The sequence below is a fragment of the Elgaria multicarinata genome, chromosome 4 (assembly GCF_023053635.1).
Source record: "Elgaria multicarinata webbii isolate HBS135686 ecotype San Diego chromosome 4, rElgMul1.1.pri, whole genome shotgun sequence".
Classification (NCBI taxonomy): Eukaryota; Metazoa; Chordata; class Lepidosauria; order Squamata; family Anguidae; genus Elgaria; species Elgaria multicarinata.
In genome coordinates this window covers 2,466,455-2,732,044 of record NC_086174.1, presented here as the reverse complement: position 1 = coordinate 2,732,044, position 265,590 = coordinate 2,466,455, and the positions used below count along the sequence as shown (strand labels likewise).

The 265,590-nt window shown below is 48.1% G+C and overlaps 2 protein-coding genes across 3 annotated transcripts; one reads left to right on the top strand and one right to left on the bottom strand.

Annotated features, from left to right (window-relative positions):
* The first annotated feature begins 25,443 nt into the window (after positions 1–25,443).
* Positions 25,444–57,978, top strand: DRC1 (dynein regulatory complex subunit 1). The gene is made up of 17 exons (XM_063123785.1): positions 25,444–25,624; positions 29,300–29,387; positions 32,337–32,449; positions 34,611–34,794; positions 37,576–37,713; positions 38,370–38,456; positions 39,690–39,812; positions 41,807–41,946; positions 44,347–44,481; positions 45,358–45,593; positions 46,668–46,843; positions 46,996–47,085; positions 49,379–49,465; positions 50,984–51,189; positions 53,296–53,439; positions 54,924–55,026; positions 57,635–57,978. The coding sequence occupies exons 1-17, from the start codon at positions 25,458–25,460 to the stop codon at positions 57,695–57,697; spliced, it is 2,280 nt and encodes a 759-aa protein (XP_062979855.1). The 5' UTR covers positions 25,444–25,457; the 3' UTR covers positions 57,698–57,978.
* A 5,137-nt stretch (positions 57,979–63,115) lies between these two features.
* OTOF (otoferlin) lies at positions 63,116–250,402 on the bottom strand. Of its 2 annotated transcripts, XM_063123783.1 has the most exons (47): positions 250,324–250,402; positions 224,808–224,866; positions 201,396–201,484; positions 171,244–171,343; positions 166,198–166,382; positions 135,815–135,891; positions 134,956–135,082; positions 131,055–131,109; positions 130,615–130,746; positions 128,123–128,185; positions 126,432–126,516; positions 125,049–125,208; positions 124,654–124,840; positions 122,776–122,962; positions 118,973–119,196; positions 117,270–117,378; positions 116,304–116,487; positions 114,711–114,831; positions 114,437–114,537; positions 113,637–113,727; positions 112,883–112,999; positions 111,825–111,977; positions 111,002–111,191; positions 110,244–110,368; positions 108,046–108,180; positions 107,268–107,429; positions 103,646–103,717; positions 102,495–102,614; positions 100,002–100,163; positions 97,282–97,444; positions 96,330–96,460; positions 93,752–93,781; positions 92,499–92,630; positions 91,774–91,840; positions 88,075–88,211; positions 85,458–85,592; positions 83,239–83,376; positions 80,523–80,650; positions 79,966–80,136; positions 77,845–78,005; positions 76,935–77,077; positions 74,875–74,963; positions 71,624–71,722; positions 66,587–66,828; positions 65,975–66,153; positions 64,909–65,009; positions 63,116–63,306 (listed from the first exon to the last, which is right to left on the bottom strand). In XM_063123783.1, exons 1-47 carry the CDS (start codon positions 250,400–250,402, stop codon positions 63,126–63,128), a joined length of 6,078 nt encoding a protein of 2,025 aa, XP_062979853.1. In that variant the 3' UTR covers positions 63,116–63,125. The 2 variants fall into 2 exon arrangements, with proteins under 2 accessions (XP_062979853.1, XP_062979851.1); XM_063123781.1 differs by lacking the exon at positions 103,646–103,717.
* Positions 250,403–265,590: the final 15,188 nt, after the last annotated feature.

Here is a 265,590-nt window from a genome sequence, read left to right as displayed (position 1 = left end):
CCCCCAGTAACCCATGCTGATTGGGAATGCTAGGACCTGTAGTCCAAGACTCCTGGAAGGTACTGAATTGGGAAAGGCTGCCCTAGAGCAGAACTCTTCTTTGCAATTGGAAAAGAGAAATACCTCTTCTGGGCTCGTCTTATTGAGGCCTGCAGGTCCAACCGAAGATGTCTCTTTGGGGTTGTTGAGCCCCAGTGCCTAACTTTGTTCTTCACTGTATCCATTGACATCTTTATGAGCATTATTGGGTGGATGCGGGAACATCTTCCTCATCCTGCCCCGAAACTCACCATACGCCCCCAAACCTGGCCCACATATCACTAACAAAGCCCTATGAGGAGCAACTGAAAGAACTGGTCATGTTTAGCCTGGAGAAGAGAAGATTGAGGGGAGACATGATAGCACTCTTCAAATACTTGAAAGGTTGTCACACAGAGGAGGGCCAGGATCTCTTCTCGATCCTCCCAGAGTGCAGGACACAGAATAACGGGCTCAAGTTAAAGGAAGCCAGATTCCGGCTGGACATCAGGAAAAACTTCTTGACGTTAGAGCAGTACGACAATGGAACCAGTTACCTAGGGAGGTTGTGGGCTCTCCCACACTAGAGGCCTTCAAGAGGCAGCTGGACAACCACCTCAGGGATGCTTTAGGGTGGATTCCTGCATTGAGCAGGGGGATGGACTCAATGGCCTTAGAGGCCCCTTCCAGCTCTACTATTCTATGATTCTATGATCCTTTGCATACCCGGAAATGAGTTTAAGGGGGGAAATGTAAAAAAAATCAAAAATCAACGGATGACCCAATCCGATTCAAATTTGGTATGCTGAAAGCTCTCCTTAATATCTATTACTGTGCCAATTTTGATGTCTTTACCTTTAAAACTTACGCAGATGTAAGCATTTGTTTAATTTTTCTTTAACCATATCAAATCCTGCTCCTGCGCCCTCAGTGGCTGCTCAGAAAACAAATTATTCGCTCCAAAAGTAGTACCAAAATAGGGCGGGTCTTTTCAGGCCTGGCGCTGCCATAGAGGCAACTCAGGCTGCGGCCTACAGTGCCAAGCAAATGAGGGCGCCGAACGGCGTACCCAGAAGCTGCTCTCCTAGAGCGGCTTCCGGGCGCGCTGTTCCAAAGCCGCCGCCCCGGCCGCCCCTCAACCCCAGAGTCCTGGTGTCGAAGCCAGCGCCCGGCTGGAAGCCGCTCCTGGCTTTGAAGCCAGGACGCTGGGGTTGGAGGCCGAGGCTTCAGAGCGGCGTGCCTGGAAGCCACTTCCGGGCGCGCCGCTACAAAGCCTCCGCCCCGCCCCCCAACCCCAGCGTCCTGGCTTCAAAGCCGGGAGCAGGGACGCGCGTGCACGGGGGGGGGGGGGCAAAGGCTTTTGAACGCGCCTGCCTAGGGCACAATATAGTCTGGCGCCGGCCCTGGGTCTTTTGCCTTTGAAGCACAATTAAAGCAGGATGAATGGGAGTACTTCACGCTAAAAGCAGATTATAAGCTGGAAAACTTCGGAGTCCTTTGCAAGCGATTCGCAGTGATTGCACAGTATAACCCCTGGTGTGATGAAGCTCAAAAGGACAGGTCCCTGCCGCAAGGAGCTTACAATCTAAAAATGGTCACACTGTGCAGCAGTGGCGGAAGGAGAAGGGGAATTGATGTAAGAAGGGAAGGGTATGTGCTCAGCTCAGTTTCTTTGGCCTAGGTGGTCAGGACTAAGCGGTTAAGCCCTAGTAACGAACTACATGCAAAACAAAAAAACTACATGCAAAACAAAAAAACTACATGCAAAACAAAAAAACTACATGCAAAACAAAAAAACTACATGCAAAACAAAAAAACTACATGCAAAACAAAACTTACAGCACTTTTCAGCTGCTGGTTTTCTACAAGCACCTTCTTCAACTGGAAAAAAAAAGGCAAGAGAAAACACAAATTCATTGGTTAAGGGTCTGTGACAGCGTTTGCCTTTCTTTGCAGTTTTCTGCATATGCTCTTAGGGCTGCGTGCCTGGGCTTTGCCAGCCAAACTGACCTGGGGGCCAATAATTTTTCTGCTAGGCGTCCGGCAACAGCTGCTGGCTCTGTTGCATTTTAGTTGCCTCTGCAGATTAGGCTGCAAAAGGGTCTATTTCAGCACCCGGCTTTTTAATATATATAACTATGATGAGATTTATATCCTGCCTTTCCCCCCCTTCCCTCCTGATCCATTCCCCCCCCCCCGCCCTTTTGTGTCATATATTTAAGACTGTAAGCCAGAGGGCAGGAGACTGTGGCCTTTTTCATTGATCATTTTAAAGCTGCTCTGGAAGACTTTTGTTTTGTTTTTTGGCTGAAGCACAGGATAAAAATGCCTTAAATAAATAAATTCTAAACAAACCTGTCCCAAGAGAAAACACAGGAAGAAGAACTAAATCTGTTCAGAGGAGGGCAACCAAAATGATCAGGGGTCTGGAAACAAAGCCCTATGAGGAGAGACTGAAAGAACTGGGCACGTTTAGCCTGGAGAAGAGAAGATTGAGGGGAGACATGAGAGCACCCTTCAAATTCTTGCAAGGTTGTCACACAGAGGAGGGCCAGGATCTCTTCTCGATCCTCCCAGAGTGCAGGACACGGAATAACGGGCTCAAGTTAAAGGAAGCCAGATTCCAGATGGACATCAGGAAAAACTTCCTGACTGTTAGAGCAGTGCGACAATGGAATCAGTGACCTAGGGAGGTTGTGGGCTCTCCCACACTAGAGGCCTTCAAGAGGCAGCTGGACAACCGTCTGTCAGGGATGCTTTAGGGTGGATTCCTGCATTGAGCAGGGGGTTGGACTCAATGGCCTTGTAGGCCCCTTCCGACTCTGCTATTCTATGATTCTATGAAATATACAAAAGCAAAGCATGTGGGCTAAACCTAGCTGTTTAGGTGACAATGTATATTTAAGAAAAATCAAAAGAGCTCAACATCCTCGCAATAAAATACGATGGCACAGAAGTCTAACACAGCTTTAGTTTTGTCGGCTTTCAAGGGCCAGGCATTTCCCCAAAACAGCTTAAACTGAGTTTTAAATCTGCCACGTCGGTAAATCATATACAGCTCCATCAGAGGATTGTTTTATTGCACACTCATTAATGGGCACTCATGGATTTTCGCAGGTTCCTCACAGTGTCATCTGCCTCTCCTGCCCCTTCTAGTTTTTTTTCGCGCCACCAAAAAACCACCCCAGTAAATCCGACTTATTTTTTAAAGACGGAAGTCGCCGCTATCTCCTGCTGTGTGCAGGAGAAGCAGCGGGATCAAAACAGCCCACTGAATGGGCCACGTGCATGTTGTTTACTTCTTCTTTCCAAAGAGGAAGTAATGAGGGACAAACGCACGGGCGGAGAAGCGACGGGAAACAAACGCAATTCCCCCCCGTGTGATGACGCTCATAGATTGGAAAAACACAATGGAACATCTATCTCACCATAGAGAGTTTGCAGTCTCTCAAAAATGGGTGTGGGTGGATAGACCTGAGTATCTGCATGGATAACGGGGCGTCCGAGGGCCGGCCCAAGACATTTTGCTGCCTGAAGCAAAGCACAAGATGGTGCCCGCTCCCATTCTACCAACACAAGCCAACTGGACTAGCTGAATCTTACATCGACGCTGAGGATACGGCTGCTTCCTCCATGGCAGTGGAACGCAGCGGACTACTTAGGGAGCTCAGGACAGACCACGGGGTGCCTTGCTCTCACCTCCAGCATCTTGCTACCTCCCAGCAACTGCCGCCTGAGGCAACTGCCCTCTCCTACCTAATGACAGGGGCAGTCGTGGGCTATCTTGATTCTGGTTGCGTACTTTCAGAAGACATTTATTGAGAAATGTGCATTTTATAATTCCACTTTAGAAGACTGCTTAGCCTCAAATTGCACTGGAATCCTGAATGTTTTATTGGCTCAAGTAAATCTCCTCTGCCCCTTTCACAGCCTTCCTTGCATTCAGCAACACTTGTGGAGACTAGAGCTGTGCACAAGTAACCTCCAATTTCTCCACTCTTTTGTGGATAGAGAAATTGGAGGCGGGGGACGGGACGACTTCACCAAATTTCTCCAGGTGGAGGAGAAATTCTCCAACAATTTCTCACAGGTCGCCATCACCATTGACAAGGGTTGTAGAACAGCTTTGTGTGTTTTTTTCTACGGGTTTTGGGTTGTTTTTTTAACTGCCACTTCTCCAGAAAGGCAGCCAGCCTCTCTCTCTCTCTCTCTCTCTCTCTCTCTCTCTCTCACACACACACACACACACACACACAGGCTACACAACTGCAAGGAGCAAGAGTCAGTATGGTGTGCAGAAGGACTGGGCTGTTTTACTGGTTACTAGCCCTGATGGCTATGTGCCTGATGGCTATGTACCTCCAATATCAGGGCCAGTAAGCCTAAATACACCAGTTGGTGACGAACATGGGTGGGAGGGTGCTGTTGCACTCGTGTCCTGCTTGTGGGTCCCTGGTCGACAATTGGTTGGCCATTGTCCTGGACTAGAAGCCAGATTCCAGCTGGAAGGAAGCCAGATTCCAGCTGGACATCAGGAAAAACGTCCTGACTGTTAGAGCAGTATGACAATGGAACCCACACTAGAGGCCTTCAAGAGGCAGCTGGACAACCCTTTGTCGGGGATGCTTTAGGGTGGATTCCTGCATTGAGCAGGGGGTTGGACTCCATGGCCTTGTAGGCCCCTTCCAACTCTGCTATTCTATGATTCTAGGTAGACCCTTGGTCTGATCCACCAGGTCTCTTCTTATATTCTTACTGTCTCATTTGAAGGAGCAGAGGGAATGGGAGACGTCTGGCTCAGCTTTCTCCCTGCCCCCTACCCTTACTTGCAGCACAGTGGGGTGGGGGTGAGGGGAAGCAGGCCGTTGCTGCGGATTGGCAAGAAGGAGGGTGGAGCAGTGCTGGCACCAGCAGCACCAGCATCCTTGGACAGTGGCTGACGCCCCATCACTCTGGCAGGGGCCCACCACTGGTGCCTTCCCTGGGCCCAGCACAGTTCTCCAAGCAGCACCAGGCAGCTGCGCCTTACTGCCATCTTGATTTCCCACAATGCCTCTGACGTAGCGTCTCTTTGGGGGCATTGTGGTGGCCTGGCTTGGAGGGCTCCTGGCTGCTTCAATTGTTAGAGAAATCCTAACAGTAATTTATGTAGTTACAACTCACCAAGCTTTCCATTTTCAAAGCTTTGTCCCTGGAAAAGATAATTTCGGTGATTAAAAGAAGTCATGAGATAAGTAGACAACTTGCTCCACACACACACACCTTCTTCTTCCGTTTCCTAGAGTGACTGTCAATGCTTAATTGATATTTCTGTTATTAATAAAATCTACATAATCCTCATCTGCATAGTAAGTGCTGTATAATTATTAAAAAACTGACCGCAAAGGACCTCAAAGACAGAAAGACATTAAAGCACAACCCTATATTCAGAAGCAAGCCCCATTGCACTCAATGGGACTTACTCCCAGGTAGGTAAGTGTAGGATTGCAACCTGAGGCACACAAAATATGGGACAGGGAGGAATAAGGAATGGTGTCAAAATCGCTCTGTCAAAACGCAGGACTTCCAAAAAGTCAGTTTTCAATATTTCAAGATATTTTAAATTCTTTCTGTTTCGAAAAGTATGTAAAACAATGTCATAAAGGTTTAAGACCTAGGCAGCAACTTCAGATAACTTAGAAAAACCAAGTGCTGTTCTCTCATTTGATTACATTTTTAAATTTCCAAGATTCTTCAAGATCCATATAGGAAAATCCACCGTTTTTGGTGCAGTTAGCGGCTAGGAATTACTACCTGCTTGTGTGGTGTTTATATATGAATCTGTAATTTTCCAGTTTTCTTCCTTCCTTCCCTACCTCCTTCTTTCCTTCTTTCTTAAAAAAAGTTCCTAGCTGTTATCTTTGGGTAGTAGTAGTAATTTATTAATGCTTAGGCCATAGGCTATTCGCATACAGAATAAGATACACTATGAAGAAACAACAATATAAAAATACTACATATAATCACAAACAGATCATACACAATAAAAGAATAAAATTCAATACAATTAAAAGCATTATTTGAATATAAAATTTGTAGTTGAATAAGAGCATCTCCTGCACAGTCAATCTCAGTAATAAATCTTGGCCGAATTTTCATTGCTGCCAGGGCAAAAAAAGATACCTTGTGCGTTACCCTAGAGTCAGTGTCAGACAGAAAATCTTTTCTGAAGTGGTATTGAAGTGTAGTTGATACAGAATAGATTCCAAAAATTTAGTTCTTGGTTCAGAGTATAAAGAACAGAAGAGCAAATAATGAGGCAGATCCTCAATTTCTGGGGCCCCACAAATACACAGGGGTGCGCTGAGATCTGCCATCCGTCACAGCTGTAGGCATAGTTTGAAAACGGAGGGCTGTAACTGCTTGCCTAAGCTTTGGGGATGGAAGCTTTACCAGGTAAACAGCCCTTTGGTGGTCAAATTTATAAAGCCTATACCACCATTTTGAAAATTTGGAAATGTTAATAGCTTGTCTGTCCAGCTGAGCACCATAGTTAAAAATATATTCCCGAAGATTCTCCCTTGAGTTCAAGACAGAAAAGTTGTCAAGAAGAGCAGGATACAATTCAAGCAATCTTTGGGTAGTAACGATTTGGAATCGTAGGGTGTGCTTGTCATAAGAACCTAAGAAGAGCCCTGATGCTGGATCAGACCAAAGGTCCGTCTAGTCCAGCACTCTGGTCACACAGTGGCCAAGAAGCCATCGGCCAGGGACCCACAAGGCAGGACATGGTGCAACAGTACCCTCCCGCCCATGTTCCCCAACATCAGGGCTAGTAGCCATGGATAGCCGCCTCCTCCTCCAGCAATTTATCCAACCCCCTTTTAAAGCCATCCAGATTGGTGGCCACCACTACATCTTGTGGTAGTGAGTTCATAATTTAACTGCGCTGTGTTCAAAAATCACAGACAGGACGCCCTGCACTACAGCAGCATCACGTGGCTTCTGAAACCTGCCCCCGATTCTATTATTTATTTCTTGTTTCTTTTAATCTACCCAACAACAAACATTCTCCAGGCGGGTTACAAAAAGGGAAAAGATTAAGATACCGTACACAATTCTATTCTTTTAGATCCATCATTGTCACTTGAGGCTCAGGTGACCTCGGTGGCACAGAGTGCCTTTTACAAACTCCGGTTGGTGGCCCAGCTACGCCCCTATCTGGACAGGGATAACCTGGCTTTAGTTGTCCATGCTCTGGTAACCTCCAAGTTAGATTACTGCAATGCACTCTACGTAGGGCTGCCTTTGAAGACGGTTCAGAAGCTGCAGCTCATGCAAAATGCAGCGGCCAGATTGATTTCAGGAAACAGAAGGTTCGACCTGCTGTGATCCGCTTGCACTGGCTGCCTGTGTGTTTCCGAGCCCAATTCAAGGTGCTGGTTTTGACCTATAAAACCTTACACGGCTTGGGACCACAATACCTGGCAGAACGCCTCTCCCGATGTGATTATACCCAGTCACTACGTTCAACATCTAAGGTCCTCCTCCGGGTTCCTACTCTGAGAGAGGCTCAGAGTGTGGCAAGGAGGGACAGGGCCTTTTCGGTGGTGGCCCCCAGACTACGGAATGATCTCCCTGACGAGGCTCGCCTGGCACCAACGCTGCTATCTTTCCAGCGCCAGGTTAAGACTTTCCTCTTTGCCTAGGCAGATGGCGGCACATCTTAATCACCCACATGTTTAGGTTTTTTAACGGTTTTTAATGCTTTATGTGGGTATGTTCTGCGTTTTAAAATTTTAAATTTTGTATAGTTTTAATCTCAATTTTAGAATTTCTGTAAACCACCCAGAGAGCTCTGGCTATGGGGGCGGTATATAAGTGCAATAAATAAATAAATAAATATGGGTCTCCTCCATTTACCACCACGAAACACTCACTTCTCTGAGCTCCTGTCACTTCCACTGTAGCTATCTTTGCTTACGGTGTCCACCTCTGGTTTTGACCTCCGCTCCATCCTCTAAGAACAAAAAAAACCAGAACATAGCCATAAAAAAGGGGGCACCTCTGTATCAGTTTAACAGATCAAATTTTGTTCCTTTCCAGGTTGTCATCATTCCTAATCGGCAATGAGGGAACATGCACCTTTTGACAAGAAGTGCAAGGTAGAGCAGTGTCACCATGTGGGAAACATCTCCCATCCCCCAGCCACCCATTCCATCCCATTCAGCTAACAGCCATTTGTTCCAGATCTGATGCTACTTTTATCATGTCTGTTTTAGGTCATATCCTAAGTCCAACATGTATCCTGTCCATGGCTCTACTACTGGACCTTCCTTAGACTTTTAGCATTACAAACATACTTTTCCCCATGGAAGTGGTTCTGGAGATTCATTTCTCATGATGTTTTAGGAAGGTCCATTATTATTATTATTATTATTATTATTTATTTATTTATTTATTTATTTATTTATATAGCACCATCTGTGTACATGGTGCTGTACAGAGTAAAACAATAACATAGCAACACCCTGCCGCATAGGCTTACATTCTAATAAAATCATAATAAAACAATAAGGAGGGGAAGAGAATGCAAACAGGCACTGGATAGGGTAAAACTAACAGTATAAAGTCAGAACAAAATCAAATGCAGGACTATAGTCTAATACAAGAGGGTTGGATGAGAACCCAGGAGTCGAGAAGCACAAGGTTCCTTGTGATTCGGCAGACAAAGGTGTTGTACGAACAACAACTTGGGTATTTGAGTCTTCCTCCTGAGTAGGGCTCCGAGAAGGAAGACCTTATCTTGCTAGACGTGCATTGCACTTTCTGGTCAGAGCTTTGGCTTGGCTCTGGCACTGTCTTTCTTCCTGGAGCAAGGAAGGAAGATTGTGGAGGTTCTGGAATGGGGTTGTGATCTGTCTGGATGCAGTGGGACACCCCAATTATGTAGCTTCCCTAGGTATGGTATCTTCTGCGACAGAGATAGGTGAACTTCCTGTGGTCCTAATAGATACTGGGGCCACTGATGGAGAGAAGATCTCATCTCTTTCTGAACACAAGCTGGTTCAGACATGTTGTCAGAGATTCCACACTTGGGAGAAGTGTGCCAATGTGATCTAAACACATTTTGTAGAATGAATCCCAGAGAGAGGTCTATAGCAGCACTTCTTATGAATTTCAATGCCAATCTCCGTTTATTTTCTTGCAATGTGCCAGGCCTGACACATTTTGTATCCCATGTTTGCCTCAGTCCATCTAGGCTTACAATGGCTTGGCTTTCGGTGTAGCTGTAAACATCCCCACAGGGCCAGGGATTCATAAGAGCGTATTTTATTTTATTTATTTATTTTTATGTATTACATTTTTATACCGCCCAACAGCCAAAGCTCTCTGCACATCACAGTTAACAATGCAGGGACTGGGCATCTCTGTTGTTTTGCTGTCCCACTTGCAGCAGGAGCAATTGGGAGGCAGAAACCTGCACTGAAACCAGCCAATCCGAACTGTTCTTTGTCTCCTGCTGGGGATGGAGCCTGCCTGATGGGTGCGGACCATGAGGGGAAGGCATGGCGCTAGTGCTGTAATGAGGATTTTGCAGTCAAAACCCATGAGGGAAATTGTCTGAGAACATACATTATTGAGTCCTCTCTCGGCTTTAAGAGCGTAGTAAATGGAGTTTCATACCAAGAGGCAGGACTGTCATATAATCATAGAATAGCAGAGTTGGAAGGGGCCTACAAGGCCATCGAGTCCAATCCCCTGCTCAATGCAGGAATCCACCCTAAAGCATCCCTGACAGAGGGTTGTCCAGCTGCCTCTTGAAGGCCTCTAGGGTGGGAGAGCCCACAACCTCACCAGGCAACTGATTCCATTGTCGTACTGCTCTAACCGTCAGGGAGTTTTTCCTGATGTCCAGCAGGAATCTGGCTTCCTGTAACTTGAGCCCGTTATTCCGTGTCCTGCACTCTGGGAGGATCGAGAAGAGATCACGTTTCTTTTGCTTTCCTTGCCACATTTTATAATGCTGATACGATTCAGCTATAAAACGGTATTGTTCCTCTAGATAACCATCAAGGCTGAGGCCTTGCCAGTTGCCATTTAATTTATGGCCCTTCTCTTTCCAAAGCCGATAATGGCATGTTGAAAGTGTGAAAAAAGGACTATGTCCATCCAGGAAGGATTGTGAGTCCTGAATATGGTTCTGAACCTACTCAGGACTTTCTCAGGGTCACTCTTTAAGCTTGGCATATTTGTTTGCTGGAGAACAATGTCCTGTGGATTGAACAGCTGATGAGTTTGGAGGACATTAAAATTTACCCCTCCAGGCATGGCCGGCTGGCCACCACTGCTGCAGGTACTTCAGGCCTGGGTGAGGAGACAATTGTTTGGACTAATGAGGTCATCCCAGAAGGCTCACGGACGCAATAGGGCAGCGGCATTTGTGGTGCCGTGGGAATAGCAGCGGCCCATTTGGAAGTTTCGGCTACCCTGCTCCTTCGGAAACCCTCACTTGCCCAAAGATACCAATATTCCATTTTTCCTGACACTTTATCTTCTAAAACTAGTCTGGGATCTCTTAAGATGTTTTGATTAAAGGATCCTATTTCTGGCCAAGTAGGTGATGTTACGAGCCTCGTGTGGCGCAGAGCGGTAAAGCAGCAGTTTCTGCAGCTGAAACTCTCCCCACGGCCTGAGTTCGATCCCAGCGGAAGCTGGTTTCAGGCAGCCGGCTCGGATCGACTCAGCCTTCCATCCTCCCGAGGTCGGTAAAATGAGTACCCAGTTAGCTGGGGGAAAGGTAATAACGGCCGGGGAAGGCAGCGGCAAACCACCCCGCTATAAGGCCTGCCAAGAAAACGTCAACGAAAGCTGGTGTCCCTCCAAGAGTCAGTAACGACTCAGTGCTTGCACGAGAGGTTCCTTTCCTTTCCTTTCAGGTGATGTTACAGGCCAGGTTTCAGTACAGAGAATGATCACTTGTTTTCGTGACAGACCAGAAATCCTGGGTAGAGTTTTCCATGTTTTGACTATTACGTCTAATGGACTTCCTTCAGGTATGCTGTTACCAGATCCTATGACTAAAAAACGTTGACAGTATTGTTCAGAACGCTAAAAGGTATTAAACTATTTAGAATTACATCCGCATCAATTTATACTATAGAGTCAACGCTGACAGAATTTTTTTTTCAGAACACTAAAAAGTACTAACTTTTTAGAATTACATCTGCAACAATGTATACTGCAGAACACTAAAAAGTACTTAAATGTCTTAGAATTACATCCACAATTTTTCAGAACACTAAAAAGTATTTAAACTTTTTAGAATTACATCAGACCTTTGGCCTTTGGTTTATTTGGAGAAGATATTACCAGCTGTAAGAAAGAAGAGAATGCTCTGGTGGACCAGGCTCAGTGAATGCCATATAGTTAATTGACTGCTTTTGGAGTTATGCACAAGTATCCTCACTGACCCTAACAACAAGAGCTTTTATGGTGGAATGCTAAACCTTTACATTCTTTCCCCCTGACTCCTGGTATGTTTGTCTGATTCAGGATCCACTTGATCAGAATGCAGTCTATTAACCTCATATCTTGCCTCGTCTAATGCATTGATTGCGACAGATGGTAGTAAATTATGGAGTCTGAAGTTTGTTTAAGTTTGGTTCCTAGGGTGACTGATATTTCTAGCCTGAGCTTTTCCCTCAACATGCTGTGAGGGAAATGATAAATCCTATTAAATGTTCTTTTAGTGCGCCCAAGAGGAGTGACCAAGAGATTTTTTTTGTAGAATTTGTTTCCAAGGATTCTGTGATATGGAATTTCATAGTTTGGATGAAGGCTTCATCTCTTGGGAGAGATACATTTAATCTCCATGGAGATAATTGGTTGGATCTTAAGTTCTAACAGGGTTGGAGCATAGTCAAAGATTGTGAGGAGATAAATAAGAAACACTCAAGCAGAAAGCAATTTCTACATATCTGAGGGAATAGGGAAGAGTGTATATTCTCTATCAGTTGCGTGGAGTAGTCTCCATATATCCTGGCACCACTTCCTAAACTTTTCAGGATATTCACTTGCCTATCCTACTTCTTTGCAATATGGAGTCTAACAATCCATTAATCACTTCCCACTGCCGTAAGATAAGGCCCGAGGCTCCCTAAGCTGTGAGAAAATAGCCAAGAATCAGCAAATATCATTATTGACATCATATCTGTGGGCTCCAATAGACTTCTTCTGCTCTTAATTTACTAGGACAGGTAGAAAAGATCCAGCTACATCCTTAGAAGTGCCAAACACGTTGTTATTGAGATTTGTATTCAGAAGGATGGTTTTTACACTGCTAAATTTTCCCGCACACAATGGACACGGAATAACGGGCTCAAGTTAAAGGAAGCCAGATTCCAGCTGGACATCAAGAAAAACTTCCTGACTGTTAGAGCAGTACGACAATGGAACCAGTGACCTAGGGAGGTCGTGGGCTCTCCCACACTAGAGGCCTTCAAGAGGCAGCTGGACAGCCCTCTGTCAGGGATGCTTTAGGGTGGGTTCCTGCATTGAGCAGGGGGTTGGACTCGATGGCCTTGTAGGCTCCTTCCAACTCTGCGATTCTATGATTCTATGACTTCCTCAAATCTTTATTTTATTAGCCCCTTCTCCTCCTCCTCTTCTTCCCCGTCATCTTCTTGGGTGTGTAATCCCTGTGGCATAGCAATAGAGATTTGTTGCATTTCAGCCATCTGGATCTGCTGGTGTACACATGTCCTTGGACATCCCAGCTTGCTATAGAAAAGATCACTTTGCAGGCCTTTGAGTTACAGGTTGAAGGTTTATGTACTTTGAATTGGTTTGGAGTAGTAATGTGCATAGGGTGACCATATTTGGGAAACCAAAAAAGAGGACACCTAGAGTGTGTGTGGGGAAGCCGCTTTCTGAGTCCTGCAGAAAGTACGTTATTCCCCCGCCACCTTAAAGAACCCGATTGGAGTGGAGGAGGGGAAAGGATTTCATTCTGCACCACCACCATCCACTCCAATTGGGGCCTTTTCTATAATGTCCACGAATGACCCACTTTCCCCTTTAAGACCTCAATTGGAGCTCGGGGTGGGGGAATGATGTGCCTCAAGAACGCATGTCATTCCCTCTTGCCATGCTAATGGCAGCCTTAAAGGGGAAGGTGTGTCATTCCAGGACATTCTTGAAAATTATAGAAAATCCCCCCTGACACCATGGAAAGAACAAAAACCAGGACAAATCCGGGGAAATCCTGACAGTTGGTCACCCTAAGTGTGCATAATCAGTCATGAGATAGCCTAGCAAGTCTAGGAGCGAAGTGCTCCAGATAACCTTTCTGGAAGAGCAGCGTCCACAACCTTGTTTTGATGCTATGTCCAGGATGAAAATTGTCCATGGTGCTCACCACATGCAATACTCATAGGGATGTAGGTTGGAAATTAAGAAGGAAATTAAAAAGAAAAAGAAAATAAGTACGGTACAGACAACATGCTAAGCCGTGGCTAGGCCGCTAACCCTTTTGCAGCAAATGATGAATGAGCATGTTTAAACTGGGGTTACGTAGCCACCATGGTTAAGAACGGTTTACACGACACACAGTACTTTTGTAAACCATCCAGAGAGCTTCGGCTATGGGGCGGTATATAAGTTTAATAAATAAATAAATAAGCCATAATGTTTAGCTCAAAATGCTTTACCACCATTCCTTAGTGTGTCATTCTTAAACATAGCCTTTGTAGTTGTACAACTTAGTATGTCATTTATTTATTTATGTATGTTATTGCTATGCTGAATTTCTTATCATGCAGGTTGCTGGTGGGCTTGCCCTTGCAATATCAGCCAGATGACCACATGCCCATGAGGAGATCATGTGAAATTTTAAATATGCATGTAGCCTGATTTTAGGCATATTTATTTATTTATTTAAAACATTTATATCCTGCCCTATATCATTAAGATCTAAGAGTGGCGTACAGATAAAAACATACAGTATAAAACAATAAATATGCACAGTTAAAAACAAATTAAACCATGATCCAAGTTAAAACAATATATAATTTTAAAGTATTTCAAATCTGCATTTAAATCAGAAGTATTTCCAATCTGCATTTATGGATGCAAAAGCTGAACAATGAAGAAAACAGATAGGGGGAAGATCAACTCCTTTGAAATGTGGTGTTGGAGGAGAGTTTTACAGATACCAGGGATCCGTGAAAAAGACGAATCAGTGGATTATTCGAAAATGCTGAAACTGAGACTATCATACTTTGGACATATAATGAGAAGAAATGACTCATTAGAAAAGACAATAATGCTGGGAAAAGCAGACGGTAGAAGGAAAAGAGGAAGACCAAACAACAGATGAATTGACTCCATAAAGGAAGATATGGACATGAAGTTACAAGATCTCAATAGGGTGGCTTACAGCAGATGCAATTGGAGGGCGCTGATTCACAGGGTCTACTGCTATAAGCTGAAGCCGACTTGAAGGCACTAACTCCTCCTCCTCCTCAGAAGTAAGTCCCACTGTTTTCAGTGGAGCATACTTCCTTGTAAGTGTGTTTAGTCATAATAATACTGTTAATTCAAGATAGATAGATAGATAGATAGATAGATAGATAGATAGATAGATAGATAGATAGATAAGGATGACCATATGAAAAGAAGGACAGGGCTCCTGTATCTTTAAAGTTGTATGGAAAAGGGAATTTCAGCAATTGTCATTTGAATGCATGTCGCACCTGGTGAAATTTTGTCTTCATCATAAGAGTTAAAGCTGCAGGAGTCCTGCCCTCTTGACCAGATACAAAAGAGAGGAGGGCACCTGCAGCTTTAACTATTGCGATGAAGAGGGAATTTCACCAGATGCTGTATGCATACAAATGACACCCGCTGAAAATCCCTTTTCTCCACAACTGTTAAAGATACAGGAGCCCTGTCCTCCTTTTCATATGGTCATCCTTAGATAGATAGATAGATAGATAGATAGATAGATAGATAGATACACACGCACACACATTATATGTCAATACATACATTGTATGTATCCCCTTTTCTTTTCTTTCTTTTTTTGTAGTATACCTTAAATCTGTTATGCTACTTGCAGAAAGGGATCAGCACTGGAGAGGCAAGAATGAAGGAAGTCTTAATTTCCTCTCCTGCATTTTTATGTATTAATGACAAAATTATATACAGCCTGCCTTTCTTTCAGCCCTTCAAAGGGCCCCTCAAGGCAGCCTACGCCCAGCAAAAAAAGCGTCTACAAAAATGCACACACACCAGGGACGAGCCTTAGAAGAAGGCGGCAGGGATCAAAACGTTCTTAAACTTGCCTTGAAGCTGAGTTTGCTTTCATCGGGTGATAGAGGCAAGCAAATGGGTGAGTAGAAGGTGCAAGAGACGAAACATGGCTGAGAGCAACAATTGCGGAGGGGCCGCCGCCTCCGGGATGCCACAGAAGTGTGGGAGAAGTCTTCATAGCTCTTGTATGGGATCATTGGTCAAGGGCATCTTCACTCCAAAGCTTTCTGATCCGGGCGGCAGTTAATCTCCATGGCAACTTCTCGGGGCTAACACAGCCCCAACGTTCTACAGATGGGTGGGGGAAGCCTTGAGGTCCCCTAAATATGAATCTACCAACTGATCCATTCTACAGGAGAACTAATGGAAGAAGAAGGTGCTGGTTTTAACCTATAAAGCCTTACACAGATTGGGAACACAATGTCTGATGGGATGCCTTTCCCGACATGAACCTACCCAAACAATACGTTCAACATCTAAGGTCTTCCTCCGGTTGCCTACTCCGAGGGAAGCTTGGAGGACGGCAACAAGAGAGAGGGCCTTCTCCGTGGTGGCCCCGCAACTGTGGAACAATCTTCCTGATGAGGCCCACCTGGCGCCGACATTGTTATCTTTTCGGTGCCAGGTCAAGACTTTTCTCGTCTCCCAGGCATTAGCAATACGTAATAAGCCTGGGTCTGTTCTTTGGCTCAATGTTTTTAAAGTTGTTATAGTGGTTTTAAATGTATGTGCATGTTTTTGTGGTTTTTATTTTTTGTATATTGTTTTTAAGTGTTTTTATCTTATGTAAACCGCCCAGAGAGCTTCAGCTATGGGGTGGTATACAAATGCAATAAATAATAATACGAAAAAGAAGAAAGGAGGGTTATAGTCACAGTAGGCAGTAAACCTAATGTAAGCAGGTGTGCTACAATAACAGAAACGGTCTTCTTGACGCCTTGCTGTGTTTTGTATCCAACCTTCAAAAGAGAGTGTCTCTATTATATTCAGCCCTATATAAACGTTACAAATAAATAAGTGTCCTTGTGCCCTTCAGTGTGATGAAACTAATCTTCTGAAAATCAGTTTAGAAAATTATAACAAAGCATCAGAGGATGGCAAGAGCTCTTTGGCACACCAAAACCAATGCCACAATAATTGGGTTCGGTTTTAAGGCGCCACACCTTGAGTTAGAATCATAGAATAGTAGAGTTGGAAGGGGCCTACAAGGCCATCGAGTCCAACCCCCTGCTAAGCAGGAATCCACCCAAAAGCATCCCTGACAGATGGTTGTCCAGCTGCCTCCTGAAGGCCTCTAGTGTGGGAGAGCCCACAACCTCCCTAGGTCACTGGTTCCATTGTCGTACTGCTCTAAGAGCCAGGAAGTTTTTCCTGATGTCCAGCCGGAATCTGGCTTCCTATAAGTTGAGCCCGTTATTCCATGTCCTGCACTCTGGGAGGATCGAGAAGAGATCCTGGCCCTCCTCTGTGTGGCAACCTTTCAAGGATTTGAAGAGGGTTGTCATGTCTCCCCTCAATCTTCTCTTCTCCAGGGCATGGGCAGTATGGATTTGTGGTAGTTCTTCTCAGAACTTGGATGGCCGTTTCCGGAGGGGGCACTGAAGGATTTCTGATCTCCTCCCTGTAATTTATGCTTACGGGTCCCACAAGTTTCCATCTTGTCTCCCGTGCTAATCGACATCTACATGAAACCACTGGGTGGGGCCATTCGGAGATTTAGAGTGCAGCTCTAGCTCTTTTTCGAGGTATTAACCTACAAAGCCTTTCACAGTTTGAGGTTACAGTATGCGAAGGAATGCCACTTCCTATATCTTCCTTCCCATGCCAAGATCATCATCTGAGGCTCTGCTCCGAGAGTGTCTACATACTGAGATTCAGTGGGTGGCTACTCATGAGTAAGCCTTTTCTGTGGTGGCCCCCAGATTGTGGACTTTTCACTGCCAAGCAAAGATGGTTTTATTCTCCCAAGCTTTTAAAAATAATTTTAACTCCAGCTTGCATTATTTTGATATTACGCTGCACTCTAAAATCATTTCCCCCCCATCTTTTAACTGCTTGAATATTGACCTCTTTAAAAAAAATCTGGATTGGAGCTTAAAAAATATTTTAATGTGTTATTGTTTTTATCACTGTTTTATTGTATTTCCTTATATTGCATATGGGTGACTCATAAATTGAATAAATAAATTCATGAGACTCTTGGGTTGTTTTTACTGCAACAGGCTAACTTTTCTGGAACAGGAAGGTGTATTAATGGCTGGCCTTGAGCTTTGCCATAGACAGTTGTTTCCAAGTTTCTAAAGTATTACAAGCCTTTTGTGGGTAGATGCCTCAACTGCCTGCTTGGAAAAGTTGATCCTCTTCTCAAAGGATGATCAATTCCTGATGTGCATCTACACAGATTTGCTATGAAGGTCTCATACAGCAGCTGGGCTGGGTGGCCATGTGTCCTATTTTATAGAGGACAGTCCTCTATTTGAAGGCATTGCCTGTGTGCATGGTTCTCCGGCCCAAGGTCCATTTTAAAGAAGCAAGAGCAGGGTCTTTGCGATTTGCCCGTCAATAGCTACCAGCACATGGACCACAGACCGATCAAGCAGGCATAACACCCATAGTAGGCTGAGATGAAGATGATGATGATGATTATATTTATGTGTATCCCGCCTTTTGCCCAATACTGGGCCTCAAGGCGGTCTTACAAAATTTAAAACATATACATTTTAAATCTAGGGAAAGAAATACACAAAAAATAAAATAATAAATAAATAAATACAAAATAATAATAATAATAATAATAATAATAATAATAATAATAATAATAATAATTTGTTACCCGCCTCTCCCTCTGGATTGAGGCGGGGTACAACACAAATAAAAACACCATAAAATACATACAACTAATTCAAACGTTTAAAACCAGTGCATCATTAAAAGCAGCACAGCATTAAAAAAGGCATCTTAAAATTCAACTGGGTAGGCTTGCCAGAAGAGGTCAGTCTTTATGGCTTTCTTAAATTTTGGAGGACTTTAAACATTTAAAACACACGACAATTTTATAAGACCTTAACATAGATGGAGGGTGCAGGACACGGAATAATGGGCTCAAGTTAAAGGAAGCCAGATTCCAGCTGGACATCAAGAAAAAACTTCCTGACTGTTAGAGCAGTACGACAATGGAATCAGTTGCCTGGTGAGGTTGTGGGCTCTCCCACACTAGAGGCCTTCAAGAGGCAGCTGGACAACCATCTGTCAGGGATGCTTTAGGGTGGATTCCTGCACTGAGCAGGGGGTTGGACTCGATGGCCTTGTAGGCCCCTTCCAACTCTGCTATTCTATGATTCTATGATTCTATGACCATAGTATTCTCCAAAGGCCTGCTGGAACAAACAAGTTTTAGCCTGCTTCCAAAAGCCCATCAAGGAGGGAGCCAGTCTAGCTTCCCTGGGAAGAGAGTTCCAAAGCACTGGAGCAGCCACCAAGAAGGCCCTGTTCCATGTGCGCCTGTGAAGATGATGGGACTGAAAGAAGAGCTTCTCCAGAAGATCTCAAAGCACGGGCAGGCTCATAAGGGAGAATACGGTCTTTCAGGTAACCTTGACCCGAGATGTGCTGTATTCTATTTAAAAATGGAAAGCAATACCTACAAAGCAGCACATGCAAATTTTAAGTGTCTTCTTTTTTGGTGATGCATAAGTGCCCACTCTAAGCTGAGGTGGTGAATCCCTCTACCCAGTAGTTATTATATCCAATGCTGGATATAATATGCAGCTACCTGGATATGCAACAGCTACTACTCATGGTGGCAGTCAGGGCCGGTGCCAGACTATTTTGCGCCCTAGGCAGGTGAGCTGCTTTCACCCACGCCAGCGTAACTGGGCGTGGTAACCTGGAAGAGCGACTTCCAGGCGTGCTGTACCGAAGCCGCCCACCCACCCCAGCGTCCTGGCTTCGCTATGCCAGGACGCTGGGGTGGGCGGGCGCCTTTGGAACAGTGTGCCCGGAAGCCGCCCTATCAGAGCTGCTGTGGGAGTGCGGCTTTCGGCGCCCCCTTACCTTGGCGCTCTAGGCGGCTGCCTGAGTAGCCTCTATCATAGCACCAGCCCTGGCGGCAATACATTGATGCTAGTATCAGAGGCAGTATGCCTTTGAATACCAGTTGCCGGAAAACAAGAGGAGGAGGGTGACGTTGAGTTCATGTCCTTCTCGTTGGCTTTCCACAGACATCGGGTTGGCCACTGTGAGAACAGAATGCTGGACTACATAGGCCTTTGGTCTGAGCCAGTGTATTCTTTGCCCAAAACACGTCTCCAGAAACTTCTTGGGGTAGAGCGACTTGATAGTATTTCTCTGCTGAGGCTACAGCTGCCATTCAGAGTGTACTTTTCTTCTGAGCCCCTGCGTCCTGCTTTGGCTGTAGCAAGCTGTAAATGCAGTGGAGTCAGCAAACAGTCAAGCCTTCAAGAGTTTAGCTGATGAAGTTCAGGTTACAACAGAGGTGGTTTAATTGCAAGCAGAGGTCAGAGCACAGGCAGGCAGGTAGACAAGGGGATCAGGTAACGAGGAAGAAGTCAAACACAGTAAATCAGTCAGGGTGCGTTAAGCTGTCCAGAAGCAGAGTTGTTAGGCAGTCCAAAAGGTCAAGGAAACAGGCCCTCAATCACAGACACGTTTCAGGAGGCAAGATCAAAGGCAGGATTGAACCAAGTTGTTCCAACGCCAGGTGGATTTTCTGTGAAGGTTTTTAAGCCCAAAGACTGCTAGACTTCTCAGCTTCTGTGATCAAGCCTCCTTTTCCAGAGCCTTACTCCTGAGGAGTTACTTTCTCCTGAGGAGACCTTTTCTGGAGGTGTGCACTCCTTCTCACACAAGCCCTACTTGCCTATCACTAGCAGCAATGATGGTCCTGGGGGTCAGGGAGTTGCTCAGCCTCGGCTTCTCCCCACAGAAACACACACTGTTGAAGTGGTCAGGTGGTCCATATGGAGATGGACTGGCCTGATTTTTTAAGCACAGAGTTTGGGAGAGTGACAACTCGGAACTCGAGTTTTAACATCCCATTTTGTTATGCAAAAAAACCATTTTGCAGGCATTTGTGGTACAGGTTGAAGCTTGGCTTGTTTTTATACCACCCCCTGCAATTTCACAATGGGAGTGTGTATTGATTTCAATGGGTGAGTTAAGGCCATGCTCAACTCATTCACACTGAGATCGATGGGACAAAAATACTTAGGGATCACACTTGACAGATGTGCTGAACTCCAACCACGAATGATTTAGTGACGTCGCTGAAGTTCGTATCTTCTGGCTCAGAAAGACAAATCTCTGAGGTGTATAATGCTCGTCTCAGATACGGTATGGAAAGGTCTTCTAGGCATTATGTCATGGAAAGTTCTTCTTGGTTGGGATTTCCTTCTCCAGCTCAGAAAGGACCACACAGGCTCTGACAAGCCATCTCCATCCCACCCTTCACCCTACTGCTCCATCAGTGATTAGAAGGAGGAAGGGAGGTCTTTTCCTTGCTCCTTTTTCTGCAAGGCAGGTAGGAGTCCTGGGAAATATAGTCTGCCAACCATGTCAGGCATTGAAGAAGAGGGGGGGAGACCTCCCTCTCTTCTCTGCCTTGTACTGCCACTGGAGCAGTAGGCCAGGTCAGCAGGTGGGTTCATGGGAGCGCTGGGCTTTGATGGGATGGGTGGGTGGGGGAAAAAGGAATCAGACTCTGTCACACTCAGCAAGGATTCGATAGGGCCCAGTTTGGTTTAGAACTGGACTTCAAATAAATGGGTTGGGGGAATTGTCTTGTATTCTGAGCCCACTTCCAAGCCTGACTAGGAGAGTTTGCCCCATCACTAGGATGAGGATGAAAATCACGGACTCCCACATTTCAAAAGGTTACAGACACACACAAAGATGCTGCTGACACATCCCAACTGGGCTATCCCAATCTGAACCTACCTGGGATGCTAGAGTCACCTTCCTCCGAGAGCCCCCACTGAGGTCTGCCTGGCACCAACACTTTCAGCACCAGGTTAAAACTAGGGTGTCCATATGGAAAGGAGGACAGGGCTCCTGCATCTTTAACAGTTGTATTGAAAAGGGAAGTTCAGCAGGTGTCATTTGTATATATGGAGAACCTGGAGGGCTTCCACACACAGTCTTTGGGGTGCCCCGAAAGTGCTTCAGGGCGCCCCGAAACTCCTAGTGTAGCTACCTGGTCAGAAGAGACGGAGGAAGAGGCGGCGGCGGCGAAAAGTTCCCAGGACTTGGCGGCTTCCTTGCCGCCGAGCCCAACTCCCCGCCGGCCTCCTGCTGCTGGCGAAAGAGCCACCCGGGTTGGAGAGCTCGGTGGAAGAAGGCGGGCTCTTCTGCCGAGCTCTCTAACCCGGGTGGCTCTTTCGCCGGCAGCAGGAGGAGGCCGGCCAGGAGTTGGGCTCGGCGGCAAGGAAGCTGCTGAGCCCTGGGAACTTTTCGCCGCCGCCGCCGCCTCTTCCTCCGTCTCTTCTGACCAGGTAGCTACACTAGGAGTTTCGGGGCGCCCTGAAGCGCTTTCGGGGCACCCTGAAGACTGTGTGTGGAAGCCCTCCTGGTGAAATTCCCTCTTCATCACCACAGTTAAAGCTGCAGGAGCTCTGCCCTCTTTTAAATCTGGTCACTCTAGTATAGCTCCTGCAGTTTTAACTGTGGTGATGAAGAGGGAATTTCACCAGGTTCTCCATATATACAAATGACACCCACTGAAATTCCCTTTTCTATGCAACTGTTAAAGATACAGGAGCCCTGTCCTCCTTTTCATAGGGTCACCCTATTAAGACTGTCCTCTACTCCCAAGCATTTGATGGCATATGAGGCGGCATTTATATATGTCATCTTGTTTCCACCAGGTTTAGTACCTTATTGTAAATCTTTTAGCTGGTTAAATTGTTTTAAACCTTGTATGTCAGAGATTTCATATTATGTTTTCATTATCTTCTATTGTGGTGTGTATCTTTTGTGAACCACCCAGAGAGCTTTGGTTATTGGGCAGTGTAGAAATGAAATGAACCATCGAATTTCCCAAACGACAACAGCACCTTTTTGCTTATTGGCCAGGAACTAAGGTTGGCTAGACCAGGCCTATATCCCAATATTATCCTGGGATCATCCCTGTGCATGCAAATGACACACAGGGGATCCCTTAACCAGAGACCGTTCCTGGCCTGAATGAGTACATCAGATATTGCCCAGGGCTGAATCAACTGTGGGGATGAGCACGTGTCCCAGACCCAACGAAACAAAGAATAGAAAAGGACAGAAATCTACTACCCCAGGCGGCTTCTGGTTCAAATCTGGTCGAGAGATCTCCAGTTCAGTAGAGAAAAGATACACTGATCAGTCCCTTGTCGAAACACTCGCGGGATCCAGTCACTGAGGAGGTGCCTGGCAACCCTGTTCTAACTCTGCATGACATCACACAGAACATCATAAAAAGAGCCAGAGTCAGGACAGGCTTCTATACCAACGGGACTTTCTCCTTTCCACACCGGATCGGCTGTTTTCTAGTTTGATTATCCCTCCAAATACCAGCGAGGCCACTCTCCTCCTCAATGAAAGGCATGGAAGAGCAAGAAGAAGAGGAGACTGTCATAAAAGAGGGAAAGAAAGCACAAAGTTCAGGAAGAAACCGTTGGAGAGGGAGAGGAACCATCCACGGGCACAGCAGGGAAGAAGGAAAAGGAAATTCAAGGAAGAGCTGCGGGGGGGGGGGGGATGTCAAGAGGAGAAAACCACCCCTGCCTTTGACGGCTGGCGTCACCTCGGGGTTTCTAAGACATTCGGATCTGAAATATAATTCACCCAATGTTTAGCCCAGGCTGCATACTTGCCTCGGGCAGATGTATATATATATATTTCCCAGTATTCAGCTCTTTACTCTAACCTCTTAGTTTAACCTTTGCATGCCCTAGCAGTCACTTTTTAAAGATGATGCTTTGTTTAAATGTTACTGTAAACTCCTTCGAGACGTTGCTTATACCACAAAAGCAGTGTGTGTGTGTGTGTGTGTGCGTGTGCGTGTGCATATGTTTCAGCCTTCCCCAACCTGATCCCCTCCAGATGTCTTGGACTGCCACTCCATCAGCCACAGCCAGCCATGGATGGAATTCCTCCAACAGGCCCCCGATGGGTCCAGATGGCCATTATATGAAATTAATTCATTTTGGAAGGGGGGGGGAATCACCCCCTTACAAATACGCACCTTTAAAACATAAGAAGAGCCCTGATGCTGGATCAGACCCAAGGTTCCATCAAGTCCAGCACTCTGTTCACACAGAGGCCGAAGAGCTGCCCACCTGGGAAGCCCACAGGTAGGACTGGAGTGGAATAGCTGCCATACAGAGGTGGCATGTCTCTATCAAACGAGAAGGATCTTGGAATTGTTGTAGATCGCAAGCTGAATACGAGCCAACAGTGCGATATGGCTGCAAGAAAGGGAAATGCTATTTGGGGCTGCATTAACAGAAGTAGAGCTTCCAAATCACGTGAGGTCCTGGTTCCTCTCTATTTGGCCCTGGTTAGGCCTCATCTAGAGTATTGCGTCCAGTTCTGGGCTCCACAATTTAAGAAGGACGCAGACAAGCTGGAGCGTGTTCAGAGGAGGGCAACCAGGATGATCAGGGGTCTGGAAACAAAGCCCTATGAAGAGAGGCTGAACAAAGTGGGCATATTTAGCCTGGAGAGGAAAAGATTGAGGGGAGACATGATAGCACTCTTAAAATACTTAAAAGGTTGTCACACAGAGGAAGGCCAGGATCTCTTCTCGATCCTCCCAGAGTGCAGGACATGGAATAACGGGCTCAAGTTAAAGGAAGCCAGATTCCAGCTGGACATCAGGAAAAAACATCCTGACTGTACGACAATGGAACCAGTGACCCAGGGAGGTGGTGGGCTCTCCCACACTGGAGGCCTTCAAGAGGCAGCTGGACAAGCATCTGTTGGGGATGCTTTAGGGTGGATTCCTGCATTGAGCAGGGGGTTGGACTCGATGGCCTTGTAGGCGCCTTCCAACTCTGCTATTCTATGATTCTATGAGTCTATCTTTAACAGTTGAATAGAAAAGGGAATTTCAGCAGGTGTCATTTGTATATATGGGGAACCTGGTGAAATTCCCTCTTCATCACACCAGTTAAAGCTGCAGGAGCCCTGCCCTCTTTTAAATCTGATCACTCTACTATAGCTCCTGCAGCTTTAACTACTGTGATGAAAAGGGGATTTCACCAGGTTCTCCATATATACAAATGACACCCACTGAAATTCCCTTTTCTATGCAACTGTTAAAGATAGACTCATAGAATCATAGAATAGCAGAGTTGGAAGGGGCCTACAAGGCCATTGTGTCCACCCCCCTGCTCAGGAGCCCTGTTATCCTTTTCATAGGGTCAGCCTGGGTATAAAAATGTGATAAATAAATAAACAAATTTGAGATTGCAAGCTCTTTGGGGCAGAGGCCTTTTTTTGTACACTGAAAAGTGCCATGCACACTGAAGGCAAGATATAGAAAAAATCAATATAAACATATAATAAAGGTGCAGTTTGCAGCAAAGGGCAGCCTACTTAAACGGACCCCTCCCCAAGTCCGGGTGCCCGCTTGCATGCAGACATTTTGCGTTCTTGCTCCCGTGTAAACATCAGGAAAAACTTCCTGACTGTTAGAGCAGTACGACAATGGAACCAGTTGCCTAGGGAGGTGGTGGGCTCTCCCACACTAGAGGCCTTCAAGAGGCAGCTGGACAACCATCTGTCTGGGATGCTTTAGGGTGGATTCCTGCATTGAGCAGGGGTTGGACTCGATGGCCTTGCAGGCCCCTTCCAACTCTGTTATTCTAGAATTCTATGATCCCAAGCCGAACCGGAAGTCAGATGTCGTGCGCGACTCTTCTCTTTATATCTCTATTTTGTAGGCGGCCCTTAGGGAGGGAGGGAGGAAGGGAGAAGAGAAAGGGATTGCAGCGGGCATGCGCCGAGGCCGCCGGGCCCGGCGCCGCCTAGCGTCCAGCTGGCGCGAGCATGCGCAGAAGGCGGGCGAGGCTGCCGGCGGTCGCTTAGCGACGCGTTGCCGCGGCAACGGAGGATGCGGCTGGCGAGGCCTGTGGCGGAGCGGAGCTGCCGGGATGAGCTCCGAGGCCGAAGCGGGGGCCGAAGCCGACGGGGAGGCGGAGGGGGCGGGCGGCGGGGCCGCCTCGCGGGGCAGGGCCCCCAACATCGCCTCCGAGGACCCCCAGGAGCGCATCGCCGCCCGCCGCATCCGCATCGCCGCCCGCCTGGAGTCCAAGCGCAGGTCCGCCGCGGGCCCCCTCCCGTCCCCCTCCCTCTTCCTCCTCCTCCTCCTCTTTTTCTTCCTCCTCCTCCTCCTCCTCTTTTTCTTCCTCCCCCTCCTCCTCCTCCTCCTCCTTCTTCCTCCTCCTCCTCCTCTTTTTCTTCTTCTTCCTCCTCCTCCTCCTCCTCCTCCTCCTCCTCCTCTTCCTCCTCCTCCTCCTCCTTTTCTTCTTCCTCCTCCTCCTCCTTTTCTTCTTCCTCCTCCTCCTCCTCTTCTTCCTCCTCCTCCTCCTCCTTTTCTTCTTCCTCCTCCTCCTCCTCTTTTTCTTCTTCCTCCTCCTCCTCCTCTTCTTCCTCCTCCTCCTCCTCCTTTTCTTCTTCCTCCTCCTCCTCCTCTTTTTCTTCTTCTTCCTCCTCCTCCTCCTCTTCCTCCTCCTCCTCCTCCTCTTCTTCCTCCTCCTCCTCCTCCTTTTCTTCTTCCTCCTCCTCCTCCTCTTCTTCCTCCTCCTCCTCCTCCTTTTCTTCTTCCTCCTCCTCCTCCTCTTTTTCTTCTTCCTCCTCCTCCTCCTCCTCTTCTTCCTCCTCCTCCTCCTCCTTTTCTTCTTCCTCCTCCTCCTCCTCTTTTTCTTCTTCTTCCTCCTCCTCCTCTTCCTCTTCCTCCTCCCCCTCCTCCTGGGGGTGGGCGGGAAAAAGCCCCCGGATTGCACTCCCCATCGTCGTCATCATCATCCATCATCATCATTTATTCATTTATTTATTTATTGCACTTATACACCGCCCCCATAGCCAGAGCTCTCTGGGCGGTTTACAGAAATTCTAAAATTGAGATTAAAAACAAGTATACAAAATTTAAAACTCTAAAACACAGAACATACACACATAAAGCATTAAAAACTGTTAAAAAAAACCTAAACATGTGGGTGATTAAGATGTGCTGCCGTATGCCTAGGCAAAGAGGAAAGTCTTAACCTGGCGCTGGAAAGATAGCAGTGTTGGCGCCAGGCGAGCCTCGTCAGGGAGATCATTCCACAGTCTGGGGGCCACCACCGAAAAGGCCCTGTCCCTCGTTGCCACACTCCGAGCCTCTCTCGGAGTAGGCACCCGGAGGAGGACCTTAGATGTTGAACGTAGTGACCGGGTATATTCACTTCGGGAGAGGCGTTCCGCCAGGTATTGTGGTCCCAAGCCATGTAAGGCTTTATAGGTCAAAACCAGCACCTCGAATTGGGCTCGGAAACATACAGGCAGCCAGTGCAAGCGGACCAGAGCAGGTGTTATATGGTCGAACCTTCTGGTTCCCGAAATCAATCCGGCCGCTGCATTTTGCATGAGCTGCAGCTTCTGAACCATCTTCAAAGGCAGCCCTACGTAGAACGCATTGCAGTAATCTAACTTGGAGGTTACCAGAGTATGGACAACTGAAGCCAGGTTATCCCTGTCCAGACAGGGGTGTAGCTGGGCCACCAACGGGAGTTTGTAGAAGGCACTCCGTGCCACTGAGGTCACCTGAGCCTCAAGTGACAATGATGGGTCTAAAAGAACCCCCAAGCTACCAACCTGCTCCTTCAGGGTGAGTGCAATCCCATCCAGAACCGGTAGAACACCCCCCCCCCATCCTGTCAGCGGAATCACCTACAAACAGCATCTCAGTCTTGTCTGGATTGAGTCTCAGTTTATTAGCCCACAGCCAGGCACCGATTTAACCCATCCACAGCCTCTCCTGTTGAAGATGAAAAAGAGAAACAGAGCTGCGTTTCGTCAGCATACTGATGACGGCACACTACAAAGCTACGGATGACCGCACCCAACGGATCATCATCATCCATCATCATCTTCATCATCCATCATCATCATCCATCATCATCATCCATCATCATCTCTACCCCAGGAAGGGCGGTTTGGAGGAACAACAACAACAACAACTTATTTATTTATTTATTACATTTTTATATTGCCCATGAGCTGAGGCTCTCTGGGCAGTGCACAATTAAAACCATAGAATATAAATACATTTTAACTTGGTGTTTTTAAATTTGTAATTTTGCATTGCTGCTGTTTTTATCTGGTTGAGTTTTTTATATTGTATTTTATATTATGGTTTTATACTTATTACTTTGAATGTTTTTAATTTTTGTGAACCGCCGAGAGAGCTCCGGCTATTGGGAGGTATAGAAATGTAATAAATAAGTAAATAAATAAATACAAGAATACAACAAGATAAATTTAAAACATTAGAATAATAAGAATAATAATTTATTACCTGCCTCTCCCTTTGGATTGATACACTCCCCTCCTCCCCATTAAACCACAGTACAGAGTGACATTTAGAGTGTGGGGCTGGGACTCGGGAGATACCCTGGTTCTTAGTCCCCCGTTCAGTAGGGTGACCCTATGAAAAGGAGGACAGGACTCCTGTATCTTTAACAGTTGCATAGAAAAGGGAATTTCAGCAGGTGTCATTTGTATATATGGAGAACCTGGTGAAATTCTCTCTTCATCACAACAGTTAAAGCTGCAGGAGCTATACTAGAGTGACCAGATTTAAAAGAGGGCAGGGCACCTGCAGCTTTAACGGTTGTGATGAAGAGGAAATTTCCTTTTCAATGCAACTGTTAAAGATACAGAAGGCCTGTCCTCCTTTTCATATGGTCACCCTTAGACTCTAAGGCCATCAAGTCCAGCCCCCTGCTCAATGCAGGAATCCACCTTAAAGGATCCCTGACAGATGGTTGTCCAGCTGCCTCTTGAAGGCCTCTAGGGTAGGGTGACCATATGAAAAGGAGGACAGGGCTCCTGTATCTTTAACAGTTGCATAGAAAAGGGAATTTCAGTGGGTGTTATTTGTATATATGGGGAACCTGGTGAAATCCCCTTTTCATCACAGTAGTTAAAGCTGCAGGAGCTATACTAGAGTGACCAGATTTAAAAGAAGGCAGGGCACCTGCAGCTTTAACTGTGGTGATGAAGAGGGAATTTCACCAGGTTCCCCATATATACAAATGACACCTGCTGAAATTCCCTTTTCAATACAACTGTTAAAGATACAGGAGCCCTGTCGTCATATGGTCACCCTACCGTTCAGCCAGTCACTGACCCTCAGCCTGACCTACCTCACTGGGTTGTTGTGAGGATAAAAACAGACCCACATACGTGGACTTGGGCTTCTTGGAGGAGAGGCAGGGTATAGATCCAACAAATGAATACAGAGGGCAATTAAAAACAACACACACACACACACACACAAGATTAAAATAGAAGAAAACCCCTGAAGGATAAAAAAAAAGTCTTAACCGCCTGCCTAAAGGATAATAATAAAGGGGTGCTAAATCCTGGGGGAAGTTCTGTGGTCCCCAGTTCTGAGCTGCTGCTCAGGGGGGCGCCCTTGCAGACCCCAGCGACAGATCCCCAGAGGGTCCCTTCCTGCCTCGTCCCTTCCTGCCTCACCCTTTTGGGCTTCCATCCTAAAAGATTTTGGATTTCCCCCCACCCCCCCACCCCCCACCCCGGGTTTTGGCCATCCCAGCTACCTTTGATTTTGGAGCACCTAGTAAGAGCACACCCACACCCACACCTTCAGAGTTTTGCTCCAGGGACGTACAGAGGCAGTCAGATTCTGAGGAATTCCAGACATCTCTCCAGTGTGATAAAGGAAAGATTGGCTGAAGGATGAATTTGTTCCCTGCTTCCTCTTTTCTAGGGAGGCCCTCGGTGAAGACCCAGACGCAAAGAAGCTGGTGGAGGAAGAACAGAGCAGGAGCCACAAACAGATAGAGGACAGCAGACAGGTTAGGACTGCATGGAGAACCGTGATGGAGCAGACTTTCCGAGCTCATTCTGCCTTTAAGGGTTGACTTTGGCCATGTATTATATTCAATTAACAACAAAAAACTTTTTCATTATAGCATGTTTTGTTAAGGGCTTTCCGTGTTTGCTGAAGCGCTACAATGCCTGGAAAATTACACCTGTTAGGAGGCACATTCTGAATAGATGCATTGCTTAGGAAATATGAGAAAGGTGATATCTCATGCTGTAGCTCATTGCAGCTTCACCCCTGCCTTTCACTTGGGTGGCTGTCAGTGGCTGAGTGGTGGACTAAAGTCACAGATTTGTTGATTCACTGGAATAAACACATGAACTCCGTTTAACTGAAGCTATTATGCAACTGGCAGAGAATGATAGAGTTGGAAGAGACCTGGAAGGCCGTCTAGTCCAAGCCCCTGCCACTCATAAAGCGTTTTAAAGCCTTTTTCCTTTTAGCTAATTAAGGGCTCCATCACAGCAGTGTTTTATGGCACTCTCGACATACCTGCTTGGCAGCGTGGTACTCATGACGTTGTGCCTGTACTGCAGTCATCCTGTCTCTTCCCCTCCATTTTTCGTGTTTTCCTACAGTGGGGAAAGTCCGTCTTACTTCCTCCATGCGGGATTAAAATGCTCTTCTGCCCCCGTGTATTGCCATTTTTGCGCCACGACCTTTGTTGGGGGCATGTGCTTGCTGATGAAAGAGGAGGGCGGGGCGGTTCTCCTTCTGCACACTGTGTTGAACAAACAGCCTTGTGCTGAGTCGGTTGAACGGACTTTTGCTGTTCCAACCCCACCCCACCTATGGAAATTAACAAAAATGCTTACATCTCCATCATTTTTAAAGATAAAGATATGAAACTTGGCACTGTGATAGCTCTTAAGTAGTTTATAAAAACAGAGATCAGCTGTGCATCCCCAAAGTAAAGGATTTATTTATTTATTTATTACATTTTTATACTGCTTTTATAAAAGCTCCCTCCATAAATTGCAGGGGTGAATTAAAGCAGAATCAGAGAGGTTTGTGTGTATGCATGTGTGTTTAGGGGGGGATGGTTTGAGGGGAGAAAAAATTAAAAATTCCTTTAAAAATCAAGGAATGATCTGCTTGAGACTTGGTATGCCTAAAGCCCTCCTTAAGAGCTATCATGGTGCCAAGTTTCTCTTTATCTTTTTAAAATGACAGAGCTGTAAGCAATTTGGTTAATTCCCATATTTATTTATTTATTTAAGCATTTTTATGCCGCCATTCATTCAGCCAAAAATGGTTCTCACAGCGGCTTTCAAAAGTATTTCTTGACAGTCCCTGCCCACAGGCTTACAATCTAAAAGACATGACACAAAAGGAAAGGGGATTGGGACAGTGCAGTTATCCAAAAATGGAATGGTTTTTTGGGCAGGGCAGACCTGCTTTGCACACTCTGACTAGACAACAACAAAGCTGTGGGGGGGGGGGAAGGAAAGGCAGCTGTCCATCAATGACAAGAACCAATGAACTGGAGGAAGAAGGAGAAGCAGCGGGGTGGAGTAGGGAAGAGAACAAGGTGAACTAGCGCAACAACACTCACACGTGAAAGCGACCAGTGCTTGCTGTGCTAATGAAACAGGTCAAAGTTGCGGGTGCGTATCAGGAAAAGAAAAAGTAGGTGTGATGGCGCTCTTAAGTGCGGAAATTTCAGAATAACATTGCACTAGTGTCATTACAATGTCACACGTGGAGGGAGTGTCACGTGTTGTCCACCCCAGATGTGGACCAGCCTTATTTTCTGTACTAGGGCCTCGTTCGGTGATATGCAAACCAGGAACAAAACTCTGAACGTAAATCATTTTATTTGTATACCACTTTTCCTTATACGTTACACTCAGAGAAGCTCCTGAGCATGTCTAGACCGGGGAGGGGGGAGTATCTCGTGATATGCTGATCGTGAGATCCTCCCCCTGGCGCGTGACAGCAGCTGGAGCACACCTGTGCTCCACGAAAAAGTAAGTGTGGGTTGTTTTTTTTTTTAAAAAAAGCCCTGACGCTGCTCCCCCCAACCTCCGATGGTCCTGGACTCCCACCAGTCTGGCTCCCTCCCCCTGAAGAACCCCACTACTTGCAAGGAAGAGGGAAGAAGCCGGGATGGGCGGCCACACCACCCGCGGTCCTTGGGATCATAGAATCATAGAATCATAGAATAGCAGAGTTGGAAGGGTCCTACAAGGCCATCTAGTCCAACCCCCTCCTCATCCCAGGATCACGGGGAAAAACACGAAAGCAGTGTATGCCAATATCCTGGATAAATGGAACGATTATCCCTCCCTGCTCCCAGGAACCCCTGTGCGTCATCTGGACACACAGGGATGATCCCGGGACGATCCTCGGGATAACGCCTGGTCTAGACATGCCCCATGACGCCATGATAAAAAGGCTCCCATGATAAGGTCACTGTCCTTAATATCCATATAAAAATAGTTCAAAATACATAATCAAAAACTCTTCACGATCGTAATTTTGTTACCAGCAAGGAGTAAGTGAAACACCCTCTAACCTCGGTGGAAGTACTGCAAGACTTTTTAGCTGCAGACCGGTGGGTGAGTGGGGCCAGTTGCAGGTCTTAGTAAGAATCGTGTGAAACACTCTCTGCTTTCAGGAGGAGATTTGGACATAAAAATGGGGATTCTCTCACTTCAGTTTTATTGCCAGAGCTCATTCATATGGCATTTAACTTGGGGATCACAGGTGCTGCTTAAACTCGATTATTTTCAGTGCTGTAAACTTACAGGAACTAGCCACTTCTGGCCAAGAGGGACTCTGGTTCACAGCCATCAGTGAAATGTGAAGGGCTACCAGCTTGTCTAGCAAAAGATACCATCTCAATAAGTTGTTGTCTCTCTTAGCTTAGGTTAGTGGGCATTTAAACTTCTTTTTGGTGTGCTCTCTTTCTGCTCAGAGACTGGCCAAGCTGCTCCTTGATGGCACACAGCTGGTGACAAACATCCAAGTGGCAGCTGATTCTCGGGAGACCCAGAGACGGTCAGAGGAAGAGGAGCTGACTAGGCAGAGGTAAAGAGCTAAGGCCTAAATACCCCTTGGGATTGTGGGAAACGTGCAAGAGGGGTGAAGAACCAAGCCTGGCTCTGACAGTGTTTTTCTTGGTAACTCAGTGGGACCTTGGCTCTGGAGGCCAAAGAGTCAAAGGTCACAGCCACTCTCAGTTTTAAGACGCTGGCTTGATCTTGGGTCAAGTGCAAGTCTCAGCTTGCACACAATATGAACGTAAGACGCTGTTATATATGGAAACAGGCGATTCGTCCATATATTTATTTTTTCATTTGCAGTTTATTTGCACTTCTATCCCACCTTTCCTGCAAGGGACTCCATTATATCCCCACAGCTAGCTGCTCTGTGAAGTAGGTTAGACAGAGTTCTGCCCCAGCAGTAACGTTCAAAGGTCTGCCGCCTGAAGCTTTTTTTGTTTTGATTTAATTGGAGAAGGAGGATTGTACCCATGTAAGGCAGGTGCAACTCCAGCCCTTCTGTGTTTAAGTACGCCAGAGTGCAGGACACGGAATAACGGGCTCAAGTTAAAGGAAGCCAGATTCCAGCTGGACATCAGGAAAAACTTCCTGACTGTTAGAGCAGTACAACAGTGGAACCAATGGCCTAGGGAGCTTGTGGGCTCTCCCACACTAGAGGCCTTCAAGAGGCAGCTGGACAACCATCTGTCAGGGATGCTGTAGGGTGGATTCCTGCATTGAGCAGGGGGTTGGACTCGATGGCCTTGTAGGCCCCTTCCAACTCTGCTATTCTATGATTCTATACGCAGAGGTATTAACCATAGTGTGCTATGGTGTATAGCTTTCATGTGTTGGCTATGTTATCTGAGTTCTCATTCCGATGAGGCACAGCTACATCTGGGACTGCACTGCCCCAAACAGGATGTGGTGGGAACAGGAACTTATCCAACCGGTAGTTTTCCTCATGGCAGGTTTAGAATCGTAATGATAAATTGGAGTTGTTGGAGGGAAGATGTTACAAGAACGAGATACCAATTAATGGGGAGGGATATTGTGCAACATCCCTTTTGGGAGTTTATTTATTTATTTATTTATTTATTACATTTTCGTACCGCCCAATAGCCGAAGCTCTCTGGGCGGTTCACAGAAATTAAAACCATCATAAAACAACCAACAGTCTAAAAACACAAATACAAAATACAGTCTAAAAAGCACAACCAGGATAAAACCACGCAGCAGAAATTGATATAAGATTAAAATACAGAATCAGAACAGTAAAATTTAAATTTAAGTTAAAATTAAGTGTTAAAATACGGAGAGAATAAAAAGGTCTTCAGCTGGCGACGAAAGGAGTACAGTGTAGGTGCCAGGCGGACCTCTCTGGGGAGCTCGTTCCACAGCCGGGGTGCCACAGCAGAGAAGGCCCTGCTCCTAGTAGCCACCCGCCTCACTTCCTTTGGCAGGGGCTCACGGAGAAGGGCCCCTGTGGATGATCTTAAGATCTGGGCAGGTACATATGGGAGGAGGCGTTCCTTCAAATAACCTGGCCCCAAGCCATTTAGGGCTTTAAATGTCAATACCAGCACTTTGAATCGGGCCCGGACCTGGACTGGCAGCCAATGAAGTTGTGAAAGGACTGGCGTAATGTGATCTCGCCAGCTAGTCCCTGTTAGTAAACGGGCTGCCCTGTTTTGTACCAGCTGAAGCTTCCGGACCGTTTTCAAAGGCAGCCCCACGTATAATGCATTGCAGTAATCCAAACGAGAGGTTATCAGAGCATGGATCACTGTAGCTAGGCTATCTCTGTCCAGATAAGGGCGCAGTTGGTATAGCAACCTGAGCTGATAAAAGGTGCTCTTTGCCACTGAGTTCACCTGTGCCTCAAGTGACCATCACACTGAGCTTGCAATTCTCCAGTTAGCCAATTGGAGTGTCAGGGATCAGCATAGGCTGCCCAGAAAACAGGTACAGCCGGTGCTCAGGAAACCCTTCCTTGGGACATGCCACTTGGGGTTTGTACCAAAGAAGAAGATCAAGGAGGAAGGACAGAAGTGCTTTGATAACAGAGCATCCTCGCAGATCATTGATCCGCCGTGCTCCACAGCAGCCCACACAGCTTTATGGATTTTTAATTCCTCATAGAACTGTTGGGAGTTTCACACAAGCTCGCTGTGGAGGAACTCCCTCGATGTGGCTTGATGTTGCAGGATTGAGAAGTTGGAGAATGAAGCCAAGGCCAACCAGGACAAGTTTGATGAGATCACCTCCAAGTGGACTGCTGCCAAGGAGAAGACTGTCCCCCAGGAGCTCTGGGAGGGGCTCAACCAGCAGCAGCTGCTCTGTGCAACGTTGATTGAGGAGAAGAACAAGCTCATCAGCGAGTTGCAGCAGGTGGGGCTCAGGACCCGGGGTCGCAGGCGTGAAGCCGCTCACAGCCAGTCTGACTGCCTGGGGGATGAGGGCGTGTCCGTGCCAAGAAGTAGGTTGGGTGTAGAGAAAGGAGGCTGAAAGGTGGAGATGATAACAGTGGCCTAACATCTTTCTGCGTAATTTTAAAACATTATATGTAGAAAACGTTGCTGCGACGCTCGACGCGTCTACTTTGATTTGCTCCATGTGTTACCTTTTTTTGACACAAATCCTGATAAAGCGGATGATTTAACTACACCAATTCTTTTTATGTGTTAATTTCTTGGTGCTCAAGTTGACTGACTTACAAGGGTTCAGAAAATGCGTGATTAAAAACATTTTAGACAATATACTATATTTCTTCGATTGTAAGACGCACACTAATTTCAGTTCCACCAACGGGGAAAAACAACCCTAAGACGCACCCGCGATTCTAAGACGCACCCCATTTTTAGAGATGTTTTTATGGGGAAAAAAGTGCATCTTAGAATCGAAGAAATAGGGTAGTTGCAAAAATGGCAATAAAATCCCATCACTCCCAGCAGTTAGCAAAGTCTTGCAAGCACTTGAAAAACAAACAAACAATTTTTAACTCATGATGGGATGCATAAATTGGAGAAGCTGAATTCTGCTTGCTAGGAAGGGCTTTCCTGAGTGTTTTAACACAACTGGGAAGACCTTTCTGCGTGTCTTCGATGACAGCAAGTGTGATACAATGGCGAGAGTGCTGCGAGTCAGACTGGGAAGACCCAGGTTCAGAATGCCCAGCTCAGCTATAGAAGCTCACCGGGTGACTCTCAATTGAAGTGTATTTATTTAGTTACTTACTAATAGCATTTAGGTGTTGGTTTTCACCTTTAAAGCCCTACATGGTTTGGGTCCAGGCTACCTGCGGGATCACCTTCTCCCGTACAATCCACCCCACACACTCAGGTCCTCTGGGAAGAATTTACTCCAGCCAACAAAAACAAGGCTGACAGGTATTACCCAGAGGACCTTTTCTTCTGCCGCTCCCAGACTATGGAATGGCCTGCCGGGAGAGATTCGTCAACTTAACAGTCTTCCGGAATTTAAGAAAGCCATCAAGACTGATCTCTTCCGGCAGGCCTACCCAGCTGAATTTTAAGATGCCTTTTTAATGGTGTGCTGCTTTTAATGATGCACTGGTTTTAAACGTTTGAATTAGTTGTATATATTTTATGGTGTTTTTATTTGTGTTGTACCCTGCCTCGATCCAGAGGGAGAGGTGGGTAACAAATAAATAAATATTCTTCTTCTTCTTCTTCTTCTTCTTCTTCTTCTTCTTCTTCTTCTTATTATTATTATTATTATTATTATTATTATTATTATACCATCCATTAACGGAAAATGGTCTCTGGGCAGCGTACTGAAGAAAAATGTAAAACTGTAAAATATAAAAACAGAAAATGAACATAACATTGAATTTATTTATTTATTACATTTTTATACCCAATAGCTGAAGCTCTCTGGGTGGTTCTCAAACATCGCCCAGAGAAAACGAGTTAAAACTCATCAAAATAAAATCAGCAACAGTAGTGCCTAAGGTGAAGAAACTTCTAAACATGTTTTTAAAGCTGAAAAGCCTGGGGAAATAACAAGGTACTTAGGCCGTAGCTAGACCTAAGGTTTATCCCAGGATCATCCCGGGTTCGTCCCTGCCTGAGCACTGGATGCCCTGTGTGGCACTTAGGCCGTTGCTAGATGAGGAGTTAGTGCAGTGTGAGGCCCGGTCTCCCTCCTGTGCATCCAGATGACGCACAGGGGATCCTGGGGTCAGGCCGGGCTAAGTCCTCCCTTAACCCGGGTTAAGCGGATTCGCTTATGGCCCGGGGCTGCGGAAGGTCTAGCAGGGTCCGTGGCTTTCCGGGCTGCTCACTTACTTGCGAGTAGCCGGGAGAAGCCATGGACTGGGCACAGCATTCCATAAGAGCGCTGTGCCCATCGGGCCCGGGGGGGGGAATCACAGGGGGGGTAGATGGGGGCCGGGGGAAAGAGCGGACCTAGCAGGAGAGATTGGGGGTGAGCGGAGCCAGGGCATGGCGAGCGGGCAGGGGACGGGCATGGCAAGCGGGGATGGGGGAGAAGAATGGGGACGGGGGTGGGGAGAAGATCGGGGATGGGGGGAAAGGCATGGCGGATTGGGGGAGGACGAGCGAGCAGGTGGGGGGGCATCAGGCATTGTGGGGGGAAATTAGGGGCAGGGAGAGCTGGGAACCCTTTATTTTAGTTTTAAAAAGTACTTACCTTTTCGTTGGTGCGCTCCTGCGCACATGGCCCTTTAAGGGGGAAAGAAAATGGAGGACGCGACGGGGCTTCCGTTGGCCCCGTCGCGTCTTATGTGTGGACTGGGCCTACAGGCCGCACTACTTCTAGCGTGGCCTGGCCCCTCCTCCCACACGGATTATCTGGTAGGTCTAGCAAGGCCCTTAGATGAACAGGTTTGACCCCAGGACAATCCTGGGATAAACCTTAGGTCTAGCTACGGCCCAAGAAAGTGGATGCTCAGCAGCAGCACCACCAGTATGTGAATTGATCTTCTTTGGGTTTGGGGAGAAGAGGCCTGCTGAATAGGGTTTGATTTCACCCAGTGGTACGGTGTCTGAATATGCTCTCTATATGACCAGGTCAGACTTTTGGAAATGAAGAGTTTTGCTGTCATGGGAACTGTCAACTCTCAATCAGTAAAACTCAGACAACATTAGCTCTCTCCAGTGTTTGGCCATTTTGTTTTTCTCACTCCAGGAGCTGAAGAGCAAAGATGACCAGTACGTGAAGGATCTCCGGAAGCAGACGGAGGACATCAACCTGCTGCTGGAGCGGATGGAGGAGCAGATCCGAAACGTCATGAAAAACTACCGCCGGGAGCTCCTGCAGATCGAGGTATTGGCCGCCCCTTCACGGAAGCAAAAGGTGTTTCAGGTTTGTTGTGCAGGTGGGAGGGAAAGCAGGCCGAAGAAGAACACTGCGGAGCAAGAACATGCCTGTAGGTAAATTGTGCACCGTTCTGTTAATTTGTGCTTGTTCGTTAAAATATTCCTGGGTTGCATTTCCATGGTGATTAACCAAACAGATTAAAATGCAGTTGGACAGAGACGGGCAGTATCAAATAAAATAGCTTGGAGTAAAGAGCAGAAGCACAGAAGCGTCATGCTTCACCCTCTCCCCGTGCTTCACTCTGCTTCAGAAGGTCAGAGGAGCATTCCGTTAAGAAGCGCCTTTGAAATGTGCAGCATCTTTTCAGAGACAGTGTTACAGAAATCTAAGTAGGAGGTTGCCAGAGCGTGGATGACCGTGGGCAGGCTCTCTCTCTCTGTGTCCAGGTAGAGGTGCAGTTGGTTTATGAGCCAAAGCTGATGAAAAGCTCTCTGTGTCACCGAGGCAGCTTGTGCCTCCAGCGATAGCGCTTGATCCGTCATCTTCGATTCTAGGGCTCCATCTTTGTCCTGGGCACAGAGGTTGAGGCTCTGACCTGACGCTGCTAACTTCCCTTCCACGTCCAGGCCAGGGGCTGCTCAAGCCACGCCTCTCTTTTCCAGAAAGCCTTTGAATTGGAGCGCCGCGAACTCATCACAAGCAACAAGAAGAAGTGGGAGCAAGGCATGCAAACCCTTAACCGGCAAGAGGTGAGTGTGTGTGTGTGTGTGTGTGTATGTGGCTGCGTGCGTGCAGAGGCAGGGGAGAAGATCAAAAAGCACAACTGCTTCCTCCTCCCCTGTGTACTCACTGGTTGGCATTGCAGGATTCGGATTGGGGTTAGAGACATGGTAGCAGGGATGAGGAAAAACAAACTGAAGCTGAATCCAGACAAGATGGAGGTGCTTGCTGTCAAAGGCCGGAACCTGGGTTTGGAGGTGTGTCAACCAGTTCTGGATGGGGTTGCACTCCCCCTGAAAGACTGCGTTCGCAGCTTGGGGATGCTTCTGGATCCGTCGCTCCAAATGACAGCCCAGATAGATGCGACGGCCAGGAGTGCCTCCTATCAGCTTCGGCTGATACACCAGCTGCGCCCCTTCCTAGAGTCGGAAGACCTAAAGATGGTCGTGCACGCGCTAGTAACTTCGAGGCTCGACTTCTGCAATGCGCTCTACATGGGGCTACCTTTGTGCCTAGTCTGGAAACTTCAGCTAGTTCAAAATATGGCAGCCAGGCTGGTCACCGGTACACCTAGGGGGGACCACATCACACCAGCCTTAAAATCTCTTCACTGGCTGCCAATTAGTTTCCAGGCGAAGTATAAAGTGTTGGTTATCACCTTTAAAGCCCTACATGGTTTGAGTCCAGGCTACCTGTGCTGTCACCTTCTCCCGTACAATCCGCCCCGCACACTCAGGTCCTCTGGGAAGAATTTCCTTCAGCTAGCCAAAACTAGGCTGACAGGTATTACCCAGCGGACCTTCTCTTCTGCCGCTCCCGGACTGTGGAATGGCTTGCCGGGAGAGATTTGTCAACTTAACAGTCTTCCGGAATTTAAGAAAGCCATAAAGACTGGTCTCTTCCGGCAGGCCTACCCAGCTGAATTTTAAGATGCCTTTTTAAATGCTGTGCTGCTTTTAATGATGCACTGGTTTTAAACGTTTGAATTAGTTGTATGTATTTTATGGTGTTTTTATTTGTGTTGAACTCCGCCTCGATCCAGAGGGAGAGGCGGGTAACAAATAAATAAATATATTATTATTATTATTATTATTATTATTATTATTATTATTAAGTAGAATACAGCACACTGTAATGAAATTACGTGAAGGCATTTTAATTTGCATAATTCAGATGAAACGCTTTCTACTTTCTCCCCCCCCCCCCCCGGTGCATCTTTAGTCAGAACTCTGACTATCAAGTGTCTCCCACTTTTGCTCTAGCTGGACTTCATGCTGGCCCGCCTGAAGAAGGTGGAAGAGTACGAGCAGGAGCTCAACCAGTTGCGGGTGCAGGATGCCGAGGAGTACAATGTTATCAAGATCAAGCTGGAGCTTGATGTGCAGGTCTGGAAGAGGACAGTCCCCTGGGACTGCGATGGGGTTGATGCTCAAAGCGCAGGAGGCGTCCTTGCCCTGAGGAACGATGGGGAGGGGGCGGTGTGGCTTCTGCAGAGATTCCTCCATGGACGCTCCTTATTTCGTCTGATAGAGAGCCTGTGTGGCGTAGTGGCTAAAGGGTTGGACTTGGAATCGGGAGATCCGGGTTCTAGCCCCCACTCGGCCACAGAAACCCACTGGGTGACTTCGGGTCAGTCCCAGACTCTCAGCCCATCCCACCTCACAGGGTTGTTGATGTGAGGATAACATGGAGAATCATAGAACCATAGAACCATAGAATAGTAGTTGGAAGGGGCCTACAAGGCCATCGAGTCCAACCCCCTGCTCAATGCAGGAATCCACCCTAAAGCATCCCTGACAGATGCTTGTCCAGCTGCCTCTTGAAGGCCTCGTGTGTGGGAGAGCCCACAACCTCCCTATGTCATTGGTTCCATTGTTGTATTGCTCTAACAGTCAGGAAGTCATTAGTTTCATTGTCGTATTGCTCTAACAGTCAGGCTTCCTGTAACTTGAGCCCGTTATTCCGTGTCCTGCACTCTGGGAGGATCGAGAAGAGATCCTGGCCCTCCTCTGTGGGACAACCTTTTATGTATTTGAAGACTGCCATCATGTCTCCCCTCCATCTTCTCTTCTCCAGGCTAAACATGCCCAGTTCTTTCAGTCTCTCTTCATAGGGCTTTGTTTCTAGACCCCTGATCATCCTGGTTGCCCTCCTCTTAACACGCTCCAGCTTGTCTGCGTCCTTCTTGAATTGTGGAGCCCAGAACTGGACGCAATACTCAAGATGAGGCCTAACCAGGGCCGAATAGAGAGGAACCAGTACCTCGCGTGATTTGGAAGCTATACTTCTATTAATGCAGCCCAAAATAGCATTTGCCTTTCTTGCAGCCATATCGCACTGTTGGCTCATAATCAGCTAGTGATCTATAACAATTCCAAGATCCTTCTCGTTTGTAGAAGAGGATCAGGATTATGTATGCCGCCTTGGGTTCCTTGCAGGAAAACAGGCAGGATATAAATTCAATTAATAAAATAAATAAATAAATAAATAAATAAATAAATAGCCGGAAGAAACTGGGCCTTTCTGTTCAGTAGCACTGGGTGCCCACAGCACGAGCACCAGGGAGTGCTAATTTAATTGTGAAGAAGGCTAGCAATTAAAAATCACTTCATCATTGTCTTGTCCCCACATGGTTTGGAAATCCTGACCCAGCTTCCCTGGCATCAATAGGAAGGTGATGCTCCGATTCATGCATAGCAGTGTAGGGATGAGACCACCGAGAATAATTGTTTTAGTTCCGACACTCCGTGCATAAATCCTCCATCCCTGCTTTTTTGCCCTCCCTTCAGATTCCCAGCTGAGTCTCCTGGTTCCTGACGAGGGCACTGGGGGGTTTCAATGAGTGTGTTGGCTCAGGGGGCGGGGGCAGTATTTATTTATTTATTTATTACATTTCTATATGGCCCCACAGCCGAAGCTCTCTGGGCGGTTCACAAAAGTTAAAAACAGTAAACATTAAAAATGTACAAAATTTAAAACATAAGAACAACAGTATAAAAACAACGGTATCCATTTAAAAACAGCAGTTCTGGGGGTCCGTTAAAAAACAAACTTAGCGTTGTTAGATGCTGTTAAATGCCTGGGAGAAGAGAAAAGTCTTGACCTGGCGCCTGAAAGATAACAGGGTTGGCGCCAGGCGGGCCTCGTCAGGGAGATCATTCCACAGTCGGAGGGCCACCACCGAAAAAGCCCTCTCCCTATCTGGACTTGCTTTGAGTATGGGCAACGTCCGTCCCCTTCACGAACCACCAAAAGACAACAGGGCCACCACTCTTTCTGATACGTCAGATTGGAGGCCAGTCTTAGTGGCAGCAAGATCATGAGTGCGAGTTGCGCCATGACCTTTGCCTTACCCCGTCTTTTCCCCATGGGGTGCCAGGTCCTGGAGCAGCAGCTCCAGCAAATGAAAGCCATCTATCAGCTGAACCAGGAGAAGCTGGAGTACAACTTCCAGGTGCTGAAGAAGAGGGATGAAGAGAACACCATCATCAAATCCCAACAGAAGAGGAAGCTCAATCGGTAAGGCGGCAGCATGACACACCCCACGCCCACATGAGAACACCAGAAGTGCCCTGATACTGGATCATATCGAGGGTCATAGAATCATAGACTTGGAAGGGGCCTACAAGGCCATCGAGTCCAACCCCCTGCTCAATGCAGGAATCCACCCTAAAGCATCCCTGACAGAGGGTTGTCCAGCTGCCTCTTGAAGGCCTCCAGTGTGGGAGAGCCCACAACCTCCCTAGGTAGCTGATTCCATTGTCGCACTGCTCTAACAGTCAGGAAGTTTTTCCTGATGTCCAGCCGGAATCTGGCTTCCTTTAACTTGAGCCCGTTATTCCGTGTCCTGCACTCTGGGAGGATCGAGAAGAGATCCTGGCCCTCCTCTGGGTGACAACCTTTTAAGTATTTTAAGTCCATTTAGTCTGGCGTTCTGTTCACACAGTGGCCAACCAGCTGTCGACCAAGAACCCATAAGCAGGACGCAAGTGCAACAGCAACATTCCACCATGTTCCCCGGCAGCTGGTGCACACAGGCTCACTGCCTCTGATACTGGAGGTTGCACAGAGCCATCAGGACCAGTAGCCATGGATAGCCTTCTCTTCCAGGAATATATCCAACCCCCTTTTAAAAACATCCCAATGGGTGGCCATCACTCCATCTGGTGGTAGTGAGTTCCATAGTTTAACTGTGCGCTGTGTGAAGAAGGACTTCCTTTTATTTGTTTCCCTTTCCTTTGGTGCTTTCTCCTGCAGACACTGGCTGCTATGAGACCAGCAGGGGGGATCGGTTTTCCTCCTGGTGGACCCCTTCTTTATGTGGGTTACCCAGGAAAATAATTCCTGATAGGTTTCCACCAGTCAGGATGAACGTCCTGACACACCTTGTTCTGGCCAGCCACCAAGGGCCCCTCCCTTTAGCACAGACCTGGGGGGAAAGAGAGATGCTTTAGACTTTTCTTCCCAAAGTCCAGAAACAACTTTCCAAAACACTTCTAAAAATCCTGAAACATGAATGGTAGCTTTGTAACCACCCGGTCTTTCACGTGGGGATGAGTTCAGTGAGAAATCCCTTTTGAAACAACACAGCCAAATGTCCAATATAAAAGGAGTTTATTCAGGGAGAAAAAGAAAAATGAGAGGGGAAACCAGGGAAGGCAAAATCGCACACAAACACAGAATTTGAAATAAGAATCAAAAAGTTACCCTAACTTATTACAACACCTACTTGAGTACAGTCTTGGGTCCTAGAACATGCCGTCTTTATTGCAGACAGCATGGTCTGAGAGAGAGGGAGAGAGAGAACATCTGACTTCCAGTTTGATGGTGTACGTAGGAAAATCTCTAGAAAGACTGAGGGGATCTTTTCCACGGGGATCTCTGCTCAGTAAAAGCCAGGCCCTTTGCAGAGAGTGAGGGTTGGTTGGTCTGATACTGCGATAGCCCCCATTTCTGACGTCAGTGGTCTAGCCAGCAAATCAGAAAATTATCTAGTGGCTGGACCCATCTTCTTAATGATAGTAACTTACAACTCAAAAGGCCAAAGTGGTTGGAACCAGTTGGCCTATTGCATTTTGGATGACAAAATAAGGGTGACAAGGCTATTCAGGGTGCCCAGCAGGGTGCCAGCTGGCCAGATGCCCTAGGAGTGATTGTGGATCTACAACAGAAGCAGAGTTTTGTAAGGGGGTTTATTTATTTATTTATTACATTTTTATACTGCCCAATAGCCGAAGCTCTCTGGGCAGTTCACAAAAATTAAAACTATAATAAAACAACCAACAGGTTAAAAGCAAAATACAAAAATACAAAAATTGATATAAGATTAAAATACAGAGTTAAAACAGTAAAATTTAAATTTAAGTTAAAATTAAGTGTTAAAATACTGAGAGAATAAAAAGGTCTTCAGCTGGTGACGAAAGCAGTACAGTGTAGGCGCCAGGCGGACCTCTCTGGGGAGCTCGTTCCACAGCCAGGGTGCCACAGCGGAGAAGGCCCTCTTCCTAGTAGCCACCTGCCTCACTTCCTTTGGCAGGGGCTCACGGAGAAGGGCCCCTGTGGATGATCTTAAGGTCCGGGCAGGTACATATAGGAGGAGGCGTTCCTTCAAATAACGCATGGCTTCCAGCATGCTGAATTCTGTGCTGGATTGTAGCCATAGCATGCATGCACTGAGAAACTTCCCAGCTTGTGTATAACCAGTGATGCAGTGTCGGAAGTCCATGGGGTGAGAAGCACCCCTATGAATGTTGCAAAGTGAGGTTCAACCAAAAGCCAGGAAGGGTTGTAGGCCCTTGAGCTTGGCTAGGCCCTTCCCCTGCGGCCCTGACTGCCCCGAGGCATCGGTTCGGTAGGGTGGCTGGTTAGTTGTGCTCTCTCTTTTGGAATCGAAGCTCCCTCCCGCCCTTCCTTCCTCAGGTTGCACGACGTGCTCAATAACCTGCGCCTGAAACTGGCCAAGCAGATCAAGCAGTACCGTGAGGAGAACCTGACGCTGACAGCTGACTACAAGCGGATTGTGGAGCAGTACAAGGACCTGCAGAGAACCATGAGGTGGGGTGGGGGGAGGGGGGAGTGGAGGAGAGAGACACCTGGGAGGCCCAGCTGTTTGGCCCAGAGTTTAGCAGCCAGTGCGCATGTGGCAAAGAGGAGGAGTTCTGCAGCTCAGGGCAGCTTGGAGGAAGGTGTGTGTGTGCGGCTTTCCTAAACCAGGAGCCTTGCCCTCTAAACCCAGGTGGGAGGCATTTGTCTGTGGGCTTTTGGCTGCATGTGCTATCATAGAATCAGAATAGTAGAGTTGGAAGGGGCCTACAAGGCCATCGAGTCCAACCCCCTGCTCAATGCAGGAATCCACCCTAAAGCATCCCTGACAGGTGGTTGTCCAGCTGCCTCTTGAAGGCCTCTAGTGTGGGAGAGCCCACAACCTCACCAGGCAACTGGTTTCATTGTCGTACTGCTCTAACAGTCAGGAAGTTTTTCCTGATGTCCAGCCGGAATCTGGCTTCCTTTAACTTGAGCCCGTTATTCCGTGTCCTGCACTCTGGGAGGATCGAGAAGAGATCCTGGCCCTCCTCTGTGTGACAACCTTTGTAGAGTGCTGTCATGCTTCCCCTCAGTCTTCTCTTCTCCAGGCTCAACATGCCCAGTTCTTTCAGTCTCTCCTCATAGGGCGTTGTTTCCAGACCCCTGACCTCTGACTGGCAGCAGCTCTCTCTGGAGTCTCAGACAGGGGTCTTTCCCAGTCCACCTGAGATCCTTGCGAGTGGAAATTCAGGAGAGAGAGCCTGGGGCCTTCAGCACGCAAGGCCGGTTCTCCTCCGGGGAGTTGTGGCCCTTTCTAAAACAGGCCTCTCTGGGCCGATGTCAACAGCCGATGCCTGAGCGTCGAGGAATGCGCGTGTCGCAAATGCGCCCGCTCTCTTCCCTCAGACACTTTGCCATTGTGGACGCCGAGCACTTCCTGGACGTCTGGCTGATGAACGAGGAGGAGGCCAAGGCGCTGATCCGCAAAGCCCTCGACGCCGACCACATCATCCACGCCCAGCAGCTGGGCTTGCCCTGGGTTGAGCCTGACAGCTGGTTCCTGCACAACGTGGGGCCCATCGTGCATAGCAAGAAGATGAAGTCAGCCAACGAGCTGGCCCAGGAGGTGATGGCGTCGGAAAGTAAGCAAGGCTTGCCGCTCACCCCTTTGCCGACCTGGGGAGGGGCGGTTGCGTTCGATCCAAGGAGCCTTGCGTCCACCCCTGCCACGAGGAAGCTCAAGTTCTGAAGTCAGAATGAGTTTCGTAAATTGAAGCTGTTTGCAGAACCCTGCTCACCTGTACGGAAACTATTCTGCTTCCCTGATTTCAAAAATTGGGATTTCTTTGGCAAGCGGGTGATTTCTGGGAAGGGAGAGCGGGGAACGACATGGAAAGCACTCCATGCTTTACCTGGAAGTAAGGGATAGAAACCTGAAACTTGCCTTCCCACCCCGCACCCCAAAAAAGTAACAGTGGAAGCTGAGATCTTCAGGCTGCTGAATTCTTTCATCAAGTTATATTTGTGAAGTCATAAGTAGTAGATCTTTCCCTTTTAGAAATAAATCAGGTTGAGTATCTTGGGCTGTTGCAGCCAGGGTCAAGTTTGGTGCTTGCCTGGAATTGTGGGATTCACGTGGCCCTGGTCATGGCCTCACGACTGTCCTTTCTGAAAGGAGAGTTGGCTCCTTCAGAAATGCACCCGTGTTTCTATGAAGGGGAACCTATCCTAGAATCATAGAATAGCAGAGTTGGAAGGGGCCTACAAGGCCATCAAGTCCAACCCCTTGCTCAATGCAGGAATCCACCCTAAAGCATCCCTGACAGATGGTTGTCCAGCTGCCTCTTGAAGGCCTCTAGTGTGGGAGAGGCCACCACCTCCCTAGGTCACTGGTTCCAATGTCGTACTGCTCTAACAGTCAGGAAATTTTTCCTGATGTCCAGCTGGAATCTGGCTTCCTGTAACTTGAGCCCGTTAATCATAGAATCACAGAATAGCAGAGTTGGAAGGGGCCTATGACGCCATCGAGTCCAACCCCCTGCTCAATGCAGGAATCCACCCTAAAGCATCCCTGAAAGATGGTTGTCCAGCTGCCTCTTGAAGGCCTCCAGTGTGGGAGAGGCCACCACCTCCAGGCAGCAGGACTCCCGGCCGTGTGTGTCTCTCAGGGCCTCTTTGCCGCGCTGCTGCTTCAAGGCCATGGCTCTTTCCCGTAGCGAGCAAATCGCCCCAGGAGTTCCCCATGCCCGAGGGCAGCCCGCAAGAAGAGAAGGAAGGAAGCCCAGAGGAGGGCTGCCAGGAGGCGGCTGATGCTGACCCAGAGACCAAGGCGCTTTGGACCATCTCAGCCAAGACAGTCAAGCACATCTTGGAGCTTATGTGTGACGAGTCGGTGAGTTGGAGGGGGACGGTGCGGCCATCCGCCTGGGCTGCCGCCGCTGAGACCTTGCCTGCCCTGACCTCATGTCCTGCCACCTGTTCAAGGGATGCCTGGTGTTTTCCTGCCAGTTCCCAGGGCTCCTCAGTCTCCCCTTCTCTTGCCAGGGCTTCCTGATTGAAAGCAAGCTGCGGGGCCTCCTCCAGCCCTTGGAGAAGCACGACCGCACCCTCATGAAGCTGGACTCCATCTTCACAGTGAGTTTCACTTCTCTTTGCAGAGGCAGGTTGGGAGGGAGCTTGTGCCGGCCGGCCGGCCGGTTCGGACCCCTGCCCAGCTCGTCCCCAGCAGCGGGTTCTTAGAGAAGGCTCCCTGGATCCGTGGCAGAGAAGCTGGGCTGTCAAGGCTGCCCAGCCGTGGAGTTTTGCTTGGGGTCAGAGGAGCGCTGCCGGTTTTGACGCAAGGCCTTTTGCCTGAGGTGCGACTCAAGGCCACCAGATCTCAAAGCAAGACCTTTGGGCTGCCCTAAGCTACTCCGCATTGTTGGCTGTTCTAACCAGAAAGAGAAAAGTACAAATCGTTTCAACAGGGAATCAATACATTGAATTAATCACGGAAAACATATCATTAAAACATGTAAGGAAATAGTACATAGAATTATAGAATAGCGGAGTTGGAAGGGGCCTACAAGGCCGTTGAGTCCAACCCCCTGCTCAATGCAGGAATCCACCCTACAGCATCCCCGACAGATGGTTCTCCAGCTGCCTCTTGAAGGCCTCGAGTGTGGGAGAGCCCACAACCTCCCTAGGTCACTAGTTCCACTGTCATACTGCTCTAACAGTCAGGAAGTTTTCCCTGATGTCCAGCTGGAATCTGGCTTCTTTTAACTTGACCCTATTATTCCATATCCTGCACTCTGGGAGGATCGAGAAGAGATCCTTATACAATACTAAAAGTATAGTATTGCATAAAGAAGGGAATTTCATAGAATCATAGAATAGTAGAGTTGGAAGGGGCCTACAAGGCCATGGAGTCCAACCCCCTGCTCAATGCAGGAATCCACCCTAAAGCGTCCCTGACAGAGGGTTGTCCAGCTGCCTCTTGAAGGCCTCTAGTGTGGGAGAGCCCACAACCTCCCTAGGTCACTAGTTCCACTGTCATACTGCTCTAACAGTCAGGAAGTAGGGATCAAGAGTGGAAGGGAACAGAATCAAAAGAAGGATATATAAATTAACATTAGGCCTTGATCTGAATATATTCAAACAGTTATACAACCATGCGGGGTCTGGTAAGGATGGGCAGGTTTAAAAACTTGGCGACCTGTATGGGAATTGTTTTATTTTGACCCTGGAGGAGACTAATCGTCAGGGTCTCCGGGGATCGACCGGGCAGAGCCTGTGTGATAGGACGTATCGACTCCTTTCTAATGTCATCATAAAAATTGCAAAGGAGCAGGACATGAGTAATGTTCTCTACTTCAGTTTTATGACAAGGGCAGCATCTTTGACATAAAGGGATTTTTTTTATATCTACCTTCCATCAACTTGGAGGGGAGGGCATTAAATCTAGCCAGGGTAAATGCCCTCCTATACTTGGGGGTAGTCAGCCAACGTAAGCATGGAGGGCCACCTTTATCAAGGTGACTGATTAAGCCTAGTGCGTATGGGGAGCATGGGCCACGGGCAGCTCCCTGTCGTTCCTGGCAAGCTATATCCATTAATCGCTGTCTGGCTGTTCTAACCACCTGCAGCTACACAGACCAGCTCCCAAGGAGCAAGAACAGAAACGGAGGAGTCCCACAGCCAGGCTGTGCCGATGGCTAAGGGCTCATGAGGCCCTCAGTGGTTCTGACGGGTCTGTGGGACGAGGAAATAAGCTTCGGCGTGGGGCACAGTTGAGAAGAGAGAAAGCTGCATCTCTGTCTGGCAAACACAGGAACTGCAGCCTCCCACCCCACCGGTGTCCCAAAGCGCTTGCTCTGGGCTTCCTCCCCTGTAAATGAATGGCTTCCATCCATTCCTATGGAGAATTGTGGGGTGTTGCTCATGGAGACAGAGTTGCTTCCCTCCCTCCCTGCTGGCCTGAGCCCTGCCGACACAGATCCCATGGTGGGGAAAGAGGCGCAGTCCACCATCCATGCCTTATAAGCACACACACCTGGGAACATGCAGAAGTCTCCCAGCCCATGCTACTTCTCCACACGCAGAAGATTCTGAAGCACCAAACCATCAGCACGGTAAATGCCTGAGCTTGTTCCCACGGGGCAAAAGCGCTGCGTTAAAGCCACCGCCGAAAATTGCTGTGGCACCACTTTTGCTTGGGCCTCAGCACACTGGGCAGCCAGTGGCTCACTTGCTACCATTTCCCCCTCCCCCTCCCCCCGGATGGAGGTTGCAGGTGCCTTCCGTGCCGGCTTTTCCCCCAGCTGCCCTGGGACAAGCAGTACTGGCCCGCACGGTGTCAGGTGAGCCTGCCGTTGGGCATTAACCGGGCACTTGCCAGCCCCCCAGACAGACTGCTGACCTGCGGGCTTCCTCTGCCTCTCCTCAGGCTCTGTCGATCAACAGTGAAGATGACGTGTATCAAATGGTGGAGTTCTTCATGAATTTCAAGACTCAGCAGGTGGCCTCTGGCCAGGTAAGGAGGTGGAAACGGGGCTGGAACGGGCAAACGCAGCGACTGCTGGGCTGACGCGGCAGAGCAAGGCTTCAGCTGCTTCAGCATCCTGCCTATTTTCCTGTGGCCCAGCCATAAAATCGTGCTCCGCCCAGTACGAGATCTGGCTCCGCCCACTTTCCCTAAGATCCCCCACCCCTGCCTTAGGGCATGTGAGGAATATTCCTCCTCTTTTATCCCCCCCCCCAGTTTACTTCCCTTTTGACCATCACTGATAGATTTGTGCCATGTTTGCTTTTCACCAAGGTTTCGCCTTCTCTTTTTCCCTTTAGTCCTCTTTACTCGTAGAATGTAGAGATGGTGGACTTGTCCTTCTCCATATAATCTTCTAGTGCCCTTTTAAAGCCATCCAAGTTGGTGGCCTTCAACCCATTTTCTAGCAGCACATTGCATCAGATAATGACGCACCCAGATGCAGTCCAGGTCTGGGCCCGATTCAAAGTGCTGGTATTAACATTTAAAGCCCTAAACGGCTTGGGGCCAGGTGATCTGAAGGAACGCCTCCTCCCATATGTACCTGCCCGGACCCTAAGGTCATCCTCAGGGGTCCTTCTCCGCGAGCCCCTGCCAAAGGAAGTGAGGCAGGTGGCTACCAGGAGGAGCAGGGCCTTCTCTGCTGTGGCACCCCGGCTGTGGAATGAGTGAGGTTCGCCTGGCACCTACACTATATTCTTTCAGACGCCAGGTGAAGACTTTTTTATTCTCTCAGCATTTTAACAGTCTATACATTCAATTTCAACTTGGCTGTTTTAAATTTGTACTTTAAATTTGTATTTCTGCAGTCCTGTTGATTTTATCCAGGTTGTGCTTTTATATTGTATTTTATATCATGCTATTATACTGTTTGTTTTATACTTTGAATAGTTTTAATTTTTATGAAACCGCCCCGAGAGTTTCGGCTATTGGGCGGTATAGAAATGCAATGAATGAATGAATGAATAAATAAATAAATAACCCATCAGGTTTGTTGGGGCCAGAAATTTTCCTTGGGAATTCTGTTTGTGCTCAGAAACACAGCTCACAATGCAGGTCCTACTTAGCAGAGTAAGTTTATTAGCTTCAGACTTCTTAACAGTTCCGTGTCATTGTGCAGAGTGACAAAAGACTATACACATCTACACATCTACACAGTTCTTATCTGTATTACATACAGCTGTGATTAGGCTAACCCAGCCTCAAGGATCTTTGGTATATTCATATCATTAACACCATGATATCTTAGAGAATCCTGGCAAGGTTCCCAGTATCTCAAGGTAATTGCTCACAGATAGTCTTCCTCTGTTTATTTATTTATTTATTTATTACATTTTTATACCGCCCAATAGCCGAAGCTCTCTGGGCGGTTCACAAAAATTTAGCCTTGAGATAGCCGCACACACAATTTTAATGACTACGCAAGCCTTTTACTTTCTTATACTTAACAAGGTTCACCTGGGAGATGCAGACAAAATTCTCCCTGAAGGTCTCGTTGTCTCTTAGGATGCAGAAGCAACCTTGGCAGATGCAGCAGCCAAAGACGCGCCTCTAGATGCAGAGCGTCCCGAAGAGAAGGAGACCTCCGTCGTTCCACAGGTGGAGGTCAAAGGCCCCATCCACTCAGGGGTGCCCCTCTCTGCCATCTATATGCACCCAAACGACATCCTGAAGGCCCTCAAAGCTTTTGTGCAGGCATTCCAGGAGCCAAGGTGGGTCTGGCCGGGGAGGAGGACGGAGGTCGGACAGTTTTTGGAGGCTAGGGGGAGGGGAGAGGAGGGGATGTGTCCAAGGGATGAAGGATGGGCTGCAACCAGAAGCTGCTCTGGGGCAGAGCGGCCCAGGCGGTGCTCGTGAGCGGCTGCGAACAAAGGCGAGTAGAGATTGGTTTCCTTCACACACGTCACAGGATTGGAGTGTGGAGTCTGTCGCTGAGTGGTTGAGCGGTTACTCTGTCTGCAAAAGGCCCCCAAGGTCAATGCCTGGTTCCTCCAGGGAGGGCTGGAAGAATGTTTGACAGAAACCATCAGGGCAGACAATGCCAGCTAGATGGACCAGTGGTCTGACTGTACAAGGCAGCTTCCTGGGTTGATGTTTTGACAAGAAGAACACAAGAAGAGCCCTGAGGCTGCATCAGACCCAGGGTCCATCTAGTCCAGCACTCTGTTCACACAGGGGCCAGGCAGCCATCGGCCAGGCACCAACAAGGCAGGACATGGTGCAATAGCACCCTCCCGCCCATGTTCCCCAGCAACTGGTGCACACAGGCTTACTGCCTCGGATACTGGAGGTTATTTATTTATTTATTTATTTAGAATATTTATATACCGCTCCCCATTGAAAAATTTCGGAGCGATGTACAAGGTAAAATGGAAAAAAAAACCAGAATAACAACAGTTAAAACAAAAATTAAAAAGAAGCAAAAACAGAAATCCAAGGCTGCATGTTAAAGAAAGGCTTCTTGGAATAAAGATGTTTTCAGGAGGCGCCGAAAGGAGTGCAAGGTTGGCGCCTGCCTGACCTCCAGAGGCAGGGAGTTCCACAGGAGGGGGGCCACCACGCTGAAGGCTCTTCCCCTGGTGGATTCCAATCGGAGGATGGATCTATGGGGAACCACCAGGAGCAGGCCCTTGGATGACCTCAGCGACCGGGCAGGTTGGTAAGGGAGAAGGCAGAGCTCTCTCAGGTATCCTGGTCCCAAGTTGTTTAGGGCTTTGTGCACAAGTACCAAAACCGTAAACCTGGCCCGGTAGCGAATAGGCAGCCAGTGCAGTTCTCTCAGCAGAGGAGTTACATGCTGGAAAGGGGCAGCTCCAGACAGCAGCCGAGCTGCAGCATTTTGCACGAGCTCCAGCTTCCGGAGCAGCTTCAAGGGCAGCCCCACATAGAGCGCGTTGCAGTAATCCAATCTTGAGGTTACCAATGCCTGTACCACTGTGGCCAAGCGATCCCTGTCCAGGAGAGGCCGTAGTTGGCGAACCAACCGAAGATGGTAAAAGGCACTCTGAGCCGTTGCACATAACCACCAGGGCTAGTAGCCGTTGATAGCCCCCATCTACAAGGGCGACCCCATCTACACTACCCTCGCTTTGTTTAAATACGTACATGATTGATTAAATAAGAAGAAACCCTTTTTGGATTATGTAGCAGCAGCAGCAGGAAGAGACGGGGTCCTATTGTAGTTTGGTGAGGATTCCTTGGAGCCAAAACAGACGTGGCCTTATTCACACCATCAGTAATTGCATGAATACTTTAAAAAAATAAAAGCAAGTAGCAGCTGTGGTGGGCGGAGCAAATCCAGATTGGGATGATGGTATGAGGGGAGAGGAATTTCAACCCTTTGCCTCCATCGTGGTCCTGATCTGGTTTAGGGAGACCCATAGCGCCAATTTGCGTCAGGTGGAAAGCTTCCATTGACAAAAGCCACAGGGAGCCCTGATCTGGATCAGGAGGGCAGTGGGGGGTGGAGAAGTGTAAAAAAAGCCCCCTCACATCAAGGCCCCCATCTAGATCCCAGGGAAGGAGGGGGGGGGGCGCTGTGACTGTCGTTTACTTGCTACGCTTGACAAGACCTAGGCTGTGCTTTGACAAGCCAACACATTAGCTGGCTAGAACAACGGCAGCTCCCAATGGGGACGTCACCCTGTTTGTGTGAATCGGGCTGTACTCACGCTAGTGGCTGCAGGGGGTGGGGATGGTATAAAGGGGCATTTGGATGAGGCTCCCTTCCCACCCAGGTCTGGCCCAGTGGGGAGGTGGCCTAGGTGAGTTCCAAGCTCTGCCTTCCAGCCAGTAGCTGCTCCCTTCATCTCCTCCAGGGAGAAACGCCCCCAGGTGAAGAAAGTACATGAGGAACGGGACAACTCCAAGGACTCGGAGTACTGGGATGCGCTGGCCCACGTCATCCCAGACGGAAAACTGAAGCTGTGGGACGCGTTGATTATTGGCTTGCAGAAGTACTAGTAAGTGGTGGGACTTGTAGGTCCTTGCCCCTGCAGCCTGAAGGGCAGTGGGGTGGCCGGACACAGCTCCGTGCAAGGAGTGGGCTGAGCAGCCTTGAGCCGAACCATCTCCTCTCCGCTGCCGAAGAGGACTGTGCCTTGGGTGGCCCCTGGTGGTGAGTTGGGAGAATACTCAGCTCTTCAACTCCAGCGTCAGCCTGTCAAATCCTATGACAGTCCCCCTTTAGTTGCCAGCTTTTGAGCACAGGTGCACAAACACTTGGCTAGAAATGACTGGAGTGTCTTTCTTGTTCTTTCTCTGTATGGTCCCTTTGACCCTCAGTGAGCTCGTGAGGAAGTGGATCCTCTGTCGCTCACAGTCTGAGTTTCCCTCTCTAGGTAACTGATTCCATTGTCGAACTGCTCTAACAGTCAGGAAGTTTTTCCTGATTTCCGGCTGGACATCAGGAAAAACTTCCTGACTGTTAGAGCAGTATGACAATGGAACCAGTTACCTAGGGAGGTTGTGGGCTCTCCCACACTAGAGGCCTTCAAGAGGCAGCTGGACAACCACCTGTCAGGGATGCTTTAGGGTGGATTCCTGCATTGAGCAGGGGGTTGGACTCGATGGCCTTGTAGGCCCCTTCCAACTCTGCTATTCTATGATTCTAAGTCTGAGTTTCCCTAAGGGCCTAGAACCATTTATTTATTTATTACACTTATATACCGCCCCATAGCCAGAGCTCTCTGGGCGTTTTACAGAAATTCTAAAATTGAGATAAAAACAAGTATACAAAATTTAAAAATTTAAAACACAGAACATACAAAAATAAAGCATTAAAAACCGTTTAAAAACTAAACATGTGGGTGATTAAGATGTGCCATCATACGCCTGGGCAAAGAGGAAAGTCTTAACCTGGCGCCGGAAAGATAGCAGCGTTGGCGCCAGGCGAGCCTCATCAGGGAGATCGTTCCATAGTCTGGGGGCCATCACCGAAAAGGCCCTGTCCCTCATTGCCACATTCCGAGCCTCTCTTGGTGTAGTCACCCAGAGGAGGACCTTAGATGTTGAACGTAGTGACCGGGTATATTCACGTCAGGAGAGGCGTTCGTCCAGTATTGTGGTCCCAAGCCGTGTAAGGCTTTATAGGTCAAAACCAGCACCTTGAATTGGGCTCGGAAACATACAGGCAGCCAGTGCAAGCGGGCCAGAGCAGGTGTTATGTGGTCGAACCTTCTGGTTCCCGAAATCAATCCGGCCGCTGCATTTTGCACGAGCTGCAGCTTCCGAACCGTCTTCAAAGGCAGCCCTACGTAGAGCGCATTGCAGTAGTCTAACTTGGAGGTTACCAGAGCATGGACAACTGAAGCCAGGTTATCCCTGTCCAGATAAGGGCGTAGCTGGGCCATGGCAGGAGGAGCCCGGGACTTCTCTTGGCCATGCTGTTCTGAAGGCTTTTGGGGGCCTGTTGTTCCTCTCTCTCTTTCTCTCCCACCTTGTCCAGCCACATTCTGACGCAGAGGGCAAAACTGATCACAGAGACGGATGGGCTGCACCAGCAGAATGCGGAACTCCGGATGCTGCTGCACCAGTATCTCCAGTCCCCGGTGAGTGGTCAGCCAAGGGGAGGAATGGAATAGCACCGGACGGGATGTCCGTTTTGTCAGGAGACGGCCTGCTGCTGGCTGGAGCTGGGAACAGGAGGTAGCTTCTTCCTCTGGAAGAAGATTGTGGATCAAGGGAGGAGCGCATCCACTACTCTGGGAAAAGGGGGAATTGTCAACAGGTGTTGGGGAGAAGGTGGAGCTACTCAGCTTCTATTTTGCTTCAGTCTTTTCCCGTTAGGAAGGACCTTGGCACAAGCGCCTTGGTGGCTGCTCCACAGGGCCGCCTCCGTGCTCCGTCTGACTTCCTCTCCGTGTGGAAGCAGATCTCGCTAACATGTATTTTACTGGTTTCTATTCCACTTTTGAAAACAGAGAAGTTTTCCCAAGGTGGCTTAGGGTCAAATTTAAAACAAATTTAAAACAACATTGGTATCTAAAATATATTAAAGCTAAAAGAGCAACCGAAGCATCTTGGGCCAATCCTACTTGAAAGTGAATCCGGTTGGAATGAATGGGGGGTTTATTTATTGCCAAATAAACATTGGTAAAAAAGGGAGAGGGGCTGTTTCCATCCCAGTCCTGTGCGTGTTTACTCAGCTGCACCGTGTTCAATGGCGTTTACTGCCATGCGGTGTTCGCACAGAAATGCAGCTAAATGTGATCCCAGGGCTTAGGTAGCTTTAAAGGGGGATTAGGCAAAATCATGGGCGATAGTGGCTACCAGCGGCTTTAAGCCATCCCGGCTACTTGGAACTCTGTGTTCAGAACCACCCCTATTAGAATCATAGAATAACAGAGTTGGAAGGGGCCTACAAAGCCATGTAGCCTGAGATCCCTTGTTCTGCCACGATTGTTGCCTGTGGAGAGTGCTCTGCAGATTATAATTAGGAGTATCATAGAATAGCAGAGTTGGAAGGGGCCTACAAGGCCATCGAGTCCACCCCCCTGCTCAATGCAGGAATCCACCCTAAAGGATCCCTGACAGGTGGTTGTCCAGCTGCCTCTTGAAGGCCTCTAGTGCAGGAGAGCCCACAACCTCCCTAGGTCACTGGTTCCATTGTACTGCTCTAACAGTCAGGACGTTTTTCCTGCTGTCCAGATGGAATCTGGCTTCCTGTAACTTGAGCCCGTTATTCCGTGTCCTGCACTCTGGGAGGATCGAGAAGAGATCCTGGCCCTCCTCTGTGTGACAACCTTTTAAGTATTTGAAGAGAGCTATCATGTCTCCCCACAAACTTCTCTTCTCCAGGCTAAACATGCCCAGTTCTTTCAGTCGCTCTTCATAGGGCTTTGTTTCCAGACCCCTGATCATCCTGGTTGCCCTCCTCTGAACACGCTCCAGCTTTTCTGCACCCTTCTTGAATCGTGGTGCCCAGTTGCTTTGGAGCAAAGACAGCAGAGGGTCCTTGCTTTCCATTTCCCTGCCTGTGGCCTTCCTGGAGGCATCTGCCATGAAGCAGGATGCTGGACTAGATGGCCCTTTGGCCTAACCCAGCAGGGCTCTCACGTTCACATGGCTCCAGCCATTGATGCGAGGCCATCAGCTGCAGGCTCCAGCTGCATAACAAGCAGGATGTTTTTCCATGCTCCTGTGAGCTGTTGGAAAACTAGGGAAGCTGGGTGGGATTTGTGCGTAACGATCCTGGTTCCACCTGGATCCTGGAAAACAACAGGACGAAATTTCATAGGGATAAAGGCCAAGTTCTACACCTAGGAAATAGAAACGAAATGCACAGTTACAAGATGGAGAATACTTGGCTCAGCAATACTACAAACGAGAAGGATCTTGGAATTGTTGTAGATCGCAAGCTGAATTTGAGCCAACAGTGCGATACGGCTGCAAGAAAGGCAAATGCTATTTGGGGCTGCATTAATAGAAGTATAGCTTCCAGATCACGTGAGGTCCTGGTTCCTCTCTATTCGGCCCTGGTTAGGCCTCATCTAGAGTATTGCATCCAGTTCTGGGCTCCACAATTCAAGAAGGACGCAGACAAGCTGGAGCGTGTTCAGAGGAGGGCAACCAGGATGATCAGGGGTCTGGAAACAAAGCCCTATGAAGAGAGACTGAAAGAACAGGGCATGTTTAGCCTGGAGAAGAGAAGATTGAGGGGAGACATGATAGCACTCTTCAAATACTTAAAAGGTTGTCCCACAGAGGAGGGCCAGGATCTCTTCTCGATCCTCTCAGAGTGCAGGACACGGAATAACGGGCTCAAGTTAAAGGAAGCCAGATTCCAGCTGGACATTAGGAAAAACCTCCTGACTGTTAGAGAAGTATGACAATGGAACCAGTGACCTAGGGAGGTTGTGGGCTCTCCCACACTAGAGGCCTTCAAGAGGCAGCTGGACAGCCCTCTGTCAGGGATTGCTTTAGGGTGGATTCCTGCATTGAGCAGGGGGTTGGACTCAATGGCCTTGTAGGCCCCTTCCGGCTCTGCTATTCTATGATTCTATGATTCTATCCCTGAAGGTGACTGGCCTCTTCACCCCCACCAGCCCCCAGTAGCTTTTCAGCAACCCCCGCCCCACTCAGTCCCTGCTTGAGCCTCGATTATTGAGTCGCCAGGCCTGAGAGGGCTGATCGTGGGCCTTGCTCCCTTTTTTGCAGGTTAATGCTGAGCTGCTGATCCCCCCCACCCACTTGCTGCATATGCAGATGAATGCCATGTGATGCTCCTCTTCTCCGAGAGGTGTGGGCCGGTGGTCTTCCTGGCACCCTTGTCTCCTTGCCTAATCCGTTCGTTGGAGCCATTTCAGCAACCCTGGCTTAACTCCGCAGAAGCAACGGTGGGAAGAAACAGGATTAGCCTGTCATTCCCTCAGCAGCCCTCGCGCGCTCGTTCAGCCAGCACCTCGGTGAGTAGCCTTCGACTCAGAACAAGTCACGCAGCCGTTGCCTTGCACGGCCGAGCCAACGTGCGCACGGAGGCGTTTCTGGGGATCGGGACAGATTAAAGCGGCCTTGCAAACATTCTGACCAGCGTCCCGATGGGGACTTGGGAGTGCCCCTGAAGAACCCCAACCTGACATGTTTCAGACATGAGAACTCCGGCTCCGGTGCTCTAGAAACCAAACAGCTTTCTGACTCCAGACACGTACCTTTAGAGAGGAGATTTTAAGTATCATTAAGAGAGAAGAGGTGAATAAACGGTTCATTGTGTGACACTCCTATTTCTCCTGACTGATCCTTGCTGCTACCTGAGGAGACAAGTGGATAGGCTGAAAGTGGGCGGGCGGGGAGACCTGCCCTTGGTGCTTTTGAACTGATCGTTATGTATAAAAGCAGGTTTCTAGTCCTCTTGAGGTAAGGAAACGTTTGAAACATGAGCCAAGATAAGCAATGAATGAGGCTTTTCGAACTCTGGCAGTATAGCTGAGAGAGGCATGTGCAAGGCCATGTAGCCTGAGATCCCTTGTTCTGCCATGATTGTTGCCTGTGGAGAGTGCTCTGCAGATTATGATTCGGAGTATCATAGAATCATAGAATCGCAGAGTTGGAAGGGGCCTACAAGGCCATCGAGTCCAACCCCCTGCTCAAGGCAGGAATCCACCCTAAAGCAACCCTGACAGGTGGTTGTCCAGCTGCCTCTTGAAGGCCTCTAGTGCGGGAGAGCCCACAACCTCCCTAGGTCACTGGTTCCATTGTACTGCTCTAACCGTCAGGAAGTTTTTCCTGATGTCCAGCTGGAATCTGGCTTCCTTTCACTTGAGCCCGTTCCGGGCTCAAGTGAAAGGAAGCCAGGTTCCAGCTGGACATCAGGAAAAACTTCCTGACGGTTAGAATCATAGAATAGCAGAGTTGGAAGGGGCCTACAAGGCCATCGAGTCCAACCCCCTGCTCAATGCAGGAATCCACCCTAAAGCATCCCTGACAGATGGTTGTCCAGCTGCCTCTTGAATGCCTCTAGTGTGGGAGAGCCCACAACCTCCCTAGGTAGCTGATTCCATTGTCGCACTGCTCTAACAGTCAGGAAGTTTGGCTTCCTTTAACTTGAGCCCGTTATTCCGTGTCCTGCACTCTGGGAGGATCGAGAAGAGATCCTGGCCCTCCTCTGTGTGACAACCTTTTAAGTATTTGAAGACTGCTATCATGTCTCCCCTCAATCTTCTCTTCTCCAGGCTAAACATGCCCAGTTCTATCAGTCTCTCTTCATAGGGCTTTGTTTCTAGACCTCTGATCATCCTGGTTGCCCTCTTCTGAACACGCTCCAGCTTGTCTGCGTCCTTCTTGAATTGTGGAGCCCAGAACTGGACGCAATACTCTAGATGAGGCCTAACCAGGGCCGAATAGAGAGGAACCAGTACCTCACCTGATTTGGAAGCTATACTTCTATTAATGCAGCCCAAAATAGCATTTGCCTTTCTTGCAGCCATATCGCACTGTTGGCTCATATTCAGTACGAGTTAGAGCAGTACGACAATGGAATCAGTGACCTAGGGAGGTTGTGGGCTCTCCCACACATGTCAGTAGACAGTGAATATGTTGGCAAACTGCAAGAGAGGTTATTGAAAGACCATGGTGAATGGTGGGTACATAGAGGCCAAGTTACAAGAGAGCAGAGCATGTGCTGACATGGTACGGAGGTTCAGGCAGGAACCTTTAACTTAAAATTTCGCTGGTTTTGCAGCCCGGGGATGAATTTGTAAGAGCCTTAACTCTCCTCTTAAACCAAGGTGTGTGTTTTTATTCGTACAATTCTAAAGGTAGTCACATCCGTGGTTGCTGCTGGGGGCGGAGAAACACATCTTAGAAATCTCAGAACATGGAGAACTAGACACTGCAAAAGGGAAGGGGCAACCTTGAAATGGAGCTGCTATTTCTGGGGCCAGGCCGGCGTTCTTTGTAAGATGCCGTTCCATTCTGGAGTATTCTGTGAAGCACTAGATAGTCTTCCTTGCATTTCTCGTTTTTTGTCACCCCGATCCCTCCAGCCATCACACACACACACACATGCGCGCGCACGCACACACACACACACACACACACACACAGAATAATCTAGACTCTGTTCCTTTTTGGTGATCTGTTTTTATTAAAGAACTTACAGGTTTTCTCTTGGTCCATAGAGCAAATCCCAAAGATCCTGTATTAACAGTGCACAGAGAACACCCGCGCCCACACCAGAACCCTCCCCATGACAGTAGAGAAATAGGATCAATCGTTTACACACACCTCAGGAAGTATGGAAAGAAAGCCAGCAGGAGACACACAAACGTCACGTGTCCCAGGGCTGTGGGAGAGAGGGACCGAAGGTTAGCACAGCTGTGCTGGTTTCTCTAGAGATCTGTTCTGCTAAAGCGTGGCCAGTTGTCACCTCCGTCCAATGTGGAGAACCGCCTCTGCCTCTTCCCTTCCCGATGCAAACGTCTCCTGCCCCTCTCTCTGTGACCGCTGGAGACCCGTTAATGACTGTTGCAGTTCCCTGGTGATACTGTGACACGTTAGCCTCACCTACCAAGCCCGCCCGCCTGGGAGAGGCGGTTAGAAGAGCCACGGGGCCGGTGGCTCATTTGGAAATCACAGACATTTGTGGCTCTTCCTTCATGGTCAGTTCTTGATGATGTGGGTCATTTGGGTCAGAAATCCTTTAGAGCATGTTTTAGGAATCTTAAAGCCACCTCTCCCTACAGTCTCCCATGTGCCAGGAGAGGAGGGAGCATGTACCAAGGAGCATGTGGACTGGGTATGATATAAACGCTGTGTTCACTCTAGAAAGGTAATCATAGAATCATAGAATAGCAGAGTTGGAAGGGGCCTACAAGGCCATCGAGTCCAACCCCCTGCAATGGAGTGTTGCATGCAGGCACTGGACTGTTCCCACTGGACTGTTCCCAACAGTCTTCCTAAACTGTTTCCCCTGCAAGAGCGTAATGGCGAAGATGGATTAGCGATTGTACCAAGGCTCAGGTTTAGTTAAGTTTTCACACACTAAGGCAGCCTTCCTCAACCTGGGGCGCTCCAGATGTGTCGGACTACAACTCCCAGAATGCCCCAGCCAGCTCTGCTGGCTGGGGCATTCTGGGAGGTGCAGTCCGACACATCTGGAGCGCCCCAGGTTGAGGAAGGCTGCACTAAGGGGTTCCAAGGAGGTGCCAGACCTTGCTGAGTGATGGTCCTGTTGAACAAGCCATGCCTAGCTTCGGTGTTCCTAACATTGCCCGCGTTCGAGTTTGACAAGCCCAGCTGGGTCCTGAGCTGTTTTCTCCCGGCTATCACCCAGCTCAGAGGGCTTCACCAAGAACCCCTTGTTTCAAAGGCAGGGGCCTTTTCCAGAGCCTCCGAAACCTGAAGCACACCCTGCATACCCGTTACATCAGAATACCACAGCTCAGTCAAACTGTTTCGCCAGCCCTACCCAGTGGCTTTTATCTTGGACGTTTTGATCAGGCCCCCCAGCGCTGACCAAGGAAAGGAATCGCCATGAAGATTTGGGTTGACAGGGATCAGAACGTCACGATTTGGGGGATGGTTGCTTGCTTCAACAAGTGGCATCACTTTCCTACTGGTGCAGCTTTGGATGTGGCTGTCGGAAGCACCGTGGCACCCCTTTGCCTGCCCTGAAAAGTGGTCTTTCCATCAGGCTCTTTTCTGGAGCCCGTTCATCTCCTAGCGAATCGCTAAGAGAGCTCGCTAAAGCTCATAACTGATTCCATCGCCATGGTGGGTGACTGGGAAAACTCGACTCCCTCTCCTGTCTCTCCATCTATATTGCTGGATGTGTGTGTGTGGGATGTGTGTGTGCGTGTGCCCAAGCACCATCTCTGCCAAGTTTCTTGGATGTTCTGGAAAAAAGCTGGAGAATCCAGGACTGACTCAGAGCAGCTCACACTATAACATTTAGCACTTGTATAGCATCAAGTGTGCTAGGAGGGCCAGGATCTCTTCTCGATCCTCCCAGAGTGCAGGACACGGAATAACGGGCTCAAGTTAAAGGAAGCCAGATTCCGGCTGGACATCAGGAAAAACTTCCTGACTGTTAGAGCAGTGCGACAATGGAATCAGTTACCTAGGGAGGTGGTGGGCTCTCCCACACTAGAGGCCTTCAAGAGGCAGGTGGACAACCCTCTGTCAGGGATGCTTTAGGGTGGATTCCTGCATTGAGCAGGGGGTTGGACTCGATGGCCCTTTAGGCCCCTTCCAACTCTGCTATTCTATGATTCTATGATCTTTGCACTTAACTTGGCGCTTCGGTCTGCACAATACTGCAGAGAAAGAGCCAAGGCAAAGAGCACGACCCGGTGGTCCTGATTTCAGTCTTTGAGCCACGGCACTACACTGGCCCCCTCCCTGTCTTCGTTTCCTGCCTGCGGCTGATAAACCGACGAGCCTTTGACATTGCGCCTGTCCGCGGAAGAAGAGGGCCTCCTGCCCCACTCTGCGGTGACCTCCCAATGCGGCAAACGGCTATACGCAGCCCTGAGAGCCGAGTGATACAGGGCGGGATACAAATGTTCGAAATAAATAAATGTATGAACTGCTACATGGGCCCTGGGGGCAGCCCTTCTCTTCAATAAGGAATATGCAGCACCGGACACTGACCAAAGGTGCCCAGATCTCTTCACTAGTTGATCAGGAGGCCCTTGAGTTCCCAGCTCTTCACGGAGGGACACTTTGTGGCCTCAGCTACGGAAGCAAAACAGCTACGGAAGCAAAACAACAGAGAAAGGAGGGCGGGATGGGACATGTCAAACCCACACAGAGGAGAAACCGAGGGCCAAAGAAGCGGCCTCTTAATATGTATCCACCTGTAGAGGAAGCTTCATCCAAGGTGATGACAGACGCAGGTGGGGGAGACCCTCCTAAGGCTGCTGGACTGAGTCGCCCCAGCTTCGAGGCCTGGGCTGGAGACGGAGGGGAGCTCCCGAGGGCAGGCAAAACTCATACCTAGGGGATTAAAAACTACGTACTTCCTCCCCTTCCCAAGACACAAGGCAAAACCAAAGCAAATTCTGAGCTGTCTCCTCCCCACCCGCCCCCTAAAGAAAAGAAAACAAAATCCCCAAAGGAAACACAAGGAAGTCACAAAAGGGCAGCAAACTCAGAGGCAGTGACTGAGAGCAGCCGGCTCAGGAGCAGACCGTGGAATGGGACGGCTTCCTCACGCCCCCAGGAGCTTCTTGACCATGTAGCCGGGCATGGAGTAAAGGAAGAGGGCCACCATGATGAGGAGCAGCAGGGCCAAGACGATCTTGATGATTAGCCACTTGTAACGGGTGCAAATGAGGTATCTGATAGACTTGAGGGGGTTCAGGAACCAGATGAAAGATGTATCCGGGCGACTGAGGAGAGAGAGAGAGAGACAAACAAAATGCCCCAGCTTAGAAGGAGCAGCAGTTCCCTGGGGCTGGACCTGGCGCCTCCTGTCCCTGTCTTCCGCCCCTGCCACTGCACGACGTGGGACCCGCCATGCTGTGGCCAGGTTCGCTTCTCACAAAACGACCGGAGGGAGCAAGGCTCGGGGTGTCCCCATGGATTTATGTTGCTGGCCTGGTGATGACGCATGAGCCCAAGCCGGGCCAAGCCACACGCAGCTCAGCAGCCCTGCTTCATGACCTGCCCTTGCTGGCCCAGGCCCGGGCCCAGGCCCTCTACGTGGCTGGCAAGCTGTTGAGCGGCTCGCAGGTTTGCTTCATAGAATCATAGAATCATAGAATAGCAGAGTAGGAAGGGGACTATGAGGCCATCGAGTCCAACCCCCTGCTCAATGCAGGAATCCACCCTAAAGCATCCCCAACAGATGCTTGTCCAGCTGCCTCTTGAAGGCCTCTAGTGTGGATGCTTCACTAGATGCACTAGTGAAGCAGCCGGCCATACCGAGACCTGCCAACCCCAGATTCTAGACCCTGTCGTTGAGGACGTTGGGGTGCAGTTCTTGGGGATCATGGGACTCAGCCATTTGGGAGGGCAGAAATGTCTGGGTCCCTGCCCATTGCTTTGGCTTCGGTGGACTTCCTGTAGGCTGGCCGGTCCCTGGCTGGCCTTCTTGCTCCCCAAGGATCTTATTTGCTGGCGTACTTTGAGCCAGACCTCAACGCCACAACCTGCTTTGAAACCCGGGGTTTTAATTCTGGGACGACGTGGTACAGTCATAAAGAGACGAGTGTCTCTGAATGGGTCAAAAGCACCATCATTATTATGACTGCGGAGTACCACAGCTTGCCTTCACACGCCTGGGATTAAGGCCCAGGGATTCTGACATTAGGAGGGCAGCATTTTCACCCTTCTGTTCAGCACTGCAGCTTTAGTAGAGTTGGTGAGCCTTCAAAAGTTGGTGAGTTGCTCTGTTACTTTTCTCGTCTCGTCCCGTCCCCATCCTGCCACCCGCACGTACAATCGTTTCCGCTAAGCCCTATATCGGGCACAGGTTGTGCCACAAAGTGGAGTAGGTGGGAAAAAGAAATACCCTGGGCAAAGCGCCAGGCCCACTCAGGCCCCGAGGAGCTTCTTGACCAGGTAGCCGGGCATGGAGTAAAAGAAGAGGCCGACCATAAGGAGCAAGAGAGCCAGGAGGAGGATTTTCAGCAGGAGCCAACGATACGTGTGCCAGATAAAGTAGCGAATGGACTTGAGAGGGTTCAGGAACCAGATGAAGCTGGTATCTGGGCGGCTGGGGCAGCAGGAGGGCAGGGTGGGGCGAGGAGGAGGAGAAAGAGACCGAGGAGATGGGAAAGAAAGAGACAGGGAGAATTGAATGGAGTCAACGGAGGCAGGGAAACAGTCGAGGCAGCCCCCAACTCAACGGTGCACGCCTCACCCGAGGGAGCCACTGTTACTCTTCCTTGTGGTGGATCTACAGCCCTGGGTCCTTCCCCACACCAGCTCGAAGGGGCGTCTGCTTGGGCACCACAGCCCCCCTCCGCTGTTCTCTTCCCACCACTTACTTGGGTTTCTCCAATGGGTCGGGCTCGTTACGAGCCAGCCCGGCCGGACTTTTCTCGGCTTCCTCGGCTGTCAGTAGGTGAAGCTCGGCCTCCACTTTACCCTGCGGGGGGAGGGAGGGTCAGAAAAGGGGTTTACTGAATAAGCAGAAGGAGGCACCCAGGGCTATGCCAGCACCGGTCCTTGGCGCAGGGAGGCTAAAGAGACCAGGCGGCTCTGCTCATATACAGGAGCTAAGTAAGGTAAACAGTGCAGACACGTGCAAAGCCTGGCCCACCGTGGGCCTGCACAGTGACGCAAAGAATGGGAAGGAACCAATCGTCATGGAATATAACAGCAAGACAACCTCTCCACCAGTCCTGCGATGAAGCCATAAAATTCAAGGCAACCTCCGCCACCTGTATCCATCGCAAGTTTGGGTTACCTCTTAATCCTGGTCCCCCTAGCCCGACTCATCTCCTTGGCTACCATTTTTCTTGGGCTGCTCCAGTCCTGCTGGTGCCTCCCTCCCCCACTTCATAGAATTACAGAGTTGGAAGGGGCCTACAAAGCCATCGAGTCCAACCCCCTGCTCAATGCAGGAATCCACCCTAAAGCATCCCTGACAGATGGTTGTCCAGCTGCCTCTTGAAGGCTTCTAGTGTGGGAGAGCCCACGACCTCCCTAGGTAACTGGTTCCATTGTCGTACTGCTTCTTGAATTGTGGAGCCCAGAACTGGACGCAATACTCTAGATGAGGCCTAACCAGGGCCAAATAGAGAGGAACCAGGACCTCACGTGATTTGGAAGCTATACTTCTATTAATGCAGCCCCAAATAGCATTGGCCTTTCTTGCAGCCATAGCGCACGGTTGGCTCATATTCAGCTTGCGATCTACAACAATTCCAAGATCCTTCTCGTTTGTCGTATTGCTGAGCCAAGTATCCCCTATCCTGTAACTGTGCCTTTGGCTGAGCCAAGTATCCCCCTGCCAACCTGACAGTACTCCCTCTGTCTCTCTCGTCTCGGGGTTTCCCTCACCTAAGCTCTGTCACCAAAGATGGCAGCCCTCTTCCCCAGTCCCATTACCGTCATCTCCATTTCGTCGTTCTCGTCGCGTGCCAAGAAGGGCCACCAGCCCTTCACCCTCTTCTGCTTGAAGATCGAGACCATGGGCATCTCTATCTCGCCAGTTCCCAGCTCCATGCTGCACTGCTTGGCTGTTTTAGCCCCACGCGGGAAGCGGTTCAGGTCGAGCTCAATGCCTCCTGCGGGAGTGGGGACAGAAGGGAGCAATATGGCAGGTCCTTACAGCGCAGGGGTGGGCTCAAGGCTCCAGCTGCCCCTTCTGGGGAGAAGCCTGGGCCATCGGCGTAGCTGCGAGATGATCCTGACACGCCCCTGCTGCTGGGAATTCTTCTCTGCCTCGCATTTTAATTCGGGGCTTGTTATTCTCACCTCTTCTTTTAGGTGAGCGTTCTGAACCTCCGAAGCTCATTGCTGAGCCTTGGGCTAATGCGTCTCCCTAGCAGGTAGACCTCTACAGCCTGGGACATCAAACTACAGGGATCAAGCCCCGTCCGTTCATGGTCCCTGGCAGGCAACATCCCTGCCTATCTGGTGCTCTCTCTGAACGAGGGGAAAGCCGCCTTGCCCCACGCTGACCCCGGGGGATTATCAGTCGAAGCCCTTGTTACGCACCGAGGAAGTCATCGGCGGAAAAGTGGTCGGCATCCCACACCTGTAGCGTGAGTCGGGCCGGAATCTTGTATTCGGTCTCGTCCCAGGAGAACATGGACTCTTTCTTAGAGATGACGATCTTCTCCTCAGCTGCAAGGTAGTCGAAAGGAAAGATGTAGCGCCAGTTGAAGTTGCCCTCGCCCGTCAGCGAGTGGTAGTGGACGTCAGTGTCCTGTTTGTCTTCTTGCTGCCCTTTCAGCCACCTGCGCGGGCAAACGGAGGGAAGATGATCAGCAGAGAAGGTGCATGGCGGAGGGGTCGGCAACCAAGCGGGGCCGTGTTCATGCGGGGCCAGCCAAAGTGGCAGCGCTGGAGAGCGACGGCAAAGTGGAGGGGAAGCCGTGCAGGCTGGGAGGACTCGCTTGCAGGGAGCTGTAATAAGTGGGCAGGATGGAGGGGTGGCTCCAGTAACCCTTCATGCACCTGTGAAGTCCATGTCGCGTTCCACATAGAGCAGTCGAGGGGAGGTGAATGTTGGAGGCCCAAAGGAGACTGAGCCAGGGCTGCGTTGCCTTAGGGCAGTAAGTCATAGAATCAGAATAGCAGAGTTGGAAGGGGCCTACAAGGCCATCGAGTCCAACCCCCTGCTCAAGGCAGGAATCCACCCTAAAGCATCCCTGACAGATGGTTGTCCAGCTGCCTCTTGAATGCATCTAGTGTGGGAGAACCCACAACCTCCCTAGGGAACTGGTTCCATTGTTGTACTGCTCTAACAGTCAGGAAGTTTTTCCTGATGTCCAGCCGGAATCTGGCTTCCTTTAACTTGAGCCCATTATTCCGTGTCCTGAACTCTGGGAGGATCGAGAAGAGATCCTGGCCCTCCTCTGTGTGACAACCTTTTAAGGTTATTTCTCAGAGTAGCTGCATCGTTTAACGGGCAGGCCAATTAATAAGCTGGGCAGAGCTCAGCCTGAGCCTAAAGAATTTGGAGTTGGGGCAGAGATGGAAAACTTAATTTGTTTCGGAAGAAGCGGCTTTCTTTTCTTTTCCAGCTGTCTGAAATCCGCATGTGTCCGAAATTGGCATCCGCCCGGTGGGATTTGAGAATCAAATTTCATTTCTGATGCAGATCCACCAGATATGTTGAAAAATTTGGTTTTGTGATACTCCCCCACCCCCATTCCAGTACAAATTATTGGGTCTCAAAATAAAGAAATTCTCAGAAACTGAAAATTGCTAGGTTTCAGATTTTCTTCCCCAAATGTTGGGTTTTAGCGCAAACTTGGGTTGGTAAACACTTTCAGACACTCTCAGAAGATGATCTGTTGAGAAATCTTGCTGTCAGAATCTAGAACCTATTTTGTAACCGGGGGAGCGGACTTCTCCACGGGTTTCATGAGGGACACGTTTCATGACTCGTTATTGTTCACAGAAGAGGCCTGGGTTGCTGATGCCCCCCAAGGATTGCTCAAAGAGGCACCCACCCCCACCCCAAACCATGCAACAGAAAAGCAAAGTGTACCAGCAGCCAAACACGCCAACACACACACACACAGAGACATCCCCCATTTCCCAGCCAGGGCCCTGTATCTTGGCGGAGAAGCGGGGCTTAGGAGACCGTCACCCCCACCCTAGTTACAAGAGCATGCTAAGAGGCAGCAGACAGCAGCATCCCTCATTCACGGCAGGGAGAAGAAAACCGCCCTCAGGCCTTCTTACCTGGTCAGATATCCATGCTCCTTCAGCCCCCTTATGAGTAACCATCCAACCTTCCCCCGGGCAAATGCATAGCTCAGGCTGGAGAGATCAGCAGGGCTGCATCTAATCTAGGGCAGTGCAAAATCAGCCTCCCAGGATGTCAGCTTTTGGGGCACAAGCCCTATGAATGCTCTGCCCCCCCCCCCCAAAGTCACATCTCCGCAGAATGACCAGCCTCTTAGGCTCACGCCTGGACAGAAGACCTCACAACAATCCTTCTGGCTTTTTGCATTGCTCTGTTGCCCACACGGCCCTGGAAGACCCCCCTGCTATTGGGCAGTGGAGCACTGGCAGAGGCAAGTCAGGCCGTTACTAGACCTACCTGGTGATCCGTGTGGGAGAAGGGGTGAGCCCGCGCTACAAGTAGCGTGGGCCATCGCCCCAGTCTACACGACAGACGCGACGGGCTACAGGAAAGCCCCGTCGCGTCCGCCATTTTTTTTTTTTACTTAAAGGGCCGGGTGTGCAGGAGCGCACCAGCGACAAAGGTAAGTGGGTTTAAAAAAAAGGGTGGGGTTCCCCACTCCCCCGCCTCCGATTTCCCCCGATCTCTGATTTCCCCCCGCGATCTCCGCTTCCCCCCCGATCTCCACTTCCCCCCACCCCCGTGATCTCCCCACTCCCTGATCTCTCCCCCTGCCCCGATGGGCCCAGCGCTCCTGTGGAGTGCTGTGCCCCGTCCGCCGCTTTTCCCAGGTACTCATGAGTAATTGCGGTAGCCGGGAAAAGTGGCGGACTGGTCTACACGCCCACGGACTCAGGCTCAGCCCGAGACCGCGGGAAATACCGGGTCACAAGCGGTTCCGGTTACCCCGGGCCAAGGGAGGGTTGACCCCTGCCTGACTCCGGGATCCCCTGTGCGTCATCTGGACGCGCAGGGGCGAGCTCGGGGATCGCACCAGGCTAAACCCTGGTCTAGCAGATTCCAAAGTGGGACGCTCTTTCTGACTTTGCCTGGTTACATATATTTCCTATGAAGGCTCTGCAGTGTAGTTTATACCAGGCCGCCCGAGTCTTTGCCTGGGCAACGGCTAGGCTCCAACCTGGCTTGCTGAGCACCCTGGTCTTCTCCCAAGTTTCTCTGCCTCACAGCCTCCTCTTTAGGAACATATGAAGTTGCTTCATAGGTCCATGTAGCCCAGTATTGTCTACTCTGGCTGGCAGCAGCTCTCTGGGTCACAGGCAGGTCTCATTTTCCCTCTAGCTCTCTTGCCTGCGTGTTTGCCTCCTTCCTCATACAACAGCTGTATTTTGCCTTCAGCTTCCCTTGGGGTCTGACTTTTCCGCGCAGGGCCCGGCCTCCGACAGACCCTGCCTCTTGATTGAGCCCCTTGTGGATCTGCTGCAGGGCTTCAACCTGACTCAGGTCTTATCCTGCTGGGACTTGCACCTTCATCTCCCTGCATACTCAGCGGCACTAACAAGCCCAGACGGAGATGAAAGGGAACCCCCTTACTCGCACGGCCCATGCATGCTTGAGGCTATATTCATTTGGAAGAAGTGGGCTGCGTAGTGAAATGGCCACTCAGTGGTTTTCTCCTTTGCACAACTCATTGGTTGGTGCACCATGACAAGGAGAGAGCCATCCCCCCACCCCAAACTCTCAAGGCTTCAATTGATCAACAGTAGACAGGGAAGAGCAGAGATGCCAGCCCAGAACCCCCAGTGGGGAGCTGGTTCACGCAGAGTTCCGCAGCAAACCCACTTTTCCTACCTAGGGAACGCCAGCTAGCTCCATCTCTCTAGCAAGTGTACCTGTATGACCCGGAACTTTCCAACGAACTCTACACCTTTTTTTTTTTTTTAGATGTACACAGATAGAACAGGTGGATGTCTAAAATTGCAGTGTGTAAAGGAGGCCCTTAACTAATCGTGCATATGGTCATAGAATCATAGAATAGCAGAGTTGGAAGGGGCCTACAAGGCCATCGAGTCCAACCCCCTGCTCAATGCAGGAATCCACCCTAAAGCATCCCTGACAGAGGCTTGTCCAGCTGCCTCTTGAAGGCCTCTAGGGTGGGAGAGCCCACCACCTCCCTAAGTAACTGATTCCATTGTTGTACTGCTCTAACAGTCAGGAAGTTTTTCCTGATGTCCAGCCGGAATTTGGCTTCCTGTCACTTGCACCCGTTATTCCGTGTCCTGCACTCTGGGAGGATCGAGAAGAGATCCTGGCCCTCCTCTGTGTGACAACCTTTGAAGAGTGCTGTCATGCCTCCCCTCAGTCTTCTCTTCTCCAGGCTCAACAAGCCCAGTTCTTTCAGTCTCTCCTCATAGGGCGTTGTTTCCAGACCCCTGACCTCTGACTGGCAGCAGCTCTCTCTGGAGTCTCAGACAGGGGTCTTTCCCAGTCCACCTGAGATCCTTGTACTGCTCTAACAGTCAGGAAGTTTTTCCTGATGTCCAGCTGGAATCTGGCTTCCTTTATCTTGAGCCCGTTCTTCCGTGTCCTGCACTCTGGGAGGATGGAGAAGAGATCCTGGCCCTCCTCTGTGTGACAACCTTTTAAGTATTTGAAGAGTGCTCTCATGTCTCCCCTCCATCTTCTCTTCTCCAGGCTAAACATGCCCAGTTCTTTCAGTCTCTCTGAAAGAATGGGTGGGGGATGTCAGCTGACCCTCTATCTGTATTTTTAAAGCTTCCGCCCAATCCCCCCTTCATTTCTGTTTGACAGTTGCTTTGGGGGGGGGGGATCAAAATGGAAAGGGTATCTAGAGATGGGCCAGAGTGCCACAGGACTCTTTATGACCTCAACATGGAATGTAACAGCCACTGAAACCAGGTCTCTATTCGGGTCTATCAATGAATTGCCATAAGCTATGGATTTGCACCAGGTTCAGCTGATGGGTGAGTGTCTCCAGCAATGGGTGAGCAAAAGACCTGAGGGGAAGGAACTACCCCGTGCATTCTCCTCCCCAGCAGACCTGCCCCTGGGAGGGGCCGTGCAATGAGCCTCGGTCAATTACCCCCTGACATAGATGTCTGACATCTTCTCTCCCGTCATGAAAGCATCGTCCTCCAGGACCACCTCATCGGTGTTCCAAATAATTACCCGCAGCTCATACCTAGCCATCACACAGAGCGGACAGAGGCACACGACAACAAGAACACAGAACGAAAGAAAGGGGGCAGGACAGAAAAGCAAAGTGTCCATTACTGATGCCCACACGGAAGGAGACGCTCGGTCCATGAAAGAGTCGCCCATCCCCTGCAGGGAGTTACAGAGCCGGGCGGCCCCAGAACGACAAGAAGCTCACACACAGAGAAGCCGGCTGGCCTTGCGGGGCCGTACGTACGTACCCCCGGACAAAAATGTCACTGGATTTCTCGCCAGTGAAGTAATCATCGTCCTCCAGGACTACCTCATCAGTGTTCCATACTATCACTCTAAGCTCGTATCTGGCAAGGAGGAAGGAAGGGAGACAAGGGGTGAGACGGAGGGGAGGCAGGGAAAAGGAGGACCATGTGCGGGTGCTGGCTCTCCATAGGACTTCTTCACTCGTTGAAGACTCCTCTCCTGGGTAGGAGGCCGCCCGATCTTGGGTTTGTTTAGCTCCCTCCATGGCTGTTGTGGGAACTTACGGCTGAGGTTAGGGAACATTTCCTTTTCCTTGCAGACTCATCAAAACTCACGTCTAGGTATCGCCAGAAACAGCCTAAGCCCTTTTAATTCAAAATGGCATTGGGTGACCAGGGACGGGACAAGTTGCAGGATTGGTCAATACAGCCGGTGTTTTGGGATAAAACAACACGTTGACACCCACCTAAGACCTTGGAATAGGGCAGCCTATAGAACAAATCCAATCAGTTTTGTCGCCAATGCCCCAGACTCCCAAGGGAGTAGACTTGCCCGTCTCTAGCCCCTTTCTGCTTTGGGCTTCTACAGCAATAGGAGGAAAGGATTCCTGCTGGTTTTAATGGAGCTGGTTGGATAGCAGTAAGGTTCTTCATCATTTTCCTTATTTAAAATGGACATGTTTAGAGCCCTGTTAAGCTAAGGCATACTTTTAGACAATCGTTTCATAATGCATGAGAGTTTACAACCTCTGGGTGTTACTTACACACACACACACACACACACAAGGAATTCTTACTGCCATATTTGAGGGTGGCGTGCCAAGTGAGTTGGTTCTCCATCCCTTATCTCCTCACATTCCAACTCGTGACAAGAAGCAGACTTGCAGAATAAAGCCCGGGCCAGTTTGGGACATGGTGAATGGCAGCGGGACATTCCCAAGACTGTGACCCTGCCACAATTGTAGGGGGATTTCAACGGGGGGAAACGGGACAGTGAAAAGAAAGGAAAGGAACCTCTCGTGCAAGCACTTGAGTCATTGCTGACTCCTAGAGGGACGCCTGCTCTCGCTGATATTTTCTTGGCAGACTTTGTAGCGGGGTGGTTTGCTATTGCCTTCCCCAGTCGCGGTTCCCTTTCCCCCAGCTCGCTGGGTACTCGTTTTACCGACCTCGGAAGGATGGAAGGCTGAGTTGACCTGAGCCGGCTGCCTGAGAACCAGCTTCCGCTGGGATCGAACTCAGGCCGTGGGGAGAGTTTCGGCTGCAGTAACTGCCACTTACTTTCAACAGGGGGAAACGGACAATGAAAACCAACCCTTAAAACCCGGACAACTTTTCCTGTTCCCAAACTCCTGCACCGAAGTTACCGCCATGTGGAAAGGTGGTCTTGAAATGTAGCCCTCAGAGGGAGATTTTGGCCTAATCTACACCAAGCAGGATATTGCATTACGAAAGCGGTATCTAAAAGGCAGGCACCACACCAAGCAGGATATAGCGGTATGAAAGTGGCATATGGGACGTGTCAGAGCTTCATCCCCCGTACCTGCTTCCCTCAGATTATCCCCGTAGCTCTACGCTTTCGCGGTTGTTGTTGTTTTTGCTACCGGGCGACAGCGATCCTTTGCATACCAGGAAGTGAGTTTAACGGGGGAAATGTAAAAAATCATTAAAAAATCAACGGATGACCCAATTCAATTCAAATTTGGTATGCTTAAAGCTCTCCCTAATTTCTATTACTGTGCCAATTTTGGTGTCTTTATCTTTAAAGCTTACGCAGATGTAAGCATTTGTTTAAAATCCTGCTCCTGCGCCCCAGCGGCGGCTCGGAAGATACGCTCAAAAAGTAGGGGCTAAATACGGTGAATCTTTTGGCTTTATAGCACAATTAAGGCAGGGATGCATGGGAGGATTTCTCAATCAAAGCAGATTATGAGGTGGAAAACTTCGCAGTGATTGCACAGTATAACGCTGGTGTGATAAAGCTCTCAGTGGGCCCCAACAGTTGTCAGTGCACTTCAATTACAGGAAACACAGCAAAATGCTCAGTAAAATAAGTATTCCACCACGTTAAAAGGAGTTATTGGGAGGTGGGTCATTCTAGCATCCTAAAATGAAAAATATTTCACCAATCTTTCTGAAACGGAGTACTGCCAGAAAGAAATGCTGGTTTTACATACCCTGTGCGTTTCAAGAAGATTGATGAAATATTGAGGGCAAGATGTCACATTAAATGACAAAAGGGGGGAAGCATCTCTGTTCCAAACTGGCACAGAAATACTTCCAGGTTGGCGACCATTTTTTTGCGCACTGATAGCTCTGAATTGGGAGCCTATCGATGCAATCCAGTTATAGGATTGCGTTGCCCTATCCTCCCCATTGATGGAATGGCCTTTCTTTTTTCAAAAGACCATTCCATCAATTTTTAATTCTTTTTTAAAAAATTCCTATGTTTCCCTATGGGGAATCTGATAACGCAACGCATGTGCCTCAGATTCCCCGGAGGGAGGGGGGAGAAGCAGGGAGAGCGCGGCCAGAGAGGGCACCAGGTTGGGGAAGGGCTGCTCTAAACAAAAAAAGAAGTAGGTGGCTCTAAGTTGTTCGTCATCAGTTTTCCACAACCCCACAGTCACCCCTGCATATCCTATTCTCCATCCTGTCCTCATGGTTTATCTGCTTTGGCAGAATGAGAATTTCACTGGTACTTTCTGCCTCCTCAGGGAGGATATGACATTAAGGCTTGTGAGCCTTAACTCCCAATTTCCCCGCTTTTTGGAGCTTGGTGGAAAAGTGTACATCCTTAACGTTGTTTTGTAAACCGTAGGTTTTTTGTTTATTGAATACCACTATAAAGCAGTCGTGTGGCTCCTGCCTTTTACATCCCGCTTTCATACCGCTTCCATGGTGCAATATCATGCCTGGTGTAGATTAGGCCTTTGAGATATGTTTTTTTAAAGTCCCATATAAATGATAAAATAAGTTAATTCCTAGGGCCTTTATCCAGCCATCCTATTCTGTGTGTCACCTGTATACTATTCCTTCCTTCCTTCCACTGCTTATAATCTTATGGGTTAGTTCTGTCACTCTTCCTCACTCTGATTCTCTCTGCAGTCAGTCAGACCTTCACATGCCATCTATTCTTTTCTCCCTTCCTTCTACTCCTGGAAGGATTATTTCACATATTCTGGCATGCAGTGAGCCCAGTTTGCCACCCCCCCCAATGGATCCCGACCCCCCAACCCAGAGCAAAGCATTACTTCTTTGGCTTCCTTGGTGAGATGTCGATGGCAGGGCCTGGCGCCGGCATGTCCATGGGGAACATGTCTACCCACAACTCCAGCCGTCCCTGTAATGTCAGAAAGACCAAGTTAGTGGCCCCCAAGGTCCCCTACGTTGGACCCCTGCCCAGACCCAGCCTCTTGCCACTTCAGTGCCTTTTTTGGGGGTGGGGGTGGGGCTGAGCGAAGGAAGAGAGATGCTTTTGAACTGTGGTGTTGGAGGGAAATGCTGAGAGTGCCTCGGACTGCAAGAAGATCAAACCAGTCCATACTCCAGGAAATAAAGCCAGACTACTCACTTGAGGGAATGGTATTAAAGGCAAAACTGAAGTACTTTGGCCACATAATGAGAAGACAGGATACCCTGGAGAAGAGGCTGATGCTAGGGAAAGTGGAAGGCAAAAGGAAGAGGGGCCAACCAAGGGCAAGATGGATGGAGGATATTCTGCAGGTGACAGACTTGACCTTGGGGGAGCTAGGGGTGGCAACGGCCGACAGAAAGCTCTGGCGTGGGCTGGTCCATGAAGTCACGAAGAGTCGGAAGCGACTGAACGAATAAACAACAACAAAATGCATCCCCATCCCCCCTGCTGGATCAAGCAGAAGGTCCACTTAGCTTGTGATCCCATTTCCAAGTGTGGACAGCAAGCGACATCCTGGAAGCCCAGAAGCAACTGCCGTTCCAAGGTACCTTGGGCTCTTCCACACGTCGTTCTCGGGGTGCTTCCATCCGCCCCCAGTGCACCCCGAGAACGATCGTGTAACTTGCCTGGTGAAGAGACGAGGAAGACACGTCCTCGCTGCCACTGCCGCCGCCACCCAGCTTCCTCCGCGCCGGCTGGCTCAGAAAGCTCTTTTTGAAGAAGGTGGGGTGGAGAGCTTTTTCCGCTCTCCACCCCGCCTTGTTTCGCCAAGCTATTCATCCCGTCTGGCATGGAGGAAGCTGGGTGGCGGCGCCGCCACCGTGTCTTCCTTGTCTCTTCACCAGGCAAGTTACACGATCGTTCTCGGGATGCACTGGGGGCGGATGGAAGCGCCCCGAGAACGACGTGTGGAAGAGCCCCTTGTCTCCGGAGACAGAGGGACCATTGTGTTGTTGGGGTTAATAAGTCTATCCTCCATGAACGTACCGAATGTACATGTAGGCCAGCTGTGGCCCATGGGGTACGGTGGCACATGGTTTCCCAAGCCCCAAGGCCCACCAGGTTTGCTCTCGCCCAAGCCTGATGGACTGGTGGGAGTGCAATTGCGACGGAGAGGAAGGTGGGCAGGGACGAGTCTCCCCATGAGTGGTTCTCCTCAGCACCATCACAGCCCCGGGCCAGCCTGCCAAAGAGTCTGCCCTGCAGGCTGCCCTCCCCATTTAAATCTCTCCCAGCACCAATCAGCTGGGCCGTGGGGCTGGAGGTGGGAACTCTGGTATCTCACCACAAGGGAGGGGAGGTTTAAAAAACCCAGCCCTGTGTACTACAGAGGTGGGGCGTGGGGTGTTAAGGGTGACTGCGAGAGTGCGTCTGAGGACTCTGTGTGTGTGTGTCTGAGAGACAGACAGCCCAACCGCCTGCCGTGGCCCTTGCCTTCTGCTGCTCCCACCCCTCTCCACCAAAAATCCCTGAATGACTCAGCCACCAGTGCGGCCCTCCACCGGAAAAGGTTGCCTTTTAAAGCCATCTTAGCCAGTGGCCTACACCATGCTTCATGGCCAAATCTGTAATTGTCTGAATCAAGCTCCTTGGAACTAAGATGGCGTCAGGAGTCCGGTGCGGGGGGGGATGATACAGGAGACAGGGAATCAACAGCAGCTGAAAGTTTTTTTTGTGAATTTTTGTGAACCGCCCAGAGAGCTTCGGCTATTGGGCGGTATAAAAATGTAATAAATAAATAAATAAATAAAATAAATAAATAAAGTGTATTCCTTGGTGTGTGTGTGTGTGCTATACGCAGGAGTTCATGCGAAGGAGCGTACAGGAACTATAGAGAGAGTTGAAATGAGAGTCCTCCACACCAGCAAGTGTGCAGGCTAGAGAGGTGCTGGGTACCTGTTCAATGCCTGGCTTATCTGGGTTGAGCAAGGGCCGTGTTTCTACATGCTCAGGTACTAGCTTGCAGCCCACGCGGGGGATCTCCTCCCAGTGGTGCAACACCGTCAGTGCCAGGTGCTCATCCGTCTGCTTTTTCTGACCTGCAGGCAGGGAGAGAACAGCAAAGACAACAAGGTACTAAGTGTGTGTGTGTGTGTGTGTGTGTGAGAGAGAGAGAGAGAGAGAGAGAGAGAGAGGGTGGGTGGGACGGGACTAGGATCTTGCTTTTAAATAAATAAATAAAAATTAGGTTCAAAGGATGCTGAATTCTGTGCCCCGTACAAAAATCCATTGCTTCTGCAGTAGGATTACACAAATATATAGAATCCTAGGCCATAGCTAGACCTAAGGTTTATCCCTGGAACATCCAGGGGTCAAACTTGTTCATCTAGGTGACACACAGGGGATCCAGTGCTCAGGCAGGGGCGAACCCCGGATGATCCCAGGATAAACTTTAGGTCTAGCTGTGGCCATAGAATCATAGAATAGCAGAGTTGGAAGGGGCCTACAAGGCCATCGAGTCCAACCCCCTGCTCAATGCAGGAATCCACCCTAAAGCATCCCTGACATGTGGTTGTCCAGCTGCCTCTTGAAGGCCTCGAGTGTGGGAGAGCCCACAATCTCACCAGGCAAATGATTCCATTGTCGTACTGCTCCAACAGTCAGGAAGTTTTTCCTGATGTCCAGCCGGAATCTGGCTTCCTGTTATTCCGTGTCCTGCACTCTGGGATGATCGAGCTGAGATCCTGGCCCTCCTCTGGGTGACAACCCAGATAACCATTGTTCCGGTTATAAGATCCATGCAATGTGCTCCTAAGAATATTGAATCGGAAGTCATTGACACCCACTGATTCCAACCCTCACTTACCGTTTTCATCCTCCACTTCTGTAGGGCCAGTGAAGACCCGGTTGGTCACCTTCACCCTGCCGCCAGGGCCATAGTGGGGGCCATCCAATTTGCCCTCTTTACATAGCTTGGATAAGATCTGTGTTGGCTTTTGGGGGTCACGCCAGATATTGTAACCATGGCTGTGGGCAGAAATGAATCAGTCAGGTGAAGTCTTCAGATTCTCCATTGTTCAGTTATCACAGGCCTCTCAAAGACACGCTTCTATCCATATTTATTTACTTATTGCATTTCCATATCACCCAATAGCCCAAGCTCTCTATATAATCACTCTTCAAATTAAGAGTGTAAGTCATCTCGCACTCTTAATATGAAGAGTGATTTGCAAGATGGATTTCTGAGTTCCTTCGAATTATCATTCAGAAGAATAACACCTTTTTTGTTACACAGTTGAGAGCTGGAGGAACCCCTACCAATTTTACTGCAAGTCAATAGATTCCCAGTAGATTCCAATCAACCTTCCATCCACCCCTGCCCTAGGCCTTTTGCTATGGGGTGCTGTCATGGGATAAACATTGTCATAGGATAATTATTTTAGTAGGTACCTTTAGTTACCCCAAACCGTTTAGTAGGTACCCTAAACGGTTTGGGGCCAGGTTATCTGAAGGAACGCCTCCTCCCATATGTACCTACCCGGACCTTAAGATCATCCACAGGGGTCCTTCTCCGTGAGCCCCTGCCAAAGGAAGTGAGGCAGGTGGCTACTAGGAGGAGGGCTTTCTCCGCTGTGGCACCCCGGTTGTGGAACGAGCTCCCCAGAGAGGTCCGCCTGGCGCCTACACTGTACTCCTTTCGTCGCCAGCTGAAGACCTTTTTATTCACTCAGTATTTTAACACTTAATTTTAACTTAAATTTAAATTTTACTGTTTTAACTCTGTATTTTAATCCTATATCAACTTTGCTGTGTGGTTTTATCCTGGTTGCGCTTTTTATACTGTATTTCGTAATTGTGTTTTAACCTGTTGGGTGTTTTACTGTGGTTTTAATTTTTGTGAACCGCCCAGAGAGCTTCGGCTATTGGGCGGTATAAAAATGTAATAAATAAATAAATAAATAAATAAATAGTTAGGCTGACCCTATGAAAAGGAGGACAGGGCTCCTGTAGGGAATTTCAGCAGGTGCCATTTGTATATATGGAGAACCTGGTGAAATTCCCTCTTCATCACAGCAGTTAAAGGTGCAAGAGCTATACTAGAGTGACCAGATACAAAAGAGGGCAGGGCACCTGCAGCTTTAACTGGTGTGATGAAGAGGAAATTTCAGCAGGTTCCCCATATATACAAATGACACTGGCTTAAATTTCCTTTTCAATACAATGGTTATTGTAGAGAGGCTCGGAGTGTGGCAACGAAGGACAGGGCCTTTTCGGTGGTGGCCCCCAGACTATGGAATGATCTCCCTGACGAGGCTCGCCTGGCGCCAACGCTGCTGTCTTTCCGGCACCAGGTTAAGACTTTCCTCTTTGCCCAGGCGTATGGCGGCACATCTTAATCATCCATATGTTTAGTTGTTTTTTTAAACGGTTTTTTATGCTTTATGTGTGTATGTTCTGTGTTTTAGAATTTTAAATTTTGTATACTTGTTTTTATCTCAATTTTAGAATTTCTGTAAACCGCCCAGAGAGCCCTGGCTATGGGAGTGGTATATAAGTGCAAATAATAATAATAATAATAATAATAATAATAATAATAATAATAATAATAATTAATAAAGATACAGGAGCCCTGTCCTCCTTTTCATACGGTCACCCTACTTTAGTAAGAACAAGTTAAAATGGCTGCCAAAGGCCACTGGTTACTGAGGGAAGCTGCATGGCAGAGGCTTAAATGCCTGTTAACGTCTACAAAACCAAAGTGGCTATGGAACAGCTGTGTTCAATGGGCACTGGGCATAATCCAGTACAGAGCTCAGCACACAAGGGTTGGTTGGATTGAGTCCTTTGTGGTTATTCTGGGGATGATTTCGTTTGGCAGCCCCAGAGACCTAAAGTGGCTTCCACCTGAGGTTAACTGCAAATCCACAGAAGGCCTCAGAACTACGATATCCAGCTCTGAAGGTCAGGGTCTGTGAGGAATTCTTACATGGAGTACGTCTTGGAGATGCCGCAGGTCGCCCTGTGCTTGCTGTAGTATCGGTTCTCCAGGTCTATCTTTGTCTCGCCGATCAGATCGTCCGAGCCCACCAGGTCCCAGTCATAGACAGCCACGGTCAGCATGGATTCCATGGGGAACGTGGCCTCGATGTCGAACGACCTAATGAGAGGAGATCAAAATTTGGGACTGTGAGGAAATGGGATCAATTCTCCCAGGTGGCAAAGGAAGGGAGCTGTCACACACATAGGAGGAAGCCATGCAAATGACATTGTATAGATCCTTCAAAGGAACTCTGTGCATGGGATGCATTCAAGCATGGCAAGGACAGGAAAAGCGATTGAACAATTCCAGTTGGGGTCAGAATGGATCAAGGACGGATGGGGCCAGTGTGAAATTCTCCAAATCATTCCCAACGGGCTGCCTTCTCAGTGCACGCAAAAACGGCTCCCCCAGACTGCCTCCTGATAGAGCCGGCACTCAATTTGGCTTCCCTGTAACATGGCAGTATGCGAATACCAGCATGGTTCTCCGCGGGGCTCCCTTACTTTCCAAAGACTGGGTTCAGCTGCTTGGAGATGTAGTTCTCCTTGTCCTTGATATCTGTCTTTCCCAGCTTGATGGCGACATAGGGGTCAGCTTTGCCATTGATGTCGGCGGGATGCAAATCAGTGGCCTGGAAGGGAAGCCCCACCGTCAGTCAAGGCTCATTGCACGACACACCAGAGAGCCCCATATTAACAGCAAAGGGGGCGGCTCCCCATGGTGGAAGCCGGAAGCCTCCCCAGTTCAAAGGATCTCAATTAACAGGGCTGGGAAAGACTACGCCGGAGACCTTGGAGAGCACAGTACTGGGACATGCTCTGTAGGTGTGTGTAAGATCCCAGATGCAATCTCCAGTTAAAGCAGCCTTCCTCAACCTGCGGCGCTCCAGATGTGTTGGACTGCATCTCCCAGAATGCCCCAGCCCTGGCTGGGGCGTTCTGGGAGTTGTAGTCCAACACATTTGGAGCGCCCCAGGTTGAGGAAGGCTGAGTTAAAGGCTTCTGTACTAAGTAAGAGGCTCTGCTCAAGGCCGTGGAAAGATGCTGCCTGTTGAAGGAGACAGTTGAGGACTTGGTAGTCTGGTTGCCAAAGATAGTTTCGTATGCGCTGCTTGACAAAGCAGGCCAGGTTGATTAAGCAGCCGGAACTGGGACGAAAGGAGCTCCCCCATTTCTTTGGCTGGCCAGTCACAAGGGATGCTTGAAGCTTGCCTAGAAGTGGGGCTAGAAGGTGGAGGCCCAGGGGGAAAGTGAGCATCTCGAACGTTTGATTGAGATGGCAGACAAGTGGGTTATGCTTCATAGGGGCTCTGATTCTACACTAGGACCGGATGAAAACAGCAGAATGAAATTTAATAGAGATAAATGCCAAGTTCTACATTTAGGAAATAGAAACCAAATGCATAGTTACAAAATGGGGGATACTTGGCTCAGCAATACTACAAACAAGAAGGATCTTGGAATTGTTGTAGATCGCAAGCGGAATACGAGCCAACAGTGCAATATGGCTGCAAGAAAGGTAAATGCTGTTTTGAGCTGCATTAATAGAAGTATAGCTTCCAAATCACGTGAGGTACTGGTTCCTCTCTATTCGGCCCTGGTTAGGCCTCATCTAGAGTATTGCGTCCAGTTCTGGGCTCCACAATTCAAGAAGGACGCAGACAAGCTGGAGCGTGTTCAGAGGAGGGCAACCAGGATGATCAGGGGTCTGGAAACAAAGCCCTATGAAGAGAGACTGAAAGAACTGGGCATGTTGAGCCTGGAGAAGATTGAGGGGAGACATGAGAGCACTCTTCAAAGACTTAAAAGGTTGTCACACAGAGGAGGGCCAGGATCTCTTCTCGATCCTCCCAGAGCGCAGGACATAGAATAACGGGCTCAAGTTAAAGAAAGCCAGATTCCAGCTGGACATCAGGAAAAACGTCCTGACTGTTAGAGCAGTACGACAATGGAATCAGTTGCTTGGTGAGGTTGTGGGCTCTCCCACACTAGACGCCTTCAAGAGGCAGCTGGACAAGCATCTGTCAGGGATGCTTTAGGGTGGATTCCTGCTCTGAGCAGGGGGTTGGACTCGTTGGCCTTGTAGGCCTCTTCCAACTCTGCTATTCTATGATTCTATGATTCTATGAAAATTTATTATGGTTATAGACCAGCAAAATAAAAATAGCTAGAAATACAGTCATTATAAAAGCAAAATACAGTAATTATAAAAGCAAGCCAAATTAAGAACATGGAGACAAATGTCTCTAACCGACAGGTTAGAATAACTACAATTACAAATATTATAAAGACAGTCTTATTAAAGACTGAAGAACAAGAGCCATGTATCTGCTACACAACCATCTTTCAGGGATGCTTTAGGGTGGATTCCTGCATTGAGCAGGGGGTTGGACTCGATGGCCTTGTAGGCCCCTTCCAACTCTGCTATTCTATGATTCTATGATTCTATGATTCTACACAAAATGTCATAAACGAAATAGGCTTAATATCCTTGGTTTATCATAATTTTTCTGCAGGTGATAGCAGATGCACAGAATCATGCTACATTGTGTGTAATCAGAGGGTTCTGATTTGATAGCTTTAGAATCATAGCATCATAGAATAGCTGAGTTGGGAGGGGCCTACAAGGCCATCGAGTCCAACCCCCTGCTCAGTACAGGAATCCACCCTAAAGCATCCCTGACAGAGGGTTGTCCAGCTGCCTCTTGAAGGCCTCTAGTGTGGGAGAGCCCACAACCTCACCAGGCAACTGGTTCCATTGTCGTACTGCTCTAACAGTCAGGACGTTTTTCCTGATGTCCATATCCCAAAACCCGTATGGCATCAGTTGAGAAGCCCAAATTCTGCAGTTTTGTCGATAGTGTCCTTTTCCATTTGGAAAAGCAGATCGTGCCTAGTAAGGTGCCCTTATAGTCTTGCAGGGGATGCTGGAGCATATATCTTGACTTCTGTGGTGTAGCTGCTTGGGTTGGGTCAGCTTTCCTCTCTTCTCCTCCAAACTAAAAAGATCCCTACAAAGACGATTTTGAACCCTCCCAACACTATGGGGAGGAGACAGCAAGACAGCATCCTTCTTAAAACCTTGGGAATTAAAACTGGACCCAGCAGTTGAGAGCAAACGAAGAACGGGGTTCCCCTGTCATTAACCCATATGCGAAGCTGAGCTGGACCGGAAGTGTGACGGAAGAGGCCTTGAAAACGACATCTCACTTTCTCTCACCCTCACAACGTAGACCCGGACCAGCACATTGATGGGGTCGTTGTTTGGGATTCCCTGGAACATGCCAAAATTCGGGTCATACCCAGCCTCCTTGGTGATGTCATCAGGGAGCGGCACTTTGTAGACACACATGGAGCCCTGTGGGATGGAAAGACGTTTGAGCCTGGTGAACATGGGATGATGGGGATGAGGGGAGGGGAGGGGAGGTCATTCTTTTCCAGAAACGGGAGAGGAATTAGCTGAGGTGCAAACTCTCACGGAACTGTCCTCGCTCATTATCTTGAATGTTCGAGAGGCAGATAGTTGACTTGACTCAAGCAACATGTACTATAGGTGAGTCGGTTCATCCCAATTTTTATTTTTTTTATTGGGGCAACTGCAGCTATTTTTCATGAGGTGGGGAGTGTATGGACTTGGGGTGCACTGAATGGTGGGGGGGGGCGTGTTTTTCAGCTGATGGGTAGCTGAAACTATTCACCCATCCAGCACAGGAATGATTGCCCTCATTCGGAATTGGCTTTGTGGCATCATCACATCTCAAGTGTTTTGCTTTTCTTGACTTGAGGAGCCTCACTCTGTTACTAAAGGTTGCCAGGTCAGAGATGGTGCCTCTACCTTTGCTTACTCAGAGGTACTACTGGGAGAGATTTGGGCACCTCCTACCACTTTCCTCCACCAGTCTTTCTGCCTTCCCCACTATGGCAATTAGATCTCTACGATTTGGCTTGCTTATTTATTTATTTATTTATTTATTGCACTTATATACCGCTCCCATAGCCAGGGCTCTCTGGGCGGTTTACAGAAATTTTAAAATTGAGATAAAACAAGTATACAAAATTTAAAATTCTAAAACACAGAAAATACACACATAAAGCATTAAAAAACGTTTAAAAAAACTAAACGTGGGTGATTATTATTATTATTATTATTATTATTATTATTATTTATTTATTTATTTATATAGCACCATCAATGTACATGGTGCTGTACAGAGTAAAACAGTAAATAGCAAGACCCTGCCGCATAGGCTTACATTCTAATAAGATTATTTATTATTTATTTATTGCACTTATATACGATCTTAAAATCTTGAGTCAGAGAAGAATTCCTGGGTTATCCATTCACCCAGGTCTTCAGCCACCACCACCCTGGCCCCCACTCAGTCCCCTTTATCCCCCAAACCGTTTAGGGTGACCCTATGAAAAGGAGGACAGGGCTCCTGTATCTTTAACAGTTGTATTGAAAAGGGAAGTTCAAGCAGGTGTCATTTGTATATATGAGGAACCTGGTGAAATTTTGTCTTCATCACACCAGTTAAAGCTGCAGGAGCTCTGCCCTCTTTTAAATCTGGTCACTCTAGTATAGCTCCTGCAGCTTTAACTGTGGTGATGAAGAGGGGATTTCACCAGGTTCTCCATATATACAAAGGACACCTGCTGAACTTCCCTTTTCTATGCAACTGTTGAAGATACAGGAGCCCTGTCCTCTTTTTCATAGGGTCACCCTACCCAAACCCCATGCCCCTTCTCTTTAAACAAGACTTATCCAGCTGGGGAAGCAGCAGTGCTCCAGCAGAGGGAAGAAGGAAGATATGATCTCTTCCTTCCTTCTTTGCACAAGGAATAATGGCTCCTGCGTCACTTAGGAAATTCAGGGCTCATCTACACCAAGCAGGATATTCCACTATGAAAGCAGTATATAAAAGGCAGGAGCCACACTGCTGCTTTATAGCAGCATTGAAGTGCATTGCAGGATCTACACTTCTGCTTTATAGTGGTACTGAAGTGCTCTGACAACTGTTGGGGCCCAGGACACATCTACACCAAGCAGGATATAACACTATGAAAGTGGTATGAAAGCGGTATGTGGTAGGTGTCAATGGGTCCCAACAGTTGTCAGTGCACTTCAATACCACTATAAAGCAGTCATGTGGCTCCTGCCTTTTATATACCGCTTTCCTAGTGGAATATCCTGCTTGGTGTAGATGAGCCCACAGACTTCTGAAATCAGGTTGACTTTGAAAAATAAGTTGGGCTACTTCTGGTCCCCCACGCCCCGAATCCAACCCAACATGAGCTGGGATGGAGTGAGGGACGCCACTCTTTTCTAGAAATGGGATAGGCACCACATCTGGGAGAGGGTCTGGCAACCATCTCTAATGCTGTTTTGGGTCTCCTGACTGGGGAGGTGGCTGCTGCTGCTGCTGCCCTCAAACACACCTTGAACCTGCCCACAATGCGGTCCTCGTCTGCCGCAGTGTCGTCGTCATCGCCAATCTTCCCACGAAAAAGGTTGAAGGTGTGCAGCCAGTCCTCGAAGTTGTCAAAGTCCGTCTCCACCTCTTTGGGGTACACCTGGGATGGCAATGAGCCAAAGGGTTAGTGAAGAAGGCGACAGCAAAAGGGCCTCTGGCTGCCCAAATGCCTTGTCCCCCACCTGTTTAAGAGCAACCGTAGTCAGAATTGTCCCAGCGCGCCCGTCCTGTGCAGGTGCAGCAGCGCTAATGCACGTAGTATTGTCTCATCTGTTTCACTAGAGGGAACAGTTCCAAGGAGGACAGTCCCAAGAGAAACACGAACGGTGTTGCCCAAAGCTACACATCCTGCAAAATCACGAACCCTTGCACAAGAACGGCCCTCCCCTATTTTGTGGCCTTAGCTCAAGTCTTAAAGCTCCATCAGACGAGTGTTTTATTGCATGCTCGTTACTGGGCACTCACGGATTTTCGGGGGTCCCTCTCATGACGTCGTCTGCCTCCCACCCCTTCTAGCCTTTGTGTGACAAAAAAAGCCCCCCGGTAAGTCTATTATTTTTAAAGACGGAACTCTCTCTTGCTGTGCACAGGAGAAGCAGCATGATCAAAACGGCCCACTGAACGGGCCACTTGGACATTGTTTACTTCCTCTTTCAAAAGAGGAAGTAATGAGGGACAAGTGCGCGGGCGGAGAAACGACAGTAAGCAAACGCGATTTTCCCCGTGTGATGACGCTCTTAGTTCCTGCTGCTTTTAGGCTGTAGTTTTGTGTGTGTGTGTGTGTGTGTGAGAGAGAGAGAGAGAGAGAGAGAGAATTTTTTGTTGCACTTTTGATTTGCTGTAGTAAGCCACCATACAAATGTATTTGAAGGGAATGACAACAAGAACACAATTCCTAATGCATTGGTTTCACTTTGGTAACACTCCCAGGTAATTTGGAACTCCAAAACCTGGGCAGAAATTCACTTGGGAGGCTTCCCAACCTTCCCAGGTCCGGCTGGATTGGGTGGCTGTGGAGTTCAATCCAGCCAGACCTTTGGTCCATCTCACTCTTCAGGATCTCAGAATAGCATTTTCCCAGCCCTACCAGGAGAAGCCAGGGATTGAACCTGGGATGTTGTCAGGAGCTATGCTGTTCTGAGTGCTTGCAGGACCCAGGTCTATGCTGTACCGAGTGCTTGCAGGACCCAGGTCTTCGGACAGGACCTGTCCTGCTGGGGTGTTTGCAAGCCTCAGGCTCCTGATTGGAGTCCAGCTGAGTGGGGCCAGGGTAAGAGCTATTTAAGCACTGCACTTCTCTCTCAACCCTAGCCACAGCAACATCGTTCCTGTGGTGCTTGGCTCCTGCTTTCCTGACGCCTTGTTTGTTCCTGACTTCTGGACTGCCTTTGGACTTTGCCTTGCCTGCTGCTGCTGCCACACCTTATTGGTTCCTGACCCTTGGACTGCCTCTGGCCCTGGCACACACTAGTGACAGCTAATAAAGCGGAACCCTTCTTGGTCGTGCTTCAGTGTGGTGTTCTCTTCTACCTCACTCCCCCGGGTCACGGCGGCCCAGCCTAGCTCCCTGCTGCCCACGCCCCGGAAGTAACAGATGTTCTGCAGGCAACATAGCTGTTCTACTACTGCACCACTGCCCTGCCGATTTTGCACAATGCTTTACTTTGGGTGGTTTACGTGTACAGATTACTGATGTACACTGGATTAGTATCTACTCTACTGGAAATTTACCTGTTAACGGTTAACCCTTCTGGCTGGCAACAACAGGTGTTTGATTTAGGGATGTTGGAGAAATCTGCTACCAATTCAAAGGGGTTTGGATTTCGATGAATCCATCCTGCGGATTCCGCAGTAAACCAGCATTTTCTCAGTCACACAGACTCGGTGGACTCCTGGACAGGTTTTCCATGTTTGTGCTAATTTGAACTAATAAGCACGTTTGTGCAAGTGCACATTAGGACTGTCACGCATTTGCGAATTAGTGCAAGTAAAACAAAATTCTGGCTTTAGAAAAATCTGATTCTGTCAATGAGCCGACAATGGAACAAAAGAGGTCTGACAATTCGCAAAACAGAATGGATTTCATAAAATGTGCACATCTCTAGTCTGATTTAATTGGGGACTGGATTTCTCAAAATGTGCTGATGGGTTCTGAATTCGGAGGAAATAAAATGAATTTGTTGTCTCCTTCAGAGTCCTCGTGAATTTCAACAGAGCTTGCACAAGACATAATGGGCTCAAGTTAAAGGAAGCCAGATTCCAGCTGGACATCAGGAAAAACTTCCTGACTGTTAGAGCAGTACGACAATGGAACCAGTAACCTAGGGAGGTTGTGGGCTCTCCCACACTAGAGGCCTTCAAGAGGCAGCTGGACAAGCATCTGTCGGGGATGCTTTAGGGTGGATTCCTGCATTGAGCAGGGGGTTGGACTCGATGGCCTTGTAGGCCCCTTCCAACTCTGCTATTCTATGATTCTATGTTTCTCCATCAATTTTCTGACTAGGAGTGCAGAGCTAAACCACCATAAAATTGCTTTGGGGCTTAAACACATATTTTTTTTGTCTCATCAGGATTCAGCTCACCTTCATCTCATCAATCTTCTGCTTGTTCTTCTTCTCAGGGACTTCTGGCCGCTGCTCCTGCTGCTGCTGCTGTTTCTTCTTCTTGTCCTCTTTGGGTGCCTTGACTTTGTCCTTGGTCTTCCCTTGCCCCTTTGAGCCTTTCATGGGAGAGTCATCAAGTCTGATTTCTGAGCCCCAAAGGATGAGGCGGTGGATGTTTGAGGAGAAGGGCAAGTGGTGGGGGACATGAGGTTGCAGGGAAAAGGGAATCATGAGATGAGAAATGGAACACTCAGCCATCACATGCATGAAAGCTGATGGACAGTCACAAATAAAATCAAATTTTGCAATTCCAGGCTATCTCCCTCTCTACCCAGCTCTGAGACAATCACACTAGCGATTGCTGTTAATGCTTCAATGCATTCCTTGGGCGTTGTGGTTCTGAAGTGATATAAATCAAGAGTAAGTTCACTGTAGTAAATGGGCTTGCACTGGTGTAAAGTGCAAGCAAAGGGGGGCCTGCAGTTTCAGCCACCAAGGTTGCCATCCTTCAGATGGAGGCAGGGAAGTGGAGTCAGCAGCTGCTATTCTGCCTCTTCAACGCACAAAGTTATGCTGAAGCAGCCATGGTAATAGGCTGTGGTCTTTCTCGCATGGGTCATGCACTGGGGTCCCAGAGCACCCACGAAGCAAGGAAGAATTGGGGAAGGCCTTTTTGTTGGTCTGGATCTTGACTTGGGTCTTGTAGTAGACTCAGGAAAGGAAAGGAACCTCTCGTGCAAGCACTGAGTCATTACTGACTCTTGGAGGGACACCAGCTTTCGCTGACGTTTTCTTGGCAGGCCTTATAGCGGGGTGGTTTGCCGTTGCCTTCCCCGGCCGTTATTCCCTTTCCCCCAGCTAGCTGGGTACTCATTTTACCGACCTCGGGAGGATGGAAGGCTGAGTCGACCCGAGCCGGCTGCCTGAAACCAGCTTCTGCTGGGATCGAACTCGGGCCATGGGGAGAGTTTCGGCTGCAGAAACTGCTGCTTTACCGCTCTGCGTCACATGAGGCTCGAGTAGACTCAACAGGGGCACAAAAATTACCCATGTGGAGCAGGGACTGTGTGTTGTCCAAGCTGGACCGAAAACTGGAAGCTTTTAGCCTTGCATGGTGAAAGCCTCCAAGATGTGCAAAGATTCTGCCAGCACACACATTGATCTACTATCATCAAAGTTAACTTGCACTAGAGACACATTAGATTAAAAGACCTCATCCTGCAGCTTCCAGGAACACATTTGTCCTGGCTTTAAAATAGCAAAAGAACCAGACGTGAGAAACAAAAACCTCTTCTCAAAAGCTACTGAGCTCAAATGTTACTGCTGATAGAATTAATTAGGACTGTTAGTAAAGATGCTTGTCATCATGTGATGTAATCCTCTACACATTTACTTGGAAGTAAGCCAGAGTTAGGAATGTTTGAGAATTTTGTTTCGGTTCACAACTCAAAAATGCCCTGTTTGCAATCCCGAATGCAAACACACTTGGGAATGCTTTTTTTTCTGAAAGTGTTCATCCGTTCCCAAACTTGCACTTGAAAAATGCACAATTTGCTCAAAATGCACAACTTCTCAAAATGCGCAGATTTCCCGCGCTTTAGTTTATGGGGATATTTGCACAGAAATTTGCACAAACATGGGGATGTTTTTACACAAACCCGCACATTCGATAGCTGTCCCTTTTGCGCAATGTCACTGTGTAGGCAAAGACACAGTTCCTGCAAATACAAGCTCAATGGAGGCAAGGCAAGCAATCAGTTGACGTTCAGAGAAGCCTGGAGACCGTCTCTTGTTCACCCATACAGCTCCCGTTGTGATGTTCATCGGGGCTTGACCCCCAGGAAACTGCATAGCATTGTAGGACTGACCTTTTAAACAGAATTTTAATCTAAAGATGTCTCCGTCAACACAGGGTGTGTACATTTCTTGGAATCAAGCATGCTGACTAATCAACAGTGTTTGCTGATGATTGATCTTTGAACAAATTGTTTTCTGAAATGGGCATGTACTTTTAATTTTTAGTTGACTCATGTACCAGGATATAAATTCATGCCAGAATCACAGAAAAGAAGAAAAGAGAGCTCCAGCTATTGGGCGATATAGAAATGTAATAAATAAATAAATAAATAAATTGTTTTCTGTTGTGATCAGAGTTTAAGGGTGGGCCATAATGCTAAACTTGAAGAAGTGAACATTATGAGCCCCCCTGAATCCTGCTTTCTCTTCCTCTCTTCCTTTCTGAAGCGGGATGGTTGTCACTGGCTGGGTGTTGTTAGAACAGAGGAGGTGGCCTTTGAAGTTGAATTGGCTTTAGACGTACACTGAGCCAGGCAAATTCGCCCATAGGGCCACTTATAGAATCTGTACAGCACCATGTACATTGATGGTGCTATATAAATAAATAATAATAATAATAATAATAATAGAATAGTAGAGTTGGAAGGGTCCCATAAGGCCATCAAGTCCAACCCCCTGTTCAATGCAGGAATCCACCCTAAAGCATACCTGACAGATGGTTGTCCAGCTGTCTCTTGAATACCTCTAGTGTGGGAGAGCCCACAACCTCTCTAGGTAACTGGTTCCATTGTCATACTGCTCTAACTGTCAGGAAGTTTTTCCTGATGTCCAGCTGGAATCTGGCTTCCATGGGGGATGCTTGGCTCAGCAATACTACAAATGAGAAGGATCTTGGAATTGTTGTAGATCGCAAGCTGAATATGAGCCAACAGTGCGATATGGCTGCAAGAAAGGCAAATGCTGTTTTGGGCTGCATTAATAGAAGTATAGCTTCCAAATCACGTGAGGGACTGGTTCCTCTCTATTCAGCCCTGGTTAGGCCTCATCTAGAGTATTGCGTCCAGTTCTGGGCTCCACAATTCAAGAAGGACGCAGACAAGCTGGAGCTTGTTCAGAGGAGGGCAACCAGGATGATCAGGGGTCTGGAAACAAAGCCCTATGAAGAGAGACTGAAAGAACTGGGCATGTTGAGCCTGGAGAAGAGAAGATGGAGGGGAGACATGATAGCACTCTTCAAATACTTCAAAGGTTGTGACACAGAGGAGGGCCAGGATCTCTTCTCGATCCTCCCAGAGTGCAGGACACAGAATAAAGGGCTCAAGTTAAAGGAAACCAGATTTCAGCTGGACATCAGGAAAAACTTCCTGACTGTTAGAGCAGTATGACAATGGAACCACTTACCTAGGGAGGTTGTGGTCTCTCCCACACTAGAGGCCTTCAAGTGGCAGCTGGACAACCATCTGTCAGGGATGCTTTAGGGGGGATTCCTGCATTGAGCAGGGTGTTGGACTCGATGGCCTTGTAGGCCCCTTCCAACTCTGCTATTCTGTGATTCTATGAGAGAGAGCTCTTAGCCACCCAATTCCACCTAGCTCAGGGTTTGGATGGTTGCCATGTTTTAATAGAGAGAAGTTCTGGCTTTAACTGCTGCATGACAGACTAATCAATTTACAAGTGAAGTGCTCCCTTTTGATATGGAGGCGGACCAATAAGAATGCTTCATCTGTTAATTTTTGTCTGTTCTGCAGCTGTTAAAACCACAGGCACTGTCAGCAGTAGGCCTCCACTATTTCTCTAAATGTTCAAGAAACAAATGGCCGATTAACTGGCTTATCCAGGCCTCCTTTGGTCTCTTTGTCTTCCCACTTTCCAAAATTGTACCTTCTGACATATCCATCTCTTCCTTCTCCTCAGCTTCTGCCGCAGCTGCCTCTTGTTGCCGAAGTAGCTAGGAAAAAAGAAGGTTATAAAACAGGATAGGTGAACATTGTACTGCTGGTTTTAGAACAAAGGGAGTGCGGAGACCAACCCGAGCTACAGATATTTGGAAAGGCCAAAATTCATCTTGCAGAATCAGGTTTAACTTGATTCTATTGTTCATGAAGAATAAATAAGAGAATAGGTCTCATGGGCTCCTATCACAGAGGGGTTCCTTCCATCTGAAGAAGTCAGGATAATAAATAGTACAATGAGATAGTTGAATAGGGCACAGATTAGACTTCGGACATGGGTGGTCACACAATTAGGATGGTTTGGGTAGTCCTCCAGACCATAGAGTAGGCAGAATATTGGGGCATGCTGGGATGAAATTCTCCTGTGGCACAAATTGCAAGTACCAGAGGAACTTTGGATCAGGGTGGTGGTGAGACCAACCCAACCTAAAATAAAAAATGGAAAGGCCCAAGTACATCCCATCCAAAATGACAGAGTCAGGTTCCTCTTGTACTTCTGGTCCTTGAAGACTGAGAATAGGTGTCACAGAGCCTCCCATCTCAGAGGGATAATTTTGCCAGTTGAACTAGCTGAGTTCCTTTTTCTCGGTCTCTCTGAGCGGGGGCAAGACTGCAGCTCAAAGCTCAAATGAGCAACCGCCAAGAGCCACTCACCTCCTTCATCGTTTCGATGGAAGCAAAATACTTGGACCACCAGTCCAGCATGCTCTCATCTGGCTCCTCCTCCTCCGGTTCTTCTGAGCTTCCTTTCTTCTTCTTCTTCTTTTTCTCCTTCTCTTCTTCTGACTGCAAAATGGTGGGAAAGAGGTGAGCAACTGAGAGCTTGTCAACAGTATTCATCTTTACGGTGTGCCTCTGCTCCGTCCGCATCTTTGGTCTCTTTCTGCACTTGGTGCATGGATCTATGAAAATACCACCAGTGGGATCTGTGCTAACAGCCTGTGGGCTCCAGGAACCTGGCAACAGTCTTCCAAACCAATGAGTTTGAGTGGGAAAGAGTTCCGTGCAAATGCAATGGCTCCACAAGGGTATGAACACATAAATCGCATGGTACAGCTATTCCCTGGATGGTACCGCATCAGCCTCCCAGGGAACTCCACAACTGCAAGCTCTTGGGTCACTGCCCAGCCATCCTCTCCCTAAATTCCCATCTTGATTTCCCAACAAGTAGGACATGTGGGTTGGCTAGATAAGAAACGTCACTACCTCTAATTGCTTTCTCTGCAACTTCAGAAGAATACCGGACGTTGGCCCCATTCAGAAGACACCTTAAACCATGGCTTTAACCACGGTGGTTAAGCCAGAAAGCCGGGCTGTGCTCAGAAGACACCTTAAACCATGGCTTTAACCATGATGGTTAAGCCAGAAAGCTGGGCTGTGTTCAGAAGACACCTTAAACCATGGCTTTAACCACAGTGGTTAAGCCAGAAAGCTGGGCTGTGTTCAGAAGACACCTTAAACCACGGCTTCAACCATGGTGGTTAAGCCAGAAAGCCGGGCTGTGTTCAGAAGACACCTTAAACCATGGCTTTAACCACAGTGGTTAAGCCACAAAGCCAGGCCGTGTTCAGAAGACACTTTAAACCATGGCTTTAACCGATGAATAAAGCTTTCTGGCTTAACCACCTTTGTTAAAGCCGTGTTTTAAGGTGTCTTCTGAATGGGGCCAATGCAGACCATCAAAATTAGCTTAGTGAAATCGACGATAGGCCTCAGGATGCAAATTAGACACCCCGAATGTTAACGCTCCGAAAGCAGTGGGAGAGCCGTTCACCACCACCCCCCACTCCAAACCAAAGGCGCCAAGGGAGGCCTCCAACACGAAGCTGCCACATTAGAATTCACTGTCAACTGGGACCAGTGGAATTTGGTCTCACCAAATGCTGGAACTTTTGAAGCACACTTACCACGTCCACCTTCACCACAGCATCGGAGTTCTGCCACCGGGGAAAGGCATGAGGAAGAACAAGCCACAGTTACAAAAATGCAGGAAGCCTGCTTGTTGCAGTGCGGCCACCAACATGCGGGGGACACAAAATGTTGTGGTGATGGGGGAAGGCCCAGGCCCAGGCCCAACCCCACCCACGCCAACTGGTAGTTCTGCCACGGTTGGGAGATGCTGAAAAGCCCAAACGCTCCAGGCGGGTTTCCTGCTGACGGCTGTTCGGCCACTGTGCAAACAGAGTGCTGGACTAGAGGGACCCTTGGTCTGATCCAGCATCAGGGCTCTTCTCACATTCTTAGGTCTTTTATCCATGCAAGTGAAGCAGAATGGGGCAAGCAGGTGGGATTTGTATTATTTACGCAACAACATCCATACATGAGGCTTTGCAGCAAACAAAAGTGCTCCTAGAAGGTTACAATAAACTTAGGGCTTTGCTAGACCTGCCAGATAATCCAGCCGGGAGTCGGGGCTATGGCACGCTGCAACTAGTGCGCGCTGTCGCCCTTTTCCACACGTAAGACGTGACGGGGCAAGGGGAAGCCCCGTCGCGTCCGCCATTTTCTTTAAACCTTAAAGGGCCAGGTGCGCAGGAACGCACTGCCGGAAAAGGTAAGTTTTTTAAAATAAATAAATATAGGGTCCCCCACTCCCCCTGCCCCTGATTTCCCCCCCACAATGCCTGATGCCCCCCCACCCACCCGCTCGCCTGTCCTGCCCCCTTCCCCGATGCCCTGTCCCCCGTCCTTCTTTCCCCCCATCCCTCGTCCGCCATGCCCGATGCCCATGCCTGTCCTTCTTCCCTCCCTCTCTCCTGCCGGGTCCGGCCTTTCCCCCGGCCCCTGTCTGCCCCCCCGTGATTCCCCCCCGCAGCCCGATGGGCACAGCGCTCCTATGAGCGCTGTGCCCAGTCCATGGCTTCTCCTGGCTACTCGTGAGTAAGCAAGCAGCCAGGAAAAGCCACGGACCCTGCTAGACGCTTATCCTGGTTTAAGGGAGGCGTTAGCCCAGCCTGACCCCGGGATCCCCTGGATGCACAGGAGGGAAACCGGGCCTCACACCGTGCTAACGCCTGGTCTAGCAACGGCCTGAGATAATGGCAAGAGAAGAGTGGTGGGGAGAAGGCCAAGCTGGCGAGGGATGAAAAGGAGCGAATGCAGTGACCTGGGCTTCAGGGGCGTTGCTGGGCACTCAAAAGATTCTGATCCTAGGCCCCCAGGACATGAATCTGGCTGTTATTTTAATAACGTATTCGTTTCATACGTTTTTAATTAGTTTTATGTATTTTATCGTATTTTTGTACTTGATGTTGTTCCCTGTCTCGATCCAGAGGGAGAGGCTGATAAGAAATAAATATATTAATTACTACTACTACTACTACTACTATTATCTCTTTCTTGCTCATGGCGGTTTTTCTAGATGAACATGACAGGTTTTGCCAAGTCCTGCTGTCTTTTACAGATTCAGGAATTTCCTGACAATTGTGCATGTTTTAATTAGGACTGCTTTCTGGATGTCAGTGTGGATGTATTTTGGTAGGCCCACTTTCTGAAAGTTTTCTGTATATTGTTTTGATGTGATGCTGGTGACTGATGTGACTAACGGAATAATAGTGACTTTTTCCTGTTGCCATAGTTCTTTGACTTCCGTGGCCAGTGGTGTATATTTTTCTCTCTCTTCTTTTTCAACAACATTTTTGTCATCTGGTATTGCTATGTTGATGAGGTATGTGTGTTTTTCTTTTTGGGCTATGACTGTATTTTTATTATTATTATTATTAGCTGATTTATATCAGGATATGCAAATTTAGAATCAATTACTAGGATTTATTAAATTTCCTTGAGCCAATGACTTACCCCAAACAATCTCAAATAAAAAAAATCTTCAATTGTTTGCACCTTGACCATCACAAAGCAGTGGAAAAAGTTTTTCCCCCTCCCCTGAACTTAATTGCCATGTAGGGTTTGTTTTTGGTGATGGGGGGGGGCAAGGGTGGGGGCTCCCTGGGCCTATGGCTAGCAATGTCCCTGCTGCTGGAACCAGTTACCTAGGGAGGTGTGGGCTCTCCCACCCTAGAGGCCTTCAAGAGGCAGCTGGACAACCATCCGTCAGGGATGCTGTAGGGTGGATTCCTGCATTGAGCAGGGGGTTGGATTCAATGGCCTTAGAGGCCCCTTCCAACTCTACTGTTCTGATTCTATGATCAGGAAAAACTTCCTGCCTGTTAGAACGGTACGACAATGGAACCAGTTACCGAGGGAGGTTGTGGGCTCTCCCACACTAGAGGCCTTCAAGAGGCAGCTGGACAACCATCTGTCAGGGATGCTTTAGGGTGGATTCCTGCATTGAGCAGGGGGTTGGACTCCATGGCCTTGTAGGCCCCTTCCAACTCTGCTATTCTATGATTCTATGGTCTTAGGCTTCATCCCTGGGGTGAGGTCCCGAGGACTGAGCAAGGCCTTCATGACAATGCCAGAAGGTGGTAGGGTGGCCATGGGCAGAGGAGGCGTCCTAGCGCAGCCCTTAATCGCTGTTGGACTCACCGCTTCTAGTTTCACCATGGTCTCCATCTTCTTGATGGGCGCTTCTGGCTCCATGTTGATCACAATTTCACCTGCAGGACGAGAGTAGGGGCCTCCGTTTGCCAGGGCCGCGTAGGCGCTCATGAGCTTAGCTGGACAGAGGACAGGGGGACAGAGAAACAGCACCGAGCACACAGACGTGGACACAGAGAGAGAGAGAGAGAGAGAGAGAGAGAGAGAGAGAGAGAGAGAGAGAGAGAGAGAGAGAGAGCGCAAATGTAAAATTGTTTTAGGCTGGAGGAAGCCAGAAGGTAAGAAAAAAGCACTTAAGACTGAAGAATGGAAAACCACTTGAAAAAGGTGAAGAAGAAAATATGGGCGGCAGGGGTGTGTGTGTCCAGCTTCAAAGAGAACACCCACAGTGGAGGGAAGCGCACAAATATATTAAATACACAAGAACATTTATGTGACGGGTGCTCCAAGGTTCATCTATGTTGTCTCAGGGGATGCTGGGGGTTGTAGTCCAACACATCGGGAGGGCACCATGTTGGGGCAGGAGGATGTAGAACCTTTCCGAAGAGAGCCACAGGTTTTAGGTCAGCAGTTGTTACCACAGCCACGCAACGCTGGCCAGTGTTATTACCTCCATGGTGCAGTGGCGGGGTCAGGGTCAGAGGGATGAGTGGCTAGCGTCACGCTCCCCCAGAGAGAGAGTTCTTAGCTGCCATGTGATTCGAGTGAGGGGCTTGCAGCTCAGTCTCTTAACCCCTCCGGGCGTTCTAGAGGTGGGTCATTCAACAATGTCCTGCCACTCATTCTACCGGCTCCCCCTTTTCCTAGCAAACCAACCCCACAAAGACTGAGCATTGAGGATGCACTCATGAGCCGTGCCCTCTGTCAATCAACATTCTTAGCCCACCCCAGGACGTGCCCACCCCCCAGGTGAACTTACCCCCCCTCCCTCATTGGCTACCTGCTGTGCTCCAGTGCTGAGTCTTCTTATCTGGAGGCCTATAGATGAATTTCCGCAGGGAGTTGACAGCATGGCTGCCCACCAGGGTGTAGCGCCCAAAGGCACGGCAATCCACCACGCGGATGTTCAGGGGTGGGTGAAGGAGCTCATTTTCAGGCAGATCCTGCAAAGGACCGGAAGAAAAGCTGGGCAAGCAAATCCAGGCTGGGGGCTGAGAGAATCCTGGCATGGCGTGATGCTTGGTCCTATTTGTCAGCCCGGGAAATGGCTGATTATTGAGTCAGACCATTGATCCACCCAGCTCTCCCACCCTAGAGGCCTTCAAGAGGCAGCTGGACAACCATCTGTCAGGGGTGCTTTAAGGTGGATTCCTGCATTGAGCAGGGGGTTGGACTCGATGGCCTTGTAGGCCCCTTCCAACTCCGCTATTCTATGATTCTATGAGCTATTATTTATTTATTTATTTATTTATTTATTTATTTATTTAGCACCATCAGTGTACATGGTGCTCTACAGAGTAAACAATAACATAGCAAGACCCTGCCGTATAGGCTTACATTCTAATAAAATCATAATAAAACAACAAGAAGGGGAAGAGAATGCACCAAACAGGCACAGGGTAGAGTAAAACTAACAGTATAAAACTAAGATCAAAATCAAGTTTTCAAAGCTTTAGAAAAAAATAAAAGTTTTTAGCTGAGCTTTAAAAGCTGCGGTTGAACTTGTAGTTCTCAAATGTTCTGGAAGAGCGTTCCAGGCGTAAGGGGCAGCGGAAGAAAAAGGACGAAGCCGAGTAAGGGAAGTGGAGACCCTTGGGCAGGTGAGAAACATGGCATCAGAGGAGCGAAGAGCACGAGCGGGGCAATAGTGTGAGATGAGAGAGGAGAGATAGGAAGGAGCTAGACAGTGAAAAGCTTTGTAGGTCAACAGGAGAAGTCTGTATTGGACTCTGAGGTGAATTGGAAGCCAATGAAGAGATTTCAGAAGTGGAGTGACATGGTCAGAGCGGTGAGCCAAGAAGATGATCTTAGCGGCAGAGTGGTGGACAGAAACCAACAAACTGATGTGAGAAGAAGGAAGGCCAGTGAGAAGAAGGTTGCAGTAGTCCAACCGAGAAATAGCCAATGCATGAACAAGAGTCTTGGCAGAAGAGACAGACAAAAATGATTGAATCCTGGCAATATTATACAGGAATAATACCGACTGGCAGTGACAGGCCTGGGTTCTGGGCAGAGGCCTTTCAGGGCCCTGCCTGGAGCCAAGGCCCTCCCCCAAATGAATCCTGGAGAAAGAGGGAGATCCAGGGCACACACAGAGTCAGGGGAAAGGGTGGTGGTCATGGCGTACTTTGGGGCATACTTTGGGGGGGCCGACGTGATGGCCAGTTGATTAATTGTTCTGATTTGAACTGAAAAGATAAAGGTCATTCGAAATTCGGCAAATTCCAAGGGAATCTATTTCAGCCCAAGGGCCAAATTCCGTTTTGGAGGCTGTTTCCCAAGAATGAGCAAGGCCAAAGGCAAAAGAGGGGGTAGAGGCCAAATACACCAGCATCTTGTCATTTAAGGGCACGATCCTATGGAATTAGTTGGCAGCCTCTGACATTGGACGCTGGGCGGGAGGAGACTGGAGGCCGTCTTCACCTGTGCTCTCCAGGCGCCCTGCATGTCTGATAGATGGGCAATTTCACCTCTCCAGCAGTGGCTCCTCAGAGAGGGAGGGAAGGAGGCTGGGGCAGCCATAGGAAATGTTGTATGGGTGCCACCCCAGTCTCCCCCCCCCCACAGTGAGAATGCCCCCTTTTCCTGTCTCCACCATTTCCAGAACCGTGCTGGCTACAAGGGGGAGAAGGAGGGGAGGAGAGTACAGTTTCTGGGATCCGAGTTCAGAGCCTTGTTTCTGACCTCGGAGCCCAGAAAACAAACTCGCCTATATCCCCACCCCTCCAGATGCTGCCTGGGAGACACTGGATCGTAGCTAAGGCTCAGAAGAGGCATTTCAACCTTTTAAGAATGGAGGGGGTGCTCAAAAGACAGGAAACGACCAGAAGCAGATGGTCAGCAGAAAAGGGCATGTCCTTTTGGGGAATGCCAGAGAGCTGGATTTGGCCCCTGGGGATGAGGTTATTCACCCCTCATTTACTGGGTCCAGGTTATGGAGACTGGGGCCCAATGGCTCTAGACAGAAGGAAAGGGAAGTTTGGGGAAAGAGCAAAGTGGTGGACAGTGCATGGAATCTCCAAGGTCATGTTCAGACGCAGCAGGCCTCCGAAGATTAGTTGCTGGGGAGCAACCATGCGAGAATAGTAGGTGCTATTCTTAGTTGCTAGGAAGCCCTGATGGTTGTGTGCTCTCTCCAGTATTCGAGGCAGTAAGCCTGTGTGCACCAGTTGCTGGGGAACATGGGCAGGAGGGTGCTGTTGCACCATGTCCTGCCTTGTTGGGCCCTGGTTGACAGCTGTTTGGCCACTGTGGGAACAGAGTGCTGGACTAGATGGACCTTTGGACTAGATGGACCCTTGGTCTGATCCAACATCAGGGCACTTCTGATGTTCTTATGAAGCAACCAGGCCCTCCAGGCCCTTCTTGAGGGCTTCAGAAGAGGCACCAGCCTGGATTGAAAGGATCCACTTTGGTGTGATCCAGCTGCAGGGTTCTCCTGATGGACCCACTCCTGCTCACTCTTCGCTCTGTGCCTCGGCCGTTGAGGAAAATACTCACCACTTCAAACCACTTGACCAAGGTGCTGAAGTTGGGGTTTTTCTTGTAGTTCTGGATGAGGGACGACTGGACCCCCCTGCCAGCGCATTCAATGTCCACTCGAGGTCTATCCACCTGGGCCAGGTTCACTCGCTTCAGGTCTCTCAGTCCCCAGAACAAGATCTAGAGGGAAGAAGCGCCAGAAATCGAGGCAGGCTCTGTGCCCGGGCAGGAGGGGAGAATAACGGGCTCAAGTTAAAGGAAGCCAGATTCCAGCTGGACATCAGGAAAAAACTTCCTGGCTGTTAGAGCAGTACGACAATGGAACCAGTTCCCTAGGGAGGTGGTGGGCTCTCCCACACTCGAGGCCTTCAAGAGGCAGCTGGACAAGCATCTGTCAGGGATACTTTAGGGTGGATTCCTGCATTGAGCAGGGGGTTGGACTCGATGGCCTTGTAGGCCCCTTCCAACTCTACGATTCTATGATTCTATGATTCTAATCGCTGGGGATTTCTGAACTGCTCTGTTGGAATCACTTCCTTGGGGGCCCAGGCAGATGTGAAGTTAATTGCGTGGATACAGTTAACACACACATTCAATAATAAATTTTAAAAAGGTAAGAGAAAAGCCCCAGGGAAACCCAAGAGACACTGGCGACTACGGGGGATGGACACCCGCTGTGATCCTGATGAAAAAGCTACCCTGGAGCTGCTATTCCCATCAGGAGTGAAGGCTCCATTGGAGCCAGCGGCAGCCACAAAAGCAAGGGGGAAATTACTTTGATTTCCACATGGTGGGCTGAAAATTGGATACTTGCAGTGCCGTTTTATCTGGCTCATGACGGAATTATTGTTATTCACCTCCACGAATCGCCTGCTATGTTTTCGTTCCATGATTGCTTGGGCTCAGTGTCTCTTTGCGCTGTTATTTTGATCTGCTACTTTTTTTTTTTTTTTTGGGTAGAGCTAGTGGCTAAAGCAAAGGATGTGATGTACACACACACACACACACACACACACTCACACACACAACTGGATTACTTGGGCCCTTCAGTCAGTGCTTCAGGATGAATAGAAATAACTGTTCCGTATGAAGAAATACTTATTCCTGTGGCCTGTGTGAATTATTTATTTTATTGATTTATAATATTTATATACCACTCCCCATTCAACATTTCGGAGTGGTGTAGAAGACAAAATACAATAAAAACAGAATAAAACACCTTAAAATAGATTTTAAAAGAAGCAAAATGTACAGTCATTAAGGAACGACTTCCTGGAATAATGACGGTTTCAGGAGGTGCCGAAAGGAATACAAAGTATTCCAGAGGCAGGGATTTCCATAGGAGGGGGGCCACCACACTGAAGGCTCTTCCCCTGGTGGACTCCAATCGGAGGATGGGTCTATGTGGAACCACCAATTATGCAAATAAACTCTGCTGGTCTTGGAGCTGTGGGGGGGGGATGTAGAACCCCCTCCCTCTGACCCTGAGAACTCCAGCACTGCCCTCCAGCTATCTTCAGACTTTTCAGCAAGCTTTGTCAGAACACTTCCTGGTCTCTCTCTGATGCCATGAGAGCTGGGAGAAGGCGGGGAAGTTCGCTTTTTCAACAACGCGACAGTAAACATTCTCAAGGATCTGAATTCTGTGCCCTGTTCTAAACTCTGCACAAGAGCACTAACACACAGGAACTCTTCCCCTGCTCCCCTGTTTCTCACTCTCTGCAACTCGCATAGCAACTGGGTCGATTCCTGTTAATTCACGAGGCAATCCGGAGAGACCCATGGGGTCAGCACAGGTGCCACCAACCATACTGCACAATCCAAACCACACAATACGATCCCACCCATCCGAGGTTGGTTTATTTTATTTATTATTACGTTTATACCCCACCTTTTTTCCTCCAAGTAACCTGAGGTGGCATACATAACCCTGCTCCTCTCCATTTATTGTCACAACAACCCTGTGGGGTAGGCTGGGCTAATAGTTCAGGACTGGATCAAAGTCACCCAGTGAGCTTCCATGGCTGAGTGGGGACTAGAACCCGGGTCTCCCGAGTCCCAGTCCGACACTCCAACCGCTACACCCACCCGGGCTCTCACCATCTGGGCTTGGTGCTGAAGTGTGAAATGTTTCCATAGGGACCCACTCTACGTCTTCGAAGAGACACCCATGAACTCAGGATCTTTTCTCGATCCTCCCAGAGTGCAGGACACGGAATAATGGGCTCAAGTTAAAGGAAGCCAGATTCCGGCTGGATATCAGGAAAAACTTCCTGACTGTTAGAGCAGTACGACAATGGAATCAGTGACCTAGGGAGGTTGTGGGCTCTCCCACACTAGAGGCCTTCAAGAGGCAGCTGGACAACCATCTGCCAGGGATGCTTTAGGGTGGATTCCTGCATTGAGCAGGGGGTTGGACTCCATGGCCTTGTAGGCCCCTTCCAACTCTGCTATTCTCTGATTCTATGATTCAATGAACTGACAACAACCCCCCTGAGAGATTCCGATTACCTCCACTCTGTATTTGCTCAGCACAGGGCGGATCCCCAGAGGCACGGGCAGGATGGGGCCCCGGTCCATGTCCGTGGGTCCATCAATGGGAGGCAAATCTGACTTCCCAGCTGGGCCAATCTGGAAGAGAGAAAGGAGGGTAGCTGGAAAGGAATCGGCTCGCTTCGCTTTCTCACCCACCACCCTGACCCACAAGATGCTTCTGTTCAGTTCCATCCATCAGGAAGGCAAAATTTGCCATTCATGCATCTGCTAGTCAGTCAACAGGTTTTCATTTGGGGGCCTAGAATTGATGATGATGATGACGTGTCCATGATGTGGTTGCATGCTTCAGAAATTTCCATTCCAGCATTTTGTCTAGGGCTTGGAAAGAAAATTTGGAAGTCATGGAAGATCATGTAAAGAAAAAGGATTTGAGAGCCAAAACGGGAAGAGGGGAGTCATGACGAACTTCACCCTGGTTGTTGTTGGCTTCTGAACCTTGAGCAGAAACAAATTCCCTCTGCGTTTCCTTGTGCAGCCAAAGAAGCGAATGCCAACATCATTATTATGGTTATTATTATTTTTAGGATGACGATGATACAATTCTGCAATCGGCAAATCAGAATTGCAGCTCTGTAGATTCCTAGAACCCCTGAGAAAAGCTATTGCAGACATCGAGACTTTGAGCATGCTGGTGTTTTTTCAGGGATGCTAACACTGGAGTGGGTGGGAGATAAAAGCGATTACCTGCTTCCAGGGGAAGGGTGCAGCAGCTCTGAAGGTTGCCCACATGCCAAGACCCCCTGCCAACTCTGGTGAGTGATTTACATAAGAAAGGTCAGGTTGGGGATGGTGGGGGTGTAGCAACGCAAAACTTGGCACAGTCCAGTTCATGCAGGCAAAGGGAAGAGCTGGGATCAAGACTAAAGGAGACTCTAACACAGCCTTCCTCAACCTGGGGCGCTCCAGATGTGTTGGACTGCATCTCCCAGAATGCCCCAGCCTGGCTGGGGCATTCTGGGAGTTGTAGTCCAACACATCTGGAGCGCCCCAGGTTGAGGAAGGCTCCTCAAACAGGATGTCCTGTGAGGCAGGCAAGTCCTCGGGCTCATAGAAACAACTAGGGACGTTCTGTATAGTCTGAGCCGCTGCAGCAGTTTGGGAAGCACCTTGATTTGTGGCCCGCCTGGATCGGTGGCTGCCAGCAAGGCCCGCCTGATCTCGTCATCGTCATAAGGCAGCTGAGAACGTGGAGGAAAGACAAAGAGAGAGAGAGGGAAGGAAGGAAGGAGGGAGGGAGAGAAAGGGTGCAGGTGGGGAGAGGGCAAACAGGCAGATCCACAGGTGTAAAAAACCCAAAACCCACTCTCAAACAGGCCACAAGACAAGCAGATGAAGAAGCCCGCTTTCAAAGAGAGAGGGAGAGAGGGAGAGAGAGGCAGAGGAAGAAAATGTGGACTGGAGATGGGATCCTGTCTCCATTCACACAATGGCCCCGTTCAGAAGACACCTTAAACCATGGCTTTAACCACAGTGGTTAAGCCAGAAAGCCTGGCTGTGTTCAGAAGACACCTTAAACCACGGCTATAACCATGGTGAATAAAGCAAAAAGCCTTAATCACTGTGGTTAAAGCCGTGGTTTAAGGTGTCTTCTGAACACAGCCGAGCTTTCTGGCTTAACCACGGTGGTTAAGCCAGAAAGCTGGGCTGTGTTCAGAAGACACCTTAAACCATGGCTTTAACCATGGTGAATAAGGCTTTCTGGCTTAACCACTGTGGTTAAAGCCATGGTTTAAGGTGTCTTCTAAACAGGCCCAATGTGTCTGGGAGCCATTAGCAGAAGAGACGGAGCAATCCTTGGTTATCTATCAAACGTGTATCTCGTCGTTCCTCCAAGGAACCTGGCGTTTCCCCTCCCCCTCAGTTTTATCCTCACAACAGTCCTGTAATATAGGTTAGGCAGTGGTGCTGAAATCCAGCCGTCCAAGCGCTGAACCCATTTTGGGGATATGGTTCAGCCCCTTGATATGGTTCAGCTCTTTTTTAAGAGTTCTGGCTGTTTCTGACGAAAACCCAGAATGGAATCACAGCCCCACAAAAATTTGGAGCCATCAGCCACCACTGAGGTTGAGTCGACCTTCCCCAACCTGGTGCTCTCCGGATGTGTTGGACTGTAACACCCATGATTCCCAGCCATCATAGCTCATGATGGGAATTGCTGTCCAACACATCTCGGGGCACCAGGTGGGGGAAGGCTGGGTGAGGCTAGGAGGTTAGTGACTAGCCCAGACATCATAAAATCTCTGCGCCTGGGCCAGGCGTATGGGACACAGATGAACAGGGTCTGAAACCGCTCTTTTGGGGGGGTGGATTAGTCCTACGTGCCTGGAATTTCACTCGCTCCAGTTGCCCTTCATCTCTGGCTGTTCTCACAGTGCACAATAATGAAACGACTGATAACGAAGCCATGGGTGTATCTGTTAGGGTCGCTAGCTGACATCAGGTTAATTGGTGGAGTTCTCAAGTGAAGTGTCAGTTGATTAACTGATGGATGATCTCAGGCTTTTTGAGTATCTCAAAAAAGGTACATGCAAATGTCTTCAAATTCAATTAACTCAAAAGCAGGTGAGTAATCCGCTAAATGTGTTTTCCATTGGTTGGTAGGCCCAGTATGTATTTTTACCCCGATTCCATATTGATACTCTGCATGTGCTTATGGCTTTGGACATCACCCACCAGCAAACCTGTGGCTGAAAGGCAGGACGGTTTCCCTTTCCTCTCCCCAGGGCATTTATTCATTTATTTATTTATTTATTTATTTATTGCATTTCTATACCGCTCAATAGCCGGAGCTCTCTGGGCAGTTCCCCAAAATTAAAACCATTCAAAGTATAAAACAACAGTATAAAAGCATAATATAAAATACAATATAAAAGCTCAACCAGATAAAAACAGACGCAATGCAAAATTACAAATTTAAAACACCGAGTTAAAAGTTATTTATAGACTGTTAAAATGCTGGGAGAATAAAAAGGTCTTCACCTGGCGTCTAAAAGCATGTAATGTACGTGCCAAGCGAACCTCCTTAGGGAGCTCATTCCACAGCCGGGGTGCCACAGCGGAGAAGGCCCTGCTCCTGGTAGCCACCTGCCTCACTTCCTTTGGCAGGGGCTCACGGAGAAGGACCCCTGAGGATGACCTTAGGGTCCGGGCAGGTACATATGGGAGGAGGCGTTCCTTCAGAAAGCCTGGCCCCAAGCCGTTTAGGGCTTTAAATGTTAATACCAGCACTTTGAATGGGGCCCAGACCTGGACTGCATCTGGGTGCGTCATTATCTGATGCAATGTGCTGCTAGAAAATGGGTTGAAGGCCACCAACCTGGATGGCTTTAAAAGGGCACTAGAAGTTTATATGGAGTAGGACAGGTCCACCATCTCTACGTTCAGAGGCAGCAAGCCTCTAATTATCAATGGCTTGGGAGGGGGGGGAGCTGTTGCACCCATGTCCTGTTTGTGGGCACCCCGTTGGGGTATCAAGTTGGGAAAGAGGATACTGGAATACAGAGGCCTTGGGTCTGATCCAGCAGGCACGTCTTAGGCATTGCACTCAAACAGAAATATGGGAATCATATTTCCTCCCATATGTCTGGGCACTGAAGTGTGCATCATAAGAACATGATGTATTTGTTTGTGGATTTTAGTATTAAGACGGGGAAAGTAAAGAGAGAAAAAAGAAAGAAAAGAAAACAAGAGAAGAAGTAAATTTGATTGATAATTGTAATTCTAGAATTAGAGAGAAATGGAGTATGATTCTGTGAATCCAGTGTATGAGATTCAGATAAGTCATAAGGAAGAACTGAATTTGATTAACGTATTAATAGTAATTAAGAAGTTAGTTAGCATTTCTGGCATGAAGAGGGCCAAAAATATACTTTAACCTTATCCTTAAATGTTTTTTTATTGTATTTTAGTGTAGTTGCTTTGTGTATACTTTTGTTTGTATGCATTATGTGTGGTGTAAAGATTGTGTGTTTTTGATGTTTAAAATAATAATAACAAAAGAACATAAGAACATAAGAAGGGCCCTAATGCTGGATCAGACCAAGGATCCATCTAGTCCCCAATCTCTTTCCTACTCTCTCCTTAGCTAAAATGAGATTCGCTCAGCTCAAGCTTGGTTTCACGTCCTAAATCGTATTTTGTGAGATGGATGAATTGGCCGTATTTGGGACTCTGAACTCAGCCTGGAATTATCCCCGAGTATTTGGGACTCTGGACTCAATCTGGAATAATCTCCCAGTATTTGGGACTCTGAACTCAGCCCGGAATAATCCCCGAGTATTTGGGACTCTGGACTCAGCCCGGAATAATCCCCGAGTATTTGGGACTCTGAACTCAGCCTGGAATAATCCCCGAGTATTTGGGACTCTGAACTCAGCCTGGAATAATCCCCGAGTATTTGGGACTCTGAACTCAGCCTGGAATAATCCCCGAGTATTTGGGACTCTGAACTCAGCCTGGAATAATCCCCGAGTATTTGGGACTCTGAACTCAGCCTGGAATAATCCCCGAGTATTTGGGACTCTGAACTCAACCTGGAATAATCCTGAAGTATTTGGGACTCTGAACTCAGCCTGGAATAATCCCCAAGTATTTGGGACTCTGAACTCAGCCTGGAATAATCCCCAAGTATTTGGGACTCTGAACTCAGCCTGGAATAATCCCCAAGTATTTGGGACTCTGAACTCAGCCTGGAATAACCCCCAAGTGTGGCTTCTGCTGTGCCATTACCTGGAGCAGTTCAAAAGCAGCCAGCAGGTCTCCAGCAGTGGAGTTGCCCCGGTAGATCTGGTAGTACTCCAGTTGGGGTGGGAAGCGTGGGGTGCAGTAGTCTTCATCCGACATCTTCACCACGGGCTTGGCGAACGTTCGGCCCATGAAGTCCGCCTTGCCCTGGAAGGATGCAGAGGAGGGGTGTGGGGTCACAGCCCTGGAGAGGACAGTGCTTCTTGCTAGGTGCTGGCCTGGATGGAAATTTCGTCCAGCAGAGCACGGCAAAGGTTGTTTTATCCTCACCAGGTGGAGCCCCACCACACCCAACCTATTTTTAGAAAATAAGCATTATGGGGGACGTTTCCGGGCCCAAGAAGCCAAACCCAATGGGAGGGGGCAGACAGATGTTGACTACAGCAGGAGACCTGCAGGGACCAGGCAGAGAGGGAAGCATTCTCCTCCCCTGTTGCCCCTCTCTCTTCCAAACTTTCCCCTCCCCGCAACACTTTTCAGATGCATGGCAAGACCCAGCTGGTCAGACTCAAGTCTGCTGCCAAGTGTCTAGCTTGGTCCTCCGTCTGAAAAACAGCATGGTGGATCATCGGTCAAAAACATGGGGCACCAGGGGACATTTGTAGGGAGGGATTCAGAGGCCTGGAATTAGGGGAGGTCAGTTGAGCTGGTCCGAAAGCTGTGGGTGGCAATCCCTGCAAAGGAGGAGGTGCCGTTCTCTCGGCCTGCAAGAACGGGAGGCCAGGCACCTTTTGCCCTTCCCGATCCCGGCCCTCTCTCTTACCACGGTGTCCTGGTCATAGATCTCAATGACGATGATGGGCGGGTCGTCCCGCATCTCCTGGGCTTCCCCGTACAATTCCACGTTGTCGAACACCAGGAGCTGGTCCCAGGTGGGGCAAAGCGTCTCGTTGAGCACCTGAGGGGAGGGAGGCGAAGGTCGAGAGAAAGCGATGCAGAGTGTCCCCCTCCCTCCCCGGAAAGGCCTTGCCAAATTGCTCCCATTGTAACTCCCGTCCCTTGACAGGCAAACCTCTTGGCTGCTTGGAGATATTTTTGTTATGGCTCCTCGTAAAAGGAAATATTATGCTTCGTCTCTTTTCCATAAACTGAGGGAAGGCTTTGAGAGATGTTGCTGATTTGGGTATGGGAATTGTGCCCACAGAATCTGATTTTTCAAGTTTGCCTTTAGCTAATTTATGCTCCTACATCAACCTAGAATCATAGAATCATAGAATGGCAGAGTTGGAAGGGGCCTACAAGGCCATCGAGTCCAGCCCCCTGATCAATGCAGGAATCCACCCTAAAAGTTTGTAATTAATGTTTTGCTCTGGACGAGGAGGTGCAGGGAACACTGATCAGATTTGCAGATGACACAAAACTGGGTGGGATAGCTGGAAGACAGAAGACAGAAACAAACTTCAAAGTGATCTTGATAAGCTGGAGTGCTGGGCTGAAAACAACAGAATGAAATTTAATAGGGATAAATGCCAAGTTCTTCATCTAAGAAATAGAAACCAAATGCACAGTTACAAGATGGGGGATGCTTGGCTCAGCAATACTACCAACGAGAAGGATCTTGGAATTGTTGTAGATCGCAAGCTGAATATGAGCCAACAGTGCGATATGGCTGCAATTAAGGCAAATGCTATTTGGGCTGCATTAATAGAAGTATAGCTTCCAAATCACGTGAGGTACTGGTTCCTCTCTATTCGGCCCTGGTTAGGCCTCATCTAGAGTATTGCGTCCAGTTCTGGGCTCCACAATTCAAGAAGGACGCAGACAAGCTGGAGCGTGTTCAGAAGAGGGCAACCAGGATGATCAGGGGTCTAGAAACAAAGCTCTATGAAGAGAGACTGAAAGAACTGGACATGTTTAGCCTGGAGAAGAGAAGATTGAGGGGAGACATGAGAGCACTCTTCAAATACTTGAAAGGTTGTCACACAGAGGAGGGCCAGGATCTCTTCTCGATCCTCCCAGAGTGCAGGACACGAAATAACAGGCTCAAGTTAAAGGAAGCCAGATTCCAGCTGGACATCAGGAAAAACTTCCTGACTGTTAGAGCAGTACGACAATGGAATCAGTTACCTAGGGAGGTGGTGGGCTCTCCCACACTAGAGGCCTTCAAGAGGCAGCTGGACAACCCTCTGTCAGGGATGCTTTAGGGTGGATTCCTGCACTGAGCAGGGGGTTGGACTCGATGGCCTTGTAGGCCCCTTCCAACTCTGCTATTCTAGGATTCTATGATTTATTATTTATTTATTTATTTGTTGCACTGTTAGGCTGCCTAATAACCAGGCATGTCTAAAAAAAAACATAAAATAGAAAGAACAGAACAATGACAAACGCTCGCACACAATAAAACCAAGATAGAACCAGGGCAAAAACAAGATGGCACATAAAACCAGCAGCAAAATAAAACAGTTCTGGTGGCCTAAAAGCATTAAAAACAGTCCCTGAAAGGCCTGGGAGAACAGAAAGGGCTTCGCTGGGCACTGAAAAGGCGCAGGTATGAAATGACCTTCCCATCACCACCAGGCCCTGTCTCTTGTATCCATTGCTGGAAAAGATCCTTTTTATCTGTGCTGTTTTTATGATCCTACCTACTAATAGGTAACATGTTCCCTGGAAATGGGTCCTTATCTAGCCGGACCAGTATCACTCACAAGAGAGAGGCATCAGCTGGGTTGGAGGGACCCCATGTTTTGCAGAAGTAATTTTTTTTTTTGGGGAAAACCCATTTTGAACCCGAGGGCTGAATCCCATTCAGAAGAAGGTCCCAGGAGCAGAATTCCAGTGGTGGGCAGGGGGCCAAAGGCCAGCAGCTGAGCCTTAGGAGAGAGGCATTTCTAACCAACGATCAATTGGCGGGTGGGGGAGTCCCTAGGGTGCTGGATTGGGATCACAGATTTGGCCCACGGACCTGGAATTCCACACCCCGAACCTAAGGCCAAAGGTGCCCGTCTCTCGCGCCCATCTTACCTCGGTGCATTGGCTCTGGGTGATGAAGAAGACCCGGGCAAAGGGGTCGGAGAGGCCGCTGCTGTCCGCAGCGAATAAACTCCTGGCCTGGTACATGTGGACACGGAGCTGGAAGACCTGTTTCACTGCGAGGGGAAGGAAACACAGAGGAAAGACACTCGCATTGGCGTTGGCAGGGCGAGGAGAGGCAGATTTAGTTGTCGGGTGGAGGGCTGTTTTGAGGCAGGCACAAACTTACCCAACCTGCAGCTCTCCAGATCCTTTGGACTACAATGTCCACCAGCCCCAGCTGGCATTTTCAATGGCCTGGCGTGATGGGAGTTGTAGTCCAAATCATCTGCAGGGGCAGCAGGCCACCCTAGAAACCGCTTTGGAAAATCGAAAGTAAGCAAGAAGACAGTGCCCTTGAGCATGTGCCATCTGCTTTGTGAGGATTGGCCCTACCAGAAGGAGGAGGCATCACCCTAAAGCAGCCGGTGCTGGGAGGGGGGAGCTGAAGAGTTGGAGGGCAGAGCTAGGTGTGCCACACAAGCTGCCCTGAGTCCCCTACGCTAGCGCACTGCCTCAGGTGTGGCGGAAGTAAGATTCAGCTGCTAGGCTGGGCGGTTCTGGATGTGGGGCCGCCGTCTTGGGTGGCCATTATAGAAGCCGCCATCTTGAATGGATGGGCCCTGCTTTCCCCTCCCGTTCGAGAGCTGCCGGGAGGCGTTCGGGCCCGGCACCTGTGGGAGCACCCTTGGAGCAGGCGGCGCTCTTACTTGTGTAGAGGAGGCTGATGGGCGGGAAGGTCGGGAGACCTTGTCCCCTGGGCAGCTTCTTCTCCTCAAAGCCACAGGGCAGGCCGCTGAGGAAGTCTTTCCGTTGCTTGTTGAGGCCCAACCACAAATAGATCTCCATTTTGGCCTGCACCGTCCAGCCGGCTGGCCCGAAGCCCCGTTTCCCTGGTAACTGAGAGAAGGAAGGCCAGGAGAGAGACGGCGTTCCACGACCGGTGCTTTTCTCGTAGCCACCCAATTCCCATTTCACCCCTACATTCGAGCTCCTCTGGAACTCAGGAAGTGCTCGGCCACGATTCAGCGGAGCCATGTGTATTTTAAGGCCTGCAAATGCGTGCAGGATTCCGACCTTAAACCTTCCCTAACCCGACACCCTCCAGATTTATTTATTTATTTATTTATTTATTTATTTATTTATTTATTACATTTCTATACCGCCCAATAGCCAGAGCTCTCTGGGCAGTTCACAACACAGATGTATTGACCATGCTGTCTGGGGATGATGGGAGTTGCAATACAGCAATCTGGACGACACCTGGTTAGGGAAGGGCTACCTTAAACATTTCACAGCTGTAGAAACACTTTCTGAGGTGCTTAAATGGGTCCCAGCCTCAGCATCGCCGTGCTGGGAAAAGCTCCCCCTGTTGAGGGTTTGACTGACGCGCACCCGTTGGAGGCATCGCAGCTGCCCTACCCTTGCCAAACTCTTGGAGAAGAGCCCCCCGTTTCACCTGCACCTTCTCAGCCCCCCACCCCCACTCCCTCGGCCAATGGCATCCCGATGGGAGAAGAGTGGCCGGCTCACCTTCAGGAAGACAGTCTTCACTTTCCCACAGTCTTTGCCTGTTTCCTCATCTACAATGGAGTAAAGGATGTCCTTGGAGGGGACGCGAGCGTAGGCAATGCGCTTGTTATTGCTCATCATCCAAATGAAAATGTCCGGGATGCTGTGCTGGGGCTGCAGGTGGAGGAAGGGCCAAGAGACAGAGAGAGAGAGAGAGAGAGTGAGAGAGAGAGAGAGAGAGAGAGAGAGAGAGAGAGAGAAGGGTAAGCCTGTGTGCAATTGCTGGGGAACATGGGCGAGAGGGCGCTGTTGCAGCATGTCCTGCCTTGTTGGTCCCTGGCCGATGGCTGGTTGGCCATTGTGTGAACAGAGTGCTGGACTAGATGGACCCTTGGTCTGATCCAGCATCAGGGCTCTTCTGATGTTCTTATGAGAGATCAACCAGGATGATCAGGGGTCTGGAAACAAGGGCCTATGAAGAGAGACTGAAACAACTGGGCATGTTTAGCCTGGAGAAGAGAAGACTTAAATACTTGAAAGGTTGTCACACAGAGGAGGGCCAGGATCTCTTCTCGATCATCCCAGAGTGCAGGACACGGAAGAATGGGCTCAAGTTACAGGAAGTCAGATTCCGGCTGGACATCAGGAAAAACTTCCTGACTGTTAGAGCAGTACGACAATGGAATCAGTTGGTTGTGGGCTCTCCCACACTCGAGGCCTTCAAGAGGCAGCTGGACAACCATCTGTCAGGGATGCTTTCAGGTGGATTCCTGCATTGAGCAGGGGGTTGGACTCGAAGGCCTTATAGGCCCCTTCCAACTCTACTACTCTATGATCCTATGAAAGCTGAATGGCAGGCACCCACCATCCCTGGAGACTGTCTCTCCATCCATCCCAATCAAGTGGACGTGAGGCACAGCTAGTCTCCTGCAGCAGGACTCTGCTACAGGTAGTCAACAAAATGTGGGAACCAGAAATCCATCACTTGGGGCTTCCTGCCCATGCGAACAGTTCCAGCCCCTGCTGAGCTGAGATCTACCCGCAAGGCTCAAGCTATACACGGCTGAACCCAGTCCCACCTCGTCTGCCAGGAACCGCAGCTTTTGCAGGAAGTTCTGAGATTGCTTCAGCTTTTCCCTGATGGTGGTTTTCTTAACCTGGGATCGCATGGTCTTGGCCTGCTGGCCCATGGTCTCCTGCACAGGGTCAGGTACAAGGAAAGAGAGGAGAGGCAGAAAGAAGAGACGTCAGATTGGACATATGGGCTGGGAGATTATGTCTAACAGATTTGGAGGGCACCAGGTTGGGGAAGAGCAGTCTCTGTACCTTCCTTAGGATCCTCCAGTAAAGGAGGCTGTAATGGAAGCACAAATTGTAGGAGAATTTTGGCCAAAGCTGATCTAGCCAAAGTTGAATCTTCCTGCTTCCCATTGATATCAGTGGAAGAGACTTGAAGTGTGTGCTGAAATCTCTCCCATTAACATTGAAGTTACTGAGGGAGCTTTGGCTAGAGAACAACCTACTTTTTCTGGAGGGGGACCATTCCCATTAATGGCATCGCAGAAGTATTTTTCTACTGGTGGTGGAACTGGTGAGATCAACTGTTCCTTCTTTTGCCAGAATTAATAACTCCACCGGATGCATTTTTAGAACCAGTAACATCGCAGTGAAAATATTAGGAATGAGAAATTAATCTTGTCCTTCTCATTATCTCCAAACTAGAATTTCACCATTAACAATAGTGTCACGTCAGAGGGTAAAACTCTCTCTGCAGTCTTCTTCAACCAACGCCCCCCTCCCTTTCCCCACCCACATCACAGGAGAGACGCTCACCAGTTCCCGCATGCAAGATTTCAGCCTCTCCCGGTCCAGCCGTGTGCGGGAGGAATGGTTCTGGTCCTTGTTGGAGAGAGTCACAAATCGCCTGTGCCGGGTACGAGGATGCGGTGAGGGGGAGGAGAAGAGAGAATTGTGGCACCAACTAAACCTTGGAGGTGGAGGAGAAGAGGGCCCCTTTGGGGAGAAGACCCCAATTGTGAGGACAGTGCTACAGATACTTCCAATGGGGACCAAGCCCTCACCTCCTCGGCAATGGTACAACCAGATGGATTCAGTGAAAGCATACCACCGTTACCACCCATGTTAAGAGATGTTTGTAAGTCTGCAATGAATTTCCCCGATTGTTCCACAAAACCTAGAATAATTGCTAGAACTTTTGGGTGGAACTAGATGTTAAGAAGGGAAAACATATACATGTCCCATCCCTTTTCCCTGGACATGTCCCAATTGTGGAATGACCTCCCTGATGAGGCTCGCCTAGCGCCAACGTTGTTATCTTTTCGGCACCAGGTCAAGACTTTTCTCTTCTCCCAGGCATTTAAGTTTGTTAGTTTGTTAATGGACCCCAGAACTGTTGTTTAAATGGATACTGTTGTATTATACTGTTGTTTTTAATATTTTTGAATGTTTAAAATTTTGTATACTTTTTTTAAAAATGTTTACTGTTTTTAACTTTCGTAAACCGCCCAGAGAGCTTCGGCTATGGGGCGGCACATAAATTAAATAAATAAATAAATAAATAAATAAATAAACGGATTAATACGAAGGGGTCCGATTTGCGGGAGATGACTCACAGGCATCCGCTGCTCAGCTCTTCCAGGACCCCTCGGAGGCGGCGCTCCGGGTGGGGCTTCTCCGTCTTGATCATCTCGTGCACGTCGTTCAGCCCTTCTTCCTGGAAGATTAGAAGCGAGTTCCAAGATGCAAATCTGGCAGTAGGAGGCCCCCACCGGTCATCCTAGATGACCTGCTGGAATCCTAATCCCGTATCCTGGAAGTGGGGGCCTCTGCGCCCCCCGGATGTCCCCCCTCCCCTCGTCTCCCCTGGCCCTTCTTCAGGACCCTCACCAGCTTGTCTGCAATCTTGTCCATGATGTTGGAGTTGTAGAGGCGCCGTCTCTGGTCCTGCCACCAACTCTTGATGTAAATGCAAGGCTTCTTGTCAAAATACGGAAGGTGAAAATAGTTCCTGGAGCAGCGGGGGGAAACCGTAGACTTCAGGGGTGGTTGCAAGGGGCGATGTCCCCTACAGAGACCCTCCTTTGCACCCACATGCACGTCCGTGGGCAGATGTGGGGGTCAGAATGCCAGGCACATCGTTCAAGCTCCAGTTCCGGCCTCAGTCCTCAGTTGCTTTGAGTAGAGGACATGCAGGGAAATACAGTCCAAGACCCGACCCAGAATCCCAGACCCTTTCCTCCTCCTCCTCTTCCTCCTCCCTTTCCAATGACAGACAATACGATAACCAACAGGAGGGAGGGAAGGCAACCAGGATGATCAGGGGTCTGGAAACAAAGCCCTATGAAGAGAGACTGAAAGAACTGGGCATGTTTAGCCTGGAGAAGAGAAGATTGAGGGGAGACATGATAGCCCTCTTCAAATACTTGAAAGGTTGTCACTCAGAGGAGGGCCAGGATCTCTTCTCGATCCTCCCAGAGTGCAGGACACAGAATAACGGGCTCAAGTTAAAGGAAGCCAGATTCCAGCTGGACATCAGGAAAAACTTCCTGACTGTTAGAGCAGTATGACAATGGAACCAGTGACCTAGAGAGGTTGTGGGCTCTCCCACATTAGAGGCCTTCAAAAGGCAGCTGGACAGCCATCTGTCAGGGATGCTTTAGGGTGGATTCCTGCCTTGAGCAGGGGGTTGGACTCAATGGCCTTGTAGGCCCCTTCCAACTCTGCTATTCTATGATTCTATGATTCTAAGAGGCAACCATTCATTATGTTGATTATTGTGTCATGTGGGGAGGGCACACAACGGACACACAACTGACAGCACGTTATTTTGTCGATTTAAACCACAGGGGAAAACAACAGGCTGGTCCATTGCTTATCCGGAGACCCGTTGATTAAGAAGTCGTACGGCCAGCTACGTTGTGTAATCTCCCCCGCCAGGTGCACTATTCCAGAAGGTCATAGAGTTCTCTGTCAGGAACGGCTGACAGCACCCCAGTCACTTCTGTTTAGCCAGCAGAACTTTGAATGCATGATGGGATATGGCTGGGAGGACTGAGGGAGGAGGGAGGGAGGAGGGAAGGAGGAGGGAGGGAGGAGGGAGGGAGGAGGGAAGGAGGAGGGAGGGAGGAGGGAGGGAGGAGGGAGGGAGGAGGGAAGGAGGAGGGAGGGAGGAGGGAGGGAGGAGGGAGGGAGGAGGGAGGGAGGAGGGAAGGAGGAGGGAGGGAGGAGGGAAGGAGGAGGGAGGGAGGAGGGAGGGAGGAGGGAGGGAGGAGGGAGGGAGGAGGGAGGGAGGAGCACCAGCAGCCCAGAAGGACGCCGGGACTTTCAGTCACATGACAAGGGGAGGAGCAACATGTTGTGTGGGGAGTACTGGAAGAATAATGAATGGTCAGTTGCCCCTTCCCCCCTCCATTGGCTAATATGTCATCCGAGCCAGGCCAAGGGTTTCCCTTGTCGACGCGACTGGCCAAGCTCACTTGCCTGTCAGTGACCAAAGGCTTCATTGGTGGGGAAGTAGAAATGGAGACAAACTCCCCGTCTTCATTGGCTTCCTCGTCACTCTCGTTCTGCAGCAGCTCGGATTCCTCCTCGTCACCGCCGCCGCCATCTTTCCTCTTCTTGATGGTGGGCTTGGACATCCCATCAATTTCATTGCCATAATTGCCTTGGAAAACGGAAGGGATGATTTGGGGGATAATCTTAGGGTTGGGAAGTGGGAAGTGTATCCTCCCTAGGCAGGCCACTGAGCCGAACCATTCTCACAGAGCTGAGGCTCTGTCTGGACGCCGGGCGAATATCTTAGCTGTGCTCGGTGTAACCAAGATGGCTGCCATCTTGATAACTACACATGGAACCAAGTTCAAGGAAGGGCTGTTTGGGGTAAAGCGACGTTCGTAGAATGCGACTCCACAGCAAAGCCTCAAAGGGCTCACTTCATCTATAGTCTGCTAGCAGGAAGTGGAGGAAACACACAACCTGAAATTCACATAACTAGGACTGAGGTTGTACAAATGGTTTTTGGACAGAAGAAAGTTACCAGATGGTGATGTGTTCCTGCCATTTTCCAGTAGTTAAACTACAGCTGCCTCCACTGACCTAGCACCCTCCAGATGTGTTGGACTACAATCCCCAGCATCCCCCAGCCAGCCTGGCTTGGGGATGCTGGGGGTTGTAGTCCAACACACCTGAAGGACACCAGGTCAGGGGAGGCTGCTATATAAGAACGAACCATCATGCATCCACTACCATGAAATATCATCATGTGGTGACATTTCCCTGTCTAAAACAATCCCTGAAAGTCCCCCGTCAGTCCTCAAAGTGTCCAAACCCTACTTCAGAGGCCGGGTCAGGCACACAATGGCACCACGCATGTCATCGCAGTTGGCAAATGCTCCTTATCCCCACACTCCCCACACTCCTTTCAGGAAGCTCCGCTTCGGTACGTACCGATTGTGACCTCAAAGTTGATAGGTTTATCTCCGTTCTTCCTGTCGACCATGGTTGCCTCCAGAAAGGATCCAAAGAGAAAGAACTCTTCCATCTTGCCAGTGCAGTTCTGTGGGACGGGAGAGAAACCCAGCCATCGTGGTGACTGCCTTCAAGGTTTTAATCTCGTACAAACACTGTGTTGTCCCGAGTTGGACACATGGGCTATAAAGTCCGCCGTTGCATATCACAGGAGAGGGGAAATGTTTTTTTGGCCTGGGTGCTGATTTCCAATATGGGACTGGTCTCGGGGGCTGCATTCCAGTAGCAGGTGGGGTTATTGGCCGTGGGCAGGGCCAAGGAGAGCTGGCATTCTTACCAATGTGGACATTTCCCCACCAAGCCCACAAAACACGGCGTGATTCGATGCTGGGCAATCCTGCATTGAGCAGTTGAGCAGAGGGTTGATGGCCTTTTAGGCCCCTTCCAACTCTACTATTCTATGATTCTATGAATTAAAGTTTCATTGCCTTCAAATACCCTCTTATCACTGTTTGGAGGTATCAGTAGAAGAAGCTTGTGGCTGAGAGGTCTAGCTAAGGCCTTAGTTACAAGCAGTAAGAGTTTTTAGCTACAATAGGCTGGTATTTGGGCTCCACCCCCTGTTTCCTAGGGTGACCCTATGGAAAGGAGGACTGGGCTCCTGTGTCTTTAACAGTTGTAGAGAAAAGGGAATTTTCAGCAGGTGTCCTTTGTATGCATGCAGCACCTGGTGACATTCCCTCTTCATCTTGACCAGATACAAAAGAGAACAGGGATCCCGCAGCTTTACCTATTGTGATGAAGAGGGAACTTCACCAGGTTTGTCCTCACCTGTCCTCCTTTTCATATGGTCACCCTAACCAAGGGCCACATCTGGCCTATGGACCGGAGGTTCCCCATCCCTGGTCTAACATGACTGAAAGAAGGTTTCCAGATGTCTGGCAGAGGAACGTGCCTGCCCTGTCTTGCCTAGCAATACCAAAGAATGAACTTCCGACCTGAGCTCATGGAAGTCCAAGGGACAGGGCATCCATCTTGTCCCATGGCCACCTCCATGATCAAAAGGAAGTCACGTTCAGATCCTTGCATCCAAAGTGCCAGAGTCCGGCACCGTGAGGCCTTCAGAATAGCAGGGGTGCTGAATCTTTCCCCCAGGGGTTAAATCCAGCCTTGCTAGGATCCCAATCCAGCTCCCTGGAATTTTGTAGGAGTCCCTGGCCCCTTTCCCCATCTTTCTTGCAGCCCTCCACCCAGCAGCCATTCTAAAAGGCTGAAATCCCGACCCTAAGGCTTAGTTGCAAGCAGTAAGAGTTTTCAGCTACAATAGGCAAGTATTTTGGCTCCACCCATTTTTGCCTCTAGCCCCACCCCATTGTAATGCGACCGCTGAAAGCTTCTCCAAAACGGGATCCGGTTCTGTGGATGACCGAGGCTCCACCCCTCCCTAGCATGGGAATGCAAGTTCAACGCAGCCTCCTTTGGGTGCTCTCTGCTATGGCCAGGTCAATCTACGAACCACCAGCTTTCTTCTCCTCCCTCGGCATGGATCAATATTGAGTTCACCATGGCACCGGGAAGGACAATAATGGGGAACGGTCCCATGGTGCTGAGCGTCCCCCTCTGCTGAGGTTGTGTAAGACCCGCAGGACCCTAGAGGACTACCGTGGCACGGGGGAACTTACGTCCGCGACGGGCGTGGCCAGCTCTACTTGAACTTCTGTGGAGCTGGTGAGCTCAGGGTTGCTGGTATCTAAAATCTCCACCGCCAGGCTGACGAGCAGACGGGCCCGGAAGGAGACCCCTTCGCCCAGACCCTCGTTCAAGTCCTGGTGTTCGTCCATGAGGGTATAGTTGCGGGTGGAGCCGTACATGTTCACCCAGGCAGGGCCGAACGTGGGCAAGAAGCCTGGAAAAGATCACCAGCACTTACTTAGAAGCAAGTCCTTTTACATTATTATTATTTTTTTTACCAAGGGCAGTATCCAGCAGGGTGCTTATGGCCCCGGCCAATTCGCTTGCACCCTGCCAATGCCAGTCTGCAAGCAGCACCCACTGCTTGCAGAATGAAGATTTAGCACTTCTGGGGACAGCTGGAAATAAGCTGAAATGTTTGTTTCTGGAACAGAGCAAACTGGTGAAGCTCACATAAGGGACTTCTGTCAGCCTGTCCCAATCGAGAAACAAGCATTTCTCTCGTTTCAGGCCCTCCTCTGGGAAGGGCAAAATCCCTGATGCACCTGAATTGGAATTGTTGTAGATCACAAGCTGAATATGAGCCAGTCGTGTGATATGGCTGCAAAAAAGGTAAACGCTATTTTGGGCTGCATCAATAGAAGTATAGCTTCCAAATCGCGCAAGGTACTGGTTCCCATCCATTTGGCACTGGTTAATCCTCATAGAATCATAGAATAGCAGAGTTGGAAGGGGCAATGCTCTACTCATCTAGAGTATTGCATCCAGTTCAAGGCTCCACACTTCAAGAAGGATGCAGACATAGAATCATAGAATAGCAGAGTTGGAAGGGGCCTAAAAGGCCATCGAGTCCAACCCCCAGCTCAATGCAGGAATCCACCCTAAAGCATACTTGACAGATGGTTGTCCAGATGCCTCTTGAAGGCCTCTAGTGTGGGGGAGCCCACAACCTCCCTAGGTCACTGATTCCATTGTCGTACTGCTCTAACAGTCAGGAAGTTTTTCCTGATGTCCAGCTGGAATCTGGCTTCCTTTAACTTGAGCCTGTTATTCCGTGTCCTGCACTCTGGGAGGATCGAGAAGAGATCCTGGCCCTCCTCTGTGTGACAACCTTTTAAGTCTTTGAAGAGTGCTATCATGTCTCCCCTCCATCTTCTCTTCTCCAGGCTAAACATGCCCAGTTCTTTCAGTCTCTCTTCATAGGGCTTTGTTTCTAGACCCCTGATCATCCTGGCTGCCCTCCTCTGAACATGCTCCAGCTTGTCTGCGTCCTTCTTGAATTGTGGAGCCCAGAACTGGACGCAACACTCTAGATGAGGCCTAACCAGGGCTGAATAGAGAGGAACCAGTACCTCACATGCTGGAGTGTGTTCAGAAGAGGGCAACCAGGACGATCAGGGGTCTGGAAACAAAGCCCTATAAGGAGAGACTGAAAGAACTGGGCATGTTTAGCCTGGAGAAGACAAGATTGAGCGGAGACATGAGAGCACTCTTCAACCACTTAAAAGGTTGTCACACAGAGGAGGGCCAGGATCTCTTCTCGATCCTCCCAGAGTGCAGGACATGGAATAACGGGCTCAATAGATAGGAAGCCAGATTCTGTCTGGACATCAGAAAAACTTCCTGACTGTTAGAGCAGTACAACCTAGGGAGGTTGTGGGCTCTCCCACGCTAGAGGTCTTCAAGAGGCAGCTGGACAGCCATAGGTCAGGGATGCTTTAGGGTGGATTCCTGCATTGAGGAGGGGGTTGGACTCCATGGCCTTGTAGGACCCTTTCAACTCTACTATTCTTTTATTCTATTTTTCCTCCCTTATCCATCCATCCTCCTTAAAGTCCTGCACTTTCCCAGTGGGTTTCAAAACAGAAGGTGTGCCGTTATTCCTCACCTCTGTAAGCTTTCATTCATCCTCTCTCCCCCCACCTTTGCTTTCAAGCCTCTTCTATGTCTGATTGGTTGTTGGGCATGCAAATAGGTCTGAGATGAGGGTGAGGATTGGAGCAATGCTGCCGATGGCATAAAGGCACTGAGGACACCTCTCCTGTCTCACCATCTAACCAGTTCAGGTGGAGCAGGTGGGCAGACAGATGACAAACAGACTCCCAGAGGTGCGGGCCAGATTCTCATGCATTGCAGCCATATAACTTCAAGAGCATTTCCTGGATGCAAAGGTGGGCCAAACACATTTTTATATATACAAAAGCAGCCATTCTGGGAGCCTCGTGGGCTGCTTGAGCTGCTGGCGGCACCTGGTGTTAACAACTTTCCCCTGTTTTTTGGAGTTCTATTCATATTGTAGTTATCCTTTATTTATTTATTTATTTAAAATATTTCTGAGCTTCATTTCAGGGCAGAAGCCCTCCCAGGGCAGTGTACTACAATAAAAACTCATAGAAGCATAGAATCATAGAATAGCAGAGTTGGAAGGGGCCTACAAGGCCATCGAGTCCAATCCCCTGCTCAATGCAGGAATCCACCCTAAAGCATCCCTGACAGAGAGTTGTCCAGCTGCCTCTTGAAGGCCTCTGGTGTGGGAGAGCCCACAACCTCCCTAGGCAACTGATTCCATTGTCATACTGCTCTAACAGTCAGGAAGTTTTTCCTGATGTCCAGCTGGAATCTGGCTTCCTTTAACTTGAGGCCATTATTCCGTGTCCTGCACTCTGGGAGGATCGAGAAGAGATCCCTATACAATACTAAAAGTATACAATGCATACTTTTGTATGCAATATTTATTTATTTATTTATTACATTTCTATACTGTCCAATAGCCGGAGCTCTCTACAATTAAATGGCTTTAATTGTAAACTGCCCAGAGAGCTTTGGCTGTTGGGCAGTAGAAATATGTAATAAAAATAAATAAATAAATAAGTGATAAAAACACAACCAAACAGTAAGAACGTGGTAAAACAGCAATAAAAATAGTGACAGCTATCATACCAGGGGAAAGCCAGAGTAAAATAGTAAGTTTTCAAGCCATTCTTTAAGCCTACAGTGATGGAGCATGACAGACCCCCCCACTGGCAATTGTGAGGGCCAAAGCAGAGAAGACCTTCTCATGTGTGGTTGCCCATGTAGCTGCTCTCATGGGTGGGCAAATGAGGACGGCCTGCTGGTCTTGAAGTGCTTCAAGTTCCTTATGGGGTCTTCAGTGAAATAGCCCCTCCACCCCTTACAGGAATGGTGCTGCCCCTGAGTGGGATGGGAGAGCCCTCATTGCCCAAAAGGTCTACACTCAGCCCACTATCGCCTCCTCTAAATAGGTTTGGCAGGTTTTTGTAGTATTTCCAAAAACCTCCCAATCTTGATTAATTAGAAGTTGATGACGGGAAGTTGCGGGAAATCATAGAATCATAGAATAGCAGAGTTGGAAGGGGCCTACAAGGCCATCGAGTCCAACCGCCTGCTCAATGCAGGAATCCACCCTAAAGCATCCATGACAGATGGCGGTCCAGCTGCCTCTTGAAGGCCTCCAGAGTGGGAGAGCCCACCACCTCCCTAGGTAACTGGTTCCATTGTCGTACTGCTCTAACAGTCAGGAAGTTTTTCCTGATGTCCAGCTGGAATCTGGCTTCCTTTAACTTGAGCCTGTTATTCCGTGGGAGGATGGAGAAGAGATCCTGGACCAGTATACTGTATATAATGTATACTGAGAGCAACGTGGTCTTCATCACACCACTTCCAAATAAACACGCTGGACAATGGTTGCCTCCAGCCTCCAGCCTCACACAGTTTGAATAGAGGCTTGAAAACGGTGATGTTAGTGGGCAAACTCCTTCCCCTCTCAACTCACCTTTGTCTCCTTCATTGGAGATCTTCCTGAGGTCGATGAAGTGGGTCCCGATGGCCACGTCGTTGACCTTGTCAGAGTCACGGATCTGGACCTTGATCCGTTTGCACAAGGGAGGGAACATCTCTGTGAAGACGATCTGCTCATTCCAGAATGGTTCATAGCTGCTCTTCTGGACAGAGGTTTTCCCCTGAGCAAGGATTGTGAGAATATATAAGAAAAGCTCTGAAAGGTCCAGTTAGCCAGGCATTCCTCTTCCAACAGTGGCCAGGCAGCTGCTTCTAGGTGCCACATCTCCCAACCCATGGCCTTTTCAGGGTACAGGAGAAGATGCTGATTAAGATGGGGATCAGACTGCTCTTCCAGGAGAAGGTCAGTCAGTCCCCTATTCATGCCCACCCCGTCCAGAAAAACCAGCCTTGTCATCCTCCAAGTCAGAGGAAGGACCGCCTGCAGAACCTCCATCTCCCCAGCCTTGCAGAGCTCTGAGATTATGAAACCAGGTTAGGACCCTTTAACAGTCCAGCCAGCTCCTCCAGAAGACGTGGAGTTGACTACAGTATAGGTAGTGCTTGCCTATATAAGGCTTCAGTTGGCTCTAGCTTGCTGCTAAGACAACATCTTCCTATAGTAGGAAAGTGCTTCAGTCAGCAAAGCACCATCCAATCAATCCATGGTCTTGTTACAGCTGCCCTTTACACAAGAGGACTTCTGCCTTTACCTAGTTTGCTATGCCTGGCGCACTTACTTTTTCCAGATTCTACCTACCTTGACTCAACTTTGCCTGCCTTGACTTGACTGTTCTAAATAGACTTGATCTCCTTGCTCAGATCTGATCCTGTCAGATGACATTAGCGTCCCCTGTGGGTTTCAGGTAGCTGGAGAACGGGACATTAGGAGCTCACAAACAGCAGCCTCCTTCCTAGCGACACACATGGGAGGTCCTGGTGGTCATCATGACTGAGAACCACTGAAAGCGGCTCCTCCCACATGGATTAGCCTATTTGCCTTTTAAGCCAGGCCTAATGGCCACACCTTGTATCAGTGAGTTCCATGAAGTTAAGTGTGTGCTGTGTCAAAAGAGGAAGGGAATAGAGGAGGAGGAATGTGTTGGGTGATTTGATGAAAGGACCAAGACCACATCCAAATTCAGTTCCAGTGGCAGAGGTTGCAAATGTATCCAGTCCACCCTGAGGGCCTGTATGAGGCTCTGGGCTGAGATAAAGGCACAATCAAGCAATTGATCAGGGCTGACCCAAATTCTGCAGCCGGCTTCTTCTTGCCGACCAGCTGGAAGTCCAGGGAGACAAGACCCAACCCTCCTTCCCCACCTGCAATCTGAATTAATGCCTTGGGTGGGGGTGGGGAGGTGGAACAATATATTTGCATTTGTAGATTTCAGCCTCTGTTCTTTATAGCTTGAAGCAGGTTATTATTTCACGTTGCTGAGTTCTGCAAACAGATTCCGGGGACAAACTCTAAAGCAGCCTTCCCCAACTTGGTCCTCATAATAATAATAATAATAATAATAATAATAATAATAATAATAAAAAATTTATTTATTTGTTACCCGCCTCTCCCTCTGGATCGAGGCGGGGTTCAACACAAATAAAAACACCATAAAATACATGCAACTAATTCAACCTTGCCTGCCTTGAGCTGACTGTTCTAAATAGACTTGATCTCCTTGCATTGTTTTGGACTACAACTCCCAGGATTCCCGACCATTGCCCATTCTAGCAGGGGCTGATGCGAGTGGAAATCCAGAACATCTGGAAAGCACCAGGGGAGGCTGCTCGAAGGAGCGTTGGCACAAACATAATCCATTTGTATCCTTCAGTAAGGCTGAAAGTCTTTTGCGTGGCCAACCTGCTCACGTACCTTCTGTCCCGCAAAGACCACTTGGACGTAAGGGTCCACCAGGTCTTTGTTCTCCCCAATGAGGGCCTTCTTCACGTTGGCCATGATGCTGGTGTTCATGCGTGGAAGACCCTCCGCCCGATAGATCTTGATATAGAAGCGAGCCCACTGCCTTTCTGGGGGAACTCCGTCCGGAAGAAGCAGGTTCCTGCAAGATGCAATGAACTCAGGTGAGGGATTGTAGCGGGGGGATGGGGGACGGAGTAGGGGCAGATGGCTGTTGCTTCACGCATCCAGCCAAATCTCTCATCAGAGAAGTATCAAAAGGCCTCCTCCATTCTCCACCCAATTGCCTGACTGCAGTGACACAGTGGTGAAGAGGAAATCCTGTTTTTCCTCCCCTTCCTCCTCCTCACCCCTCAATGTCATCCTCGTCGGTCTCGTTCGCCTTGTGGGGCGTCTTGATGTTGTCTCCCTTGCCCACCACGGCGACGTCCACCTTCAGGTAGCCCTTCAGCCCAGCCGTGATGTCCTCTGGATCCAACAGGATGGCCCACTTGTGGTAGAACTGGTGCTCTGCGTGGAGAGAGGGGGGAAAGAGGTGGCCATGAAAGCTTCCACTGGGCCTTCTCCATGTGGCAGCTCTCTAGATCAGTGGTGCCGGGTCTCTTTCGGCCTCTGGGCCGAATTCCGTTACGGAGATGCTCTCAGGGCTTGCGTTCCAGTGGTGGGTGGGGCTGAAGGCAAAAAGGGCAGGATCATATGTCAAGGGGAAGGGTTGAAGATCAAAGGGGTGGGACCCCCCTCCCCCCCCCCAAAAAAAAAACCACCAGCATTTTTTACCTTGAAGCTCTTACTGTCATGGCTAACCCTACTGCCCCTGTTCTGGGAGAAGGTGTTTCAGGTAATCAATCAGAATCAGATTCAGAACTAGAAGACGCAGCGCCGGACAGCAGCCAGCCTGTACCAATGGGGGAGGAAGCTCTCACAGGTGATTCCCCAGCTGGGAGTCAGCCCTCTCCAGAACTTATCTCCTCAAGGCCAAATCCTACACACTCAGTGGGAAATGGGCTTTCTTCCAGAGGAGAGCGCCCCAATCAGTTAGATGATGCTAGGGTCCGCCAGAAGCTAAAATGCACGGAGCGGAAGGAAGGCTTAAGAAAGTCAGTCCAACTAGGATTGCGCCAGAACCTGCCTCCACACCAGGCTCTCTGAAGTTATGGGTGTTTGGGAAGGGGCTTCCTGTTCTCCTTGATCCAGCAATTGTCTCGCTAAGTTTGCATAGTTTTGCCTAGGGGGAAGTTTAAAAGAGATTAGACTCTCTTCAGGTAGAAGAGAAGTTTGCTGCTTAATAAAAGCTTTGCGGATTACCTAGCAGGCCTCGTCATTTGTCTCCCATCGAAAGCAAGAGCTTTCTGAGAAACATGACACTTACTGCCAGAGACTAAGGCTTAGGAGAACTATTTCAAGTCAACCCTTTAGAACAGGCAGATTCCTATGTTCCTGACTCCCATGCTGGTTGGGGATGATACCACCTGTAGTCTGACACATCTGGTGGGCACCAGGTTGGGGAAGACTGCATCAAAGGCAGCTGCTTCAAATTGGGTTGCCAGCACAAAATGGACATTTCTTGGCTCTTGGGATCAGAGATCTGGGAAACTCTATGGACACCAGTCCTGGGGCCTCCTTGCTTCTGAACTCAGGTTTCAGAGAGTATAAGCAGCAGGAGGCATCACTGCAGCTGTTCTGCGGAACCTGCCTTCCAAACCCCAAATCCCCGCCCCCCATTTATTACACACCTGACTGGGTATAAACAGTCCCTACGTCCATCTTGAAAGAGCCCACCAAGGTCCCACTGCGCAGGAGGTTCTTGGAGTGAATCACCTGCAGGTTGACACAGAGGAAAGAGTGAAATGAATGCACAAAAATAACAAATAAATAAATTTGTCAAGAGCAGACCCCGGATCTGTCAGCAAGCCTTTGGGGTGGTTGTAGAACGGCCTCCCAAGGGAGGCTCACCTGGCACCTCCCTTGATGGTCTCCTGGCATCAGACAATGGTTTCCTTTTCTTTCTTTCTTTCTTTTTATCTTCCAAGGACTTTTAACACATCTCGAACAGCACATTAACAGCATAGAACAAAAGATGCTTGCTATTTTAGTCTCTGCTTTTTATGGCAGTTGGGATGGATTTTCTTTTAGTGTTTAGCTTTCTGTGTGATTAGGTAATTTGACTGAATTATGTTTGTTTTCAATTCTGCTTCTGATTTGTTTATTGGATTTATTGTTGAATTTGATTATATTATATGGACTGTATGTTGTTCTTTTAAACTGATTTATTGTATGTCACTGAAGCCTTAGCTAAACCTAAGGTTTATCCCGGGATTTATTTATTTATTATTTATTTATTTATGTATTACATTTCTATACTGCCCAATAGCCGGAGTTCGTCCCGGGGTCATCCCTGTGCATCTAAATGACACAGAGGGGATCCCGGAAGCAGGCAGGGATGACCCCGGGATGATCCCCAGATAAACCTTAGGTCTAGCTAAGGCCTCAGAGATCTTGCTATGGGGTTAGTAATGTTTTCATTCATTAATTCACTATATTTCTATATTGTGGCAATAGCCAGCACACTAGGGGTAATTCATCAAATAAGAGAGATACAAAACAAAATTTTTAAAATGTTATTAACGGTACCCTAAATGCTGCCAGGGCTCTTGACTAGGAAAATTCAAACAAGAAACACACTTTGAAGAACAACAACTGAAGGAGCAAATTGAAATGTAAGAGTTCCATCCCAGGTAGCAAGGTGGAAAATTTAGCCCAAGGATGTGTGAATTCCATGCCAAAAATGTTTTAATTTTCCACGAATTAAAAGGATGAAACTTTCAAGCTGTATGAATGCTACGAGTTGAGGAAATATATATATCTCAGGCCTTAGCTAGACCTAAGGTTTATCCCGGGATCGTCCCGGGGTCATCCCTGTGCATCTAAATGACACACAGGAGATCCCGGGAGCAGGCAGGGACGACCCCAGGATAAACTTTAGGTCAAGCTAAGGCCTTAGTTTGCATAATTTATGCTGCATTTCCCCCCTGTACAATTTAGTCCCATCATTGCTACCCAGTCGTTTCAATGGGCGATAGTGCTCAGTTATTGCCTCTCCCCATATCAAGAAACCTGGAGAGAAAGGACTGAGCAGGAAGGGGGCCAAGAAACGTTGCATCAGTCCTGACAGACATGGTAGCAGAGATAGACGAGGCAATTCTATGTTAAGGACAGCAAAAACACGTTGTGGTTGTGAAAGAGAAGGTCCGCCATTATTTCTCTACTAGCCGAAGCTCAGCTTGTCTTCTGTCCAGGTTGTCTTCTTCTGAAGTATTAATTGTCTCTCTGTGAGTGACCACGTCTGTCTCTCTGTCAAACCCCCCCCCCCTTTTTAAGGAATACTCCAGCTGAGAAAGGGAAGTCTGTGGCGAATTTTACTCACGGATAATTTGATAATTTTGTCGAACATAACATCTGGAGGTACATGGAAATCGAAGACAAAGTACTAGAAGGAAAGAAGAAGAAAACATCCACTAGTCGTCAGCTACAGTAACAAAGAAAAGTATAGAGACTCAAATGGATATGGCTGTAGATCAGCCTTCCCTGACCTGATCCTCCAGGTGTGATGGAGACCCATTTCCCTGATCTCCAGCCGGCAAGACCAAACTGGAGGGCTCCAGGTTGAGGAAAGCTGCAGGACATGTCCCCCAGTGCCGAGGCAGAAACAATGGAGGTAGTCAAGATCTCCCTCAACAGTCCAGAGGGAAACGTTAATATGTTGGTCAAGAATGGACACGGACAAGGAAATGTTCTTTATTGATTGATTGATTGATTTTTTAAAAAGAGCTATTTCTGCTGTGCTAACGGTTCTCCTCTGCAATCTAAATACATTCAAACATGAACATCTCCCAGGAAGCAAAATAAAAGGGGGGAAATATTACAGCTTTGGTCACCTGACTGTGCTCACCCACCTCTGCCATCATGTGGCTCATAACGCATCATGCAACTAGGGTATCATAGAATCATAGAATAGCAGAGTTGGAAGGGGCCTACAAGGCCATTAAGTCCAACCCCCTGCTCAATGCAGGAATCCACCCTAAAGCAACCCCGACAGATGCTTATCCAGCTGCCTCTTTAAGGCCTCTAGTGTAGGAGAGCCCACAACCTCACCAGGCAACTGGTTCCATTGTCGTACTGCTCTAACAGTCAGGAAGTTTTTCCTGATGTCCAGCTGGAATCTGGCTTCCTTTAACTTGAGCCCGTTAATGTTGATGGCCACTTATTTGGATGGTCTTAAAAGGGGATTGGACAAATTCCTGGAGGAGGAGAAAGCTAACAAAGGCTACTAGTCCTGATGGCTAATTGCAGCCTCCAGTATCAGAGGCAGTAAGCCTGTGTGCACCAGTTGCTGGGGAACATGGGTGGGAGGGTGCTGTTGCACTCATGTCCTGCTTGTGAGTTTCCCATGGGCAGCTGGTCGGTCACCGTGTGTGAACAGATCGCCAGACTAGATGGAACCTTGACCGTCTTATGTTTTTATGCAACGTTCCTGTTATACAGTTTTAAAACTTTGTATTAATGTTGCCATTGCAACAGTGCTGCTGAGATTTTTATTTATTTTATTTATTTATTACATTTTTATACCGCCCAATAGCCGAAGCTCTCTGGGCGGTTCACAAAGATCTGGATCAGGCTGTCCACCCACTACCACAACCCTGGTCCTCTGCCTCTTGCAACGGACAGCAAGAAAGGAAGCTCCAGCCCTCTTCACAGGCCTTATCTGGGGATCTGAATGTATGGAGAGGAAGCAAGATGGTGCCCACTGGCCCTGGCCCTGCTCCAGTCCATAAGTTGACCCACAACTGTGACCAAAGTCTACACACAGAGGTTTACACTCGGATCCTTTGGCAAGGTTTGGCCCAATGCCTTAGTGCAACTGCCAGCAGCAACATATGGTTCTTATGGGATTTCACCCATCTGATTTCTCCTTGCCTAAATTGACTCGATGGCCTTGTAGGCCCCTTCCAACTCTGCTATTCTATGATTCTATGATTCTATGACAGGTGGACACAGGGATGGGTGAAGAAGTTATTTTTGCGATTGCTCAGATTCTCCAAACACCACCTTAAAGTTTGGCTCACCTACTTTCCCACGTTAAATTGCGCTTTTTCCCCATTTTGTCCAAATAGGGAAAGTACCCATTTCAAATGGGAAGTGCACATTTTTTAAAAAAAAATGTACCAAAAATACACATTTCTCCCACAAACATTAAACTGTGAAAATGCACAATTTTACAAAAATGCACTTTTTAAACTGCACATTTTTTTAAAAAAATGTGTGTGTGTGTGTGTGTGTTACTGTGAATCCATGCTTGAGCATGTGTGGACATTTTTGGAAATCATGCTATCCTGCTTGCATTTGTGTTCGAGGCTGTGAGTGGACATGTTCTCATGATTTGCAAAAATAAATGAAATTCTTGCAAAGCCCACAATGGCAGCACTGACCACAACCACCCATGGATAGAAACGTCTTCAGAATCATAGAATAGCAGAGTTGGAAGGGGCCTACAAGGCCATCGAGTCCAACCCCCTGCTCAATCTAGGATTCCACCCTAAAGCATCCCTGACAGATGGTTGTCCAGCTGCCTCTTGAAGGCCTCTAGTGTGGGAGAGCCCACAACCTCCCTAGGTAACTGATTCCATTGTCGTACTGCTCTAACAGTCAGAAAGTTTTTCCTGATGCCCAGCCGGAATCTGGCTTCCTGTAGCTTGAGCCCGTTATTCCGTGTCCTGCACTCTGGGAGGATCAAGAAGAGATCCTGGCCCTCCTCTTAGTGGTGGGGAGGGTTTTTCCTCATACTTCTTGGTGCTTCATGAGCTTGAACTCCCATCAAGGAGGAACAGGGAGGCGAGTAGCCACCAAGCGTGAGCTCACCTCATTATAGTAAGGGCAGTTGGTCGATTCCTTCATGGACGTGTATTTCTTCTCGTCCCCCACCTCCACACACACCACGGGATCCATGTTTAGCCCCACCAGCTGCCGCGCTTCGATGACTGTGATGCTGACCTAGTCAGGGAAGGAAAAGATGAGGCACCATCACCTTGGTTGGTCCTTGAGTTCTCCCCATCTTCTTCCCTAAGTCCCTCTCCTCACACATTTCCAAAAGTGAGGTGAATGCTCACTCTGGTGGTCCGTACAAGAGCCACAGAAATGAAGCTGTCCACATTGTGATCAACCCAGCTGTCTGCTGCTGAGCAATGGCCCCCAAGAAGAGGGGCACAATGTGGGTCTGGAAACAGCTTGGACAATGTTTTGGATTTCTACTATACTCAAGGCACTCAAGGCACAACAGAATTTTAGTGGAAGCAACTTACCTGGTAATCCATAGGTCTTCCAGCACTGGGCTCCATTTTAATATCTGGCTTGGATCTTGAAAATAATAATAATAATAATTAATAATAATAATAATAATAATAATATAAACAACAACCACCAACAAATTGTACAGCCTATTTTACATATATTAGTAAGTCTTACAACAACCTTGTAAATCTAGTCTCTACTGTGAATGCCAGGTTATAGTTGGAGTGTACAGCATTTTCCAAGCATCCCAATTCAGTATTTTAGTTAGCCACCGCTTTGAACTTTTGGGAAAGTGATATAAAATACATTAACAGATAAATATTAAGTTTCTAGTGATGAGAGCCATGTTCCGTATTCCTGTGGCATATAGGCATCATTTAGAGAAGTTTTGCAAACTTTTTTTTTTTAAAAAAAAACCCTGAATATTTAAGAGGCTGAGTGCTCCTTGGCTGTCTTACTCCAGTAGGTGAACTAACTAACTAACTAAATAAATAAATAAATTAACGAATTTAACGAGGTGGGTGGAGCAGTGGTGAAGGGGAGCCTGCCCCACCAGCAACACAGCCATCACGTTCCCACCAGTGCCCCCATCCTTGAATCCACTGAGCCATCCGTGGGTGCTCAGCCCCATGGGACCAGCCCCACACACTGCTTGAGAGTGCCAGGCGTCTTCCGGTCTTGGGCAATCACTCAGGTCTTTCCCATCCTAACAATACAGGACTGATGGGTGGGAAATATTTGTGTGGTCAGCCCTGCTCACACGGTGGGCACCTTCACTGGCGAATCACAGAGGGCCTGCTTTGAGGCCCACAGGTGCCCTTCTTCCGTTGTTGAGATCATTCAAGGGCAGGCCAGCCCTTGTCAAGGCTTGTTTCCTATTGTCTGATGCTGAGAAGTGTGTATCCTTTAGAACTGCCAAATTCCTTGTCAATGCTCTACAAATACGCGCCACAAAGTCAAAAAGCTGTATGGAAAACTAGTCAACTCTTAAAAGTTTGTTGGTGGAATTTTAAATTGTATTGTGTTTTATCCTGTGTTTTATTCTGTGTTTGTGTATAATGGCAATTTGCTAAGACACAATAGAGAACGTTTGTTTGGGGGTGTTTTGTGTGTGTGTGCCCCTGGGCCTGACGTTCTGCATCCCTGATTTAAATACTGGCAACTGAGGTGGCTGAGGGGAGGGTGATGAGAACAAAAGCTTTAGGGTGGATTCCTGCACTGAGCAGGGGGTTGGACTCGATGGCCTTGTAGGCCCCTTCCAACTCTGCTATTCTATTAGGGTGACCATATGAAAAGGAGGACAGGGCTCCTATATCTTTAACAGCTGCATAGAAAAGGGAATTTCAGCAGGTGTCATTTGTCATTTGAAGCATGGCTCTTCATAGAATCATAGAATTAGGCTGACCCTATGAAAAGGAGGACAGGGCTCCTGTATCTTTAACAGTTGTATTGAAAGGGAAATTTCAGCAGGTGTCATTGGTATATATGGAGAACCTGGAGAAATGTCCTCTTCATCACAACAGTTAAAGCTGCAAGTGCCCTGCCCTCTTTTAAATCCGGTCACTCTGGTATAGCTCCAGCAGCTTTAACTGTGGTGATGAAGAGGACATTTCTCCAGGTTACAGGAGAAGATACAGGAGCCCTGTCCTCCTTTTTATAGGGTCAGCCTAATTCTATGATTCTATGAAGAGCCATGCTTAGGGTGACCATATTTGGGAAACCAAAAAAGAGGACACCTAGTGTGTGTGTGGGGAAACAGCTTTCTGAGTCCTGCAGAAAGTACATTATTCCCCCGCCACCTTAAAGAACCCGATTGAAGTGGAGGAGGGGAAAGGATTTCATTCTGCACCACCACCATCCACTCCAATTGGGGCCTTTTCTATAATGTCCACGAATGACCCACTTTCCCCTTTAAGGCCTCAATCGGAGCTCGGGGTGGGGGAATGATGTGCCTCAAGAAAGCATGTCACTCCCTCCTGCCATGCTAATGGCAGCCTTAAAGGGGAAGGTGTGTCATTCCAGGACATTCTTGAAAATTATAGAAAATCCCCCCTGACACCATGGAAAGAACAAAAAACAGGACAAATCCGGGGAAATCCTGACAGTTGGTCACCCTAGCCATGCTGGATCAGACCAAGGGTCCATCTAGTCCAGCATTGCGTTGGGATCAGTGGCCAAGCAGTGTCCCAACGAGAAGGCCACACAAAGGTCACACGTCTTTCTTTAAAAAATTACATTTATTTATTAAATATATATCCTGACTTTCAACCAAAAATAGCACTCAAAGTAGTTAATAATCGTGAATGGCAAATAAAGGCAATCTCAATTGAAATATAGAAACAAATCACTTAAAACACAATTAAAATCACAGCAATTAAAAGAAGACTAATCTACACCAAGCAGGATATTCCACTATGAAAGCGGGATATAAGAGGCAGGAGCCACACGGCTGCTTTAGAGCGGTATTGAAGTGCACTGACAACCGTTGGGGCCCATTGACACAGACCATAGCTAGACCTAAGGCTTATCCCTGGATGGTCCAGGAGTCAAACCTTTTCATCTAGGTGACACACAGGGGATCCAGTGCTCAGGCAGGGGCGAACCCTGGATGGTCCCAGGATAAACCTTAGGTCTAGCTGTGGCCACAGACCATATATACCACTTTCATACTGCTATATCCCTGCTTGGTGTGGCTCCTGCCTTTTATATACCTAGGGTGACCCTATGAAAAGGAGGACAGGTCTCCTGTATCTTTAACAGTTGCATAGAAAAGGGAATTTCAGCAGGGGTCCTTTGCATATATGGAGAACCTGGTGAAATTCCCTCTTCATCACAACAGTTAAAGCTGCAGGAGCTATACTAGAGTGTCCAGATTTAAAAGAGGGCAGGGCACCTGCAGCTTTAACTGGTGTGATGAAGAGGGAATTTATTTATTTTATTTATTTATTTATTTAAAGCATTTTTATAGCGCCGCCTCACCATTTCTGGCATCGAAGCGCTTTACAATAACACATAAAACAATTCCATTAAAACCGTATATACCAATGACCCCTGCTGAAATTCCCTTTTCAATGCAACTGTTAAAGATACAGGAGCCCTGTCCGCCTTTTCATAGGGTCACCCTAATATACTGCTTTCATATCGCTTCCATAGTGCAATATCCTGCTTGGGGTAGATTAGGCCAGAATCTAACCAGTTTAAAAACAACACCAAAAACAAAAAAACCCAACCCCCCGCCACCCTTCAGCAGTAATCTGGCTTCCAGGACTGAATGAGAAAAACTTTGCCTGCTGGTGGGAGCCAGCCCAGCCTCTCTTGGTAGGGAGTTCCAGAGGGTAGGACACGAATGCGAGAGCAACCGCCTGCTTGTATCTATGATGAAAATACTGTGACTTGCCCCAAGCCCTTTGGATGGAGCAGGCTGCAAATTGAATCAAATGTAATACAGGCGTGGACATGGATCTGGTTACATGGAGATTCTGGCTCTGGAATGTCCAGACTTGGGCCTTAACTACACCAAGTAGTTAAGGCCCAAGTCTTAACTACACCAAGTAGTTAAGGCCCAAGTTTTGTGAACCGCCCAGAGAGCTCCGGCTATTGGGAGGTATAGAAATGTAATAAATAAATAAATAAAATAAATAAACAAGTAGGATATTCCACTATGAAAGTGGTATGAAAGCGGTATATAAAAGGCAGAAGCCACACTACTGCTTTAGAGCGGTATTGAAGTGCACTGACCACTGTTGGGGCCCATTGACACGTACCATAGATAGCTTTCACACCACTATATCCTGCTTGGTGTGACTTCAGCATTTTATATTCTGCTTTCATATCACTTTCATAATGCAATTTCCTGTTTGGTGTAGTTTAGGCCTTGGACACCAGCCTGGGTCCCCACCTTCTCCTCCTCACCTCTTATTGGACACATTTGTGGTGACGGCTGTGACCGAAGCCAGGGAGATGGTGTCCGGGTCCAGGCCGCCTCCGAGACGCATCGCTTTACGGTCCAAGTCTTCTGCCTCCAAGATGGCTGGTTCATCTGCCAGGGAAGGAGGACGCACAAGCTCACGGTTAAGAGGCTTGCTTGGAATGACTGCAATGGAACTTCAAGTGGCCTTAACTATGACTGCGTCGTGCCCTCTGAAGAAGAAGAATTGATGTCGGAGAAACGTGAAGATGGGCGGTAGGGGTGCTTTCTAGTGCTACCGATCGAAAGGCATTTTGAAGCCAGGGGATTGCACAATACAAGCCTCGTCTAGAAGCAGCCTGTGAAGCGCACAGAGAGCGTCACAATATTGTGTGGATTCTCGAGGGTCTACTGTTGCTCCTATTAGGCAGGAGGTTGCATCAAGGGATCCCTTTTCCTTGGACTGTGTTTGAATCCCTGAAATCTGCAGAATAAGCCCTGCAAAGGTCCCATTAGCAATTCAGTAGTGTAATGGAAGGAGAGACAGACAGAGAGAGAGAGAGAGAGAGAGAGAGAGAGAGAGAGAGAGAGAGAGAGAGAGAGAAGCCCTACTCAGGTGTTATTAAATGGAGTAGAGCCTCCTGCATCCGTGTAGAATCTCCAACCGATTGAGGACACTGGAAAATCAGCACCCTGGATCACGTGGAGATCCTCCCCGGATACAGGATCCTCTCCTCTTCAGGCCGTGACCCTACCTGAGTAGAAGGAACGAGAAAGGTGTGAGGAGGGCAGCAGGGTGTGTGTGGGGTCTCCTTCTCCTCACAGGTTGGCTCTGAGCACCTGAATAGGGCCAGGGAGACATACCGTGCTTCCGGTGGTGGTCATCTTTGGGAGGACGTACTTTGCCCAGCTTCATGGCTGAAAAGACTCCTTTCCCCGCTCTGTAAGAAAGACAGATGCACAACGAGGGTTATTATGCCGCTTTACAGCCTGAGGAAGAGCAAGGCAAGCCCCCTGCTCTGAGCAGTCACTCCCAGTCTGAACTTGGGACAGTGAGGACTAAGGAGATCCCAAGAGACGGAGAGGAAAGCGGACGATAAAATATGAACAAATGCCAACGCAAGTGCTGAGGGCTAAACCAGGCTAAACCAGGAAAACCCAAAGGTACTGGACAGTTTCATCCAACTGGCAGGGCAAACCCTTGGGTGGATGTTCTTTACGGAGGCCGTGTTGGAGGCCTCACTGAAAGGCCAGGATCTCTTCTCAATCCTCCCAGAGTGCAGGACACAGAATAACAGGCTCAAGTTAAAGGAAGCCAGATTCCAGCTGGACATCAGGAAAAACCTCTCGACTATTAGAGCAGTACGAAAATGGAACCAGTGACCTAGGGAGGTTGTGGGCTCTCCCACACCAGAGGCCTTCAAGAGGCAGCTGGACAACCATCTGTCAGGGATGCTTTAGGGTGGATTCCTGCACTGAGCAGGGGGTTGGACTCGATGGCCTTGTAGGCCCCGTCCAACTCTACTATTCCATGATTCTATGGTTCTATGACTCCTGAAAGAATGACTTCTCCAGAGTTTCACATGCAATGGAATCACTCAAATATCTGCAAGTCGGACTTTTCCTGCCCTGTGGGTCTTGCTTTCCACTCCTCCCACCTTCTTGTCCCCCTTATTGCTTAATGACTTATTTAACTCATTTTTTACCCCGCACAGAGAGCGGCGTCCAAAGACCAGTAGCCTGAGAGGCCCTGCTCTGAGCCGGTCCGGGGGGCTTGAAGGAAGTTGGTATCGATGGTGAGGCTGATGCCATAATACGCCAAGGGCAGTAGTGGAGTGTGAAGGATTTTGTGCGGCTTTGCTACGATATTCCCCAACATACAGGGGGGGGCACCCCATCCACCCCACCCCCCCGCTTCCCTTTTCTTAATTGGACTTTGAAATGTGAGTGCCGCTCACAGGCACCCAACGCACGCATAATGAAAAGCTAATGAATGAATGAATTATTCACACTCCTTTTCAATTTGAGAACAAGGGAAGGGACCGTCTGCAGGGGGGTCAAGGGAGGTGAGCAATGTGGTTGCAGGAGGCGGCGAGGAGCCCTCCAAAATCCAATGTCGACATGGACGGGCCTGGAATTCCAGGCGCCAGGCAGCCAGGGCAAAATGGGTGAGGCGCTATATCCGGGTGGCTCTGAATTAGCTAGGCAAAATTCAAGACCAGCTACTGGAATCTTCTTTGCCTTGCAGGAGAGAGAATTTTTGCAGATGCAGCTTTTCTCAGCCCCAAGGGACAATCTGCAATGGGAAACGTTCCCCTACTCCGCTCTTAAAGGTACAGCACATGCGCTCACCCTGCCCAGCCTTGGTCACCTGACTCTGTGCTCACCCACCTCTGCCATCATGTGGCTCATAACGCGTCATGCAACTAGGGTATCATAGAATCATAGAATAGCAGAGTTGGAAGGGGCCTACAAGGCCATCGAGTCCAACCCCCTGCTCAATGCAGGAATCCACCCTAAAGCATCCCTGATAGATGATCAGGGGTCTGGAAACAAAGCCCTATGAAGATAGACTGAAAGAACTGGGCATGTTTAGCCTGGAGAAGAGAAGATTGAGGGGAGACATGAGAGCACTCTTCAAATACTTCAAAGGTTGTCACACAGAGGAGGGCCAGGATCTCTTCTCGATTCTCCCAGAGTTCAGGACACGGAGCAACGGGCTCAAGTTAAAGGAAGCCAGATTCCGGCTGGACATCAGGAAAAGCTTCCTGACTGTTAGAGCAGTACGACAATGGAATCAGTTACCTAGGGAGGTTGTGGGCTCTCCCACACTAGAGGCCTTCAAGAGGCAGCTGGACAACCCTCTGTCAGGGATGCTTTAGGGTGGATTCCTGCATTGAGCAGGGGGTTGGACTCGATGGCCTTGTAGGCCCCTTCCAACTCTGCTATTCTATGATTCTATGATTCTATAATAAACTGTAGGAACTTAGGAAGCTGCCTTATACATAGTCAGACCCATGGTCCATCTAGCCCAGTATTGTCAACCCTGGCAGGCAGCAGCTCTCCAGGGATTCAGCCAGAATGTCTGCCCCAGACCTACCTGGAGATGTCAAGAATTGAACCCGCAACCGTCTGCATGCAAAACAGGTGCACTATCACTGAGCTACAGCCCCACCCTATGGCTCTAACATAATACAGAGGCCCCCTTTGCTTGGATTTTGGGCCCATCCAACTTAGGGCCTTAATCAAGGTGTAAGTATCACACTTGGGGAACAGCAGTTTCGTGATCAAATAAACACTGACAAGAAACTAGCTAGCAGGGCTGGTGCCAGACTATTTTGTGCCCTAGGAAAGGCGAGCTCTGGGTGCGGGCGGGGAGGGGGGCTACCTCATGGTGGTGTGTGTGAGGGGGTGTCATTTGCGCTGTCCCAAAGCCTATTGGGGGTGCAGCCCCCCTTAATTTGAGGGGCAGCCCGTGGGCGCCACTTCTTCCATGCATCCCTGAGGGCTGCCCCTCCCAGCTCTGGAAGGGCCGCCCGTCTGAGCCTCCTTTGGGTTGCATCAGCAAGGCCAGGCACGCTGCTTCTGCCCCCGGCCGTGCGGCTGCTCTTGCGCCTCTACGCGCCCTGTGAGGAGGGGCTGCGAATGAGCCTTGGCTGGCTGGTGGGGTGGTCTCTGCCCCGCAGTCCCCGCTCGGTCTCGAGCAGCTGCAGCCCGCAACGGGGAAGGCGGCGCACCGGGGCTGCTGCTGCTGCCCTGCGGGGGCTGCCTGTCTCTGCGTCCTCCTTGCCCACCTCCCCGGCCCGCAGAGCCTTTGGCTGTCCCTTGGCCCGCTCCTCTTCCGTCTCCTCCGTGTTGTCTCCGAGGGTTTTGCAACAAGCAACACCCCCACCCCTGCAGACGGCAGAAACGAGCGGCGCTTCTCCGGGGCCTCTGATTGCAGCTGCAGGAAAAGACTAGCCACGCAGGGGCGCACGCAAGCCAAGCCCCCACCCCACAAAACCTCCGACCCCAGGAGTGGGGAGAGGGGGCAGTCTGCGCCCCTCTGATGTCTGCGCCCTAGGCGGCTGCCTAGTTGGCCTTAATGGTAGCGCCGGCCCTGCTAGCAAGAAACTGACAAGAAACTAGCAAGAAACTGACAAGAAACTTTCTACTGTCTGATTCAACATCCAGACTCAGTAATATGAAATGCAAAGCTCCACACAACCTCTCCCCACCCACCACAACTCTTCTTTGCCACGCCCCCCCCCCCCCGTTAGAGGCTGGCACCTCATATGTGCCCACAAGCTCCCCCCCCCCCGCAAATCATACCACCATCCTGGAACAGGTCAACCAAGACCATCACCTACCTCTCCTACATAAGGCAGACTCTTCACTTCTCCCTGGGTCTCACGGCTACTAGCCCAGGAGAGCGGGCTGTCGTCCTCTCAGAGGCTCTCGGGTCGGGGAACAGGGGCCCTGGCCCGTCCCCTACTCCCGCCCTCTTTCCGGCCACTTGTGGCATTAAATCCAGGCCCTGCCGCTGCCCCCCCCCTCTTCGGCCACCGCCAAAAATAACGCCACGGATGGGAAGGCAGTGGCGCAGATGGGAAGCCAGCTGCGACGGCGGCGGAGATGTGACACCCTCCCCTTCGTGAATATTGGATGAGAACACCTGAGACCGCTCGGCACGCTCGGGATGGCAGCGGCTCCAGGTGCTGCTGGAGAAGCCCCTCCCCCCGCACGGCCACCACCTCCTGCGCCCCCGGAATGATGCCTGAATTAGGAGCTTCAGTGATTTGGCAGCCGGGCAAAGGAGCCACCACTTTTCAGGCCGTGGGGCTCCCTGGCTTTTCTTTCCATTGCCGCTAGAGCAGTGATTAAAAACAACAACCCTGCGCTCCGGATTCGTGCTTGGTGGGGGAGAAGGAGCCACACGGCTGCTGGATGCTTCTCCTGCCAGCTTCCCAGATGGACTCTAGGCATGGATCTGGTTACAGGCTGCGAATGAATTATTCACCCCTTAATCTGCCTTTAGAATAGCAGGGAATGTGCCTGGAGGGGATGATGTTTGAAAAGCCCCAGGGCTGGCTCGCACATGTCACGCCTTGCTCCAGCCTGGTGCCCTCCGGATGTGGTGGACTGCAACTCCCAGCATTCCCTGGGAGAAGGCTGCTTTGCCGGTTGGCTGCTGTCCCAAGAGATAACTGCCTGCTGCATTAGTGGCCTCCGGGGATCGCTGTGAAAAGGCCCAGGCTTCATATACACCGAATGCAGAAGGTCCCGGGTTCAATTCCTGGCATCTCCAGCCGAAAGAGACTCAGGCAGCACATGCCAGGAACAACTTCTTTTCTGTCTCTTTGGCCCCGCTCTTTCTGCCTCCAGCCCCGCCCACAACGTGAATGCCGTTCTGAGAGCTGCTCTGAAACAGAATTCGAACCTCAGGCTGAAAGACGTTTTGCATCCCTGTCTGAGGCCAAACTTTAAGAGAGGAATGTGTTACTGGGGATGTGGAAGGCCTTTTGAATGGCTGCATTTGTACAAGGCTTTTTTGTCCATACATTCAAATTGTCTGCCCTACTTCATTATGCGGCATTAAAGAGAATTACAATATCCGTTTATAAGCGCTCCCTTTCATCCCACAAAAAACAGAGCATAAGCAAATACTCAAGCTGAGTAAATAAGCAGACAAAAGTTATTTGGTCCACAGGGAGCCAACCCACACAACAGCAAAGACATCCTTCGAAATGTCACGAGTGTAAAGGGCTTCTGCAGTGGCTTTGTCAGTTACATGTAACTGTTCAAGAAGACCTGGAACTGTCAGATTTAGGGTGTGCTCATACACAGCCTCCAAAATCAGAGCTGGCACATGCTAAAATTATTCCTTTGTTTGTTATTGTACCCAATAGATATGAAGATATCTGGAAACAAAACCCTATGAAGAGAGACTGAAAGAACTGGGCCTGTTTAGCCTGGAGAAGAGAAGATTGAGGGGAGACATGAGAGCACTCTTCAAATACTTAAAAGGTTGTCACACAGAGGAGGGCCAAGATCTCTTCTCCATCCTCCCAGAGTGCAGGACACGGAATAACGGGCTCAAGTTAAAGGAAGCCAGATTCCGGCTGGACATCAGGAAAAACTTCCTGACTGTTAGAGCAGTACGACAATGGAATCAGTTACCTAGGGAGGTTGTGGGCATTCAAGAGGCAGCTGGACAACCCTCTGTCAGTGATGCTTTAGGGTGGATTCCTGCATTGAGCAGGGGGTTGGTCTCGATGGCCTTGTAGGCCCCTTCCAACTCTGCTATTCTATGATTCTGTGAAGTTTATTTTTTTAAAAATTGCACATTGTCAGTATCTGCCCAAATTATGCAGGTAGACTGCACTGCACTGTATGTGGGCTTCACCATATCTGTCCCATTCTGTTTTGACAAGGATGAGCGTAGCCGAGTTTCCTCTGTCAAAACACGGCCCCAATAGTTACCTGTTAACTCGTTGTTCTGATGGACAAAGAAGTTACAGAGGCAGAAAGACAGAGAGACAGAAAGAGAGGCAACGTTTGTAACAACACCTACTTGTGACTCTTCTCTTTGCCTTTGCTGAGACCCGGGGGGTGGGTGGGTGGGGGTGCAGCCATGAAAATGAAAAACAGAAAAGCGCATGAGGAATGGGGGAGTGGGTCAATCAACCAGCTAAAGGCAAGCTTTCGTATCACATTTCTTTAAAAGTCCCACTTTCCCTCCAAGGAGTTCAAGGACGCATATAGGGTTGCTGCACACTCATACACACTCACAACAACCTGTTAGGTAGGTTAGATGACCAAGGGGATTGGCCCAAGTCACTCGGTGAGATTAATGTCTAGGTATGGATTCGAACCTGGTTTGCCCTGGTCCTAGTCCGACACTGTAACCACTATACTGCACTGCCTCTCCTCTCAAGAGTTGCCCGGAATTGAGAATTTCACCAGATGTACCTTCTCCCATCACAGTGCTGAAAATGCCAGGACAAGCTACAATGGGTGAAATCCTGCTTTCTCAGGTTGCATTCTTATACCAAACTTCCCTGGGAGTGAGCTCCAATGAACTCAATGGGGCGTACTTATGAGTAGACAGAATGTTTTAGAAAGTTGTTTTAGAAAGCTGAAGGCAGCTCGAAAGAGGAATGGCTGACCACAGTGTATACACACATGACCCCATTTCACCTCGTATAAACAGGTTTGGCAGGGTTTTTTGGTACGCTTTCAAAAACAACTTGGGACCAGGATACCTGAGAGAGCTCTGCCTTCTCCCTTACCAACCTGCCCGGTCACTGAGGTCATCCGAGGGCCTGCTCCTGGTGGTTCCACCTGGATCCATCCTCCGATTGGAGTCCACCAGGGGAAGAGCCTTCAGCGTGGTGGCTCCTCTCCTGTGGAATTCCCTGCCTCTGGAGGTCAGACAGGCTCCAACCTTGTACTCCTTTCGGCGCCTCCTGAAAACATCTTTATTCCAAGAAGCCTTTCTTTAACATGCAGCCTTGGATTTCTGTTTTTGCTTCTTTTTAAATTTTGTTTTAACTGTTTTTATTCTGTTTTTATTTTCATTTTACCTTGTATACCACTCCGAAATTTTTCAATGGGGAGCGGTATATAAACATTCTAAATAAATAAATAAATAAATAAATAATAAAAACCTGCAAAACCTGGGAAGGGGAGCCTCTCTCAAACCACTGCTAGCTCTCTTAAAAACTATTGTCCATCTCCAGGCTTAAAGACAACTGAGGTGGTTTTTTAAGGTTAAGAAAACGGGATAGAGTTGCTGTCTTTTTCCTCTGTTGGATTCCACCTGTTGAATTTCTGCTTGTTGCACAACGCTTAATGCCACCGAAATCTGGGGCAGGGTCAGTGCTGCAGTTATGACACATCCTCCGTGGCCTATGCCGAGCACCACATCTGCAGCTGACCAAACCATTGTGGGCGTCTCCCAACCCATATCTTGCTCCTGCAGTGGTTACCTCTAACAGTGAAAACATGGGATTTTCTTCTACCACCAACACCCATGCCCACCCATTTTCCTGAAAAAGCAAAGTCCCAAGCTGTTCAAAACTGTGGTGAAAAGAGGGGAATTGTACTATTGCAACTACACACAGTGGCCAACCAGCTGCCCATGGGAAGCCCACGAACAGGTCAGAAGTGCAACAGCCCCCTGAGCCCATGAGTGCAATAACACACACAATGTTTAGAGAGAAGGAGGCGTAGGGAATATCGCAATACCTGAATGGCAAATGGCGGTGCTTTTTCTCCTTCCCTTTCGCCTTATCCCTGAAAGTAAGAGCGCCACGTGAAACAGAAACAAGCCACTTGTTTGCAGCAACGAAAAGTCCTTCCCAGCCCTCGAGAAGGAGCTACACAACCTGCGTTCGAAACCTCGTGCCATATCCCCATTGGAAAACCACAGCAAACCCACACACAGGCCGGAGGTAGAAAGAGGGCCCAGAAATGACAGCAGACGAAGAGAGGTTTTTTAAAAAATCCAAACCATGCCATGAGGTGGCTTCAATGCCACAACGAAAGCTGAATTCTGCGAGCTGCATCCATTATGCAAAGGAACCAAGTTTGCACTGGTTTTCTGATTTCCCATAATTCATTCTCCAGTCTCCTTGGCATGATGTATCCTATTTCTGCGCATCGTGGAGGCAGAGCAGGCTGAGGGGAAGTCAAGGAGAGGAGAGGAACCGTACCATGGATGGGTACCTGGAGACTCTAATAGGAATCTGCCATGGATTCAAATGAATTTGGATTTCTAAGAATCCGCCCTGTGGATTCCACAACAGAATGGCTTTTTACAAGTCATGCAGACTCTGCAAACTTGCAGACTGTTTTTTTCCACTTTTGGGGGGAATTTGTGCGAATTCGCATTAGTGCTAATGTGCATCAGCAACAATGTGAATTAGCACAAGTAGAACTTTTTCAGTAAAAAAAAGAAAGAAAGTCCAATTCTGTTGATGAGCAGACAGATGCTTTTCAATATGAGAAACAGAGATTTAACAACATCCATGCATCCCTAATCTTTAGATGGTATTAAAATTATTTGACCTGTGAAACAACTTTGATTTAAATCTACCATTCCAGTGGACTCACAAGGAGACACCCCCCAAACACACACACACACACACCACAACATTTCTGGGCCCCTCAATGGACCTCAGGGAAGAGGCATCCTAAGACAGTTAGGAAGGATGTCATAGGTCTTGGACACAGGTCCACAAAGGGTTGGACTTGATGGCCTTGTAGGCCCCTTCTAACTCTGCTATTCTATGATTCTATGAAATCCGCTTGCATCCCATCCCCCAAGCGGCTGGCACAGTGACACGCACAAACTTTGTCGGTCTGCCCAGGCCAGTCCAAATGCCTGGCTCCCAGGTTTGGGATCTGTCTCCCCCAAACATGCTGTGCTTAGAGCTGAGGTCTAGAACACACCAGTGAAGGCTGATGGCATCTGCTGTGGTTTTCAGTCAGAAAGAACTATCCAAGGTGCTGAACTTTAGAGTTCTGGCTGAAATCCTGAGCAAATTCACCGCCCCACTGACATTGCAGCCACCAGCCTCCTTTAGAACACACACCCATGCCCTTCGAACCCCACCCCACCCTTACACACACACACACTATGCACATGCCGAAGAAGGAGTTGCAGCCAAGAGGGCCATCAGCACGTACCTGGAGTCTCCATGGTCTTCACTGTTGTAAAGCAGTAGGAGGGGAGGGGAACCATTCAAAGCATGAGAGACACACTGACAGAGTTTCCTACAGCCCCCTGGATTACGGCTGGAGACCCACCTTTAGCCCCACCGGCACAAGGAGCCCTTTTTACTTGGCAACAGTTACCCTGTAATAACTACAGCATGGTGGTACTTGAATAATAAGGCATGCAAAGACAGATCCCCGCTCCATTCCTAAGGAGGCAGGGGCACGCTCTTGGGACCTTCCACCACCTGGTTTGTGACCACGGCAGGTTAAAAAGTCCTCTGCCCCCCCCCCACTTCATGGCAGCAGGTCATTGAGCAGCAGCCCTGAGTGGTTTGGATCCATGATGGCTTTTAGAAATGTCAGCAATAAGAAGGGTTGCTCTGGACCCAAACTCCTTTTCCCCTCTAGGGTCAGGAGCCCTGAGCCACATGGCAGGTGCCCTCAAGGTGGCAGTTCTCAGTCTGTAAAACAGAGTGGAGGACCTCAGGCCCGGGGGCCATATCCAGCTCACCTGGGGACCCACTCTGGCCCTACAGGATTCCCCGGACGGCCCCGGCCCCTCCCCCCCCACCGACTATTTGGTGGTTTCAGGGCCGGTGCCAGACTATTTTGCGCCCTAGGCAGGTGAGCTGCTTTCACCCACCCACCCCCACCCCAGCGTACCTGGGTGCGGGGCGCCATCTCGCCCGCCCAGCCGAAGCGAAGCCAGGACACTGGGGCGGGGGGCGGGGGGGCTTCGGTACGGTGCGCCCGGCCGGAAGCTGCTCTAGGAGAGCGACTTCTGGGCATGCCATTCCGAAACTGCCCCCCCGCCCCACCTAACCCAGCCTTCTGGCTTCGCTTCGGCGCCCACCCAGCTGAAGCGAAGCCAGGACGCTGGGGTGGGCGGGCAGCTCCGGAAGAGCGCACCCAGAAGCTGCCCTCCCAGAGCCATCATGGGAGAGCGGCTTCCGCATGCGCCGTGTGGCGCCCCCCTTACTTTGGTGCTCTGGGCGGCCGCCTGAGTGGCCTCTATGGTAGCACCAGCCCTGGGTGGTTTTCTAATTTTCGTTCAGTTTGTCCCCATTCTTGGAGTGCCTCTCCTGAGGCTCAGGAACCGGCATCAAGAACGTCAAGCTAAACTTCGCATGTCTGTATGGGTTTTGTTCCCACCCCTTTCTCCGCTGGCCCCACCCTTTTGCAATTGGCCCCACCCACCACTAGAATGTGACCTCCAGGAGTTTCTTTGAAATGAAATTCAGCACTCGGATTGAAAGAGTTTCTGCACCCCGGGCTCAAGGAGGAGGTCCTGGAGCTCAAGCCCCACCTGCCACATCAGGACCCATTCTGAACTAAAGTTCTCTTTTTCCAGGGCTGACTGCATAAGGGCCCGGTTGTGGTTGACTCTGCCATGCATCTGGATGCTCAGAGGAGCTCACGTCTCTGTTCAGAGTGCAGGACACGGAATAACGGGCTCAAGTTAAAGGAAGCCAGATTCCAGCTGGACATCAGGAAAAACTTCCTGACTGTTAGAGCAGTGCGACAATGGAATCAGTGACCTAGGGAAGTTGTGTGCTCTCCCACACGAGAGGCTTTCAAGAGGCAGCTGGACAGCCATCTGTCAGGGATGCTTTAGGGTGGATTCCTGCATTGAGCAGGGGGTTGGACTCGATGGCCTTGTAGGTCCCTTCCAACTCTGCTATTCCATGATTCTGTGATTCTATGATTCTGAGTCCCAGGACTCATGATGAGGGCCAATTCCGGGGCTCAGCCCTGGCAAGGATGCAACCCTGTCTGTGAGCAACCAAGGAGGGGCAGGTTGGGGGGTGGGAAAAAAATCCTGATTGGAGCCAAAGACTTTACTTTGAATCTCCGTACCTGGCTATGGATTTGTAGCCATCATGGCCTTTGTTCCGGAGTCCTGATGGTTTGCTGGATTAGGGCACAGGAGAGAAAAACATTTTCATTGGGGCTTTTCTATATGGCACTTTTAACCCACCCCTTTGCCGAGGCTTCTGCTTCCGGATTCTTTGCAGGATGGAGAACGGCTCCTGTACACATTTCCCCCCATGTTTTACCCCCCTCCTCTTCCTTTCCATGTGTTCCATTACACAAGATGGGGGATACTTGGCTCAGCAATACTACAAACGAGAAGGATCTTGGAATTGTTGTAGATCGCAAGCTGAATATGAGCCAACAGTGCGATGTGGCTGCAAGAAAGGCAAATGCTATTTTGGGCTGCATTAATAGAAGTAGAGCTTCCAAATCACGTGAGGTACTGGTTCCTCTGTATTCAGCCCTGGTTAGGCCTCATCTAGAGTATTGCGTCCAGTTCTGGGCTCCACAATTCAAGAAGGACGCAGACAAGCTGGAGCGTGTACAGAGGAGGGCAACCAGGATGATCAAGGGTCTGGAAACAAAGCCCTATGAAGAGAGACTGAAAGAACTGGGCCTGTTTAGCCTGGAGAAGAGAAGATTGAGGGGAGACATGAAAGCACTCTTCAAATACTTAAAAGATTGTCACACAGAGGAGGGCTGGGATCTCTTCTCGATCCTCCCAGAGTGCAGGACACGGAATAACGGGCTCAAGTTAAAGGAAGCCAGATTCCAGCTGGACATCAGGAAAAACCTCCTGACTGTTAGAGCAGTATGACAATGGAATCAGTTACCTAGGGAGGTTGTGGGCTCTCCCACACTAGAGGCCTTCAAGAGGCAGCTGGATAACCACCTGTCAGGGAAGCTTTAGGGTGGATTCCTGCATTGAGCAGGGGGTTGGACTCGATGGCCTTGTAGGCCCCTTCCAACTCTGCTATTCTATGATTCTATGATTCTATGGAACCCGGAAAACCAGAGAGCGCCACGGGCAGGCACATAAGCTGCACCAAGAGGCAGGCACACGGTCGGCAATCATGCCAAAGAGGAAAGGATGCATGAATAATTCACTTGGACCAGATTGAGTTCTCGTCCATAGCTACATCCCGCCGATTAATTTTTCAAAGTAAACACTGATCGGGTAACCGTCTCCCGCATTGACTTTCTCCCTGCCCTGGAATGCAAAAGAGTCTGGGCGTGGCTTGAGCAAAGCACACGGGGGTCGGGTCGGAGGCAACGGAGCATCATCACTCACAAGGGGGATGGTCTAAAAATATTTAAATGTTTAAAGGATGCTGGCTCCTGTTTCACAAGGGCTGGTCCAGCCTTATTAGCAGGTGGGGCCAGAAAAAGCTCTCTCAAATAAGGCCTGGAGGGGGTTGTGTCCACAGTGTCAGCAGGGCACAGCCATACATTATACTGTGGCAGGAGCCACACTGCTGCTTTATAGCGGAATTGAAGTGCACTGACAACTGTTGGGGCCCATGGACACATCCCAGATACCATCTTCAAACCGCTTTCAAAGTGTTATCGTGCTTGGAGTATATCTGGCCTGTGTCGAAACCAGGTTTGCTACTAAATGTGCACTAGCTTCAAAGGTTGCTGAGCCAATCCCGGTTTCCTTCTAGACGCAGGTGTAGGGCACATAGTAATAATTATTACATGTGCTTGCAGAGAGACGTTCACATTTTGCATTTTTAAAGCTGAAACTTCTTCTGCGTACACCTTTTGAAAAAGTGCCGTGTGGGAAGAGGGCCAGCTTATTGGAGGGACGATGCATTAACAATGGAAATCACCTTCCTCCCAAATCTGAGCTGAAACAAGGGGCCTCATTTGCACTAACCCCCACCCATCCACCCACCCTGCAAAAAGGGAACCTCGTTTCAGGCAGTCTTTCAGGGGGCATAACGCAACCAGGAGTGAGAAATGTCGGTGTCCCTTGAAGTGGCGTTTAAAGCTTTCAGCTCCCTAGAAAGCAGAAATCCGTGACGGTCTGAAAGACTGATTGCTTTTATAAACATGTTGGAAATTTTGAAGGATGTTCATCTTTGAGGCGGAAATACATTATAGAGACAATTGCAAATTATTGAAGAAGGAAAAAACCGAGGAAGGAAAATGAATGCTGTTGAGCCAACCCCCAAATTTAAGAGCATTGGATTCAGGGCTAGGAGTGATGGATTTAAGTATGCCCACCTCTACCATAGGGTTTCTTGTTGATCATGGTCAAGCCACAACCTCAGTTCCCCATCTATAAAATGGGATTGGATTGGATGCAGACTAAGTCCGTAGCTAGACCTAAGGTTTATCCCAGGATTGTCCTGGGGTCAAACCTGTTCATCTAAGTGCCACACAGGGCATCCAGCGCTCAGGCAGGGACGAACCCGGGATGATCCTGGGATAAACCTTAGGTCTAGCTACGGCCTAACTTTGCAATCCTAGAGAAGTCTACCCAGAGGTAAGTCCCATTCGGATCAACAGGACTTACTTCTAGGTAAGCATGCATTTTTTTCTCCCTCTCTTATAATACTAGAACCTCAACGGGGTCATCCCAAGAAGCTCATTGGTGGGAGATTCAGTTCAGATGAAAGGAAGGACTTCTTCTTATAGTGCAAAGTTCAGTTATAAAATTTGCTAGCACAAGATGTAATGATGGCCACCAGTTTGGATGGCTTTAGAACAGGATCGGACAAATTCATGGAGAAGAAGGCTATCCATGGCTGCTAGTCCTGATGACTATATGCTGCCTCCAAGATCAGAGGCACTATGTCTATGTTCACCAGTTGCTGGGGAACATGGGTGGTAGGGTGCTGTTGCACTCACATCCTGCTTGTGGATTTTGCGTCCAGTTCTGATTATTGCGTCCAGTTCTGGGCTCCACAATTCAAGAAGGACGCAGACAAGCTGGAGCGTGTTCAGAAGAGGGCAACCAGGATGATCAGAGGTCTAGAAACAAAGCCCTATGAAGAGAGACTGAAAGAACTGGGCATGTTTAGCCTGGAGAAGAGAAGACTGAGGGGAGACATGAGAGCACTCTTCAAATACTTAAAAGGTTGTCACACAGAGGAGGGCCAGGATCTCTTCTCGATCCTCACAGAGTGCAGGACACGGAATAACGGGCTCAAGTTAAAGGAAGCCAAATTCCGGCTGGACATCAGGAAAAACTTCCTGACTGTTAGAGCAGTGCGACGGTGGAATCAGCTACCTAGGGAGGTTGTGGGCTCTCCCACACTAGAGGCATTCAAGAGGCAGCTGGACAACCATCTGTCAGGGATGCTTTAGGGTGGATTCCTGCATTGAGCACGGGGTTGGACTCAATGGCCTTGTAGGCCCCTTCCAACTCTGCTATTCTATGATTCTATGATTCTATGATTTCCCACAGGCCGGTGGTTGGCCACTGTGTGTGAACAGAATACTGGACTTGATGGGAACATAGGAACATGGGCAACTGCCTTCTACTGAGCCAGACCTGGGTCCATCTAGCTCAGAATACTTGACACTGACTGGCAGCAAGGGCTCCCCAGGGTTTCAGGCTGGATACTTTCCTAGCCAACCCTGAAGATACCAGGATCTGGCACCTTCTGCATGCAAAACAGGGTCACTAACACTGAGCTTTTGGTCCGACCCAGTAGAGTTCTGCTTAAGTAACTAAAGTAGTCCGAATCCCACCCAATGTCCTTCACATTTTACAGCCACCTGTGAAACGGCATCAACAATGCCATCCTCATAGAATTGCCTCAGCAAGGATGGACATTGCGGAAGGCTACGGTGCCAAGGCACGCCAAGAAGCAAAACCAAACCCCAAACTGCTTTATGAATGAACAGGCACAACATGTTCATGACCCTCCATGCTTTTCACACTCCATGCATCCCTGCACACACCATATTTACCCTTCAGAGTCTTCTCCGTCTTCGCCCAAGCTGTTCCATTGACGTGCACAAATTCAGAAATACAGTTAAAACAAGTTGCTGACGCCATTAAAGGGAGAAATGATTTGCTCTGCACATCAAGGAGTCACCTTCAGGCACATGAATGATCACGCAAACATGCTGCAATGGCACACATCTCAGGACCGACCTACACTTTCAGAAGAATCACATGGTGCAGCCTTCCTGTAACGCAGATATGGGGAAGGCTTGTTGGACAGCAATTCCCATAATCCCTCACCACTGGCTATGTCGGCCAGGGGTTATTGGAGCTGCAATGCACTAACATCTGGAGTGCTACATGTCCCCACCCTCGCTGTAACACTTCAGGGTGCAAGTGTGTGTTCTGGGGTGGTGGGGGTCACATGCTTGGAGGACAGCCCATACTCCCTGCATTTGGAAGCTAGCATGTAAGGAAGAAGGCTTGGCTATAACCCTTCACCTTGACATGCTAGCTTTCCATAGCCAGGGAGCATTCACCATGGGTGAGGATTCCACGATATGATCACCCACCGGCAGTCCTGAAGTGGTTGCGTCCAAGGAGGCTGAATGACGAGATTCTTCTAATCATGTAGCCCAGTTCTAATCTTATGCTAGGAACAGGGCGGCTAATATATAATCCCAAATTAGAGCCCTTTATTTTACCGACTGTCTTTCAGAGAGTCAGAGCGGTTTTATTTTAAAGCAAGGAACTGAACTGGATTCATTGTAGTTACTCAATGACAGACACCACTGTACAGCTACAAAATGATGGGGTGCAAAAGCTGTGGTACGTAGCAGAGAAGAAGGAGGCGGGAGGGGGGGCTTAACCCGCCCCCTCCCACTGTTTTTTACCTGCAGCAATTTCTCCCAGCTGCCTTTTTGTTGTTGTTGAGTTGCACGGGGGAAGCACGTGTGGTGAGGAAGTCAGAGGCGGAAAGCACAGCATGCCCTCCTACGTAGGGTGACCATATGAAAAGGAGGACAGGGCTCCTGTATCTGTAACAGTTTTATTGAATTGGAAATTTCAGCAGGTGTCATTTGTATATATGGGGAACCTGGGGAAATTTCCTCTTCATCACAACAGTTAAAGCTGCAGGTGCCCTGTCCTCTTTTAAATCTGGTCACTCTAAAATAGCTCCTGCACCTTTAACTGTTGTGATGAAGAGGAAATTTCCCCAGGTTCCCCATATATACAAATGACACCTGCTGAAATTCCCTTTTCTATGCAACTGTTAAAGATACAGGAGCCCTGTCCTCCTTTTCATATGGTCACCCTACTCCTACAACAATGGAATCAGTTCCCTAGGGAGGTGGTGGGCTCTCCCACACTAGAGGCCTTCAAGAGGCAGCTGGACAACCCTCTGTCAGGGATGCTTTAGGGTGGATTCCTGCATTGAGCAGGGGGTTGGACTCGATGGCCTTGTAGGCCCCTTCCAACTCTGCTATTCTATGATTCTAAATTACAGGATGCCAGATTCCGGCTGGACATCAGGAAAAACATCCTGACTGTTAGAGCAGTACGACAATGGAATCAGTTACCTAGGGAGGTTGTGGGCTCTCCCACACTAGAAGCCTTCAAGAGGCAGCTGGACAACCCTCTGTCAGGGATGCTTTAGGGTGGATTCCTGCATTGAGCAGGGGGTTGGACTCAATGGCCTTGTAGGCCCCTTCCAACTCTGCTATTCTATGATTCTATGATTCTAAGGTGCTGAACTTATTTCGGGGTTAGAATTCAGCACCTTGGATTAATCATTATTATTATTATTATTATTATTATTATTATTATTATTATTATTATTTATATAGCACCAACAATGTACTTGGTTCTGTACAAAATCTATATAAATAAAAATGAAAAAGACCGTTCGTTACTGTCGTTATATCTCCGAAAGTTCTTCACCGATTGCTTTGAAATTTTGACACAGCGTTGCGTTCGAATATGCGAGCGTTGTTATGTAACTATGTTCTCTATGGGGTCAAAGGTTTGTCTTAAAATCGAAGAAATAGGCCTCCTCAAAACCAGTCCTGCTGATCATTGTGACATCACCAACCAGTAGGCCAATCTGCTGCCTCTGCCTCCTCTCCTATTTGCATGTTCTCTCACAGTTGGCTCAGTGAATATAGATGTCACACCTGTGATAGTTACACGTTCTGAAGAAAGGTAACTGCCAGGAGTTTCCACTAATCTCCTCACCGTAAAAACATCCTTTTTTAAAAACCAAACAATCTGCTTTACTTCATCCAAATAATGCCTCGCAGAAGATCACACTTAGGTCGTCGTACTCGCAGAGCGGAAGCACTGCGACGAGAAACTGCAAATCAGACTCAGGAAGAACGGGCTTCAGCAAACGAGAAAAAAAGAAAAAAAGATGCCTCAAATACGTGCCAAGGAACCAGGCAAGCAACATTCAGCCAGACTTGAGGATGCACGGTTGCGAGCACGGCAATCGCGTTCTACAGCTTCAGATCTGCTTTGTTCTCAACAGAATGAACGCGAAAGGCTGAGAGGGGCTGAAAGACGTCAACGAGAAACAGCACATCAGCGTCAAACACGACTCCGTGGTAAACAATCACACGATTACAATCGCCTTGCATTCTGGTACAACCCAGCTGATGATTATAGTTTGAGGCGGCATGTTCTCATCGGCACTGTGACTGAAGTGTGTCCTTATTGTAAGGCTCTTAAATTTAATGGAGAAATAAAAGGAATGTGTTGCGCTGCTGGAAAAATTAAACTGCCTCAACTTGGAGAACCACCAGAGCCATTACAAACTTTGCTTGCCGGATATACCACAGAATCAAAGCATTTCCTATCTAACATCGGGAAATACAACTCATGCTTCCAAATGACGTCGTTCGGCGCAGAAATCATCACAGCTCCATTTATGCCAACTTTCAAAGTCAAAGGACAAATTTATCATAAAGCCGGCTCCTTCCTTCCGTTTCAAGATAGTCAACATAAATTCCTACAAATGTATTTCATTGGTGATGGCAATGATGAATTGAATGCACGCTGCGGAATTTATACCGGCATAAAAAGGTCCATCGTTTCAAAACTGCAACAGCTACTTCAAGAAAAAAACAATTTAGTACATTTGTTCAAAACAGCAATTGACATGATGCCATCTGATATACACAAGATTGTTATTCATGCTGACAAAACGCCTGCTGGAGAACATGTGCGAAGATTCAATGCTCCAACTATAGACGAAGTGGCAATTGTTATAGTCGGAGATCAATCTTGACAGGACCTTTCAAAGGTGAAGATGTCCTCATTCCTCGCATTCCTATGATTCCAACAGATATGCCATTTCAATTTAAGAGATTGAAATTCCCCATTCGATTGGCGTTTGCAATCACCATCAACAAAGCTCAGGGCCTATCTTTAGAATTGTGCGGTTTAGATCTAGACACAGATTGCTTCTCACATGGACAATTATATGTTGCGTGTTCTAGAGTCGGCAAACCAGACAATCTCTGTATCTACACAGACAATGGAACAACTAAAAATATTGTATATCCACAAGCATTGTGAAATTAAACATATTAGAAACATCCGCTTTGTCTTTTCTTTCTTTTCAATTTAACCAGACTGAGCCACAGCAACGCGTGGCAGGGTACAGCTAGTATAGAAATAAAACAGCAATACCCTGTCTAGAGGCTTACAGTCTAAAATCACATTAAAACATATGGGTGGGGGGGAAGGGGTTACACAAAACCCCTTATCTTGTAAACTGCTCCGAAATTTTTCAATGGGGAGCAGTATATAAATATTCTAAATAAATAAACAAATAAATAAAACAGAAATAAAGGGATAATCATAACAATGAGAAGAGTAAATCAGGCTAAAATTTAGAGTTCAGACTGATTCTGGCTGAAACCCAGAGCGGATTCACTGCGCCAATGACATTAGAGCCACCTCATCTCCACTGGCCTGTATTGAGCTGGGGGCTGGACTAGATAGTCTCGGAGGTCCCTTCCATCCTATGGTTCTATGATATGTCTTGATCAAATGCAGCAGCCCTTTGCAAGGGAAAGATGCTGATCTTTCGGGGGCCCTGCAGTGTCATTTGCGGATTATTTTCATTCCAGAGTTGGTTTGTTTTCCTCCCGGTGGGAAAGGGAATTAGCTGACTAATGAGACATCTTTTCCAAAGATGTTGGAAGCATAGGCAGAAAATGGCTCTTTAATGAAGTCTACAAGCACTGTGGAGTCTCCCTGGAATCTGCTGCAGATTTGCTCTCGTTTCTTTTTGAATGAATCGTGTTGCAAACAATAACCTGGGCAAGAAGATGCCACAAAGGAACGTGTGTGTGTGTGTGTGTGTGTGTGTGTGTGTGTGTGTGAGAGAGAGAGAGAGAGAGCAACTGGATTCTGGGATTAATCTTTCAGTGTAGCCATTTTTTTATTTATTCACTCCGCCGCCCTCCACCAACTGAGCTATTTTATTTATTAAAACATTTATATCCCACCCTATTATCACTGGGATCTCAGAGCTATATGGCCATGCTGGATGCGGATGATGGGGGTTGTAATCCAACCTATCTGCATGGCATTAGTTTGAGGAAGACCGATACACATCCTTAACAGCAGACGCCCAGCAAACACCAGTGTAGTTTGGCATTAAAAAAAAAAAACACCCATCAGTTCCCGTTTGCTTTTCCCTGATGGTTTTGGGATGTTGCTATTTTTGGAAACCGCTTTAAAATCTTTCAGCTGAGGTATCTTGGTAGGTTTTATCTGCTGGCAGTTTATTGCTATTTTAATTAGTTGTTCATAAATTCAGTCTAACCTTTTACTTACTGTATTTTTTTGGTGTAAGTCAAAAGATGGCCTAAAAGTATTGAAATAAAAACTAATGAATACTGTAGCAGCTCAGTGCTTTGTAGCCCTCCCATTTTAATAAGGATTTCAGGTAGCAAGTGTAGAGAAGTCCTTTTAACAACATGAAACCTTGAAGAACTGCTAGCAGTCAGGGTAGACCAGGGGTCCTCAACGCAGCACCTCCAGGGACCTCCAATGGAGCACTCCACTCCCTGCCCTCTTCCAAAATGCCCCTTTTTTAAAAATGAAAACCTGGGAAAAAGTTATAGCCTTCTTTCTCTCCCTTCCTGAGCTCTAGCCTTGTTCTTTCCCTCCACTCTACCCTTTTGCCTTGCTATTTTCCCTGGCTCTCAACTGCTAGCCTGGCTATTTCTCTCCCCACACTTCTTTAGCTCACTTTTGATTGGCCAGATCTCCACATCCTAACCATCATGTGACTAGCTGCATCATCCATGGCAGCCATTTTGAAGTGGTACTACGGCAGTTTCTCAAATTCCCAACTCTTCCATTCCCTCCCAGGGCCATCTACCCCCACCTGCCCTGTAGGAAGGACCCTGATCACTATTTTAATTTATTTTATTATGGATTATTGATGGTATTTGAAAGCCTCCTGAGGAAAAAAAAGTGCCCTGAACAGAGGGTTATAAATAACTGTAATAAATAAATGAATAAAATAATTAAATCTGGCTCCAGGGAAAGCAGCAACGTCACACAGAGGAGGGCCAGGATCTCTTCTCGATCCTCCCAGAGTGCAGGACACGGAATAACGGGCTCAAGTGACAGGAAGCCAGATTCCGGCTGGACATCAGGAAAAACTTCCTGACTGTTAGAGCAGTACAACAATGGAATCAGTTACCTAGGGAGGTTGTGGGTTCTCCACACTTGAGGCCTTCAAGAGGCAGCTGGACAACCCTCTGTCAGGGATGCTTTAGGGTGGATTCCTGCATTGAGCAGGGGGTTGGACTCGATGGCCTTGTAGACCCCTTCCAACTCTGCTATTCTATGATTCTATGATCAGTGTCCGTTGTGTTAGTGAAAAGGGTGGCTGGGTTAGTCATTGTCAACCTGCCAGGAAAGACAATGGCCATGGCGTTCCCGTCTTCTCTTCCAACCCGTGAAGGCTCAGCTGTCCAGAAATGTTGCAAAAGTAGGGGTGGGTTGGTTGGTTGGGGAGACATCATCACGGAGTTCAGTTTCTGGGCCCTTTTGTGGTTGCTATGGCAGCAGCTACATCAATTAGCACAGCCTCATTCTTTAACAGCACAATGGCCTTTTCTCGCTTGATCTCTATGGCTGGGCAATGCGTCACCACGGATAGATTGCCATGAGGAAATCTGCCATCTTCCTGTGAACACGGACATGGGGAAGGCCCCAAGGCCTACGACTCTGTGATGTAGCCTGGGGTGTATTCCCTCCCCCACACCAGGCAAATGTACCAGGAGCATCATCACATTCTAATTTGGACCTGGAGTCTCAGGGTCCAAGGCTGCGCACTACATGAGTGGCCAGAGCCAAGGGAGGACGGAGAGCCCTCGCTCTGAGGGATTATGGGGACCAGCTGTGCTAGTCTGATTCAGGCAGTAAAAACAGCCAAGAGTCTTGTGGCGCATCCATTTCTAAGAGCCATCCTTTCTAGGATCCATTTCTAAGAATCATCATTTCTAAGAACCATCATTTCTAAGAACTATCATTTCTAGCATCCATTTCTAGGATCCATTTCTAAGAACCATCATTTCTAAGAACCATCATTTCTAGGATCCATTTCTACGATCCATTTCTAAGAACCATCATTTCTAAGAGCCATCATTTCTAGGATCCATTTCTAAGAACCATCATTTCTAATAACCATCATTTCTAGGACCCATCATTTCTAGGATCCATTTCTAGGATCCATTTCTAAGAACCATCATTTCTAAGAAACATCATTTCTAGGATCCACTTCTAGGATCCATTTCTAAGAACCATCATTTCTAAGAACCATCATTTCTAAGAGCCATCATTTCTAGGATCCATTTCTAGGATCCATTTCTAAGAACCATCGTTTCTAAGAACCATCGTTTCTAGGACCCATTTCTAGGATCCATTTCTAGCATCCATTTCTAAGAACCATCATTTCTAGGATCCATTTCTAGGATCCATTTCTAAAAACCATCATTTCTAAGAACCATAATTTCTAAGAGCCATCATTTCTAGGATCCATTTCTAGTATCCATTTCAAAAAACCATCATTTCTAGGACCCATCATTTCTAGGATCCACTTGTAAGTACCATCATTTCTAAGAACCATCCTCACCCACATGCCTTTTTATCAGGGGTGCACAACCACTGGCCCACAGGGCTGCCCACAGCCACCCATGGCTGCCTTAACCCTCCCACCGTGGCTGAATTTCCTTCCTCCTTCCCTCTCCTCTCCCTCCCCCAGAGATCCACATGCTGAGTGCCATTTCCCTGCCACTGCTAGTGGTGATACAAGAGCAATCTGTATCAGGATCGCTGGGGTGTGTGTTTGTGTGCACACAGAGAAGTAAATATGTGTGTGCCTGTGTGTGTGTGTGTGCATGTACAAGTGTGTGTGCCTCCTCAAGCCAGTTTCACATGCAACCCTTCGGGGCCAAAGCAGTTGTCCATCCCTGGCTTTATTTCACACCACACGGCACAGCAAACAGTCTCAGGAGGAGTTTACACAAACCGGAGAAATCCCAGACGTTCCAACCATTCCATGTACTCCTAAACGCAGCCCCATGTGGGGAAAGGGAGACATTACTGGACATGAACCTTCTTCCACCTGGTGCACTCCAGAGATCTTGGACCACAACTTTTAGTATCCAAGCCAGCATGACCATTTTGTCAGCATCAGGGGAGGGACAGTAACTCAGTGGTGGTGAAGTCTAGTAGCTCCAACATCAGTGGGGAGGTCAATCCGCTCCGAGTTTCAGTCAGAAGCAGTCAGAACTCTAAAGAAGCTCTCCAAGGTTGGGTAGCTCCTTTAGAATTCTGACCGGTTCTGATTGAAACCCGGAGTTGATTCACCTCCCCACTGATATTGGAGCCACCAGACTCCACTGCTCAGTGGTGGAGCTCCTGTTCTCCATGCAGAAGGTCCCAAATTCAACCCCTGGTATCTCCAGGCAGGGCCAGGAAAGAATCTTGCCTGAAACCCTGGAGAACCCTGGCTGCCAGTCACTGTCGACCATACTTGGCTAGATGGACCAAGGGTGTGACTCAGTGTAAGACAGCTTCCTCTGTAGCTACTGGCCATGACGAGGCTCATATTCCAACGCTTCCAGAGAGCACCAGCTTGAGGAAGGGTTTCCATGCATGTGTCTCTTTCCCTGCAGTTGCATTTCTCCTTCCACCGTACATGTGTGCATTCATGACAACGCATGAACCAAGGCACGTGAGATTTCCCCGGAAGGAGCGCTGGTGTAAACCCAGCCTTTGTCTAGAGCACAGCAACCCAAACTGAAAGCCCAAGGAGTGCTGGGCCGCGTACCTCGCGTTGAGAGAGCCTTGGCTGATGGTGTCTCCCTCGCCCAGAAGTTCGTCATCGCTGTGGTAATACATTTCGTCCTCTTCTTGCCTGCAAAGGTGGGCAGCAATACATGGACCATGATCCTCTGCGGTTGGGTTTTTGTGGCTCTCTTTGCGCTAGTAGCATCAAGAGGGCTTGGACATGCCAGCAGGAGCAGCCATTTCAGCTGAACGAAGTGATGTGCTGCCCAGCGAACTGAGCTCACTTGAGATCTTGGGTAGGAGAACCTGAATTATTATTCTGGTGACATGATGCAACCCCCCAGGTTTTAGATTGTGTGGGGGTGCAGGTACGGATGTACAAATTGTGCAAAATCCATCCCGTCTGTGTTTTGTGGATTGCCAGGCACTTTTGACTTGTCATTTGCCCATCAATGGAATCAAGGATTTTAAGTTTCCAAATTTGCACAAATGTGAATTTGCGCAAATTTGTCCTTGTGCAAATTCCCCCAAAGTGTGCTGATTACCCCCAAATGCACATTTTTATGCTTTAGCCAATGGGGGGAATGTAAATTTTTGGCCAGTTTTTTATTTTTTGTGTATTTTTCTATGACAACATTTGTGCAAAACTTCCATTGATTAGGAAAATGCCCCCAAAGTCTGCAGACTCTGCCCGACAGGAAGTAAGCTGGTCCGCTGCAGAATCTGTGGGTCAGATTCACAACAATCCAAAATCATTTGGTTCCATTGCAGATTTCTGTGCCATCCCTAGGTGCAGGTGCTGTCCCCATGACTGCAAATATCGAATTCTCTGTTTCCTGCTTTACACTCTTACCAGGACTATTCACAAGTCCAGGTTGCCACAGCCATGCAGAGATCTGGACAAGGTGCAACTCAACCTTTCCCAATCTGGCACGTTCTAGATGTGTCAGACTACAACTCCCATCATCTCCAGCCAGAAGACTGGGGGATTATGGGAGTTGTAGTCTGAAACTTCTGGAGGGTGCCCAGTTGAGGAAGGCTGATGTTCTTCTAGAAGCATTCAAGAGGCAGCTGGACAACCATCTGTCAGGGATGCTTTAGGGTGGATTCCTGCATTGAGCAGGGGGTTGGACTCGATGGCCTTGTAGGCCCCTTCCAACTCTGTGATTCTATGATTCTATGATTCTATGATTCTCCTCACACATTTGTGGATTGCCATTCACCGCCGTTCCACAGGAATGTTCAAAGACAGGTGAGGGACGACCACACCAGCAGCAACCTGGAGATGTGACATGAACACGCCCACATTCTGAGTTAACCACCCCAAGACTGAGCAGATGGGTTGCATTTATTGTCACGTGTCACAGCCATATATCCATGTATTTCCCTGTATATATAGCGTGTGGATGACAGCCATATTCCTTCACATCTACCATGGGTTGCATGCAATTTCCTGTCCCTGTAGGGATTTTGTCATATTTCACCCTCAGATCAGAAGTACATGTCACAGAACAATCACAGGAATCCCAACCAACCATTTGCCTCGGAGTGTGTGTGTGTGTGTTTAAAAGATAAATGCAGGAGAAAGACTCCGGGCAAAAGTGGGGATATTTTTCATATCAGACTTGGAGGTCAGAATTAAGCCTAGTGGATGGGTGGCATGTAGTTCTCTCCACAGCAGACTGTGGTTGCTTCCAGACAAAGCTTTTATCATGCAATCGCTCTGCTTCATTCATGGAATTGTGTGTATGTGTGTTTGGGGGGTGGGGGCAGATAATAGCATCTTCCATTTGTACTGTAACCCTCCCCTATTTCCCAATGCTGCTCCTGTGTGTGTTTTCTCCTTACCATAGAACATCAATTAAGGAGTGAAAGGTGGAATGGCTGCACAAGGTCTTTTAATGGGTAGCACTAGAAGCACCCGGAGGCTTTTTCGTAAATATATTATAAATATACATATTTATGCGAAGTGGCCACCAGAGGGCATGAGCTGCAAAACTAATTCATTGATTAAGCAGCAGCAGCCAGCAATTATTCCTGGAGAGCCTCGGCTGGTCTGGTCTGGGGCGTGATTGTTTTCTAAGGGCATGTCTTAGGGTGACCCTATGAAAAGGAGGACAGGGCTCCTGTATCTTTAACAGTTGTATTGAAAAGGGAATTTCAGCAGGTGTCAATTGTATATATGGGGAACCTGGGGAAATTTCCTCTTCATCACAACAGTTAAAGCTGCAGGTGCCCTGCCCTCTTTTAAATCTGGTCACTCTAGTATAGCTCCTGCAGCTTTAACTGTGGTGATGAAGAGGGAATTTCACCAGGTTCTCCATATATACAAATGACACCTGCTGAAATCCCCTTTTCTATGCAACTTTTAAAGAAAGAGGAGCCCGGTCCTCCTTTTCATAGGGTCATCCTAGCAGGTCTACACCAACCCTACATCCCAGGATCGACCCAGGATCATTCCTGTGCATCCAGTGGCACACAGGAGATCTCGGGAGCAGGCAGGGATGATCCCTCCATTTTCCTAGGATAATCCTTAGGTGTAGAGAGGACCTAAGAAGCACAAGGAGAGTAAAATCACACCCTCTCCCCTGAATAGTGCACCAGATCCTGGATTGCCTGGGAGTTAGATTTACTTTATCTCCCAAGATGCTTCCTACATCTTTTCTTTACTGAATTAGCTGTGTAATTCTGGCGTTTTACCAGACAATTTCAGGTTTATAACTGCAGTCACCGAGTCAGTTCTACTTCTACCACTTCTAGCAGTGAAAATTTCTATAACTGCTTCGGATTGTGACTCATCCATACAATGAGACTCAACTGTATGCTGTTATTGCAAAAAAGAAATCAGGAGATGGTTATTACAAATAGACAGTCCTTCCCATTCAGACATGCTCACAAACATAACACCTAACCCAATATAAAAGAAACAGAAATCATTTTCTCCTAGTCAAACAGGTTGCAGAAGCTAGAGTTATGCCCTGACTTTAAGAGTTGAGTTGGACTTTATTTTGGTGTTTCAGAAAATAGCCTGAACCTGTTTGGACCTTCAGACGCTTTGAGTCAGGTATTGCATTTAAAGAGAATTGTAGATAACTTATTTTTAAAATCTCTTGACAAAACTGGATGGAATTTGAAGAGATTGTTGGCCCTTCTGAGGGAAATAACCCAACCAAGTTTGAGATGAATAGGTACAGGGTTTTTTTGCAAGAGCAGCCTTTACATTTTGAGGGCATCAAAAACAGGACACACTTATCCACCCCAATGTTCCTTGAGGACCCTGGTTCTGGAAAGGAAAGACATCCTGGGGGAAGGGTTTTTGCAAGATTTCAAAATAATACATGCAGTTCATGGGGAAGGTAGTCCTCGAGTTCTTTAGGGGGATGATTTGCCCCCCCCCTTTCTTGGTTTTTGGGCAATTTGTAGGAAAATGGCACACCTGGTAGATGTGTCCTCAGGAAAGAAATCTGCGAAGTTTTAGAGAGATAAGCACAGGAGCCAGGGAGCTGTGGTGAGTGAAATTCCGTTTGAGGCTATATAGTGGCCTTGGAAAGAAAGTTTTTCAGTGCAGGAAGGGCTGATTGAATCATTGAGAAGCGAAAAGAAAAGGATTTGAAATCACGAACGAACAGAACTTGAGGTCACGTCCCCCATCCCACCCCAACAAAGAACCCCTGAAGAACACCTGATTACAGTGGAGGCTGGTGGCACCAATATTAGTGGGGCATTAAATCTGCTCTGGGTTTAATGAACTGACTGGTTCTGACTGAAACCCAGAGCAGATTCATCACCCCACTGACATTGGGGCCACCAGCCTCCACTGCCTGACTTCCTACATGCTTGCTATGGAACAAGGAAACTCAGTCTGTAACTCACAATCCCTCCCCCAAATCATACCCCCTGGTAAACCATGCCCTGTGATTAGAAGGAGGGCAACCAGGATGATCAGGGGTCTGGAAACAAAGCCCTATGAAGAGAGACTGAAAGAACTGGGCATGTTTAGCCTGGAGAAGAGAAGATGGAGGGGAGGCATGAGAGCACTCTTCAAATACTTGAAAGGTTGTCACACAGAGAAGGGCCAGGATCTCTTCTCCATCCTCCCAGAGTGCAGGGCACAGAATAACGGGCTCAAGTTACAGGAAGTCAGATTTCGGCTGGACATCAGGAAAAACTTCCTGACTGTTAGAGCAGTACGACAGTGGAACCAGTTACCTAGGGAGGTTGTGGCCTCTCCTACACTAGAGGCCTTCAAGAGGCAGCCGGACAACCCTCTGTCAGGGATGCTTTAGGGTGGATTCCTGCATTGAGCAGGGGGTTGGACTCGATGGCCTTGTAGGCCCCTTCCAACTCTGCTGTTCTGTGATTCTATGATTCTAAGGTGAACCCATCAGTCATCCAGCCACACTCGCTCCCTCTCTTCCCTTTTTGCATTTACAGAGAAACAAAACCAAAAGACACTATTTTTGGAGACAGGCTGTTAGCTCTGTTTCCGAAGCTCTAACTATGCACAAACCTTTGGTTCGCTTCCGCTCACTTTGGACTGAAGCCTGCTTCACCTTGGGAAGCGCCAGAAACAGTCCGAAGAGGCCTGATTTGGTTCAGGGCAATGGAGACTCTGGTTTCGGTGGGGGCTGAGAATCCATTCTGGATTTTAGTTGGCGCCATCTAGAGCTCTATAGGAGCTATCTGAGCTCCCCAAAATAGGGTGAGCACCGTGGATAGGTCCTTTAGAGTTCTGGATGGTTCTGACTGAAACCCAGAATGGATTCACAGCGTCACCTAAATTGGAGCCACCAGCCTCCACTGGTTCAGGCTTTAGACAAATCCAGAACACATCCCTCCAGGAAACCACATCTTTGCTTATGTTTGATATGTTTTCCCTTTTGGCAATCTCTAGGATTTTAATTAGCTACTCCTCGATTGCAGAATGACTGCTGTTTTCCAGTGCAGAGACAGCACAATGTTGGCAGCTCAGGAGCCTACTGGCACGGGGGTCCCTGTCATCCGAAAAATTCTGTGCAGCAGCTTTCACTAGATCAAGGCTCAAATTAACTCCAATCATTTGAGAGAGAACTCCCAAAAGGTGGGCTTTATCATTGTGGAAGCGGTTACAACCCCCAGATGGAAAATTGTATGCCTGTTCTTACAGTAAACTAGGGATGTGCTCTGCTTCTCTTCGGTTCAGAGAGCCTAATTTGCCTCCGGAAAAGGCGGACGCGAAGAGAGTCAGGGGGGCTGTGGATTGAGGTGAAGAGGATCGCCTCAATCCGGAGCTTCGCCTGCAGGTAAGTGTGGGGGGGAGGGGGACTCATCTGGCAGCGCCAGGTAAGGGAGCAGGGAGGAGGGACGCTTACCTGCGTCCGTCTTGGGCTTGCGGCCCAGGTTGAAGGCGGCCTCTTCCGGCTTCAATCGGGGCCTCAATTGAAGCCCGTGACAGATGCAGGTAAGGGGGTGGGGGGGTGGCTTATCTTGCGCTGCCGCCGCTGCCGCTGTTCATGTAGCGACGGCAGCGAAGCCGGATCTCACTCCGCTTCGCAGAGCGGGAGACGGGCGGCGCGGCGCGAAGAGGATCGGGCCCAATCTGGATTTTCCGGATCGGGCCACGAAGTGGATTGGGGGGTCCGTGCACACCCCTACAGTAAACAAATAAATAACTTTGCATCTTCTAGCAGGAATCTCGACCTGAGCTGGGGGATGCTGAATTTCCAAATGGAGAAGCGCTCCCAGACGCCCCACCTGGGCTCCTATTTGAGGACTGTCAAACATGCTGAATTGGTGTGTGATCAAAAGCCAACCATTATGCTCCTGCCCAGCAACACAAATTGTTAGCGTATTGATTGGGAAGTTGACCTACAGCTCCAATTAGACATTTCAGCACAGCTCCATGCCGCAAATTGGCTATTTACCGTCGCTTCGCAGATCTCTGCGAGGGTCATCGCTTCACGGCCTCAAAATTTGGAGCAGAGCAGTGTGATTTGTTTCTTGCTCGCAAAGAAGTCCAAATACAGATGGATTGGAAACGTCCAGACCGAGAATGGATGTCGATCGGCAATGCTTGGCAAGGACAAGGAGGGGTCTGAGAGGGCGACCCAAGGCTGAACTCAGGGGCAGCTGAAAACTGCAAGCAGGTCCCCAGAGGAATCGTTAAGAGGAGCACCCCAGAATCCCCTGCAGTGACGCTGGCACATGAGTTCTATGCTAATTGGGAGGGTTAGGATGGAAGGAACCACACGGACAGGTCCAGAATACCAAGGGAGAACTTGTGTCCTCCAAGGCAAAAAAGATCACAGTGGAGCAGTCTCCTCCAGCCTGACAGCCTCTAGAAGTGTTGCCAAAAATCCTTCCCAATGCCCCTATATGCCCCCAGGGGTGCTATTTGGGGAAATGTTATAGGGGCAAAACTTAACCACCACCCCTTCCAAATCACACCACAGTGAGCAGAGAGAGAGAGAGAGAGAGAGAGAGAAAGAGAGAGCAGCCAGTTGTAAGATATAAAGCACATACTTAACATGAATGTGCCATGCGGCCTTCAGATGACCAACTGGGATTGCAAGTTTGTTCAATAACCTTCAGGACTACACTGAGCCAGACTGGGCTTGCGGCTATCCAAAACCCAGTTTAAGGTCTTTGGGGCTGGATCTTCAAAACCTCCCTGCCTCCTCCCTATGCTGAACCCCTGGAGAGACCCTGAAGAGGAACACCACCACCTACATTTGTGAGACCACTTAAGCATTTGTGAGAACTTCAACCCTCTGCAGATCAAAGGTGGTCTGGGAATTCCTGCTGCAGTTGCCAAGCAAATACCAGTCAAAGCTCCACCACCACCCAGTAGAATGTTGGGCCTGGGCTTCAGCTGGGATGTGGAAATGTACGGACAGTAGACCCCCCCACCCATTTCCACCCACCCACCCACAAACATACTCAACTGGCTACTGAGCATTCTTTGGCAAGCTACTGCCTGGTAGGGTGGCGCCATGTTCTCTACTGGGCCAGTTCTGGACCTACAAACACATGCCATAACCGGACTGCACCTCTTAAATTCACAACTTCATCAACAATGGGAGAGCAAGTTGGCTGCCTGAGCAACATTTCCCCCATGTTTGCGTGTGTGTGTGTGTGTTTTAAACAGTCAAAGAAGAGGAAGAGTCAGGGCTGCTAAGCCAAATGTCCATCTTCAGGAGCTCGGCTACAATGCATCATTGCCCACAACCTTCTTGTGGCACCAGCCCTGAGCTGCATGAAGGAGAACTTGTGTTGATGGGGCTCCAGGGACATAAATAACCCATCTAGGGCCATCACCTGAGAACACCTACCAGAAGCCAAACCAGTGCTGAAGCAACATCTAACCTTGCTGTGCTCGGTGCCTCTCCCTGTTGGACAGCTCCCCTGCAGTCCTGAAACTCCTGATCTTTGACTGACAGGACAGCTCCTGGGAAGGCGGCATATGCAGCCACATGGTAGGAAGGGGACGCAGCCCTGCATCTTGCCTTTGAACGTGCATTTGAACAGTTACCTCCGCAGCGCCCTCTCTGCAGCGCTGGTCTTGCTGGGCGACTGCCGGTGACTCGGAAGCAGGACGTCCGTCTCGTAGGGGTCGCCTTCGGAGCGCGCGTTGGGGCTCTCCAAGAACTCCTCATCATTCCAAGTGCCCACAGTGCCGTCCATGGCCTGGTATCTAATCTCGATGGAGATGCTGGTCTGAAACAAGAGGAAGACGTCGGCTCACACGGACTGAAGGGCCAGCGCAGAAACTCCCTTCTTAAAAACCCTTCGTTACGATGACCTGAGCCCACCTCCTCTCCCCCTCCTGATCCTAAACCAATAGGAGCCAACCTAAGTTAAAGCAACTCATGTCCAGTTCTGGGCTCCACAATTCAAGAAGGACGCAGACAAGCTGGAGCGTGTTCAGAGGAGGGCAACCAGGATGATCAGGGGTCTGGAAACAAAGCCCTATGAAGAGAGACTGAAAGAACTGGGTATGTTTAGCCTGGAGAAGATTGAGGGGAGACATGAGAGCACTCTTCAAATACTCAAAAGGCTGTCACACAGAGGAGGGCCAGGATCTCTTCTCGATCCTCCCAGAGTGCAGGACACGGAATAACGGGCTCAAGTTAATGGAAGCCAGATTCCAGCTGGACATCAGGAAAAACTTCCTGACTGTTAGAGCAGTGTGACGGTGGAATCAGTTACCTAGGGAGATTGTGGGCTCTCCCACACTAGAGGCCTTCAAGAGGCAGCTGGACAACCATCTGTCAGGGATGCTTTAGGGTGGATTCCTGCATTGAGCAGGGGGTTGGACTCGATGGCCTTGTAGGCCCCTTCCAACTCTGCTATTCTGTGATTCTATGATTCTATGTTGCTTCCACAAGGCACTGAGCCTTGGGGCGCATCCACACGGCAGACACGCTCTGCTATTTTAGGCATACTCACTCAGGAGTAAGACCCACTGTGTCCAATGGGGCTGACTCACTAGTACAGCTGCCCCCCACCCCATGCTGGCTCCCTCTACTTGTGATGGACTACAACCCCATTATCCCCAGCCAGCATGGTCAATGGCTGTACTAGCTGGACATGATGGGAGTTGTGGATCAATACCCACAGAGGGGACCAGGTTGGGAAAGGATGTACAATGTGAACCACATTGGGCGCAGTGGGGCTTACTCCTGAGTAAGTATGCATAGCATTGTGGTGTTGTACTTCTTAGTCATTGCTGTACATGAGCAACACCTGAAAACAACAGAATGAAATTTAATAGGGAGAAATGCCAAGTTAAACACCTAGGAAAAAGGAACCAAATGCAGTTACAAGTTGGGGGATACTTGGCTTAGCGCTACTACAAGGATCAACAGAAGCATAGCTTCCAGGAGTCCGTAACTGGGCCCTGCTGGCTGCTGAGCAGTCGTGTGGGTTTTGTTTCCCCCTCCTTCATGAACTATGTCTGGGTCACAGTGAGGACTAGCATCTTTGCTTTAGCCATGAATCTTGCGGTTCCTCAACATTTCAGCAGCCAGGACTTTTGAGGCGATGGTCAAAATCACGCACGGCGTCGTATCAGTATAGCGAGACTTCCGCGCTGCATATACCGGAGCACCCTATGTAGTAACCATGGCAACCACACAAAAGGGAGAAAGCCAGCCAGCCACATTCCTCTCTGCTTTCCTGGTTTGGCTTCCTCCGTGTGCTGCAGCTCAGGCGTCCTGCATCTAACCGAGCCAGAGAAAGGGAGGTTTTACTAGCAGAGGTTTGGGCGGGGAGACGCTCTGCAAAGGACAAGGATGCCTGGAACGTCCTGCCGGATCCAGCCTGAAAGCCCCACCTGGTTTGGCATCTTGGGCTCCACAGTGGCCGGTTAGATGCCTCCAGGAAGCCCACAGCCAGGGCCAGAAGCCTTCAACTGTCCAGCACCTAGTATTTAGAGGTACACTTTTTTCTGAACATGGAGGTTCCATTAGCCATCATAGCTCATATCCACCACTACACGCCTCCTTAGACTTATCTAAGTTATTATTATCCTATCCTGGGAGAGGCACTTGCCATGATGGCACCATGGCCATGGCCAGCACCAGCACTCCAAGGTGGGCCACACAGCTGCACATTCTTTACGCGCTCTCTGCCTGCTGCCACCACCGCACATAATTAACTAGTTCACATGGAAAGCGGTTGGGGTCATAGAATCATAGAATAGCAGAGTTGGAAGGGGCCTACAAGGCCATCGAGTCCAACCCCCTGCTCAGTGCAGGAATCCACCCTAAAGCATCCCTGACAGATGGTTGTCTAACTGCCTCTTGAAGGCCTCTAGTGTGGGAGAGCCCACAACCTCCCTAGGTCACTGGTTCCATTGTCGTACTGCTCTAACAGTCAGGAAGTTTTTCCTGATGTCCAGCTGGAATCTGGCTTCCTTTAACTTGAATCCATTATTCCGTGTCCTGCACTCTGGGAGGATGGAGAAGAGATCCTGGCCCTCCTCTGTGTGACAACCTTTGAAGTATTTGAAGAGTGCTCTCATGTCTCCCCTCAATCTTCTCTTCTCCAGGCTAAACAGGCCCAGTTCTTTCAGTCTCTCTTCATAGGGCTTTGTTTCCAGACCCCTGATCATCCTGGTTGCCCTCTTCTGAACACGCTCCAGCTTGTCTGTGTCCTTCTTGAAGTGTGGAGCCCAGAACTGGACGCAATACTCTCGATGAGGCCTAACCAGGGCCGAATAGAGAGGAACCAGTACCTCACACAATTTGGAAGCTATACTTCTATTAATGCAGCCCAAAATAGCATTGGCCTTTCTTGCAGCCCTATCGCACTGTTGGCTCATATTCAGCTTGCGATCTACAACAATTCCAAGATCCTTCTCGTTTGTCGTATTGCTGAGCCAAGCATCCCCCATCTTGTAACTGTGCATTTGGTTTCTATTTCCTAGATGTAGAACTTGGCATTTATCCCTATTAAATTTCATTCTGCCAGAATGTCCCTCTACTCTGGCAGCTGGCAGCTGGCTAAAGCCCCCATCTCCACTGGCCAGTCCTTCACCCATCTGCCCCTCTCCCCGCCCCACCTGTTTGCCCCTGCAGATTTGTTGAGCATGATTCCAACGGCCTGGGCAGCGGGAGGAACAGGTGTGTGTGGAGGAACAACGGACCCTTGAAGGTACAGATAGAGAAACGAATCCAAGCCAATCATGCAATGAAGCAAATTCATTAAAGTAGAAGTAAAACATAGGATAGGGGGCAGAAGTAGCGAGGAGGCAGAAGGAAACAGGGGAAACAAACTCTGGGGGGAAATGCTGGTGGAATTAAAATCTAGATGAAGGAAGCTAGGAGAGCAACTAGACTTTTGCCAGGCCCCTGGTGGCTACTCCTCAGAGCTGATCGATCGATCAATCGATTGCATTTCTATATTGCCCAATAGCCGAAGCTCTCTGGGCAGTTCACAAAATTAAGACCATTCAAAGTATAAAACAACAGTATAAAACCATAATATAAAATACAATATAAAAGCACAAGCAGGATTAAATCAGCAGCAGTGAATAAATACAAAGTTAAAACAGCAAAGTTAAAATTGAATTTTTAGACTGTTAAAATACTGGGAGAATAAAAAGGTGTTCAACCGGCGTCTGAAAGAATATAGCGTAGGTGCCAGACGAACCTCAGGGAGCTCATTCCACAGCCGGGGTGCCACAGCAGAGAAGGCCCTGCTCCTGGTAGCCACCTGCCTCGCTTCCTTTGGCAGGGGCTCATGGAGAAGGACCCCTGAGGATGACCTTAGGGTCTGGGCAGGTACATACGGGAGGAGGCGTTCCTTCAGATAGCCTGGCCCCAAGCCGTTTAGGGCTTTAAATGTTAATACCAGCACTTTGAATCAGGCCCAGACCTGGACTGGCAGCCAATGAAACTGGAAAAGGACTGGCATGACTGGATGGAGAGGGGCCAGAAGGATCAACTCAAAACAGATTATTCTATGCTGTTTGGCAGGAGACAGCTTTGACTGACAGCCACCATGCAAGTAGCCAGTGGGCACCAACCCAATTAGGCAGAGGATGCCCAGGACAGGTTGGCTGGATCACTTTCCCTGTTTGCACCTGCAAGAGATGGTTGCCCCCAACCCAACCCGACACACTACACTGTGTAGACCTTGGTACAGGGCACATGGGAAGGCAAGGGATGGTTTAAGTCAAATAGGGAAAGCCAGGTGTGTCTAAGGGGACTGAAGGCTGGGATGGGACAGCGTGGTCTGCTCCACCTGGAGATGGTGTTTCCTAAGGTGACCCTATGGAAAGGAGGACTGGGCTCCTGTATCTTTAACAGTTGTATAGAAAAGGGAATTTCAGCAGGGGTCATTTGTACGCAGGCAGCACCTGGTGAAATACCCTCTTCATCACAACAGTTAAAGCTGCAGGAGCCCTACCCTGCTGAAATTCCCTTTTCTGTAAAACTGTTAAAGATACAGGAGCCCAGTCCTCCTTTCCAAATGGACACTCTTACGTATATGTGTGTAAGCTGTATTCTGACCTTCAAATAAACTAGGGAAACATTGCTGGAGAGCACCCGCAGAACCTCCAGGGACTTGAAGCACTCCCAGTGAATTTTTGCAAAATCCCAAGGAGTTCCACATGCAGCCCATTTTCACCACCTGCCTGTCAGGAACAATGGATTGGTTTCAACAGGGAGACTTAAGCAGTTCTGAAGAAGGAGAGAGAGACCCACTTCAGGGCACAAGCATTGCTGAGTGTGTGTGTGTGTGTGGGGGGGAGCTGGCATTTTTCAGCCCCTACTTTTTGAATGCTCCCCCCAGACCCTAAAACAAACATGCAAAGGTCAGGAGCAGGGAGAGCACGTATAATCCCTTCACCTCCTTTCTCACATCTGGATGGGCACACGGTTATCTGAGCATCCAGGAAACACCTTCACCAGGACAAGAAATACATGTGAACCGCCCAGAGAGCTCCAGCTATTGGGCGGTATAGAAATGTAATAAATAAATACATCACTCGACCCAGAGGACCGTCCACACCAGGAGCCTTCCTGAAAAGGGCCTCTGGCCGCTCTTTGCCTCGTTACACCACATTTACCCGAATGGCGGCGTTGTTGTCGTCTATCAAGGTGTCCGTCAGGTCCAGCTGTCCTTCCTCCACCACTTTCTGCAAGACCATCTGGAAGGTTCCGATGAGTCTAGGAAGCAAGCAGAGAAGGCCGTGAGGATCCTGGGAGAACTGGACGTCCAGCCCCCCCTCCTGACGGCGCTGGCCGGACAAAACCCAGAAGCGCCAAGACCTTGAGGAGAGGCAGCGATGGGGTCCCTAGAGACAATAGTCGAGCAAAAGCACGTGGTTTTAAAAGTCACTGAGACAGAGGAAGACAACCGTAAGCATCAGGGACCCAGGCAGTCGCCCTTCAGGAAAGGAGGAATTGGTCAGTTTCTCTCTCGCCTGTATCTATTTATTTATTTATTTATTGTTGCATTTATATCCCACCTTTTGTCCTCCAAGGAACCCAAGACAGCATACATAATCCTCCTCCTCTCCATTTTATCCTCACAACAACCCTGTGAGGTAAACTGGGCTGAGAGTCTGTGACCAGTCACCCAGTGGGTTTCCATGGCAGAGTAGGGACTCGAACCCGGATCTCCCGACTCCCAGTCCAAAGCTTTAGCCACTACACTACAAGGGCTCTCACTGGATTTTTCTCTCCCAAATATTTATTGATTTATTACATAGTTATACTGCCCAATAGCCAAGGCCATCTGGGCAGTTCACAATTCAAACCACAATATACAGAGGTCAAAATATAAAACTATATATAATTTTTTTTTAATGTCATATAAAACCAGAAAAAGTTATAATCCAGGTAAAGTGTGTCTAAAAAGACATGTTTTCAGGAGACGTTTGGAAGATGTTATATTTTCCGCCTCGAGGGAGGGTTATCATAGAATCATAGAATAGCAGAGTTGGAAGGGGCCTACAAGGCCATCGACTCCAACCCCCTGCTCAATGCAGGAATCCACCTCAAAGCATGTTTTCCAGACGGTGGGTGCCACCACAGAGCAGGCCCCGCCACCAAGGTTCTTTGCGATGACGTTCTGTTCGTCTTGAAGAACTTGGTGAATTTTGGAGAATTCCTACCAGTAACAAACAGAATGAAATCCTCTCCCATCTGCACTGGCCTAGGTGACCATATGTCCGGATTTGCCCGAATTTGTCCAGTTTTTTTATGGCAAATCCGGGAGGGGGAGGGGAAATCCGAATTTTTTTCAAAGAACAGCTCTAATGGGAATTAACAAAAATGCTTATAACTCCATCATTTATTAAGATAAAGACATGAATCTTGGCACAATGGTAGCTCTTAGGAAGGGGTTTAGCCACACCAAATTTGAAACAGATCAGTTCATCCATTGATTTTTTAGGAATTTTTTAAAAATTGAGGTTTTAAAATTATTATTTTTTAAATTGTCAATTTTAAAGTTAAAGAGATGAAACTTTGTACCATAATAGGATTTATTTAGAGCTTTAGCCACACCAAATTTGAAACAGATCCGTTCATCCATTGATTTTTTAGGATTTTTTTTAAAAATTGAGGTTTTAAAATTATTATTTTTTAAATCGTCATTTTTAAAGATAAAGAAATGAAACTTTGTACCATGTTCGCATTTAGGTAGAGCTTTAGCCATACCAAATTTGAAACAGATCTGGGGCCAGTAGCAAACCCTGTTAACAACAACAGCAGCTTGCAATGAGTGAAGATACAGTCAGAAAAAAAATTTGAGGGAAGGGGAGAATGTAACACACAGAGTATAGAAAAAGCTTCCAAGTACAGCAAAACCTACAAAAGTAGGAGTGAGTGAAGTTAATTTCAGATACATTGAATCTCTCACTTGTTGGAGAGATGGACAAACGTTGGGTTATTGTGCCAGAACTTTTCTCTCTCTGGAATTCTGTTTGTGCTCAGAAACAAACACACATCACGCAGGTCTTACACAGCAGAGCTGGTTTATTTCCTTCAGGCTTCTGTGCAGTTCAATTCAGATCAGTTCAGATCAGCACACTGAGGCATACACAGAGAGCAGTGATCATAGAGCAGTGATCAGTAAGCAGTGATCAGTTCCATTTTACACAAGTGAGAAACTATATACAGATCTACACAATTCTTATCTACATTACATACAGCTGTGATGAGGCTAACTTAGAATCTTGGCAAGGTTCCCAGAACAGCCTCTATCTCAAGGTAATTGCCCACAGATAGACTTTCTCTGTTTAACCCTGAGATAGCCATACACACACAATTTTAATGACTAAGCAAGTATTTCTTTCATATACTTAACAGTCCTCCTCTTGCGCATGTTGTTTAAATTGTGTTACAATCTGAGACCCAGCTTTAAAAGCATCTCTTTGTGTTTTACCATTGAATGTTCCACCTGTCCTTCCTCATTTTGTTTTACTTTGAATACCCATTTACTGGTAATGGCTTTACGACCTTCAGGTAAAGGTACTAGCTCCCACGTTTCATTTTTTTCCATTGCTCTGATTTCCTCTGACATTGCTTCATGCCAGCCCTGAGCTTCTGTAGGTTCCATTTCCTGAATTTCCTCAAATGAAGTAGATTCATAGGCTATTAGTAAAGCTCTATGAGAAACCTGTTTGCTTTGGTATTCATCTGAATAACGAATTGGAGCTTTGCGTTCCCTTTCTGATCGTCTTGGCATAGTTACAGGCATAGTTTCCTCCTCTACAGTTTCTTCCCCCTCCCTCTCTTGCTGAGATTGTTCAGGAATTTCTTCTGTTTCTACAGCTTTCTGTTCTACAGGCAAACTTACATACTGTTTTGTTTCCTGCATTTGTTCATGAAAAACTACATCTCTGCTCACAATTACACTTTTGTGATATGGAGACCACAAACGATAGCCTTTTGTTTGTGTATCATATCCCAACAGTTTACATTCCAAACCTCTCTGAGCTAGTTTTCCTGGTCTGTTTTCTTTCTGAATATGAGCAAAACATTTACTTCCAAAAACCCTTACATGTGACACTCTAGGTTTTCTTTTGTAAAACATTTCATATGGAGTTTTTTCATGTACAGAGTGGTAAAGCCTGTTTAACAAATAATTTGAGGTGGACAAAGCTTCTGCCCAGAACAGATTAGACAATCCTGACTCTTTCAATAGAGCTCTTAACATGTTCTGCAAGGTTCTGTTTTTCCTTTCTGCAACTCCATTTTGAAATGGTGAATATGGAGCAGTAAGGTCATGTTGTATACCCTCATCACTGAGGAATTTTTTAAATTGGTTGCTAAGAAATTCACCTCCCCGGTCCGTTCTTAGATTAGCTATAGGTTCTTTAAATCTATTTTTACTCCACTTAACAAACGCTTTGAACTTTCCAAAAGTTTCACTCTTCTGTTTTAACACATACACAAATCCAAATCTACTGTAATCATCAACAATAGACAAGAAAAATCTGTTTCCTCCTTGACTTGTCTCAAAAGGACCTGCAAGATCTGCATGAATTAATTCAAAAATTCTTTTTGTTGTTCTCTCACTATGTTTTGGAATGTTTGACTTATGACACTTGGTTTCACTGCATACATTACATTCTACATAGTTAGAACATGGTTTGATTTTCACCCCTTCACACAATTCTGGAATCTTAGAAATTGTTTTATAGTTAGCATGACCAAACCTTTTATGAGTTAAATGGATACACTCTTGGTGTGGTTTGCAATTGCCTATTGTTTTTGTTGTGACTTTGCTGGCTACAACTTCATTTTTTGTACAAGTATTAATCACATACAAAGAATCTTTCATTATTCCCTGCACACACACCTTGTTTCCCTGTTTTATAGTACAATTTTCTTCAGTAAAACAAACCTCATACCCCATTTCTGTTAACTGAAACACACTTAGAAGGTTTGTTTCCAATTCTGGTACATATAAAACACTTTGTAGTTCAACTCCCAGACAATCAAAATATACATTACCCACACCACAAATCTGGATTTTTGTTCCATTTGCAAGGGTAACACACTTTTGCTCTGAAGTAGAAGTTTCCAAGGTTACAAATGAAAGTTTGTCTTTTGCCATACTTATTGAAGCCCCAGAGTCCAAAAACCAAGGATTCATTGTTTCTTTGACTCTTGCTAGAAGACACTTCTTTGTTGATTCAGCTTCATTCATGTTGTTTTCTTCTCTCCACTTTGCTGTCGACTGCTTTTTCTTCTTCTTGTTGCAATCCCGTCTTAAGTGTTCTGTGGAACCACAATTAAAGCATTTCCTTGCCTTTAATGCAGCCACCACGTCAGAAGATTTATGGCTTTGTTGAAATTCAGCCACAGGAAGTTTAAGGCTCTGTTGTTTTGAAGCTTGTCTTCTTTCATAGGTTTCCAGTAGTTTTCCAGCTACATACTCAAGGGTTAAATTTTTCTCCTCTTGACTTTCCATCATGGTGACAACCGCGTCATACGATGAATCAAGACTTGACAAAATCACATAGACTTGGTGTATAGTTGTAAACTCCATCCCTCGTGCCCTGAGTTGATTGAAGATTTCTCTCATGCTTTTCAAATGGTTTGACATAGACTCCCCTGGTTTCAGCTTCATTCCATACAGCTTCCGGGTTAGAATTACTTTACTGCCCGCTGTTTCTCTTTGATATACAGCTTGTAGTGCATTCCAGCACTCTTTTGATGTATTCAAAAACTGAATGAAGGAAATTTGAGAGTCTTCCACAGCTAATGCAATAACTGCCATTGCTTTTGCATCGTCCTTAAACCATTTAGCATTCTGTGGATCTGCTCTATCTGGTGGATCCTCTGTGACTACATACCACAGTTCAGCCTGAATCAGATACATTTGCATTTTGTAAGACCATAATGCATAGTTAGAGTCATTCAGCTTTTCCAACAATTGATGCAAACCAGACATATTAGCTCCTGCCATTCCCTCTGCTTTAGGAATTGGTATCTCACCGTCCTCCTGCTCAGAGTCCTCCTCAGAGTCAGCCGACTGAGATTATTCTTCACTTTGCAGCACTGGCTTTAGCTTGATGTCTTCCTTCATCAACAGTTTTCTGTTTTAGCAGACTCCTGGTTCTGGTTCTGATACTGCACCGTTCCCACCAAGTTCTGGTTCTTCTGCCTGGGTTAGGCTGGCGTAGGCTTCCTGGACTGGACTGGGCTGGGCCCATAACCTTTGTTGGGTTATTGTGCCAGAACTTTTCTCTCTCTGGAATTCTGTTTGTGCTCAGAAACAAACACACATCACGCAGGTCTTACACAGCAGAGCTGGTTTATTTCCTTCAGGCTTCTGTGCAGTTCAATTCAGATCAGTTCAGATCAGCACACTGAGGCATACACAGAGAGCAGTGATCATAGAGCAGTGATCAGTAAGCAGTGATCAGTTCCATTTTACACAAGTGAGAAACTATATACAGATCTACACAATTCTTATCTACATTACATACAGCTGTGATGAGGCTAACTTAGAATCTTGGCAAGGTTCCCAGAACAGCCTCTATCTCAAGGTAATTGCCCACAGATAGACTTTCTCTGTTTAACCCTGAGATAGCCATACACACACAATTTTAATGACTAAGCAAGTATTTCTTTCATATACTTAACATATTTCAGTGATTTTAACATTAAAATGTTATGTAGAAAAGATTTGTCTTAAATGTGTGCTGTAAAATCAGACATGTGACCAAGGCTATGTTCGGGTGGGCACGCCCCCTTGGTACTGGACACGCCCCCTTGGGGGTGACCATGTTGTCCTCCTTTTTGGTTTCCAAAATATGGTCACCCTACACTGGCCCAATTCATAGAATCATAGAATCGGAGAGTTGGAAGGGGCCTAAAAGGCCATCAAGTCCAACCCCCTGCTAAGTGCAGGATTCTACCTTAAAGCATCCCTGACAGCTGCCTCTTGTACCTTCAATAGGTACAAATACTTCCATCATGGAAAGGACCATGGAACTGCCTGCCATGTGGCTATTAAAGGTGAGGCGGCTGTCAGAAAAAAAGAGGCGGCAACCCTGATTCAGTGCCACAAACACGGCTGAATACCCAGGGACTCTGAGCCAGACTTTAAAGAGCAAAGCACTCAAAGCCCTGAGACTGGAGGGACAAATCAATTTCAGTTTCTCCCACATTTAATTGTTTTAAAATTTCAGTTTCTTTTTATCTCCAATATAGAGATCTTTGCAAATTTGGGTAAATACTTCTTAGAACTGAACGGAAACTAAATTCTCACTCATCCCTACCTGGGCTAAACCAGGTGAGTCCATGGGTCCATTCAGCATTGCCTTAGAAGCAGTTCAACGGTGTCACAGAGGGGAACCATTCCCAGCCCTATATAGAAATGCCAGGGAGTGACCTAGAGGGCTTCTGCCTGCAAAGCAGGAGTTCTACCACGGAGCTACAATCATTCCTCTTCTATTGAGGACTAGAAACTTGAAACACAGCAGGGAATCAGTATCAATAGCATGAGGGTGGAATCCTAACAGGGAAGGAGAGAGGGATTAATTGAAAATAATATGCAAAGAAAAGGAGACCAAAGTACCTGGCTGCTAGCACAATTCATGCCACGCTGCCACGCACCATGGACGTGGTGCGAGGGTTGGTTTCCTTTCCTCTCGTGCAAGCACTGAGTCATTACTGACCTCTTGGAGGGACGCCAGCTTTCGCTGACATTTTCTTGGCAAGCCTTATAGCGGGGTGGTTTGCCGTTGCCTTCCCCGGCCGTTATCACGCTGCCATGCACCATGGACCATGGTGCAAGGGTTGGTTTCCTTTCCTCTCGTGCAAGCAGTGAGTCATTACTGACCTCTTGGAGGGATGCCAGCTTTTGCTGACGTTTTCTTGGCAGGCCTTATAGCGGGGTGGTTTGCCGTTGCCTTCCCCGACCATTATCATGCTGCCACGCACCATGGACGTGGTGCAAGGGTTGGTTTCCTTTCCTCTCATGCAAGCATTGAGTCATTATTGACTCTTGGAGGGACGCCAGCTTTCGCTGACGTTTTCTTGGCAGGCCTTATAGCAGGGTGGTTTGCCGTTGCCTTCCCCGGCCGTTATCACGCTGCCACGCACCATGGACCATGGTGCAAGGGTTGGTTTCCTTTCCTCTCGTGCAAGCACTGAGTCATTACTGACTCTTGCAGGGACGCCAGCTTTCGCTGACATTTTCTTGGCAAGCCTTATAGTGGGGTGGTTTGCTGTTGCCTTCCCTGGCTGTTATCATGCTGCCACGCACCATGGACGTGGTGCAAGGGTTGGTTTCCTTTAGCACCACATAAATACAGCTGGTGGCAAGACACCCTTGGGTCCTACCCAAATATGTGCAACTGACCCCCCCACACACACACATACACATTTTTTAAAAATGAAAAGCAGCCCCTAGAGAGAGAGGAATCCAGAGTCCAGAAATGGAAACAGGAGGGCTGCTCCACCCTTTTCCTGCTGATTCATTTTTTTTTAATCCACTCCAAACAATCCATCCTAACTTAAGGTGACCAGATGGAAAAGAGGACTGGGCTCCTGTATCTTTTAAAAGTTGCACAGAAACAGGAATTCCAGCAGGTGTCATTTGTGTGCCTGCAGCACCTGGTGAAATTCGCTTTTCATCACAACAGGTAAAGCTGCAGGAGCCCTGCCCTCTTTTGTATCTGGTCACCCTATCCTAACTACAACTCAGTGCATGCAATGTGGGGCAAGTCATGCTATAGCAATCCCACCACCACCCACTCACCCATCTATTGTACCCTGATGGGTGGGTGAAACTACAGCCATACATGGTGCAAAATTAATTAAGACAGCTCTTTTTTTCCTGACAGCTGCCTCAACAATTATTCGGCCCAGGCTGGGTTGCCTTAGAATCATAGAATCATAGAATAGCAGAGTTGGAAGGGGCCTACAAGGCCATCGAGTCCAACCCCCTGCTCAATGCAGGAATCCACCCTAAAGCATCCCTGACAGATGGTTGTCCAGCTGCCTCTTGAATGCCTCTAGTGTGGGAGAGCCCATTGCTGGAGAATGTCCGTGCGTTTGCATGTCTGCGTTTGCACGTCTCTTCGACAATGACTACCCTGCAGCGTTTCTTTATCAGCAATTAACGCGGACGACACTCAGATATCGAGGAGCCTCTGGCAGCGATATCAATATTTGGACACTGTGTCAGAAGCAACGTTGCCCTCTCCCGCAAGCTGGAGTCAGCAGGAGCGATATCATGACTAATTAAAACCTCTTTTCTCTCTCTCTCTCTTTGTATCGGCCTCAGGACATGGGCGCAATGCTTAGTGACAGCTACTTGAGTCATTCTGTCACAGAGTGTAAGGGAAGAAACTCACGGTTGCCATAAAACAGCTCCTGCAAGCCTGGTTTGCACACCAGCTAGGGAGCGGTTGGCCAATTGTTATGCATGCAGCACCTGGTAAATTTCCCTCTTCATCACAACAGTTAAAGCTGCAGGAGTCCAGCCCTCTTTTGTATCTGGTCAAGAGGGCAGGGCTCCTGCAGCTTTAACTGGTGCGATGAAGTGGGAAATTCACCAGGTGCTGCATGCAGACAAATGACACCTGCTGAAATTCCCTTTTCTATACAACTGTTAAAGATACAAGAGCCCTGTCCTCTTTTTCATATGGTCACCCTAGATATAGGCAATTAGGCACTGATTTAGTTAGTTAGTTTATACTTGAAAGGAGGCCCTCCTTCCCTGGTGACCAACTAAACCGGTCTGGCCTGCTCTGCTCTGACACTTTAAAGAGAGAGAATTTCAATGCCGCCTCGTACTGGGTCAGGCCATTACTCCAGTAAAGGCCAGTGTGCCTGCAACTGAGTGGCACTGGATCTGGGAGAGCCACTGGAAGCACCACTCAGAAGTGCCCCAGGAAGACTGGTCCCTGCCCTGAGGAGTTTACAGTGCAAAATTCAACACTGGGGAAGCAATAGAGGGAAAGAGGGAAGATGGCGACATGGGAAAACAGGGGAAACAGACTCGGCATTCCTCTCAGCGTGTTTAGTCCTTCTGCTGTGCAAAAGCTTCGTGGCCAGAAGTAGTTTTGAGGAGGGATTTGAGAGAGTCAGGCAGGAGGGGAGGCATCAAATATAGGGTGACCCTATGAAAAAGAGGACAGGGCTCCTGTATCTTTAACAGTTGCATTGAAAAGGGAATTTCAGCAGGTGTCATTTGTATATATGGGGAACCTGGTGAAATTCCCTTTTCATCACAACAGTTAAAGCTGCAGGAGCCCTGCCCTCTTTTAAACCTGGTCACAGTATAGCTGCAGTATAGCTTCTACAGCTGTAATTGTGGTGATGAAGAGGGAATTTCACCAGGTGCTGCATGCAAACAAATGACCCCTGCTGAAATTCCTTTTTCTATGCAACTGTTAAAGATACAGGAGCCCTGTCCTCCTTTTCATGTGGTCACCCTACTAAATAGGTGTTTGGAAATGGGAATTGCAGGCATGGGGCGGGGGGCAGCAAGGGAGGCCGTCCGGTAGGAATTTCCGGAGAAATTAAGCGGCTTTCGATGAGCGGATGCAGAACTCTGCATTTCCTGAGTCCTCATTACGCAGAAGGGCTGGAGGAATTCAGGGGCAAGTCATTAGAATTTTAATAATATTAGGAAAAGTCCCCAATGGGGTGGGGTGGAGTGGGGGCTGTTAATTATTTCATTGGGGATGCATAGAGATGACAGCAGCCGGCCAGCTTGTAAACATATAGAGTGACATGTAGCCCATGAAAAAATGAACAGCTCGTGCCTGCGCATTCCGTTCCACCACCTGCACAATGAATAATGCATCCATGGAGGCTTGTATTGTCTTACGAGCACAACGGCCTTTTCCTTCCCTTTAAAGAAAAGAAAGAAAAGAAAGAAACCTGTCTGTTTCAGCCTCTGTTTTCCTGAACAAGCCATTGATTTTTTCTTGCTTGCTTGCTGTTTCCCTACAACAACACCCCATAATGGTTATTTGAGCATCATCCACCTGCTAGGAACTGGACAGACGGACCCAGGAGTAACACCGTCCCTGCCAAGCGGGACAGGGCAAAGGTGACGAGAGAGACGGCAGGGCTTGCCAACACCTCTGTGTTGCTTCTTAGCCTTTCCATCTCCACCTCCTCCTCCTCTTCCTCCTCCCCCCCTTCCTCCCCATCAAAATCCAGAATGCAAACTCAGCTGTCGGTACTGCTCTGCTCCTTGCTGTGTGCATTGAAGGGGTGAACTTAACTACCGTAAGGCCTCATCTTCACCAAGCAGGATATGGCACTATGAAAGCAGTATATAAAAGGCAGGAGCCACACCAAGGCCTTAGCTAGACCTAAGGTTTATCCTGGGATCGTCCCGGGGGCATCCCTGTTCATGTAAATTACACACAGGATATCCCGGGAGCAGGCAGGGACGACCCTGGGATAAACTTTAGGTCTAGCTAAGGCCCAAGTAGTATATAGCGGTATGAAAGCGGTATATATGGTATGTGTCAATGGGCCCCAACAGCTGTCAGTGCGCTTCAATACCGCTATTTACTATTTATTTATTATATATTTATACTGCACAATGGTCTAAGCTCTCAGGGCAGTTTACAACTAAAATCATAAAATCCAGATTAAAACTTTAAGATAACATAAAACCAGAATAAGTTACAGTCTAGGGAAGGAAGGAAGGAAAGGAACCTCTCGTGCAAGCACTGAGTCATTACTGACTCTTGGAGGGACGCCAGCTTTCAATGATGTTGTCTTGGCAGGCCTTATAGCGGGGTGGTTCGCCGTTGCCTTCCCCGGCCGTTATTACCTTTCCCCCAGCTAGCTGGGTACTCATTTGACCGACCTCGGGAGCTCTAACCACAATAACTCTAACCACAATAACTCTAACCACAGTAACACATTTGGCTTCGTCGTCTCAAGTGAGGCATGAGAAGAGGGTCACAAGGGTGGAACCGGGGGGACCCAGAGGGCACAGTTAGCAACGTGAAGGCTGCGTCTGGCCCCCGTAATGCCAAGCCCAGGTGGTGTGCAAAGGACACAGCCAGCACCGCGGCCCCTCCTGGCTGACAAAGCCCAAAGAGCCATCAGGACACTCCTGTCTAGCTGTTCCACACTGCAAATCATAAAATCAATGGTGTTTGGATGAGATGAATCCAAGTTTACACAGTCAGGCAAGAAGCTACATTTCTCTGGGAGATTTCAGCCCCAGGCTGAAGTGGAGGAAAAACAATGCATTAAAAAAAAAAAATTAGAGCGATGTTCTGATTAGATACAGACACTCATTAAGAATGCCGGCAAAGGGAACAGAAGAGTATCAGAAAAAGCACCTAAGAGCTGTGCTGGGTCAGACCAAAGGGAGGGGCCCTTAGCTCAGTGTGATAGAGCCCCCGTGAGGGATGCTTGTGGAAGGCCCCAGGTTCAATTCCCCGGCATCTCCAGGTAGGGCGAGGGAAGAATCCTGCCTGAAACTCTCAACAGCTGCTGCCAATCAGTGCCGACAATACTGGGCTAGATGGACCAAGGGTCTGACTCAGTAGAAGGCCGCTTCTTACCTTCCTGAAGGCCTGCAGAGTCCCACATCCTCTTCCCTATAGCGGCCAAACAGGTGCCCACAGGAAGCCCTCAAGGGGACACGAGGGAAGAAGCGTCTGCCACGACTCCCTAGGGCAGCCTGCCCCACAGGCTCCATGGATGTGTTGGACTGCAACACCCATCATTCCCAGGCAGCAAGGTCAGCCATGTTGGCTGGGAATTGTGGGAGTTGCAGTGCCACACCTCCAGAGGCCCCAGGCTGGGGCAGGCTATCTAGCAAGAACATCAGGAGAGCCCTGCAAAGGCTAGGAGCTCAGCATCCTGGTTCCAACCATGGCCAGCTGGACATCGCCTGGGAACCCAGAAGCAGGTCATGGCTCCTGAGGGCACTTCATGGTTCTCCCACCCCAAAAGGCCAAAAAGCCCAAAGGGCATTGCTTTGCCGCCAGCTGCTCTCAGCTCCTTTCGGAGTGAAACCCTCCGTTTTCTTCCTTCTCGCTCCCTTTTGCTTCCCCCCACCCAAAAAAACCCAGACCCTGCAATCCCGTCTCTACAGAGATTCAGGCATTGAATGATTTCTTAAAAAACAAAACACTTTTGACCCTGGGATGCAAGGTTTGGGTTTTCTATTGAGGCTTGGAGCCTCAACAGAATTCTGGCAGGAGTTTATTCATTTCTTTTTTTATTTATATCGGTCTTTTGGTGTCACCTTTTGGGGCAGAACCCTTCCCAAGTGGTATATATAAAAGAAAGGAAAGGAACCTCTCGTGTAAGCACTGAGTCATTACTGACTCTTGGAGGGACGCCAGCTTTCGCTGACGCTTTCTTGGCAGGCCTTATAGCGGGGTGGTTTGCTGTTGCCTTCCCCGGCCGTTATTACCTTTCCCCCAGCTAACTGGGTACTCATTTTACCGACCTCGGGAGGATGGAAGGCTGAGTCGACCCGAGCCGGCTGCCTGAACTCAGGCCGTGGGGAGAGTTTCAGCTGTAGAAACTGCTGCTTTACCGCTCTGCACCACACGAGGCTCGGTATATATAAAACGATCATAAAAAACGAACAAATACAATCATAGCGTAAGCAAGTTGAAGCACTTAAAGCAGCGGCATAAAACCAATTCACAGGCCAGAGATATCCTATAAAATATCTGCTTAAAACATATTGAGTATGTTTCCGCTCTCCGTCTATCCTTCCTTACTGCGGTCGCTCCTTCCCTCCAGAACTTTTCCATGCACAATTGTGGTCCTGCCCTACATTTAAATAGGAACAGAGAAACACACACAGTCTTCAGTGTTGTTTTTTAAATATTAATATGTACTCCATACTAGTTCTCCTTTCTTTCTTTCCTTTTTTGGGCGAGGAAAGCCACGTCTGAGAAACCCAGGGAGTTCATGCGGCAGAGGAGGATAATCACTGGGGAAGTAGAAGTACATGCTTTTCATTTTAAAAGGGTCAAATATTTATGGGAGGAAGGGAACCATCTGAAGGGTAGGGTGACCCTATGGAAAGGAGGACCGGGCTCTTGTAGCTTTAACAGTTGTATAGAAAAGGGAATTTCAGCAGGGGTCATTCGTCTGCATGCAGCACCTGGTGAATTTTCCTCTTCATTGCAACAGTTAAAGCTGCAGGAGCCCTGCCCTCTTGGCCAGATACAAAAGCGGGCTGGGCTCCTGCAGCTTTAACTGTTGTGATGAAGAAGGGATTTCACCAAGTGCTACACGCATACAAACAACACCTGCTGAAATTCCCTTTTCAATACAACTGTTAAAGATACAGGAGCCCTGTCCTCCTTTTCATAGGGTCACCCTAGTTGGTTCTCACAGCACTGAGAAGAGCTCCTGAAGAGGGCTAGAGGTGTACTGAGGCCTCACGGGCCTCTGTCCCTAGAAGCTCCCCCCCTCCCAAGCGCTGCCCCCGTGCTCACAGAACGGTGCCTCTTCAAGGCTCCAACGCCTGGCCCAGAGATGGAGCCCTCTTCTTCAGTGGGGGGCCTGCACTCCCTCCCGGCCCACGCCCTGAGCCACTGAGCCGACTGTGGCGTTACACCCCACAAGTCAGTTCCCAAATGTATATCTGCAGTTTGTAAGACTGTGGTTTAATGTTGGCCTGAGTGGGCGGAGTTAGGATGTCTTGGGAGGGGGAGGAGTGATATATAAGGGAAGGGCTGAGGAGGGGAGTGCGGGGGACTTCTTAGGTCCTCTTAGAGTCTTTAGTGCTCTCTGTGTTTAGGGTACTTAAGTTCTGGGAAATTTGAGAGTCAGTATAGTGAGTGGTGTCTTTAGAGTGTGGTGTGCACGTAGCGGATGTATATTAATCAATACTGAGAATAAAGAAAGTTCAAGAGTGATTGTGTGAGAAAAAGGAAAGTGCGAATGTGAATGAGTGACCGGATTGTATGAAAGGTTTCAAAAAGGTTTTTAAATGTTATTTGAAACAAAGCTTATGAACTTTTAACAATAAATTTTGATTGTTTTGTTTTTAAACTACCACAAAAAGCCCACGTGTCTGTTTGGCATTTATCATCTGAAGTTTACACATATAACACCCACTCTGACAATCATTCATCTAAGCAGATATAACTCACAGGACATTATTATATATATTAAAATCCTTCTCCATTTTAACCCCTTTCTCCACATAGTTTGGAGGAAGGTGGTTCTTATCCCTCGCCTCAGGCGTATCAAGCGGTGGTGCTTGGCTTGAGCAGGGAGTAGCCGCGGCCGGGCCTGGTGTTCAGAGCCTGTGTCGCCCCATAATAAGTGGTGGCAGACGTGAGGTCTGGTGTTCAGAGCCTGTGTCGTGGCAAAGACCCCTCCTTGTCCGGGACTCAGGTTGTTGCTCCAGGTGAGGCTCCTCCTGACACGTATCTGCAAGGTGTAGTGATGACCCCCAGTGTGGGCAGTTTTAAAAAGGGATCAGAGAAATTCCTGGACGATAGGGCTATCGATGGCTACCAGTCACGGTGGCTATGTGTATTTGTTTGCTTGTTTCTAAATCACTTTTTGGGATGCACTGCCCTCACAAAGCGGTGTACAACATTACATAGGGTGACCCTATGAAAAGGAGGACAGGGCTCCTGTATCTTCAACAGTTGCATAGAAAAGGGAATTTTAGCAGGTGTCATTTGTATATATGGAGAACCCGGTGAAATTCCCTCTTCATCACAACAGTTAAAGGTGCAGGAGCTATACTAGAGTGACCAGAATTAAAAGAGGGCAGGGCACCAGCAGCTTTAACTGTTGAGATGAAGAGGGAGTTTCACCAGGTTCCCCATATATACAAATGACCCCTTATTTATTTATTTTATTTATTTATTACATTTCTATACCGCCCAATAGCCGGAGCTCTCTGGGCGGTTCACAAAAATTAAAACCATTCATAATATAAAACAACAGTATAAAACCATAATATAAAATACAATGAAAAAGCTCAACCAGATAAAAACAGCAGCAATGCAAAATTACAAATTTAAAACACCATGTTAAAATGTATTTATAGATTGTTAAAATGTTGGGAGAATAAAAAGGTCTGAAATTCCCTTTTCAATACAACTGTTAAAGATACAGGAGCCCTGTTCTCCTTTTCATATGGTCACCCTAACATTACAAGAACAGGAACATACAAATGACAATTCAACACACACACACTTACACACACACACACACACACATGACCCAGTAGTAGCAAGTTATGATTATTTTTCAGCATGAAATGCAGACTGGAATAAATGTGTCTCCGGGGTTTGGGTTTTGTTTTAAAGCCAGCAGTGATGAGGCCATACCAATCGCCTTGGGCAGGGAGTTCCAAAGGTGTGGGGCCATTAGGGTACCATCTCAAATGTCCTAATGGCTCTTGCTAGTAGGATCATAGAATCATAGACTCATAGAACCATAGAATAGCAGAGTTGGAAGGGGCCCACAAGGCCATCAAGTCCAACCCCCTGCTCAGTACAAGAATCTACCTTAAAGCATCCCTGACAGTTGGTTGTAATGTAATTTAGTGTCTCTGACACTGATTGTAATGCTTGGGCAACCTCATGCAGATGTTGGCAGTCCTTCAGGCAATTCCGTCCCAAACCATCTAGGGTAGGGTGACCATATGAAAAGGAGGACAGGGCTCCTGTATCTTTAACAGTTGCATAGAAAAAGAGATTTTCTACAAAAGGTGCCAGAGCTATACTACAGTGACCAGATTTAAAAGAGGGCAGGGCACCTGCAGCTTTAACTGTTGTGATGAAGAGGAAATTTCACCAGGTTCTCCATATATACAAATGATACCTGCAGAAATTTCCTTTTCAATACAACTGTGAAAGATACAGGAGCCCTGTCCTACTTTCCATAGGGTCACCCTAATCTAGGGCTTTTAAAGGCCAAAACCAGCATCTTGAATTGGGCTCAGAAATGAACAGGCGGATGATATAAATGGTGCAGAATAGGAGTAAGATGATCTGACGTTCGGAGCAAGCAACCTCCCACAAGCATTCCAGTTGCCACATTCTATACTAGTTGCAGTTTCCAAAGTGCCTTCAAGGGCAGCTCCATGTAATACAGTAATCTAACCTGGATGTATTAGTTACCCACACATTACTTGCAGTATCAGAGGAAGAAGGCCTCTGAATATCAGTTGCTGAGGAACTTGGTCATCTTTCTCAATCATCCCAGAGTGCAGGACACGGACTAATGGGCTCAAGTGACAGGAACCAGATTCCGGCTGGACATCAGGAAAAACTTCCTGACTGTTAGATCAGTACGACAATGGAACCAGTTACCTAGGGGGGTTGTGGGCTCTCCCACACGAGAGGCCTTCAAGAGGCAGCTGGACAGCCATCCCTCAGGGATGCTTTAAGGTGGATTCCTGCATTGAGCAGGGGGTTAGACTTGATGGCCTTATAGGCCCCTTCCAGCTCTACTATTCTATGATTCTATGAGTGGAAGGAGGCTTTTGCGCTCATGTTCTGCTTGTGCATTTCCTAGAGGCTTCTGGTTGGCTGCTGTGAGAACAGAATCCTTGGCTAGAGAGGGCCAGCAGGGCTCTTGTTATGCCTTCAGGACATCCAAGGCTGGTGTTCAAGGCAGCATCATTATGGGTGGAAATAAATTGGCAGCGTTTTTCCTTCTAGTCCTGCTTGGTTTCTCTCCAGCTGTTTTCTCACCACCCCTCCACTTTCAGTTCAGTGATACAAAAGCCAACGCAGGGACACAGACGATGGTTCTGTGACCTGCACAGGCTTTGTGCAACAAGCTGCCCTAAAGGCAAACTGCAGCACCATTCCGGCGCAGTCTACACAGCTGTTGCCATGCGCATATTTCTCATCAACACCCTGAGCAAAGCCCAGAGCGGGCATGGAACCCCCCCACACACACATCACCGCCTTGCCTGAAACTCTGAGAGAAAAGATTCACCGAGTTACAGCTTCCTGCGCTGGGAACACGTACGACATGGGATGGCTTGCATGAGAGCCAAGAGGGCAAGTAAATGTAGTGCTTTAATTAACCTCACTTTCCATCCATCCACTGAGACAAGGGCTAAGGTGGCCACTGAACACAGCCGGCTCCACCTCGTTAAATGGTGTGCATGGATGTGTGTGTGTGTGTGTGTGTGTATGGTTAACAAGCAAAATGATCAGAGCTCTACCTTGGAAATAAAAATAAATGCTTGAAGGCACCGTGCTTTTAATGAGTGAGCCAGGTCACAGCATCTAACTTGCATGGAAAGACCAGAACAGCCTTCCTCAACCTGGGGCGCTCCAGATGTGTTGGACTACAACTCCCAGAATGCCCCAGCCAGCTGGTTCCAGGTTGAGGAAGGCTGGATTAGAGAGAGAGAGAGAGAGAGAGAGAGAGAGAGAGAGAGAGAGAGAGAGAGAGAGAGAGAGAGAGAGATTCTATTTCCTGAGCTGTTCAAAATATGTAGTGCATGCGCTGGTAACTTCGAGGCTCGACTTCTGCAATGCGCTCTACATAGGGCTACCTTTGTGCCTAGTCCGGAAACTTCAACTAGTTCAGGTTGGTCACTGGTACACCTAGGGTAGGATGACCCTATGAAAAGGAGGACAGGGCTCCTGTATCTTTAACAGTTGTATTGAAAAGGGAATTTCAGCAAGTGTCATTTGTATAATTAGAAAACCTGGTGAAATCCCCTCTTCATCACACCAGTTAAAGCTGCAGGAGCCCTGCCCTCTTTTAAATCTGGTCACTCTAGTATAGCTCCTGCAGCTTTAACTGCTGTGATGAAGAGGGAATTTCACCAGGTTCTCCATATAAACAAATGCCACCTGCTGAAATTCCCTTTTCGATACAACTGTTAAAGATACAGGAGCCCTGTCCTCCTTTTCATAGGGTCACCCTAACCTAGGGGTGACCATATTACACCAACTTTAAAATTGCTTCACTGGCTGCCAATTAGTTTTTGGGTGAAGTACAAAGTGTTGGTTATCACCTTTAAAGCCCTACATGGTGTGGGTCCAGGTTACCTGCGGGATCGCCTTCTCCCGTACAATCCGCCCCGCACACTCAGGTCCTCTGATTGAAGTGCTGAGCAGACAGGACCTGCTTGTATATGTCTTGTTAAAGGGTGTGTGTGAGGAAGGAGCAACCAATGAAGTGGAGGGAGAAAGAGAACAGGCAGGGTGGAGTGGAAGAGAGAGCTTCAGCTATTGGGCGGTATAAAATGTAATAAATAAATAAAATAAAATAAATAAGAGCAAAGGAGTGAAAAAGCAGCGTATTCAGGTGAAAGGGACCCTAATCTTGACGCACTTCTGCATCGGAGATAAACAAAGTGGAGGGAAAGCAGGGAGGGGGATATACATGTGATGGAGCTCTTAGAATTGTTTGCTCAGGGTCTTGGTTGCCTTTCCTGGCCTCAGGGATGGGCGTTGATAGACAATACATGGCACTACCCAAAGTGCAGGGTGGGGCCACACGTCTGACTCCAGGGGATTGCAGAAAAGCAATCCCACAACAGCACTAAATGGAAAAGCGTGGAAACAACCTTTATTTGAATAAAGCATTTGGGGGCACCGGCGGGAAGGGGGAAGGGCTGACATTAAGGGGGGAAATTGCTGAGCACCAAAGAACTCCCACACTGGAGGCCTTCAAGAGGCAGCTGGACAACCCTCTGTCAGGGATCCTTTAGAGTGGATTCCTGGATTGAGCAGGGGGTTGGACTTGATGGCCTTATAGGCCCCTTCCAACTCTACTATTCTATGGTTCTATGATTCTATGATTCTAAGCGTCTCTCATTAAAGGCTGAAAGGGTGAATCTCATTACCTGAAGCAAGGAAGAGGTTCGGGCTGTCTTTTGTGTGGCACAAAAAAACAAACCCATTGTCTCATCCTTTTGTCTCTGGAACAATTTTCTTGCAGCTATCTGAATCTTTGCAGAACGTCAGCTCCTTTGTGTAAAACGCCTTCCTCGAGGGTTTCAGAGAATTGGGGGGCTCCCGGTGGATGCTGCTTTGTCAGAAGAGAATTCATATGAGAATCTCAAATTATTGCAGCAATGGGGGGGGGGGGAGTTGAAAAGAAAGTCTTCTGGAGAGTCAAGCAATAACTGGGATGGTGGGTTACTGCAAGGCGTGGAATGGGGGGTGGGGGGTGTCTTTGAAAACAGCCTGGAAGCATCTCTTGGTCCAGAACAGGGGTGGGGGAAAATCTGCACAAGAGCTGGGAACCCACCAGGGTGGTTGGTTGGGGAAAGGCCGTGGGAGCTAGGGAAGAAGGTTTGGCCATCTGGCAAATGCCGGATTGGGGCCCCGGGCTTGATGTTCCCTGCCCCTGGTGCATGAGCATAAAGGCATTTTCAGACATTCCCTTTTAAGTCTTGCTGTAGTTCCTACCTCTATTGTCGTTCTCTTCTGCTCTTTGCTTTTTAAAAATCTTATTTTGGGATTAGGCCGGTGCACGCGTGCATGCACAAAGGTGGGTCACTCCATCTGCTCTTGGGAACAAAACGGATTTGTAGTTTGGATGGAAACTCAACTGCGATCTCTCAGGGGGAAAAATAAACCTCTGAAAGCTTTGAGCTGGGTTAGAAGAACTTGGTTACGGGTTAACGTTCATCACGTCAAACATTGCCAGCTATAACTTGCAGGCCAGTCCTGGCTATACGCGCTGCAGAGTCCTGAGCTGAGATTATGCGTAGGGCTGAGCTACAGGCCTAATCCACACCAAACAGGACATTGCACTATGAAAGCGGTATGAAAGCGGTATATATGAGGCAGGTGCCAAATGACTGCTTTATAGCAGAATTGAAGTGCACTGACAACTGTTGGGCCCATTGACACAGACCATATATACCGCTTTCATACCGCTTTATTTATTTATTTATTTATTACATTTTTATACCACCCAATAGCCGAAGCTCTCTGGGTGGTTCACAAAAATTAAAACCATAATAAAACAACCAACAGGTTAAAAGCACAATTACAAAATACAGTATAAAAAGCACCACCAGGATAAAACCACGCAGCAAAATTGATATAAAATTAAAATACAGCGTTAAAACAGTAAAATTTAAATTTAAGTTAAAATGAAGTGTTAAAATACTGAGAGAATAAAAAGGTCTTCAGCTGGCGACGAAAGGAGTACAGTGTAGGCGCCAGGCGGACCTCTCTGGGGAGCTCATTCCACAACCGGGGTGCCACAGTGGAGAAAGCCCTCCTCCTAGTAGCCACATGCCTCACTTCCTTTGGCAGGGGCTCACGGAGAAGGGCCCCTGTGGATGATCTTAAGGTCCGGGCAGGAACATATGGGAGGAGGCATTCCTTCAAATAATCTGGTTTGTCCTGCTTTATCCTGCTTGGTGTGGTTCCTGCCTTTTATATACCACTTTAATAGTACAATACCCTGCCTGGTGTAGATTAGGCCACAGTTTCTCACTGGAAATCATGTGGCTCAAAGAGGAGACCATTTGTCCAATTTGGGGGACGGGGGCGGGTGGACATAGGCTATAGCTAGACCTAAGATTTATCTCTGTATCGTCCAGGGGTCAAACCTGTTCATCTAGGTGACACACTGGGGATCCAGTGCTCAGGCAGGGGCGAACCCTGGATGATCCCAGGATAAACCTTCGGTCTAGCTGTGGCCATAGTGAAATTCACCACCAATCTGCTTCTTGCCAGCCAGCTGCAAAACTGGTTTCCCATCTGCTCCCTACACATTCGAAACTGGCAGTGTTTCGTAGCAACCAGTCACCAGCCATCAATGCTCGCTAAGTGAGCATCCTCAGCTAGCAGACTAGACAAGAACCCGAGACGAGGTCGTTCCAACAACTTCCTTTATCTCTTACAGCTTCTGCATCTCCGCTCAATGACTGCGTCAATCTACCCACCACCCTCCTTGGCTTGGCCCCTTCAGCCTCCTCCCTCAAGAGCACTCAGAACATGCGCGAAACACATGTGACTTGGCTTCAATGTTAGCCTCCCCCCAGCCCCCCTGCCCCACCTCGCTTCCTTGTTTGCCAACTCCACTCCACTTGACAGATAAAGTAGGGTGACCATATTTTGGAAACCAAAAAGGAGGACAACATGGTCGGCCCCCAAGGGGGCGTGTCCAGCACCAAGGGGGCGTGCCCACCCGAACATAGCCTTGGTCACATGTCTGATTTTACAGCATACATTTAAGACAAATCTGTTCTACATAACATCTTAATGTTAAAATCACTGAAATAAAGAACAAGTGAGAGATTCAATGTATCTGAAATTAACTTCACTCACTCCTACTTTTGTAGGTTTTGCTGTACTTTGAAGCTTTTGCTATACTCTGTGTGTTACATTCTCCCCTTCCCTGAAATATCTTTTCTGACTGTATCTTCACTCATTGCAAGCTGCCTTTGTTGTTAAAAGGGTTTGCTACCGGCCCCAGATCTGTTCCAAATTTGGTATGGCTAAAGCTCTACCTAAAAGCTATCATGGTGCCAACTTTCAGCTCTTTATCTTTAAAAATGTCAGTTTAAAAAATAATAATTTTAAAACCTCAATTTTTAAAAAAATCCTAAAAAATCAATGGATGAACGGATCTGTTTCAAATTTGGTATGACTAAAGCCCTTCCTACAAGCTACCATTGTGCCAAGTTTCATATCTTTATCTTTAAAAAATGACAGAGTTATAAGCATTTTTGTTAATTTCCATTAGAGCTGCTCTTTGGGGGGGGGAAAATCTGGATTTCCCCTCCCCCCTTCCGGATTTGCCATCAAAAACCCGGACAAATCCGGGCAAATCCAGTCATATGGTCACCCAAATAAAGAAACAAATCTTGGACCCACTGGCCAGCTCATCATATTGCCAGCTAGTCAGGCACAAACCGATCAGTGGTGTTGGTATGGAGACGCTTGCCTAAAGCCCTAGAGCAGAGCTTCAGAGGGGGGAACATCAATCATTCAGTTCAACTGACCAGGGAGGTTCGGCTATTGGGCGGTATAAAAATGCAATAAATAAATAAATAAATGTAGGCTGAGCATCGAGTGTCACTGCTTTATCTGCAGCTCCTTCTGGTAAACAGAGAGGCCTGATCAAGCATCTGTGAGCTATTCAGCAGACTCTCTCTCTCTCTCTCTCTCTCTCTCACACACACACACACACACACACGCTGCGTACCATGCCCAACTCTGAGCGTTCAAAGCCAATTTGCAGCATATTTCAGAATGCAGGCTATGTAAGCGACCTAACAAGGAAGTTTGAAGAGAAGCAGGAAGCAGAGCGACGGTGAGGAAGCCCAATTTCCCCGTGTCTGAAAGTCCTCATAATCAGCAACAGCGTTGCTCCAATGGATTTTAGACCGCTGTCATTGCAATTGTAAGAAGATCTCCAAGCAATAGTTTCTAAGCGTTTGTAACTTCCAGAAGTGCGGAGGCAAGAAGGCAATGTTTGCAAGCCAATCAGCAGTGCTATTATAATGAAAAAGGAAGAGGGTGCTTTGGAGTATGCACAGAGTGCATCTTCAACTTCTACAAAAAACAGTCAGAAAAAAACAGTTCCTGGGATCCCTGCCTGCTCCTGGGATCCCCTGTGTGTCATTCGGATGCACAGGGATGATCCTGCAAGAATCTCGGGATATAGGCCTGGTCTAGCTATATCCCTCATGGCAGTTTGTCATAGAGAGTAGTTTAGGGTGACCATATTTTGGAAACCAAAAAGGAGGGCAACATGTTCGCCATGTTAAAATTGTTTTTTTTAAATAATTTTAAAACCTCAAACTTTTTTTAAAAAAATCCTTAAACTCAATGGATGGACAGATCTGTTTCAAACTTGGCAAAGCTAAAGTCCTTGTTAAGAGCAATCATGGTGCCAAGTTTCATCTCTTTATTTTTTAAAATAACATTTTTTTAAAAAAAAATCCTCAAATTTTAAAAAAATTCCTAAAAATCAATGGATGAACAGATCTGTTTCAAATTTGGTATGGCTAAAGCTCTACATAAAAGCTATCATGGTGCCAACTTTCAGCTCTTTATCTTTAAAAATGACAATTTTAAAAATAATAATTTTAAAACCTCAATTTTAAAAAAATTCCTAAAAAATCAAAGGATGAATGGATCTGTTTTGAATTTCGTATGACTAAAGCCCTTCCTAAGAGCTACTATCGTGCCAAGTTTCATATCTTTATCTTAAAAAATGGCAGAGTTATAAGCATTTTTGTTAATTCCCATTAGAGCTGCTCTTTGGGAAAATCCGGATTTCCCCTCCCCCTCCCGGATTTGTCATCAAAAACCTGGGCAAATCTGGGCAAATCCAGTCATATGGTTGCCCTAGAGTAGTTCCCTAAATTTCCAAATTAAGGGCACAGTCCTATGCATGTTTAGACCGGGGTGGGGGGGGGAGTCCTTCAACTCCCAGCATGGCCCATCTCCGGCATGATTTTAATATCAGCCTGTTAAACAGTTCTTGAGAAAAGATGCTCAGCTGTTTTTGCTTAATCACACACACACACACACACACACACACACACACACACACACACACACCAACAACAACCCAAAAGAAGCTACTTAAAAAGAAAAGCCAGGGGAATGCAATTCTAGAATTTTAAATAGTATTTGTTACAAGAATGGAATATTATAGGATTGGAGGAGAATATGGGAGGCAATTTTATATGGAAGTTGGAGCACGTAGAGCGTTGTCCTATATGAACCAGACGACTGACTGGTCCACCTAGTTTTGTTGGCACTGAAAAGGAGAGGCTCTCTGGGGTTTCAGGCATGGGGTTTGCCCCAGCCGTACCTGGGGCTGGCGGGGAACTGAACCCAGGAACTTTTGCAGGCAAAGTTGGGGCTCTACCACTAAGCTACAGCCCTTGCTTGCTCTGGCAGACATCAAGAAACCAGCAGAGTGCTTCCTGGAGGAACATGCAGGAGACCAGATAAAAGTGATGTGATTTCAAAAAGTGAATGTGATTCAAAAGTGATGTGATTCCACTTTGACAGAACCACAGATTTCAACCCGAATTCCCATTCTTCATGTAGATTTGCAGCAGCCCCATTGTCAATTCAGTCTGTGATGAGCCAGAGTGGTCAGTCCAGTGTGTTGCATCTCACTTGCGCCAACAAAAGGTATACTGGGAACAATCACAGAATCATAGAATAGCAGAGTGGGAAGGGGCCTACAAGGCCATTGAGTCCAACCCCCTGCTCAATGCAGGAATCCACCCTAAAGCATCCCTGACAGAGGGTTGTCCAGCTGCCTCTTGAAGGCCTCTAGTGTGGGAGAGCCCACCACCTCCCTAGGTCACTGGTTCCATTGTCGTACTGCTCTAACAGTCAGGAAGTTTTTCTTGATGTCCAGCCAGAATCCGGCTTCCTGTAACTTGAGCCTGTTATTCCGTGTCCTGCACTCTGGGATGGTAGAGAAGAGATCCTGGCCCTCCTCTGTGTGACAACCTTTCAAGAATTTCAAGAGTGCTCTCATGTCTCCCCTCAATCTTCTCTTCTCCAGGCTAATCTGAGATCCTGCATTGGAATCTCTCAGACTAACTCTGCTTCCTTTCCTTTTTAATTTGGAATTTAATTGAAACAACACCTGGAGAAATATTTAGTGTGGTGGTGCTATATACAGCTAGGGCAATCCCTTGGGGGTCTTTAACAGCAATGTAATTACGCTCAAAGCAACAGCCTAAAATAAAGGCATTATTAAAATCTATCCTTCAGTGGGCTTGAGGGCTGTGCAGAACAGAGCTACTAATGATGTTAACTGCGGCATTAATTGGGCTCACGCAAAGCACAGGAAAAAAGTAAAAAGGATCCCTGGCTCCCAATGTTCATTTCACATAGAATCATAGAATCATAGAATCACAGAGTTGGAAGGGGGCTATAAGGCCATCGAGTCCAACCCCCTGCTCAATGCAGGAATCCATCCTAAAGCATCCCTGACAGATGGTTGTCCAGCTGCCTCTTGAAGGCCTCTAGTGTGGGAGAGCCCACAACCTCCCTAGGTTACTGGTTCCATTGTCGTACTGTTCTAACAGTCAGGAAGTTTTTCCTGATGTCCAGCTGGAATCTGGCTTCCTTTAACTTTGTATATATGGAGGACCTGGTGAAATCCCCTCTTCATCACACCAGATAAAGCTACAGGAGCCCTGCCCTCTTTTAAATCTGGTCACTCTCTAGTACAGCTCCTGCAGCTTTAACTGTTGTGATGAAGAGGGAATTTCACCAGGTGCTGCATGCGTACAAATGACACCTGCTGAAATTCCCTTTTCTATGCAACTGTTAAAGATACAGGAGCCCTGTCCTCCTTTTCATAGGGTCACCCTAGGTGATATTAGCGTTTGGGGTCCCTCCTCCTGCCCTGGGAACTTTGAAGCCTGGCTCCTGGCAGAGAGTCTCCCAGCAGAGTGATTCCTTTTCACTCCTGTTGCTGGAAGCAACGGCAGGCTGCCGGGATCATAGAATCATAGAATCATGGAATAATAGAGTTGGAAGGGGCCTAAAAGGCCATCAAGTCCAACCCCCTGCTCAGTGCAGGAATCCACCCTACAGCATCCCTGAAAGATCAGCAGCGAAGCAGCTTGAGGACCATTCTCTCTGTGTCTGGATTGCCCTCTGGATCCCTACTCAACAGTCCCCTTAATTCAGCGCTTATTGCTTAAGACATTAGGATGTGCCTGGGCACACCTGGCACACACCTTGTGCATGCCTATGGCGAGACACACACCCCGACCCGGTATCCCAATGGCCCTGCCATACTTCATTGGAATGCTGTTTTGAGCCAACCTCCCTGCCCCAGTGCATAATCCACCTTCCCTCCTTAGACAAAGAAGGGTGTCAATCCTCTTGCAGACCAGAGCAGAGTTCACTTTTGGAGAAGATCTTTGAAGGCTGCATCACAGGCCACAGCTAGACCGAAGGTGCATCCTGGGATCCTCCAGGGTTCGCCCCTGCCTGAGCACTGGATCCCCTGTGTGTCACCTAGATGAACAGGTTTGACTCCTGGACGATCCAGGGATAAACCTTAGGTCTAGCTACGGCCGTAGCTAGACCTAAGGTTTATCCCAGGATCATCCTGGGTTCGCCCCTGCCTGAGCACTGGATCCCCTGTGTGTCACCTAGTTGAACAGGTTTGACCCCTGGACGATCCAGGGATAAACCTTAGGTCTAGCTATGGCCCCGGTGGTGAGCAGGGCCCCAAATGCCAAAAACAGCAGCTTATTTTACTTTAAAAGAGAACATTAATGAATGTGCGGATTAGAAATGTTCTTAGGGATTTTGTTTGATTTAGCGGTATATAAATATCACAAATAAAGAAATAAATGTACCATAGAAAAGAAAAGGAAAAGAATAGAAAGGCTTTTACTGCCAGTAACCAAGCCTTAGAGGAGGCATTTCAACTTTTTGGATTAAGGTAGGGTGACCCTATGAAAAGGAGGACAGGGCTCCTGTATCTTTAACAGCTGCATAGAAAAGGGAATTTCAGCAGGTGTCATTTGTACATATGGAGAACCTGGTGAAATTCCCTCTTCATCACAACAGTTAAAGCTGCAGGAGCTATACTAGAGTGACCAGATTTAAAAGAGGGCAGGGCTCCTGCAGGTTTAACTGTTGTGATGAAGAGGGACTTTCACCAGGTTCTTCATATATACAAATGACACCTGCTGGAATTCCCTTTTCAATACAACAGTTAAAGCTGCAGGTGCCCTGCCCTCTTTTAAATCTGGTCACTCTAGTATAGCTCTTGCAGGTTTAACTGTTGTAATGAAGAGGGAATTTCACCAGGTTCTCCATATATACAAATGACACCATATATACAAATGACACCAGCAGCCATTAAAGATACAGGAGCCCTGTCCTCCTTTTCATAGGGTCACCCTAATTAAGGGGGGAAACTGTACAAAACCCAGGAAACCAAGAAATGGCCCATGGTTTGAGCCAAGGAAAGGACCCCGTCTGGTGACCTCTGGGGGGCCAGATTGAGACCCCAGGCAGGTGTGATTTGGTCCATGCGGCCATAGGTACGCAACTGTATGCATACCTCTGCACCAGAACTCCACAACCCAGGACCTTCATTCCTTTCTCCATCAAAACTCTCCAGAATGAAACCAAACTCTTCCTTCCATCCCTACATGACACTGGGGGGTTGCAGTTCCTTCATTACAATTATGCCCCCCCCCAACTCCCCCCCCCCAACATTTTAAAGTCCTGACAGGTGCTCTAAACAGCCCCATTCCATCCGAATTCCTGTTGAGCTCTTTTTGAAAGCGAGATGCGATCTGGTCAATTTTGTTGCTTTGTGAAAATTATGTAAATTTAGCATCTCTCTTGGGCTCCTCAAGAGAAACCATCTGCCTCTGAATTTTATCTCAGAATGTCTGGATGTCTGTGCGTTTTTCCCCCTTTAAATGAAACAGGCTCTGTGGGAGTTAGGAGGATTATGAAGCCAGAAGGAGCAGCCGGCCCCCTGCGCGCTGGAATTGGGCAATTGTTCAAGAAATTGAAGCCTCAAGAAGAGATGCTGATGGTGGCTCAGTAGTTATCAGTGGGGGCTGGGGGCTCTCATGTCAGTAGGGTGGTGAATCCGCTCCGGGTTTCAGCCAGAACTTTGGATTGCTCCTTTAGACTTCTGACTGGTTCTGACTAAAACCCAGAGCAGATTCACCATCCCACTGACTAGGGTGACCATATGAAAAGGAGGACAGGGCTCCTCTATCTTTAACAGTTGCATAGAAAAGGGAATTTCAGCAGGTGTCATTTGTATATATGGAGAACCTGGTGAAATTCCCTCTTCATCACAGCAGTTAAAGCTGCAGGAGCTATAGTAGAGTGACCAGATTTAAAAGAGGGCAGCTTTAACAGTTGTGATGAAGAGGGAATTTCACAAGGTCCTCCATATATACAAATGACACCTGCTGAAATTCCCTTTTCTATGCAACTGTTAAAGATACAGGAGCCCTGTCCTCCTTTTCATAGGGTCACCCTACCACTGACATCAGAGCCATGAGCCTCCACTGATGATTATAACAGGCCTGCTGGGTGTCAGCATTGTGCTAATGGTCACCTTAGAAGACACACAAGACTCCCCCACAGTTACATTTCATTTAAGTATTTATGTATTTATGTATTTATTTATTGCATTTTATATCCCACCTTTTTTCCTTCAAGGAACTCGAGGTGGTGTACCCAATCCTCCTCCTCCTCCTGTCCATTTTATCCTCACAACAACAACCCTGTGAGGTAGGTTGGGCTGAGAGCCTGTGACTGGCCCAAAGTCACCCAATGAGCTTCCATGGCTGAGGTGGGGGGACGGGGACTAGAACCCGGATCTCCTGACTCTCAGTCCAACACTCTAGCTGCTATGCCACATAGTGGGGTGGGGGGTGGGGGAGACAAAATGACCGATATTCTCAATCCCAGCTGCACAGCCTTGACCCATGTTCTGTTGACAGAAGAGTGTTTTTAAAACAGAGCACAAGCTGAGATAGAGGAGCCTCTGGGCAAACATAACAAATGTATGGAACTCGTTTATGGAACTACAGCAAAATTATGGAGGATTGCTCTAACAGCAACAACTGTAAGCCATGCAGGGAATGCTTCTCAAATTTGCAGATGACACAAAATTGGGTGGGATACCTAATACCCTGGATCTTGATAGGCTGGAGTGCTGGGCTGAAAACAACAGAATGAAATTTAATAGGGATAAATGCCAAGTTCTACATTTAGGAAATAGAAACCAAATGCACAGTTACAAGATGGGGGATACTTGGCTCAGCAATACTACAAACGAGAAGGATCTTGGAATTGTTGTAGATCGCAAGCTGAATGTGAGCCAACAGTGCGGTATGGCTGCAAGAAAGGCAAATGCTATTTTGGGCTGCATTAATAGAAGTATAGCTTCCAAATCACGTGAGGTACTGGTTCCTCTCTATTCAGCCCTGGTTAGGCCTCATCTAGAGTATTGCGTCCAGTTCTGGGCTCCACAATTCAAGAAGGACGCAGACAAGCTGGAGCGTGTTCAGAGGAGGGCAACCAGGATGATCAGGGGTCTGGAAACAAAGCCCTATGAAGAGAGACTGAAAGAACTGGGCCTGTTTAGCCTGGAGAAGAGAAGATGGAGGGGAGACACGATAGCACTCTTCAAATACTTAAAAGGTTGTCACACAGAGGAGGGCCAGGATCTCTTCTCGATCCTCCCAGAGTGCAGGACACGGAATAACGGGCTCAAGTTAAAGGAAGCCAGATTCCGGCTGGACATCAGGAAAAATTTCCTGATTGTTAGAGCAGTGCGACAATGGAATCAGTTACCTAGGGAGGTGGTGGGCTCTCCCACCCTAGAGGCCTTCAAGAGGCAGCTGGACAACCCTCTGTCAGGGATGCTTTAGGGTGGATTCCTGAATTGAGCAGGGGGTTGGACTCGATGGCCTTGTAGGCCCCTTCCAACTCTGCTATTCTATCATTCTATGACAGCTAAACGGAACTTCTGTGAACAGAGGCAGCATACCTGAGAACCAGGTGCTATGACAAACAAGAAGAAATCATGGCCCTCTCTTTCTTTCACCCTCTCTTTGTGGATGTCATGTGGGTATCTGGCTGGCCCCTGCTGGAAACTGAGGCCTTAGCTAGACCTAAGGTTTATCCCGGGATCGTCCCGGGGTCATCCCTGTTCATGTAAATGGCTCACAGAGGATCCTGGGAGCAAGCAGGGATGACCCCAGGATGATCCTGGGATAAACCTTAGGTCTAGCCAAGGCCTGAGCTTGCTCTCACTTGGAAGGAAACGTAAGGAGGTTCACAAAACCGCCCAGAGAGCTTCGGCTGTGGGGCGGTATATAAATGTAATTAAATAAATAAATAAATAAATAAATAAATAAATAAATAAAAGTAAAGTTTCTTGTCCCCTCCTTCTACCTGCACTCCCTTAAGAGGCTAGGGGGTCCTCCTGAAGGGAAAGGGAGAATCACCTAGAATTGGATGGACTTTCTCCTGTGGTTACCTCCTACCCCAGAATCCTGGACTAGATGTACCTCTGATCTGATCTTATAGGGGTCGTCTTACATTCTTATAAGGAAGACTGCTAGTCTAAGCCTAAGCATTAGATAGCAAGGTCACCTACCTATTTGCCAGATGTCTTCCTACTTCTCCCAGAGAAAAGTGGTCTGCAGACAAGAAACCCAACACACACACACACACACACTGCCAAAGACATTGGAACAGATGTTGAGAAGAAGCCATATTGCACAGGGCACCTTCCTAAGGTAGCCAAAAGGAAGGAATAAAACATGGCCTTTGTGGAGAGCAACCCTCACCTGTTGGAGAAGACCTTGCTATAGTTGAACACCTGGATCTCCAGCATCTCGTTGACGTCAATGCTGCTTGCGATGGGCCACCGGAATGTCTGTGAAAAGATATCCAGAGGAGAGGTGAGGAGGGCCCCCATGTACGGACGCCAAGTACTCCACAACACACAAACAGACATTTCTGAAATATTTTAGGCTCTTCTACACCAGTGTAAAATTGACATCCCATTCAGATGTTGACATCCAGAGAATCTAGGTGTTGATACGATTCTGGTGCTCATGGTTTGTGGAGAAGAGCCTGGAAGTGAGCTACTGGTTCTTCAGGGAGCCTCTCAGGAGGACTCTCGGTGCTACATCCCTAAAATAAGAGATGCTTGGGCTCCAAGTTGCCCAGAGATTGTCCTCTCTTCTCTAGGAGCCCCTTCCCCTCCTTCCTTGCAGATTGGTGGGACCTGGCTGTGGACACTCAATGGTGAGAAGGAGTTAAAACTCTTTTGGCCTCGAAACATCCCAGCCCTGGTCCTTTCGGTGGTGATGGTGGTGGTATTCTTGTGAAGCATTTCAGAGACTAAAAACTATTTCAGGACTTAAAAATCGAGTAAGTTTATATCATACAATTTTGCCCCTCTCTCACCCGCCCCCCCTTTCCTCCTATGATTTACCCTGGTGTAACTGAGTTTTTGAACAGACGTTCTCAAAAACTGTTTTTTCTCCCCCACTTTAAAGTTTCAAGGGTTTGTGACAATCACAGTGACAATTCATAGAATCATAGACTAGCAGAGTTGGAAGGGGCCTACAAGGCCATCAAGTCCAACCCCCTGCTCAAAGCAGGAATCTACCCTAAAGCATCCCTGACAGAGGGTTGTCCAGCTGCCTCTTGAAGGCCTCTAGTGTGGGAGAGCCCACAACCTCCCTAGGTAACTGGTTCCATTGTCCTACTGCTCTAACAGTCAGGAAGTTTTTTCCTGATGTCCAGCCGGAATCTGGCTTCCTTTAACTTGAGCCCGTTATTCCGTGTCCTGCACTCTGGGAGGATCGAGAAGAGATCCTGGCCCTCCTCTGTGTGACAACCTTTCAAGTATTTGAAGAGTGCTATCGTGTCTCCCCTCAATCTTCTCTTCTCCAGGCTAAACATGCCCAGTTCTTTCAGCCTCTCCTCATAGGGCTGTGTTTCCAGACCCCTGACCATCCTGGTTACCCTCCTCTGAACACGCTCCAGCTTGTCTGTGTCTTTCTTGAATTGTGGAGCCCAAAACTGGACGCAATACTCTAGATGAGGCCTAACCAGGGCCGAATAGAGAGGAACCAGTACCTCATGTGATTTGGAAGCTATACTTCTATTAATGCAGCCCAAAACAGCATTTGCCTTTCTTGCAGCCATATCGCACTGTTGGCTCATCTTCAGCTTGCGATCTACAAGAGTTCCAAGATCCTTCTCGTTCGTAGTATTGCTGAGCCAAGTATCCCCCATCTTGTAACTGTGCATTTGGTTTCTATTCCCTAAATGTAGAACTTGGCATTTATCCCTATTAAATTTCATTCTGTTGTTTTCAGCCCAGCGCTCCAGCCTATCAAGATCACTTTGAAGTTTGTTTCTGTCTTCCAGGGTATAAGCTATCCCACCCAATTTTGTGTCATCTGCAGATTTTATCAGTGTTCCCTGCACCTCCTCGTCCAAATCATTAATAAAAATGTTGAAGAGCACTGGCTGCCTGCAAAACAATGAATATCAATTGAAAAGTAAATCAGAAAGCCTTCTTATACCAGTGCTGGCACCTGGCATGTTCTCCTGGGGGAAGAGTTCCACAAAGTTCACATGGCAACCGAGAATAGGGGGCAACCTCTGGTCCCCTTGCTCAGATGGCAAAGGTAACGACCCCCATCATGCCGTCCGGCCTTTCTTTGGGTCACTGCCTCCACTACCCTCAAACTGCTCACAGTGGGCTATCACAGAGCTCCTTTAATCCGAGCGGCTAATATTGGTGTGCAAGTCCAGGCGGAGGAATGATTGCTCAAGAAAGGTTAGAAAATGTCTCCAATAGCCGTGCGCCGGAACGTTTGCGCTCGTCCCACGGGGACCTCTGCAAAACAGTGTTGCCGAACAGGAAGCGGTTGATAATGGGAAGGTGGGGAGGTTGCATTGAGGTTCAGTGTGAAGGGAATGTTCCCTGCTGTGGGCCGAATGCTGAAGGTTCACCTTCTTTTAAATCAAAGGGACAGAATGATTACTTAATCCTGAGGTCTGCAACGAAAGAGATTTGGTTGTTGTTGCTTTCTTATCGCCAATGGGCCTTTACTAGGGCTGTGCTCTGCTTCACTTCAGTTCGGAGAAGCGACGTCAGAGCGGCCTGATTTGCCTCCGGAAAATGTGGAGGCGGATTGATTCGGGGGGGGGGGGGGGCTGTGGATCGAGGCAAAGAGGATCGCCTCGATCTGGAGCTCTGGACACAGGTAAGTGGGGGGGCAGGGGGGACTCATCTGGTGCTGCTGCCACAGTCCCTGTGGCGACGGCGATGGAGCCAGGTAAGGGGGCAGGGAGGAGGGAGGCTTACCTGTGTCCATCGTGGTCCATCGCAGGCTTCAATTGAGGCCCCGCAGCTTACTCTTCCGCTTTTGCCGGGGCCTCAATTGAAGCCCGCAATAGACTGCGATGGATGCAGGTAAGGGGGCAGGGGGGTTGTCCTACCTGGCACCACCAGCGGTACTGTCCATGCAGTGGCAGCAGCAGTGGCAGAGCCAGGTAAGGGGTAGGGAGGAGGGAAGCTTACCTGCGTCCATCGCAGTCCGTCGCAGGCTTCAATTAAGACCCCAGTTGAAGCCGGAAGTGAAGGCCATGGCCTCTTCCAGCTTCAAGCTGGGGCCTCAATTGAAGCCCGTGATGACGGACACAGGTAAGGGGGTGGGGGGTGGCTTACCTGGCGCCAGCACCACTGTCCATACAACAACGGCGGTGGAGCTGGATCTCGCTCCGCAGAGCGGAGTGGCAGATGGGCGGATCAGCCCGAAGCGGATCGGGCCCAATCCAGAAGTTTCAGATCGGGCCACAAAATGGATCGGGGGGTCCGTGCACAGCCCTAGCCTTTACGCAGTTTCAAAAGAAGCCAAATTGCAGGTCCCCACTAGGGAAGCTGCCTTATACCGAGTCAAACCTTTGCTCCATCAAGCCCAGTATCGTCAACACTGACTGGCAGATGCTCTTGAGGGTTTTAAGCAGGTGTTTCTTCAACCCTACCTGGAGATGCTGGGTGCTTCTGCCTGCAAAGCAAGGGCTCTTGACACTGAGGGGTGTAAAAAAAAGCAGAACACCCAACCTTCCTGCACAGGAATAAAAAATTACAGCCGTCTCTTCTCTGCAGCCCTATTTTTAATCTTCCCCTGGCTTTAGCACAAAGAAGTGTGGCTTGTGAGAGTAAGTGTTGTACTGACACTGAAATGAACAGCTTGGGTAGTAGTTATCAGAACACTGGGAACAAATGCTTGCAAATACCAGAAACATTTGCTTAGCAGAGCTGGAGGACAAACCCTAACAAGCAAACATTCTCTGGAGAAAGAGGCTTTGCATGTAATCTCTAGGAGAGGGTGGGTAGTGGTGGGGGTGAACTTAAAACTCTGCATCCAGGAAATCCAAATTCATGGGCAAGCAAAGGTGAGTTCTGCAACCCATATATTACGCAAATGCAGTGCCTAATTGCTCGTATTTCAGCATTCCCCTGAAATCTGAGCATACAACAAGCCCTTCCTATCACCATCTGTCTCCACCCAATACCCTACCTCATCATAATATAATTTTGTTTTCAGCAATGGGATGCAAAGAATTGCCACGTCGCTCACATTTTTTTAGTTTACTGAGGGGCAAATCAACAAGAGCTAGAAATCTAATAATGGGCAAATTGATTCAAAAATAAACTCAGCAAACCAAAGTCTTCAAACAAAATAGCAGTGGAGGCTGGTGGCTCCAATGTCAGTGGGGTGGTGATTCCACTCTGGGTTTCAGTCAGAACCACCAGGACTCTAAAGGAGCTCTCCAAGGTATGAAGACTTCTGACTGGTCCTGAATGAAACCCCGAGCAGATTCACCACCCCACTGACATCGAAGCTACTCAACTACACTGCAAAATAGCTCAGTTTCCCACCCCCCTCAATCCGAGTTCTGAATTTGTACCCTGTTGGGTGGGCAATGATGATGTCCCTAGGAACACAGAATCATAGAATCATAGAATAGCAGAGTTGGAAGGGGCCTACAAGGCCATCGAGTCCAACCCCCTGCTCAATGCAGGAATCCACCCTAAAACATCCCTGACAGAGGGTTGTCCAGCTGCCTCTTGAAGGCCTCTAGTGTGGGAGAGCCCACAACCTCCCTAGGTAACAGATTCCATTGTCATACTGCTCTAACAGTTAGGAAGTTTTTCCTGATGTCCAGCTGGAATCTGGCTTCCTGTCACTTTAGCCCGTTATTCTGTGTCCTGCACTCTGAGAGGATCGAGAATTGATCCTGGCCCTCCTCTATGTGACAACCTTTTAAGTATTTGAAGAGAGCTATGATGTCTCCCCTCAATCTTCTCTTCTCCATGCTAAACATGCCCAATTCTTTCAGTCTCCCTTCATAGGGCTTTGTTTCCAGACCCCTGATCATCCTGGTTGCCCTCCTCTGGACACGCACCAGCTTGTCTGCGTCCTTCTTGAATTGTGGAGCCCAAAACTGGACGCAATACTCTAGATGAGGCCTAACCAGGGCTGAATAGAGAGGAACCAGCACCTCAAGCGATTTGGAAGCTATACCTCTATTAATGCAGCCCAAATAGCATTTGCCTTTCTTGCAGCCCTATCGCACCGTTGGCTCATATTCAGCTTGCGATCTACAATTCCAAGATCCTTCTCGTTTGTAGTAGTGCTGTTCTCTAGAGACATCGGGCTCAGGGGATTCCAGATCATCCTTGGATGAGGATTCCTCCACTAAGCCTGTGCGCACCAGTTGCTGGGGAACATGGGCGGGAGGGTGCTGTTGCACCATCTCTTGCTTGTTCATCCCTGGCTGATGGCTGGTTGGCCCCTGTGTGAACAGAGTGCTGGACTAGGTGGACCCTTGGTCTGATCCAGCATCAGGGCCCTTCTTAGGTTCTTATGAGTGAAGTTGACAGTGAAAGGCACTACTTGGATTTCATTTTAAAAGGGTCAGGGAACAGGGGCTGAGAAAGACCTTTTCCTGAGACCTTGGAGAGCCATTGCAGTCAGCCAGTGTCAACAGTACTGGGCTAGATGGACTAAAGATCTGACTCAATATAAGGCAACTTCCTGTATTCCTAATGTAAAATCAATGCTTGTGTTTGCATATGGCAGGTTGTCAACTGACCCCCGTGGAAAAGGGGATGTGGTTACCGCTAGATGGATGGAGCAGAGAGCTCTTCTTACGTTCTCATAACTGACCTTTTATTCAGTTACTTTCCCCTATAAATAAATGAACGAACAAATAAAAAAAACCACTAATGCCAATTTTAATTGGCAGGGATGAGATCTAAGAAGATGCTTCTGGGAAAGTCTTTAGATTCTAGAACTTTACTGTAGTAGCAGAATGAAAAAGGAAGCGTTGGAGACAGCTTTCCTTTGTTAAAGGCCTGGCTTTGTTTTTAATAAAACAGTGAGTGATCTTACCCTAGTTAATTGCAATATATAAAAAGGACATACGGTAATTGGCATCGGGGTTTTGGCAACAGGCAAATTTATTTACAATAAATAGATTAAGACTCTGTTTAAATAGTAGATGATGAATCAGTGAAACATTCTTTTAACCTGTTCACATTTCTAACTGCCGTCATATGTCAAAGATCTGACATGCCGAATAGTTCGTGGGAATTCAGCAGTGGGAGGCCTGGACAGCATCCACATGGCTTCCTCCTCTCTGCAAGGCCTGTACCACATGTCGCAGTACATCTGCTGAGCATGCACACTGTGAAGTGAGAAAGTGGAGCAGGAGCTTAGGAGCTGAGCTGGCACAGCCCCAGCTCCAGTTTTTCGCTTTTCGCCAGTAATTGCAGTCCAGGAAGAGAAGCTGAATCCATTTCATTGTCAAGAGTCAATAATAGCCAGGTTGTTCCGGCGCCCAACTCCCTTCAGCTGAGAAATGGTTACCCCCTCCAACAATTCTCAAGCTATCTCCAATATCTGAGGCAGTAAGCCTGTGTGCACCAGTTAGAATCATAGAATCATAGAATAGCAGAGTTGGAAGGGGCCTACAAGGCCATCGAGTCCAACCCCCTGCTCAAGGCAGGAATCTACCCTAAAGCATCCCTGACAGAGGGTTGTCCAGCTGCCTCTTGAAGGCCTCTGGTGTGGGAGAACCCACAACCTCCCTAGGGAACTGATTCCATTGTCGTACTGCTCTAACAGCCAGGAAGTTTTTCCTGATGTCCAGCTGGAATCTGGCTTCCTGTCACTTGAGCCCGTTATTCCGTGTCCTGCACTCTGGGAGGATCAAGAAGAGATCCTGGCCCTCCTCTGTGGGACAACCTTTGAAGTCTTTGAAGAGTACTATCATGTCTCCCCTCAATCTTCTCTTCTTCAGGCTAAACATGCCCAGTTCTTTCAGTCTCTCTTCATAGGGCTTTGTTTCCAGACCCCTGATCATCCTAGTTGCCCTCCTCTGAACACACTCCAGCTTGTCTGCGTCCTTCTTGAATTGTGGAGCCCAGAACTGGATGCAATACTCTAGATGAGGCCTAACCAGGGCCGAATAGAGAGGAACCAGTACCTCCCATGATTTGGAAGCTATACTTCTATTAATGCAGCCCAAAATAGAGAGCTTCGGCTATTGGGCGGTATAAAAATGTAATAAATCAATCAATAAATAAATAGCATTTGTCTTTCTTGCAGCCCTATCGCACTGTTGGCTCATCTTCAGCTTGCGATCTACAACAGTTCCAAGATCCTTCTCATTTGTAGTATTGCTGAGCCAAGTATCCCCCATCTTGTAACTGTGGCTTTGGTTTCTATTTCCCAAATGTAGAACTTGGCATTTATCCCTATTAAATTTCATTCTGTTGTTGCTGGGGAACATGGGTGGGAGAGTGCTGTTGCACCATGTCCTGATTGTTCATCCCTGGCCAATGGCTGGTCAGCCGCTGTGTGGACAGGGTGCTGGAATACATGGACCCTTGGTCTGATCCAGCATCAGGGCTCTTCTGATGTTCTTACTTCCAGCAGATTTAGCATGCAAAAAAAAAAAAATGAATCATGAAATATTTAAAACCAATAGAACAATGCCACTGCCCAATTCTTGAGTTCTACAAGCAGAGAGTGGGAGAGCTGATACCGTGGATAGAGCCTGGGGAGGCAATGGGTGCCAATGTGCCCTCAGACTTTTTCTTGGCATCCTCCAAGGTGCCCTGCCGTATCCTCAGTCTTTTAGGCAGGTTACTTGTCCTTGGAGATGAGCCAGGTCATCCATGGCAGCCATTTTGTGGTGGTGCCCAGGACGGTTTCTGAAATTGCCAGATGTGCTCGTGGGCCTAACATGATTATGAACCCCTGGATAGAGGACTGGAAGTCTACCTAGGAAGTCACGCCATGCAGATCACTGGGCCACTGTGGGAAAGCCATTGCGGCTGCTTCCAGAAGCCAGAGAACAAGAACAAAGCCAGGACCGAAACTAGCTTCCTACTAGCACTGGTCTCATTCGGTGATGATTGACGTGAGGACTCCGTCGTGCACAAAAGGGCCATTCCCGATGCAGCCACTGCCTTTGAACCAGCAGCAGGGGACATGGCAACGTTTTCTCCAGGCAGCCAGCCTGGAGCAGCCTGGTGCTGAAACAAGCGCTGCCCGTTCCTCCTGGCTTCTGTGGTCTCCCTGGAGAGACGGGGAGAAAGTCCACACAAGAAGAGACTGCAGCAAAACCTTCCAGCGTGGAGTGCTGCAATTCCCCTTCTCCTGATCGACTGCGCCTGAAGAGGGGTCTTCTTCACAGGCAGTGCAGCTACCAAAGCTTTCCCCATCACTGAGATTGTCTCCCCACATCTCTCTCAATGCACCACCTTTTTGGGGTAGGGCGGGCAGAGGGACAGGCCTTCCCTCAGGCAAGTCTTGAAAAATCTTGACTCCCCCCCCCCCCAAGTCCTCTGGCAGTTCCTGGGCTGACTCTGGGTGCAGCTCCCTTCCCAACTCATCTCTTGCAGTGGAATTTACTTCCCCAATGTTTGGGTAACTTGTCTTTTAAGCAATTATCATCTTTAGAATCAGTGGGGTAGTGGCAACTTTTGAAACCATGGGGAGTCCAACTTTCTGGGCAGCTGTGTTGATCCATATCAGCGAACCCCTTCTAGCTGGTTTAGCTCCATCAGGAGCAGGCCTTTTGAAGTGATGCCACCAAATTCCATAATTAATCAACTCATCTCGAGGCTGGACCCATGTCTTACAAATCGAGTTTGCCCTGGCTATAAACCCCTGCCTATTGTTCAAAGCCAGCGCTGGGGTAACTTGTCCTTACCAAGATGCAGGATTGCTCTCCAGGGTCCTGAATTTGAGCTCACAGTCCCTGAGTCAGTCCCTGCGCTGGGGTTCTGGTCCTGCACTACTCCAGAACCCCTGTGTCACCTCACTTAAGCCATTGCCTAGTAGGGATTATGGAGTAACATGGATCATGTTATGGAGTAACATGGATCATGTTACTCCACTTCTGAAATGGTTCCTCTCTATTCGGCCCTGGTTAGGCCTCATCTAGAGTATTGCGTCCAGTTCTGGGCTCCACAATTCAAGAAGGACGCAGACAAGCTGGAGCGTGTTCAGAGAAGGGCAGCCAGGATGATCAGGGGTCTGGAAACAAAGCCCTATGAAGAGAGACTGAAAGAACTGGGCATGTTTAGCCTGGAGAAGAGAAGATTGAGGGGAGACATGAGAGCACTCTTCAAATACTTAAAAGGTTGTCACACAGAGGAGGGCCAGGATCTCTTCTCGATCCTCCCAGAGTGCAGGACACGGAATAACGGGCTCAAGTGACAGGAAGCCAGATTCCGGCTGGACATCAGGAAAAACTTCCTGACTGTTAGAGCAGTATGACAATGGAATCAGTTACCTAGGGAAGTTGTGGTCTCTCCCACACTAGAGGCCTTCAAGAGGCAGCTGGACAACCAATAATCTGTCAGGGATGCTTTAGGGTGGATTCCTGCATTGAGCAGGGAGTTGGACTCGATGGCCTCTTAGGCCCCTTCCAACTCTGCTATTCTATGATTCTATACTCTGATTTTGTACTGACTGAAATTACAGTACATGCTAAGAAAAGGTTTGCCCTCACCACCACCACCAAAGTGCTACCTGAGAAAATTTCTAAAAGATCTATTCATAGTTGGGCTAAGGATGTGAAATCAAGGCCACTCACAGAAGGCACATTCTGCACCCGTGGACAGAGAAGGCAGAAAGTTGGACCATACGGGCAGGAGGATTTACTCCTCTGCCTCTTTGGGCATCAGGGCATCAGCCTACGAGGCTACCATGGCACGATACCAGACTCGATGGCCTCTTAGGCCCCTTCCAACTCTGCTATTCTATGATTCTATGAGTGTTAGAGTAGCTGTAGGAGTTGGGCAACTTCAACCACAGCTGGAAACCTAGCAGGGCTTTCCCCAAATTTCTGCAAGGGCCAGAAATGTAGAAACCAGCGGATTGTGCATCAATAGCTTACATCCGAAGTTGGAAGGCATGATTCATTTTCACAACCATCCTCGTAAATTACAAAGGAGGAGGAGGAGGGACAGATTTCAGGAAAAACTCAACTCCCGTTATCCCAAGGGTCTGGGGCAGCTTTCAGAAGCAATTACAGCTCCTTCAAAGCCATTTACAAGTTGTTCATGAATTATTACAACAACGCAGCCCGCGGACAGCCGTTTTTGTGCACAATTCATTGATTGCGAGATGAGAAGTAACTACATTGTTGGCTGAGACCTCCATCGATTTCGGCAGTGACAGGAACGCCGCTGTGCTTGCGATGATCAGTCAGCACAGCACAACCTTAATCTTGCAAGGGAAATTGGAGGCATTGTACATGCATAATGGAACCGATGTCTGTGGTCCGAAACTCGGAGGGCAGTTTGAAGATAAAATATGAGAGGGAGGGATGGAGGGAGGTCTGCAAATCATCTGAATATTTATTTGAAATATGCTTAACCTTATTTGCATATAAGTTGCCAATGTCAGTGGGGTAGTGAATCCCATTCAGCTACAGTTGTCCATGCTCTCATAACCACTCATTTGGATTACTGCAATGCGTTATACGTGGGGCTGCCTTTGAAAATGGTCCAGAAACTTCAACTGCTACAAAACAGGGCAGCACAGTTACTAACAGGGACTGGCCAGCGAGATCACATCACACCAGTCCTTTTCCAGCTTCCTTGGCTGCCAGTCCAGGTCCAGGCCCGATTCAAAGTGCTGGTATTAACATTTATAGCCCTAAACGGCTTGGGGCCAGGTTATCTGAAGGAACGCCTCCTCCCATATGTACCTGCCTGGACCCTAAGGTCATCCTCAGGGGTCCTTCACCTAAGGAAATGAGGCAGGTGGCTACCAGGAGGAGGGCCTTCTCTACTGTGGCACCCCAGCTGTGGAATGAGCTCCCTAAGGAGGTTCACCTGGCACCTACACTATATTCTTTTAGATGCCAGGTGAAGACTGGCAATGTTGCAATTCAACAATGAACTAGATAATACAGATCATCATCCAGAATATCTTGTTTTGCAGAACTTTCAAAGTTGAGTTTCTTCAGTGGTGATTTCATTATTAACAGGTCTGTATGACCCTCATATCCATTTTCCTTTATTGGACTGTGATGATTATGGTCATGTGCTGTGTAAAAGCATACAGCATAAAGCAGTAAATATACACAGCTAAAAACAAATTAAACCATAATTAACCATAAACCAAATTAAGTTTAACAATAAACCAAGTTAAATTTATACTGCTGTCTCCTCCAACTGAGAGCATCTCTTCAGGCAGGGAACGCTCCCTTTTTAACTGGAGATGTCAGGATTGAACCTTTGGCCTTCTGGGTGTCAGGCAGGTGCTCTCTGCCAGTGAGGTCTCCGTCCTCCGTCCAAGTAAATTCTCCCTGTCATCATGACCACCGTCACATGTGCTTTCAAGCTGGTCTTTGACTCCCAAGGAAGGGTCGTACTTTGGAATGTGTCGTGGTTCAACGTTTGTCTTATTCTGGGGCTGTGAACAGCTGTGAAGGCAAAGAGCACGGAGGCCCCTGAGTCTCAGCTGCGATGGCTGGCAGAGGCTGGCACGCTGCCTCCTGTCCAAGGCTACATAGAACACGGAAGAGCCGCCAAATCTCCCCTAGCAACCACTCAGGCCTCCCAAGGAATTCTGCAGGCGGAACATTTTGAGAATTGTTATTGTGTTCGTGCGGGGTTCTCAGTGGTTTAAGGGTGATGCCAGGCTGAGCACGACCAGTCAAAACACGTCCCTGATGAATGGATTTTTGGTGGTAAGGAAAAAGCAGTGGGGAAAACATGGGAGGGTTACAACTGGAGGAGGAGGATGTCTAGACACCCATAGCAGCCGTAACATTCCATGAACGAGGCAGGGAGGTCGCACAATAACAGCTTTGCTTGGAAGCACTTGATGTCATATATTTCCATCTGAGTTTTTAATCATAGAATCATAGAATAGCAGAGTTGGAAAGGGCCTATAAGGCCATGGAATCCAACCCCCTGCTCAATGCAGGAATCCACCCTAAAGCATCCCTGACAGAGGGTTGTCCAGCTGCCTCTTGAAGGCCTCTAGGGTGGGAGAGCCCACCACCTCCCTAGGTAACTGGTTCCATTGTCGTACTGCTCTAACAGTCAGGAAGTTTTTCCTGATGTCCAGCCGGAATCTGGCTTCCTGTAACTTCAGCCAGTTATTCCGTGTCCTGCACTCTGGGAGGATGGAGAAGAGATCCTGGCCCTCCTCTGTGGGACAACCTTTCAAGTATTTGAAGAGTGCTCTCATGTCTCCCCTCAATCTTCTCTTCTCCAGGCTAAATGTGCCCAGTTCTGTTTGTGGGTTTGTTTGTTAGTTTGTGGGTTTGTTTTTTGTTTTTTTCATTTTTCTGAGCCACTCTGAACCCAAATTAACAATAATAACAATATCCAAACAGTGAAATTTATCAGCTGAGCAATACAATGCTAACCATGTTGACTTAAAAGGAAGATCCACCAATTGCAAATGGGGCTTACTCCCTAGTAAGCCGTGGAGGCTGCTGGATCCGATGCCTGTGGGGTCATGAATCCACTCCGGGCTTCAGTCAGAACCGGTCAGAACTCTAAAGGAGCTTTGCACCTTGGATAAGTCCTTGAAGAGTTCTGAGTGAAACCCGGAGTGGGTTCACCATCCCACTGGCATTGGAACCACCAGCTCCACTGCTAGTAAGTGTGTTTAGAGCTGCAACTGACGTTTGTCTTTACACACACACACACAGAGAGAATGAGAATCTCTAGGGAAATTATTTCTTTATTGCAACAGATTAAAAACATCCATTAGGATCCTGTTCCTAAAGGTAGACGTCTTCCATTAGCATTGTTTAATAAAACTACCTTTCTGTGGCTCACATTTCACTGTCAAATTAAGAGGCAGAAATCAAAGACCTTTAATAGCTGGGTGCAACACAGGGCACCTACAGCTTCTGTTGGTTTCGGAGAGCCAGAGGACGGGTGGCCGTGTGCCCTACTTTACACAGGACAGTCCCTTCTTTGAAGAGCTGAGAGAGGGCAGCCCTGGCATTGAGGACGTCCTCTGTTCAATGGATTCTCCATTCCAAGATGTTTTACAGATCAGGAACTGCCAGAAAGGAGAGCAGCAGCCCTGGGAGCTGCCCATCCACAGCCAACAGCACCAGGCCAGAGACTGAGCAGGCCATGTTGTCGCAGTCATCCCCGCTATGGTGAAATGTGAGGTGGATTCACAGTTGGCTACAGAATCGGACTCAAAGAGTACTTATCAATGGAACCTTCTCAAACTGGGGAGAGGCAATGAGTGGGGTGCTGCAGGGCTCAGTCCTGGGCCCAGTGCTCTTCAACATGTTTATTAATGATTTGGACGAGGAGGTGCAGGGAATGCTGATCAAATTTGCAGATGACACCAAATTGGGTGGGATAGCTAATACCCTGGAAGACAGAAACAAACTTCAAAGTGATCTTGATAGGCTGGAGTGCTGGGCAGAAAACAGGATGAAATTTAATAGGGAGAAATGCCAAGTTCTACATTTAGGAAGTAGAAACCAAAGGCACAGTTACAAGATGGGGGATACTTGGCTCAGCAATACTACAAAAGAGAAGGATCTTGGAATTGTTGTAGATCACAAGCTGAATATGAGCCAACAGTGCAATATGGCTGCAAGAAAGGCGAATGCTATTTTGGGCTGCATTAATAGAAGTATAGCTTCCAAATCACGTGAGGTACGGGTTCCTCTCTATTCGGCCCTGGTTAGGCCTCATCTAGAGTATTGTGTCCAGTTCTGGGCTCCACAATTCAAGAAGGACGCAGATAAGCTGGAGCGTGTTCAGAGGAGGGCAACCAGGATGATCAGGGGTCTGGAAACAAAGCCCCATGAAGAGAGACTGAAAGAACTGGGCATGTTTAGCCTGGAGAAGAGAAGATTGAGGGGAGACATGAGAGCACTCTTCAAATACTTAAAAGGTTGTCCCACAGAGGAGGGCCAGGATCTCTTCTCGATCCTCCCAGAGTGAAGGACACAGAAGAACGGGCTCAAATTAAAGGAAGCCAGATTCCAGCTGGATTTCAGGAAAAACTTCCTGACTGTTAGAGCAGTACGACAATGGAATCAGTTTCCTACGGAGGTGGTGGGCTCTCCCACACTAGAGGCCTTCAAGACGCAGCTGGACAACCCTCTGTCAGGGATGCTTTAGGGTGGATTCCTGCATTGAGCAGGGGGTTGGACTCGATGGCCTTGTAGGCCCCTTCCAACTCTGCTATTCTATGATTCTATGTGTCTCTATCTAAATTAGAGTAATGATTTCTAAATGTGCAACTTTGCCTACAATTCAGCGCATGAACATTTCATGCAAGTCGGTGTTGTCTTAGTCAGTCCTCTTTTTTGGTAATGCAAAGTGGCCACCCTTACCAGAGGGCTGCTCATGGGGCATATATATACATGAAGAGAAGCTGTAGTCATACTTGCTGGCCGTGCCCGAAAGGTGCCAAAGCAGTCAACAGGAAACTATGCAGGCAGCTTCAGCTAACTGCATGAAGCTTAGGGGCAGAACTGGCAGCTGTGACCCTTCTCCTCTCCCAGCCCCCCAGCCCCGCGCCCATGGCTTCCTAATAAGCACAGTTATGTCACTTGAATTGGATTGCCAAGAAAGGGGGGATGCCAGAATTTATTTTAAAAGAGTGAACTTGAGGAAGGCAGAACGATTTATTTCCGTCTTGGTTGGACTGACAGCAAGGAACGTACAATATTCTCATGGTCATCAATGGCTAGTCCTGATGGCTATGTTCTACCTCCAGTATCTGAGGCAGTAAGCCTGTGTACACCAGTTGCTGGGGAACATGGGTGGGAGGGTGCTGTTGCACCAGTGTCCTGCTTTTGGATTCCCGGTTAACAGCTGGCTGGCCGTGGTGGGAACAGAATGTGGGATTAGGTGGACGTTTTGTCTGATTCAGCAAGGCGCTTCTTCTGTTCTTGCTTTCAAAGCAAAACAAAACAATACAGATGAAACTCTCCTGATGCTGATCAGTATTGGAGGAAGAAGAAAAAGCAGGTGAGGAATGATGCGGGATACTGCCTACAGATTGGATCATAGAAGCATAGAATAGCAGAGTTGGAAGGGGCCTACAAGGCCATCGAGTCCAACCCCCTGCTCAAGGCAGGAATCCACCCTAAAGCATCCCTGACAGGTGGTTGTCCAGCTGCCTCTTGAAGGCCTCCAGTGTGGGAGAGCCCACAACCTCTCTTGGTAACTGGTTCCATTGTCGTACTGCTCTAACAGTCAGGAAGTTTTTCCTGATGTCCAGCCGTAATCTGGCTTCCTGTAACTTGAGCCCGTTGTTCTGTTTCCTGCACTCTGGGAGCATCGAGAAGAGATCCTGGCCCTCCTCTGTGTGACAGCCTTTTAAGCACCATGTACATTGATGGTGCTATATAAATAAATAAATTATTATTATTATTATTATTATTATTATTGTTATTATTATTATTATTATTATTATTTGAAGAGTGCTATCATGTCATGATCAGACAAAGGTGTCCCTATTTTGAGAGCAAGGGTGCATTTCTGCCAAGCCCAAATGGGCCACCTCCCAAACAATGAGGCTTGGATGTTCTTAACCAGTTCCCCTGAACAGCTGTCCTCCAGATGTGTTGGACTACAACTCCCATCATGCCTAGCCATCATTGCCAGGAAGTGGACTGTGCCAGGTGTTGGACCTTGCAGATCAAGCACCGCTGCCCTATTTCCAGCTACCGCCCGAAAGCGTCGTCGGAGGCAGTTCAAAATGAGATGCTGCTAAGGCTACACATCGGAATGAATCTGGTTTGGGGGATTGGGTGACGCTGAGAACTAATCCCATACCACCGCCTAGGATAAAGCTCCAAGGCGCGCTCACGCAGTGCCACAGGCCTGTTGAGAAGGGAAGCCACAAGCCTCTCACGCTAGCCTGCCACAGGCTTTCTCCCAAGCTCCAAGAGGCTGGACATTGCAGCCAGGAAGCCAGATTCCCTTGTGTGAATGCACAGAGTCCTGAATCTAATTCTGGTTCAGCAGAATTTGCCTGTAAATCTGCAAGATCCTCTCTCCTCTCTCAGCACCACTGTGTTGTTGTGCTTCTCTCCAAGGGACGTTTCTTCTCTTTCCCTCTTTGTATGCAGTCGTTACTTTCAGCAAGAGAACAATTGTTCCCAGGAAGGGGCCCTGGACCATCAGGCATCGGAGGCAGGATTTATTCAAAGTAAAGAGGCATCACCGCTGTTTCCCCCTGTGGTTTTTGGCACTGTGTTTCTCCACTCCCAATATGGTGTTTTGAAGCGCTCTCCTTCCCATAAAGTGATGTTAATGATACAAAAGACACGGACCGGCAAGTTAATGTGTGCGTCTCTCTCTCCACATCTCCCGTGCGCCACGGTAGGTTGTAACCATCACAGCCGCACGCGTCGTTATTGGATCATGTGGCACCACGCAAAGCGTTCATTGTTGTGTGACTTTATTGACCTTCAACTCAGGGCTCCAAATGGAGGAAATAGGGTTGGAAACATGCTTAGAGATTTAGGGATTTAACATTGCATTTGTTACTTGCTGTGTCTGTAATTCATAGGTAAAACGCACAGTGGCATTCCCCCAGCTTTTGATACTTAAGGCACAGCGACATGTCATTCTTACACAAATATTTTCACAAGCAGCTCCTGAAACTATTCAGCAGGCATCTCCATTGCAACTGTGGGGTGAGCCAGTTCATAATTCTCTTGGCCCCATCAGTCAGGGCACTTGGGCAGGACCAAGGCTTCTGGTTCACACCCTTCAGGAGGGGAAGCCTCTATCAGGGACCTCTCAGATCCAGGAAAGAAGGTAGCCATGGGAGGACCAGAGAGACTGACAGAACTGGGCATGTTTAGCCTGGAGAAGAGAAGATTGAGGGGAGACATGATAGCACTCTTCAAATACTTGAAAGGTTGTCCCACAGAGGAGGGCCAGGATCTCTTCTCCATCCTCCCAGAGTGCAGGACACGGACTAACGGGCTCAAGTTAAAGGAAGCCAGATTCCAGCTGGACATCAGGAAAAACTTCCTGACTGTTAGAGCAGTACGACAATGGAATCAGTTACCTAGGGAGGTTGTGGCCTCTCCCACACTAGAGGCCTTCAAGAGGCAGCTGGACAAGCATCTGTCGGGGATGCTTTAGGGTGGATTCCTGCATTGAGCAGGGGGTTGGACTCCATGGCCTTGTAGGCCCCTTCCAACTCTGCTATTCTATGATCCTATGACCCATCAATGCCCCTCTTGCCTCAGGGACCTCAGACCCAGAAGAGCCCTCGGCACTAGCACCCCTGCTTCGAAGGAGTTTGCATTGCCACCCTCAGCTTCTGATGACTCCGGTTCTGAAGCACGAGCTCACCCCTGTTGCCTCCATGCCAACGTAGCCAAAAGCTTCTAAAGCAAGCACAACCCCTCGTGCAGTGCAAGGCCTGGTGCAGTGTGTGGCAGGAGCTGGCAGCTGCTTGGAAGTCGAAGTCCTATTTAAAGCTCAATTAGAGTCTTCCAGTTGTTGGAACAGCATACAAGTTGTTCCAACAACTTGTGAGTTACCGGTCAACAGTTGTGTGAACAGAGTGCTGGACTAGATGGATCCTTGGTCTGATCCAGCATGGCTGTTCTTACATAATGATCTGGCTTCCAGGCCAGGCACACTTGGAGCTCTCCATGGTGCTGCCCACTCCTTGATTTCTCTAACTGATATTTCTGACCTTGCTTCTGGACTCTCCCACTTACTTGCAGGACCTGTAGCCTGAAATGATACAGCAGCTATGTTTTCTGGGCAATGGAGATGCTTCTGGAGTCCTCCCAAATTTGTCACCTGTGACACAAGCTGCTGGGTCAGATCATTTTTTTGTCTGTCTCTTCTGCCAAGACGCTTGTTCATGCACTGGTTATTTCACGGTTGGACTACTGCAACCTTCTTCTCTCTGGCCTTCCTTCTTCTCACATAAGCCCGTTGGTTTCTGTTCACCACTCTGCCGCAAAGATCATCTTCTTAGCACGCCACTCCGACCATGTTACTCCGCTTCTGAAATCTCTTCATTGGCTTCCAATTCACTTCAGAATCCAATATAAACTTCTCCTGTTAACCTTCAAAGCTTTTCACGGTCTAGCTCCTTCCTATCTCTCCTCTCTCATCTCACACTATTGCCCCGCTCGTGCTCTTCGCTCCTCTGATGCCATGTTTCTCGCCTGCCCAATGGCCTCTACTTCCCTTGCTCGGCTTCGTCCATTTTCGTCTGCTGCCCCTTACGCCTGGAACGCTCTTCCAGAACATTTGAGAACTACAAGTTCAACCACAGCTTTTAAAGCTCAACTAAAAACTTTTCTTTTTCCTAAAGCTTTTAAAACTTGATGTTGTGCAGACTTCTACTGTTACTTTCTACTGTTAGTTTTTCCCTACCCTGTGCCTGCTTACCCTTCCCTGTACCTGTTGGCATTCTCTTCCCCTCCTTATTGTTTTACTATGATTTTATTAGATTGTAAGCCTATGCGGCAGAGTCTTGCTATTTACTGTTTTACTCTGTACAGCATCATGCACATTGATGGTGCTATATAAATAAATAATAATAATAATAATCATAGAATCATAGAATAGCAGAGTTGGAAGGGGCCTACAAGGCCATCGAGTCCAACCCCCTGCTCAATGCAGGAATCCACCCTAAAGCATCCCTGACAGATGCTTGTCCAGCTGCCTCTTGAAGGCCTCTAGTGTGGGAGAGCCCACAACCTCCCTAGGTCACTGTTTCCACTGTCGTACTGCTCTAACAGTCAGGAAGTTTTTCCAGTTGTCCAGCTGGAATCTGGCTTCCTTTAACTTGAGCCCGTTTTTCCGTGTCCTGCACTCTGGGAGGATCGAGAAGAGATCGTGGCCCTCCTCTGTGTGACAACCTTTCAAGTATTTGAAGAGGGCTCTCATGTCTCCCCTCCATCTTCTCTTCTCCAGGCTCAACATGCCCAGTTCTTTCAGTCTCTCTTCATGGGGCTTTGTTTCCAGACCCCTGATCATCCTGGTTGCCCTCCTTTGAACATGCTACAGCTTGTCTGCGTCCTTCTTGAATTGTGGAGCGCAGAATTGGACGCAATACTCTAGAGGAGGCCTTTTGTTGTTTATTCGTTCAGTCGCTTCTGCCTCTTCGTGACTTCATGGACCAGCCCACGCCAGAGCTTTCTGTCGGCCGTTGCCACCCCCAGCTCCCCCAAGGTCAAGTCTGTCCCCTCCAGAATATCATCCATCCATCTAACCAGGGCCAAATAGAGGGAAGCCAGTCCCTCACGTGATTTGGAAGCTATACTTCTATTAATGCAGCCCAAAATAGCATTGGCCTTTCTTGCAGCCATATCGCACTGTTGGCTCATATTCAGCTTGCGATCTACAACAATTCCAGTGTGTCCCTTGGGATGATGGAACTACCTATATATTTGCAGAGAGTAGGGTGATAAATTCTGCCCAAGGCCTTCCCATTCAGATGGACAGCGAATGCAGGAAACATCCAGTATGACAGCAAAAAATTTCAAGGCCCCCTCCATCCTTACAGCACACAGTTTGTAGATCACAGGGCAAAAAGTGTTTGATCTGTTTTAAAAGCAATGGGTCGTCCTTCTGCGTCAGCCGGTCTAGAAGGCCTCTGCAAATGTTCTACTTCTTCAATCTTCTAGAGATTAGAAATGTTATTCTAATCCAGAGGGTGGCTGGCAAAGTATCAGAAGGGGCCCTTAGGGGGTCTGCTGCCAATTAAGATAAGCAAGCAAGACAAAAAGGAATGTGAAACTGATCCAACAGAGCATTACAAAAGTCTCATTAAGATCGGAGTTAAGAACAAAGAGTGTGCCCCAACGATGCTCAGCTCTAATAAATGATAAGGTCACCTGTCTTTACATTCTGCATTCATCTAAAGTGTAAAGATGAAGCACATCGGATGAGGACTTCTCTGGAGATTTTGTCCAGGGTGTGGAAATGAAATGCAAGTCGACAAGAGGACAAACACACCAATGACAGTGGAAGAAAAAGAGAGGTGTGTACTCTGGTGTTGAATGAAAATTGCAATATTTAATGATAACTTCACAGAATCATAGAATCATAGAATAGCAGAGTTGGAAGGGGCCTACAAGGCCATCAAGTCCAACCCCCTGCTCAATGCAGGAATCCACCCTAAAGCCTCCCTGACAGAGGGTTGTCCAGCTGCTTCTTGAAGGCCTCTAGTGTGGGACAGCCCACCACCTCACCAGGCAATTGATTACATTGTCGTACTGCTCTAACAGTCAGGAAGTTTTTCCTGATGTCCAGCTGGAATCTGGCTTCCTTTAACTTGAGCCCGTTATTCCGTGTCCTGCACTCTGGGAGGATCGAGAAGAGATCCTGGCCCTCCTCTGGGTGACAACCTTTCAAGTATTTGAAGAGTGCTATCATGTCTCCCCTCAATCTTCTCTCCTCCAGGCTCAACATGCCCAGTTCTTTCAGTCTCTCTTCATAGGGCTTTGTTTCCAGACCCCTGATCATCCTGGTTTCCTCAGTGAAAAGTAAAAAATAATGCATAGATTAAAAAAAGACAAATTGACGTGTACACTAGCTCGACGTTTCGGGCCCTTAGGTCCTGCATCAGGAGCTGTACAGTGTCGTTGCAGTATAACAAGTGCTAAATATTTTTCCCTATATTGTCCTGAGGAGGACTGCTTGAACAGCAAAAGATGTGTGGAAATGAAATGCAAACCATCAAGTAGCCAGTAAAGAAAGTCCCAGGGCCACAACAGCCTTGTGAGGCAGGCCAGTTGCACACGCTTTTTATTTGATCAGTACAATGCTCACTCCCCTCCCCCTTTCCCTCTAACACCAGGGAGGGGTACCTTAAAGCTATAAGCTAGTTATTCACCTGCAGTGAGGCCGTTGCTAGACCCCGGGTTAGCCCGGGCTGACACCGGGGATCGCCCCTGTGCATCCAGATGACGCATAGGGGATCCCGGGGTCAGGCAGTGGTCAACCCTCCCTTGGCCTGGGGTAACGGGCTCCGCTTGTAGCCTGGTATTTCCACAGTTCCAGGCTGAGCCCAGGACCGCGGAAGGTCTAGCCCGTTCCGCGGCTTTTCCCAGCTACGCGGCTTACTTGACCGTAGCCGGGAGAAGCCGTGCATGGGGCACAGCACTCTGCAGTAGTGCTGGGCCCATCGGAGCTGGGGTGGGGTGATCGGGGGGGAGATCGGGGGAGAGATCAGGGGGGGAGAGAGTGCAGCCAGGGAGAGAGATCAGGGGGGGACGGGGCAGGGGGGAGCGGGGAACGTGTGTTTTTTTAAAAAAAAAACTTAGCTTGGTCGCTGGTGCGCTTCTGCACACCCAGCCCTTTAAGACAAAAAAAAATGGCGGACGCGACGGGGCTTTCCTGTAGCCCGTCGTTTCTGACGTGTAGACTGGGGCGACAGCCCGTGCTAGCTGCAGCGTGGGCTTGCCCTTCCTCTGGTAACTGGTTCCATTGTCGTACTGCTCTAACAGTGAGGAAGTTTTTCCTGATGTCCAGCCGAAATCTGGCTTCCTTTACCTTGAGCCCGTTATTCCGTGTCCTGCACTCTGGGAGGATCGAGAAGAGATCCTGGCCCTCCTCTGTGTGGCAACCTTTTAAGTATTTGAAGAGTGCTATCTGAAGCCTGGTTCCGGAGTGGATCGGGGGGAGGTCCGGATCGGCTCAAAGCAGTTCAGGCCCGATCCAGAAAGTCCAGATCGGGATCCAAAGTGGTTTGGGTAGGGGGTGCACAGCCCTAATTAAAAGGCTATCTAAGCAACAAACTGGTTTCCTATGTCAGCTGTCTCCAACCTGATGACCTCCAGATGTGTTGGGTTACAATGCCTATCCTCCCCAGTAGCTCAAGATGATGGGAGTTGTAGTCCAACACATCTGGAATGAATTAGGTTGGAGGAGGTTCTCCTTAAGTGTGGAAGGCCATATAGAGAGGGGCACAGAAGTTCTGGTCAAACATGCAGCAATTAACAATAAACCAAGAGAAGAAGAAGAAGGAGGAGGAGGAGGAGAAGGAGGAGGAGGAGGAGGAGAAGGAGAAGGAGAAGGAGAAGGAGAAGAAGAAGAAGAAGAAGAAGAAGAAGAAGAAGAAGAAGAAGAAGAAGAAGAAGAAGAAGAAGAAGAAGATTGTGGCTACAATACCCCAAGGCAAACATTGTTTGGGTCACACACTCAGAAACAAACTCAGGCATCCCAGGATTTATGAACCAGCTGTGGTATTTAAGAAGACACAGCTATCTGGTGAGGCTTTTACACAGCTGTGTAAAAGCCTCACCAGAAAGCAACCAGCATAAAGGAAGCAGGGGAGACTCCAAGCTGGGGAAATGAAGAATGCTAATTTTTCTGAACATCCTGTTGCAGCAGCAGCAGCAGCAATTACAGAGCTCAGCGGGCATGTAACAACATCCGAAGCCAAGTCTCCTCCTCAAACATTTGCTCCTCCAAGTACCGCAGGGCGGCTCTGAAGGCTGCAGGCACGTGGACAACGGAAGAAACTTGCTGCAAAGTGTTGGGGGCAGGGTGGGGGTGGGGAGAAGAAAGAGTCGAGAAAGGAGCCCAGGGGAAGCCCACCAGCTCCTGCCTTCTGAGCCTTTTAGCGGCAAGCAGGGATGGGAGAGCGGCCGTTATGTAAGGTTTGCAGCACCGGCGGTTTATGTAACAGCCAAGGAAGGGAGGCAGCTTTGCAGTTGAAGAGTTAGGGAGCGAAGCTTTGAGAACAGCAACTGAGGAATTCAGGGCAACTTCAGAGGCAGGGGAGGAGGTGGCGTTGCTGTAGGATCCACACCAGGATCTCTTTCGGATGCCAGCGCATGAGCCTAGGATATGTGAAGGAATCGTTCCAAAGAGAAATGTCCTTGCAACAAGCACGGAGCAGGGCTTTCCCTGGTCACCCACATGTCACCACAGCTCAGGGTGTGGATTGATTTGAAGCAAGGCAATTTAAATCAGGAAGTAAAAAAAAGGTTGATGATTTCACTCAATGATTTAAATGATGGAATAACAGGCTCAAGTTAAAGGAAGCCGGATTGTGGCTGGACATCAGGAAAAACTTCCTGCCTGTTAGAGCAGTACGACAATGGAATCCGTTACCTAGGGAGGTTGTGGGCTCTCCCACACTAGAGGCCTTCAAGAGGCAGCTGGACAACCCTCTGTCAGGGATGCTTTAGGGTGGATTCCTGCATTGAGCAGGGGGTTGGACTCGATGGCCTTGTAGGCCCCTTCCAACTCTGCTATTCTATGATTCTATGATTCTATGAAGTTGCCCATTGAAACTGTCACATGTATTTCCAGAACAGTGGTGCAAATCTCACTCCCAAGTTAATTTAATTTTTATGAACTGCCCAGAGAGTTTTGCCTATGCGGCGGTAGAGAAATGTAATTAATGAGATGAACTAAACAGAGTTTTATTTTCGCTGTTCCAATCTTTCCAGCAGGCTTTGCTTAAGTCAGGGTGCCGGGAGGGGTCCGGCAGAACACTGGTGCAGGATCTCCCCCTGTCCGACGTCAGCTGCAAACACTCTGCGTTGGGGGGATCCTGGCGAATCCTTGCTCCTTTGCTTGAGATGCCTCCATTATGGCAAAGAGGGGCAACCGGAGCAGAATATTGCCCCGTTTTGTTGCCCCCTGAGGCAACCTCTGAGGGCAGTCAGAATAAAGCAAGAAGAAAAGGGCCCTTTACCTCGTCAAACGGAGCTTCATCCTCACAGTTCTCGAGGACTCGGGTGTAGAAGGAGAGGCCTGCAGAAGCCAAAAAGAGAAGAAGTGAAAGACATTTTGTTTTGTTTTGTTTCGTTTTAATTTATTCCGTTGATATCCCACCTACATACAGAATACTCTAGGTTGCAAAATGGAGCTCTTTCACGGCACAGTGGACCTTGGAAGGCCGTCTGAGGATGGCGTCTGAGAGAATCAGTGGGGGTTGCCTTATTATTATCATTATTATTATTATTATTATTATTATTATTATTATTATTTAGAATATTTATATACCGCTCCCCATTGAAAAATTTTGGAGCACTGTACAAGGTAAAATGAAAATAAAAACAGAATAAAACAGTTTAAAACAAAATTTAAAAGAAGCAATAACAGTAATGCAAGGCTGCATGTTAAAGAAAGGCTTCTTGGAATAAAGATGTTTTCAGGAGGCGCCGAAAGGAGTACAAGGTTGGCGCCTGCCTGACCTCCAGAGGCAGGGAGTTCCACAGGAGGGGGGCCACCACGCTGAAGGCTCTTCCCCTGGTGGACTCCAATCGGAGGATGGATCCAGGTGGAACCACCAGGAGCAGGCCCTCGGATGACCTCAGTGACCGGGCAGGTTGGTAAGGGAGAAGGCAGAGCTCTCTCAGGTATCCTGGTCCCAAGTTGTTTAGGGCTTTGTACGCAAGTACCAGAACCTTCAACCTGGCCCGGTAGCGAATAGGCAGCCAGTGCAGCTCCCTCAGCAGAGGAGTTCCATGCTGGAAAGGGGCAGCTCCAGGCAACAGCCAAGCTGCAGCATTCTGCACTAGCTCCAGTTTCCGGACCTTGTGACCGCGTCACATTTCACCTGCACCGTGGAGCAAGCCGTTGTCAGGCCAATAGTCTTGGATGGAAGGAAATGCAAGATTCTGGGACACACAGAACTGTCAACCAGCACGGAGAAACCCTGCAGCTAATATTAAGAGGCACCAGTTGGTGCCTCTGAGGTCAGTGGGGCAGGTCAATCCACTCTAAGTTTCAGTCAGAACTCTAAAGGAGCAATTTATTTCATTTATTTATTTTATTACTATATTTATAGCCTGCCTTTTTTCCTCCAAGGAACCCAAGGCGGCGTACATAATCCTCCTCCTCTCCATTTTATCCTCACAACAACAACCCTGTGAGGTAGATTGGGCTGAGGGTCTGTGACTGGTCCAAAGCCACCCAGTGAGCTTCCATGGCTGAGGGGGGGGGGATTAGAACCCAGATCTCCTGCCTCCCAGTCCAACACCGTAGCCACTACACCACCCTGGCTCTCTATCCAGTCGGAACTCAAAAAGCTTGCACAGGTTTGAGGAATTTTGGCTGTTCCTAATAAAGGTTCTGCCCAACTGTGGATCTTGGATTTCTTTTTTCTCAGAGTGGCTACCCTTTGCTTATTTTGAACCAGTAGTAAAGATGCCAGCCCCTCCCTGTCTAAGCTGCAGACACAGAAGATATTTATTGAAGATTTCATCCATCCATATGGGGAGATTGTGCAGAATGATTCCCCCTCCCACCCCAGACACAGAGGAACCCTTTACCTACATCTCATTTGCTAGAAATACATCAAAGCTTCAAAGGTTGCAAGTGGGGACTAGGGGATCATGCAAGGCTGGTGGATGGATTAAAACCGTCAGAGACGCTGTTAATGCTGGAATATTTATTTTATTTTTATTTATTTCATAGAATCATATAGAATCATAGAATAGCAGAGTTGGAAGGGGCCTACAAGGCCATCGAGTCCAACCCCCTGCTCAATGCAGGAATCCACCCTAAAGCATCCCTGACAGAGGGTTGTCCAGCTGCCTCTTGAAGGCCTCTAGTGTGGGAGAGCCCACAACCTCCCTTGGTAACTGGTTCCATTGTCATACTGCTCTAACAGTCAGGAAGTTTTTCCTGATGTCCAGCTGGAATCTGGCTTCCTGTAACTTGAGCCCGTTATTCCGTGTCCTGCCCTCTGGGAGAATCGAGAAGAGATCCTGGCCCTCCTCTGTGTGACAAAACCTTTCAAGTATTTGAAGAGTGCTCTCATGTCTCCCCTCCATCTTCTCTTCTCCAGGCTAAACAGGCCCAGTTCTTTCAGTCTCTCTTCATAGGGCTTTGTTTCCAGACCCCTGATCATCCTGGTTGCCCTCCTCTGAACACCCTGCCTTTTTTCCTCCAAAGAACCCAAGGTGGTGTACCTAATCCTCCTCCTCTCCATTTTATCCTCACAGCAACAACAACAACAACAACAACAACAACAACCCTGTGAGGTAGGTTGGGCTGAGCGCATGTGACTGGCCCAAAGTCACCCAGTGGGTTTCCATGGCCGAGTAGGGACTAGAACCTGGATCACCAGACTCCCAGTCCAACACCTTAGCTGCTACACCACACTTATTATTATTATTATTATTATTATTATTATTATTATTATTATTATAGCACCATCAATGTACATGGTGCTGTACAGAGTAACTGTACACTGTACACTGGCTCATATATATGCATGTATATACATTTGCATTCACTTTCTTATTTTTGTCATCATCAACCCTTCTCTTTGATCTCTACTTTTGTAACGAGGTGAAGACAGGAAAACGTTATTAATATGCTAACATTTCAACCACCAAATCTAAATTAACCCACTTTTGGAAGCAGGCAGGCCTTGACGGTGATTGAACGTGTCGGCTCCCAGCAATACCAGGCTGTATGTTTTCTTGTTACAATATTGTATTGTATTTCTTTATTTACAGTCAACAGACCAATATAAAACAAGAAGATACACCATTATATAAAACAATACAGAGTAGGGATAAAAAGAAGGAGTGTTACAAAATCACTAAAGATACTAGATTGTTATTTGTTGGTTTCTGAAAAGGGAACAGAATTGGGTTATTGGGGCCTAGCATAGTGAAAAAGGGAGGGATATATAGATAATAAAATTGCTAATCTGTGGATTTAATCGCAATCAACTTCCATAAGCGATCTGGTGCGGATGGCCAAATTCAGGAATTTGGCCACCTGCTCAGTGGTAGATTTACTGGAGCCCTGAAGTAGACTAATCAGGAGTGACTCAGGGGATCGTCCAGGGAGACATTGCATAATAGGACATAATAGGTCTTTTCTTGCCTGTTGGTAAAAATTGCAATGGAAGAGCACATGCAGAATGGATTCCACCTCGATGTTATTACATGGGCAGTATCTGTTTTTGGATGGAATTTTCTTATATCTGCCCTCCAGCAACTTGGAGGGGAGGACGTTAAATCTTGCTAGGGTGAATGCTTTCCTGTATTTGGGAATGGTTAACCAACCCAGGTATGGCATTCCGTCTTTGCAAGAAGGGACTAGGAGACCCAATATTGTTTTGCGCCCATTCTGATTTGCATTCAGTGTGGCAGAAGCCGGTCCCGTGCTGAGCTTTTCGGAGATCTCTGCAGAGCGATTCCCGTCGGAAGTTTGCATTGGCACTTCTGAAATCCCCCAGTGTAATACTTTGTGGTGGCTAATTACTTTCCTCCTTGTTTAAATCTCCCACATCGCTAGAGTGTCACCATGAGGTGGGAAGTCCTGCGGATTGCGTGGAAGGATCTCAGCAGAGAGCTCTTACTCTCACACTGCTGGGATCATTCGAGCAGAAGAGAATGCTGTGATCACACTCAGTCACGGGGGTTTGCCGGGGTCCAAATTTCGGTTTCCTTTCCCCCAATTGCCAAACTTTTTGTGGTTTCCTGGCTTTTGCACAGTTGTTCCACCCATTCTAAAAAGCTGAAATGCCTCCCCAAAGTCTAAGCTGCTGGAAGCGAGAGCTTTAAACTAAAATATGCTGGTATTTTCCCCCTCCCCCAACTTTTTGCTTTTGACCCCCCCCCCCCACTGGAATTCAGCCCTTGAGAGTTTCTCCAGAATTGAATTTCAATACTCCAGCACTAAGTACACCCAATCCCATCAACCCCCCACGGCCTCTTTCTAGAGGCATCGGAGGGCTGGTTCACATGAGGATTGGGGTGAGCCTTAACCTCCCATGTTGGTTTTCCAGCTGCTTCACTATGGATCAAGCTGGTTTTGAGCACATGGCCAGTGTTAGGACCTTTTCCACTTGCTGTAGGGAATAAAGTTTGGCTGGTGACAATATGATCAAGGGATGGATGGCTGTATGCTGCAACAGCCTTCCTCAAGCTTCTGCCCTCCAGATATTTTGGACTTCAACTCCCATCAATCCCAGCATTCAGGAATTCTGGTGCTGTAATTCAAAACTTCTGGAGGGGACCAGGCTGGGATAGGACTCCTATAGGGAGTTTCAGAAAATGGCAGCAAAAGAGAGTCCTCCTCAGTGGTGCCCCCCCCAATTGTGAAAGGCTCTCTCTAACGAGGTCTGGCTGGCCCCAACATTGTCATCTTTTCAGCACTAGGTGAAGACTGCCTTCTATTCATAGAATCATAGAATAGCAGAGTTGGAAGGGGCCTACAAGGCCATCGAGTCCAACCCCCTGCTCCATGCAGGAATCCACCTGAAAGAATCCCTGACAGAGGGTTGTCCAGCTGCCTCTTGAAGGCCTCTAGTGTGGGAGAGCCCACAACCTCCCTAGGTACCGAATGGCATATGATGGGCTTTTTAATGCATCAGCAGAATTGCATCACTGATGGTGTTTTGGTTGTTTTACCAGGGAAGAGGGTGATACTTTAGTGGATAATTGTTTTCAACTGTTCTAAATTTTGTAGTTTTGATCCTGTTGTAAGCTGGCTTGAGTCTTTTCTTGATAACAGCACCTACAACATCTTCGTCTTTGCCTGTGCACGCAGGGAGGGGAGGTGTTCAAAGTCTAGTACACTTCAGATGACTTGCCTGAAGGTAGGGTCGTGGGCTCTCCCACACTCGAGGCCTTCAAGAGGCAGCTGGACAGCCATCTGTCAGGGATGCTTTAAGGTGGATTCCTGCATTGAGCGGGGGGTTGGACTCGATGGCCTTATAGGTCCCTTCCAACTATGCTATTCTATGATTCTATGATTCTATGAATAGAGGGCAGTCTTCAGCTGGTACTGAAAATATGACAATGTTGGGGCCAGGCAGACCTCGTTAGACTTTTATACTGTTAGTTTTACTCTACCCTGTGCCTCTTTGGTGCATTCTCTTCCCCTTCTTATTGTTTTATTATGATTTTATTAGAATGTAAGCCTATGCGGCAGGGTTTTGCTATTTTATTGTTATACTCTGTACAGCACCATGTACACTGATGGTACTATATAAATAAATAAATAAATAAATAAATAAATAAATAATAAGGTGGATTCCTTCTGGAGGGGACCAGGCTGGGATAGGACTCCTATAGGGAGTTTCAGAAAATGGCAGCAAGGGTTGGAAAAAGGGTTGGACTCAATGGCCTTAGAGGCCCCTTCCAAATCTGCTATTCTATGATTCTAGAGGCAATGCGCTCAAATATGAACAAAATATAATTTGGGAGGAAGTGCAAATGCTTTTGAGGAGAGCCGATTGAATTCCAAACAGCCTCAGCGGATATAGGAGTGGAACTGAGGGTGATAAATTTAAAGGTACGTTGGTCTCGGCAGCCTCCGAAGGTCTGCTGTTTTGCTCTGTCGCTACTGAATGGAGCAGCCGGGCAGCCTCTCAGACGGAGCTCTGCTGTCTTTCAACATCAACAAATCTGTCCTCCATCTGCAGTTCTCCCGAGACACTGCTCAGGCATGTTACACCACACAGCTAAAAGAATTCAAAGGCTACTTTATGTCGATACGATGGGTTGCCACAGGTGGTGGAAGCCAGAGGCTGTAAAAACTCCAGTGACTGGGATTTGCCACCTGCAGTTTATCTGAGCTGGGTGGGATTATTGTCTGTGATTCCGCACGCCCCAGGTGCTGTGAAAGCCCAGCCTGGTGTACTACGGATGTGTTGGACTACAGCTCCCAACATCCCCCAGCCAGCATGGCCAATGCCATAGAGCTCACCAGAAGGACAAAGGCAGAGAACATAAAATGTATGCTTTACAACGTTATGCAGGGAGACAGGTGTTCCCTGCCCCAAAGGGCTTACAAACTGCAACTTGACATGACGTGGACAATAGAGGAAATGCGGGGGGAGTGGAGGAAGGCAAACCAAGGAAGAATATGTGGTTATTTCATTTAAACAGATGGGTAGGATAATATCCGTCACACAACCTGTCCGGTCATTAATTTATCTGGAAAGCAAAAAGTGTTATCTTGCAAAAAGTTTTATTCTGCTTGCCCAGTCCTTACGTCCCTCTCTCTCTCTCTCTCTCTCTCTCTCTCTCTCTCTCTCTCTCTCTCTCTCACACACACACACACACACACACACACACACCCTGGCATTACATTGTTTGGGTTCCTCAGAGACGTCAATCACTCTCCCCACAAGCAGAGGCATGCAAGCACTCCCCCACCCCCAAAGGTACTCACATGGAAAGACACCACCTCATCTTCTCTGCCTCCCTTCTCACACTCAGGACACAACAGACAACCGCAGGCCTGTACAGACTCCCTGCCACGTAGTGTGCATGGCCAAGTCCCGTCTTCCCCCCCCCCCAGCCCCATTTCCCCAAACCCCTTCTTGCGATGCCAGAGAGGCAGCAACAGTGTCAGGGGTGCTGTCATTCACAATGGGTGGCAGGTAATCTCCGACTGTGTCTGGCTTAGCATCACCAAAAACAAAAAACGGGGAGACAGATTTGTACAAAAATAGATAAATGTGAATATGGTGATTTTGTATAGATGCAAATGTATAAGAGTCAGTGACAGCCAGAGTGGTGTAGTGGTTAGATTGTTGGACTGGGAGTCTGGGAGATCCAGGTTCTAGTCCCTATGCAGCTGTGGAAGCCCACTGGGTGACTTTGGGCCAGTCACAGACTCTCAGCCCAGCCTACCTCATAGGGTTGTTGTTGTGAGGATAGAGAGGAGGAGGATTATGTATGCTGCCTTGGGTTCCTCAGAGGGGAAAAAAGCAAGCCATAAACGCAATAAATAAAATAAATAAGTAAAAAATCATTACTATAATTGAAAGAGAAATGCGATAGCCCTCACCCTGATGGGCAGGGGACCTGTCTGCTTTCTGCTCTACCTTTGACAGGCCACTTCAGGGCCCCAGCTCTACTCTCCCGTCTTCTGGTTCATCTTCATCTTTACACTGGACCTCTCCTCCTGTGGCTGCCTAGCAACTGATAACTCAGAGGTAGGCCTGGCCCCTGAACCTGGAGGGAGCTCAGCATAGAGCCAGCCGGACTTGTATCCATTGAGAGAGATCTCTCCTCCTCCTCCTCCTCCATGAATTTTCCCACCCACCCCTTTAAAGTAAGCTTACAATGCAATTCTAGGCATGTTTTCTCAGAAATGCATTCCACTGTCTTCAATTAGCTTACTCCCAGGGGAGTAGGCATACGATGGCAGCCAAACCTGGACCACATCTTCTGGCAGTGAATTCTGTACATTAACTATGTACTGTTAACGTCAGGAGATACCTTTTTTTAAAAAAAAAAAAAATCTTCAGTATTCTCTGTTATTCTTCTTCCTCCTTCTCCATAAATTAGCCTGCCTCAAACTTCATTTTTTTTTTGAACCAGGGAGCCTGGTTCCATCCAGCGGTGCAAACATCCCAAGCAGGGGCTTGGAGTGGAAATATTCCTTCATCGATTCATTGATGGATTTACTAAACTGTTATCCTGCTTCTCCACCCAGCAGTGGCCCAGGACCCCTTGCAGATGATGCTGACAGGCAACCTTTGGGTCCTGTACAGCTGCATCCTCTCTTGGTGAAAGATCTTGCGCTGCTCCTCTCTCGGGTCACGCGTCGTAGCGCCTCTCTCGGGGCCAGCAGGCGAGCATCTGCTTCCCTGCAGTCCTTGCAAGAGTGTCAGAAAAGAGCTGCAGTGTTTCACCTCGAAGGAGTGAGAAGGAACGTGCCCTGGGGGGGGGGGTTGGGGGAGCCATTCCCGGATTCCTAGGCCTGCTTGTAGTGCACAGACAGGTGTAGCACTAGCAACCGACACAGCAAGTGAGCCTAGAGAAGCTGTGAAAGGAATAAGAGGGACTATAAATAGATGTGTCTGCCAGGGAGTGAAGGATAGCAGGCACGGTCAGGCCTGGCTGAGCCACTCACAACACGTGAGCAAGAGAGGAAGAATGTGGCGAAGGACAGGTGTGCAGCGGAAGATTGGCACAGGCAGGTTTCAGGTTTCATGGGGGTGCTCAGCAAAGTGCTTTCTGATGGGGGGGGGGCTCCTGTGTTATCATAGAATCATAGAATAGCAGAGTTGGAAGGGGCCCACAAGGCCATCGAGTCCAACCCCCTGCTCAATGCAGGAATCCACCCTAAAGCATCCCTGACAGAGGGTTGTCCAGCTGCCTCTTGAAGGCCTCTAGTGTGGGAGAGCCCACGACCTCCCTAGGTAACTGATTCCATTGTCGCACTGCTCTAATAGTCAGCAAGTTTTTCCTGATGTCCAGCTGGAATCTGGTTTTCTTTAACTTGAGCCCGTTATTCCGTGTCCTGCACTCTGGGAGGATCGAGAAGAGATCCTGGCCCTCCTCTGTGTGAGAACCTTTGAAGTATTTGAAGAGTGCTCTCATGTCTCCCCTCAATCTTCTCTTCTCCAGGCTAAACGTGCCCAATTCTTTCAGTCTTCCTTCATAGGGCTTTGTTTCCAGACCCCTGATCATCCTGGTTGCCCTCCTCTGAACATGCTCCAGCTTGTCTGCGTCCTTCTTGAATTGTGGAGCCCAGAACTGGACGCAATACTCTAGATGAGGCCTAACCAGGGCCAAATAGAGAGGAACCAGTACCTCACGTGATTTGGAAGCTATACTTCTATTAATGCAGCCCAAAATAGCATTTGCCTTTTTTGCAGCCATATCACACTGTTGGCTCATATTCAGCTTGCGATCTACAACAATTCCAAGATCCTTCTCGTTTGTAGTATTGCTGAGCCAAGTGTCTCCCATCTTGTAACTGCGCACTTGGTTTCTTTTCCTATGTGTAGAACTTGGCATTTATCCCTATTCAATTTCATTCTATTGTTTTCAGCCCAGCACTCCAGCCTCTCAAGATCATGTTGAAGTTTTTTCTGTCTTCTAGGGTATTAGCTATCCCACCCAATGGTGGGATTTCCTAGTGGCAGCATCTCCCTGTTGACTGCTGGGCAGAGGCCGCCATTTCAATGTCCCACAATGCCCTGGGGCAAAGTTATTTCAGGGGCATTGTGGGTGAAATGTAAATGGTGGCTATTGCCCCTCACTGATCTGAGCACAAGAATAAAGTTGCGGGGGGGGGGGGGTCAGTCCAGGGCAGGCTTTAGGGGTAGTGTGGGGTTATGGATCCTACTTTACATAGGACAGCTCTCTATTTTAGGGTGACCATATGAAAAGGAGGACAGGGCTCCTGTATCTTTAACTGTAATGTAGAAAAGGGAATTTCAGCAGGTGTCAATTGAAGCGGGTGAAATTCTCTCTTCATCAACACAGTTAAAGCTGCAGAAGCCCTGCCCTCTTTTGTATATGGCCACTCTACTATAGCTAGTGTAGCTTTAACTGTTGTAATGAAGAGGGAATTTCACCCACTTCAATTGACATCTGCTGCAATTCCCTTTTCTACATTACTGTTAAAGATACAGAAGCCCTGTCCTCCTTTTCATATGGTCAGCCTACTCTATTTGAAGTCCAAGTCCAGCTTCGGCTCATACGCCAGCTGCGCCTCTTCCTAGAGTCGGAAGACCTAAAGACAGTCGTGCACGCGCTGGTAACTTCAAGGCTCGACTTCTGCAACGCGCTCTACATAGGGCTACCTTTGTGCCTAGTCCGGAAACTTCAACTAGTTCAAAATATGGCAGCCAGGCTGGTTACCGGTACACCTAGGGGGGACCACATTACACCAGTCTTAAAATCTCTTCACTGGCTGCCAATAAGTTTCCAGGCGAAGTATGAAGTGTTGGTTATCACCCTTAAAGCCCTACATGGTTTGGGTCCAGGCTACCTGCGGCATCGCCTTCTCCCGTACAATCCGCCCCGCACACTCAGGTCCTCTGGGAAGAATTTACTCCAGCCAACAAAAACAAGGCTGACAACTATTACCCAGAGGACCTTCTCTTGTGCTGCTCCCAGACTGTGGAATGGCTTGCCGGGAGAGATTCGTCAACTTAACAGTCTTCCGGAATTTAAGAAAGCCATCAAGACTGATCTCTTCTGGCAGGCCTATCCTGGGGAATTTTAGGATGTTTATAGAATGTTTTAGCAATGTGTATTATGTTCTTAATTCAGTTTTATGTATTTTATATTTATCATTGTTCCTCACCTCAATCAAAATGGAGAGGCGGGTAAGATGATGATGATGATGATGATTCAGAAAGAACCATACAAAGGGAGAAGCACAGCAGGGCCAGATCTATACCAAGCAGGATATGATGCTTTGAAAACAGTTTGAGAACTGCATCTGGAGCATTTCCTGGGCCCCAACCATTGCCACTACTGTTATAAACTGTTTTAAAGCAGTAGTGTAGACTCTGCCCAGGTCCCTGAAGTTGCCCATCAGCTATTAATATCCACACAGCAAACTGAGCAGGCAGACAGGTTTTCACCCGGTCAAAGTCATCCCCACGATGAGGGTAAGGTGTGTTGCAAATCTATTTAAAACCATAGCAATTATATTCAGATTGGTAGCTATGCATATACACTTGCTTATGCAAATCTGTGCCAACTTTTACCATCTTTTTTGGCAAGGCTCTTGGAAAAGACGTAAGTGGCCATCCTACCTGCCAGTGAATGGCAGACAGCACTGGCTTCTGCCCAAGGGTGCTGTGCACTGATGCTGGGCCTGACAACAAAGGCACCTTCCAGAAGGAGCTTTGGCAATTGGGGTGTATAGAAGTGTCATAAATAAAATTTAATCAGGCAACAGGTTGGGTCCTTTCAGCCAGGCCTGCTTGATTCGTTTACAGGATGAGACAATCCCAGAAGGCACCAGGTTGGGGAAGAATGCCCTTATAGGTGCCTCAGTAAGTGAGGAGGGAGCAGAAGCTGCACGGACTTCTCTTTTACACAAGAGTTGGATGTAACATCAGAGCTCAGAAAGTGAGCAGCAAATCAGGACATTACACAGCTCAAATTGTGCCACTTGGTGGCCTTAGGCATGCTGCTCCCTCTCATAACCTTCTCCCCTTCCCAACACACCTGCAATGTAGAGATGACGACGACGACGATGATGATATTGACCATAAGGAGTACAACAGTATAATGTATGCAAAGGGCTTTGGACATTTGAAACTGCAATATCAATGCCAGGTAACGTATATCTTCAGATCAATGGCATTGCCACGGGTACTTGAATGGCCCCACTGTATGTCCACATCTCCACAACTGACTTGGAGCGATCCTTTCTCAGCTCAGGTTGTGGCCTTTCCCACACTAGAGGCCTTCAAGAGGCAGCTGGACAGCCACCTGTCAGGGATGCTTTAGGGTGGATTCCTGCATTGAGCAGGGGGTTGGACTCGATGGCCTTGTAGGCCCCTTCCAACTCTGCTATTCTATGATTCTATGATTCATGTCCCCAAAAGCTTCTTCTCTACCTGAGATTCATTGTTGACAACTTTATTATTTGGACTGATGGACAGGGGGCTGTGACCAAGTTCCACCAGGACTTCAACAACTTCCCCTCCGCCATCTACTTGAGCCTAGACCAGTCCATGCAAAAGGTTCACTTTTTGGACATGACTGTGCAACTATATTAACAGACATATAAGCTCCACCTTATATCAGAAAGCTATGGACAGCTACACCTGCTTGCATGCTTCCAGGTTCCACCCAAAACAGAACACGGAATCTGTTGTCTACGGCCAAGCTCTATGATATAACCACAACTGTTCTGACTCATTGGATATAGATGCAGAACTTAAGGATCTGCCCCAGGCATTTCTCAAATGACAATCCCCACCCAACGAAGTGAAAACAACTAGTCAACAAGGCCAGGCTGGTACCCACAAATAATTTACTGCAGGACAGAGCCAGAAGAGGAAATGATAGAACACCACTTGTTATCCCCCAGAATTCCCAGCTAAAACCACTCAAATGCACCATCTCCTGGTCAGGGACATTTCCCTGCCATAGGCCTTGGGTCCTTGCTTACAGAGAGTCTCCAGGCTAAACCTGAAGGAGCTCCTCACCAGATGCCCGCTCTGTCCCCACTTCTGAGAGCACATTGTGCTGCCAGCCAAAATGTCAGGGGTTCATCCTCTTCCAGTAGGAGCAATCATACTGCCCTTATACAAATCTATGGTGCGACCACACATAGAATACTGTGTACAGTTCTGGTCACCACACCTGAAAAAAGGATATTATGGAGCTGGAAAAAGGGCAGAAAAGGGCAACTCAAATGATGAAGGGGATGGAGCATCTCCCCTACGAGGGAAGGTTACATCAACTGGGATCGTTCAGCTTGGGGGAAAAGAGACTAAGGGGAGACTTGATAGAGATGTACAAAATGATGCATGGTGTGGAGAATGTGGACAGGGAGACATTTTTCTCCCTCTCTCAAAATACTAGAACCCAGTGGGCTCATCCCATGAAGCTGATGGGTGGGAGATCCAGGACAAATAAAAGGAAGGACTTCTTCACACAGCGCATAGTTAAGTTATGAAACTCACTACCACAAGATAGAGACTGAAAGAACTGGGCCTGTTTAGCCTGGAGAAGAGAAGATTGAGGGGAGACATGAGAGCACTCTTCAAATACTTAAAAGGTTGTCACACAGAGGAGGGCCAGGATCTCTTCTTGATCCTCCCAGAGTGCAGGACACGGAATAACGGGCTCAAGTTAAAGGAAGCCAGATTCCAGCTGGACATCAGGAAAAACTTCCTGACTGTTAGAGCAGTAAGACAATGGAATCAGTTACCTAGGGAGGTGGTGGGCTCTCCCACACTAGAGGCATTCCAGAGGCAGCTGGACAACCCTCTGTCAGGGATGCTTTAGGGTGGATTCCTGCATTGAGCAGGGGGTTGGACTCGATGGCCTTGTAGGCCCCTTCCAACTCTGCTATTCTATGATTCTATGAAGATGTAGTGATGGCCACCCATTTGGATGGCTTTAAAAGGGGGAGGAAATGGCCCTCAATTGCTACTAACCCTGATGGTTGTGTGCCATCTCCAGTATTTGAGGCAGTGAGCCTGTGTGCACCAGTTGCTGGGGAACATGGGTGGGAGGGTGCTGTTGCACCGTATCCTGCTTTGTTGGTTCCTGGTCGACGGCTGGTTGGCCTCTGTGTGAACAGAGTGCTGGACTATTTATTTATTTATTTATTTATTACATTTCTCTACCACCCAATAGCCGGAGCTCTCTGGGCGGTTCACGAAAATTAAAAATAATAATAATAATTAAAAATTAAAAGGTAGATGGACCCTAGGTCTGATGCAGCATCAGGGCTCGTCTTACGTTCTTATGTTCTTACCATTTGCCAGCGACACCCTTCTGTATTCGACACCCGGCAAACGGGGCAGTCCCTACGCCTAGGCAGAAGACTAAATGGACACAAACCTGACATTATTATTATTATTATTATTATTATTATTATTATTTATTTATATAGCACCATCAATGTACATGGTGCTGTACAGAGTAAAACAGTAAATAGCAAGACCCTGCCGCATAGGCAAGGGCCATAGTCAGGAGCACGGAAGAGAACATTCCAACCCCTGCCAGAGCTCTGTAGCTGAGCTTAAGGCAGCCGCTCCTGAGCAAAGGAGCTTCAAAGGGAAGCGTCTGCCTGAAACTGCTGAATCACAAACTTGTCAAGCGGTTCAATTCTATTCATTTGAGCCTGAAGGGCAACATGATTTCCCTCCTACTGCAAGGTGTTAATTTACTCTGCAGTCCTAAGATAATTGTGTTATCACCAATTACTGCTGTTGTGGAGGGTTGGAGCAGTTAGTTTGCATACAGTGGTATTCAGATTGTCACAAACTGTAGATTCATTGTAATATTACTCCAGCTTTTATGGTTATTTTCACCTTTACACCCATATGTCCTAGGGTGACCATATGAAAAAGAGGACAGGACTCCTGTATCTTTAACAGTTGCATAGAAAAGGGGTTTTCAGCAGGTGTCATTTGTAAATGTGGAGAACCTGGTGAAATTCCCTCTTCATCACAACAGTTAAAGCTGCAGGAGCTATGCTAGAGTGACCAGATTTAAAAGCGGGCAGGGCTCCTGCAGCTTTAACTGGTGTGATGAAGAGGGGATTTCACCAGGTGCTGCCTGCATACAAATGACACCTGCTGAAATTCCCTTTTCTAGGCAACTGTTAAAGATACAGGAGCCCTGTCCTCCTTTCCATAGGGTCAGTCTACCTTCACCACCAGCCTTCCTTTTTGAAGGTGGTGCCAAGAATTGTAAGATGTAGCCTGGTGAGCCTTTCTGGGCAGGGAGTTCCACAGGGTTAACCCTTTGATTGGAAAAAGCCTCATGAGAAATGCACCAGCATTTCCAGCAAATCCTCCTTCAAGCCACCATTGTTGCTGCTGCGCCAGAGGGATGGGTGGGTGAAAAAGCAGTTTGCAATGGTGAAGAGGGGGAGCAGACCCAAGGGCTCCAGTCATAGAATCATAGAATAGCAGAGTTGGAAGGGGCCCACAAGGCCATCGAGTCCAACCCCCTGCTCAATGCAGGAATCCACCCTACAGCATCCATGACAGAGGGTTGTCCAGCTGCCTCTTGAAGGCCTCTAGGGTGGGAGAGCCCACAACCTCCCTAGGTAACTGATTCCATTGTCGCACTGCTCTAACAGTCAGGAAGTTTTTCCTGATGTCCAGCTGGAATCTGGCTTCCTTTATCTTGAGCCCGTTATTCCGTGTCCTGCACTCTGGGAGGATCGAGAAGAGATCCTGGCCCTCCTCTGTGGGACAACCTTGTAAGTATTTGAAGAGTGCTCTCATGTCTCCCCTCAATCTTCTCTTCTCCAGGCTAAACCTGCCCAGTTCTTTCAGTCTCTCTTCATAGGGCTTTGTTTCCAGACCCCTGATCATCCTGGTTGCCCTCCTCTGAACACGCTCCAGCTTGTCTGCGTCCTTCTTGAATTGTGGAGCCCAGAACTGGACACAGAACGCAATCCAGTCAGTGGGCCCTTTGCTGGAAAGCACACACCCCCCAACACATGCCTGGCCGTGCCGACCCCTGACGCCAGCCCTGAGTCACTCCTTTAATGCTGCTTGCTAGGGGCCGACTTGTGCGAGCACACACAGAACTGAATAAAAGATGTTGCCTCCAGGCAAAACGTCTGCAAGTGGAGCCGTCTGACATAGCACAAGGCAACAGGAGCACGGGCTGACATTTCTGCCGCTGAAATGTGAGCAAGTGCCAATTCTGCAGCTCAACTTTAGTCGGGGATGAGATGACCAAGAGCTCAATCCCAAGGCTTTAATTACAGTGGTTAGCCAGGGAAAGAATAATTGTAACGCTGATGTTTAATTTTAACAGGTGCTGCTTTACTATTTGATGGGGTGTTTTGGTTTCGTTTTGTAACCAAATGCTGATTGCAATAGCCTGGCCATCTCTAAGCCCTGGGCTAGAACGCAAACCAAATAAACATATAAAATAATGAGCTGCAATCTTGCCATATGCTGGAACAGTCACAGGACAGCTCCACTTTGGGTTGTGTGTCTACGAGAGCCGGCTTTTTGAGACATGGCTTGCCTCGGAAATGTTTTCACTGAACCTGTGGGCTGGTCTTTCCCAACCAGATGTGTTGGGCTACAACTCCCAGATGAGTTGTCCATGCTGGCTATGGATGATAGGAGCTGTAGTCCAACATTCTGGATGGCAACAGCTTGAGAAAGGCTGTAAAGGGAATTTGGGGGAATGATTCCACCTTGGAGGCTCGTGAACAGCTGAGGAGTAATGCAACTCCTCCTTTTCCCCCTCTCTGACAAGGGCAGGAGCCATTACTTTCGGGGGAGCTTTGAAGATTCATTAGCAAGCGTCTGAAGTCGGATTCCAAGCTATACATACTAAATATTAGCATAACACTTTAAACAAAACTCATCCGCTTACAAGCAACTCTCCAGCCCTTAGAGAATTCCCTCCTCCTGCCACAAACAGAGAACCACCCAGAGAGCTCCGGCTATTGGGCGGTATAGAAATGTAATAAATAAATAAATAAATAAATAAATAAACGATGGACACTGGCATAAGCAGATATGGGGTGGTGATGCAGCAAGGAACTAGATAAACTTATTATACTTATAAATTCACAAAACTGTACACGTATCAATGATGAATAGATCTGAAAACATTTGATTGTTTCTCAAGGTGCCCCCAATGAGTTATTTATATTTATTTATTTATTTATTGCATTTCTATTTATTTATTTGTTTGTTTTATTTATTTATTTATAGCCGAAGCTCTCCGGGCGGTTCACAAAAATTAAAACCATAATAAAACAACCAACAGGTTAAAAGCACAATGACAAAATACAGTATAAAAAGCACAACCAGGATAAAACCACACAGCAAAATTGATATAAGATTAAAATACAGAGTTAGAACAGTAAAATTCAGATTTAAGTTAAAATGAAGTGTTAAAATACTGAGAGAATAAAAAGGTCTTCAGCTGGTGACAAAAGGAGTACAGTGTAGGCGCCAGGCGGACCTCTCTGGGGAACTCATTCCACAGCCGGGGTGCCACAGCGGAGAAAGCCCTCCTCCTAGTAGCCACCTGCCTCACTTCCTTTGGCAGGGGCTCACAGAGAAGGGCCCCTGTAGATAATCTTTTTGTGAACAGCCGAGAGAGCTTCGGCTATTGGGCGGTATAAAAATGTAATAAATAAATAAATAAATAAATAAATAAATAAAATCTTAAGGTCCGGGCAGGTACATATGGGAGGAGGCGTTCCTTCAGATAACCTGGCCCCAAACCGTTTAGGGCTTTGAATGTCAATACCAGCACTTTGAATCGGGCCCGGACCTGGACTGGCAGCCAATGAAGCTGGAAAAGGACTGGCGTCATGTGAATACCACCCAATAGTCAAAGCTCTCCGGGCATCAGACTTAACAGTTCCTTAACACTACTTCGCTATATCTACAATCTCATTTCTTAGGTGCAGAACCAGAACGTAACAGTAATTTAAGTGTGGTCTCACCATAGATTTTCTAAGGGCAGGATGATTTTGGCAGTTTCATTCTCAATTAACTTCCTAATTAAGCCTGACATAGAGTTTGCCTCTTTTTCTTTTTCTTTTAACAACGGCCACACACTGGGACAATATTTTCATCGAGTTTTTCCACCACAACCCATGATCTCTTTCTTGTTCAGTCAACGCCAGCTCAGATCCCATCAGGTTATACTTGCAGTTGGTTTTTTTTGCCCCAACGTGCATCACCTTACACTTATTTATTTATTTATTTATTTATTTATTACATTTCTATACCGCCCAATAGCTGGAGCTCTCTGGGCGGTTCACAACTTGCTGACATTGAACCACATCTGCCATTTGGACACCTTTTTCTCCCAGCTTGGAGAGATCCCTTTGCAGCTCTTCACAATCCCTTTGTGTTTTAACAACCTTAAATAATTTGGTGTCGTCGACAAACTTGGCTACCTAACTCCTAATTCCAGATCATTGATTTTAACTGATAGATCAATCCATGAATATTAGATTACTGCAATGCACTCTACGTAGGGCTGCCTTTGAAGACGGTTCGGAAGCTGCAGCTCGTGCAAAATGCAGCGGCCAGATTGATTTCGGGAACCAGAAGGTTTGACCATATAACACCTGCTCTGGTCCGCTTGCACTGGCTGCCTGTATGTTTCCAAGCCCAATTCAAGGTGCTGGTTTTGACCTATAAAGCCTTACACGGCTTGGGACCACAATACCTGACGGAACGCCTCTCCTGACGGGAATATACCTGGTCACTACGTTCAACATCTAAGGTTCTCCTCCGGGTGCCTACTCTGAGAGAGGCTCGGAGTGTGGCAACGAGGGACAGGGCCTTTTCGGTGGTGGCCCCCAGACTGTGGAATGATCTCCCTGACGAGGCTCGCCTGGTGCCAACGCTGCTATCTTTCTGGCGCCAGGTTAAGACTTTCCTCTTTGCCCAGGCATATGGCAGCACATCTTAATCACCCACATGTTTAGTTTTTTGACGGTTTTTAATGCTTTAAGTGTGTATGTTCTGTGTTTTAGATTTTTTAATTTTGTATACTTGTTTTTATCTCAATTTTAGAATTTCTGTAAACCGCCCAGAGAGCTCTGGCTATGGGGGCGGTGTATAAGTGTAATAAATAATAATATAATATTAGGGGACATCTTCTGGGCCTTCCACTGCCATTTCAGGCCGCTTTGCCCCCAGCCATAACCTCTGGGGTGAAACACAGCTCTACCCTCTTCACTATAGTTTTCTGCATGACCCTGCCCAGAACTCTGTTCCCCTATAGAGACCTCCTTTTCCCATGTTCTCTGGCACAAGTGGGCCTGAGAGAAGGTGGACGCGGGTTAGCGCAGTTCTCAGATATAGTACCCAGATTCTGGAGTTACTCACCTAGGGCTGTGTGCTTGACCCCATCACTGGCTGCCTTTCAATAAATTTATTCCAGTGACTATTTTCCTGTTTTGGCCTTTTCATTGATGTTTAAACTGCTGGGTTGCTTTTTTCTGTTTTGATATTGTTCGTTTGCAGTGTATGATGTTGTACTTCATGATTAGCGTGACCATATGAAAAGGAGAACAGGGCTCCTGTATCTTTAACAGTTGCATAGAAAACGGAATTTCAGCAGGTGTCATTTGTATATATGGAGAACCTGGTGAAATTCCCTCTTCATCACGCCAGTTAAAGCTGCAGGTGCCCTGCCCTCTTTTAAATCTGGTCACTCTAGCATAGCTCCTGAAGTTTTAACTGCTGTGATGAAGAGGGAATTTCACCAGGTTCTCCATATATACAAATGACACCTTCTGAAATTCCCTTTTCTATGCAACTGTTAAAGATACAGGAGCCCTGTTCTCCTTTTCATAGGGTCACCCTGTTCATGATCCACCCAAGCCTTTTCAGTCCTGTAGGGATGTGCCAGGGTTTTTCCAGACAAGGCTTTTATCTTGAAATCGCCCTGCCTCTTTCACAGAATTTTGCAGGGGGGTCCAGACAGCTTCCACCTGCAACCATCCTGTGTTTTTCCCACTGCTTCCTCCTCCTTTTTTCTTACCACAGAAAATCCATAAAGAAGAAAAGATGCACAATCAATGCCTTCTAATTGGTAACATCTGGAACTACCCTAAGGGCGCAATCCTACGCATGTTGAGAGAGAGAAAAGTCCTACAACTCCTCCATGCTGTCTGGGGAATGCTGTGAGTTTTAGGACTTCTTTCTGTCTAGACATGCATAGGGTTGTGTCCTAAGAATACTGCTGTCATGGTTTCATCTGCCTTTGTATTCTGTTGTCTAACTGTGGTGTATTTTATCACAGTGGGAAAACACAGGAGGGTTACAAGTAGAAACATAGAATGAGCTGGACTTCCAGAGGAGGCTTTTTATCATGCCATTATTCCCCCGCTGCATTCATGGAATCCAAACGTCATTGCCTTCACAATTCAATTGAATTGCTCCACAATTCAAGAAGGACGCAGACAAGCTGGAGTGTGTTCAGAGGAGGGCAACCAGGATGATCAGGGGTCTGGAAACAAAGCCCTATGAAGAGAGACTGAAAGAACTGGGCATGTTGAGCCTGGAGAAGAGAAGATTGAGGGGAGACATGATAGCCCTCTTCAAATACTTGAAAGGTTGTCACCCAGAGGAGGGCCAGGATCTCTTCTCGATCCTCCCAGAGTGCAGGACACGGAATAACGGGCTCAAGTTAAAGGAAGCCAGATTCCAGCTGGACATCCGGAAAAACTTCCTGACTGTTAGAGCAGTACGACAATGGAGTCAGTTATCTAGGGAGGTTGTGGGCTGTCCCACACTAGAGGCCTTCAAGAGGCAGCTGGACAACCCTCTGTCAGGGATGCTTTAGGGTGGATTCCTGCATTGAGCAGGGGGTTGACTCAATGGCCTTGTAGGTCCCTTCCAACTCTGCTATTCTATGATTCTATGATTCCCTTTGCAGCGCCCGTCTTTTCTTAGAGCCAAACTAGACATGTTGTGCAAGTACGCTTAGCTTTTCTCCAACTTCTAACTTTGCAACAGTGGGGAGACGGCATTTTACAGGGCAGCTTGATGTAGTGTCTGCCTGTGTGTGTTCTTAACCATTTCCCCTGGCATCCCCACCCCCACAAAAACATACTCCTATTTTTCCTCTGTTGGAAAAATAGCATCTTGGGAGAAATAGCTTTTAGTAGAAAAACTACTAGAGGGGAAATTAGTCAAGAAGATACTCCTACCACCACCAAACAACAACAACAACCTTAGTTTGGATTTTTGTCTGTTTGCTTGATTTATACTCCACCATTCTACCAAAAAAAAAAAAAATGGCACTCACGGTTGTTTACAAAACAACTTAAAATAGATTAAAGCAATAAAACACATTAAAATACCATTTTAAAAGACCTCTGCAGCTACCTGCGGAGATGCTCCTGTGACTGCATTTTGTAGGAGGAGAAAAGAGAGAAAAACTTGGGGGGCTTCTGGTGCCGTTCCCCTGCCTCATCCCCAGATTACAGGGGGGTCCAGACAATGACGTCTTCCACTCATAACCCTCCCACATTTTCCCACCGCTTCTTCCATCTTTTTTCTTACCATGTAAAGCTCCTTTAGGAAGGAAAAGGCAGAATAACTGTACAGTGGCCTGATCTACACCAAGCAAGATATAGCACTATGAAAGTGGTATGAAAGCAGTATATAAAAGGCAGGAGCCACACTACCTCTTTATAGTGGTATTGAAGTGCATGGACAACTGTTGAGGCCCATTGTACGACATACTACTTTCATACCTCTTTCATAGTGCAATACCCTGCTTGGTATAGATTAGAATCATAGGCCTCATCTAGAGTATTGCGTCCAGTTCTGGGCTCCACAATTCAAGAAGGACGCAGACAAGCTGGAGCGGGTTTAGAGGAGGGCAACCAGGATGATCAGGGGTCTGGAAACAAAGCCCTATGAAGAGAGACTGAAAGAACTGGGCATGTTTAGCCTGGAGAAGAGAAGATTGAGGGGAGACATGAGAGCACTCTTCAAATACTTAAAAGGTTGTCACACAGAGGAGGGCCAGGATCTCTTCTCGATCCTCCCAGAGTGTAGGACACAGAATAACGGGCTCAAGTTAAAGATTCCAGCTGGACATCAGGAAAAACGTCCTGACTGTTAGAGCAGTACGACAATGGAACCAATGGAACCTAGGGAGGTTGTGGGCTCTCCCACACTAGAGGCCTTCAAGAGGCAGCTGGACAACCATCTGTCAGGGATGCTTTGGGGTGGATTCCAGCATTGAGCAGGGGGTTGGACTCGATGGCCTTGTAGGCCCCTTCCAACTCTGCTATTCTAGAATAGTAGAGTTGAGAGGGGCCTACAAGGCCATCGAGTCCAACCCCCTGCTCAATGCAGGAATCCACTTTAAAGTATCCCTGATTAGGCCAATGTCTTCTGATAGTTACTGCTCAGGCCCCTCTGTCTCAGAACACACTCTGCCTTTAGGCACATTTTCCCAAATTCCTAGGGAAAATGAACTGCTAAGGAAAAGAGATGAGGGGAAGGGATTTAACCAGGATGGAATGGAGACAAAATGACCAATGGCTCCTCCTTGCATGAAATGTATTTCTATCCCTTCCAGCTTTCACTGCCCACCGTTCAGAATTTTGGACTGTTCAGAATTTTCACCTGTTAAAGATCTTACCTGGTGAGTATAATATTTACCAAGACACTCAAGCATCTTGGAAAGTCCACAAAATAGCCACTTAAGGACCAAACTAGACATATTTTGGCAGACAGACTGCCCACCCCATGGACTCCCCTTACCTTTTTGTGTTGGCTGCCTTGTCTATAGATTTTAGAGAGCTGTGGTGGTGTGTGTGTGTGTGTGTGTGTGCGTGCCTGCCTGCCTGCCTGCCTGCCTGCCTGCCTGCCTCTCTGTCTATGTTGGCTAGTACTGGGCGCAATCAAGAGGTAGAACATGCAAGTTTAATTAAATTCCACACCTTTCCTCCATAACTCAAGCATTGCTCCATCTGGTTTCTCATTGTTCCTCTTTTGGCTCAATTTCTATGATGGCTGTACACAACCTACATGTTTAATTGCAGTCTGCTTGTGTTGACGAAAAGCTCAAGAACAAGGATGCTTTAGGGTGGACTCCTGCATTGAGCAGGGGGTTGGACTCGATGGCCTTGTAGGCCCCTTCCAACTCTGCTATTCAATGATTCTATGATTCTATGATAAGGGATCTAACTCACTTCCAAAAATCTAACTTTTCCTTCCGGGTGAGCCGGTGCAGATTTTTTTACTTGTGGATTTGTATCCGTTTCCAGTGTGCAGCTCAGCTGGTCACTGTGCCAAGTAATGATAAAAAAGGGTACATCTGAACATGTGCAGAGTGCCATCCCTCACCTTTTAGTATGCTTTTAGTATGCTTTTTTTTTAGGATGTTTTAACAATGTATACTATGTTTTTCATCAGTATTTTATGTATTTTATACTTACTGCTTTCCCCGCCTTGATCAAAATGGAGAGGCGGGTAAGAAGTAAATTTATTATTTTATTATTACTAGCTGAGAAGAGGAGGAAGGACTCACAAGCTAGAGGACATGATTTCGTGCAGGTGTGACTCCCTCTGCCTTCCTACCGCCCCGCCCCCCAGAAAGTGGCCCTCCTCACAGACCAAGGTGGGTCCAGCTAGACTACTTCTAACAGTGACGCATATAGAAAGCCCACCCAGAAGCCAAGAGCAAATCTGTAGCCCGTTTAAAAATACCGCTCTCTCCCACTTTGTCTTCCCTGCTAACCTTCACACAGACGACGATGCACTCCAGATTGCAATCTGATACACGCTTACCTTGGAGTAAGCCTCACTGGACACAGTGGAACGCACATCTGGGCAGCCGTGCATGGGATTGTGCTGTAAAGGGCATTCTTGGCCCCCCTTCTGTGCAATGTGGGTACAGCCGAGGGTGTGCTCTTAAGGGCACCAGCCCGGCGATGCCTCTACAAGCTCATGCCTAAACAGCTGGGATTTCTCTTCCGGATCAGAATGTCCGATCCATTTCACAAGGGACGTGTGTTTCCCTTGGATGCGTTTATCCAGCAGTTGGTTCAAAGAACAAACTCATCGCAGTTCGGATTTTTGCTTGAGCCGTTCCACACAATTTCTCAGATATTCGACCGGTCCCTAGAATGGTGTTCAAATAACGCTTCTTTTGTGGGGCTGTCGACATGCATGCCCAGTTCTTGGGCTCGGAATCACGCTGGTGTAGAAGTGGCGGAGCTCCCAGGAGACTGAAGCGGGAGTCCTTTCTCTATCCCAGCCTGGCACCCTTCAGATGTACTCTACTATAACCCCCATCATCCACAGCCAGCATGATCAACTGAATGCTGGGAGTTGTAGTCCCACACATTTGGAGGACACAAGTTGAGGAAGGCTGCACTGTGAGCCTCAAGAAAGTTATTCATGTAGTCACCTAAACGTCAAGTTGATCTTTTAACTGGGTGGGAGTTGGGCTTTATTTTGCTCTATTACATAACCTTGGGAAAATGCAAACCTCCGCCCCCTTCTGTTGCCACATCTGGGAAATTTTTCAACGTGGGAATGACAACGTTTCTTCACATGCAACCTGGGTTCGTACATTGTTACGTCTCACTGACTGCACAGCTGTGTAGGTCTGGCTCTTCAGCTGGTGAGGCGGAGTAGTGTGAGCTGAGTAGTGCTCTGTGCAGGGTCTCCCATCAGCCACAAACCCATTGGATGGCCTTACTCAAGCTAATCTTTCTCAGTCTCAGCACCCCGTAGCAACATGAAGCTGATATTCCTGACCTGTCTTGCAGGGTTGTTGTAAGAGTGACTCAAGCCATAGCTAGACCTAAGGTTTATCCCTGGATCATCCAGGGGTCGAACCTGTTCATCTAGGTGACACACGGGAGATCCAGTGCTCAGGCAGGGGCGAACCCTGGATGATCCCAGGATGCACCTTCGGTCTAGCTGTGGCCTCAGATAATCCATGTGGAGCACTTTGGACTTTCAGCAGTGCTACATAAAAGCAAGGTTGATTGTTGCACACAGTGGACGCCAGACGCGGAGCAGGGACGACACGTGTCTTCCAACCCCGTGTGCGTGCAGCCAGGTCTGAATGATAATCACGTGGCAAAATGCACACATAGGTTGCGCTGCAGGAGGGACCAGGGGGAGAGCCCCTGAAGGTCCCAGGTTTGATCTCCAGCACCTCCAGGTAGAGCGAAGAAAGAATCCTGGCTGAAACGGACCCCAGAATAGCTGTTTTTATAAGGATTCTGTGTTTTTATGCTTTTTATGTTTTTAAACTTTGTATATTTGTTTTAATGTTTACTGTTTTCAACTTTTGTAAACCGCCCAGAGAGCTTCAGCTATGAGGCAGTATATAAATGCAATAAATAAATAATAATTTTAAAAAACCCTGGGGTGCTGCTGCTGTGCCAGTCAGTGTTGACGATACTTATGTCGACTCAGTATAAAGCAGCTTCCTATGTTCCTACTTATTGGAAGGGGCAGTAACTCAGTGGTAGAGGGGCAGAAGGCCCTACATTCAATCTGTAGGGTTTCCAGGTCTGGCTGAGAAAGATCCCTCTCTGGCACCCCTGAGAGTGGCTGCCGGTCAGTGTTGGCATTACTGAGCTAGATCGACTAAACTGTTTAGTATGACTTCTGGCGTTCCGTTTTTGCTGTTTCTGAAACAAAAGTGATGTCTGTGTATGAATCTCGTCATGCTTGAAGCAAGACAAGGATGGAGGGGGACCCCCCCCGCCCCACCCATCCCCAAAATGTGGCAGCAGCAGATGAAATGACCCTGAACTACAGAGGTGTGTGTGTATCATCTTGGCTTCTAAATATATAATATCTTGCAAAGGGCTCTACATCTGCCTGGTGTGCAACTCCTTTAATAAATTAACAATAATTCTTAGAATAAGTCAATAAGAGCCCCTTCCCACCCCACATCTTAATTCATTTGACCCACTTTTGGAACATTCCTCTGAAAGCTGAGGACATGTGCAGAAGCAGTCCTGCAGCCACGTCTTGCTCGGGACACCAGAATCTGCCTTTAGAACACACACAAATAAACTCAAGCCAACTTTCGCACAGGCAAACTGATGGCATGAATCCTCCCAGGCTGGGGCTGCCGGGCGAGGAGCGCGTGGGCGCCTCCCTGACTCGGGTCCCGTGCGCTTGTGCGACAGGGTTCCGGCCCAAGGGAGACTCCCCTGCGGAGAACTTTTCGCTGCCCGAGGAGGACACGCGCACCCGCACGCAGACACCCGGGCCAGCACTCCCAGAAAAGCCAGCCCTGCAAGGGGGGCACATTCACACGCACGCGAGACACGTGGAGCTGCGCGCCTACCTCTGAATGCCACTTTGGCGATCCTGTCTCCTTTGCCTCTTAGGTCGGTGACGGTCTTCAGGCGCACGATCAGGGCCATGGCGGGCGGGTGCGTGGGGAGGGCGCCCGGACGGTCCTGGGCTTCCACAGGCTGGCAGCGAAAGGCGGCGGCGGCGGCGGCGGCGGCTGGAGCAGCGGTGGGGACCCGGCCGGGCTGCCTTCAGAGTGGGGCCATCGCGCTCGCCTCTTGGCCAGGGGAGCCTCCGTGCGTCTCTTTAGCCATCGGAATCCCCTCCCATGCCGGTCCAGGCGGAGCAGCCGGCGGCGTCCAAGAGGCAGTTGAGCAGGCTGCCTGGAGGAGCGGCGAACCTGCCCGCCCGCCCGGCCGGCTCTCAATTATTCAGGAGCTGGCGCAGAGCAGTGCCGCTTGGCGCTCGGGGCAGGGCGCGCAGCCTGGAGCCGGGCTACGGGCGCAGCGCTCCACCTGGGGACCACAGCATCCTTCGCCGGCCCTGGCCGAGAGGATGCTGCTGCTGCTGCTGCTGCCGCCGCCGCCGCTAACGGTGGTGCCTCCTCCTCCTCCCAGCCTCTCCTCCAGCCAAGAGCAACTTGGCTTCTGTCTCGGGGACCAAGGATAACGGAGGAGGAGGACGACGACGAGGAGGAGACGCGCATCCCTCCTTGACACCACGCTTGCTCCAGGGGCTGGAGCAGCAGCCGGCGGGCGTGTTAACTGCTTCGCTGCTACGTCCCACGGAGGGGGTGCCAGCTGGGCGGGGGCTCCGGGGGTGGGGGCGCTGCTTTGGGGATTGGAGGAGGAGGAGGAGGAGGAGGATCCCAGATTCCTTCTTCAGGCTGCAGCACAGCCAGTTGGTGCAGTGGAGAGGGAGGCAGGGAGGCAGCAGCCGGGCTCCGGAATTGGAATGTACCAGGAGATCATAGAATCCTAGAATAGCAGAGTTGGAAGGGGCCTACAAGGCCATCAAGTCCAACCCCCTGCTCAAGGGAGGTCACTTGTTTACTCTCTCAGAGCGTTCACACATTACATTACTCAACTCCCCCCACCCCATGCTTTCCTATGACAGCCTTCTCCAAACAGACACCTGCAGGTAGTGTTGGACTACAACTCCTATCACCCGCAGCCAGCTTTATGGGGTGATAGGCACTGTAGTCCAACACACACTTCCCTGCAGGGTGCCAGATTGGGGGAAGGATCGCCTATGGGATTGTGCATGGTTCATGTCCGCAGTGTTCAGTCATGTGACTGGTTTCTGTTACCAGTAGAGCCATGCTGGGCCATGGCCAGGGTCCATGGTGTGTTGGCAACAGTGCCTTGCCCAATGCCCCCTCCAGGAAATCCACCATGTGCCCAGGGAGGCACTAGCCCACCCCAGTCCCTTGTTTCCAGATAGACTGCTTCTGGGGCTGGAGGTTCCACTGAATTATCACTGCTAGCTATTATTTCTATAGCCATCTCAGGTGGAAAAAACGGATGTTCCGCATCTTGCACTTTGCAAGAACCCTGTAGTGTAGGTTAGGCTGAGAAATGGCGGTGGCTGCATGTGCAATGCATGTCAACTTGGTGGGGTCTGTAAGAGCTATTGAAGAGAGAGGACCCTTCAGACCAGGTTGCTTTATTTTTTTTTCCCCTGCCACAGCTCCTGTTCCTGCAACCGGGGCATGAAAGAGATACCCTATTTCTTCGATTCTAATATGCACTTTTTTCCCCATATAAACATCTCTAAAAATGGGGTGCGTCTTAGAATCATGGGTGTGTCTTAGGGTTTTTTTTTTCTGTTGGTGGTACTGAAATTAGTGTGCGTCTTACAATTGATGGAGTCTTACAATCGAAGAAATACGGTAAATGCAGCAGCAGCTGCTTGAAATATCGTGATGGAGGCTGGTGGCTCCAATGTCAGTGGGGCAGTGATTCTGCTCCAAGTTTCAGTCAGAACTCTAAAGGACCTCTCCAAGGCACCTCTTGAATGTCTGCCTGTTATTCATTTCAGCTGTTGAAGGCACAGAACTCCTGTCTGGTTTGTGTGAGTTGAAGGGGGGGGGGTTGGTTTTCCAACATATGTGAGGTTTGTCTGTGGAACTGCAAGAGACAGGATGCACTTCAACATGCTGGAAATAAATGGGTGCATTGGCCTCATATGCCATGAGGGAACCCTACAGGTGGTAGCAGTATATCCGCTAACGCCTTTTATTTGAAGCTGCAGCTTGGAAACACTCTCCAACCGATTGGGGAACAGAGAGAGAAGTACACGGTGCTCAGGAGCCACTGAAGGAGAACACCCGGAGCCTTGGAGCCCTCCGTAATCCCCACATTCACAGCCTGCAACCGCTCCGTCTCATTGCCTCTCCGTTGCTATCGATAACTCAGCAGGGGAGATGGCCCTCCAGCTGCTCAGGCTTGCTTGTTCCTTCTGCTGCCTGATGCCCAGGAGTATCCAACATCGGTGTCTCATTTAGTACAAAACCCTTCTGAGCTGAGTTCAGAAAGTGCTTTCCAGAACGGAGCGGGGTTGAGTTGTAATCTGCAATTACACGCATCGGAGTAGGTGGCGCGTGGGCAGCGCTTCGCTGGGTGTGCAAAAAGGTTGGCTTGTTAAGGGGAAAGAGCAACATGAGCCAGCTGAGGAGGAGAAGAAGGAGAACAGAGGTCCCCCCATGCCTGGCTTTTACTTGACACCACTTTCTAAGGGAGAGGTGGACAGCTGGCAGCCTGCAAACCAAATCAGCCCCCAGAAGCAATTTGATCTAAGTCCTGAAACTCCTACCACTTTTTAATCGTAGTACAGGTGGGCTCACACTTTTACTTGTCAGGAAAAGAAGCAACAGGGTTCTCTCTGCATTGCTGTCATGGTATGTTTAGAAAGAACTGGGCATGTTTAGCCTGGAGAAGAGAAGATGGAGGGAAGACATGAGAGCACTCTTCAAATACTTAAAAGGTTGTCACACAGAGGAGGGCCAGGATCTCTTCTCGATCCTCCCAGAGTGCAGGACACGGAATAACGGGCTCAAGTTAAAGGAAGCCAGATTCCGGCTGGACATCAGGAAAAACTTCCTGACTGTTAGAGCAGTGCGACAATGGAATCTGCTACCTAGGGAGGTTGTGGGCTCTCCCACACTAGAGGCCTTCAAGAGGCAGCTGGACAACCCTCTGTCAGGGATGCTTTAGTGTGGATTCTTGCATTGAGCAGGGGGTTGGACTCGATGGCCTTGTAGGCCCCTTCCAACTCTGCTATTCTATGATTCTATGATTCTATTACTGTCTCGTGCACTCTTTGGCAAAAGTACCACCAACGATCTGCCTCTCATGGCGATTTTTAAGGAACTATGTTTCCTCCATGGCCCATTGATGACCCCATAACATCCCAGCATGTGTGCTTTCAATGTGTGAAGCTCACCTGGAAGCTAGGTGATGGCCTTTCCTTCTTTTCTTTTTTCTTATGACAAAGACTGACCATCTTTGAGGAGGTTGGATTGTTCTGGCTTCTGGACTCATAGAACCGTAGGATCATAGAATAGTAGAGTTGGAAGGGGTCTCTAAGGCCATCGAGTCCAACCCCCTGCTCAATGCAGGAATCCACCCTAAAGCATCCCTGACAGATGGCTGTCCAGCTGCCTCTTGAAGGCCTCTAGGGTGGGAGAACCCACCACCTCCCTAGGCCATGGGTTCCATTGTACTGCTCTAACAGTCAGGAAGTTTTTCCTGATGTCCAGCCAGAATCTGGCTTCCTTTAACTTGAGCCCGTTATTCCGTGTCCTGCACTCTGGGAGGATCGAGAAGAAATCCTGGCCCTCCTCTGGGTGACACCCTTTCAAGTCCTTGAAGAGTGCTCTCATGTCTCCCCTCAACCTTCTCTTCTCCATGCCAAACAGGTCCAGTTCTTTCCATCTCTCCTCATAAGGCTTTGTTTCCAGACCCCTAATGTTTGTAGAATTGAGGGGCTGCTGACAAAGCAGAGGTCGTTTGTCTCTGGTCTAGCTTGGGGGGGTGCCTCTACTGGCCCAGAAGATGCAGCATCATGGTAGGTTTTAAAGAGCCCCCCTTCATTTTGCTGCCAGCTTAGTTTTGGGAGGATCCCTAGAACCCCCAACTGTTTTCAGCATGGGGGTTCAGACATCAAGCCCCAATGGAATTCTACCCCACACTTTATTTTTCCCTGATAATTTAGCAGCATTGAGTGGGTGAGCCTGGGAAGGTTGAGGCATTCACATTCAGTGTCACATATTACCTCTGACCTCCTGTGTTCAGACATGCCGGTGAACTTGTGCAACTTGCAAAAATCCTATTGTGTGCCTAAAATGGTTTAGAAAGGAAAACCTGAGTGATGCTTTTCACAGTGGGTTATCTGGACAAAACATCCCTCACATTTGGCTCCTAAGCAATACTCATTCTCATAAAGTCTCCCCCCCCCACACACACACACGCACAGTGACCAGCAAGAATTTCTTGTAGCCACTTATGTGCGACACCGCACATTCCTCCCCACCCAAACACTCTCTTCTAGTCTGTTTTCTAAATTCATAGTCAACTGAAAATTAAAGCCTGCTTTGATAAGAGCAAACCATGTTCCATTTCAATTAGGATTCCATTGTTGGCCTGCAAATCCTAGAGAGCCAAACCATTTTTTGCAAGGTGCCAATGATGTGCAGCTATTTCACAATCAAATTAAGAAAACAGGGGGAGGCATTATTAACTCTTTCCAAACACTCCAAGGGTTGGAGCGGGCAGAAGATCTCATTACCATCAAATCGAGAATTCCTGACTACACAGATCACGGACGTTGGGCCAGGCATGGCAGATGGGGTTGAATGTGAACTTCCATGGAAATGTACCCAAGAGGTATCTTGGCTAGCAGAAAAGCTGTAGCCCAGGTGGAGGGGGCAACCTTGATCATAGAATCATAGAATAGTAGAGTTGGAAGGGGCCTACAAGGCCATCGAGTCCAACCCCCTGCTCAATGCAGGAATCCACCCTAAAGCATCCCTGACAGAGGGTTGTCCAGCTGCCTCTTGAAGGCCTCTAGTGTGGGAGAGCCCACAACCTCCCTAGGTCACTGGTTCCATTGTTGTACTGTTCTAACAGTCAGGAAGTTTTTCCTGATGTCCAGCTGGAATCTGGCTTCCTGTCACTTGAGCCTGTTATTCCATGTCCTGCACTCTTGGAGGATCGAGAAGAGATCCTGGCCCTCCTCTGTGTGACAACCTTTTAAGTATCTGAAGAGTGCTATTTAAGAACTCCAAAGCAGTTGTGAGACTCAGCAGCTGCAACTTTTCATGCCACATCTGGAATGCCCTAATGAGGGTCTGTCAATGGCTTTTAAGTCACAACAGCTCCATTAAGCCATAGTATAATTGTTTATTTTATTACATTTCTGTTCCATCTAGTAGCCAAAGCTCCCTTCATGACTGAGATATAGCAACAACACTCAGGGCTCAACTACACCAAGCAAGATATTCCACTATGAAAGCAGTATGAAAGCGGTATATAAAAGGCAGGAGCCACACGGCTGCTTTGTAGCGGTACTGAAATGCACTGCAGGATCTACACTACTGCTCTATAGTGGTACTGAAGTGCACTGACAACTGTTGGGGACCACTGGCACATTCTACACCAAGCAGGATATAAAACTATGAAAGTGTTATGAAAGCATTGTGTGGTCTGTGTCAATGGACCCCAACAGTTGTCAGTGCACTTCAATACCACTATAAAGCAGCAGTGTGGCTCCTGCCTTTTATATATCGCTTTCATACCGCTTTCATAGTGGAATATCCTGCTTGGTGCAGATGATCCCTCAGTGTGCACATGTGTGTCATAATCTGTTTGAAGTACAAATACGTATTTAACCCCAAAAACCCAATTTCCAGTGAGAAAGAAATATGCAAAATAAACTGCAATATGATATCTGGGGGTTGGAATGGTTTCTGGATATGTGATACCTCAAAGACTGCACTTTCCTCATCAGTTACAGGCTGTACAACAATGTTATTCTGGAGTTCCTTGGTCTCATTCATTCTTAGGAATCTAAGGAGAGCAACAGCAGGACAGTGGAAGAGCAAAACGGATCCGTTTACAGTGCTTGGAAAAATAACACTAACTAGGTCACAGCAGGGCATCAAATGCTTTTCCACGGCCTTTCATGTAACTGGGTAGCACCTCTCAGGTTTTGTTACAAGCTGAAGCTCCCAATAGCACAGCTGATGCGGAAAGTCAACCTTTTCCAAAATGGCTGCAACACAGGAGTCAAGGGTCTCGCCCTTGGATCGGGGCTCCAGAGAGGGGCCATCTCATGTGACCGTAAGAAGCTGCATTGAATCTCCTCTGGCCTGGCAGCAGGCCTCTCTAAGCTCTGAAGCAGAGGAAGGATGAATGGAGTCCCTCCTTCTCAGGCAGAAGGTCCCAGGTTTACTCACTGGCAGAATCTCCAGGTATGGCTGGGGGGTGGGGGAAACACCTCTTGCCAGAAACCCTAGAGAGACGCTGCTGCCAGTCAGTGTCAACACTACTGTACTAGATGGACCCAGGCTCTGGCTCAATAGAAGGAAGATTCCTGAACTCTGTCACCCTCATTATATCCCCACCACAGCCCTGTAAGGAGGTTTATCCAAAAGAGCAGGGCTACCCCATGTCCACCTGAGCCCTGTTCAAGATGCTGTCTCTGATCTTTAGTGCCCTAAACAGCTTGGGACCTGTTTACCTTATTTCATTTCTATTTATATCCTGCCCTTCCTTGCAAGGAGCACAGGACAGCAAAGAACCCATATGAAAAGAACGCAACACATGAACACTGTAAGGTAGATTCCTGCATTGATCAGGGGGGTTGACTCAATGACCTTATAGACCCCTTCCAACCCTACTATTCTATGAACACCATTAAATCAGAATCCTGACCTAACAAATACATAATAAAATGCAATGGCCCCATTCAGGACACCTTAAACCATAGCTTTAACCATGGTGGTTAAGCCAGAAAGCCGGGCTGTGTTCAGAAGACACCTTAAACCGTGGATTTAACCATGGTGAATAAAGCAAAAGGCCTTAATCACCATGATTAAAGCCATGGTTTAAGGTGTCTTCTGAACACGGCCTGGCTTTCTGGCTTAACCACCATGGTTAAAGCCATGGTTTAGAGAGTCTTCTGAATGGGCCAAATAAAATCAACAGTACAACACCAGAAAGCGGAAAGGACATAACACTTGTCTATGTCCCCCAAAGCTTGTACAAATAAATATGTCTTCAGTTTGAGGGACAGCTGAATCTCGACTGGAAGGGAGTTTCCAGTCAGGGTGACACCACTGCGAAGGCTCTGCCTTGCAGCTGCCAGCTGCCTTGAATTTTCCTATACAAGAAAGGTGGGATACAGATGTTAGGACACAATCCTATGCATGCTCAGCCAGAAAAGCATTCTACAACACCCAGCATTCTCCAGCCAGCATGTAGAGCCGCTCGTGCTCTCCGCTCCTCTGATGCCATGTTTCTCGCCTGCCCACGGGTCTCTCCTTCTCTTGCTCAGCTTCGTCCATTTTCTTCTGCTGCCCCTTACGCCTGGAACGCTCTTCCAGAACATTTGAGAACTACAAGTTCAATCGCAGCTTTTAAAGCTCAGCTAAAAACTTTTCTTTTTCCTAAAGCTTTTAAAACTTGATTTTGTTCTGACTTTATACTGTTATATAGTTTTACCCTACCCAGTGCCTGTTTACCCTACCCTGTGCCTGTTTGCATTCTCTTCACCTCCTTATTGTTTTATTATGATTTTATTAGAATGTAAGCCTATGCAGCAGGGTCTTGCTATTTACTGTTTTACTCTGTACAGCACCATGTACATTGATGGTGCTATATTAATAATAATAATAATAATAATAATAATAATGATGTAGCGAATTCAGAATACTTCAACTTGGGGTACAATGGCTGTATGGGGAATGCTGGAAGTTGTAGCACTTTTTTCTGCGTAAACTTGCACAGGATTTGACCCTTAATTTTTTGTGTTAATAAAAACTCAGCAAACATGAGGAAGAGAGGGGTGTTTCTAACATTTTGAGAAGGAATGTCTGTGTAACCATTCTGGTATGTTGCTTCTGTGTTCACAAAGTATTTTGCACAAGCATTTTACACAAAAGGAAGTCTCATTGAGTTTGACTGGGCTTTCTCACAAGCAAATAGCTTTAAGGTTGCTGCCCCATGCAACTTTACATGGAAGTAAAACTCATTGAACTCAATGAAATTTACGAACGTGTATAGGTGAGGACTGCACACCTAACAGAAAGAATGCAAAAAGAGAAACTAGTCTTCAAAAGTGCCAACAATTAAAATGTGTTTCAGGACTTCAGGGGCGAGAGAAACAGTGACTCTCTTTCTTGCACTATCAGGTGGGCTACACTAGAATATTCTAAGCTAAAAGAGGGTGTGTGTGAACAGTCTCCAAGGGCAACCTTTGAGTAATACATTACAGTATGTGATGTAGCCTTGGGATGTGATGCCTAAAGTATCAAAATTCATAAGATCATCTCCTGGGAGGATAGAGCTGCCGGCATATTTATCATGGCTGTAAAACCATGATGCGTTCAGAGGTGGAATGAAGTGGTGGAATGAAGAGAAATGGAATGAATGACAGGGGAAATTGCCTTTCAGTGTTCTCCTCTGCCTCACAAAGTCCTGTCCCAAAGGAGTACCAAAATACTCATTACAATGGACACAGAAGGCTTTAATGAGACGGGAAGGACAGACTTCTTTGTGAACGCTTTTTCTGACGATCCCTTTGAAAACAATGCAACAAAGGCCTACCTGAGGAACGGAGCAAAATGTTTCACTGGGTAAATAAAAATTATGTATTCCTGTGTGATGAGAGAAGTGTTGTTTGCAGAGGCACCTTTATGTAAAAAAAAATCAATTGCGCGGCGGAGGAGGCAGAAGAACAAATTCATCTTTCACTCCTTCACAAATACGCTCAAAAGAATCCATTCTCACCATAATAAGCAGGCATTTTTGATCATCCAGTTTTCTTCTCAATGCAAAGATTTCTGATGGTATTCACAACACCCACATCACTGTTAGTGAGGCAGCGGCTGTGTGTGTGTGTGTGTGTGTGTGTGTGTGTGTGTGTGTGTGTGTGTGTGTTTAGGTAAGTATGTTTTTAAGTAAAGAATTATTAAATGAAGAATGTGGGGAGAGGAATACCCACTGTTCTCTCTGATCACACATCAGGGAAAGGATGACCCAGCATGTCAGCTAGGGATCAAATGACATTAGGGGGGGGATCTACACTACTGCTTTAAAGCACTTTAAAGCGCTTTATAACAGTTTTGACAACTGTTGGGGCCCAGGACACACTGCATATACAGGTTTCAAAACGTTTTCAAAGTGCTTTAAAGCGCTTTAAAAGCAATAGTGTAGATCCCCCCCCCCCCAGGAGGGTGTAGCTACACTCACTGCCACACACCCTGATGTCGTATGGCCCATGCAGAGCTGGCTGGGAAGACATCCAGTGTTGTGTAGTGGCTAGAGTGTCGGACTGGGGGTCGGGAGATCCGGGTTCTAGTCCCCACTCGGCCATGGAAACCCACTCTGGGCCAGTCACAGACTCTCAGCTCAACCCACCTCACAGCGTTGTTGTTGTGAGGATAAAGTGGAGAGGAGGAGGATTATGTACACCGCCTTGGGGTCCTTGCAGGAAAAAAGGCGGGATATAAATGCAATAATAAATAAAATAAAATAAAATAAATCCAGCTCGTCACTCAATTCTGAATCTGCACCCATGAATGGAATAGTTGAATTGATAAGCAAGGCAGTCGCTACCCGGCTTCCTCAACCTGGTATTGACCAGGTTAGATGGGAATGATGGAAGTTGTAGTTCAGCTGCGGTGGCTACTTTCATCGTGGTCATCATGAGGGAAGAGAGGGGGAAGAGGAGGCAGGTGGCCACCGTTGTTATCACAGACGGGGGGTGGGCAGAGAAAAGGGGGCAGTGGCGAGGGGTGGAAGGCAGAAGGAGAGCCAGTGTGGTGTAGTGGCTAAAGGGTTGGACTGGGAGACAGGAGATCCAGGTTCTAGTCCCCACTCAGCCATGGAAACCCACTGGGTGACTTTGGGCAAGTCACAGACTCTTGGCCCAACCTACCTCACAGGGTTGTTGATGTGAGGTTAAAATGGGGAGGAGGAGGAGGATTATGTAGGCCACCTTGGGTTCCTTGGAGGGAAAAAGGTGGGATATAAATGCAATCAATCAATCAGGAGGGGGACAGGTGTGCACTACCACCGTCCTTGTAGCCGCAGCGGTGAAGGAGATTAGAGAAGGTGGCAGCAGAAGGTCTTACATTGGTCCTGCCTAGGACCATCCCAGCATAGAATCATTGAATAGCAGAGTTGGAAGGGGCCTACAAGGCCATCGAGTCCAACCCCCTGCTCAAGGCAGGAATCCACCCTAAGCATCCCTGAAATATGGTTGTTCAGCTGCCACTTGAAGGCCTCTAGTGTGGGAGAGCCCACAACCTCCCCAGGGAACTGATTCCATTGTCGTACTGCTCTAACAGTCAGGAAGTTTTTCCTGATGTCCAGCTGGAATCTGGCTTCCTTTAACTTGAGCCCGTTATTCCGTGTCCTGCACTCTGGGAGGATCGAGAAGAGATCCTGGCCCTCCTCTGTGTGACAACCTTTGAAGTATTTGAAGAGTGCTCTCATGTCTCCCCTCAATCTTCTCTTCTCCAGGCTAAACATGCCCAGTTCTTTCAGCCTCTCTTCATAGGGCTTTGTTTCCAGACCCCTGATCATCCTGGTTGCCCTCCTCTGAACACGCTCCAGCTTGTCTGCGTCCTTCTTGAATTGTGGTGCCCAGAACTGGACACAATACTCTAGATGAGGCCTAACCAGCAAGTAGAAGCAGAACCACTGCAGCATAGTGCCTCCAATTCCCAACACACAGAGACAACCCGAAAGAATGCTGCAGTCAACAGGATCAAAAGCCCCTGGCAGATCAAGCAGGAGCAACAAACTCACTCTTCCTCCATCTCTCTGTCTTTGAAGTCCATCTCTCCAACTTCCTTTGGCATAGGTGCCTGTTTGTGGGGGGGTGGGGGTGGGGACCAGGAAAGAGCTTCCTTTCCGTCCTGAATCTCAGGCCATTTTGCCGGAGGGACCCCATTGCAACGGAAGAACACAGTGCAGCAGTTTTCATCAATAAATATTTTATGGCATGCTACCCGATACGTTCCACGAGTGAGCAAGATAAGAGCTCTGAAGCAGCTCGCTCTTTCTTTCTTTCTTTCTTTCTTTCTTCCTTCCTTCCTTCCTTCCTTCCTTTCGCCAGGTACCCTGTCCTAGAAGCCTTCCCCTCTCTTTTTAGTCTCATTTGGCTCAAAATATCAGGGTCCCGTCTCATTTGCTTTCCATTGCAATAAGGGCTTTTGGAGTGCAAGAGCTTATTTTTGCAGGGTTTTTATTTCACAGCCAAGGACACTTTGCCCAGGTCTTGTTTCAGACAAGTCCCTGTGAATCTTGCCCCCACAGGGGAATCCCTGGCTCTTGGTTTTCTGCCCACCTTCTTGAATTGAATAGCACAACTGCATTAGCAACAAGACATGTAATGTCTATTTAAAAGGCAAAAGCAAAAAAACTAAAAATAGGTTAGGCTGACCATATGAAAAGGAGGACAGAGCTCCTGTATCTTTAACAGTTGTATTGAAAAGGGAATTTCAGCAGGTGTCATTTGTATATATGGAGAACCTGGTGAAATTTTCTTTTCATCACAACAGTTAAAGCTGCAGGTGCCCTGCCCTGTTTTAGATCTGGCCACTCTAGTATAGCTCCTGCAGCTTTAACTGTTGCGATGAAGAGGGAATTTCACCAGGTTCTCCATATATACAAATGACACCTGCTGAAATTCCCTTTTCTTTGCAACTGTTAAAGATACAGGAGCCCTGTCCTCCTTTTCATAGGGTCAGCCTAAAATAGGTAGCATTGAGTTTTATGACAAAGTTTAGAACAGGAGGAAGAAATGAGACCCATAATGATTACCCATTACAGCTGGCTGTTAGCAGAGGTTTGACCCCGCTGGGAGAGATACCCGTTAATATCTTGGAATACCTTAAATACCACCATTCAGTGTTTCAAACTGGGTTGGTGTGCCCTGAAATCTGATTGGTGTCTGTACATATGATATGATGACCCATGCCTCCAGTTGATGTCATTGTATTGTCCTAGAGTTTCAATAACCAAGTACTTCTTCATACAGCACAGAGTTAAATTACGGAACTCACCACCACAAAATGTAGTGATATAGATGTAGCACACAACTCCCCTGTTAAAACAACTCCACTGGCTTCCAGTCTGTTTCCGGACACAATTCAAAGTGCTGGCTATGACCTATAAAGCCCTATATGGCTCGGGTCCAGGTTATTTGAAAGAACGTATTCTCCCTTATGAGCCTGCCCATGCTTTGAGATCTTCTGGAGAAGCCCTTCTTTCAGTCTCGCCATCTTCACAGGCGCGCTTGGTGGGAACATGGGAGAAGAGGGCCTTCTCGGTGGCTGCTCCAGTGCTCTGGAAGTCTCTCCCCAGGGAAGCTAGGCTGGCACCCTCCTTGATGGGCTTTTGGAAGCAGGCTAAAACTTGTTTGTTCCAGCAGGCCTTTGGAGAATAATCTGGCCCTCCATCTATGGTAATGTCTTATAATTTTGTTGTGTATTTTAAATGTTATGGTTTTGTTCCCCCCCACCCCCCAGTGTATGTTTTAAACTTTGTAAGGCCGCCTTGAGGCCCAGCATTGGGCAAAAGGTGGGATACTACTACTACTACTACTACTACTACTACTAATGATGGCCACCCATTTGGATAGCTTTAAAAGGCAGTTGGATAAATTCCTGGAGGCAAAGGCTATCCATGGCTACTAGCCCTGATGGTTGTGTGCTACCTCCAGTATCAGAGGCAGTAAGCCTGTGTGCACTAGGTGCTGGGGAACATGGGTGGGAGGGTGCTGTTGCACCATGTCCTGCTTTGTTGGTCTCTCTGGTTGACAGCTGGTTGGCCATTGTGTGAACAGAGTGCTGGACTAGATGGACCCTTGGTCTGATCCAGCATGGCAGTTCTATGTTCTTATGTTCTTATCTGGCCTCCAGGATATCCTTTTAGACATCTAGGCCACAACAACACCTGTTTGTCCTCTCTGTCACTACTTTTTTTAAACTCCCAAGTCAGCAAATGTCTAGTCCTTGTCCTTTTCTAGGCTCCTCCCTTTCTGTGACCTTCTATGGCTTTCTGTGACCTTCTATGGCTATGTTATCCTAGTTTGGCTTCCTGGCAAAGGTATGCTATAGCTGTGCTACAATGCTTTATGATAAGCCTTCTGCCCTAATCTATGTTTATGTGCTAGCATTATTATTATTATTATTATTATTATTATTATTATTATTATTTCTGTACTGCTCTCAGGACAGTTTATACAAGATTGAAACTTTAAAAATATAATATAAAACGCAATATAAAAATGTTTATTTATTTATTTATTTATCTATTACATTTTTATACCGCCCAATAGCCGAAGCTCTCTGGGCGGTTCACAAAAATTAAAACCATAATAAAACAACCAACAGGTTAAAAACACAAATACAAAATACAGTATCAAAAGCACAAGCAGGATAAAACCACGCAGCAAAATTGATATAAGATTAATACAGCGTTAGAACAGTAAAATTTAAATTTAAGTTAAAATTAAGTGTTAAAATACTGAGAGAATAAAAAGGTCTTCAGCTGGCGACGAAAAGAGTACAGTGTAGGTGCCAGGCAGATCTCTCTGGGGAGCTCATTCCACAGCCGGGGTGCCACAGCAGAGAAAGCCCTCTGTTTTACAAACAAAACAGTTTAAAACACTCAACAATAAACCTCCCAGGACCAGTTAAAACCTTATCATATGCTGTCAAATGCCTGTGAGTAGAGGAATGTCTTAACCTGGCACTGAAAGGATGACAATGTTGGCACCAGGCAAACCTCCCTGGGGAAAGCATTCTACCATCACCCTTGAAGGTGACTCCCATAATGATTGTAGCATATGCATAGGTTCATACCAAGGAAAATTAATAGGCTGATTATCATGTATTTATTCATTCAGATTTATATGCTGCCACCTCCCAGCCTCTGCTGCCTGAGACAATTGCTTCACTCTAATGGTAGGGCCGGCTGTAACAGGCATCTCTACTGTCAGTAGCTTAGCTTCTCTGGTGTTTTAAAGAGGCTGGTCTGTCTTGGCCCAGGTAAATGGCTGCATAGGGAGTGGTTTAAGAATCGGAATTCTGAAGAACACGCAAAAGGGACAGCTGTCCTCCTTCCCCATGGGGAGATGAGAGAGCTCCATCCACACCTGAAATGTGGGCCACACACTCATCACAGGAGAGATATCCAAGCCCTCGCTTGGTTCACAACCTACTCATAGAAAGTCTAGATAAGGAAGCATAAACAAGAAGGCTGTATGGAGGGAAATGAGAAGGGACATGGGGCAATTCCACCAGCTGAACGACTATTATTATTATTATTATTATTATTATTATTATTATTATTTATTGCATTTTTATACCGCCCAACAGCCGAAGCTCCCTGGGCGGTTCACAAAAACTAAAACCATTCGAAGTATAAAACAAACAGTATAAAAACGTGATATAAAATACTCATTAAAAATTGATTAAAAACATACCATATATGATTAAAACATCTTTAAAAGATTAAAACATCTTTAAAACGTTCTAAAATTTCACTGGATAGGCCTGCCAGAACAGATCAGTCTTTATTGCTTTTTTTAAATTCTAAAAGACCGTCAAGTTGATGAATTTCCTCTGGCGGGCCATTCCACAGTCTGGGAGCAGCAGAAGAGAAGGTCCTCTGGGTAACAGTTGTTAATCTAGTTTGTACTAGCTGAAGTAGATTCTTCCCAGAGGACCTGAGTGTGTGGGGCGGATTGTATGGGAGAAGGTGATCCCGCAGGTAGCCTGGACCCAATACCATGTAGGGCTTTAAAGGTGATAACCTGCACTTTGCCCGGAAATTAATCGGCAGCCAGTGAAGAGATTTTAAAACTGGGCCGGATCTACACTATTGCTTTAAAGCGCTTTATAACAGTTATAAAGCGCTTTAACTGCTTTAAAGCACTATAAAACTGTTATAAAGCGCTTTAAAGCAATAGTGTAGATCTGGCCCTGGTGTAATGTGGTCACCTCCTGGTGTACCAGTGACCAGCCTGGATGCCATATTTTGGACTAATTGAAGTTTCCAGACTAGGCACAGAGGTAGCCCCA

Bases quoted from the DNA above. Each gene is read 5' to 3' on its own strand.
- OTOF (XM_063123783.1), bottom strand. From the start codon at position 250,402: ATGGCCCTGATCGTGCGCCTGAAGACCGTCACCGACCTAAGAGGCAAA. The intron at 111,192-111,824 runs GTGAGCCGGCCA...TCCTTCTCTCAG, and splicing joins TGAAGACTGTCTTCCTGAAG to TTACCAGGGAAACGGGGCTT. The intron at 88,212-91,773 runs GTACAATTTTGG...CTCCCATGAAAG, and splicing joins AGAGATGGATATGTCAGAAG to GCTCAAAGGGGCAAGGGAAG.
- DRC1 (XM_063123785.1), top strand. From the start codon at position 25,458: ATGAGCTCCGAGGCCGAAGCGGGGGCCGAAGCCGACGGGGAGGCGGAG. The intron at 29,388-32,336 runs GTTAGGACTGCA...CTTTCTGCTCAG, and splicing joins AGATAGAGGACAGCAGACAG to AGACTGGCCAAGCTGCTCCT. The intron at 39,813-41,806 runs GTCTGGAAGAGG...ATGGGGTGCCAG, and splicing joins AGCTGGAGCTTGATGTGCAG to GTCCTGGAGCAGCAGCTCCA.